The sequence below is a fragment of the Oncorhynchus kisutch genome, linkage group LG11, assembly GCF_002021735.2.
Source record: "Oncorhynchus kisutch isolate 150728-3 linkage group LG11, Okis_V2, whole genome shotgun sequence".
In the NCBI taxonomy this organism is placed as follows: domain Eukaryota; kingdom Metazoa; phylum Chordata; class Actinopteri; order Salmoniformes; family Salmonidae; genus Oncorhynchus; species Oncorhynchus kisutch.
This window is the reverse complement of record NC_034184.2, coordinates 54,321,110-54,609,467: the sequence shown is the minus strand read 5'-3', so window position 1 is coordinate 54,609,467 and position 288,358 is coordinate 54,321,110. Positions and strand designations below refer to the sequence as shown.

The 288,358-nt window shown below is 41.1% G+C and overlaps 1 protein-coding gene across 1 annotated transcript; it reads left to right on the top strand.

Moving 5' to 3' along the window:
• The first annotated feature begins 86,208 nt into the window (after positions 1 to 86,208).
• LOC109900200 (cadherin-12) lies at positions 86,209 to 283,827 on the top strand. Its single transcript, XM_020495904.2, has 12 exons — positions 86,209 to 86,588; positions 168,920 to 169,347; positions 213,487 to 213,781; positions 216,354 to 216,473; positions 223,682 to 223,849; positions 228,817 to 229,004; positions 247,987 to 248,240; positions 257,927 to 258,063; positions 262,058 to 262,179; positions 267,143 to 267,260; positions 268,669 to 268,920; positions 282,538 to 283,827. The coding sequence occupies exons 2-12, from the start codon at positions 169,102 to 169,104 to the stop codon at positions 283,074 to 283,076; spliced, it is 2,439 nt and encodes an 812-aa protein (XP_020351493.1). The 5' UTR covers positions 86,209 to 86,588; positions 168,920 to 169,101; the 3' UTR covers positions 283,077 to 283,827.
• The last annotated feature ends 4,531 nt before the right edge of the window (positions 283,828 to 288,358 follow it).

Sequence of the window (288,358 nt, the reverse complement as noted above, 5' to 3'; positions counted from 1 at the left end):
GGCTGACGTGCATAAAACAACGTCCCCCTGTCAGCCCCTAGGGAGAACATAGCAGGAGGATGGAGGTAGCCACCATGTCCCTTTGGGTCCTCCCTGAGGAGGGCCTGGAAGCCTCTCCTCCCATTCCAAAACCCAAGGGAGTCTTTGAGGTGCCTTGCTGAGGAGACGTTATCCATGTATCTCCCCAGAAAGGCCCTCACCTCTTCGTCCTTAATGTATGGGTTGTAAATGTTGACAGTTATAACCCTAAAGTTGTTCTTCGCCAGGCTTGTTATTTCATAGTGGCTCATCGGCCTCTCACCTCCCACTGCTCTTGCCCTTCTCAGGATATCATCGTGTTTCTCCTCTGTATATAGTGCCACGTCGTATGCTCCCTCCAATGAGTTGCCTTGGAAACAAAACACGTCCTTCACCGTCAGCTTTAGAATCCCCATCAATATTATCCTTCCAAAAGTTTCCCGTCCTAAAGGCTCCAACTCCTTTTGGCCAGCCCAATCCCAGGGACCGACCGTGTTGATGGATTTAGCACCATCTCCGCAAGGAGAATGGCGCACGTTCTCTTCTCTTCCAAAACAAGGAAAAAAGAAAAACCAAAGTGACTGAGCCTATCTGGTGACAACTAACACAGAGACAGGAACAATCACCCACAAAACCCAACACAAAACAGGCTACCTAAATATGGCTCCCAATCAGAGACAATGACTAACACCTGCCTCTGATTGAGAACCATATCAGGCCCCAACACAGAAACAGACAAACAAGACATCCAACATAGAATGCCCACTCAGATCACACCCTGACCAAAAAAAACATAGAAACATACAAAGCAAACTATGGTCAGGGTGTGACACCAATACGTATACTTATCATAATTTGGTTTTAATCCAGGGAGGTTAGCAAAAATATCTAGATCTAGATCTTATGAGGCTTTGGAGGGATTCTAATTGTGGTTTTAAAAGAAAACATGAATCATCAGTGTACATTGTTGTGTATTTAACCCTCTGTTTCCCGTCATGTCCTTCTCAGAGATTGTTTATTGTTATGTTCATGTTTTATGGATTGGTGTGCGACGGGTTCTTGTATTTATTGTATTATGGACTTTGGGTTTGGAGTTTATGTTTTAAGTTATTAAAATACTCCAATAATACCAAGTTTAATTCTCCTGCGCTTGACTTCCCTGCCACCTACATACACGGCGTGACAAATGACACCTTTGTTTTTAAAGCACGGATTTCTAATTCGTTAACCTCTTGAATTCAGGGGACACTATTTTCATTTTTGGAAAAATAACGTCCCCAAAGTAAATGGCTATTTTGTCAGGACAAGATGCCAGAATACGCATATAATTGACACCTTAGGATAGAAAACACTCTAAAGTTTCCGAAACTGTAAAAATATTGTCTGTGAATTTAACAGAACTGATATTGCAGGCGAAAGCCTGAGAAAAATCCAATCAGGAAGGGACTCTTATTTAGAAAGCTCTGCGTTCCTATACGTCCCTATTGAGCAATGAATGAGATATCAACCAGATTCCTTTTTCTATGGCTTCCCTAATGTGTCTAGTGTCACATTACATAGTTTCAGGCTTTTATTTTGAAAAATTGGCCTGAACATCAACATTGCGTCAGTGGTCAGCTGAAGTCTCTCAGAGTATTTTGAGCGTAAAGGACAAATGCGGCCATTGTTTCTCTCTATCCTACTAAGAAGCCACCAGTCCCGGTTGATATATTATCGAATAGATATTTGAAAAACATTGATTATAAACAACGTTTGCCATGTTTCTGTCGATATTATGGAGCTAATTTGGAATATTTTTCAGCGTTGTAGTGACCGCAATTTCCGGTCGATTTCTCAGCCTAACGTGTAGAACAAACGGAGCTATTTCGCCTACAAAAATAATATTTTTGGAAAAAAAGAACATTTGCTATCTAACTGGGAGTCTCGTGAGTGAAAACATCCGAAGCTCGTCAAAGGTAAACGTTTTAATTTGATTGCTTTTCTGATTTTTGTGACCAGGTTGCCTGCTGCTAGCTAGTCATAATGCTATGCTAGGCTATCGATAAACTTACACAAATGCTTGTCTTGCTTTGGCCGTAAAGCATATTTTCAAAATCTGAGATGACAGGGTGATTAACAAAAGGCTAAGCTGTGTTTCAATATATTTCAATTGTGATTTCATGTATAGGAATATTTTCTAGTAATATTTATGTCCGTTGCGTTACGCTAATTAGTGTCAGTTGATGATTACGCTCCCGGACCCAGGATTGGTAGTATCAAGAGGTTAATATTATTGTTGGATCTAATTTTATCAGCTAACATTTCAATGGCAATAATAAATAGATATGCCGATAGTGGACAACCTTGTTTTACTCCTCTTGACAGTTTAAAACTTCCTGAGATGTAGCCATTATTTACTATTTTACACCCAGGGTTACTATACACAACTTTAACCCATTTTGTAAGATATTCTCCAAAATTTTAATATTCTAGGCATTTATATATATCATTTCCAGTCATTCTTTATCAAAAGCCTTTTCAAAATCAGTTATAAAAACCAGGCCTGGTGTTTCCAAAAAAGGGACTGTAGTGATGTCTCTTGCAGTGAGTTGCAGTGCCTTAGACCACTGCGCCACTCTGGAGCCATGACCAATATGACCAATATATTGCCCTGCTAATATCATATCCTAGAAACGTTGTTTGCAGAATTCACAGCCTACTATGCTTGTGGAAAAACAGGGTTAATAAAAATAACACTTTGTCCCCCTTCCACATGTTAAAAGTTCCAATTGATAGACTTTTCAAAAATTCATTAGTTATATTTGCGTTAAACCACAATATTTGTTGTATTATTTGTTCTGTATTTCCTGGTGGATTAAACTAAAATTGCAACCAACTTTCTATGGCTTGTTAAAACTAAATAACCTGATATTTCAAATAACTATCAGAGTCGTGTGTATAGGTAGCAGGGAAGTCAGGCGCAGGAGAATCAAACTGAGAGTTATTTAATAACAATGAATGAAACATACTCCAAACACTACATGTAACAAATAACAAAAATGTGTACAAGGACACAAAAAGATATACAACACTGAAATACAAACAATCTCTGACAAATACATGAGGGGAAACAGAGGGTTAAATACACAACAGGTAATGAATGGGATTGAAACCAGGTGTGTAGGAAGACAAGACAAAACCAATGGAAAATTAAAAGTGGATCAATGACGGCTAGAAGACCGGTGACGTCGACCACCGAGCACCGCCTGAACAAGTAGAGGATTCGACTTCGGTAGAAGTCGTGACAATAACCTGATATTAAGCGAGAAAAGGGCCATTCTTGAACATAAGGTGAGACACTCTTACTAATTTGTAAATACATTTAGTTTGTTACTTAGAATTACTGATTTCTGCTTTTAGAGGGAGAAGCCAAAATCCCACCATCACCTCATAAAACATTTTTTGTAATAACATAGTATATGGGATTGTTTTAAAGAATGTAGCTTAATTAATTTTTTTTATATTTTTTTATATTATTCCAAGAAAAACAAAAATGAAACCCTTTATTTAACTAGGCAAATTCTTATTTACGACAGCCTAAGAACAGTGGGTTAACTGCCTTGTTCAGGGGCAGAATGACAGAATTTTTTAATATTTTTTTTTACTTTGTCAGTTCGGGGTTTCGATCTAGAAACCTTTCGGTTACTGACTCAACACTCTAACGACTAGGCTTCCTGTCACCCCCATGTACAAGAATGGCCTTTTTCTAGCTCCTTTTATACATTATTTCAAAACAAAATAATCTCTAAAATATTGTTATTTTTAAAACAAATAAATTATTATTATTATTATTATTATTATTAGTAGTAGTAGTATTAATATTAATTTGGAATTATATAGAGGCCTGTTGGATATTCTCACAGATATATTATTAACCCTGTTATTAGAAGGACAACATTTATTGGTCATATTGTTCATCGCTCCCAAGTGGCGCACAATGGGATTTCCTTGCAGTTCACCAGCTGTATCCACTGAAAGCGTGCAAGGTTCAAGGCACGAGGACAGGGGGCAAGGGATAGACCACAGAGCTGTGCACAGAAGACCAACCTAGCCCATGGGGAATGGAGGAGGGGGAGGATCCCCATCCCGCTACACTGGCAACACTTTAAGGGGCATTGCACTAGTAATGGTGCTGACTAGGGAAACATTCTCGCTGTTCTGTTCTTAGTGCCAGTGTGGCAGAAGAAACATAATTAGTTAGGTCACATAGATAATTAAGATGTCTGATATTAGAACGTATCCCTTCGGACTCTGGTGTTGGCAGTTGCACTTCTTCCCTCAGCTTGGGCTCATTCACCTGGGGCCCAGAGAGGGGAGAAGTCAGGCTTGTCTTTCACATGTCACTGGTGCTATGCAGAATATCAGAAAGAGAAGAGGACAGGAGGGAACATTGTCTTCATATGTGAATGTATCTTTACCTATTCTTAAACCATGAGAAGGGATGACGTGATTAATGGGGAACCAATTACTTGTCTCCACATTGTCTGTGTGCCAGTCTCTCCCTCCTTTGGCCTTGGGGGAGATAAGGTTTGAGACAAAATATGTGTGGGGTAGTGTCTGGAACCATTGTATGTCATCTCTGATGTTGTACTTAACCAGTGAGCTTGTCAAGGCGTGTGGTTAAGAAGGTGTTTTCCTTGAGATGGGATTATCTGGAGTTGACAATTGATTCATGCCATAGAATGAGTTGGTGTATTTGTGCTATGAAGTACCAGGAACGAGATCGACGCCTCGTCTTAGGGGCCAAACTGAACGATAAGAACAGAATTTATAGCAAACGCTATCTGGCTGTGGGATAATCCTTTCATTTAACACGTCTCACCTTGTGAACTGTTCCAAACATCTGTGGTTTGTTATGTAGACTAGCGGGTGGATCTTTGCTATGAAAGATTTTAGTAGCCTTTCTGTCGTGGCTCTCAACGAATCATCTGGCTGTGGTTCGTCGACCAGCCATCGCTATTGCAGAGCTCTCACTAATAAAGATTCAGTTTAAGTATGACTCTGACTTGTGTGATGAGTATGTCTCCCCTCATTTAATAATACAGAAATTAATCACCACACTAGTTTGCATTTTCAAACAAAATCAATGTAACTAATAATGCCAACTTTATGCTTTTGTTAATAAAATAATTATAAAAATACAGTTTCAAAATGCCAATGTTTATTTAGTTATGGATCCATAACGAATTACTATGGGAATAAATATTACTGAATTAGAGAAATATCCTCCATTCCCCTATATGTAATTATTGGCAGAGAGTCAAGTCATACTTTTCGATATACTGTAGGCCTACCGTAGGTGACATGAGTCTCACTAGTGTTGAGTCATGTGTTGTTAAAAGTGGTGTAGTACTTATTTACTTAAAAAGCATTTTGAAGTTAGAAGCAATTGTGACTCCATCTCATTCTTCGCCCTCTTCAACGCCTCATTCCTCGCCAATGTCTCCTGACTCTCTGCCATTAATGAGTGACCCTCTGACAATACCGCCTGGCTCTGGACCAATGCATAAGCTGCCGCCCGTATCTCTGACCTCAGATAATGTTTCTCTTTCTGCTGGTCTGACTCGATCTCGGTCTTCAAAGTTAGAATCTGATTTATGTGCACCTTCATCAGATGAGCAGAATGGTACCGCCCTGAGCCCCCATCGATTACAGTGGCCTATGATAGAAACGGTATATCAATTAAGAATTAAAAATTACTACAGCACATAAATGCTGCGTACACATTTTAAGAATCTAACAAAACCTACCTCTAGCTTGTCAACCATGTGTTTTTCCAGTGCAGCCCGTTGTCCAGCCCTTTGTCCACTTCACGGATGGTCGTCGGCATGGTTGTATGCTCTGCAAAAACACATTTACATTTTTCGTACGGAATAATTTATATTTATTTAATAATTTATTTTATTACACAGTATGCTTACACATTGATAGGCGGAATACATTTTGTTTTTTAAATAAAATGCACTGAAACCAAAATACCTTCAGTTTTGGTGATTCTCTCACCCTCCGGTGAGTGAATATGAAAATGTCCATTTTGTCTGTTCTCTTTGGTCGCAATGAGATAAACAGCTCGTTTTTGAATGGTAACTGTGTTAAGGACTGAGTTTGGGGCTAGGTGAGGAGTACTGGAAAGGTGTGACTTTCAGTTTACAATAGGCCATAAGTATACAGCAGATCGCCGATTGTCCTCACTTTGATTATGTTGAAACAACATACTGTAGCACCATGACCAGGATATCTATTCATTTAAGTGAGCAGATTAGGGCTTTCGGGAGGAACGGAAAATCTAGTACAGCCAATAAAGTTTTTTTAATCAATTAGTATATTTGAGTTTAACCACAATATTTGTTGTATTATTTGTTCTGTCTTTTCTGATGGATTAATCTGACATTGCAACCAACTTTCTATGGCTTGTTAAAAAAAGATACTTTGGAGTTTATTTCATTTTCAAATGAAGATAAAGGCCATTCTTACTAATTTGTAAATGAAGCCAGTTTGTTATTTAGAATAATTTATTTCTGTTTTTAGAGGGAGAGAAACCAAAAGGCCATCCCCTCATGGGTCTCCCAGTCACAGCCGACACATGGGTCTCCCAGTCACAGCCGACACAGGTATCAAACCAGCATCTGTAGCAACGCAGTTCGCACAGCGATGCAGTGTCTTGCACCACTCCGGAGGCTATTCCTTAAAGTTTTTAATGCGGATCAATTGCCTTGCACAAAGTATCAAAATACAGAGAGGTGTTGGCAAGAGTATATTGTCCTGCTAATATCCCACACATGGTTGCTGTAGCCTATCTTTTTTATTCCATCATTTTAATTCCATCTTCCAATGATTATATATCTATTAAATTTTGCCCAACAAAGGAGGCTCATTGACTGTAGCCTATTGCCGCTTTGATGACTTATGATTGCCCAAAAACAACAACAAGCTATACGTGTGACTCTCATGAAAAACAAAGAGCAGCAGAAAAAATTATACAATTTCTCTCTCTCTCTACTGCAGCAGTCGCATTCGGATCTATATGGGTCCTTCCGGATGAGTCAGTTAAAATTACACATACCCGATGCCCGTGACAATCAAAGCAGATCTGACCTACACCCGTTACATTATTTTGAATTCTTGATCCAGATCTGATCCCGGATCTGATCTCGTCGTCCGGTTCCCGGATCCGGTCTCGGGAATTTGTGTTGGTGGATCTGTGAAGACCTCTAAGCCCAAATTCACCATACAACAGATAGCTCCAACAACCAGAGTGACATAGGCCATTAACCGAAATTGTCAATGTCACGACTTCCGCCAAAGTCGGTCCCTCTCCTTGTTCGGGCGGCGGTCGCCATCACCGATCCACTTTTCATTTGTTTTACACAACTGGTTTCAATTCACCAATTACATTGTCATTATTTAACCCTCTGTTTTCCCGCGTGTTTGTTTTATGTATTTCGGTTAATTTGAGTGGGCTTGTATTTGGCAATTTCTATTACTCATCTCTGCTGTCCTGCGCCGGACTCCTCTGCACCAGTTACACCCAGACCTTTTACAGTCAAACAACTTTCCCCAAATGTAAATACCAATGTAGCCAAGATACACAAGCGATAGCCTCATATCATCCACCAAAATGGCACACTGCTCAACTCAGCTCAGCCATAGACGTTAGCATCCACAGTTACAACTAAAATACCAATATATGGAAACATTCCTAAGAATAATTCACAATGCAAACTCCATAACCTTTCACAATGGATGTTAGGAAATTCTGATTAATATGACTGAACAAATCATTTTAAATGGAACTGTAAGTAAACTTATATAACTTCTGTTATATTATATCTGATTAACAATATGAGTTCATAAGAAAAAATTGTGTGACAGGACAAGGAGTAATTAAAGTTAATGAACACCATTCCAACTAGGAAGAAACTAATGGGTTGGGGACTGTGTAAACACATAAGGTCGTTAGCCTATGGTTGACCCAACTGAAACTTAGCTCTGGGGTTTTTAGATAAGGCAGTGAGTGCATTCCTAGGGTTTCTGTTAATTAAAACTATCAGTTCAGTGGTGATCGATAATGTTGAGGGGTCAAAGGTTATCTGGGAGTGTGTTAGTAAGTTAGAATGAACTTTTCACCTTACTTTGTCCCTGTCGACAGGAGGGGGTTCGGTTAAGGCAGTGAAATTACGTCATGATCTGTATTTAAACTGATGCATGTGTTTGAGTGGTAGCGCGCTCCGAGAATAAATTCTATTACCTATTATTTAAAGACTGGTCTGCGTCTATTTTATGCAAACAACAAGAAATCTTACAAATTCTCATAAAATAGATTAAGGGCTTTCAATAGATGAAAGCACATTGGCATGATTAAATTACGCTAACAATGTACAGTTCTTCCAACGCACCGCTTGCGCAAACACACACACACATTACGTGAAATACTTTTACACACACGTGTAACCGCAAACTTGATTTAGTCCTATGTAGCAAAATCTGAAATCATTACATCAATTTATATCACTTTACTACAATTTAATAAGTCAAAGGGGTGGGACACTACTACATTAATAAAATATAATATCCTTCACACCCTCTTAAGCCTTAGCCCCACCGATTTCTTTATTAAGTGATTAACGTGTGAGGCCATGTGCTAAACAACATTTTACATTTACATAATTTAGCAGACGCCCTTATACGGGAGCAATTAAACAATGGAAAAAAATGGGTAATTAAAAAAAAAAGCCACTCAGGGGACAATGGAAAAAGTAATTCTTCGCTTATATGACAGCCTACAGGTTAACTCCGTGGTGCTGAATGGACAGCAGCACTATTCTTCTCATCTTCATCAACCATAGCCTAACATGGAAATAAAAACAATTAATTTAGGCCTAACATTTCTGTCATTCAGGGTGAACCTCTCGGTGACTGTGTTGTATAAATCTTTGTCTCAATTGACATGAGGGCCAAGGATGGCACAGTTGTACTTACCCATTGGCATATTTGTCACCTAGTCTACTTGAACCAGTGAACGTTTGATTACGTACCCAATGCTCTCACCGTAATGCTACCTGCCACCCAAAAAGACTAAAAGTGGTGAAAGTAATAGTAAGTTCACTTTAACTAGTCCTTGGCCTACATCATAATCTAACTTTGGTGCAGTTCATGTAGCATAGCTAGCTAGCTAACATTAGGCTATACATGGCAATACAAATAATATTACTACAAAGCTCTAACAATACACTTTAACTTACAAAGAAAATTACTTTGACTAAATTCTAAATGTATAATATGTGAAAATGTAGCTAAACTTTTTCTGTGACAACCTTGTTGATTGCCGCTTCCCCATCACTGTCATCAGAAGACTCTACAATGTCTGAGCAGCTCATGTTATGGACAGAAGCATTCTACATGGCAGACCAATCCGAACTCATCTCTCTGCATTTCCAGCCCACCCATTATCTCAGCCAATCATGGCGTACGGGAAGGTTCCTGACTTTATCTGTGGCTAAACCAACTAGGCTTGTAATTTAACAATTTTATTCATATTTACAGATGGCATACAAGTTTGTTATTAACCCACATGAAAATTCACATGTTCCAGAAGGCATTTCTGCCCCCCAAAAATTAAAAATAATAATAATTATGTTCAAATGCCTCTCTTGTGAACTGGTGACATTTCGACATACGTCTAGCTTCCTGGAACGGGTCACATATATAATAAATAAGGTTCTAACAAAAAGTCCATATGAACAATTGTAATGACTGAGAAATGACAAAATTCAAGCTTGATAAATCAAATACATTAGAAGGGATGTTGTCCGTAAATCTAAACCATAAACAGCTAGACTGCTTTAAGAAATGAAATATATATTAATAAAGCGACTAAAGTATAGACAATGGTGAAAATGAGGAGGTAAGCAACAAAGGAAAATATTTGATAAAGGTATCTGGGCCGTGGCCAAGATTCAGCACCGCTGAATGGAAAGCCACTCAGGGGACGCTTATATGACAGCCTACAGGTTAACTCCGTGGTGCTGAATGGACAGCAGCACTATTCTTCATCAACCATAGCCTAACACGGAAATAAAAACAATTAATTTAGGCCTAACATTTCTGTCATTCAGGGTGAACCTCTCGGTGACTGCGTTGTATAAATCTTCGTCTCAATTGACATGAGGGCCAAGGATGGCACAGTTGTACTTACCCAACACTCCCAATACATAATCCGCCAAGGCCCCAGTTCATTTTACCATTGCTCACATCCCCAAAATGCCTCCTTGGCATTGCTTTTAGCCACGTAACGCTAAATCACAGAGATCTGGGCTTTGTCTGTTACATCTGCAGTCTTATCTACTTCTATTGGGGCTGCATTAATCTCATCTTCAATGACCTTTCAAATCACATCACTGACGGCTTCAATCAAAATATTCTGTATTCTATTTTCAGCAAAAGTATACAATAACTCCACAAGCTTGTACTCTCATTATTACCACAAAATGCTAACTCTTGTTTCCAGTGTTGCTCTAATAAGGTTGTTTAAAATCAATCAGGAATCAAGAATCAGGTAAACCTGGTTCTGAAGCTCATTTAAAGCTAGATTAATCTGAGTGTTCCCAAAGGTTTTTATGGTGATCTGGTGTTTTATGTACGATACCTAATTTCCATGTTTGTTGAGCCAGGTCATCCGTGATATAAGTCAACATTCGACGTCAGGAGATGACGTGGAAACTGGCCACTAGGGCAACATTGAGTGCTATTACCTTCAAGTAGGTTTTGGTTATGCTAGGGCTTTGTGGATGTTGATTGCGGTTGGGATTAAGCATCTGCCTCTGGTTGCAAGTTTGAATCCAGCAATAGAAAGTTATTTTATTTTTAATCCTATCCCAAACCTTAAACCTTAACTTAATCAATTGGAGTTAATGCCTAACCTTAACCTTAAAAACTCAACTTTTGATAAACATGGATGAACGTCTAATTCTGAAGTGAGACTGTGAGAGCTAGTTGCATTGGTCAGGTTGTTGAGGTTGCAGTAGCTGCCTTCTACACCAAACGCTGTCCACTGATGAGAAGTGCAGGCTGGGGAAACAATACAAGCGGCTACTGGTAACGCAGCCACACAGACATGATTTTTGTTCATACCACTCCTGTTTAAACGATCAGATCATTTTCTGTCCTTCCCTCTAATGATGGTCAAGAAGCACAGGTGCTGGTCTCCCTCTCTGAATTATACGTTTTCCTTGGAAAGTGTGCATTTTGTCTGGTTGATTTTGCTAGATAGAAAGATAACGTTGCTCAGTTTAAGAGATGCACAAGGCAAATTACGTAGACACACCCAAATGTGCAGTGTTTACACACACAACATGATTGGGTAATACGCATGAGCAAATGCAACGAATTTCAGCTAGGCAAAGCAGCAAGGCCTATGCTGACCCTGTCCATTAAGTGTGACTGGAGTCAGCAATGGCTTAGCCGTTGGATTTGAATAGATGGGGAAATTGGGGAGGAAGGCATGTATTCCCTCGCACCTTTCCCTCAGTTCTGGTGCAGTTGTAGAAAAAACACCGGAATCATTGAGAAAAATAACAGCGAAAACAATAATGACATTTTTTTCATATAATTTTATATTTGGCTTTTCATAACAGCTTTTGATTTATTAGCACTGCTTACCTTTCCTACCCTGACTGCACATTACTGGTACACACACACATGATGTCATATCGGCAGGTCCCTGATTGCCCAGTAATGTTCTCATGTTCTCATCAGATCAGGCAATGGTCCAGTATGCCTCTAAATCCACAGACCTAGCCTGGATCCCAAATGGCACCCTATTCCCTATCAATATAACAACTTAATTTTAAGTGAAATATTAGCTTTTGTCTGAAGATAAAAATTAAATTATAATAATTCAAAATCTAATTTGACCGATGTACTGACAATGCTTTTCAGCATTCACAGCTTAACACCTACTGGAGGATTTGGTATTTTGAATTTTATTAGGATCCTAGGGTCCACACAAAACATAATACAGAATGACATAATACAGGACATCATTAGACAAGAACAGCTCAAGGACAGAGCTACAGTTGAAGTCTGATGTTACATCCACCTTAGCCAAATACATTTAAACTCAGTTTTTCACAATTCCTGACATTTAATCCTAGTAAAAATCCCCTGAAATAAATTAAAGCTGAAAAAAATGATTCTCTCTACTATTATTCTGACAGGATCTCTTAAAATAAAGTGGTGATCCTAACAGTTAGGATCACCACTTTATTTTAAGAGATCCTGTCAGAATAATAGTAGAGAGAATCATTTTTTTCAGCTTTAATTTATTTCATCACATTCCCAGTGGGTCAGAAGTTTACATACAGTCAATTCGTATTTGGTAGCATTGCCTTTAAATTGTTTAACTTGGGTCAAACATTTTGGGTAACCTTCCACAAGCTTCCCACAATAAGTTGGGTGAATTTTGGCCCATTCCTCCTGACAGAGCTGGTGTAACTGAGTCAGGTTTCTAGAACTCCCTGCTCGCACATGCTTTTTCAGTTCTGCCCACAAATTTTCTATAGGATTGAGGTCAGGGCTTTGTGTTGGCCACTCCAATACCTTGACTTTGTTGTCCTGAAGCCATTTTGCCACAACTTTGGAAGGATGCTTCGGGTCATTATCCATTTGGAAGACCCATTTGCGACCAAGCTTTAACTTCCTGTCTGATGTCTTAAGATGTTGCTTCATTATATCCACAGATTTTAACTCCCTCATGATGCCATCTATTTTGTGAAGTGCCACTAGTCCCTCCTGCAGCAAAGCACCACCACAACATGATGCTGCCACCGCCGTGCTTCACGGTTGGGATGGTGTTCTTCTGCTTGCGAGCGTCCTCCTTTTTACTCCAAACATAACGATGGTCATTATGGCCAAACAGTTACATTTTTGATTCATCAGACCAGAGGACATTTCCCCAAAAAGTACGATCTTTGTCCCCATGTGCAGTCTCAAACCGTATTCTGGCTTTTTTATGACAGTTTAGGAGCAGCGGCTTCTTCCTTGCTGAGCGGCCTTTCAGCTTATGTCGATATAGAACTCGTTTTACTGTGGATATAGATACTTTTGCACCTGTTTCCTCAAGCATCTTCACAAGGTCCTTTGCTGTTCTTCTGGGATTGATTTGCACTTTTTGCACCAAAGTACATTCATCTCTAGGAGGCAGAACACATCTCCTTCCTGAGCGGTATGATGGCTGCGTGGTCCCATGGTGTTTATACCTGCGTGCTATTGCTTGTACAGATGAACGTGGTAACTTCAGGTGTTTGGAAATTGCTCCCAAGGATGAACCAGACTTGTGGAGGTCTACAATTCTTTTTCTGAGGTCTTGGCTGATTTCTTTTGATTTTCCAATGATGTCAAGCAAAGAGGGACTGAGTTTGAAGGTAGGCCTTGAAATACATCCACAGGTACACCTCCAATTGACTCAGATGATGTCATCAACAGAAGCTTCTAAAGCCATGACAACATTTTCTGGCATTTTTTAAGCTGTTTAAAGGCACAGTCAACTTAGTGTATGTTAACCACTGGAATTGTGATACAGTGAAATATAAGTGAAATGATCTGTCTGTAAACAAATGTTGGAAAAATGAAAAATGTCCTAACCAACTTTCCCAAAGCTATAGGTTGTTAACAAGAAATTTGTGGAATGGTTGAAATATTAGTTTTAATGACTCCAACCTAAGTGTATGTACCAACTTTTTAAAGGCACACGTAGCCTACATATCAATGCATACACATAAACTTTGTAAGTCAAATAGGGGAGAGAAAAAAATGTGAAACCAGTTTTGGTGTTTATTTGAGCAATATGAGGTGGGAGGAAGTTCCATGCAATACGGACTCTATATTATACTGTACATTTTCTTGATCTTTTTCTGGATTTGGGGACTATGAAAAGAACCCTGGTGGCATGTTAAGTGTGTGTGTCAGGGCTGTGTGTAAGTTGACTATGCAAACAATTTGGGAATTTCAACACATTCATTTCTTATTAAAAGAAGAAGTAAAACAGTCAGTCTCTCCTCAACTCTTAGCCAAGAGAGACTGGCATGCATAGTATTTATTTCAGCCCTCTGATTACAATTAAGAGCAAAACATGCCACTCTGTTCTTGGCCAGCTGCAGCTTAACTAGGTCTCCTTGCAGCACTGGACCACACAACTGGACAATAATCAAGATTAGACAAAACTGGAGCCTGCAGAACTTGATTTTTGGAGTGTGGTGTCAAAAAAGAAAAGCATCTCTTTATTACAGCTAGACCTCTCCCTATCTTTGAAACCATTGAATCTATATGTTTTGACCATGACAATTTAAAATCTAAGGTAAACGACCAAGTAATTTAGTCTCCTCATCTTGTTCAACAGCCACACCATTCATTACCAGTTTCAGCTGAGGTCTGGCACTCAAGGAATGATTTGTACCAAATACAATGCTCTTAGTTTTAGAGATGTTCAGGACCAGTTTATTACTGGCCACCCATTCCAAAACAAACTGCAACTCTTTGGTATGAGTTTCAGTGACTTCATTAGCTGTGGTTACTGATGCATTTATGGTTAAATCATCAGCATACATGGACACACATGCTATGTTTAATGCCAGTAGCAGGTGATTGGTAAAAATATAAAAGAGTAGAGAGCTGCCCTGCGGTACAACACACTTTACATGTTTGACATTAGAGACGCTTCCATTAAAGAAATCCCTTTGAGTTCTATTAGATAGATAGCTCTGAATCCACATTATGGCAGATGTTGAAATGTCATAGCACTTAAGTTTTTTCAACAACAGGTTATGGTTATTATATTGAAGGCTACACTGAAATCTAACAGTACAGCTCCCACAATCTCCTTATTATCAATTTCTTTCAACCAATAATCAGTCATTTGTGTCAGTGTAGTACATGTTGAGGGCCCTTCTCTATAAGCATGCTGAGTGTGTTCTTAATTTGTTTACAGAGAAATAGCATTGTCTTTGGTCAAACACATTTTTTCCCAACAGTTTGCTCAGAGCTGGCAGCAAGCTTATAGGTCTGCTTTTAGAACCAGTAAAGGCCACTTTACCACTCTTGGGTACCGGAATTACTTTGGCTTCCCTCCAGGCCTGAGGACAAAGACTTTCCTCTTGGCTCAGATTAAAAATATGACAGATAGGAGTGGCTACAGAGTCAGCCACCATACTCAGTAGCTTAACTTCTAAGTTGTCAATGCCAGGAGGTTTGTCGTTATTAATCGTTAACAATAATTTTTCCACCTCTCCCACACTAACTTTATAAAATTCAAACTTGCACTGTTTTTCTTTCATTATTTGTATTTTCATGCATGAATATAGTTGTTCACTGTTTGTCGTGGGCATTTCCTGCCGAAGTTTGCCCACTTTACCAATCATTAAAATAATTGGCAACATCAAATGGTTTGATGAAAAATGGAGTTGAATTTGTCTTTTTGCCCATAATTAATTTAAATTAAAGTACTCAAGTTTTTTCCATCATTATTTTTACAATTGATCTGGGCTTCATAATAAAGTTTATTCTTCTTTTGTTTGAGTCTAGTCACATAATTTCTCAATTTGCAGAATGTATGCCAGTCAGATTTATTAGCCACTCCATTTGCCACATCTCTTTCAACCACACAGTTTTTCAATTCCTCATCAATCCTTGGAGATTTAACACTCCCAACAGTCAGTTTGTGAACAGGTGCATGTTTATCAATAATTGGAAAGAGCAATTTCATGAATTCATCAAGTGCATCGTCTGGATGCTCCTCATTAATCACATCAGACCAACAAATATTTTCATCACCCAAATAAGAATCACAGCTAAATATTTTGTATGATCTCTAATACACTATTTTAGGGCCAGCTGTTGGAACTTTGGCTTTTCTGTATATAGCCACTATATTTAGAACAAACTTTTACAGCATTATTAAAATGTGATCGATACATGTGGATGACCTGTAGCTTTAAAAAAAAAAGTTTTTTATTTCACCAGGTAGGTGAGTTGAGAACAAGTTCTCATTTACAACTGTGATCTGGCCAAGATAAAGCAAATCAGTGCAACAAAAACAACAACACAGAGTTGCACATGGGATAAACAAACGTAAAGTCAATAACACAACAGAAAAATCTATGTACAGTTTGTGCAAATGTAGTAAGATTAGAGATGTAAGGCAATAAATAGGCCATAGTGGCAAAATAATTACAATTTAGAGTTAACACTGCAGTGATCGATGTGCAAATTATGATTTGCAAGTAGAGAAACTGGGGTGCAAAAGAGCCAAAAAAATGACAATAAGGGGATGAGGTAGTTGGGTGGGCTATTTACAGATGGCTGTGTACAGGTACAGTGATCGGTAAGCTGATGCTTAAAGTTAGTGAGAGAGATATAAGTCTCCAGCTTCAGTGATATTTGCAATTTGTTCCAGTCATTGAATGCAGACAACTGGAAGGAAAGGCGGTCAAAGGAAGTTTTGGAATTGGGGATGACCGGTGTAATATACCTGCTGGAGTGTGTGCTACGGGTGGGTGTTGCTGTGGTGACCAGTGAGCTGAGATAAGGCGGGGCTTTACCTAGCAAAGATTTATAGATGACCTGAAGCCAGTGAGTTTGGTGAGGAATATGTAGCGAGGACCAGCCAACAAGAGCATACAGGTCGAAGTGGTGGGTAGTAGATGGGGCTTTGGTGACAAAACCGATAGCACTGTGATAGACCACATCCAATTTGCTGAGTAGGGTGTTGGAGGCTATTTTGTAAATGACATCACCGAAGTCAGGGATCGGTAGGATAGTCAGCTTTACGAGGGTATGTTTGGCAGCATGAGTGAAGGAGGCTTTTTTGCAAAATAGGAAGCTGATTCTAGATTTAATTTTGGATTGGAGATGCTTAATGTGAGTCTGGAAGGAGAGTTTACAGTCTAACCAGACACCTAGGTATTTGTAGTTGTCCACATAAGTCAGAACCGTCCAAAGTGCTAGTCAGGCGGGCGGGTGTTGGCAGCAATTGGTTGAAGAGCATGAATTTAGTTTTAGTAGCATTTAGGAGCAGTTGGAGGCCACGGAATGAGTGTTGTATGGCATTGGAAGTCATTTGGAGGTTTGTTAACACAGTGTCCAAAGTAGGGCCAGATGTATACAGAAGGGTGTGCTCTGCGTAGAGGTGGATCAGACAATCACCAGCAGCAAGAGCGACATCATTGATATATACAGACAAAAGATTTGTCCAGAGATTTGAACCCTGTGGCACCCTCATAGGGACTGCCAGAGTTACGGACAACAGGCCCTCCGATTTGACACATTGAACTCTATCTGCGAAGTAGTTGGTGAAGCAGGTGAGGCAGTCATTTGAAAAACCAAGGCTATTGAGTCTGCGGTGATTGACAGAGTCGAAAGCCTTGGCCAGGTCGATGAAGACGGCTGCACAGTACTGTCTTTTACGATATCGTTTAGGATCTTGATCATGGCTGAAGTGCACCCATGACCAGCTCGGAAACCAGATTGCATAGCGGAGAAGGTACGGTGGGATTCTAAATAGTGATCTGTTTGTTAACAGGATGGATATAGGTCTCTAACAGTTTAGGTCGAGAATGTCTTCCCCTTTAAAAAAGGGGATGGCCGCAGCAGCTTTCCAATCTTTAGGGATCTCAGACGATTTGAAAGAGAGGATGAACAAGCTAGTAATAGGGGTTGCAATTTTGGAGGATAATTTTAGAAAGAGAGGGTCCAGACTGTCTAGCCCAGCTGATTTGTAAGGGTCCAGATTTTGCAGCTCTTTCAGAACATCAGCTATCTGGATTTGGGTGAAGGAGAAGTGGGAGGGGCTTGGGCAAGTTGCTGCGGGGGGTGCAGAGCAGTTTGCCGGGGTAGGGGTAGCCATATTGAAAGCATGGCCAGCCGTAGAAAAATGGTTGTTGAAATTCTCAATATCATAGATTTATCGGATCTGCTGTACTTTAACAACAGATGGACTCACATTGGTTGGGTTGATTAGGATTCAAACCCTCTCTAAAATAGCCTAATACATACTCTTACAGTAGGTTTACCCCATTATCCACCATACCACCACCATACAGTGCCTTCGGAAAGTTTTCAGATCCCTTGACTTTTTCCACATTTTGTTACTTTACAGCTTTATTCTATAATGGATTAAATAAAAATAAATCCTAAGCAATCTACACACAATACCCCATAACAACAAAGCGAAAAACAGGTTGTTAACAAATTCAGACCCTGTGCTATGAGAGTCGAAATTGAGCTTTTTCCATTGATCATGCTTGAGATGTTTTTCAACTGGGAGTCCGCTTGTGGTACAATTAATTGTTTGGACATGATTTGAAAAGGCACACACCTGTCTATATAAGGTCCCACAGTTGACAGTGCATATCAGAGCAAAAACCAAGCTATGAGGTCTAAGGATTTGCCGCAGAGATCCGAGCAGTATTGTATCTCGGCACAGGTCTGTGGAAGGGTACCAGACAATATCTATCATTAAAGGTCCCCAAGAACACAGTGGCCTCCATCATTCTTAAATGGAAGTAGTTTGGAACTCTTCCAAGACTCTTCCTAGAGCCAGACGCCCGGCCAAACTGAGCAATCGGGGAGAAGGGCCTTGGTCAGGGAGGTGACCAAGAACCCGATGGTCACTCTGACAGAGCTCTGGAGGTCCTCTGTGGAGATAGACTGTCCTTCCCGAAGGACAACCATCTCTGCAGCACTCCACCAATCAGACCTTTATGGTAGAGAAACAAGATGATTTGGTCTGATGAAACCAAGATTGAACCCTTTGGCCTGAATGCCAACCATCACGTTTGGAGGAAACCTGATGCCATCCTTATGGTGAAGCATGGTGGTGGCAGCATCATCCTGTGGGAATGTTTTTCAGTGGCAGGGACCGGGAGACTAGTCAGGATCAAGGGAAAGATGAACAGAGCAAAGTACAGAGAGATCCTTGATGAAAAGATGCTCCGGATCTCAGACTCGGGCGAAGGTTCACCTTCCAACAGGACAATGACCCTAAGCACATAGCCAAGTCAACGCAATAGTGGCTTTGGGACAAGTCTCTGAATGTTGTTAACCAGCCAGAGCCTGGACTTGAACTTGATCAAACATTTCTGGATTGACCTGAAAATAGCTGTGCTGCAATGCTCCCCATCCAACTTGACAATGCTTGAGGGGATCTGCAGAGAAGACTGGGAGAAACTCCCCAAATACAGGTTTGGGGAGCCCGGTACGTGACCATAGCGTCAAGCCAAAGAAGACACGAGGCTGTAATCTCTGCTTCAATAAAGTATTGATTAAAGGGTCTGAATATTTATGCCAATGTGCTATTTCAGTTTTAATAAAAGTGCAAAAATGTTTTTGAAAAACTGTTTTTTGCTTTGTCATTATGGGGTATTGTGTGTAGATTGATGAGGGGGGAAAAAACAATTCCATCAGCTTTAGAATGAGACGTATCAAAATGTTGAAAAAGTCCATCGGTTTGAATACTTTCCGAATGTTTGTTGAATGTTTATATACAGTACCAGTCAACATTTTGGAAAAAGGTTTCTTTATTTTTGACTATTTTCTACATTGTGGAATAATAGTGAAGATATCAAAACTATGACATAACACACATGGAATCATGTAGTTACCAAAAAAAGTGAAACTAATCAAAATATATTTTAGAATCTTCAAAATAGCCACATTTACATTTATTCATTTAGCACTTATCCAGAGCGACTTACAGTTGGTGCATTTATCTTAAATATTCTTATGGCTGGGGGGCAGTATTGAGTAGCTTGGATGGAAAGGTGCCAATTGTAAATGGCCAGCTCCTCAGTCTCAGTTGCTAATATATGCATATTATTATTAGTATTGGATAGAGAACACTTTAAAGTTTCCAAAACTGTCAAAATATTGTCTGTGAGTATAACAGAACTGATAGTGCAGGCGAAACCCTGAGGAAAATCAAAACAGGAAGTGGCTTCTATTTTGAAAAGTCCATGTTCCATAGCCTCCCTTTGCTGGATTTAAAGGGATATTAACCAGATTCCTTTTCCTATTGCTTCCTCAAGGTGTCAACAGTCTTCAGACATAGATTCAGGCTTTTATTTTGAAAAATGAGCCAGAACGAGAACATCGCGTCAAGTGGTAACATGAGTTTTGCTCACGCAACAGAATTTGGGCAGCCATTGCTTTTCCCTCTCCTACTGTGAAAGACATTTGCGGTTGATATTATCGATTACATATTTTAAAAACAACCTGAGGATTGATTATAAAAAACGTTTGACATGTTTCTGTGGACATTATGGAAACTATTTGGAATTTTCGTCTGCGTTGCCGTGACCGCTCTTTCCTGTGGATTTCTGAACATAACGCGACAAACAAACTGAGGTATTTTGGATGTAAAAATAATCTTTATGGAACAAAATAACATTTGTTGTGTAACTGGGAGTCTCATGAGTGAAAACATCCGAAGAACATCAAAGGTAAATTATTAATTTGATTGCTTTTTCTGATTTTTGTGACCAAGCTTCCTGATGCTAAGTGGACTTAATGTTTTGTTGTGCGATCGATAAACTTACACAAACTCTTGGATTGCTTTCGCTGTAAAGTATAATTTCAAAATCTGTCACAACAGGTGGATTAACAAAAGGCTAAACTGTGTTTTCCTATATTGCACTTGTGATTTCATGAATATAAATATTTGTAGTAATATTTATTGAATGTAGCGCTATGCTATTCAGCGGTTGTTGATGACACTTATCCCAATAGGGGGATTGCAGCTATAACAAGTTAATGATAAAAACATCCTGATGATAGATTTTGTACTTAGTTTGAAATGTTTCTTCGACCTGTAATATAACTTTGAAGTTTTTGTCAGACGTAACGCTGACCAGAACGAGCATTTGGATATGTATACCGAACGCGCTAACAAAAGTAGCTAATTGGACATAAATAACGGACATTATAGAACAAATCAAGCATTTATTGTGGACCTGGGATTCCTGGGAATGCATTCTGATGAAGATCATCAAAGGTAAGGGAATATTTGGCATGTAATTTATGGTTTATGTTGACTACAACATGGTGGCTAATTTGACTTGATTGTTCTGAGAGCCGTCTCAGATTATTGCATGGGTTGCTTTTTCCGTAAAGTTTTTTAAAATTCTGACACAGCGGTTGCATTAAGGACAGGTATATCTATAATTCCATGTGTATAACTTGGATTATCATCTACATTTATGATTAGTATTTCTGTTGAATCGATGTGGTTATGCAAAATCACTGGATGTTTTTGGAACTAGTGAATGTAACGCACCAATGTAAACTCAGATTTTTTTACATAAATATGAACTTTATCAAACAAAACATACATGTATTGTGTAACATGAAGTCATCTGATGAAGATCATCAAAGGTTAGTGATTCATTTTATCTCTTATTTGTGCTTTTTGTGACTCCTCTCTTTGGCTGGGAAAATGGCTGTGTTTTTCTGTGGCTTGGTGGTGAACGAACATAATCGTTTGTGGTGCTTTCGCCGTAAAGCCTATTTGAAATCTGTGGTGGGATTAACAACAAGATTACCTTTAAAACGGTATAAGATACATGTATGTTTGAGGAATTTTAATTTTGAGATTTCTGTTGTTTTGAATTTGGCGCCCTGCACTTTCACTGGATTGAAAGTGCAGGGCGCCAAGTGCAGCCCAAAGAGGTTTTAAGATACACAATGTATGCAAAAGTATGGGCACCCCTTCAAATGAGTCGATTTGTCTATTTCAGCCACATCCGTTGCTGACAGGTGTATAAAATCTAGCACACAGCCATGCAATCTCCAAAGACAAACATTGTCAGTAGAATTGCCTTACTGAAGAGCTCAGTGACTTTCAACGTTGCACGGTCATAGGATGCCACCTTTCCATCAAGTCAGTTTGTCACAACTCTAAGTGCTATTACTGTGAAGTGGAACCATCTAGGAGCAACAATGGCTCAGCCACAAAGTGTCAGGCCACACAGGCTCACAGAAAGGGACCCGTAGCAAGTACAAATCATCTGTACTCAGTTGCAACACTCACTACCGAGTTCCAAACTGCCTCTGGAAGCAACGTCAGCACAATAATTGTTCGTTGGGAGCTTCATGAAATGGGTTTCCATAGCCGAGCAGCCGCACACAAACCTAAAATCACCATGAGCAATGCCAAGCGTTGGCTGGAGTGGTGTAAAGCTTGCCGACATTGGACTCTGGAGCAGTGGAAATGTATTCTCTGGAGTAGTGAATCATGCTTCACCATCTGGCAGTCCGATGGATGAAATGTGGCTTGGTGGATGCCAGGAGAACGCTACCTGCCCGAATGCCTTGTGCCAATTATTTACTGTTTCAGTATGACAATACCCCTGTGCTAGGAGGAGTGATGTGGGATTATTTAAGATACTCTCTCCAATGCCATGAAAGTTATTAATAAAACATGTACACTCCCCTCAGTGTTAGTGATGTACAGTTCGCAAACGCTTTGTACTTTTTGATCCACTCTTTTTACTGACTCGGTAGTTATGATGAACTTTTTCTCAGTGGCACTTCTTGTGACTAGCAATCCCGGATCCGGGAGCGTAATCATAGCCACAAACGAATTAGCATAACGCAGCGGACATAAATACCCCTAGAAAATGTTCCTATTCATGAAAATCACAAATGAAATATATTGAGACACAGTTTAGCCGTTTGTTAATCACACTGTCATCTCAGATTTTCAAAATATGCGTTACAGCCAACGCTAGACAAGCATTTGTGTAAGTTTAGCATGGCATAATGCTATGCTAGGCGCTGCTGGCATCAGGCAACATTTTCACGAAAATGTGTGTATGATGATTGTATGTGAGTATGTGTGTAGAGGGAGTATGAATGTGTGTTATTTGGTGACTAGGCATCAGGATAAATGATAAACAGAGTAACAGCTTTGTGTGTGTGTGTGTGTGTGTGTGTGTGTGTGTGTGTGTGTGTGTGTGTGTGTGTGTGTGTGTGTGTGTGTCAATGTGAGTGAGTGAGTGAGTGAGTGAGTGAGTGAGTGTGTTTAGTCCTGTGTGTGTGCATAGAGTCAGTGCAAAAAATAAAATTCTGTAAATAGAAGGGTCAATGCAGATAGTCCGTGTAGCTATTTACCAGTCTAATCACTTGGGCTAGAAGCTGTTGGTGTCAGACGTGTTGCTCTGGTACCGCTTGCCATGTGGAACCAGAGAGAACAGTCTATGGCTTGGGTGGCTGGAGACTAAAACATTTTCGGGCCTTCCTTTCATACCGCCTGATATAGAAGTCCAAGGAGCTTTTGAGGCGGTATGTAAATTGGAGTTGGCCTTCTAGGGTGTCTGGGATGATGCAGTTGATTTGTGCCATATCCAGTCTTTCAAATCACTTCATGAATACAGATGTGAGTGCTACAAGGCGGTAGCTAATGTGGCAGATGGCCTTAGAGTTCTTGGGAACAGGAATGATGGTGTCCGTTTGAGACATGTAGGGATTACAGACTTTAACAAGGAGAGATTGAAAATGACTGTGAATGTGCCAGCCAACTGTTCTACAAATGAGAATGTGAGAACGTGCCCTAGAATACCATCCAGACCCACGACCTTGCGAGTGTTGACCTGATTAAAAACCTTACATCAGCCTCAGATAGCGAGATCACCCAGTCCCTTGGGCGGGGGCCCTCATGCACAACCCTTGGGCGGGGGCCCTCATGTTGTTTTTTTCCTTCCTGAGTTTGTCTGGTAGAGAGGCATCTTTGGGCAGATCAAGACTGGTTCTTCCTTTGTAATCCGTTGTGTGTTTGAGCCTGTGTAATAGGATTTCACCTTGTTCTTATATTGTCCTTTTGCTTGTTTGATGCCTCTGCAGAGGACATGTACGTCTTGTACTTGTTCATGTCCTCTGCCTTAGCCTCTGCATTGGCTGTGATAGCCCTGTCCTTTACTTTAGTGCCAACCTCTATATTAATCCAAGGCTTTAGATTAGGGAAGCAGTGAACCTTCGCTGTGGGGAGAATATCGGCGATGCATTTCCTAATAAATCCGTCAACGGAATTGGTTAGCTTATTTTCAGTCAGCGCCAGCAATGCAGTCCTGTAGCATAGCCTTCAATTTGGAGGACCATTTCTCTATGGTCCACCTAATCTGTACTTCCTATTTGAGCTTGTGCTTGTAGACAGGAAGCAGGGGTTGATGAAGGGGGGGGGGGGGGGTGAGGGAGGGCATTGTACAGTGGCTTAAGAGAGTATTCCCCCCGTTGGCATTTTTCCTATTTTGTTGCCTTACAACCTGGAATTATAACACATTTTTGGGGGGGTTGTATCATTTGATTTACACAACATGCCTACCACTTTGAAGATGCAAAATAAAAAAAATTGTGAAACAAACAAGAATTAAGACAAAAATAATTTAAACTTGAGCATGCAAAACTATTCATCCTCCACAAAGTCAATACTTTGTAGAGACACCTTTGCAGCAATTACAGCTGCAAGTCTCTTGGGGGATGTTTCTAGAAGCTTGGCACATCTAACCACTGGGATTTTTGCCCATTCTTCAAGGCAAAACTGCTCCAGCTCCTTCAAGTTGGATGGGTTCCTGCTGGTGTACAGCAATCTTTAGGTAATATCACAGATTCTCCATTGGATTTACGTCTGGGTTTTGACTAGGCCATTCCAAGACTAAATGTTTCCCCTTAAATCACTCAAGTGTTGCTTTAGCAGTATGCTTAGAGTCATTGTCCTGCTGGAAGGTGAAACTCCGTCCAAATCTCTTGAAGACTGAAACAGGTTTCCCTCAAGAATATCCCTGTATTTAGCACCATCTATCATTCCTTCAATTCTGACCGGTTTCCCAGTCCCTGCTGATGGAAAAACATCCCCACAGCATGATGCTGCCACCAGCATGCTTCACTGTGAGGATGATGTTCTCGGGGTGATGAGAGGTGTTGGGTTTGCACCAGACAACATTTTCCTTGATGGCCAAAAAGCTACATTTTAGCCTCATCTGACCAGAGTACCTTCTTCCAATTGTTTGGGGAGTCTCCCACATGTCTTTTGGCCAACACCAAATGTTTTTGCTTATTTTTTTCTTTAAGCATTGGCTTTTTTTCTGGCCACTCTTCTGTAAAGCCCAGCTCTGTGGAGTGTACAGCTTAAAATGGTCCTATGGACAGGTACTCCAATCTCCGCTGTGGAGCTTTGCAGCTCCTTCGGGGTTATCTTTGGTCTCTTTGTTGCCTCTCTGATTAATGCCCTCCTTGCTTGGTCGGTGAGTATTGGCCCTCTCTTGGCAGGTTTGTAATGGTGCCATATTCTTAAACATTTTTAATAATGGATTTAATGGAGCTCCATGGGATGTTCAAAGTTTCTGCCATTTTTTTATAACCCAAACCTGATCTGTTCTTCTCCACAACTTTGTCCCTGAGAGCCCCTTGTTCTTCATGGTGCCGCTTGCTAGGTGGTGCCTCTTGCGTGGTGGTGTTGCAGACTCTGGGGCCTTTCAGAACAGGTGTATATATACTGAGATCATACACAGGTGAACTTTATTTAACTAATTATGTGACTTCTGAAGGTAATTGGTTGCACCAGATCTTATTTAGGGGCTTCATAGCAAAGGGGGTGAATACATATGCCCTTTCCACTTTTCAGTTTTTTTGTTTTTTTATGATCTTTTGAAACATGTAATGTTTTTACATTTCACTTCATCAATTTGGACAACTTTTTGTATGCCTATTACATGAAATCCAAATAAAAATACATTTAAATGACAGGTTGTAATACAACAAAATAGGAAAAACACATTTGCAGGGCACTGTACCTCTCTCAAAGAGTGCAGTGTATAAATTCAGAAATTCAGCTGTCTCAGCCACTGTTTGTCTCCATGGGAGTACCCAAAGTCTCGATCCTAGGCCTGATTTATTAGTGCCTAGATTGCAATTCCTATGGTTTCCACTAGATGTCAACAGTCTTTAGAGAAATTAATAAGTAGTCCTATACTTTCTATGTGTCACTCAGAAGGTTTCCAGTCTTTTGGAGCGCGTTACCAAGAGCGCGCTCCGTGTTGTTTTTCTTCTGTATTGGAAACTGTTTATCCCGTCTTACATTTTATCGATTATTTACATTTTAGGGTATCTGTGGTTGGATTTGAAACGTTGTTTGAACCAAGTTTACAGGTAACTTATTAGATACTTTGTAGTCATGCTGGGCGAGTTGGAACCGGTGTATTTCTGAATCAAACGAGCCAAATAAATGGACATTTTGGGGATATAAAGAAGGAATTTATCGAACAAAACAACCATTTATTGTGTCACTGAGACATTTGGGATTGCAAAAAGATGAAGATCTTCAAAGGTATGGCATTTATTATATCGTTATCTCTGACTTTTGTGTCGCACCTGCCTGGTTGAAAAATATTTTTTATGTTTTTGTACGCGGGGCGCTGTCCTCAGATAATCGCATGGTGTGCCTTTGCCGTAAAGCCTTTTTGGAATCTGACACAGTGGCTGGATTAACAAGAAGTTAAGCTTTATTTTCGTGAATATTTATATTTCTGTAGATTGAATTTGGCGCTCTGCAATTTCACCGGATGTTGTCAAATCTATCCCGCTAACGGGATTGGAGCATTAAGGGATCCCTAAGAGGTTTTAAAGCTGAAGGTAGTCACCTCATACAAGTACTTGGGAGTATGGCTAGACGATGCACTGTCCTTCTTTCAGCACATATCAAATCTGCAGGCTAAAGTTAAATTTAGACTTGGTTTACTCTATCGTAATTGCTCCTCTTTCCCCCTAGCTGCCAAACTAACCCTGATTCAGATGACCATCCTTCCCATGCTAGATTACGGAGATGTAATTTATAGATCGCCAGGTAAGGGTGCTCTCGTGCTGCTAGATCTTCTTTACCACTCGGCCATCAGATTTGACACCAATGCTCCTTATAGGACACATCACTGCACTCTATACTCCTCTGTAAACTGGTCATCTCTGTATTCCCGTCGCAAGACGCACTGGTTGATGCTTATTTATAAAACCCTCTTAGGACTCACTCCCCCCTATCTGAGATATCTACTGCAGCCCTCATCCTCCACATACATCACCCGTTCTGCCAGTCACATTCTGTTAATGTTCAACAAAGCACACACATCCCTGGGTCGCTCCTCTTTTCAGTTTGCTGCAGCTAGCGACTGGAACGAGCTGCAACCAACACTCAAACTGGACAGTTTTACCTCAATCTCTCAATTCAAAGACTCACTCAAGGACACTCTTACTGACAGTTGTGGCTGCGTTGTGTGATGTATTGTTGTCTCTACCTTCTTGCACTCTGTTGTCTGTGACCAATAATGTTTGTACCATGTTTTGTGCTGCTGTCATCAAGGCTACTTTGAGGAATTTAAAATATATTTTGATATGTTTAATACTTGTTTGGTTACTACATGAATACATGTGTTATTTCATAGTTTTGATGTCTTCATTAGTATTCTACAATGTAGAAAATATAAAAAATAAACGTCCAAACTTTTGACCCTTACAAATCTACCCATGAAACTTTTGGGATAATAGAGCAAAACGGAGACCACTGTGTTCTTGAGAGTCTCATCTTTCCATGGAGTGGTCAAATTAGTTTGAAGACCAAACCGTTCGGACGCAACATATATATATTTTTAAAGATCATTCACAGGATGTCTCATGGTCTGACAAACACCGCTGTAGTTCCACCATTCCACCTATTATTGCACACAGAGTTCATCCATGCAACTCATTATTTGACTTCTTAACCCATTACAGTTTAAAAAATGTCTAAGGGGTGGCAGGGTAGCCTAGTGGTTAGAGTGTTGGACTAGTAACCAGAGGGTTGCAAGTTCAACCCCCTGAGCTGACAAGGTACAAATCTGTCTTTCTGCCCCTGAACAGGCAGTTAAACAACTGTTCCTAGGCCATAATTGAAAATAAGAATTTGTTCTTAACTGACTTGCCTAGTTAAAATATATATATATATATACACTGCTCAAAAAAATAAAGGAAACACTAAAATAACACATCCTAGATCTGAATGAATGAAATATTCTTAAACACATTTTTCTTTACATAATTTAATGTGCTGACAACAAAATCACACAAAAATTATCAATGGAAATCAAATTTATCAACCCATGGAGTTCTGGATTTGGAGTCACACTCAAAATGAAAGTGGAAAACCACACTACAGGCTGATCCAACTTTGATGTAATGTTCTTAAAACAAGTCAAAATGAGGCTCAGTAGTGTGCCTCCACGTGCCTGTATGACCTCCCTACAACGCCTGGACATGCTCCTGATGAGGTGGCGGATGGTCTCCTGAGGGATCTCCTAAACAGACCTGGACTAAAGCATCCGCCAACTCCTGGACAGTCTGTGGTGCAACGTGGCGTTGGTGGATGGAGCGAGACATGATGTACTCAATTCGATTCAGGTCTGGGGAACGGGCGGACCAGTCCATAGCATCAATGCCTTCCTCTTGCAGGAACTGCTGACACACTCCAGCCACATGAGGTCTAGCATTGTCTTGCATTAGGAGGAACCCAGGGCCAGCCGCACCAGCATATGGTCTCACAAGGTGTCGGAGGATCTCATCTCGGTACCTAATGGCAGTCAGGCTACCTCTGGCGAGCACATGGAGGGCTGTGCAGTCCCCCAAATAAATGCCACCCCACACCGTGACTGACCCACCGCCAAACCAGTCATGCTGGAGGATGTTGCAGGCAGCAGAACGTTCTCCATGGCGTTTCAAGACTGTCATGTCTGTCACATATGCTCAGTGTGAACCTGCTTTCATCTGTGAAGAGCACAGGGCGCCAGTGTCTAATTTGACAAACTTGGTGTTCTCTGGCAAATAAAAAACGTCCTGCACGGTGTTAGGCTGTAAGCACAACCCCTACCTGTGGACGTCGGGCCCCCATACCACCCTCATGGATTCTGTTTCTGACCGTTTGAGCAGACACATTTGTGACCTGCTGTAGGTCATTTTGCAGGGCTCTGGCAGTGCTCCTCCTGCTCCTCCTTGCACAAAGGCGGAGGTAGTGGTCCTGCTGCTGGGTTGTTGCCCTCCTACGGCCTCCTCCACGTCTCCTGATGTACTTGCCTGTCTCCTGGTAGCGCCTCCATGCTCGGGACACTACGCTGACAGACAGGGCAAACCTTCTTGCCACAGCTCGCATTGATGTGCCATCCTGGATGAGCTGCACTACCTGAGCCACTTGTGTGGGTTGTAGACTCTGTCTCATGCTACCACTAGAGTGAAAGCACCGCCAGCATTCAAAAGTGACCAAAACATCAGCCAGGAAGCATAGGAACTGAGAAGTGGTCTGTGGTCCCCACCTGCAGAACCACTCCTTTATTGTGGGTGTCTTGCTAATTGCCTATAATTTCCACCTGTTGCCTATTCCATTTGCACAACAGCATGTGACATTTATTGTCAATCAGTGTTGCTTCCTAAGTGGACAGTTTGATTTCACAGAAGTATGATTAACTTGGAGTTACATTGTGTTGTTTAAGTGTTCCCTTAATTTTTTTGAGCAGTTTATACAGTGGGGCAAAGAAGTATTTAGTCAGCCACCTATTGTGCAAGTTCTCCCACTTAAAAAGATGAGAGAGGCCTGTAATTTTCATCATAGGTACACTTCAACTATGGCAGACAAAATGAGAAAAAAAATCCAGAAAATCACATTGTAGGATTTTTATGAATTTATTTGCAAATTATTAATTCATTATTTTTTGTGACGTTGCGTGATTTGGAAGCTGTTTGTTTTCTGGATCAAACGCAACAAATAAATTGACATTTTGGATATATATGGACGGAATTAATTGAACAAAAGGACCAATTGTGATGTTTATGGGACATATTGGAGTGCCAACAAAAGAAGCCCGTCAAAGGTAAGGCATGTTTTATATTTTATTCCTGCGTTTTGTGCAGCGCCTGCAGGGTTGAAATATGCTACCCTCTTTCTTTGCTGTTGTGCGATCATCAGATAATAGCTTCTTATGCTTTTGCCGAAAAGCCTTTTTAAAATCTGACATGTTGGCTGGATTCACAACGAGTGTAGCTTTAATTGAGTATCTTTCATGTGTGATTTAATGAAACTTTGATTTTTCTATCAATTTATTTGAATTTGCCATGCTGCATTTTCCCTGTTTTTTGGCCAAGTGGGACGCAAGCGTCCCCTATACCATAAGAAGATAAGGGTTAAGCCTGAACCTCTTCAGACTAGGGGGCAGTATTTTGATGTTTGCATGAAAAACATACCCAAATGAAACTGCCTATTTCTCAGGCCCAGAAGCTAGAATATGCATATAATGGAAAACACTCAAGTTTCCAAAACTGTCAAAATACTGTCTGTGAGTATAATAGAACTGATATTGCAGGCAAAAACCTGAGAAAAATCCAACAAGGAAGTGCTGTTTTTCTGAAACCTCTCTGTTCCATTGCATGCCTTCCCTCCATTTAAAGGGATATCAACCATATTCCTTTCCCTATGGCTTCCACATTGTGTGAAAGGTCTTTAGACATAGTTTCAGGCTTTTATTCTGAAAAATGAGCAAGAATGATCGCTGGGTGTCCTTAGATATTTGCATGCACGTGCAGCTTGGAGCAGACCTTTTCTCTCTCTCCTATTGAAAAAGCTACTGACCGGTTGAAATATTATCGATTATTTATTGTAAAAACAACCTGAAGTATGATTATAAAAAACGTTTGACACGTTTCTACGAACTTTACGGATACTATTTGGAATTTTCATCTGCCCGTCGTGACCTGCACGAGCATGTGGATTACTGAACAAAATGCGGCAACCAAATGTAGGTTTTTGGATATAAAGCTGTTTGAAATGTTTGTAATGTTTTGTAATGTTTTGTCTACTGAGAGAGCTGTCCTAACATAAATGCTTGGATAGCTTTCGCTTTAAAGATTTTTTTAAATCTGAAATGGCAGGTGTATTAACAACAAGCTAAGATGTGTTTTGCAATATTGCACTTGTGATTTCATGAAAATAAAATATTTTTAGTAATTTAATTTGAATGTGGAACTCTGCAATTCAGCAGATGTTGACGAAAATGATCCCGCTAAACGGATCGGTGCACCAAGAAGTTAAAATATGCATACAATGATTAAACTAACAAGATTCAAATACAATCATTACTAATAGAAAAAAAAGTGATTGTGTTTAATTGTGTTTTGGAAATAACGATAGACGTGGTTTTAGAAAGGTAGTGGTAATATCTAAATCAGTACTCTCGACAGAGTAATGCTCAATTTACGCCACTCTCCCCGACATGCTCTGGCGTTCAAAAGCAGCCATATCAAACAACTGTCAATTAATAAATCATATCAATGGATGAATTCAGTGAATGAAGGGCTGCAGCAAAGGTCTGACAAGCACAACTGCAAAACAAATTAATCCGAATTAGTCAAACGAACAATTAAGTCGTTCTAACAAAATAAGTCGTTCCAACGACCTAGTAACAACTTTTTTTACCGTCATTAAAAATTAAAAACTAAGTAGTTCGAACAGATTCTTAAGTCATTCGAAGGAGATAACTCCAAGAGTCTAAATTTATTAAAAGAATTGCCTTCGGCTTCAGGGCTTCCGTAATTCTGAAAGCAGGTTGCTGGTGTATAAAAGTACACATCACTTTGCAAGCCACTTGCAGACTTGCATGCCAGATGTGGCCTGTAAACCAGGAATCACAACTCCCTCAGCCCTTTTTTTGTTTGAGCACCTGCCCCCCAAAGGTCTGTGCACAGCCCTGGGTATGGGCCTGGCAGACCTTATACCCATTGCACTTAAAGGTTGCTCTGTCTTTGATGTTAATTTAGACTCTTGGATTAGTGTGTCTCCGCTGAGCCACAGTAATGGATTTTGAGCCAGTGATCAAAGCGCCTGCAAGAATTCTTTATTTCGCCTACTACAGAGTTATCCTCCGGTGTTTAAACAGTCCATGTTGAACAAACTGCTCAGTTGTATTATAAACTTGGCACTTTCTATTCCTACTCACTCTGTTTTATTCAGACTTCAGGGAATTCTGTTAATTCTGATTGACGCAGCATTAAAAAAATAGAGGGGGGGGACTAGGGATTGTTATATAATGTTTGCAATTTAGATCTTGTTTCTTTCTTAGTACTAAGCATGCGCTGCTTGAGGTATCCTACTCGCCAAAGTCAAGTCACTAAAAGCTGTGAGGCATGAGTAATCATTAATGTCGGGATGGCAGGTAGCCTAGTGTTTAGAGTGTTGGACTTGTAACCAAAAGGTTGCATGATCGAGTCCCTGAGCTGACAAGGTAAAAATCTGTTGTTCTGCCCCTGAACAAGGCAGTTAACCCAGTGTTCCTAGGCCATCATTGAAAATAAGAATTTGTTCTTAACTGACTTGCCTAGTTAAATAAAATTAAAACCCTTCACATCCTTAAGTGATGACCAAACACCATACGTCAAGGCAGATCTTATCCTATACGACAGGTCGTAACCCATAGATTCCCCTTCCTGCCGACTAATGTATTCATTCTCGCCAGTATGGCATATAAAAAATTATGAGGCAAGCAAAGTGTCACTCAAATCAGATAAATCCTTTTTTAATCAACTGAGTGGCCTCTTCTAATAAACGACAGTGCCGGGAAGTGGCTGAGACTAATGTGACCTTGGGTTGACGATGTATCCGTCATAATACACTTATTTATGCACCCTTCTGATGATTATGTATAAATAAATCACAGGTTAAACTTCGGGAAGCGCCCACATATACAACAAATCTAAAACGGTCACCTGGGTTGTGTACCAAATGACACCCTTTTCCCAATAAGGCTTTGACAAAAAGTAGTGCACTATGTAGGGACTATGGTGCCATTTGAGATGCAAAACTTGTGTGTGAAGGGTTTATGGGCTGAAGGAACAAATCCTTCCCTATAAACACACCCTCATTTAATTTCCATAGGATTGAGGGGATGCATCAATACAGTTTATATGACTCCCACAAGGCGAAAAGAGACACAGGGATGATATATCACTGAACTATGCTATCCTATTGTTCCCATAGTAAGCTCCTATTTATATTCAATTATTTCTTGTGTTTGTACTTGGGTATGCTCACTTTCCAGTGTATTTTGTACTGCACTGTGTGTATTATAGTTTACTGATTTTGTGAATTTTCATGTAAATGGACAAAACAGTTATTGTAAATCATATCATACTTCCTGGCTTTGGCTCTGAAAATAGGTTGATCAGAAACAAACAAACATTACGTTTTTCAAATGTCATGTGCTTGTGATGAATAGGGTGATAGTTGGATCCTAAATATCAGTAAAGGTATTGTAAAAAAAGAGCTCCATCTGTTACCTTTGTCCCTATACGTCCTTGGAGGTTGTGAGCGACAACACGATCCTAGGTTTACACCGTATGAGCAAACATGTGAAGGCCAGAGTAGGTGACATGATGTCACAACTCCCTCAGCACCAATGAACAAGAGGTGGAAGGGAAAGTAGTGTACTGAATAGGGTGCCATTTGTGATATATATTTAGTTATATTATATTGAATAGTGTGGTAATAAAAACTGACAGTAACCCATCCAGACCCATTCCAAAGGGTAAATAATTGCATTCCATTTCTGTTCTGATCTCACACAACCATTGCTAACAATACAGCCAGGCTATGTGGTTTGCACACAAAATAAGAAGGGGGTTTAAAATGTCAGGGTAAATCGTCACCATTGGCAAAGCTCAACGCTGTATGGCTAGAGGTTCAATGACAGTCACATGTCACTCATACTTCCTAGAAGGTCTTGACATTTCAATATCTTCCCTCTGCCTTACAGCCACTTCAAGTATGGCAACAGACACTGGACTGACTGTTTCATAGATCACTGTATGGAGGGGGCACTCTCAAAAGCGTAACAGTAATAGATCCCTTATTATACTGATGTTGAATTGTGTTAAAATAAGGAAATAATGGCTGCACTTTATTTTATTAGAGTGACTGACTAAATGATCTATACTTTCCATTTAGAGACAGAGAGAAAGAGTGAGGAAGATAGAGAGAGAGCAAGAGAAAACATAACAGTAACTAACAGCAAAGGAATTGGCTTAATTTGAGACATATGGCTTAAAATGTCAAAAGATCAAATGCACTTAACAGTGACATATGACACTCAACATTCTATGAGGATTGATGGGTCGCATTAGACATACATTTAAAGCTGTGAGACATACAGTACCAGTCAAAAGTTTGGAAACACCTACTCATTCCAGGGTTTTTCTTTATTTTGACTCTTTTCTACATTGTAAATAACAGTGACGACATCAAAACTATAACACATATGGAATCATGCAGTAACCCAAAAAAGTATTTAAAAATCAAAACATATTTTATATTTGAGATTCTTCCAAGTAGCCACCCTTTGCCTTGATGACAGTTATCTCAACCAGCTTCACCTGGAACGCCTTTCCAACTTTCTTGAATGAGTATGCTGATCACTTATTATTTCATAGTTTTGATGTCTTCACTATTATTCGGCAAAGTAAATATATATATATATATATATATATATAATAAAGAAAAGCCCTTGAATGAGTAGGTGTGTCCAACATTTTGACTGGTACTGTACCTAAAATAATATTTTATTTTATTTCCCTAATTATGAGTAATACAGAGTTTGCACATACTCTGTGAAAAATTATTATTTCTGGTAGCTGGTAGAGAGCAATGTGTTATGCTGTTCCAACTGCTTCCCTTGCTCTGCTTCCAGCAGTCAGCCCAAAATGGAACACTCACACTATTCATCATGTGATACTCAATTATGAATGTTTGAAAATTTGAACTTGCTGCAGGAATATCTGAAGGATGTTGGGGAGAAAAAAGGCTGGATGAGGAAAACTAGGTTGTCGCAAATGGAAACCTATTCCCTGTATAGTGCAGTACTTTAGACAAAGGCCCATAGTTTTTCACTCACAGTTTTTTATTGAAGTGCCGAGGAAAATAAAAAAATGTTTATTCCAAGATAAATGCAATACTTTCGTTTCCTGACAACACTCTTAAAAATGAAGGTCCAAGTTGGAACTTAATAAGTTATTCCTGAGCAATGCCATAGGGGAACCACTGTAGGGTCTCTGAAAAACCATAAATGATGGTTCTTTGAAGAACCAATACTTTGTAGAGCCACCTTTTGCAGCAATTACAGCTGCAAGTCTCTTGAGGCACAGTATATCTCTATAAGCTTGACACATCTAACCACTGGGATTTTTGCCCATTCTTCAAGGCAAAACCGCTCCAGCTCCTTCAAGATGGGTGGGTTCCATTGGCGTACAGAAATCTTTAAGTCTTATCCCAGATTCTCAATAGGATTGAGGTCTGGGCTTTGACTAGGCCATTCCAATACATTTAAATGTTTCCCCTTAAACCACTCGAGTGTTGCCTTCGCAGTATGCTTAGGGTCATTTTCCTGCTGGAAGGTGAACCTCCTTCCAGTCCCAAATCTCTGGAAGATGAAACAGGTTCCCTCAAGTCCCTGCCGATGAAAAATATCCCCACAGGGATGTTGTTCTCGGGGTGAGGAGAGGTGTTTGGTTCGTGCCAGACATAGGGTTTTCATTGATGGCCCAAAAGCTACATTTTTGTCTCATCTGACCAGAGTACCTTCTTTAATATGTTTGGGGAGTCTCCCACATGCCTTTTGGCGAACACCAAACATTTTTTCTTTTTTTTCTGGCCACTACTCCGTAAAGCCCAGCTCTGTGGAGTGTAAGGCTTAAAGTCGTCCTATGGACAGATACTCCAATCTCTGCTGTGGAGCTTTGCAGCTCCTTCAGTGTTATCTTTGGTCTCATTGTTTCCTCTCTGTTTAATGCCCTCCTTGCCTGGTCCGTGAGTTTTGGTGGGAGGCCCTCTCTTGGCAGGTTTGTTGTGGTGCATATTCTTTCCATTTTTTTATAATGAATATAATGGTGCTCCGTGGGATGTTCAAAGTTTTTGATATTGTTTTGTTCCCGACCTGTTTGGAGAGCTCCTTGGTCTTCATTGTGCTGCTTGCTTGGTAGTGCTGCTTGCTTGGTGGTGCTGCTTGCTTGGTGGTGTTGCAGACTCTGGAGCCTTTCAGAACAGGTGTATATATACAGAGATCATGTGACACTTAGATTGCACACAGGTGCACACAGGCATGGTTTGGTTGCACCAGATCTTAGTTAGGGGCTTCATAGCAAAGGGGGTGAATACATATGCAAGCACCGTTAAGTAATTTGTTTCATTTCACTTCATCAATTTGGACTATTTTGTGTTTGTCCATTACATGAAAACCAAATAAAATCAATTTAAATAACAGGTTGTAATGAAACAACATAGGAAAAACACCAATAGGGATGAATACTTTTGCAAGGCACTGTACCAAGTATATGTATGTAGGGTACCACACATGGCTGTGTTTGCTAGTGACAGAGACATGGTTGTTTCATTCATTCATTTTCAGTCCTATGGCCTTCACCAAGTGAAATCCTAAGAGAATATTTTGTCACTAAATTTACATTATTTAAGACAATACATTACATAGAGTATTTCAAAAGGCCTGCTTTGATGGCATAGTTTTACCCTAATACAGTGGCCTGAATCTTAAAGTTTACAGGCCATATTAGGCCTTCAAATCCTATTATGCTGGCATGCAAAATGAGGTGTAATTCTTATTGGAATCCAGCAAGGGTGGGAATATCCAGAATTAAGATTTTTTTTCACCTGCAACCTGTATTCAGAATGACTGACAGGGTTGGGAAGACTGAGATACTTTAAATGGTTCTTCCTCAGCTCTTAAGGTTCCATGGATAATTCTTGCCTGTTAAAACTTTGAGTTAAGGGGTGGGGTTCTTGACGTGGCATCTACGATTCTTCAGGTTCTTGGAATGTATGAAAGCCTACAGATGTGTCCCTTTCATAGCACACAGCATCAACACAGTGGATTTTTCACTATAACATTTCTAGTACAAATCAGCAGGGCTAGAGAATCTGGACCCTCTCTTCCTAAAATTATCCTCCAAAATTGTTGCAACCCCTATTACTAGGTTGTTCAACCTCTCTTTCATATTGTCTGAGATCCCCAAAGATTGGAAAGCTGCTGCGGTCATCCCCGTCTTCAAAGGGGGAGACAATTTAGACCCAAATTGCTACTGACCTATATCTATCCTACCCTGCCTTTCTAAGGTCTTCGAAAGCCAAGTCAACAAGCAGATCACCGACCATTTCCAATCCCAGTATACCTTCTCACCTATGCAGTCTTGTTTCCGAGCTGGTCATGGGTGCACCCCAGCCATGCTCAAGGTTCTAAACGACATCATAACCACTATTGATAAGAGACAATACTGTGCAGCTGTATTCATCAACCTGGCCAAGGCTTTCAACTCTTTCAATCACCACATTCTTATTGGAAGACTCAACAGTCTTGGTTTCTCAAATGACTGCCTCGCCTTGTTCACCAACTACTTCTCAGATAGAGTTCAGTGTGTCAAATCGGAGGGCCTGTTGTACGGACCTCTGGCAGTCTCTATCGGGGTGCCACAGGGTTCAAACCTCTGTATACATCAATGATGTCGCTCTTGCTGATGGTGATTCTCTGATCCAGAGACTACACCATTCTGTATACTTCTGGCTCTTCTTTGGACATTGTGTTAACTAACCTCCAGACGAGCTTCAATGCCATACAACTCTCCTTCCGTGGCCTCCAACTGACTTAGAATATGTGGACAACTACAAATACCTAGGTGTCTGGTTAGACTGTAAACTCTCCTTCCAGACTCACATTAAGCATCTCCAATAGAAAATGTAATCTAGAATCGGCTCCCTATTTCACAACAAAGCATTCTTCACTCCTGCCGCCAACTCATGCCCTTGTAAAACTGACCATTCTACCAATCCTTGACTTCGGCGATGTCATTTACAAAATAGCCTCTAACATTCTACTCAGCAAATTGGATGCAATCTATCACAGTGCAATCCGTTTTGTCACCAAGGCCCCATATACTACCCACCACTGCAACCTGTACGCTCTCGTTGGCTGGCCCTCGCTTCATATCCGTCGCCAAACCCACTGACTCCAGGTCATCTATAAGTCATTGCTAGGTAAAGCCCCGCCTTATCTCAGCTAACTGGTCACCATAGCAGCACCCATACACAGCATGCGCTCCAGCAGATCAATTTCACTGGTCACCCCCAAAGCCAATTCCTCCTTCAGCTGCCATTCCTTCCAGTTCTCTGCTGCCAATGACTGGAAGGAACTGCACAAATCACTGAAGCTGGAGACTCACATCTCCCTCACTAGCTTTAAGCACCAGATGTCAGAGCAGCTCACAGATCACTGCACCTGTACATAGCCAATCTCTAAATAGCCCATCCAACTACCTCATCACCATATTATTATTTATTTGATTTATTTTGCTCCTTTGCACACCAGTACGCTACTTGCACACTCATCTTCTGCACATCTATCACCCCAGCGGTTACTTTGCCACACTGTAATAATTTCGCCACTATGGCCTATTTATTGCCTCACCCCCCTTATCCTACCTCATTTGCACACACTATATATAGACTTTCTCTATTGCATTATTGACTGTATGTTTGTTTATTCCATGTGTAACTCTGTTTAGACGTTTTTGTGATCAATCTGCCCCACAATCCAAAGTCATAAGGACCAAAAAGGACCTAAGTCCAAAAAGCTTCTAAACAGCTTCTACTCCCAGCTTCTACTCCCAACTCCCCCCTTCTACACTGCTGCTACTCTCTGTTATTATCACTTTAAGAACTCTACCTACGTGTACATGTTACCTTAATTGTCCTCGCACATTGACTCTGTACCCGTACCCCATCTATTGTTATTTACTGCTGCTCTTTTATTATTTGTTATTCTTATCCTCTTACTTTCTTTAGGTATTGTCTAAAAACTGCATTGTTGGTTAAGTGCTTGTAAGTAAGCATTTCACTGTAAGGTCTACATCTGTTGACGTGATTTTCAAAATATTGATGCCCACTGGTGTAGAAAGTGCGGTTAGGAGAGGGACTAAGATAGAATGTTGAGTTTTGATTGAGATTCAACATTAATTGACCTGTGTTACAAAGGTATTTGTGAAAATTCTATAGCAATATAGAGTGGGAATATGGCTGTGTGTTTGGACAATATAATAGACACTGCAGTAAATAAAACCTAAAAAAAACTTGTCTTGTCCAGGACTGGTGTCTACACAAACCGCTGCACCATGGCCAATCAGAGCTACAGTTTGCCTATATGCAAATAAGCCATTTGTCACACGGGCCTGCCATCATTCATGTTGAACTGGACTGTGTTTAGCAACAGCGCGACTTTAGATCAATGCATTCGCCAAAAGCCACAAAACACCTGAATGGATTTCTGCAAATATCACAGGAGTCCTCTTACATTTAGAAACGTTATAGTCCTATTGATAAAAAAAAACATAAAAAGGTAGGCTCTCTACCTCAGTTATTCACTTCAATAACTACAAAATCAACAACAAATGCTAGACAGATTGAGATGAGATTAAATCTAATGAGGGAGCATGATATAAACCTTCCAGCTAGTTGGGCATCAAAATTGCACTGATAAACGATGGGGAAAGGTTGCCTGCTTGCCATTCTGCAGCTAAGTCCCAACCCACGTTTTGACAACTGAATGGGAACTTGCCTGCCTGCCTGCCCACCCATTTGATTGACAACTAAGGGCGCGTCCGTAAATTGCCTCCTGTTTGCCAGTGCATTCTTGGTTGTTTGTAAATTTAGAGTGTTGTCAGATTGTCTGTTCGTAAATTCAGAACGTTTCGCTCTCCGAGCATTCAGGGCACACACTACTCCATTGACACTGGGCACTCTGGCAGAGGAGTAGGGTTGATCTGAACATTCCTCACAACAGCAGTCAAGCTAACTGGCTCAAGTTGCCTAGCTTGCTAGTTAGCTACTTCCAGAAAAATGAGAGAACACCTTACTCTGACCATTTTGCTTACTCTAGCAGAGCTGGTTATGCTGTTTAAATGTTATCTAGAGCATTAGTGAATAACTGTGCTGCTTGGCAACAATTTAATTCCTTATTTTTCTGACATTTACTGACACCAGTCTTATTCAGAGTGTGTTGGGAATTGATAAATTCATCAGTTATTCTGCGCTCAGGCACACTCAGACGAGAATGCTCTGAAATCGGAGTAGATAGCCAGAGTGAATTTACAAATGCAAGAGATTGGATAACAGTCATTCACGTTCAGCATAGCAAGCTAGCTAGCAAAGCAATTCACATTTCTTGCTAGCTAACCAAATCACACCTGCATCTCTAGCTGTGCAACCAATGAAAAACTATGAGGGGAAAAAGTCACTCACTCACCCACACCTCCCCAATGATATGACATCCTCCTTGCAGCTAGCTAGCTAGAACTCTAGCTATCATTAGGCGGCAGGTTTTTAGCTTGCTACATAAATAGATACGAAAGCCATGTTATGACTGTGATTATTGCCCTTCCTAGTTGGATTGTACTCACATTCCCGGCCTAAGTTCCATTAGTCTGGATTTGTCCAAAATATTGAGTCATTGAAACAGTGCATCCCGGATGGAGGCAGCAAAAAATTTACCAGGCTAGCTTTGATTTTATAACCCAATAGCAAATGCATTGGTGGATTATATGGATCATGCATTCATCTATTCTACCAATAATTCCTTACTGTACGTCATAGAATTTTTTGTTATGAATTAAAGTTGGATTTGTAGCTTTTTTTTACTGATATTACGATTGTCTGCAAAGAAGTTAAAATGCTGTCAGTTCCACTGATACTTACCACAGGGGGCCTTCTAATTAACTTGCCATTACCAACTACTTTTTAAATGGAAATGTTTGTATTATACTGGTATTTTAGATATTCTTGAAAGGGATAAGGATTAGGTTCCATGTAGAGGAATTGAAGAGATTTAAAAATATATATATAATTAGCACCACTTTTAAAAATGTTTTGAGTAATTTAATTCAATTTGAAATACAACTACTATGCGAACAAGATTTTAATTATTACCCCATTTCAGAGTGCCTTAAAACTGCTGATCTTGGAATGCATGTTCAACGTTAAAATCAAATCAAATTGTATTTAACAAATGCGCAGAATACAACGTTACAGTGAAATGCTTACTTACAAGCCCTTAACCAACAACGCTTTAAGATGTTTTAAAAATAAGTGTTAAGTAAAGAATGAAAAATTAAAGTAATAAATAATTAAACAGCAGCAGTAAAATAACAATAGGAAGGCTATATACAGGGGGTACCGGTACAGAGTCAAAGAGCAGGGGAACCGGTTAGTTGAGGTAATTGAGGTCATTTGAAGGTAGGTAGAGGTAGAGTTAAAGTAACTATGCATCGACAATAAATAGAGAGTTGCAGCAGCATAAAAGAGGGTAGCCCTTTGATAAGCTGTTCGGGAGTCTTATGGCTTGGGGGTAGAAGTTGTTAAGAAACCTTTTGGACCTAGACTTGGCACTGTAGTGCAGCTTGCCATGCAGTAGCAGAGAGAACAGAGGTTGTGAGTTCAAATCCCAGGTTGAGTCATATTGAAAAGTCAGTACTAAGTGATCAATTGCCATTACGTATATTGTCACTGATTTAAAGATTTTTACCTTATTTTTCTGAACAGCGTACCACTTACATTAAAACCCCTATGACATTTACTTATTTCCCTTATTAGTTATTTAGTTTTTTTAAATTCACAAAATCACTTTTCACATCTGAAATAAATGTTTTCACATGTTAAACCACATGTTCTCGTATTCAATATAGAGTTCACATGTTAATACCTTTTAACATTTGAGGAGAATAACATGTTTTCAACCCACACCTCACATTTTACATACGACAATATGACACTCACATGTGGAATATCATTTTCACATGTGAAAAACGTTCAAATGTTGCCACGTACAGTATATTTTCATGGTATGACATAAACATTTTGCATCCCAATGTTACATTTCTCTCACATGATCATGTTTTCACATGTGTAGTTTCATGTACTTTAACTTCACATTATATCACATACTATGATCACTTGAGATAACATGTGAACTTCATGTGAAATACTTGTGGTTTTCTATAAGGGAGACCTCTTTTGTGTTCGATAAGACTATTTTCAGGTTGCCAGTTTAGATTAAGTGCTCCTTGTTTGTCACAAGGATCATTAATATGGCTGGGGAAGTTATGCAACAATTCAAATTATTTTTGGACAGGATACTAATACACACAAATAATGAACATATTGCATATTGAAAATGTGAAGAAATTATAGTCTTTATAATGCGCTTCACTGTTGCTGTGACCTTGATTAGAGATGGAGATTGTTCTTATTACCTCTCAATTTATCAGTTAGTTTCTTACTCAGGTATTGTCTTATACTTTATACTCTCTTCTGCTGATGAATCTCATTACCAGCGCTATTACTCATCTTGAAAGAGTCCTGCATTCTTCACAGCATATAGGGACTGAATCAACCCTGCTTTCAGGGTGAACCAACTATGTGGAAATGAGAGACAGCGAAAGTTGCAAATTACTGTCCTTACTTCCTCTGGCAGGTTCTATTCAAGGGGAAAATGTCAGGGCCCTGCTGGAGAGCTGATCTCACTCCAGGAGGTGATAATTAAATAATGGAAGCCCACTTCTCACAAAATTCCAGAGTATGGATTTAAGAGTTCTCAGCAGTTTTCACTGTGCAGGCCGACTACCCCACACAAATCAATATCTGACTCTACGGAGCTTAAACTTTCCACATCTTTTTGTTGTTGTTGTGCTTCTAATTTCCTGCCCTGATGTCCTGTATGTGGTTCCTTTATAGTGTGATGGAGGTTTTGCCGATATTAGATTTTCTGAGTCCGTACTGTCGTGGAATATTTCTAACCAAGTGAAAGAGACGTTATTAATTCAAACAATCAATCTTTATTATCGATTTAAGAATTGCAATAATGGAGCTGGTCAATGACCACCCGTCATTCGTAATTGTTGAGAGCCCAATGTGCAGCTCTTTATAGCAAAGTACATCCCCCTGAATGTTCATGACAACCAACAGATGTCTGGAATGGGTCAAAAGGTTCCGATTTGTATGTGAGAAGGAAGCAGCCCCCAGCTAGATAGACTGTTCCAATTGTATAGAATCCAGGGTTTGGCCCCTAAGGTTCCTCCCATCAGCCATCCACACCAGAGACATCTCTTCCCTGGTACCTCATAATAGAAAACCACCACCTCATTCTATGGAATGCAGGCTGTAGGTTCTATCACCAAGCCATCATAAATATTTTTTTTAACCTTTATTTAACTAGGCAAATAAGTTAAGAACAAATTCTTATTTTCAATGACAGCTGAGGAACAGTGGGTTAACTGCCTCTTTCAGGGGCGGAATGACAGATTTTGTACCTTGTCAGCTCGGGGGTTTGATCTTGCAACCTTTTGGTGACTAGTCCAATGCTCTAACCACTAGGCTACGCTGCCACCCCAATTCCCAGTGCCAAGCCCAGAGGCCCAAATCAGACCCACAGACACAGATGAGAGAGTACTGACCAACCTTATTCGATCCATAAACAGTATTATAACAATCTTGTAATTTTTCTAGCCATGGTACACTCCCATGATCAACATTTTTGGGATCTATACAGTAGATATAGTATTTTAGGGAGAAATTGAAATAATGGAAGTTTACCTCAGGATAATCAAAGAGCAACATGTCATGAGCATCCGTTAATGGATCGGAAGGAGCTAAAAATGACTTTCCATGTGATTGAGAAGCTGTCATTTACACATGCTTCCAGATGACATAATGTATGTCAAATATGTTGTTGAAAGTTGAAAACACTGCAGCAAGTTCGTGACGTTCTGGGGACATCCTAAGAAATCTCATGCAAAATATCATCACATGTGAAGTTTTCCAAAATGACATGTCAAATAAATGTTACATGTAAAAAACATGGAAAATTCAGCTTAGAAATCATGTGATTTTCCACATTTGAAATCATGTGGTTTTTCTGTAAGACATCAGGTAAAGAACATACAGAGTGTAAGGCTCATCCAGCAATTATCCGTGCTCTACTGAAACAAACCATTAATACGGCTGGCTATGACAAAGTAGCCTCCACACTTATGAAGTTTGTCATCAAGTGTTTAACTTTGTGACGATCTGAAGGATCAGGTTACAGGGGGGTCCGCTCTACAGTGTGCGCTCTCTCATAGAGGGGGAAGTTGACTGTTTTATAGACGGTCATAAAATATTCTGCCCCTATGCTCTGTAGTGTCCGAGATTGGAATGTAAACTGTAGAACACAGAGAGACCCTTGGACATCAAAGTTTGAATAATTAAACAATGTTTCTATTTTTTAGAATGTGGGAATGGTCCGTGGACACTTAAGGGAAAGTCATGTCAAGTGTGTTTCATTTGGTGATCTAATGAAGGACAGGAAACACACATAACTGCATCTCTTGAAGTGTACATTTTCCAGCTGTCAGGTTTACATCTAAATATTGTGAAATGTATGTGATTAAACATGAAACTATTTGTGAAAAGATGTCATGTGATGTTATCCTTCTAAATGAGAGTATAGATTTTCACATAAAGATTAACTAGCCAGTGGCCGCACCCTCGTGAGCCCTGACATCACATTAGGCATCATAGAACCGCCCCTTCTTCCACAGAGTATAAAACCCACTTCCTACAAAATATACATTAAGTCAGAGAACGCAGGGACAGAGTCCCCACGTTGGAATGGCCACAATTCTATAGGCTACTGAGACCATACAGCTGTAGTTTTGGCTACACTGCTCGAAATGGTTAAACTCTGAGAAATCTTAAACGTATAATTACTAGTCTGCAGCTAGAAATTGCGTAAGTCTAGTATGAGAAAACTGACAACCGCCTGACGTATCCATTATGAACAAAACCAGAGACTTTCTGTCAATTGACTCTCCAGCAGACGGACAGGGTTCCAACAAAGAAGACAACAACGACATATGGGCGTAAATATATACATTGCAATTATCCTCGATTGAGTGGCCATTCATGTGAAATGGATTAGCATTTCAATTAATATAATTATCAGTTGTGTGTAGTGAATTTTGTCTTTTTCGCTTTTTCTCAATCCCCACCCCTTTCCTTTGTCCACCAAGCCGTCATATCGGCTTTGTCCTCTAGGGACTTTTTCTTTGTATCATGTAGTAACACAAATATCTACTGTTTGTTTGTTATGTAATTCTGTGTGATTATTTAGTTAGTAAAAAAGTAATTAAACAAATTTGTATATCGCTGATTCATCATTTAGGCTAGGGTTCATGCAGATATCCAAGGGTTTGCAATGTTCAGTAATGAGAACTGATGAGGTAATAATAATAATTAATGAGCGACTGTTGTGATAGGATATGAAAATGTCTGAAGAGTTATATTCGTGAAATTGACACTCTATAAAAACATTTGCATAAAGTCCTCTCGACTTTAGAAGTGCATTCGATATCTCAAGCTGTGCATTAATAATAAAATAAATAATTTTATTTTTTTTGAAAAATGAATGACTACTCCTGCATTCAAGAGTATGTATTATTATTTTCATGTCACAAAAGAGGGAAAAGGAATATATTTTAAAAAGTGAGTCGCCAAAAGATGGAAGAATGCCATAAGATGGATTTAGTTACAGTACAGAAAGTAATCATCATTCATTTGTTCTTAGCTGCTACTCTTTATGTATATCGATCACAGGGAAGTTGTGGCCAATGTCTCTGAAAGTGATGCTTCACATTTGCAGGGCATCATTCGGATAGCTCACTATCTACAGTATCTACCTGCGTCACTCTTGACATTACCAGTATTGCAGACAATGCCAAAAGCTGAGCTATTTTCACCACCTCATGACACGCCTTCCTACACACTGAGTTACTGTATTGACACAGATTCTCTTGTCACTCTTACCCTCACCCACTATCACATTCCTGTCACCAAAAATACACAAACAGGCACACTCAAGCATGCACACATATCCTTAGACAGGCACTCAACAGCTACCTCCATCCCTCCCTTCCTCCCTCCACAAAACCAGCTCTGTGTATGTGTTGCTGTCCTGTACTCACTGCATAACAGTCTGCTCTGATCTGACTCCTCCTCACCTGACCTGCTCGCTACCCATACTCCCACTCTCTGAATGTGTCCCAAATACCTCCCTATTCCCTATGCAGTGCACTACTTTTGCCCCCTTATGGGGGATGTTAAAGGTACTGCACTATAAAGGTAATAGGGTGCCATTTGGGATGCAACCCACTCTTTTCTTTCCTGTCAGAGTTCTCTGACTCAGTCCTGAACAACCCTGAACTGACACACCCCGGTCTTTCTGACAGAGGGCAATTAGTGGGTGCTGGGTTGAGCGGAAAGAGGTCCAGCCTGCCAACACTTCCCTTGACCGCCTCTTTTAGGAAACCTATTGGTAATGATCCTCCAACTCTGACTCACCTGACAACCAACCAGGCCCAGGACTCATCTCACCTTGACTGGTCCTATGCAATGCATAACAATGATGAACAGTGTATGAAGACCATGCTGATTACTAATACAAAACGGACGGTATACTGTATGTACTGAAGAAACTATGGGCTAGATGTCAAAACTGAGTAGATAAGCGATAGGTCTCCCAGTGGGTATATATGGATATCCTGCATGTACGGTATACTGTTTGTTTTCCTTTATGAAGTGGTGTTCTCTTTCTGTTTTGTGAAAAAAATAACACATCGTTCTCATTATTTCTAGTAGTCTAAACTTAAGGTGGATAACAGGATAGATTGTTGTTTATATTAGTGAATATGTCTATGTGATTCACCCCTGCCAAAAAGCATAAGGCAAATCTAAAAAAGTAGATTTCCCTTGGTATTGAGGGAAAACAAATTGAAAATGTCCTTGAACATTGGTAGAGCACGCTGCGATGAACCTAATCCTGCAAAATATCCAATGCCCTCACACCTCCTTTTGTACAACGGTATGTTGTTATTATAATTGACGTGTACAAAAAATGTATAAATCAAATAGAATGTCACTGTTCGTTTACACATGAGGATCTGCAAGCAATCCCTGTTGCTCTTCATAAAAATCACACACACATATTGGACAGAATTTTTAGCAACAATATATTTAGAATGCCTTTATTTTCCTACAGATTTCCCTATAGAATTGGAATGGAATGCATTTGGGTCTTTCTATAAACAATAGGGCCCATGTGTGACATTGGGATTAACGTTTCAATATGGTTTGAAACAAAAACATTTATATTTGTTTATGCAGTTCCACATGTGTACTTAGATGAATATATGCAAATTGCCCAAAACACCAACTATACAACAAAGGCCTAGCACTACACATCCTTCAAGCAGGGTTCATACAAACATTGGAAAGTCAAATCCAAGGTCTTTCAGGTACTTTTTCAAGCACTTAATTGTGATTTTCAAGAACCTCAATGTTTTACAATTACATCATTGTACATAGGCCCCCCTCCCCGCAAAGCATGCAAAAAGTAGGCCTATACCACTTTTAGAATAGTGCATTTTTTAGGCCTTGCCAATGCATTGATATTGAAATTGTTATTGCATTCTAAAATATGTGATAATAATATGGACTTGCCTGTCTAAATAAATTAGATGTATGCATGGCAACTTTTCTGTCGTGTATGTGGCCGATGCAGGCACATACTACAGCCACGAATAGCGGTAGCGTTCAAATTCTTTAGTCTAAGACGTTTTCTAAGATGACATATGGAATTGTTTTAAGATAGTCGTACCACTCATTTCAGCTAAAATTATTATGTAGAAGTCTTGCCACCAACAAAATGTTGAATATTTGGGGCATAAAATCATCGAAGCTCTACAGATTTTGTTGTGAGGATACAGAATCAATAGACCAATTATTTTCGTATTGCCCTCAGGTAGCCTGTTGCTGGACTTAGCTTCAGGAATGGCAGAAAATGCATAGCATTGATCTAAAATTGACCCTATAATTAGTACTGTTAGGAGATCTGGAGAGACCGTGACAGTTAATTACTAACATACTAACACTCTTAGTAAAAGTATTTATCTTCAATACGCAATCTGTAGATTTGATTAGATAGATTGAAATTGTACGTTAAACATCATAGCATAGTTGAAAGATATGTGTTGCGTAGAAACACGAAGTGGGTGGCCAGCAGAGATAGATGGGATGGGCTGAGGGAAGCTGAGGGTTGGGATGTGGAATTGGAGACAAGTGGGAGTGGAGTTGCTGTGTGAGAGAGAGAATCATGGTCAAAAGAAAAAGGGGAAAAAAGTCAAAATAAAACATAATAGAAGTACATTTGAATGACACTAAGTGGCAGTGTTTTTACAACTAATGTCAGTGTGCCTGAGGCTGATGCTGTGCAGGTGGTTGTACACATGCATATACACACACTCTCTAATGGTTGAGGGACAGCTATTGGGGAACTGTGGGGGGATCTTGGAGGGTTCGGGTTTCACAAGATTGTGATCATGAAAAAGGAAACTATGACGTATATTTTATATCACCATCATGCACACGCACCCTCACACATAAGGATGGCTCGGTTGCGGAAAGACTGATAAATGTTTGATAGTGTCTTGATGCTGTATTGTCTGTCCTTCTACAGATGTTTCTGTGAGACCGATTTTTGGGATGTCTCATGGTCTGCAAAACACCGCTCCAGCTCTGCCACCTTTCACTGCAGATGCGGAAGTGCAACACTGGCGGATGTTGTGTATTGAAACTCATCCAATGCAAAAAAAAGCATAGCTCAAGCTTAAACTGACAGATTTTGATGGGGATTTTTTTATGTAACTTAGATTGACGCACAGGTGTGTCAATCGATACTAGGGGGTTAATCTCACCATCGCTGTATTTATGAAGGGAAAGCGACCAAATACCAGGTTCCTTTTGCAATGGAAGGATTTGTATGTGAAGCCAAGTTAGATGTTATCCTCATAACAACCACACATGGTTTTTACCCTCAACAGAGTAGTGCAACACGCTTCAGTTGAAGTGGTGGGTGGCCACACCTGTCACAATTGCAGGAGGCTACAATAGGCTACAATCACAATAATTACAATAACCTTTCAAACACCAAATTGAGGAAATCTCTGATTTTCAAGGTAGGCCTGTTCCAGTACTTGAATTTCTGAGATTCAAATTCAAGTAGGCTACATCAAGCCCCTTTTATTGTTTGAAATTGCAGGTGGAACATGGAAACCAAATAGTATTTGTCATGTTATTTCATTACCAGATCATATTGTGAATAAGCCCACTAGGCTATGTAATTTGTTGTCATTATGTCCAGAATAATGAATAGGAACAGCCCTGGGTGTTGCACAATAGTGTATCCTACACAATTGCGCACAGTAGACTCTGTGACCAATCCGAGGAACATAAACATACGAAAACATGAACTCACTACCTAGATGCTTTCTCTGTTAATTCTATCGAGACCCTAATGTAAATCAAGCAGACAACAGATGATCAACATCAATTCGCTCGATCCAATGTGGATCCAGGCACAACTGTTTTCACCTGCATAACGAATGAGAAACCAAAATATTCAGGACATCCCTTGACAACACCTTTTTTTCCAGCACTTGGGCAGTTTTTGCTATCAGAACAGATGTTCATCACTTGACTGTCATTCAGAAAATTCCTTCCTCGACCAGATGATGATGTGTGAAAATATCACTGCGTAATTAAACAGCTCAACACCAAATGATCCAGGATTATTGCAGGGTTCAAGTTCAATGTCTAATTTAACTGATGAATGCTTAATATATGATATAACGATAACGTTCAATGCCATAAATGCAAGGACGGAGAGGTAATGGTTTTTGCCACATGAATCTGTCAAGACACCAACCATGAGAAAGGGTTAAACATTTTTTAAATCAGCTCCTGAAATGTATTGAATATATATGTATTACTGGATATCCTATTTCCTGATTACTATCAATGACTTATCAACAGCTGTAACATGTTGTCCAGCGTAGGAAATCCTCCCTGGTACCCTAATTTATAGAAATATCTATTTGCACAATGTGTAGACACTGAATGTACAGTACTGTAGGCCTGCATGGGGGGGAAGATATTTAAATGAATGTTCACCAGTTATAGTCATAGTTGAGTATGCTGTGTACGAAAGTGAATTTTGATACATGTTTATGTTCAACATATTATGCAAACGTAAACACAACTTTAATTGTATTTTATGACTAAGGAAATGGCTCAGCGTCAAAGCAAGCCTTGTAATTGAATCAATAAAATGACAAGCTGTACTCTTGCAGGGGGACATTTATGATCCTAATTAATGAAATGCTGGAAGAGTGATGTGAATTCATGAAACGTAATTTGTATACCCAAACTTTAGTGTCACATTGTCATGATGAGAGAGTTCAGAGAAGTGTGTCTGCGCATGCTCATTGGAGTGTGCTTTTGGGTGTATGTGTGTTGTGTACAAGATTACAGATTCATATAGATGTTTTATTAACAAGCCGGTGGGTGATTCTCCAGCTTTATTGACATAGGACCAGGTTAATTGAACTGTTAGGCGTAATTTTGCAGAAGAATTGCTGAAATTCTCTTATTCACCAGCAAATTATTTTTCTGAACGATAACCCTTTTAAAACTGACCTTGTGTACTGGGCTATAGATCATTAGCTATATTACCAATGGCTGAGAGAACACATGACCCACATGCAGGGTTGTATGGATTACCTGAATAAATGTAATGCATTAATCAAATTGTATTTATCACACGCGCCGAATACAACAGGTGTAGACTTTACAGTGAAATGCTTACTTACAAGCCCTTAACCAACTATGCTTTAATAAAAAAATATATAATAAGTGTTAAGAAAAAAAATATATAAGTAAAAAAATTGAAAATGGAAAATAAAAGTAACAAATAATTAAACAGCAGCAGTAAAATAACAAGCGAGGCTGTATACAGGGGGGACCGGTACAGTGTTAATGTGCGGGGGCAGCGGTTAGTCAAGGTAGTTGAGGTAATATGTACATGTAGGTAGCGTTAATGTTAGGAGTGTGTATCGGAGGTGAAGTCAGGTGCAGGAGAGCAGAGTGTAGTGAACAGGCACACTTTTTATTCCGGTCAAAAATACAGCACAAAATAACAATAAATGTGCCCAAAACACAGAACATAGACTAAAAGTAATGCGAGTAAAAAAGTAATGCGAGTAAAAATAACAAATACACTTAACACAAACAATCCTACACAAAGACATGATCGGGAACAGAGGAATAAATACATATGAATTGATTGGGGAATGAAAACCAGGTGTGCAGGGAACAAGACAAAACAAATGGATACATGAAAAATGGAGCGGCGATGGCTAGAAAGCTGGTGACATCGACCGCCGAACACCGCACGAACAAGGAGAGTAGCCGACTTCGGCGGAAGTCGTGACAGTTGAAGTATAGATTACAAACAGAGAGTACCTGCAATGTAAAAAAGGGGTTTGGGTAGCGCTTTGATAAGCTGTTCAGGAGTCTTATGGCTCGAGGTAGAAGCTGTAAAGAAACCTTTTGGGCATAGCCTTGCCATCCATGACCTAGAGAGAACAGTCTATATCTTGGGTGGCTGGAGACTTTGACAATTTTTAGGGCTGCCTGGTATGGAGGTCCTGGATGGCAAGAAGCTTGGCCCCAGTGATGTATTTACAATGACAATTTATATTTACAATTTGGGGACTAGTTCAAAAGTATACAGAGCCTATATTTCACAAGTTCTGTATTCTATGTGTGAACGCATACACAGGGCTCCATTCTAACATTTCAGTTGGTGTCACAAGCTTATGTTGCGGAATCAGGATACCTAACAAATGAGTAGTCTAATGAGCTTGTCTAAACCCATGCAAAATGCTCTGTTACTACCCAAACCTTCCCACATGTGGCAATGGTGTGAAAACTCCACAGACAATCGATAACTTAAGGTTACTAGCGTAACCCTAGTTCTCTCATAATATGAGGGAGGAATACCACGTGGGACCTGACCCTTCTAGGAGGGGGCCACATGAGGCTTCAATCACTCAATGTCTGTTGTAGACAGAGAGGAAGCGTGACAACTAGAGGGGGACCCCACTCTTTGTTAGGCGCCATGGTCCAGCCCTCTGACTTTCTCTAGCATATGTTTTCTTCCCTACTCTGTAGCAAGAAGTGGAACACGGTGAGATACAGGTGCCACCACACTGGCCGTTGATGTATGCTACTACAGTCGTATTGTCGGACCTGATTAGGATGTGACAATTCCAAAGAAAATATGTTTTAGGTACTAGAAGAACTTTAATAATCTTGAGGCAATTTATCTGAGAATGATTGTGGCCCCCACAACCCGTTCCCTGCTCTCCCCTCGAGGACTGTGCCCCACCCAGTAAGAGATGCATCTATCGTCACCACTTTCCTCGCAGACACTACCCCTGGAGGAGTGCCTCTGGCGATGATCGAGGGATGTCTCCAGTGGTGGAGAGCCGTTATGCATTGTGAGGATACCGTTATCCTCTGATGGAGGCGAGACGGGGACACAGCTATGAAATCCTCAATAGTCCCAACAGAACTACTGAGACAGTGGAGGCCATCAACCCCAGCATACGCTAACAAGAGTAGAAACCGAGTTGGCTGTCTGCTGCTGGTATTGCTCGGATCGACCCTTTGCTCAATACAACAGTGTGTGAAAACGTTGGACCTCTGTCATTGCCAACAAAGGTTATACAACAAAGTATTGAGATAAACTTTTGTTATTGACCAAATACAAATACTTTTCCACCATAATTTGCAAATAAATTCATAAAAAATCCTACCAAGTGATTTTCAGGATTTTTTTCTTCTATTTTGTCTCTCATAGTTGAAGTGTACCTATGATGAAAATTGCAGGCCTCTCTCATCTTTTTAAGTGGGAGAACTTGCACAATTGGTGGCTGACTAAATACTTTTTTGCCCCACTGTAAATATATATAAAAAATTATAAAGCAACACAATAAAATAACAATAATGAGGCTATATACAGGGGGAACCAGTACATAGTCAATGTGTGGGGGTACAGGTTAGTCAAGGAAATGTGTACATGTAGGTAGGGGTGAAGTGTCTATGCATAGATAATAAGCAGCAGTGTAAAAAACAAATGGGAGGGGGGGTGTCAATGTAAATAATCTGGTGCAATTTCATTAATTTTTCAGCAGTCTTATGGCTTGGGGTTACAGTGGCTTGCGAAAGTTTTCACCCCTTTGGCATTTTTCCTATTTTGTTGCCTTACAACCTGTAAATAAAATGTATTTTTGGGGGATTTGTATTATTTGATTTACACAACATGACTACCACGTTGAAGATGGAAAATATTTTATTGTGAAACAAACAAGAAATAAGACAAAAACTAAATGAAAACATGAGCGTGCATAACTATTCACCCCCCAAGTCAATACTTTGTAGAGCCACCTTTTACAGCAAATACAGCTGCAAGTCTCTTGGCGTATGGCTCTATAAACTTGGCACATCTAGCCAATGGGATTCCCATTCTTCAAGGCCAAACTGCTCCAGCTCCTTCAAGCTGGATGTACTCTGCTAGTTTACAGCAATCTTTAAGTCATATCACAGATTCTGGGCTTTGACTATGCCATTCCAAGACATTTACATGTTTCCTATTAACTTCTTATGGACGGTAGCGTCCCACCTGGCCAACATCCGGTGAAATTGCAAAGCGCAAAATTCAAACGACAGTATTATAAATATTTAACTTTCATAAAATCACAAGTGTAAAACATCAAAATAAGCCTTAACTTCGTGTTTATCCAGCCCCTGTGTCAGATTTCAAAAAGGCTTTACGGCGAAAGCAAACCATGCGATTATCTGAGAACAGCGCCCCGCATACAAACACATGAAAAACGTATTTCAACCAGGCAGGTGCGACTCGAAAGTCAGAAATAGCGATTAAAATAATGCCTTACCTTTGATCTTCTTCTGTTGGCACTCCGGAAGGTCCCAGTTGCATCACAAATGGTCATTTTGTTCGTTAATGTCCATTATACCCATAAAAACCCAGTTTAGGTGGCACGCTTCGGTCAATAATCCACCCAGTTTCCCCCCATCAAAATATATACAAAATGAATCACAAACGTTACTAATAAACAAGTCAAACAACGTTTATAATCAAACCTTAGGTACCCTAATACGTAAATAAACGATAAAACGTAAGACGGAGAATCGTTATTGTCTTTACCGGAGAAAAATACCAAAGAACGGGCTCTCTTCCACGCGCTTGGAAACACTACAGCCAAAATGGGAGCCACCTAGAAAAACTACAATTTCTGGCTTATTTTTCCTAAAACCAGTCTGAAACTCTTTCTAAAGACTGTTGACATCTAGTGGAAGCCCTATGAACTGCAATCTGGGAGAACTTGGCCTCATAATAAAAGTGATAGCCATTTAATTGTGGTAGGCTGAATTTTAGACATCATTTTAACAGTTTTAGAAACTTTAGAGTGTTTATCTATCTAATTATATGCACATCCTAGCTTCTTGGGCTGAGTAACAGGCAGTTGACTTTGGGCATGCTTTTCATCCGGACATCAAAATACTTCAGTGTTGCTTTAGCAGTATGCTTAGGGTCATTGTCCTGCTGGAATTTCCCAGTATTTTGCTCCGTCCATCATTCCTTCAAATTCTGACCAGTTTCCCAGTCCCTTCCGATGAAAAAAATCGCCATAGCATGATGCTGCCACCACCATGCTTCACTGTGGGGATGGTGTTCTCAGGGTGATGGGAGGTGTTAGGTTTGCGCCAGACATAACGTTTTACATGAAGCTCTGTTTTAGTCTCATCTGACCAGACTACCTTCTTCCATATGTTTGGGAAGTCTCCCACATGCCTTTTGGCGAACACCAAACATGTTTGCTTATTTTTTCCTGGCCACTCTTCCACAAAGCCCAGCTCTGTTTAGTGAAAGGCTTAAAGTGGTCCTATGGACAGACACTCCAAGGAGCTTTGCAGCTCCTTCAGGGTTATGTTTGGTCTCTTTTTTGCCTCTCTGATTAATGCCCTCCTTGCCTGGTCTGAGAGTTTTGGTGGGCGGCCCACTCTTGGCAGGTTTGTTGTGATACCATATTCTTAATTTTTTTAATAATACATTTAATGGTGCTCCGTGGGATGTTCAAAGTTTAGGATATTCCAAAATATGTAGGTCCTGGATTGCTTGAAGCTTGGCCCCAGTGATGTACTGGGCCGTAAGCACTACCCTCTGTAGCGCCTTACGGTCAGATGCCGAGCAGTTCCCATACCAGGCAGTCAGGACGCTCTTGATGGTGCAGCTATAGAACTGGGTCTGGGGACCGATGACAAATCTTTTCAGTCTTCTGAGGGGAAAAGGGTGTGTTCGGACCATGATAGTTTGTTGGTGATGTGTACACCAATGAACTTGAAACTCTTGACCCGATCCACAACAGCCCCGTCGATGTTAATTCGGCCTTTTCAGCCTGACCTCCGCCCCCTTTTTCTACTTATTTTCTTTGCGCAAATTATGGGGATTTGGGCCCGTTCCCGAGAAATCAGTACATTCTTCGCGTCGGACTCGATAAAGGAAAAGTTACATGTATGTGTCTACATCAATTACCTCGTACCCTTGCGTATTGACTCGGTACTGGTACCCTGTGTATATAACCAAGTTATCGTTAGTCATTGTGTATTTATTTTTACTTGTATTATGTGTTACTTTTCTATTATTTCTCTATTTTCTTTCTCTGCTTTGTTGGGAAGGGCCTGTATAAGTAAGCATTTCAGTCTATACCTGCTGTTTACGAAGCATATGATGAATAACATTTGATTTGATTTTAATGAATCATTTCATGGTTAGTCTACACCTGCTGTATACGAAGCATGGGTTGAGTTTCCTCTTCGCCTGAAGGCTGGGAGGAAGAGAAACCTCATGGGGGGACTGCTCTGTGCACCCATCGTTTGAGGCTGAACTTCGACAACTCCTTGCAATGCTCACAGGACTCAGGGTTAGCGAGAGCTGGCTGAGCATGCTATGGTCCCAAGCAGGTGACAACGACTGGAAGTGAATAGTATTAAAGGTAAGTACAGATACCCCAAAAAATGACTTAATTAGTATATTAAAGTATTTTTACTAGGGTACTTTACACCACTGGTCCTCGCGCGTTACTTGCAAACACAAGCAGGAAAACAGTCATTCAAGTCGCGCTGAGGATAGCTTAGAGAGAGCTTTTGATCTCTGTTTTTGACAGATGTTATGTGATTGGAGCTTCCTGTAGTCCCCTCCCTGAAGGGGTTTAACCCATATGTGAGATATCGAAACTAGTATTTGAAAGACAACTGGAATAGTTTTGTCTTGTAGTTTAATCAAAATCACAATGCATACAGTTCATGAATCACAACAGTCGGCATGTGTTTTTCAAGTTGCACAATACTTTCATTGGAAATGGTGGTTCCCACGACGCGAGCAGAAAAACAACAATATATTACATCCAACCCACCCCTAATTGCTTCCTTTTAAAAAAAATGTACAACATGTATTCTCCCAATGTCAGTCTGCTGTAAACATATGTGTTAACAATACATAGAGGCTATCATAACCAACGTGACATCTGCCTTCCAGTAACATCAGCGTTTCATAAGGAGGCTTGCTGTGAGACAGGACAAATGCTGTTTTAATGCATTGTTGATTGACCACAGCATGGGAACCCAGGATCTACATCCCAAATGGCACCCTATTCCCTATATAGTGCACATAGGGCAATGGTCAAAAGTAATGCACTAAATAAGGAAAAGGGCACAATTTGGGATGCACTGAGAGAATAATAACCCTGTGACTTTAGCAGCCTATCAGTGGGACAGAGGGGCCTAAACCTGCCCAGTGGACAGGAGGAAAGCCATTTCCCTGGCACAATGCCCCACTTGCAGATTACATGTTTCTGTACAACGTAGCAACATCCAAGTTGGCATCCCACCAGTGAGAGGAAAGACCTCAATAGTTGATTGCTCTAAAACATGCACTGAGTAAAATGGCCTGCTTCAGAGTATGTAAATGCAAGTCAGAATGTCTTCAATGATAAAAAGCTCAGAATTGACCAGTCATGATAAAAACAGAGCTTTACCAGTCTTGATCAGTCAGCTCTGGAAGGACATGGATCTTTACATGCTAATAGCTTGTAACACCTTGTCCATTGACCTGTTATCACCACCCAGTTCAGCACAGCAGTCAGTCTACTCCAAATATTTATTTAGTAGGCCTATCACCAGCCTTTGGAATTCATATATTTTAAAAACATCTTATTAAGAATGATAGGGATCATATTAAAGATGCAACATCAAATCAAGCTTAAATTCAAACTGTATTTGAAGTGCATTTAACATAGCAACACAAACTCAATAATAATTCAAAAGATCAACAAAAATAGATTTTTTTATTTAACCAGGTAGGCAAGTTGAGAACAAGTTCTCATTTACAATTGCGACCTGGCCAAGATAAAGCAAAGCAGTTCGACACATACAACAACATAGAGTTACACATGGAGTAAAACAAACATACAGTCAATAATACAGTAGAAAAATGAGTCTATATACAATGTGAGCAAATGAGGTGAGAAGGGAGGTAAAGGCAAAAAAAGGCCATGGTGGCGAAGTAAATACAATATAGCAAGTAAAACACTGGAATGGTAAATTTGCAGTGGAAGAATATGCAAAGCAGAAATCAAAATAATGGGGTGCAAAGGAGCTAAATAAATACAGTAGGGGAAGAGGTAGTTCTTTGGGCTAAATTATAGATGGGCTATGTACAGGTGCAGTAATCTGTGAGCTGCTCTGACAGCTGGTGCTTAAAGCTAGTGAGGGAGATTTGTTTCCAGTTTCAGAGATTTTTGTAGTTCGTTCCAGTCATTGGCAGCAGAGACCTGGAAGGAGAGGCGGCCAAAGGACGAATTGGTTTTGGGTGTGACCAGAGAGATATACCTGCTGGAGCGCGTGCTACAGGTGGGTGCTGCTATGGTGACCAGCGAGCTGAGATAAGGGGGGACTTTACCTAGCAGGGTCTTGTAGATGACCTGGAGCCAGTGGGTTTGGCGACGAGTATGAAGCGAGGGCCAGCCAACGTGAGTGTACAGGTCGCAGTGGTGGGTAGTATATGGGGCTTTGGTGACAAAACGGATGGCACTGTAATAGACTGCATCCAATTTATTGAGTAGGGTATTAGAGGCTATTTTGTAAATGACATCGCCGAAGTCGAGGATCGGTAGGATGGTCAGTTTTACAGCATGAGTGAATGATGCTTTTTTGCAAAATAGGAAGCCAATTCTAGATTTAACTTTGGATTGGAGATGTTTGATGTGAGTCTGGAAGGAGAGTTTACAGTCTAACCAGACACCTAGATATTTGTAGTTGTCCACATATTCTAAGTCAAGACCGTCCAGAGTAGTGATGCTGGACGGGTGGGCAGGTGCAGGCATCGATCGGTTGAAGAGCATGCATTTAGTTTTACTTGTATTTAAGAGCAGTTGGAGGCCACGGAAGGAGAGTTGTATGGCATTGAAGCTCACCTGGAGGGTTGTTAACACAGTGTCCAAAGAAGTGCCAGAAGTATACAGAATGGTGTCGTCTGAGTAGAGGTGGATCAGAGACTCACCAGCAGCAAGAGCGACATCATTGATGTATACAGAGAAGAGAGTCGGGCCAATAATTAATCCCTGTGGCACCCCCATAAAGACCACCAGAGGCCCGAACAACAGGCCCTCCGATTTGACACACTGAACTCTATCAGAGAAGTAGTTGGTGAACCAGGCGAGGCAATAATTTGAGAATCCAAGGCTATCGAGTCTGCCGATGAGGATGTACTGATTGACAGAGTCGAAAGATTTGGCCAGGTCAATGAATACGGCTGCACAGTATTGTTTCTTATCGATGGCGGTTAAGATATCATTTAGGACCTTGAGCGTGGCTGAGGTGCACCCATGACCAGCTCTGAAACCAGATTGCAAAGCGGAGAAGGTGCGGTGGGATTCGAAATGGTCGGTAATCTGTTGACTTGGCTTTCGAAGACCTTAGAAAGGCAGGGTAGGATAGATATAGGTCTGTAGCAGTTTGGGTCTAGAGTGTCCCCCCCTTTGAAGAGGGGGATTACCGCAGCTGCTTTCCAATCTTTGGGAATCTCAGATGACACGAAAGAGGTTGAAAAGGCTAGTAATATGGGTTGCAACAATTTCGGCAGATAATAATAGAAATAAAGGGTTCATATTGTCGAGCCCAGCTGATTTATAGGGGTCCAGATTTTGCAGCTCTTTCAGAACATCAGCTGACTGGATTTGGGAGAAGGAGAAATGCAGAAGATGAAAGATATGAATAAAAAAATTGAAAACACAAAAGCCTCATTGATTAAAAGCCAAGCTGAAAAGGCTGTTGTCACATGAGATTTAAACATCTCAAGCAGTTTCACAGTACAATGCAAAGTTCCGTATAAAAAATTTGATGAATAATCAGGAATTTTTTACAGCTACAATTTAAGAAATGAACAGTAGCTTTGCTCTCAGATTTCCAATCCCTAGCCCCTAGATTTCTCAGTTTCACTTCCAAGTTGCCTGATGCCTAAAAAAAACATCCCTGCTTGACACTGGTACTACCACAGTTACTGCCTCTGTAGTCCTTGCAAACTTCAATTTACAGTGCCTTGCAAAAGTATTCATCCCCCTTGGCGTTTTTCCTATTTTGATGCATTACAACCTGTCATTTAAATAGATTTTTTTATTTATTTCATGAAATGAAAAAAATAATACGTTTCAGATCATTTTACAAAATAAAGAAAGGAAATATGGTACGTGCAGATGTATTCTTCCCCTATGCTATGAAGCCCCTAAATATGATCTGTTGCAACCAATTACCTTCAGAAGTCACATAATTTGTTAAATAATGTACACCTTTGTGCAATCTAGGATTCACATGATCTTAGTATATATACACCTGTTCTGAAAGGCCCCAGAATGTCTGCAACACCACTAAGCAAGGGGCACCACCAAGCAAATGGCACCATGAAGACCAAGGAGCTCTCTGAACAGGTCAGGGACAAAGTTGTGTAGAAGTACAGATCAGGGTTGGTTTATAAAAAAATATCAGAAACTTTGAACATCTCATGGAACACCATTAAATCCATTATTAAAAAATTGAAAGAATATGGCACCACAGCAAACCTGCCAAGAGAGAGCCGCCCACCAAAATTCACAGACCCGGCAAGGAGGACATTAATCAGAGAGGCAACAAAGACACCAAAAATAACCCTGAATGACCTGCAAAGCTCCACAGCGGAGATTGGAGTGTCTGTCCATAGGACCCCTTTAAGCCGTACACTCCACAGAGCTGGGCTTTACGGAAGAGTGGCCAGAATAAAAAACATTACTTTACCCTTTCACACATACCATCACACAGGTGTGATCGTTCTACAGTTGTCCCTGAAGCATACGATCACATTTGTGTGATTAGAACGCATTTGGAATGGCCAGTTTCGAATGACACAACAATTAGCATTTCAGCTGGCAATACTTTTTTCAGAAACTATTTACACAAACACAGTCCTTACAAAGTTCTGTCCAGAATGTGAGCAGTTTATTTTTGGATGCAATGTTCAGATATTCACAGAAGTATCTATACCATAACACAATAATCCAACTGGAAATATGTAGGCTACATTTGTCCTTGAGCTAACTGAGGAAAGATTGAAGCAACACAAGCAGTCATATTTTTATAACTCTTTGCTGACAAACTACAATATAAAATAGCTAACAGCAATTACAATTTATAATTAATCACATCACGGGTGAGCTCACCATTGATCTAAATAATTGAGTAAAACACTTTCTAGAAATTGAAAGTAATCCGATGATTAGTGTCAGCACGCTTCCTTGCCTTTTTTCCTCACAGAAACCAAAGATAATAAGAGAAGACAAGATGAGTTTTGTCTGTTTATAGTATGCATGTTGAAGGGGTGTGTCGTCTACCATCGTTCACATCACACCATTCACTTCCTGAAGTTCTCAAAAATGAGTGAACCCTTACTCATCTCATTTTGTTATAGCATCTTTGGTCCGACAGACGATTACGTGAAACCCAGAATGCATTGTATGTCAACAAACATGGCTCCACATGAGCTTAGCTCATCATAATCAGAACAACCTCAAAGTATTTTACACACATAATATGTGCCCATTACAATCTATGCATGAATTGGAATGCATGATTTATCATCCGGTACTTGAAAACATGTGAATGAAACAGTAAATATATCAATAATACCACACAAAACATTTTCTGATAGTGATTTATTGATACAAATGTCGCGTGCCGACAGTCAATTACGTAACCTCTCACTCCCACTCTGAGCCATTCAGTGTTGTTGTTTATGTATGTAGCTAGTAAGCTAAGCTGTAGCATTAGCAATGTCTTTCGAAAGGAGACAACTCACAAATGCAGAAATTCTGGAGATTTAAAAAAATTATGACAATGAGTATGAAAGTCAGGAATCAGATTCTGACAGTGAGGAGCTGCCCCCCAGCCATTGAGAACCCTGAATCTGAGGACCCCTTGTCCACTTCAAAGTCCCAGTTCTCTTTGAAGATGCTGGTGGTTATGGAGGCAGACCGACAGTGGTTGAAGTACATGAGTTCTGTGGTAGCTGGAAGGATGCCAGCCATTTCACCCCTCCTGGCGCTGCTGTTTGCTTTGATGAGTCCCAGTCTGGAGTGCAATGCTCCTTGCCATTTCCATCTGAGGCAGAGTGCTTCAAGTTGTTTCTGACAGAGGAGCTGGTGGGAGACCAATCACTATGCCTTGGAGCTACAGGAGAAGAGAGAGCCAGCAGTGGGGGGACAACCACAATTAGTGAAATGTATACCTTCCTGATGACAGTCCTTCTCATGGGGATCGTAAAGTAGAACTCCCTAAGAGAATACTGGAGCACAGATCATATGTTTGCAACTCCCTTCTTTGCCACCCTCTTTTCCAAAGACTGCTTCCTAGTTCTGCTGCGGTGACTGCATTGTCAACAATGCTACTGCTATCCTAAATGACCCATTACACAAAATAAGAAATGTTCTTACCAGACTAACAATATTTGGTTGAGTCTTTGTGCCAAACAAGGACCTTTGCATTGATGAGTATGAGGGGCTTGGGGTGTCCGGGTCCATGGTGATGGCCATGCTGGCTCCTCATCTCAGCAAGGGACACACTTTGTTTGTGGACAATTGTTACAGCAGTCCCACACTCTTCCAGCATCTGCTCTCCAACAGCACAGGGGCCTGTGGCACAGTCAAGTAAAACAGGAAGGGGATGCCGGCATTCGGATGCAGGAAGATGCAGAGAGGGGAGATGGAGTTCAAGGAGACCGGTCAACAGCAGGCAGTAAAGTACCATGACAAACGAGACGTCCATGTCCTCTCCATTGTCCATACAGCAACCATGTCAGCCACAGGGAAGGTGGACCACCTAACAGGAGAGAGAAAAATCAAACCAGACTTCGTGCTTGACTATAATCTCAAAATGGGGCCAGTGGATAAGGCGGACATGATAAACACTTTTGTGGAATGCACTCAGAAAATGACCAAGTGGTATAAGAAGATATTCTTCCATCTGATCAACGCAGCCCTCAACGGCCACATAGTTCACCACCAACTAACAGGTGAGATGGTTACTGAACAAGGGACTTTTTTGTAATTGGACATTCAGTTCACTTGCAGAAACTATTAACTTAGTAAGGCACTTACTTTGAACCAGGCTGTCTCTAGTGACGGTCTAGCACTGAGATGCTGTGCTATAAACCACTGCACCACTTGGGAGTCATAAGGCCAGGGTAGCTTCAAAATACACCACATGCTAATACTTCTGACGCAATTAGCATTGTTTTCCAGAGCTAATAGAAGAATGCAGTTAGCTACATGAGCACGATTGAAGGTTATGAAATGAGAAACGTTACCTCGCATGTCCGCAGTTATGAGGAATATAGACAAATATTTTATGCTCCGTACATACAGTGAGCTGCAGTAGAAACGTACAAGCAACATACAGAAACAATTATAATGTAATAAAGCACTTACTTCAATAGAAGCACAGTCTGGATTTGAACATGGGTGTCTGTAGTGATGCCTCTAGCACTGGGATGCTGTGCCTTAGACAGCTGCGCCACTTGGGAGTCATAAGGCAAGGGTAGCATCAAAATACATCACATGCTAATTCTTCTCTGATGCAACGTACCGTTGCGTAACAATCACATTCTGGAATGGAGAGAACGTTCTAACGTCACATGGATTACAAAAACTCATGCTGGGGCGACCGTTAGAGATATTTGGAACTCACGCATGAAAAGGTTAAAGAAAAAAATTATCAAACCTGTTTGTTGTTTGCCGAAAGGCATGTGGGAGACTACCAAAACATATGGAAGAAGGCACTCTGGTCAGATGAGAATAAAATGTAGCTTTTTGGCCATCAAGGAAAACTCTGTTTTGAGCAAATCCAACACTTCTCATCAACACCTCTATCTTTCTTTCTTTCTCTCAGAGGACCCGAGCCCTAGGACCATGCCTAAGGACTACCTGGCCTGATGACTCCTTGCTGTCCCCAGTCAACTTTGTCGTGCTGCTGCTCCAGGTTCAAATGTTCTGCCTGCGGCTATGGAACCCTGACCTGTTCACACAAAGTGCTACCTGTCCCAGACCTGCTGTTTTCAACTCTCTAGAGGCAGCAGGAGCGGTAGAGATACTCTGAATGATCGGCTATGAAATGCCAACTGACATTTACTCCTGAGGTGCTAACCTGTTGCACCCTCTACAACCACTGTGATTATTATTATTTGACCATGCAGTACATCTATGAACATCTTGACCATGTTCTAACAGAATCTCCACCCAGCACAGCCAGAAGAGGACTGTCCACCCCTCATAGCCTGGTTCCTCTCTAGGATTCTTCCTATGTACTTGCCTGTCTAGGGAGATTTTTCTAGTCACCGTGCTTCTACACCTGCATTGTTTGCTGTTTGTAGTTTTAGGCTGGGTTTCTGTACAGCACTTTGTGACACCAGCTAATGTAAGGGATTATCAATACATTTGATTGATTTAAATACATGTGATTGATCACCCCTAGAACACCATCCCCACAGTGAGGTATGGTGGTGGCAGCATCATGCTGTGGGGATGTTTTTCATCGGCAGGGACTGGGAAACTAGTCAGAATTAAAGGAATGATGGATGATGCTAAATACAGTGAGATTCTTGAGGAACCCTGTTTCAGTCTTCCAGTAATTTGAGACTGGGACGGAGGTTCGCCTTCCTTCAGGACAATGACCCTAAGCATACTGCTAAAACATTACTTGAGTGGTTTAAGGGGAATCATTTAAATGTCTTGGAATGGCCTAGTCAAAGCCCAGACCTCAATCCAATTGAGAATCTGTGGTATGACTTAAAGATAGCTGTACACCAGCTGAACCCATCCAACTTGAAGGAGCTGGAGCAGTTTTGTCTTGAATAATGGGCAAAATCCCAGTGGTTAGATGTGCCAAGCTTATAGAGACTTGCAGCAGTATTTGCTGCAAAAGGTGGCTCTACAAAGTATTTACTTTGGGGGGGTGAATAGTTATGCACGCTCAAGTTCTGTTTTTTGTCTTGTTTGTTTCACAATAAAAAAAGGTTTGCATATTCAAAATGGTAGGCATGCTGTGTAAATCAAATGATACAAACCCTCAAAAATCTCTTTTTATTCCAGGTTGTAAGGCAACAAAATAGGAAAAATGCCAAAGGGGGTTCAAAATTTTGCAAGCCACTGTATACCTGCAAAATGCGCAGCACTCCATAAACCTCTGAACTGGAATAAACTGTGCCTCTGATACACATTCCAACACCTTGCCCCAAACCTCAACAGGGGGCTTGAAGTGATATTGATTTGGCTGTTTCTGGAACTAATTTACACGAGCCATCACAGGAAAGTTGCATGTGCTATCATGTGCTGGAACAACCAGCACATCACAAGAGAACATCTGTGTCACTATGCCTGAATTTAGCGCTGCATCTGGTTAAATGTGTAGTAGGTCCTTCTGTCTGTCAGTGGCGAACCACTTTGCAAGTACACATGATGAGCGAAAACTTATACTCTGGTAGAAGTGAGGGCATAGTAAGCAAAAGGTAAATATTTAAATGAAACAAAACCAGAAGTGGAAGCGTGAAGGTAGAAAATGATGGATCAATTTGACAACTCTGCCCTACCACTTCCTTGTTAAACTGAGGGACAACAATTCTTTGTGGCAAAATTATAATGTGTCAAGGGCCACTGGAGAATCTTTGCAAAAACATAACCTTACACTCTATGATGCCAATCTCATGGACTGTCAGTTTTTGAATTCAAATGTCTAAATATTAATTTCACAGTGGATAAATGTTCCATAACATTTTTTTCTGTTTCAAATCAAGAGGTGGGGCGCCGTTGGTTAAAAGAATGGCTTCAGATTGTGGCTTTATTAATAGATTGACAGTTAATCATAAAAATTGGACAGGAGTACATGCGATTCTTATTTATTTTTCCCCCTTATGTTATTACAACCATGCTATTATAGACAAATTCTACTCATACAGCTAGAGAAAAACACATTGCAAATGTCTGGGGCAAATAACATCTGATGTCTTAAAGGGAAAGTTCAAGCTAGTATGCAGCCAGTGAAATACCATATTGGAGAAAGTCATATAATGTAGCAGCAGAGCACAATTCAGAGCGTGCCGTTAATAACTCTTCCTCCCTCCCAGCTTACTTCAGCTATGGACTGTTCTTTTCGCTCAATATACTTTCACCACTGCAGGCTGCATTCACCACTGCCTTCAACTCAACTCACACTGCACACTGTCTGATGTGTTTTCTCCCCGCTGAACCCACTCAGAATCGTCCACCAAATCTCCAGCCCCCACACCCGTTAGAGCGGGACAATTTAACTCAGCTCCACCACCCCTTACACTGGACCAATAGAATGAAGTCATTTTGCTGGAGGAGGAGGACTGTTGCGGCCAGAATATTGTGGACTTAAAGGCCTGATTTCACATGAGGAAGAGAGACGCTCAGATCACCTCCCACCTCCTGACCAATGGCCTTATTGTATTACATAACATAATGGTTATTTGTTCAGTCAAGCACATTACTCGCTAAATTAGATTGTATACTGGTATCAAAGAAATTGGCAATCATATAAAATGTTTGCTTTACTTTAAATTATTTACAATTATTATTCCATGCCTAAATAAGATCATTACCATTGTTTTAATCTCCTTCACTCTTAGAAGTTAAGGTGCCTGGAAGAACCTTTTGGGTTGCCACACCGGCAGAACCTTCCAGGTCTAAACGTTTCCTTGAGGAACCCCTCTGAAAAGGGTTCTCATTGTAAAAGTGGTTCCCTGTGTAAAAGTTCAAATCGGAACCTCTTTGTGATGGGAGGGGTTTTGAACCTTTTTAATAGTATTGGTGACAACCTATCAGAATATTGGAGGCATGGCTTATTGGCGAGGCTATTATTTTTGGCACCCATTCCTGTTCATTATTTTAAATTTGTACACTTAATTTTTCTTGAGTGTTTATGGATATTACATATTCTAATGTAATATTCACATTGTTGAGTAATAATTTTTCTAACTTTGCATGGGCTTTTGGGAATCTCACACACTGCTGTAAGCCTCAAGCTACAAAACTGTCGGTGTTCAACATGACAATACAATACAACAGAACAGATTAATAGGAATGAAATTTACTCTAACAGTAGGCCAACAAAGATCTATCTGAAAGCCATGCTTCTACTAAACCAGTCCAGAATTCCTCAGGGAACATTTTGCTACATTGAACATTAAAAGTTCCTCCAAGAACCCATCAACTAACCAAAGGTGCAAATATGAACCATTGACTAGCAGTGGTTCCTTGAGGCTCTCCAGGGGTTCCTTGAGGATCTTTAGAGTTCCTCGAGTCACCAATATTTCTACGAATGTTGAAAAGAGAGAAAATTGTATATAGTGCACTACAAAGGGATACATTAAGTCACTCAGGCTGGACTAGCTAAAATAAGTGTGTTTAATCTCTTTCAGTAGGTCTGCATTATGGTTCTGAGTGACTGAAGATGTCTGTCATTCCGAGTGCCTGCAGTGATTGTTGTTAATGCAACTTGTATTGCCCTGTAATAACTAGGTCTATTGTCAAGCCCAAATGCAAGGAACTTACTCTCTGCAAAGTAGATCAGTTGCAAAACATGGTTGTTTTAATTGTAGTATCACTTCGGCCGATCGATGCAATGCAGATTGTTTGGTGCTCATGCTTGGATCCGTATGTACTACTGTTGACATTCCACTGTTTTTCATTGTGAGGGACATCATTGTCTGGAGGGTAATCCGAGATACCTCAGCCATGGTTTAAATCATGTCTGTGTGGACAAGGATAAGGGCTGAAGCTTGGTGTGGACCAGCTCAACAGAGTGAAACACCAGAGAGCTAGGCTGCTCTCTGGCAACAGGAGCAATGCATAGTCAAATGGCACCTTATTCCCTATTAAGTGCACTACTTTTTACCGGGACCAATATGGATCTGGTCAAAAGTAGTGCAATAGTGAAAAGGATGCCATTTGGAAGACAGTCAGTCTATGTTACTAGGTTTCCAATCAAGGCTGTCAGGGGTAGTTACTTATTAATGGACAACCAACTAGATTGTGTTTGTCTTCTTCACTGCATGCTACAGTGCTTGTTAGGTCTGACTGTTTAATGCAACATAATATTTACACAAGGGTTGACTCCCAATGGAACATAAGGCTACCAGCTGTGTTTTGGCTTCTTTGGAGTAACGTCAGTTTCTATTATGGAAAAAATTGTCAGAGTTGCACACATTTAGACAGCTACCTAAAGACATAGTTTCCTCAGATATATGTGGTCGGTAACCATATTTCTTAAAACGTCTAAGTTGGATAGACCAGAGAAACACAATGAAAAACATTAATAAATGGCAAGAAAAGAGAGTAAAAAAAGAAATAATAAGAAACAAGGTTTTGAAGTGTTTGTCATATATATATAGGATATATAAGAAAGCTCATAAAATAAACATATACAGCGTATATATATATATATATATATATATTTATTTATTTTACACATATGTAACACGTTTTTTGGCTAGGCACAAAACTACCTTCATACTTTCAATATTTTAAAATTGTTATGGAATAAATTGTCAAAGTTGCACACAGTTAGAAACCTAATTTTCTCATACTGAGATGGTTTGGGATGAGTTGAACCGCAGAGTGGAAAAAAAAAGTACTCAGGATATTTGGGAACTCCTTCAAGACTGTTGGAAAATCATTTCTCAAGAAGCTGGTTGAGAGAATGCCGAGAGTGTACGAAGCTGTCATTAAGTCAAAGGGTGGCTATTTTGGTTACTACATGATTCCACATGTGTAATTTCATAGTTTTGAAATCTTCACTATTATTCTACAATGTAGAAAATAGTAAATGAGTAGGTGTGTCCAAACTTTTGACTGGTAACCATATACAAACCTCATAAATTATAGATTGATGGTATTGTCTTTTCTCATCGCAAAGTTTCCTGCAATCAAGACAATGATACAAGTAGACATGCAGTGCCTTCGTAAAGTATTGACTTTTTTCAACATTTTGTTACCTTACAGCCTTATTCTTAAATGGATAAAATATTTTTTTTATGAAGCAATCTACACACAATGACAAAGCGAAACGTTTTTTGGGTGCAAATTTATTACAAATAAAAAACCGATACCTATATTTACATATTAGACTCAAAGTTGTTTCTACAACTTGATTGGTGTCCACTTGTGGTCAATTCAATTGATTGGACATGAGTTGGAAAGGCACACACCAGAGTTGACAGTGCATGTCAGAACATAAACCAAACCATGAGTTTAAAGGAGTTGTCTGTAGTGCTCGAGACAGGATTGTGTCTAGGCACAGATTTGGGGAAGGGTACCAAAACATTTCTGCAGCATTGAAGTTCCCCAAGAACACAGTGGCCTTCATCATTCTTAAACAACAAAACTCTCCCTAGAGCTGGCCGCCCAGGCCAAACTGAGCAATCAAGGAAAAGGGTCTTGGTCAAGGAGGTGATGAAGAACCTGATGGTCACTCTGACAGAGCTCTAGAGTTCTCTGCACCACTCCACCAATCAAGCCTTTATGGTAGAGTGGCCAGACGGAAGCCAATCCTCAGTAAAAGGCACATGACAGCCCGCTTTTAGTTTGCCAAAAGGCACCTAAAGACTCTCAGACCACGAGAATAAATATTATCTAGTCTTATGAAACCAAGATTGAACTCTTTGGCCTGCATGCCAAGTGTCACGTCTGGAGGAAGCCTGGCACCATCCAAACAGTGAAGCATGGTGGTGGCAGCATAATGCTGTGGGGATGTTTTTCAGAGGGAGAGACTGGGAGACTGGTCATGAAAGATGAATGGAGCAAAGTAGAGAGAATCTTGAAAACTTGCTCAGGACCTCAGACTGGGGCGAAGGTTCATCTTCCAAAAGTACAACAACTCTAAGCACACAGCCAAGACAATGCAGGAGTGACTTCAGGACAAGTCTCTGATTGTGCTTCAGTTGCCCAGCCAGAGCCCGGACTTGAACCCGATCTAACATCTCTGGAGAGACCATAAAGTAGCTGTGTAGCAACGCTCCCCATCCAACCTGACAGAGCTTGAGAGGAGTGATAGAAACTCCCCAAATACAGGTGTGTCAAGCTTGTAGCGTCATACAGAGTAAGACTCGAGACTGTAATCGCTGCCAAGGGTGCTTCAACCAAGTATGGAGTAAAGGATCTGAATACTTATGTAAATGGTATATTTCATTATGATTTATTTTTTTAGATTGAAAACATTTCTTAAAACCTGTTTTTCTTTGTCATTATGGGTTAATGTGTGTAGATTGATGAGGGGAAAACATATTTAATCAATTTTAGAATAAGGTTGTAACGTAACAAAATGTGGAAAAAGTCAGGGGGTTTGAATACTTTCCGAAATCACTGTAATATGGTTAGGAATAATTCCTGACCCTCCCAACTGTCATTACCCCCTAAATCAGGAGAAGGGAACTAGATTCAGCCGTGGGATGATTTTTGTCGAAGCAGATGGTTGGGGGGCGGGAACATGATTATAATAATTAGTACACTGCAAATTGACCAAAACTAAGCCCCAAAACCGATTGTATTAAACAAATAACAATCATTTCATATCTTGATTACGTTTTGTATTTGGTATTTTATTTGGATCCCCAATATCTGTTGTGAAAGTCGCAGCTATTCTTCCAGGGGTTCACACAGAACATGAAACATGGAATAATACAGAACAATAATAGACAAGAACAGCTCAGGGACAGAACTAAACACATTTAAAAGCGCTTACATATCAATACGTACACACAAAATATCTAGGTCAAATAAGGGAGAGGTGTCGTGAGGTGTTGCTTCATCTGGTTTTGAAACCAGGTTTGTCATTCATTTGAGTAATATGAGATGGAAGGGAGTTCCATGCAATAATGGCTCTATATAATACTATACATATTTTTCTTTTGGGGGGGGGGGGCTGGTTAAAAAAAGTATGTTAAAGAACCAGCAATTCAGCAGTTTAGTTTAGGAAAATCTATTTGCAACATTTTTGTAAGCGGAATTGCAGAATATCCACATGAGCAGGATGGAGTCTGAGGACTACGTGAAGGAAATGATCTTGGAGAAACGTAAGATGGACCACAGAAACATTGTGTTGGAGTGTGCCCACAGGACTAGAAAACACACCACTGGCCCAGGCGACAGGCCCAGGCTGATAGTCATCAAATTTCTGATGTTCAAGGACAAGGTAGCGGTTCTGGAAAGAGCCAAGAACTTGAGGGGAACGTAGATCTTCCTCAACGAAGACTATCCTGAAGCTGTGCACCAGAAGAGAAAATAACATATCTCGGCCATGAAAACTGCCAGAGCGCGTGAGGACATTGCATGTGTCCGATATGACAGGCTCATTGTCCACCCTCTCTCCCAAAAGACTGAAAGGGACGAGAGAGCCAAACCTATGTGCTCACAGCTTTAATCCCAAAGCACACATACACACAAACTGATTAATGGACTGCTAAATGTATGTTTATTTTTTCTTGCTTTGTTTGTTTTCTTCAATATTATGTCTATCTTTGAGAAGCTACCCAGGAAATGGCTGAAAATAGCCCATATCAATTTGTAGCCTTAGATATGTTTATGAAATCAATAACTTGCTAACATCAGAGAACATTAATATATTAGCCATTTCTGAGACTCACTTAGATAATTCCTTTGATGATATAGCATTAGCAATACAAGGATATAACATTTATAAAAGAGACAGGAGTGCTTCTGGGTGAGGTGTTGCTATATACTGTATATATTTATTTCATATCCATTTCCCAGTAATGCATAGAGAAGATCTCATGTGAAGTGTTATTGAAGTACCTTGGCTGTGGGTTATAAAGCCTATTATTTTTGGGTGTTGCTATAGGCCACCAAGTGCTAACAATATCTAAATCATGTTTGTGAAATGCTTGATAGTGTATGTGATGTAAGCAAAGAGGTCTACTTTCTTAGGGACCTGAATATTGACTGGTTTTCATCAAGCTGTCCGCTTAAGAGGAGTTTCCCACTGTAAGCAGTGCATGTAATCTGGTTCAGGTTATTAATCAGCCTACCAGGGTATTTTCAAACACAACAGGAGCAAGATCACATGTATTGATCACATTTTAACTAATGTTGTAAAAAAATATATTTTTTACTAAAAACTTGGGGGCACCTTTTGCCGACCCCTGCCCTAAATGCAAACACAGCTATTCCATTTGAGACCAATCAGTGTCATTCACACAAGGTGCTCCTCGCTCCACACCAGACCCTGGTCCTCATGTGTTGTGTTGGGGATATGTTGGCAGTGTCTGCCAAAGAGCAAAGACAGAGCAGACAGTGCAGCTGCCCTCCACTAGGCCTGAGCTCCCCCGGGACAGGCTGGCCTTGTGGTCTGGAGAAAGAAAGAAAGGCAGACGGGCCATTCGATTAGCACACACACTAACGAGAACCACACCTGGGTCCTCATTGTCTGGCTGGGTCGCCTACAATCCCCCAGCCACTCAGGGAAGACTGAAGAAATAACCAAAACTTGACTCATTGCCACTGGAGGGAAAAATGAAACAAGTTAAGTTTGATGACAGCTAAGTCTTTTTCTCTCCTTGATTGAGTCTCTGTCATACATTATGTTACATCTCAGTTTATTCAAAATCTAAATTAATCTCTCATCTATGAAATAAATTATTGAGTACTCCTCTGCTGTTTGGCTGGAAAAAAAACCCAGATAAAGTGTGCACACATGCACACATGACTAAGTCGCTTTGGATAAAATAATCTGCTTAATGGCATGATATTATTAGCATAATTGTAATGAATACTCAGGGAGAAAAATGTGTAGATTCACACAGAGTGCAGCAGATGTTTATTAAGCCTAAGGCAGGAATCATGGTCACAGGCAGTCAATGGTCAAACACATGTAGCCAGTCCAAAACAAACAATACCTCACAACCATACAAACAGAAAGAACTGAACTAAATCGGGAGCTGATGAGACCAGGTGAGAAATGAACACAGGTGAAATCAATTAACAAAAATTAAAAGGCATGGCTACGTTCCAAAACACACAGAAAAAGAACAGAAGAAAAGAATAAAAAGAAGAAGGTTGACAAAGAAAAGAAAAACAGACTTTACAATAATAGCATTCTAATTATTATTAATTATCATTAAACTATTATTATTATAATTTGAATATTATAGAACACTAAGATTTTTATTTTAAAATGGCAACACTGATTTAAACTCTTTAAAAATATATTTTGAGTGTACCAACTAAACACATTTTTGCCAAACTCTGACCATGTGCCAGTGCTTTGACAAATAAGGACATTCATCAAAGGGCATTTCAGCTTTGAAAACCGTGGCTTTTAGTATAGCACAAAGGCTGTTTTCAAACTCAGTACTGGATACATGGATCCTACATACTGTGGTCATACAACTTTTTAATTTTGTCCTACAGGAGTCAAGGCCCCTCTTTAACCAACTAGAGGCCTCACAGGTGTATAGTAGGGGAATGCCCTTGCCGTCTTCTGTGGGTATTGGTTGCGGGGGGGTTGGGATGTGTCTTGTCCCAAATTGCAACCTATTCCCTATTTCATGTGCTACTTTTGATAGGGCTCTGGTCAAAAGTAGTGCACTACAGGAAAGGTTGCAATTTGGAATGTACAGAGTGACTTCATTGGACCTGATTTGGAGCATCCGTTCCTCCTCCTCTCTTGCTCAGTGAAGCATGTACCAAGAGGATTAAAGATGGCGTCCTCTAGAGGCGGCAACATGCCATCTGGATAGGGGTTGATCTGATAGGGAGGGGTGGTGGTGGAGGAGGGTGGGACGTCAGGGCTGCAGGCAGAGTGTTCAAAATGCTGCATAACTACAGTTTGAACACCACGGCGGCTGATGCCTCCTGATTTGCGTCTGGACAAACAGATCAGGCCAGCAGCGCAAATGGCTGCCTATTGCCTTTATAGTACACTACTTTTGAACAGGACATATAGGGCTATACAAATCAAATCAAAGTCTAATCAAGCTTTATTTGTCACATGCACCGTGAAATTCTTACTTATAAGGCCAGAAAATATTTACCAAATAAACTAAAGCAAAAAATTATAAAAAGTAACACAATAAAATAACAATAACAAGGCTATATACAGGGGGTACCGGTACCAAATCAATGAGCGGGGGTACAGGTTAGTCAAGATCATTTGTACATGTAGGTAGGGGTGAAGTGACTATGCATAGATAATAAACGGTGAGGAGCAGCAGTGAAAAAACAAAATGAACCCCCCCCCCTCCAATGTAGATAATCCGGTGGCCATTTGATTGATTGTTCAGCAGTGTTAAGAAGAAGAAGTTGTTAAGGAGCCTTTTGGTTCTATATTTGATGCTCTCGTACCACTTGTTGTGCGGTAGCAGAGAAAACAGTCTAGTACTTGGGTGACGGGGGTCTTTGATGTTTTTGGGGTCTTTCCTCTGACACTGCCTAGTATGTAGGTCCTGGATGGCAGGAAGCTTGGCCCCAGTGATGTACTGGGTCAAACGCACTACTCTGTAGTGCCTTACGATCAGATGCCGAGCAGTTAATGTACCTGGCAGTTATACAACCAGTCAGGATGCTCTCGATGGTGCAGCTGTAGAAATTTTTGAGGTTCAGGGGAACCCATGCCAAATTCCTTTCAGTCTCCTGGGGGGGAAAATGTGTTGTTGTGCCCCGTTCATGACTGTCTTTGGACTGTGTTTGGACCATGATAATTCATTGGTGATGTGAACACCAAGGAACATAAACTCTCGACCCGATCCACTACAGCCCCATCAATTTTAATGGGGGCCTTTTTGTAGTCTTTTCCCGTAGTCCACGATCAGCTCCTTTGTCTTGCTGACATTGAAGGAGAGGTTGTTGTCCTGGCACCACACTGCCAGATCTCATTGTTGTCGATGATCAAGCCTACCACTCTTGTGTCATCAGCAAACTTAATGATGGTCTTGGAGTTGTGCTTGGCCACACAGTCATGGGGGAACAGGGAGTACAGGAGGGGACTAAGCACACATCCCTGAGGGGCCCCAGTGTTGCGGGTCAGTGTATCAGTGTATGTGTTTATTCCCAGGGTCCTTAGCTTAGTGATGAGCTTTGAGAGCACTATGGTGTTGAACGCTGAGCTGTAGTCAATGAACAGCATTCTCACATAGGTGTTCCTTTTGTCCAGGTGGAAAAAGCAGTGTGGTGTGCGATTGAGATTGCGTCATCTGTTTGGCAGATGTGCGAATTGGACTGGGTCTAGGTCTAGGGTATCCGGGAGGATCCTGTTGATGTTAGCCATGACCAGCCTTTCAAAGCACTTCATGGCTACCGATGTGAGTGCTACGGGGCGGAAATCATTTAGGCAGGTTACCTTCGCTTCCTTGATCACAGGGACTCTGGTGGTCTGCTTGAAACATGTAGGTATTACAGAATCAGTCAGGAAGAGGTTGAAAATGTCAGTGAAGACGCTTGCAAGTTGGTCTGCGCATGTTTTGAGTACACAATATGGCAATCTGTCTGGCCCCACAGCTTTGTGAATCTTGACCTGTTTAAAGGTCTTACTCACATTGGCTATCGAGAGCGTTATCACACAGTTGTCCAGAACAGCTGGTGCTGTCATTGCTTGCTTCTTTGTCGCTTGCCTCGAAGCGAGCATAAAAGGCATTTAGCTCGTCTGGGAACCTCGTGTCACTGGGCAGCTCACGGCGGCGTTTTCCTTTGTAGTCCGTAATAGTTTTCAAGCCCTGCCACATCCGACGAGCGTCACAGCCGGTATTGTAGGATTTAATCTTAATCCTGTATTGACGCTTTGCTTGTTTTGATGGTTTGTCTGAGGGCATAGCGGGATTTCTTATAAGCATCCGGATTATTGTCCCGCTCCTTGAAAGTGGCAGCTCTAGTGTTTAGATTGAAGTGGATGTTGACTGTAATCCATGGCTTCTGGTTGGGATATGTACATGGGGACGACGTCGTCGATGCACTTATTGATGAAGCCGATGACTGAGGTGGTATACTCCTCATTGGCATTTGATGAATCCCGGAACATATTCCAGTCTGTGCTAGCAAAACAGTCCTGTAGCATAGCATCCGCATCATCTGACCACTTCTGTATTGAGTGAGTCACTGGTACGTCCTGCTTTAGTTTTTGCTTGTAAGCAGGAATCAGGAGGATAGAATTATGGTCAGATTTTCCAAATGGAGTGTAGGGTAGAGTAAAGCTGGTCTAGAGTTTGTTTTTCTCTCTGTTGCACATGTGACATGCTAGTAGAAATGAGGCAAATTGGATTTAAGTTTGCCTGCATTAAAGTCCCTGGCCACTAGGAAAATTATCCTAAGAATATCATGTTTATGTTCTTGTACTTAGTTTAGTTTGGTACAGCAGGGGTTAATATAAGCCTCGCTCTCTCCCTATCCGGCCAAGGGGAAAAAAATTGAATTTGAATTCTGATCTCTGTAGTACCATACATAGAGTGAACAGTGACCAAACTTTTTCTGAGCCTGTCGAACTTTCACATCCAAGTCATTATCATGGACCTATCCAAATAAATACCAATAAAAAAAGTTAACATTGAAAATGCAGCAAGTGTACTCTCATTTTAGTTTCAATGTTTGACTTGACTTAGTTAGCTGCATTTGGCAAGGGACTCCCACTGCCATCCGTTCTATTGGCTATCGTGCAATCATTGGGGGAAAAAATTGTAGAATTACGATGAATATAATACTGCCAATATCTTATGTTTCACCGAGTCGTGGCTGAACGACGACACAGATAATATAGAGCTGCCGGGATTTTCCATGCACCGGCAGGACAGAGAAGTTACGGCTAGTAAGATGAGTGGCTGGGGTGTGTGTCTATTTGTCAATAACAGCTGGTGCACAATCTCTAATATTAAGAATGGTCCCCATCCCAAAGAATATCCAGACAACTTGACACAACTGTGGGAAGCATTGGAGTCAACATGAGCCATTTGAGCTAACACACCCACTGAGCTAACAAACAGCTAGGGTAATAATAATGAAAGTATCCCAAATCAGTGACTAGTTCATGTTTGGTCAGATATTGTGCTGTTCATAATGTTGGGTGGTAGTGTTGTCATTCCGGAAGAGGATTTATCTTTTTGAGTGCATGTTATTTTTTACACATTCTACAAACAACGGTATTGAAAGGTGTAGTAGAGCACTGCAATTCTGACAGAAAACACAATTAGGTTAAAGACATGTCGAATGTCATATCATGTCTATATACAGTGTGGTAATGGTGTGCAAATAGTCCAATTGGATTTGTTTTATAATTATTTGAGGGAAAGATGTGTCTCTAATATGGGGATGCTTTGGCAGGAGGTTAGGAAGCTCATTTGACACCTCATTTTATGGGCAGTGTGCACATAGCCCGTCTTCCCTTGAGAGCCAAGTCTGACTTCGGCGGCCTTCCTCAATAGCAAGGCTATGCTCACTGTGTCTGTACATAGTCAAAGATGGTCAGCCACTGTGTACTCTCTGTTTAGGGCCAAATAGCAATCTAGTTTACGCTGATTTTATGTCAATTCTTTCCAATGTGTCAAACAATTATTTAGTGTTTTCTCATGATTTGGTAGGGTCGAATTGTGTTGCTGTCCTGGGGCTCTGTGTGGTCTGTTTGTGTTTGTGAACAAAGCCCCAGGTCCAGCTTGCTTAGGGATCTCTCTATCTATATATACAGCGTGTTGCGAAAGTACTCACCCCCAAAAGGCATTACTTTGTAGAGTAACCATTTGCAGCAATTACAGATGCAAGACTCTTGGGGTATGTCTCTACAAGCTTGGCAAATCTAACCACAGGGATTTTTTGCCCATTCTTCAAGGCAAAATTGCTCCAGTTCCTTAAAGTTGGATGGGTCCACTGGTGTACAGAAATCTTTAAGTCATACCACAGATTTTCAATCAGATTGAGGTCTGGGCGTTGACTAGGCCATTCCAAGACAGTTAAATGTTTCCCTTTAAACCACTCAAGGGTTGCTTTAGCAGTATGCTTAGGGTCATTGTCCTGCTGGAAGGGGAACCTCCGTCCCAGTCTCAAATCTCTGAAAGACTGAAACCGGTTTCCCTCAATAATTTCCCTGTATTTAGCTCCATCCATAATTCCTTCAATTATGACCAGTTTCCCAGTCCCTGCCGATGAAAAACATACCCACAGCATGATGCTGGGTTTCTCGGGGGGGTGAGAGGTTTTGGGTTTATGCCAAATATAGCGTTTTCCTTGATGGCCTAAAAGCTCAATTTTATTCTCATCTGACCAGAGTACCTTCTTGCATATGTTTGGGAAGTCTCCCACATGCCTTTTGGTGAACACCAATGTTTGCTTATTTTTTCCTTTAAGCATGGGCTTTTTCTGGCCACTCTTCCACTATAAGCCCAGCTCTGTCAGGTGTATGGCTTAAAGTGGTCCTATGGACGGATACTCCCATCTCCGCTTTGCAGCTCCTTCAGGGTTATCTTTGGTCTCTTTATGGGCTCTCTGATTTAACGCCCTCCTTGCCTGGTCCGTGAGTTTTGGTGGGCGGCCCTCTCTTGGCAGATTTGTTGTGATGACATATTATTTAAAACATTTTATAATGGATTTAATGGTGCTCTGTGGGCTGTTGAAAGTTTGATATTTTTTTATAACTCCACCCTGATTTGTACATTTCCACAACTTTGTCCCTGACATGTTTGGAGAGCTCCTTGGTCTTTATGGTGCCGCTTACTTGGTGGTGCTCCTTGTTTAAGTGGTGTTGCAGACTCTGGAGCCTTTCAGAACAGGTGTATATACACTGAGATCATGTAACAGAACATGTGACACTTAGATTGCACACAAGTGGACTTCATTTAACTAATATGTGACTTTTGAAGGAAATTGGTTGCACAAGATCGTATTTTGGGGCTTCATAGCAAAGGGAGTGAATACATATGCACGTACCACTTTTCATTTCACTTCCTGAATTTGGTCTATTTCGTGTATGTCAACAAATTAGACCAAAATAGGAAAAACTTCAAGGTGAATGAATACTTTGCAAAGAACTGTATATATATAGATACACAGTGCCTTGCGAAAGTATTCAGCCCCCTTGAACTTTGCGACCTTTTGCCACATTTCAGGCTTCAAACATAAAGATATAAAACTGTATTTTCCCACAACAAGTGGGACACAATCATGAAGTGGAACGACATTTATTGGATATTTTATTTTTAACAAATCAAAAACTGAAAAATTGGGCGTGCAAAATTATTCAGCCCCTTTACTTTCAGTGCAACAAACTCTCTCCAGAAGTTCAGTGAGGATCTCTGAATGATCCAATGTTGACCTAAATGACTAATGATGATAAATACAATCCACCTGTGTGTAATCAAGTCTCCGTATAAATGCACCTGCACTGTGATAGTCTCAGAGGTCCGTTAAAAGCGCAGAGAGCATCATGAAGAACAAGGAACACACCAGGCAGGTCCGAGATACTGTTGTGAAGAAGTTTAAAGCCGGATTTGGATACAAAAAGATTTCCCAAGCTTTAAACATCCCAAGGAGCACTGTGCAAGCGATAATATTGAAATGGAAGGAGTATCAGACCACTGCAAATCTACCAAAACCTGGCCGTCCCTCTAAACTTTCAGCTCATACAAGGAGAAGACTGATCAGAGATGCAGCCAAGAGGCCCATGATCACTCTGGATGAACTGCAGAGATCTACAGCTGAGGTGGGAGACGCTGTCCATAGGACAACAATCAGTCGTATATTGCACAAATCTGGCCTTTATGGAAGAGTGGCAAGAAGAAAGCCATTTCTTAAAGATATCCATAAAAAGTGTTGTTTAAAGATTGCCACAAGCCACCTGGGAGACACACCAAACATGTGGAAGAAGGTGCTCTGGTCAGATGAAACCAAAATTGAACTTTTTGGCAACAATGCAAAACGTTATGTTTGGCATAAAAGCAACACAGCTCATCACCCTGAACACATCATCCCCACTGTCAAACATGGTGGTGGCACCATCATGGTTTGGGCCTGCTTTTCTTCAGCAGGGACAGGGAAGATGGTTAAAATTGATGGGAAGATGGATGGAGCCAAATACAGGAGCATTCTGGAAGAAAACCTGATGGAGTCTGCAAAAGACCTGAGACTGGGACGGAGATTTGTCTTCCAACAAGACAATGATCCAAAACATAAAGCAAAATCTACAATGGAATGGTTAAAAAATAAACATATCCAGGTGTTAGAATGGCCAAGTCAAAGTCCAGACCTGAATCCAATCGAGAATCTGTGGAAAGAACTGAAAACTGCTGTTCACAAATGCTCTCCATCCACTGAGCTCGAGCTGTTTTGCAAGGAGGAATGGGAAAAAATGTCAGTCTCTCGATGTGCAAAACTGATAGAGACATACCCCAAGCGACTTACAGCTGTAATCGCAGCAAAAGGTGGCGCTACAAAGTATTAACTTAAGGCGGCTGAATAATTTTGCACGCCCAATTTTTTTGTTTTTGATAAAAAAGTTTGAAATATCCAATAAATGTCGTTCCACTTCATGATTGTGTCCCACTTGTTGTTGATTCTTCACAAAAAATACAGTTTTATATCTTTAAGTTTGAAGCCTGAAATGTGGCAAAAGGCCGCAAAGTTCAAGGGTGCCGAATACTTTCGCAAGGCACTGTGTATATATATATATATATATATATAGTGGGGAGAACAAGTATTTGATACACTGCTGATTTTGCAGGTTTGCAGGTTTTCCTTCTTACAAAGCATGTAGAGGTCTGTAATTTGTATCATAGGTACACTTCAACTGTGAGAGACGGAATCTAAAACAAAAATCCAGAAAATCCCATTGTATTATTTTTAAGTAATTCATTGGCATTTCATTGCATGACATAAGTATTTGATACATCAGAAAAGCAGAACTTAATATTTGATACAGAAACCTTTGTTTGCAATTACAGAGATCATACGTTTCCTGTAGTTCTTGACCAGGTTTGCACACACTGCAGCAGGGATTTTGGCCCACTCCTCCATACAGACCTTCTCCAGATCCTTCAGGTTTCGGGGATTTCGCTGGGCAATACGGACTTTCAGTTCCCTGCAAAAATTCAAGTCAAGCGTACAAAGGGTATGAATTGTGAGAGTAATGTGTAAACGTTATATTGATTACTTTATTCTGTGGTGCCTAAAAGTGTTAATCTGTGATCTACGAAATGCTCTTAATCTATGAGCCGGAGATCGATTGCTCTGGTCTCCACCCATATTCCTGGGGAAATCGCGGTCTTTTCTCATTGAACTAAAAGTTGAATTGAGAAAACAACACCGTATCACTCTCGAGATTATTTCTCCCTTGTTTTCAGGGGCATAAACACTTTCACTCTAGTGGTAGCGTGAGACGGAGTCTACAACCCACACAAGTGGCTCAGGTAGTGCAGCTCATCCAGGATGGCACATCAATGCGAGCTGTGGCAAGAAGGTTTGCTGTGTCTGTCAGCGTAGTGTCCAGAGCATGTAGGCACTACCAGGAGACAGGCCAGTACATCAGGAGACGTGGAGGAGGCCGTAGGAGGGCAACAACCCAGCAGCAGGACCGCTACCTCCGCCTTTGTGCAAGGAGGAGCAGGAGGAGCACTACCAGAGCCCTGCAAAATGACCTCCAGCAGGCCACAAATGTGCATGTGTCTGCTCAAACGGTCACAAACAGACTCCATGAGGGTGGTATGAGGGCCCGACGTCCACAGGTGGGGGTTGTGCTTACAGCCCAACAACGTGCAGGATGTTTGGCAATTGCCAGAGAACACCAAGATTGGCAAATTCGCCACTGGCGCCCTGTGCTCTTCACAGATGAAAGCAGGCTCACACTGAGCACATGTGACAGACGTGACAGAGTCTGGAGACGCCATGGAGAACGTTCTGCTGCCTGCAACATCCTCCAGCATGACCGGTTTGGCTGTGGGTCAGTCATAGTGTGGGGTGGTACTTCTTAGGGGGGCCGCACAGCCCTCCATGCGCTCGCCAGAGGAAGCCTGAATGCCATTAGGTACCGAGATGAGATCCTCAGTCCCCTTGTGAGACCATATGCTGGTGCGGTTGGCCCTGGGTTCCTCCTAATGCAAGACAATGCTAGACCTCATGTGGCTGGAGTGTGTCAGCAGTTCCTGCAAGAGGAAGGCATTGATGCTATGCACTGGCCCGCCCGTTCCCCAGACCTGAATCCAATTAAACACATCTGAGCACATCTGGGACATCATGTCTCTCTCCATTGCACCACAGACTGCCCAGGAGTTGGCAGAAGCTTTAGTCCAGGTCTGGGAGGAGATCCATCAGGAGACCATCCGCCACCTCATCAGGAGCATGCCCAGGCGTTGTAGGTAGGTCATACAGGCACGTGGAGGCCACACACACTACTGATCCTCATTTTGACTTGTTTTAAAGACATTACATCAAAGTTGGATCAGCCTGTAGTGTGGTTTTCCACTTTAATTTTGAGTGTGACTCCAAATCCAGACCTCCATGGGTTGATAAATTTGATTTCCATTGATCATTTTTGTGTGATTTTTTTGTTAGCACATTGAACTATGTAAAGAAAAAAGTATTTAATAAGAATATTCCATTCATTCAGATCTAGGATGTGTTAATTTAGTGTTCCCTTTATTTTTTTGAGCATTGTATATTTTTTAAATATGTCATGTTTTGCTGTCTCACATTGTACCATTGCCATTCTTTGGCTTCAGGCTGGTTTAGACTGGTTTAGAGGTTAAAGTAAAGACTGAAGTTTGGAGTCATGGGTAAGGTTAATTAACTGTAACAGCGTTCTTCGTTTGTAGAAAGAGAGTCGGACCGAAATGCAGCGTGGTGGTTAATCATGATCTTTAATGAAGAAAAACAGTCTGCATGAAGCAGCCAGAACTGCCAGTCTGCAAGGAGCTGTCAGCCTGCATAGAGCAGTCAGAGCTGTCAGTCTGCATAGAGCAGCTAGATCCGCCAGTCAGCCATGATCTTCTAGATCTGCCAGTCAACCAGATTATTCCAGATCAGCCTGTCAACCAGAATCTTCCAGATCTGCTAGTCAACCAGAATCTTCCAGATCTGCTAGTCAACCTGAATCTTCCAGATCCGCCAGCCAGCCAGGATCTACCGGAGCCTACTACCTACCTGAGCTTCCTCTCAGTACTGGGCTTCCTCTCAGTACTGGGCTTCCTCTCAGTACTGGGCTTCCCCTCAGTTCCGGGCTGCCCCTCTAGTCCCGAGCTGCCTCAGTCCCGAGCTGCCCCTCAGTCCCGAGCTGCCCCTCAGTCCCGAGCTGCCCCTCAGTCCCGAGCTGCCCCTCAGTCCCGAGCTGTCCCTCAGTCCCGAGATGCCCCTCAGTCACGAGCTGCTCCTCAGTTCTGTGGGGTTCTGGGTGAGGACTATTAGGCCATGGTCGGCGGCGAGGGTGGATTATCCCAGGACGCAAAGGGGAGGAACTAGGACATTAATGAAGTGGGGTCCACGTCCCGAGCCGGAGCCGCCACCATGGACAGACGCCCACCCGGACCCTCCCTATGGTTTTGAGGTGCGTCCGGGAGTCCGCACCTTGGGGGGGGGGGGGGGGGTTCTGTCACGCCTTGGTCTTAGTATCTTGTGTTTTCTTTAATTATTTGTTCAGGCCAGGGTGTGACATGGGGTTATCGTGTTGTGTTTCGTATTGGGGTTTTATAGGATTGGGATTGCTAATGATTAGGGGTGTGTCTAGTTAGGTTTGGGCTGCCTGAGGCGGTTCTTGATCAGAGTCAGGTGATTCTTGTTGTCTCTGATGGGGAACCGTATTTAGGTAGTCCGAGTTTCGCTTTGTATTTCGTGGGTGATTGTTCCTGTCTCTGTGTAGTTTCACCAGATAGGCTGTAATTAGGTTTCACGTTCCGTTTGTTGTTTTTTGTATTCATAAGTTATTTCATGTATCGTCACTTTTTTCATTAAAATCATGAGTAACCACTACGCTGCATTTCGGTCCGACTCTCTTTCAACAAACAAAGAACGCCGTTACATTAACTCTTTACTACATTGGGCTAAATCAGGGATACACAAATTGAATTTTGAGTTTGCATGCCAATATTACACTTTATACACATCACAGAAGACCAAAATATAACAACACTGTTTGACATAGAAACACTGGATTTGTGTTGTAAAAAAGTATTAAAAAATATTCCACCCATGAGACCAGACAGGGTGCTGCAGGAAAAGGCTGCTAAGATTTACATTCATGTGGTGGTGAATTACTGTGTCTGGAAGTGGTTCTGTCCTGTATGGAAAAACATAATGACTACAGATCTGGCCACTTCAACACTGGGATACTAATTTTAATTGGGAGTCTTACGATGCACATTATAAAGCCCACAACAAAATATGAACAATGTGGTAAGACAGACAAAGAAAGGTTCTCGGTCCTATTCAAAGGTTATAGTTTATTATTTTCCACTCCTCGAGTCATTCCATCTCCAACAGGCCCATTTCCAAGATGACAATGTTTTGTGTTTTATATTATTTTCTATGTGAATGCTTTTTGTGTTATATAACCAAACCAGATTCAATGTTTTTAGTTACCACAATGAATCTTGCCAGGAAACACATTCAGCATAATGTGCCATTTAGTCTACAGTACAATATGACAATCCAAAGGCACAAATAACTGAATCAAAGGTGAAGCTTTCCATGAATTCCACAACACCAAAGATGAGAAGGACAGGTTTTGCCTATCCTATTCGAAGATCATGGTTTGTTATTTTACTCTCCTCCAGTCCGTCCAAGATTATGTTCTGTGTTTTTTTATAGAGTCTCTGTGAATGCTTTTTGTAGTTATATAACCAAAGAAGACACAATGTTTTTGATTACCAAAATGAATCTTACCTGGAAAAGCATACACCGCAATGTGTCATTATGCCATTTAGTCTACAATACCCTTACAGAAAAACCACACGATTTCACATTAATTTTCATATGTGAAATCCTGTGAAAACATGGGTTTTTGGGACACTTCACATGTGAGATCATATGTTATCACATGTTGCTTTACAGGCTGTCAGGTGTTATTACATTAAGATCACATGAATTTGTTTTTTTTAAACACTTGTTCAGTTCAAATTCATGTGTTTTTTCTGTAAGGGTACAAACGGTCACTAACTATTCAATAAAAAGTGGAGCTTTTCTTGCATTCCACAATGCCAAAAATGGGAGGTGCAGAAACAGTTTTACAATCTCCAAATTCAGTTAGTCAGGCTGTTGAGTGGATGTTCTCAAGCAGTAAAATACTGCTCATCCTCAAGACAATCCTACTGTGATGTGGATTAGACATGCTATATGCTAATGCCTCAGTAACCTTTTCCCAAGAGTGATGTATGTCATCTCCATTTTCTCATCCCAATAAGATCTCATTTCAAAGGTTAAATCTCATGTTTCCTCTTCAATCTTCCAGAGGTGAAGGGGAGACAGTGTCTGATGTTCCGCATCATGGCCAAGTGGAGTGGAAAAGTCCCTGTCTGCATCCCAAACGGCATCCCATTCCGTATATAGTGCACTACTTTTAACCAGGGCCCATAAGTCTCTTTTCAAAAGTGCACTGTATAGGATATAGAGTTCCATATTGGACACAACTGAGGAGTACTCCTCCTCCAAGTCGAGGAAAACTAGCAACACATTTAATCATGCAAGACATGGAAATATGAGAATGTAGGTCACACGTTAATGACAACCGACAGGCTTCAGAGCGACCAGGAAGTTTGTTTTGATTTTTAGATCAAGTCTTTGCTTTACTGCAGGGGTATAGGAAAGGTAAAGGGCTTGTTGTATTATTTGTATTCAGTGTGAGGGATCATGAGGGCGTATTAGTGAAGCCAGCTGATGTCCCTGACTAATAAGAGTTAAGCCCTAATGGTAAACAAACCCCATCCCCTTCCTCACACATTATCGTCTTTGTTGCCAACACACACACATGCATGCACGGGCGATCATGCACACACACAAACACACACATGCATTCACACACACACAGGCAATACATACACTCACACACACAATTCTTCCCTTCCTCCCTCTCTCTCTTTCCCTCTCCCTGCCCTGTCTCCTTTCTCACCACACTACTACAGTACTCCCCAATTTCGGCAGCATTATCTGTGTACACATGAGCTTGGAAGAGACACCATCCCCAAGTGGCACTACTGTCTCTCTGATTAGAATATCCCCAAGTGACCACAGTACACATCACTGCCACTCTCTATGCAGAAGAGAGGGCTCTCCAGATCCCTATAATCTGCTTGATGAAGATCCCAGTGCTCCGGGGACCTGACAGGGGGCTGCCTCACACCAATCACGGCTGCCCCAGCTCCCAGCGTAAACGCAAGCCCTTCGCCACTGAGCCAGTCAGTGAGCCAGTCAGTGCTCACAAACCCTCGCTCATTCTCTCTCCCGCTCGCTCTCATACACTCACACAAGCTTGCTCTCTTTCACACTGCTCTGCCACACTTTCTCTCTCACTTGTCATTTTAAAACCACAGGGAGACTCCTACATTCTCTCTCCCTGTTTTGTACCTCTAGCGGCACACACTCCGGCATCAAGTCTGGCGTGGGCAATAGGCTTTGCACAGAAAATGATCATGAAAGAAAGATACCAAAGACAGAGGTAGAGGTAAATGATAAAAGAGGGAATCATAGAGAGGAGGCAAAAAAGGGAGAAGAGAGAAGAAGCTTGTCTTGTATTCTACACAGGGAAAATAAGCTTGGAGGATAGTTTGACTGCTTGGATTAAGCTGGCTTTGAAACAGTGTGAATCAATCAAGGTATGTGTGCTGTTTACTTACCTCTTAGTTGGAGTGTTTTTTAAATATTTTTTTTTATGTAGTCTAGGTTGATATTGGGTATATTCCCCCTCCAAGTCAATAATGAACAAACTGAGTTGTAGTGCCAGAAACGCATGGTCATTTCTGTCACCCCGCTGCTGCAGCTGCTGCAAATGGCTTTCAAAGCCTCCTTGATGCCAAAGATTTTTTGAAGCTATAAATGTTTGACTTGCGTTTTATTCCCCCTCCAGCCAAATCAATACATTATTAGATGTTATCCCCACATGTTATTTAGAAGTACATATGGTGGAAGCAGAACCAGCGGGTGTCCTTGAAACAGTTTTATCAGAAAGAGTTTGATGGAGACAGGAGGCTTGTGTTGTGCTCTGTTCTGTTCGGAGTGCAGGGTCAGTCATATTGAACAATGTCTTTCAGGCATGTCTGTATGGTCTTTGGGTCAAGGCAAACCTATTGATTCATTTATAGATGACACAGGAGGTGTCAGTGAATGCAGATTGGCAACACAGGCAACGAAACACCACTCACTGGGACTGTGTTATGCCCCCGTTTTATAAGTCATAGTGAGCCATTTTGGTTCATTTGCATTTAAAAGGAAATATTGCCTTTCAACTTGGTGTTGGAAAGTGTTCAAACATTGGTTATCAAACCATAGCCTGTCAAGTGGTTTGGGCAACTTCATGGTGCTGATTTCAACACTGACTTGAGGGATACCAAAAAGCAAATGCCAATTTTGGGAATGATTGCATGTGGTTCAGCTTCACAACGCTGTTTAACACTCTTGTAATGAGATGAAAACAACAAATTGCATCACTGTATTTTGTAAGATCATTTTTGTTAGAGATTCCCTTTACAGAAAATCTGAGTCCCAATAAGTTCCAATCGCTTCGATTGTACAAATAACTGCAATATTAACAGTAAACATAAAGGTGTGAGTTTTTAATTTGCACTTTTCAATCAAAACACAACAACACAGCCTGCTTTGGAATGCTCACATCACAGGTATGACGTGCTATAATGCATATTATAGCCCATGTTTACAGATGAACATTTATAAATGTACTTAATGGATTAAAGTATTTATTGTGGTATCCATGGAGATTAGTACCAACACACTGAGTGGATATGAAAAAGGAAACACACCAGGGTTGGGCTCAATTCGTATTGAAGGAAGTCAATTCAGGAAGCAATTTGAATATAAAGTTCAGAAATGGTCACATTTTTTAAATAAATACCTTCTACTTTTCAATTTATTGAGAAGTCATTTTAAATAAATGTCCTTTTTTCGATTATTGAATTTGGATTTTAGTTTAGTTAAAATACTTATTTTAATTCGATTCGAGCCTTGCAACAAACACTATCTGATATGCTGCATTTGGAATATGGGCTCACAGATGCACCCTGTCCCTGTTCATTCTACAGTAGCAGATGCTTACTCTGGTGATCTGTAGAAGGTGAGATGAGGACAACATATTAAAGAGCTACACTGCTACACCACCCATACCCGTAGGGTTTACCTGTGGGGAGATACAGTGCTTGCCTTCAGAAAGTATTCATACCCCTTAACCTATTCCACACTTTGTTCTGTTATAGCCTGAATAAAAATAATAATAATTTCTCAACAATCTACAAACAATACCCTTTAATGACAAAGTGAAAACATGTTTGTTTTTTTGTTGCTTTTATGAAATACAGAAATATCTCATTTACGTATGTACTCACACCCCTGAGTCAATACATGTTAGAATCACCTTTGGCAGCAATTACAGCTGTGAGTCTTCATGGGTAAGTCTCTAAGAGCTTTGCACACCTGGGCCGTACAATATTTGCACATTCTTTTTTTCTAAATTCTTCAAGCACTGTCAAATTGGTTGATGATCATTGCTAGACAACCATTTTCAAGTCTTGACAAATATTTTCAATCAAATTTAAGCCAAAAGTGTGACTCAGCCTCTCAGGAACATTCACTGTCTTTTTTGATGAGCAACTCCAGTGTAGTTGGACCTTGTTTTAAAGTTATTGTCCTGCTGAAAGGTAAATTCATCTCCCAGTGTCTGGGGGAAAGCAAACGGAACCAGGTTTTACTTGGTCAAATTTTTGCAGAATTACTTTAGTGCCTTGTTGCAAACAGGATGCATGTTTTGGAATTGTTTTATTCTTTACAGGCTTCCTTTTGTCACTCTGTCACTTAGGTTAGTATTGTGGAGTAACTAAAATGTTGTTGATCCATCTTCAATCCCTGAACAGTTTCCTTCCTATCCGGCAACTGATAGGAAGTGTGAAGTGTTCCAAAAACACATGTTTCCCATGTGAAATGTCACATGCAATGCATTTTTTTAAATGTAACTTTTATTTAACTAGGCAAGTTCAATTCTTATTTACAATGACGGCCTACCCCGGCCAAACCCGGACGACGCTGGGCCAATTGTGCACCGCCCTATGGGACTCCCAATCACAGCTGGATGTCATACAGCCTGGAATCAAACTAGGGACTGTAGTGACACCTCTTGCACTGAGATGCAGTGTCTTAGACCTTTGTGCCCCTCGGGAGCCATTCCAAGAACATGTTTCACATGTGAAATTTCATATTTCATATTAATGAGCTCACTTAACTGACAGCTCTTTGAAACGCCTATGTCGAGAAACATGGATGCAGTGTTGCAGTAAAATAATCTCAAGCTCAAACAACATTGAAATTACATCATTAGCTAGGTTTCCATTCAACTGGTGACAGATTTGAATGCAAATATTCTAAAATCTGCATAAATAAAATAGTTTTTTTTCCACAAGAGGTTTGTTGCCATCAAATTGACTTGTTGCAGATAAAAGTCTGTGCTTGAGGAAACACACATAAAAAAATAGCTTCCGCTGTTAAAATCAAAATATGTGAGTTAAATGGGTGTCCATTGCATTCTCATCATAATGATTCTGTCACACAAAAAAATGATGCGTTACAAAAAAGCGAAAGTGCCGACTCCGGTATTGGTTTGTGTGTTCTAGCCAACAGCTGGTAGATACAGTGTGGGTATAGCCTACATGATGAGATTATTATGGACAAAATAGTAAGATCATTTTTATTTGCCAAGCGACAGCCAAGCATCGATCATCATGTCACCAGAATAATAAGACCCTCTATATTTATTGGAAAAGCATCAAGCTCATCACCTTGCACTTTCACCATCCTGTGAAGTTCATCATAATGTATTTAATCTGTAGCCTAATAAACTGTATGCTTTCCAGAGACGTAGTGGGAGGACCACACAACATGTCATCGCGTTTACTTCAATATGATGGTTATCATATCAATATTTGCTCATAAAAGTTCACACTGCCATTTCTCACATAATTAGTTTTACAGACACAAAAATATCCCACGTTGTCTAGCATATTTGGTTATGTAGAAATTTGGAAAGAATACCGTCAAATTGTTTCTATCAGGCCTTTCGTGATTTTTTTTATGACCCTTTTGTTCCATGCTGGCTGAAGACGTAGCTAGCCAGTAACAAGCAAACACCAGATACAGATGAAAGAGTAGAAATTTGCCATAGACGAATAGTGTAAACTTTTAAATATATGTGACACAATTCAGGAAACAAGGTATATGTTGCAAGTCACAGGAGAGCCGTTTGAACGTACAAAATATTTTTTTTATCAAAATGCGTTTTTTTGGCAGAAATGCCTCCTCGAACATGTGAACTTTCATGTGCCTTAATAAAAAATTATTATGCCAACTGTAAATACGAATAAAGTTGTTAAATTAAGAACATAGTTGATCTAGCCAAAGAAAATGTCAGAAACCTTCCCGCTAACCATGATTGTCTGGGATAATGAGTGGGCTGGACATGCCGAGAGATGAGTTTCATCTTGTGTCTATAAAATGAGCTGCTCATTATGCGTAGATAATCCTTTCTACTGCAGTTTTTTCTAAAGATATAACTTTAGCCACGGAGAACTGCAAATATGTTGCTACTGCTCTCAATAACATTGCTGACTTGAATTTGTCAGGCGCTATCGACAAAGGTCAGTGGGAAAAAGTTGTGATGGACTACTTTCTGGAGGATGATCACGCCATGCTGACACTCTCTGACTCTGAAAATGAATCAGACGACGAGCAAATCCCTGATTTAGGTAAAAACATTTTCATTGAAGAAAACATTGTAGAGTCTTCTGATGACGGTGATGGGGAAGAAACGGAGATCAACAGTTTTGTTGTCACAGAAGAATTGTACCGAGTTTTGAAATCATTGGAACACAACTGGCCAAACAAGCTGTGCAAACTAAACGGAAACAACAAAGGACATCTTATTTGATGAAAGGGTTGCAGTCTGCCGTGAATCTTTCATTCATGTATACGGGTAAGAATCTAGCTATAGTTTCAGATATTATATGTTTCTAATTTTGTCAAAGCTGTTGTTTTCATTGCTAGTTAACTCTTGCTGTAAGTTAGCCAGCTAACGTTAATGTTGAACCTTACTTATTTGGTTAACTGTAGCTATGACAATCGGTTTGTATGTTTGTATGTTACTCTATGGATTGCGATTGTAGTTATTTTTTGTTTTTCAGCATCAGTAGAACACGCCTGACTCTCCTCCACCAGTCATACAAGGAGAATGGTCTAATGCCCCCTATCAAAAAGAGAGGTGGCCCAAGAAAACAAAGGCAGCAGCGCTGTCATCAACTACACGCACCATTTCTTCACCAACTACGGAGGTGGGGAAACACTTGTGGACCTGAATTTTGATAACTGCGGTAGTCATAACAAGAACAAGTTTGTGCTCTGGCCTCATCAAGCAGCGCTTCAGAAAGACCAGAGTGGACACTTTGTCTGAGATTGCTGGTGATGTGAATGACACAGCACTGTGACAGGGGTCAACATCCCACAGCTGGTTGGACTGGAGGAAGGTATGGCTGGCAACAACACCTGACTCCGTACTTCAGGCCGCAGCCACAGATCAAGCAGTACCAGCACTTCAGGTGAAGATAATTTTCATTGCATTGCATGAGGTTATTTAAAAAAAATTGTTTTCTAAACTTGGGAGGTGAATTTGTGTTGTTCAGGGTTGTCATGTCTTCAAAAAATGTTTTTTAAAATTCCCTGTTTAACAGCTTCGATGCTCTGGAGCTTGGTGTTGTCGCCAAGGAGCGTTCAGACTGTCGGGACCAGGTTTCAGCTGCTGCGCAACGCTGACATCCTTCCTCCCTTAGATGGTGTGCCTGTACAAGCACCACCTGGACTGGACCCAGCAAGGCAAACTTATCTTTTTGAGATCAGTGAGTTTTGTGACAAAGGAGGCAATGGACATCACATGCCCTGCTCCAAAGTCAAGGGCAGGACAGAAACAGGCTCTCCGATATAGATTCCCTTGTTCATGCGTGGTTCGGACGGACTAGTCATCAGCACTATCTGCAGTGCCTCTATTCAAATCCTCTCAATTAACTCACATGCCATACGTTGCTGCTACTATTTTTTTATCCCCCTGCTTAACCACTTTACCCCTGATTGTATGCATATAACTACCTCGTCTATCACTGATTATCACTGTTATTGATATTGTTCTTGTACATACTGTTTTGACACTATCTATTTCTGATATTGCTACTATGCAAGTAATCATTTGGCTGTACCGTTTACACTTTCTGTAGAGACCCATCCACTTTGCAAGACTTAGCAAAATATTGATATATAAAATGAATAATGAAATGTGTGGTCATAACATGATTTTGTGACATACCACAACAATATCATGTGAATGTATCAAGCGTCCACCACATAATATATAGTGCATCCACATAAATATATGACGCATACATCGGTTTATGTTCTGTACATGTGCACCTCACTTAGGTTTCAATTCAGGTTGCATGGCCTTAATTACAGTGCCTTGCAAAAGTATTCGGCCCCCTTGAACTTTGTGACCTTTTGCCACATTTCAGGACTCAAACATAAAGATATAAAACTGTATTTTTTTGTGAAGAATCAACAACAAGTGGGACACAATCATGAAGTGGAACAACATTGGATATGGATGGATATTTCAAACTTTTTTAACAAATCAAAAAATGGAAAATTGGGCGTGCAAAATTATTCAGCCCCTTTACTTTCAGTGCAGCAAACTCTCTCCAGAAGTTCAGTGAGGATCTCTGAATGATCCAATGTTGACCTAAATGACTAATGATGATAAATACAATCCACCTGTGTGTAATCAAGTCTCCGTATAAATGCACCTGCACTGTGATAGTCTCAGAGGTCCGTTAAAAGTGCAGAGAGCATCATGAAGAACAAGGAACACACCAGGCAGGTCCGAGATACTGTTGTGAAGAAGTTTAAAGCCGGATTTGGATACAAAAAGATTTCCCAAGCTTTAAACATCCCAAGGAGCACTGTGCAAGCGATAATATTGAAATGGAAGGAAATCAGACCACTGAAAACCTGATGGAGTCTGCAAAAGACCTGAGACTGGGACGGAGATTTGTCTTCCAACAAGACAATGATCCAAAACATAAAGCAAAATCTACAATGGAATGGTTCAAAAATAAACATATCCAGGTGTTAGAATGGCCAAGTCAAAGTCCAGACCTGAATCCAATCGAGAATCTGTGGAAAGAACTGAAAACTGCTGTTCACAAATGCTCTCCATCCAACCTCACTGAGCTCAAGCTGTTTTGCAAGGAGGAATGGGAAAATGTTCAGTCTCTCGATGTGCAAAACTGATAGAGACATACCCCAAGCGACGTACAGCTGTAATCGCAGCTAAAGGTGGCGCTACAAAGTATTAACTTAAGGGGGCTGAATAATTTTGCACGCCCACTTTTTCAGTTTTTGAATTGTTAAAAAAGTTTGAAATATCCAATAAATGTTGTTCCACTTCATGATTGTGTCCCACTTGTTGTTGATTCTTCACAAAAAAAGACAGTTTTATATCTTTATGTTTGAAGCCTGAAATGTGGCAAAAGGTCGCAAAGTTCAAGGGGGCCGAATACTTTCGCAAGGCACTGTATGTATGGAAAACTATGTGATAAGTGTGTGTGTAACAGTATGTAAAGTATGCTAATGTACTGGTGTGAAGGCATTTGGGCAGTGGTCAAAAGTACTTAGGTAGTACTTTAAAGTATTTTTACCTCCATATTTTTGGGGGGGTATCAGTACATTACTTTACGATTTCTTTTTTTGGCAACTTTTACTTCACTACATTCCGATAGAAAATGTCATTTTTACTCCATACATTTTCCTTGACACCCAAAAGTACTTGTTACATTTTGACAGGAAAATTGTCCAATTCACATAAGAGAACATCCCTACTGCATCTGATCTGGCATAATCACTAAACACAAATGCTTTGTTTGTCAATTATGTCTGAGTTTTGGAGTGTGCCCCAGGCTATCCGTCGAAAAAATGTTTGTGCCATTTTGTTAGGAATTTGAAACGATTTATACTTTTACTCAAGAATGACAATTTAGTACTTTTTCCACCACTGGATGTGGCGGGAGGATATAGCATTTCTTTCACATGGCCCATCAATTTAGACAAGTGTGTCTGGGTAAGCGTCATCTAATATTCATAAATATTTTTATCTTGACAGTATCTGTTTACATGGAATTTGTCCTTATTGTAGGCTACTACCACTTTTCGTCTTAATCTTCACTACACTAATCACTGTTTAGCACATGACCTCATTGTGATCCTTAAAGAGATGGGTGAGGCTGGCTTAAAAGAGGGCGTGAACAATGCTGAATGGGTGTAGACATAGGAGAGCTCTCCAGTAGGTACCAAAACATTCAAAGGCATTCAAAGGCCCTTTTCTCAAAAGTGAGTTTACAAGTGTATCAACTACCAAAACATAATTAATTTTCCATTGTTCCTCAAAAATGCTTGTATGATATACCATTTTGTAGCTATTGAGTCTATACTTTTATCAAATGTAAAAAAAAAACATTTTCATATTTAGCTACAGAAGACTGAGTTCCAGGTGGTGAGTCACATATTTGCTGTAGAGGTTGACCGATTAATTAGGGCCGATTTCAAGTTTTCATAACAATCGGAAAGCGGTATTTTTGGGCGCCGATTTGACAAATTTTTTATTTATTAAATATTTTATATACCTTTTATTTAACTAGGCAAGTCAGTTAAGAACACATTCTTATTTTCAATGACTGGCTAGGAACTGCCTCGACAGATTTTCACCTTGTCAGCTCGGGGGATCCAATCTTGCAACATTAGAGTTAACTAGTCCAATGCAATAACGACCTGCCTCTCGTTGCACTCCAAAAGGAGACTGACTGCTTGTTACACGAATGCAGTAAGCCAAGGTAAGTTGCTAGCTAGCATTAAACTTATCCCATGAAAAACAATCAATCATAATCATTAGTTAACTACACATGGTTGATGATATTACTAGATATTATCTAGCGTGTCCTGCGTTGCATATAATCTGACTGAGCATACAAGTATCTAACTATCTGACTGAGCGGTGGTAGGCAGAAGCAGGCGTGTAAACATTCATTCCAACAGCACTTTCGTGCATTTTGCCAGCAGCTCTTCGTTGTGCGTCAAGCATTGTTTATGACTTCAAGCCTATCAACTCCCGAGATTAGGCTGGTGTAACCGAAGTGAAATGGCTAGCTGGTTAGCGCGCGCTAATAGCTTTTCAAACGTCACTCGCTCTGAGCCTTCTAGTGGTTGTTCCCCTTGCTCTGCATGGGTAACGCTGCTTCGATGGTGGCTGTTGTCGTTGTGTTGCTGGTTCGAGCCCAGGGAGGAGCGAGGAGAGGGACGGAAGCTATACTATTACACTGGCAATACTAAAGTGCCTATAAGAATATCCAATAGTCAAAGGAACCTCTCGTGACTCCCCATCCCGCATGAGGGAGCGTAATCATCGACTGAAACTAATTATTATAACGCAATGGACATAAATATTCCTAGAAAATATTCATATTCATGAAAATCACAAGTGAAATATACTGAGACACAGCTTAGCCTTTTGTTAATTACCCTGTCATCTCAGATTTTCAAAATATGCTTTACAGCCAAAGCTAGACAAGCATTTGTGTAAGTTTATCGATAGCCTAGCATAGCATTTTGTCCAGCTAGCAGCAGGTAAATTGGTCACGGAAATCAGACAAGCAATCAAATTAAATCGTTTACCTTTGATGAGCTTCGGATGTTTTCACTCACGAGACTCCCTGTTAGATAGCCAATGTTCCTTTTTTCCAAAAATATTATTTTTGTAGGCGAAATAGCTCTGTTTGTTCTTCACATTTGGCTGAGAAATCGCCCGGAAATTGCAGTCACGAAAACACAGAATTTTTTTCCAAATTGGCTCCATAATATCAACAGAAACCTGGCAAACGTTGTTTATAACCAATCCTCAAGGTGTTTTTCAAATATCTATTCGATAATATATCCACCGGGACAATTGTTTTTTCAGTAGGACCGATTGGAATAATGGCTACCTCTGTATTTTACGCGAGAATCACTCTGGGAGCATCAGGTGACCACTTGCGCAATGTAGCCGCTTACGGGTATTCTTAACATAAATGCGTAAAACTACGTAACAATGCTGTAGACACCTTCGGGAAAAAGTAATCTGGTTGATAGCCCATTCACTGCTCAATAGGGATGCATTGGAACGCAGCGCTTAAAAAAAATGAGGCACTTCCAGATTGGATTTTTCTCAGGCTTTCGCCTGCAACATCAGTTCTGTTATACTCAGACAATATTTTTACAGTTTTGGAAACTTTAGAGTGTTTTCTATCCCAAGCTGTCAATTATATGCATATTCTAGCATCTTGTCCTGACAAAATCGGGAACGTTATTTTTCCAAAAATGAAAATACTGCCACTTAGTCACAAAAGGTTAATGAAATGCAAATGGTATAAAGGGAAATAGTCCTATAATTCCTATAATAACTACAACCTAAAACTTCTTACCTGGGAAAATTGAAGACTCATGTTAACAGGAACCACCAGCTTTCATATGTTCTCATGTTCTGAGCATTCAACTGAAACGTTAGCTTTCTTACATAGCACATATTGTACTTTTAATTTCTTCTCCAACACTTTGTTTTTGCATTATTTAAAACAAATTGAACATGTTTCATTATTTACTTGAGTCTAAATTGATTTTATTGTTCATTCAGTATTGTTGTAATTGTCATTATTACAAATAATTTTTTTTTTTTTTTTTAATCGTCCGATTAATCGGTATCGTCTTTTTTGGTCCTCCAATAATCGTATCAATATCAGCGTTGAAAAATCATAATCGGTCGACCTCTAATTTGCTGACACCCTACAGTCCAATTGTGTCACCAATCTATATAGCTATATAATCCACACCCCTCTACAAACACGCCTTCACCGATGTTGGATACAATGTGGTAGTTATTTAAATTAGGTAAGAGGATATCTGGCAAAAAGTTCCCATTAACTTACTGGAATTTGCACAAAAACCTCTTTAAAGTGCAGCAGATTTGAAACACATACTCTTACAACCTTAACAGAACAAAGAGTGCCGCTACTCAGCACAACCATGAAATGCTTAAACTACTACAACACGCCCACTGATGATTGGCACAAATACATGTATATTTGACCACAGCCCCAAACATGCTAATGTACCTCAGGTAGATTGCCCCTGGTGATGCGTTGGGCAGACCACACCACCCTCTGGAGAGCCCTGCAGTTGCGGGTGGTGCAGTTGTAGTACCAGGCGGGAATACAGCCCGACCCGATTCTTTCAATTGTGCATCTGTAAAAGTTTGTGATTGTTTTCAGGGACCAAACCAAATTTCTCATCCTCCTGAGGTTAAAGAGGCGCTGTTGCACCTTCTTCACCACACTGTGTGGGTGGATCATTTCAGATTGTCAGTGGCACCCCTCTCCCAGAGCCCTCATCTCCCTTCCTGTGGCTGTCTCGTCATTGTTGGTAATCAGACATACTACTGTTGTGTCGTCTACAAACTTGATATTTGAGTTGGAGGCATGGGTGGCAACACAGTCCTGGGTGAACAAGGAGTACAGGAGGGGGCTGAGCACTCACCCTTGTGGTTCCTCTGTGTCGAGGATCAGCAAAGTGGAGGTGTTGTTTCCTACCTTCACCACCGGGAGGTGGCCGTTAGGGAGTCCATGACCTAGTTGCACATGGCGGGGTTCAGATCCAGGGCCCCGAGCTTAATGACGAGCTTGTATGATACTATGGTGTTGAATGCTGAGCTATAGTCAATAAACAGCATTCTTACACAGGTATTTTTGTCCTGATGGGATAGGGCAGTGTGTAGTGCGATGGGGATTACATCATCTGTGGATCTATTGGGGCGGTAAGCAAATTGAAGTGGGTCTAGGGTGTAAGGTAAGGTAGAGGTGATATGATATGTTCCTTAACTAACCTCTCAAAGCACCTCATGATGACAGAAGTGAGTGCTACGGGGCATTAGTCATTTAGTGAATTCCCCTTTGCTTTCTTGAATGCAGGAACAATTGTGGTCATCTTGAAGCAAGTGGGGGCAGCAGACTGGGAAAGTGAGAGATTGAATATGTCCATAAACACACCAGCCGTCTGGGCCGGCGCCTTGCAAGGTTTAACATTCGTAAATGTCTTACTCACGTCAGCCACGGAGAAGGAGAACCCAGAGTCCTAGTTTGGGTAGGTTTAAATAGTCACAGTGGGTACAATATATCCTGTACACTTTCTGATGAACTCAGTCACTGTATCCGTGTATTTGTCTTTGTTGTTCTCAGAGGCTACGTGGAACATATCCCAGTCTGCGTGATCAAAACAATCTTGAAGCGTGGATTTCGATTGGTCAGACCAGCATTGAATAGACCTTAGTACGGGTACTTCCTGTTTGAGTTTTTGCCTATAGGAAGGGAGGAGCAAAATTGAGTCGTGATCAGATTTGCCGAAGGGAGGTCGGGGGAGGGCCTTGTAGGCATTTCGAAAAGTTGAGTAGCAGTGGACCAATGTTTTTCCTGAGTGAGTATTACAGTCAATGTGTTGGTAGAACTTCAGTAGCGTTTACAAAGTTTACGAAGTTCGGCATTTGATTGTGAGGTATTCCAGGTAGGGTGAACGTTAGGACTTGAGCTTCTGTATGTTATCACAATAACACCATGAGTAGTTAAACATCAAACATACACCCCCACCTTTCTTCTTCCCGGAGAGTTCTTTATTCCTGTCTGCACTGAAAACCCAACTGGCTGCATGGACAGGGACAGTATATCCCGAGAGAGCCATGTTTCCGTGAAACTGAGTATGTTAAAATCCTTGATGTATATTACTCACATTAGTGAGTAATATACTTTGGAAGTGCTGGATGGTGTGCATGTTATATTGCCCTGGGGGTACGAACAAAGGATCCAATTTTGGAAAGTTGTATTCCTCTGGAAAGAGATCCTCGCCCTGAGCTTGCCTACTTTATTATCCAGATACTGAATATTAGTGAGTAATATACTTTGGAAGTGCTGGATGGTGTGCACGTCTCTTGAGTCGGACCAGAAGTCCACTCCGAATACCTCTTCTCCGGTGACTGTGTTTTGGATCAGCCACTGGAATAAGTTATCTTGCCCTGGGGGTACGAACAAAGGATCCAATTTGGGAAAGTTGTAATCCTGCACGTAATGCTGGTGAGTTACCGACTCTCTGATATCCCAAAGTTATTTCCGGCTTTATGTAATAACGCCAAAGAAATTCTGGGCCAATAATGTAGGAAAAAACACACACATATTTTTTTTTTACAGTTGCTTAGGAGCTAGAATCATAGCTGCCATATCTGTCGGCTCCATCTTACAAACTGCAGTGATGATCATACCTTATATAAAGCACCACAGAATGTGTCATAATACCCATAAAACCTCGTGGTCAAAAAGGGAAATGGTTCCAATCATTTTTCCACAATAAATTTTCCCATAGGGAAGGGCTGTGTTCCATGTAGGCTTGCACTGGCGTGAGTCTTTCTAGGACAAGGTGACTTTTAGCAATATATTCACCTGTACTTACCCCTCCCCCAAATGAAAATCTAATTAGCTGCTAATGTAGCTATAATAAAGAACTACAAATGCCATGATGATCTGGACGAGACCTCCGAATCAAGGCAAAGGTAAGAATCTCTGGATTAACTATCTAATGTTAGCTTAATGTAGTAATGAATAAATTAGCTACATTTCTTAAATTGTGAAATCTATGAACTGTCTTGTGGATATTTTTAAAAGACACAATACCTGTTAGCAAAGGTGTCAGCTAGAGATGGGATTTGTAGTCTTGCATGTCTACTTTGTTGCAAATTAGCATTTTCGAATCTGAGAGTAAATGGTGCCAAAAATATTGATTTGAAGCTCCTTTTCCGAGAGAGATTTACATGGTATCAAAACATCACGCAAGGGTAAGCCAACACAAAACAGAGCCCTTTATTTTAAGCATTTTAAAAAATCCTATATTGGAAAAATTGGAAGCATTTCCCTGTATGAGCGCTAGGTTTTATGTGTATTATGACACCTCCACTGTGGTGCTCTATTCAAAATATCAGATAGAAAAATGTCCCATTATACCTACAAGGTACCAAACTGTACCCTGTGAGTTCATATGTATACCTGTGAAGTGTACCTTGGACTTTTTTGTACCCTAACCATTTGCTTCATTTTTGAGAGTTTGTAAAAACATATTCCAAGCAGAAAGAATGGACCTGGTGGCACTGCAGAAACATCAATGCACTCAACCCAGAGGTTGCAAGTTAAAATCCCCAAAGCATTCATGTATACTCTGTCAAGTGTCCCTGAGCACTGCTAATTTTACATTGATGTTAATCAAACAATTTCCTTGATTCTGGGCAGTTTTAAGCTTTTAGCAAAGTGCAGAAATGTATTATTGCCAATAAGTCTGCAGCCTTATCTATTTTATGCAGCAGGACTTTTTAGGTTTATTTTCACGAGATCATGTTGTTGCATGTCTAGTTTCAAATGATCTCATGTTGCTTCACATGTTGTCACGGGATCTCATGTGGTTTTTCCATAAGGCTATTAGATTTGTTAACTGTTAAACTGTACATTAAAACAAACTGCAACTGTATATGTCACAGCCGTCAAAAGAAGTAGACCAAAGTGCATCATTGTGAGCATACATTTCCCTTTTATTTTAGTAAATGTCACCAACAAAACAACAAATGAAAAACAACCGTGACACTTACAGGGCTATAGTGCCATTAACAAAAGTCACTACCCACACCGATAGGAGTGAAAAAAAAAGGGCTACCTAAGTATAATTCCCAATCAGAAACAACGATAGACAGCTGTCCCTGATTGAGAACCATACCCATCCAAAACATAGAAATAAAGAAACACAGAAAACAAAACATAGAATGCCCACCCACATCACACCCCGACCTAACCAAATAGAGAAATAAAACAGCTCTCTAAGGCCAGGGCGTGACAGCATAGCTATCCAATTATCTTTGAATAATCCACTGCACTTATTGTTGTATGAGAGGCATGAATCTCACACAACAAGAGAGCAGCAGATACACACATCCCCTCTGAAGCCTCCAATGCAGTTATGATTTCCAAATGGCACCTTATTCTCCACATCAGGACTGTCCAACTCCCTTCCTGGAGATCCACTGTCGTGTGGATTTTCAGTCCAACCCTATTTAACACACCCGATTCTACTAATTAGCTGCTCAACAAGACCTTAACTAGCTGGATCAGATATGCTAAATTAGGGTTGGACTGAAAACCTACAGGACAGTAGTTATCCAGGAAGATGAGTTGGCAGCCCTGCTCTACATAGTATAATACTTTTGACCAGAGCCCAATGGGAGTGCACTATTAAGGGAATAGGGTCCCATTTGGGTCTGAACCAGTGTCAACAGCTCCTCATGGTTCTACCCACTCTCGCTGCACTCCATATAATTTTAATTGAAAGATTGAGTGGTTCTACAAAAAAAGCACGTCCGCAAAGCTTGGACTGGGGGAAAGAAAAGGGTATGCATCACAAATGGCACCTTGTTCCCTTTATAGTGCAGTAATTTAGGACGCTGTCAAAAGTAGTGAACTATACAGGGAATAGTGTGCTATTTGGGATACAGAGAGAAAAGGAGGCTGTTTATGGATGTGTGTCCTTTATCCATTAACATAAGCAGAGCAGAGACCATCAGTCACCTGGATATGCCACCTATCACCACATTCTGCTGAATGTGTCTGTCAAGAGCCTTGGGCTTAAATGGGATCAATACTTGAGATCATTTGGAGTCTCTAGACTCTCCTCCTTGGGCTCTTCAATCTTCGCCCTCATGCAATGGACTCATCTTGACATTGTACTGTGCTAAATTATGTGTGTGGGTTTGTGAATGAGAAGGGGGGAGTGTGTGTGTGTGTGTGTCCCTCACTGCCATTTGTTAGACTATGGGAATTGTGGTCTCCTTTATACCTTGAACACTCTGTACTACAGTACTTCTTGGAGGGGGAGGATTATACCTGCGGTATGGTAATTTAAAAAATATTAACTCGTCACTGATTGAAATTTGTTGTTTGCATAAACCATTACAGCAAAAATACACTAACATTGTGACGAGAGCGCACTGTCATACCTTCGTCAACTTGGTTTTCAGGGTGCTGCACTGTGGATAAAAATAGACTTTATTTCATAATGGGATGCTATCTGAAATTTCAGCCACACTTCATAATAGGAGGATGTTATTGCAACCTCGGAAACAAAATAGCATGTTTGTTGGAATAAAAATTATTTGAAGTAGTTGTATCAACAATTGTGTCAATGTTTAGCTTTTTTTATATATAGATACAAGCCTAAAATGAGGTACCAAACCTTTCATTGTGTCGTTGGTGATTTTTGCAATTTTCTTACTTAGTTTTAGGAATATTGAGAATACTTATGAAAATAAATGAGATATAATGTACTTATTTTTGTGGATCTAGAACTCTACAATGCTCTCGCTGTGAGGAAAATAGACTTGAAGCGTAAACTATGCTGCTCCAAGCGAGCCTCTCAGAAATGCAGCTTTTGGTGCAGTATAGCATGTCTAAAAAATCACCAAGAGTTGTTAACCAGTGGCTCACATTCCAGAGACGTTACGGAGATGTGACAGCGTTTTTTCTGTGCTGCCATTTAAGATGCTAATCAACAAAACCAGTTGATTCTGTCATAACAAATCTTTCTGCCTGTGTAGCTTCAGATTTGCTTAATTGATTTTGCTTAAGTGAGCATGTTTGTTTTTTATTTCTATTGTGTATGATGTTCTGCTTTTACAATGTCTAGCATTAAAAAGACACATGCAAAGAGGCAATGTCTTGGCTATTCAGAGCTTAACAGAGACCCTAGCTTCTGAGTTCCAAATGGAACCTTATTCGATACATAGTGCACTTCTTTTGACCAGAACCTGCAGACCTTTAAGACAAGGCTCAGACAATCAACTGCATGAGACCTAAATATCTCAAATTAAGGTCCTGCCATGATGGATGACCCTCTGTCTCCAGGAGATATTGCGCTCCGTTTCCCCCTGAATGATGGGCACTACTCCTCTGCTGCACTTTGCAATTATTTATATAGATTTGTCTCCATTACTTTGTCAGGTTTCTGGAGGTGGTACATTTTCTGCCGTGTGCTGGAACCTCTTTAGAGAGGAGGAAAACCTCCCCTAATATATCCCAAATCATTTTGGAAACCACTCTTAATTCACATGACATTGGTTTAGTTTAAAAATCAACTGTAACGTTACAGCTTTCTGATGCCCTGGGGGTTTACTTACATAGGATGAAAGAAGAACAGGCATAAAGTTGCATGTGTGTCTGACTGTTGACCATGTAAACTGTAGGTTGTAAGAGTGTGGTGCAGTGGGTTAGCTAGCTGGATGGCAAGCTAGCAGGCCCAGCAGATATGGCCAAGCCTAGTCCTCGAAGGACCCGGCTGGCTGGGAGATGTGCCGACTCTGCAGGACAGAGATTATTGTGTGGCCGTATCAGAGTATGCCTTTCTCCCACACCGTCACCGCATGGTCCTGGCACAGGGGACAGAGGCGAAAGGAGAGAGAAAGGCTTTCCCTTTCAGACAGAATGTTATTGACATAGCACCTCTGTTCAAACTTATCTTTTATATTATGTTCTATGGCATTGTGTTCCATTTTATTATGTTAATTCTGTTCCATTCAAAACGGTTTCTGGGTGAAGTCTCGGCAGCAGTTTATAAGTATCAGCTACTGAATGTGTGCATTGAAATGTGGAGACAGAATCCGATCCATTGTCATTCAGTCAAGTTCATATTGGTCTTCCTCATACACTTTTGAATGCTGAATTATTTTTTGACTGGCAAATAATTATATTAAAGGATTAGCTAATAGTCTTCAAGTACTGTTTTTGAACACCACAGCAGTATGTCTTAAAAATAGCAGTCACAGCAGAAAATACCCTAAGGTTTCTGTGCCTTTGAATAAATGTTGTTCCATGCCTGTGAGAAATTCACCACACGATTCAGTCGACAGGATTGACTGAGGTGGTTATGAATTCACTCGAGGGCCATGCATAAGCAAAAGCCTTGATGGAGACTGTTGCATTACAGCAATGTGTTATGGATCAACTGCATTTCTGGTGTGTATTTGTTGTTATAGTCCACTTGCACAGGCAGGCTGGCAGGCATGCAGGTAGACAGACAGATCAATAGCCAATACCTTCTTTGGTCTGGCATCATCTGGAAGGGGCTTGGTTGTTGGGGGGTAATAAAACGAAGAAAGAAAAACAACGATGTGATGATGTGTGGGTCTGGTTGGAGTCCATAACCTTAAACATAGCCTTCTTGGGCCCCATTGGCAACACTGAAAATATTTTCTGTCACACAGGTGAATGACTATTAGCTTACTTACCCTAGAGGTAGAGGGAGATTGTAATGATTTCCAGAGAAGGAAGCTAGCTAGGGGCCCTTTCATTTTGAGAGGCTGAATTACTAGTGGCATATCGTTGCTGGAGGATAGGGCTGTAGATGAGAGACAAAAAAATAGATAGGAATACAGCATTCCTGGTGAATTCACAAAATCTTTCAGGTGACTCGAAGACATTAGCATACCTTTTTAAAGATGATGGCTTTGAGTGCGAGGTCAATATCATTCATAAAAATATTAATTTTCTTCTGGTGTTTGGATGTAACTGTACACGTCAATCAGCACTGAAACACTGTGTGTGGGGAATCCATAATTCATTCTGAGAGAGAATCATACATGGGCATCTGTAATTACTAAACTTCATAATGTATCGCTCTCTGCCATTCAATAGGCATCATTGTGAATTTGGTGCCTTGGTTATGAACATCAATAGAGAATCATCAAAACCTTTGAATACCCTCTGCAAAAATAATGTTTTGAAAAATGTATTACCTTTTATCATGGTTGTGCAGAGAGATTACGCAGTGAAAGGTGCTAAATATAAAGGTGCCAAAAGGTATACACTATTACTTCCATCAAATAAATATGAATTCATCTTTGTACGTTTATGGGGGACAAAAAAACACTCATCCAAGAAGATAGGCTATCTAATGGATAAAACATTAGTGCTTTAGCACAATTTTGTGTCAGCCATATGTGAGAAGTCTCACAATATTTCTCTGTCTTGTCAGTTTTTATCCTATCTCTTCTTTTACTCCACTGCAATTAACATTTTTTTCCTTAACAGATGTCACATATAATTTTGAGTTATATTCATCCATGTCAAAACTCATCTTCATTTCATTAGAGATAAAAGTTGTCCCTTAAATCAGCTTACCCTTGTTAATATTCAGGAAACTGATGTACGTGAGGGGGGGGGGGTGTTCTGATTTTTGCCCTAGCACTTCACAGCTGATTAAGAAAATGGACTAATCATCAAGCTTTGATTATTTGAATCAGCTGTGTAGTGGCTAGGGCAAAAACCAAAATGTGCACCCATTGCGGTCCCCAGACAGAGTTTGGGAAACACTGCCTTTGGAACGCTCATATAAATGGGTAGACCAAGGTGGAGCGTGATTTGGGTTCATCATAATTTATTTAAATGTGAACCAGCAACACAACAATAAAGAGAAACGGACATACAGTCTTGAAGGGCTCAAAAGCAACAATACAAAAACAAGATCCCACAAAACACAACGGGGTATTTGATGACTAAACATGATCCCCAATCGGAGACAACGATAGACAGCTGCCTCTGATTGGGAACCATACCAGACCAATATAGAAATACAAAAACTAGACTACACACAGAAATAATAAACTAGAACACCCCACTGTCACGCACGCCCTGACCTATTCTACCATAGAAAATAAAGGCTTTCTATGGTCAGGACGTGACAGCCTCAGTACCATCTCCCAGTAAGGCAGTGGACACCATATCCCTGTGGAACACCTAATGAAAAATTCAGATTTCACATTTGAATTTCAAAGTGGATCCTTTGCCAATAATTTTTTATATATATTTTTTTGTAAAAAATGTTGGTAATTATTTTTTGAATCATTTTGTGTTTACTCCTCTCATATCCATAGACAATTATAACCATTCACAACAGCTCACGGCAGCGTAAAACTGTGGAGCATAGACTTTGGATATAAATACTTTGTATTTGGATTGTATCAGCATTGGACTGTGTATTGATTCCGATTTGGCTAGCGTGCGACTTGGCTAGCATTTTTTTATTTGGGGTTGGATTCAGATCGTCATTCCTGATTACCTAATTCCATTCCCCCCCTGCCATGCTTATCATGACACAATGAAAATTACATTATACATTTAAAGTGTAAGACAGAGGCAGAAGCAGCTCTCCTGAGCCAGCAAAATATTAACAGGGGCACTTGTTTGATCTCACAAGCCAGGAGATGTTCGGGAACTACATAGCAGCTAAGAAGGAAATGTAAACACCGCTCATGTACTTTTTTTTTTACTTAACTAGGCAAGTCAGTTAAGAACAAATTCTTATTTACAATGACGGCCTACTCCGGCCAAATCCGGACATCGCTGGGCCAATCGTGCGCCGCCCTATGGAACTCCCAATCAAAGCCAGATGTTGAACAGCCTGGATTCAAACCAGGTACGATAGTGAGGCCTCTTACACTGAGATGTAGTGCCTTAAACCGCTGCCCCACTCGGGAGCCCAAGTGATTGTTGTAAATAAAAAGACTGCAGCATTTTTAATGTAGACCTTTGAGGGTGAAGTTCAATCGACCCAAAGCCATACTCTTTTTGTAGTTCCGGATTGTGCATCAGTTTCCTGAACGAGTGATATCCCAAAGCAAACAAAATATTTGTTCATAAATCAATCTCTTCCTCTGGGAATCTAAGATACATACCAACACGATCAGCACTATTCGTTTTGTTTCCTGAAATGTGGCTTATTCAATGTTCCACAAATCTGATGCTTTGTCCACAGTTCATAACAATTCAATTATATACTTTCTGTTTATCCACCCTGATATACTGAGATATTTTTGAAAAGAGGACACCAGTAGTGGTGTAGTGCAATTGTCTTTAGGTGAGGAGCTCCAAAATAAAGTTAATGACCTAATAATCTCCTCACTCAAAGTTTATGCTGACAGATGTAGCCAATTGAATAGCCTATCATTATAGAACATGCATTAAATGCATACTCCGTCTGTAAACCATCATCATCTTCACATTTTACTGGTGAATCGTCCAAACTTAATCTCTATGCCAATCATTTAGATTGATCTCAATCCATTTCATGGGAAAATATATTTAGATCTTCTTGAACTACTATTACCTGAGTGAATTAGAGCAGATGGTGTTAAAAAACTATTAGCCTTGTACAGTGTCTTGCGAAAGTATTCACCCTCTTGGCATTTTTCCTATTTTGTTGCCTTAAAACCTAGAATTAACATGGATTTTGGGGGGGGGGGTTGGTATCATTCGATTTACACAACATGCCTGCCATTTTAAACATACAAAATATGTTTTATTGTGGAACAAACAAGAAATAAGACAAAAAACAGAAAACTTGAGCATTAATCACTATTCACCCCCCTAATGTCAATACTTTGTAGAGCCACCTTTTGCAGCAATTACAGCTGCAAGTCTCTTGGGGTCTAGCCACTGGGATTGTTGTCCAATCTTTGAAGCAAAACTGCTCCAGCTCCTTCAAGTTGGATGGGTTCTGCTGGTGTACAGCAATCTTTATGTCATACCACAGTTTCTCAATTTGATTGAGGTCTGGGCTTTGACTAGGCAATTCCAAGACATTTAAATGTTTCCCCTTAAACCACTCGAGTGTTGCTTTAGCAGTATGCTAAGGGTCATTGCCCTGCTGGAAGGTGCACCACCGTCCCAGTCTCAAATCTCTGGAAGACTGAAACAGGTTTCCCTCAATAATTTCCCTGTATTTAGCGCCATCCATCATTCCTTCAATTCTGACCAGTTTCCCAGTCCCTGCTGATGAAAAACATCCCCACAGCATGATGCTGCCACCACCATGCTTCACTATGGGGATGGTGTCTCGGGGTGATGAGAGGTGTTGGGTTTGCGCCAGAGATAGGGTTTTACTTTAAGGCCAGAATGCTCAATTTTAATCTCTTCTGACCAGAATACCTTCTTGCATAAGTTTGGGGAGTCTCCCACATGCCTTTTGCGAACATCAAACGTGTTAGCTTATTTTTTTCTTTCAGGGTTATCTTTGGTCACTTTGTTGCCTCTCTGATTAATGCCCTCCTTGCCTGGTCTGTGAGTTTTGGTGGGCGGCCCTCTCTTGGCAGGTTTGTTGTGGTGCCATTTTCTTTCCATTTCTTTATAATGGATTTAATGGTGCTCCGTGGAATGTTCAAAGTTTCTGATATGTTTTTGTAACCCAACCCTGATCTGTACTTCTCCACAACTTTGTCCATGACCTGTTTGGAGAGATCCTTGGTCTTCATGGTGCCACTTGCTTGGTGGTGCCCCTTGCTTAGTGGTGTTGCAGTCTCTGGGGCCTTTCAAAACAGGTGTATGTATACTGAGATCATGTGACACACAGGTGGACTTTTTAAACTAATTTTGTGACTTCTGGTTGCACCAGATCTTATTTATGGGCTCCATAGCAAAGGTGGTGAAAACACATGCATTCACCACTTTGCCATTTACATTTTTTTTGTTTTAGTGGTAATTATATAGAATTAATTTAGAATTTATTAGAATACATTTTTCAGAAATAGTTTATCGAATAATGCTTATTTTATTCTGACAGTATCTTAATATACTGTCTGATTGTCAGCATTGAACATCCCAGGAAATTGTTAGTTGGTCGTACACCGACCTCTGGAGAAATATATCAATATAAGGTGTCATCAAACCGTGTGTGTTGTGTTGGAGATAGAGCAAAGCATTCCATTTCCCTGTGGTTGAAATTGAGGCCACAAGGACAAGGGCATTGTTTCAGCAATATTCTGTCACTCTTATCTCTTCAAATGACACATAAAATGCGAGATAGGAGGGAATTGTCATCTGATTTTTATTTTACTATTCAGAAGACAGCTGATTTAATGTAAAATTTCCCACAGTCCACCACTCCTGCCCCTAAATCATTGTGACTGGAAAGGACATTTTTTTAGCGTACACTGCTTTGACTAAACAGCTTACCATTTCAAGTGGGGTTGGCCCTCGTGCTTTATATAAACCATGAACTCCGGGAGTGATAAAGCATTGCACTTCTTCCATTAAATGGAATAAGAAATCATCTTGACAGACCCTACTTCTTGGCGTGGGTGAGTCTTCTTGCGAGCAAGACTTCCTCAAGGTCGACTTGGACATACTTTCCTCAACCAGCACAGACTGCCCATGATGAATTTGGATGGAGCTGAGTGTGTGCGTGTGTGTGTGTGTGTGTGTGTGTGTGTGTGTGTGTGTGTGTGTATAGAGCGTGGGAGGTATCACAGGGGCAGATTCACGGGGGTTAATGCATTATGTTTAGTTATAAGTGGAGGCAGCAGAGAGTTGTGCATCTCAGCCGTGTGAAAGATTAAAGAAGCAGCTAGAGCAGAATACCTCTTAATTCTTTATCACTCTCGGTTCAGAGAGAAATAAACACCGGTAATCCCATGTAGGGAATCAAACAAGAAACACAATTTATGTTCTCGGAAGATTACCCATGTAAGATTACCCATTACCCATGTTGTGTTATATGATCACCCATGTTAAGGTATATGTATTTTGTTAATCTATGTACAGTAGGGTTAAATGTCTCTCTTCAATAAAGTCAGTCGTGTACTCACATCAGTATCCCTGTTTTTTATATTGGCATTGCTGCATGGATGTATCCTGCAGTAGTCAGGCTGAAGTGGACATTGTGACTAGACCAGTCCCACATGTTGTTTCTTCTCTCTCTTTATAAGACCAGAACTTGAGGGTGGAGGCGACATAATTGACACTTCGCCATGCCTAAACTCCTTTGGTTACTGTTGCAACCTCGGACAACATTTTCCCAGGAAGTCCAATTCCCCTTACTACCCATTGCTAATCAGGAAACTCTCAGGTATGTTGTGGTGGACTGTCACTACAATATGCTTCAAAAGAACCTGGTAAAATTTTGTTTGTAGTGTGGCTAGCAACTGAATGGCTTTGAATTAACTGTCAACATGCAGTCAACGCCATTAACTTTTGGAGTTAATTAGTGCCCTCAAAATGTTTACTGATGTTGACATCAGATGGGAGTTGTATTACTTTTTTTTTAAATCCCCCACCTTTATTTAACCAGGTAGGCTAGTTGAGAACAAGTTCTCATTTACAACTGCGACCTGGCCAATGATAAAGTGAAGCAGTTCGACACATACAACAACACAGAGTTACACATAGAATAAACAAACATTCAGTCAATAATACAGTAGAATTATAAAGTCTATATACATGGTGTGCGAATGAGATAAGATGAGGCAATACATAGGCCATGGTGGCGAATAAATGACAATATACCGGAGTGATTGATGTGCAGAAGATGAATGTGCAAGTAGAGATACTGGGGTGCAAAGGAGCAAGATAAATAAATAAATACAGTATGGGGATGAGGTAGTTTAGTGGGCTATTTACAGATGGGCTATGTGATCTGTGAGCAGCTGGTGCTTAAAGCTAGTGAGGGAGATATGAGTCTCCAGCTTCAGTGATTTTTGCAGTTCGTTCCAGTCATTGGCAGCAGAGAAAGTAGGAATTGACTTTGGGAGGTGACTGGTGAGATATACCTGCTGGAGCATGTGCTACAGGTGGGTGCTGCTATGGTTACCAGTGAGCTGAGATAAAGTGGGGGTTTACCTAGCAGAGACTTGTAGATGACCTGGAGCCAGTGGATTTGGCGACGAGTATGAAGCAAGGGTCAGCCAACGAGAGCGTACAGGTCGCAATGCAGGGTAGTATATTGGGCTTTGGTGACAAAACGGATGGCACTGTGATAGACTGCATCCAATTTGTTGAGTAGAGTGTTGGAGGCTATTTTGTAAATGACATCGCCGAAGTCGAGGATTGGTAGGATGGTCAGTTTTACGAGGGTATGTTTGGCAGCTTTGTTGCGAAATAGGAAGCCGATTCTAGATTTAATTTTGGATTGGAGATGCTTAATATGAGTCTGGAAGGAGAGTTTACAGTCTAACCAGACACCTAGTTATTTGTAGTTGTCCACATATTCTAAGTCAGAACCGTCCAGAGTAGTGATGCTTGACGGGCGAGCAGGTGTGGGCATCGATCGTTTGAAGAGCATGCATTTAGTTTTACTTGCATTTAAGGGCAGTTGGAGGCAACGGAAGGAGAGTTGTATGGCATTGAAGCTTGTCCGGAGGTTAGTTAACACAGTGTCCAAAGAAGGGCCAGAAGTATACAGAATGGTGTGCTCTGCGTAGAGGTTGATCAGAGAATCACCAGCAGCAAGAGCAACATCACTGATTTCATTTTTCCAACAAGTCAGTTCATCCTCATTTCTGCCCTGCTAGAGCTTCTCGGTCAACTCTAAGTGCTGTTGTTGTCAAGAGTCAAAAATGTCTCAGCCACGAAGTGGTAGGCCACATAAGCTCACAGAACGGGACTGCCGAGTGCTGAAGCATGTAGCGCATAATAATAGTCTGTCCTCGTTTGCAACACTCACTGCCGAGTTCCAAACTGCCTCAGGAAGCAACATCAGCACAAGAACTGTTTGTTGGGAGCTTCATGACCAAGCAGTCACACACAAGCCAAAGTTCACAATGCGCAATGCCAAGAGTTGCTGGAGTGGTGTAAAGCTTGCCACCATTGGACTCTGGAGCAGTGGAAACGCATTCTCTGGAGTGATGAATCACGCTTCACCATCTGGCAGTCTGATGGACGAATCTGGGTTTGGCGGATGCCAGGAGAACGCTAACTACCCCAATGCATAGTGCCAACTGTTAGGTTCCACAAGATGCTGGAACATTGCTGCGCGGACTTGCTTCAATTCAGCCACAAGAGCATTAGTGAGGTTGGGCACTGATGTTGGGCAATTAGGCCTGGCTCGCAGTCAGCGTTCCAATTCATCCCAAAGGTGTTCAAAGGGGTTTAGGTCAGGGATCAGTGCAAGCCAGTTAAGTTCTTCCACTCCGATCGCGACAAGCCATTTCTGTATAGACCTCGCTTTGTCATGCTTAAACCGGAAAGGGCCTTCCCCAAACTGTTGCCACAAAGTTAGAAACACAGGAATAATGGTCTGGGGCTGTTTTTTATGGTTCGGGCTAGGCACCTTAGTTCCAGTGAAGTGAAATCTTAACTCTACAGCATAAAATGACATTCTAGACGATTCTGTGTTTCTAACTTGGTGGCAACAGAGAATCCTCTGCAGCAGAGGTAACTATGGGTATTCCATTCCTGTGGCGGTCCTCATGAGAGCCAGTTTCATTTCAGCCAGTTTCATTTCACGCTTGATGGATTTTGCGACTGCACTTTCAAAGTTCTTAATGTTTCGTATTGACTGACCTTCCTGTCTTAAAGTAATGAAGAACTGTTTTCTCTCTTTGCTTATTTGAGCTGTTCTTGCCATAATATGGACTTGGTCTTTTACCAAATCGCCACACACACACCTTGTAACAACACAACTGACAAATGCAAAAATCATTAAATAAATTCCACAAATTAACTTTTAAGAAAGCACACCTGTTAATTGAAATGCATTCGAGGTGACTACCTCATGAAGCTGGTTGAGAGAATGCCAAGAAGTGTGCAAAGCTGTCATCAAGGCAAAGGGTGGCAATTTGAAGAATCTCAAATATAAATTATATTTAGATTTTTTTTTAACACCTTTTTTGGTTATGACGCTACAAGCTTGGCACACCTGTATTTTAGAAGTTCCTCCCATTCTTCTCTGCAGATCCTCAAGCTCTTTCAGGGTGGATGGGGAGCGTCACTGCACAGCTATTTTCAGGTCCCTCCAGAGATGTTCGTTTGGGTTCAAGTCCGGGCCTCTCAAGGACATTGGGTTCTGGCTGGGCCTCTCAAGGACATTCAGAGAATTGTCCCAAAGCCACTCCTGCTTTGTCTTGGCTGTGTGCTTAAGGTCGTTGTCCTGTTGGAAGGTGAACCTTCGCGCCAGTATGAAGTCCTGAGCACTCTGTAGCAGGTTTTCATCATGGATTTCTCTGTGCTTTGCTAAGGTAATCTTTTCCTCGATCCTGATGAGTCTCCCAGTCCCTGCTACTGAAAACCTCCCCACAGCATGATGCTGGCATTCAGGCCAAAGAGATCAATCTTGGTTTCATCAGACCAGCTAGTCTTGTTTCTTATGGTCTTTAGGTGCCTTTTAGTAAACTCCAAGTGGTCTGTCTTGTGCCTTTTACTGAGGAGTGGTTTCCGTGTGGCCACTCTACCATAAAGGCCTGATTGGTGGAGTGCTGCAGAGATGGTTGTCCTTCTAGAAGTTTCTCCCATCTCTACAGAGGAACTCTGCAGCTCTGTCAGAGTGACCATCGGGTTCTTGGTCACCTCCCTGATTGCTCGGTTTTGCAGGGTGGCCAGCTCTAGAAAGAAGTTGGTGGTTCCAAACCTCTTCAATTTAAGAATGATGTAGGCCACTGTGTTCTGGACAATTCCTTCGAGCTCATGACTTGGTTTTTGCTCTGACATACACTGTCAACTGTGGGACCTTTTATAGACAGGTGTGTGCCTTTCCAAATCATGTCCAATCAATTTAATTTACCACAGATGGACTCCAATCAAGTTGTAGAAACAGCTCAAGGGTGATCAATGGAAACAGGATGCACCTGAGCTCAATTTTGAGTCTCAAAGCAAAGGATCTTATTTTAATACATTTGCAAAAAAATCTTAAAACCTTTTTTTTCTTTTTCATTATTGGTTAGTATGTGTAGATTGATGAGGAAAACATTTAATTTAATCCATTTTAGATTAAGGCAGTAACTTAACAAAATGTGGAAAAGGGGAAGGGGTCTGAATACTTTCCAAATGCACTGTATACATATGGCTTTCATGTGCTTCAAATGTGAGCTTTTCTGAGTAGTGGTGGAGAGGAGACTCCAAAACAATCGATTCCTCAGTTCCTTGCCCCTTGAATCCTGGAGTCGACTCTCCTTTCTGAGTGTCAAGTTTGGATTCTATAGATTCTATATAGGAATCGACTCCTCAACTCCTAATTCAGAACCATGCATTGGAAATCAGTATCCCACAATGCTCTAGCTCAGAATTTCTTGGCTTGCTTTGTCTCGCAAGTTCAATAAAGTAGGGGCTATCCATCGCCCAAGCATTTCCAACATTTAGATCATTAAGCATTTGACCTTTCCATTGTGTTAATGATGGAGGATTGGTTGATTTCCAGTTAAGCATAGATTTCAGGATGATTGACGAGAAAAATATCATTCAAACTATCAGGTATCTTACTGCATATACCGTCATATACCATGTTTTGAAGTATGCAGCCAGACGGATTAAAAGTACATTTACATTGTAATACTTTGACAGACAACTTTCTAACTCTGCCCATAACTTTTGGACTTCATAGCATTCTCAGAAGGCATGGATTATTGAGTCACTGTTAGTTTTACACTTAAGACGTGACTCTGCCGTTGTGCTGTAGAATTTGTGAATTTTGTCACTTGTATAATAGATTCTGTGCATTCGTTTATACTGGATTAATCATACATTTTTTGTTTAGTTATGTTCCAACATTCCATCCATCTTGTGCCAATATTTGTTCATGTAGTCAGTGCACATTCCATGCAAAACATTTTATTTTGTTGGTCTTTACTTATATCAAATCAAAGTTGACCTTGTTTGTTCTGTCTATCACCAAATAATCAGATAAAACATTTTAGCAGACTTGCCATATGAGTGCAGTGGGCTATTAGAACCAGAGATTGTAGTGATGTCTATTGCACTGATATGCAGTGCCTTAGACCACCGCGCCACTTGGGAGCCATGACCAATATCACCAATATATATTGTCCTGCTAACAGCCCATCCTAGAAACGTTGTTTGCAGCATTCACAGCCAGAAATCACAGCCTCCAAAATGCCTCCAGCTGACCATCACTACTGTCAATAAAAATACAGAATATCTAAGGGGCTTTTATATAATTATAAAGCAGGGTTAACAATACTAATAATAATATTTTTCCCCTTCCACTTGTTCAAGGTTCCAATTGATAAAGTTTTTTAAATTAACTAGTATATTTGAGTTTAACTACAATATGTGTTGTATTATTTGTTCTGTCTTTTCTGGTGGATTAAACTAAAATTGTAACCAATGTTCTATGGCTTGTTTAAAACCTGTTGTGACTAGGGGGCAGTATTTTCATTTTTGGAAAAATAATATACCCAAAGAAAACGGAATATTTTGTTGGGACAAGATGCTAGAATATGCATATTATTGATAGCTTGGGATAGAAAACACTCTAAAGTTTCCAAAACTGTAAAAATATTGTCTGTGAGTATAATAGAACTGATATTGCAGGCGAAAGCCTGAGAAAAATCAAATTCGGAAGTGACTCATCTTTTGAAAGCTCTGCGTTCCAATGCGTCCCTATTGAGCAGTGAATGGGCTATCAACCAGATTACTTTTTCTACGTATTCCCCAAGGTGTCTAGAGCATTGTGACGTAGTTTTAAACATTTATGTTGAATAATACCCGTAAGCGGCTATATTGTGTAAGTGGTCACCTGATGCTCTCAGAGTGACTCTCGCGTAAAATACAGAGGTAGGCATTATTCCAATCGGTCCTACTGAAAAACCAATTGTCCTGGTGGAAATATTTTCGAATATATATTTGAAAAACACCTTGAAGATTGATTATAAACAACGTTTGCCATGTTTCTGTCGATATTATGGAGCTAATTTGGAATATTTTTCGGCGTTTTCGTGACCGTAATTTCCGGCCGATTTCTTAGCCAAACGTGAAGAACAAATGGAGCTATTTCGCCTACAAAAATAATATTTTTGGAAAAAAGGAACATTGGCTATCTAACAGGGAGTCTCGTGAGTGAAAACATCCGAAGCTCATCAAAGGTAAATGATTTAAATTGATTGCTTTTCTGATTTCCGTGACCAAGTTACCTGCTGCTAGCTGGACAAAATGCTAAACTAGGTTATCGATAAACTTACACAAATGCTTGTCTAGCTTTGGATGTAATGCATATTTTGAAAATCTGAGATGACAGGGTGATTAACAAAAGGCTAAGCTGTGTCTCAATATATTTCACTTGTGATTTTCATGAATGTGAATATTTTCTAGGAATATTTATGTCCGTTGCGTTATGCTAATTAGTGTCAGTCGATGATTACGCTCCCGCATGCGGGATGGGGAGTCACTTGATAAAAAAATAACGATATTTTGGAGATGATTTCGTTTTCAAATAATCGAAAGTGATCGATTGGGTAGCACCTTAGAAATAAGCTGGCTTGATGATAACAATGTCCATTTTCTATTTTTTTTTTTAGATAAACAGTTTATTTTTGATTGGGAACTGTGTTAAGGGTAGAGTTTGGGGCGGGGTGAGGAGTGCTGGAAAGGTGGGACTTTCTCGCTTACAATAGGCCATACATACACAGAAGATTGCCAATTGTCCTCACATTGATTATGCTGTAACAACGTACTGTAGCACCATGACCAGGATCTCTATTAATTCAAGTGAGCAGATTAGGGCATTCAGGAGGAATGGAAAATCTACTGACATTACAAAAATAATAGTAGACTTGAGGATTTTGGTCATGGACAGTGCTATTCGCAAACACTGACATCAGATGCCTGTGTTATGTTGAAGGCGAAAGGCTGAGAAAATGAACAAATAACAATTAAATTAATGCTTAAATAAATCAACTGCTGGTCTTTAATGTATGCTGCACATTTTTACATTGTATTCCATTGCCAGCAAGACTTTTCAAGCGATCTACTCACTAATGGATGAAGATGATGAGCGCTCGGCAAAGGCCATCTGTAATCTGCTGGCATCACGACACAACATCGCTCTAATCACAGTCAGAAGACAGTTGAAGAAAATTGTGTGGATTTATGGAAAGGATCTGTCAGACATTTTATATACATGTGTATACAGTTGTAGTCGGAAGTTTACGTACACTTAGGTTGAATTCATTAAAACTCCTTTTTCAACCACGCCACAAATTTCTTGTTAACAAACTATAGTTTTGGCAAATTGGTTAGGACATCTGTTCTGTGCATGACACAAGTAATTTCTCCAACAATTGTTTACAGACAGATTATTTCACTTATAATGCACTCTATCACAATTCCAGTGGGTCAGAAGTGTACATACACTAAATTGACTGCCTTTAAAATTGGAAAATTACAGAAAATGATGTTGTGGCTTTAGAAGCTTCTGATAAATTATGTAAATTAGCCTGAGTCAATAGGAGGTGTACCTGTGGATGTATTTCAAGGCCTACCTTCAAACTCAATGACTCTTTGCTTGACATCATGGGAAAATCAAAAGAAATCAGCCAAGACCTCAAAAAAATGGTAGACCTCCACAAGTCTGGTTCATCCTTGGGAGTTATTTCAAAACGTCTCAAGTTACCACGTTCATCTGTGCAAACAATAGCGCGCAAGTATAAACACCATGTGACAACACAGCCGTCATACCACTCAGGAAGGAGACGCGTTCTGTCTCCTAGAGATGAACGTACTTTGGTGCAAAAAGTGCAAATCAATCCCAGAACAACAGCAAAGGACCATGTGAAGGTGCTGGAGGATACAGGTAAAAAAGTATCTATATCAACATTAAAACGAGTTCAATATCGCCATAACCTGAAAGGCCGCTCACCAACGAAGAGGCCACTGCTCCAAAAGGCTACAAAAAAATTATGTCCGACTACAGTTTGCAACTGCATATGGGGACATATTTTGAAATGTCCTCTGGTCTGATGAAACAAAAATATAACTTTTTGGCCATAATGCCCATCGTTATGTTTGCAGGAAAAAGTGGGAGGGTTGCAAGCCGAAGAACAACATCCCAACCATGAAGCATGGGGGTGGCAGCATCATGTTGTGGGGGTGCTTTGCTACAGGAGGGACTGGTGCACTTCACAAAATAGATGGCCTCATGAGGGAGAAAAACTATGTGGATATATTGAAGCAACATCTCAAGACATCAGTCAAGAAGTTGAAGCTTGGTCGCAAATGGGTCTTCCAAATGGACAATGACCTCAAGCATACTTCCAAAGTTGTGGCACAATGGCTTCAGGACAACAAAGTCAAGGTATTGGAGTGGCCGTCACAAAGCCCTGACCTCAATCGTATAGAACATTTGTGGGCAGAACTGAGAAAGCGTGTGCGAACAAGGAGGCCTACATACGTGACTCAGTTACACCAGCTGTGTCTGGAGGAATGGGCCAAAATTCACCCAACTTATTGTGGGAAGCTTGTGGAAGGCTACCCGAACATTTGACCCAAGTTAAACAATTTAAAGGCAATGCTACCAAATACTAATTGAGTGTATGTAAACTTCTGACCCACTGCAAATGTGATGAAAGAAATGAAAGCTGAAATAAATCAGTCTCAACTATTATTCTGACATTTTATAGTCTTAAAATAAAGTGGTGATCCTGACTGACCTAAGACAGGGAATTTGTCCTATGATTAAATGTCAGGATTGTGAAATTGTGAAAACATGCACCTTCTAAACTCAGTTAACTTCCAACTTCATCTGTGTATGTGTGTGTGTATATTTGTGTGTTCTCTTGTTTTGTACTGTTCTGTAGTTTCGACCCAATGATTTGTCTGACAAAGAACTTTGCATCCTGCTGGCTCAGGCATGGATCAAAGCTGGCGAGACATTCAATGACGCCATCTTCACAGACGAATCAACGTTGGCCTTTGATCAATTTGCTCAAAGTTGCTACAGAAAAAAAAGGAAGAAGATCAAGCAAGTCGAGTCCCAAGCATCCCCTCAAACACTATGTGTGGGGGCAATTTCTTTCCAGGGACAAGGGCCATATCCATTTTTGATGGTAAGTTTAGCTATTTACAAAAAGAAAAGGTACATAAAATATTGTAGCCTACATCCCACGGACTGCTATGTGTTCCACAATAATTCACTGCTGGCTCGAGTGATCAAGAGATATGCTGGACACTGTGTCAGAGAGGTGTTTCTAGGACCACCTTGTTTCTTTCAAGGTAGGATTATAGCAATATTTTGTTATGTTTAGGCCTATTTACATGTATATTTCTGGTATTGTTGGCCGTTAGTTGTCAAATGTTGGCTGTTAGTGTCACGCCCGTCATAATGAGTCGACCAAGATGCAGAGTGGTATGTTTCCATCCTTTATTTAGAAGAGAAACTGAAAGCACAAAAACAATAAAGCTAATAAATTAAACGTAAAGCTAATAAATTAAACGTAAAGCTAATAAACGAACCGTAAAGCTACATGCAGTACAGAAAGCAACTACACACAAACATAGTCGAGATCCCACAAATCACAATGGGGAAAAATGGCTACCTAAATATGATCCCTAATCAGAGATAAACAGCTGTCTCTGATTGGGAACCATACCAGGCCAACATAAATCACTAATTACCTAGGATGACCCACCCTAGTCACGATCACTCCCAAACCAACATAGAATAAACAGCTCTCTATGGTCAGTGAGCGACAGTTGGGCAGAATTTTTCTTCTCCAAATGCAGACAATGACCCAAAATGCACTGCCGCCCCGATTTGAATTGCAATTGAAGGCATAAACTGGGTCAAGACGCCAGCAGAGTAAGTAGACCTTTTTGTAGTAAAATAAATATAAATAAATAAGTAAAATACCTACAACACCTACGGTAGGCCTACGGTATATCTAAAAAAACGTGTATAGGTTTCCTGATTTAAACCCGATAGAACTTGTTTGGCATCAACTGAAATCATACATCCGTAACTCTGCCAAGTCTACAAACAAAATTGAACTGGTGAAGGCCATCAAGACGTTTTGGCTGGAGAAATTGACGATACAAAAATGTAACATACATTTGATCATCTCAGCAAGGTTTTACCATGGTCTTGGAGCTGGGGGGGAAGTGCAACTAAAATCTAGTTTAAATAAACATCTGCATTTTGAATAACTTTTTTCTCATTATTTTATTAATGAAAGCATAAAGATGTTGATGAAGAACTGTTTGGGACAAATTGAGGGATTTTCACACCTACAGCAGCTGGGCTGTGTGTCAATTCATAAACAATGTGCCATGGAATCTCTTCCCAACTATTTTGCAATCTATATTTTGTCGTTGCATGAGATCTTAAGTTAGAAATTTAACACTTTAGAGTGCTTAAGCATAAAATACATTGCAAATTGGGGGATTTTCACACCTACAGTAGCGGGGTGTGAAGAGTCTATTGTCCTGCTCATAGCAAACATTGTTTGCATGATGGGCTACACTTGCTACAGTTTTGTTATTTTCAAAATTCCTCCGGGGATCCATCACTACTGTAAATAAAACACAGCATCTTGTTTACATTCCTTATTGTAACCACAATGTCACAAATCATTTGTATCTACCTTTCCAAAAATGTTTTAGAGTTTGGGATTTACAAGTGTGTGCTGTGAGAACATCTAATAATAATAATAATAATAATCACTTTGTAAATAAGGATGCGTTATGAAAGGAAAATAACATGCTCAAGAGACTGTGGTAAGATTTTTCTTTTTAGAGACTATTATACTGTACATGTTATCCAGGTCCAGGACAGGCAATTTATTATCTTAGAATAAAAACCTTAGCGTAATAACAGTCTTAGTAAGTCATATGCTACAGTCCAGTTACAGCTTGTTCTGATCAAGTAGAAACCCAAAAATATGTGTATTTTGGGGGGGGGGGGGGGTGCAGGACAGAGGAATAGCAATTCTTACACTATCGTTCAGGAGGAACGGGAAATTGCATGTCAATTCATTAACCATGTGCCATCGAAATCTCTTCCCAACTATTTTGCAATCTATATAGCTCTCCGCCTTGGGATCCAAAAGCATAATCAGTGCTCTAACTCCCCTTTGCGGTGGTCTGGAGCAATGAAACAGTGATGCATGGTACCGTACTAAACCACATATTACCCCTAGATCCTGCAACATAATCTCAAAACTTTTAGTTGAGCAACCACTGCAGTTCCACAGTTTGAAGATTACCATGCATGGGTATTTAGGATTCTATGGCATTGTTCCAGATCTTGTAGTGATATATCCACGTCAAGTTCCATTGATATCAGTTTGGCCACGTACTGTAGCTGGAAAGGGCCCCTTCCTCGTCATCCGGTAATGTCAGTCTTCAATATTTTATCTCATTCTGTTTTCATGCTGGTCCAATTAATCTTCTAAAGTTTATAACTTTGTTTCCAAAAGGCTCATTCTGTTATCTTGTTCGTTCATATGCATGTCTTTACTTTCTATTCGAGCAAATCTACTTCTGTAATAACAGATTGTAGCAGTTTGCTTGATTAGTGTGCATTGAGAGCATTTTAGCTGTGTTTTCCTGCATAGCATTTTACTGTTCATTGCTCTTGTTTGCGTCTCTGAGTTACTCCTTGTCTTTTCCTCTGGGGTAAGACATGGGCTTGTTGGATTTATGTTGCTGTTGTACATAACTGATCACTCACACTCCCAGTTGCTTGGGGATATGTTGATTTATTGATTTTCGAGGCTTGATTTAAACTTTTTTTGTCTGGTTTCTACATATTACCACAGTTTTGTCACTCCCCATGCACCTTTAGGTGTGCGCATGCGGCTCCTACTGTAATTTCAAAATACTTATGAAGTTAGTGGTGCCTATAATTTCATCTAGCACAATTATGCAGAGGGCCAACACATAATATTTTCAGCTTAGTTTTTCCGATGTTTTTTCAAAAAATAAATGGTCTTTTAGGCGTTATGATTTTGCTATAGTTGGTGTTCATGGTGCCCTGCTGATAATTACTGTCAATAATAGAAAGAGACAATGCAAAACAGAGAAAGAAAGTAAAGAGTTAATGCTAATCAACACCTATATATTATTTGCTAACATTAATAACACTTGTGAGAATGTTTTGCATGGGTATCACAGGGTGACGCTTAAAGTACTGGAAAGAGAATGACAATGGAGTGAGAATACACAAGAACGTCACCAACAGCAGAATAACATTTTAAGTTTTTCACCCTCTGAGAAAATACATGGATGCGTGAAATACATCATTAATAATTGCACTGGAGAAATCATGGTTGAGCCTAGAAGCTGGAGGGTTGAAGGAAGGGAAGTGACAAGTTTCTTAGCTAGTATCTTCATATTAGTGAAGCAGTCTCTCGCAAACACTTCTCATCTCCTTGGAATCAATACTTTATAATTTTATACTGAGTCTTTAGATTAATTTCATCACATGGTATAGTAGTAGCTACTAACCTAACTACTAAGTCAAGCCTTGTCACATTCTGACCTTTATTTCCTTTGTTTTATTTATTTAGTATGGTCAGGGCGTGAGTTGGGGTGGGCAGTCTGTTTGTTTTCTATGATTTGGGTATTTCTATGTTTCGGCCTAGTATGGTTCTCAATCAGAGGCAGGTGTCATTAGTTGTCTCTGATTGAGAATCATACTTAGGTAGCCTGGGTTGCACTGTTTGTTTGTGGGTGATTGTCTATGTTGATGGCTTGTTTTAGCGCAGCTCGCATTCGCTTCACGGTTGTTATTTTGTTTACTGTTTTTTTTATAGTTTTTCAGTGTTATCTTTATTAAAATTCATGATGAACACATATCACGCCGCATTTTGGTCCTCCGATCCTTCTCGCCTTTCCTCTTCAGATGAAGAGGAGGACGACCGTGACAAGCCTGTCACTGTTTTATTTGATTATGTCTCACTGTCTGTGCTTTCCCTTTTTTTATGTATTCCTTTTTTCCTATTGAGAATCTTTTTGATACATTTCACAATGAAATAATGGGATTTTCAAAGTGGACTATTTATCACAGTAGTTTGCTCATATTCAATAAGAGTTTAGTTTTTTTAACCATTCCTTTAGAGTTATGATCAATAACCTGCTTTATATTGTGTAAAATTACCCAGGAATAGTTGCCAATTTATATACCATTTTTACTTTAACAATTCACACCGACCTGCACCTGTGAAAATACCTTTGAAAGGCCCCTATTAATATTTTTCCAACATGAGTCAGTCAGAGCTAAACCTGGAACTGAATAATGTAAAACAAAAATCTGCAGTCGAAGAAAAACATTGTAAATAAAGTTGTTCATAAGCCTTTTATAGCAATTGTCAGCATTAGACTCTGCTTTTAAATATTTCAATAGAGCTTGTGAAGAGTGAAGTTCAGAGGGAAAGGAGAGAAAATGTCAAATGTTCCTCTTTGGGCTTTAAGGCCAATATACTGTAGGTGCCAGACAAGCCACAAAACAGTCATTGCAAGTCAAAGTAATCTCTGGGGATGCAGCCTGTCCCATTTGTGTGCAACATACAACCCAGAATATAGTATGTGAATACAATGTATGTTATCCTTCCATTACATTTACAAAAAAACACACATTTTAACCGTGATTCCAGACTGAGACACAGATTGCGTCCCAAATGGCACTCTACAGAGTAAAGTCGCAAGAGTTCATTCAACTCCTATGGAGTCAAATGTAACACTATGTTGGGGTTTATATGGTCCCACCCCCATTTTGTGTTAAAACTATTCTGATCATGGTATTGATATTTTTGGAGTTAAAATTACACTAAATGGAGTAAATATTGAACTCTCAGAGAGTTGTGTAAATGTTGTGCCATTTTCCACTTTTCTGTGTTGTTTTGAATTAACAATCAACTACAGCAGTGTACATCTTCTTTGAATTATAACAGTGTAAAACCTTATTTGAATTATTCTTAATGTATCACATTGTGGTTCAATGTAATATACAATCTCTGTTGGAAGATATCCAGCACGTTTACTGTCATGCCTACTCCCGCTCCCCCTCCCTGGTGCTCGAAGGCGCATTCCTGCCACCATCATTACGCACATGTTTCAGCGATTATTGGTCTCACCTGGACTCAATCACCTCTGTCATTACCTCCCTTATTTATGTCTGGTTCCCCGCTCTGTTCCCTGCTTCAGCATTGATTGTCTTATGTCCTTGTGTACCCGTGTGCTAACCCTGTTCCTGTTTCATGTCCGTTCCTGATTAAATGTTTGACTGCCCGTACCTGCTTCTCATCTCCGGTGTGGGTCTTTACATTTACATTTCTCACAACATGCATTTAGAATGCCTGACAGACCAGGGATCCTAGACTTCCTGACGGACCGCCACCAGGTGGTGAGGGCAGGCAACAACACATCTCCCAAACTGACCCTCAACACGGGGGCTCCTCAGGGGTGCGTGCTTAGTCTCCTCCTGTACTCCCTGTTCATCCAATGACTGCATGGCCATGTACGACTCCAATACCATCATTAAGTTTGCCGATGACACGGCGGTGGTAGGCCTGATCACAGACTAAGATGAGAAAACCTATATGGAGGAGGTCAGAGACCTGACAGTGTGGTGCAAGAACAACAACCTCTACCTCAACTTCAGCAAGACAAAGGAGCTGATCGTGGACTACAAGAAACGTAGGGATGAGCACGCCTTGAAACACATCAACGGGGCTGTAGTGGAGTGTGTGAAGAGCTTCAAGTTCCTCGGTGTCGACATCACTAAGGATCTATCATGGTCCACACATACCAACGCAGTCATGAAGAGGGCACGACAACGCCTCTTCCCTCTCAGGACGCTGAAAACATTTAGCATGGGCCCTCAGATTCTCAAAGTTCTACAGCTGCACCATTGAGAGCATCTTGACTGGCTGCATCGTAAGTTGGTATGGCAACTGCTTGGCATCCGACTGCAAGGCACTACAGAGGGTGGTGAGTACAGCCCAATACATCACTATGGCCGAGCTAACTGCCCTCCATCCTCTTTACCCTGCTTTGTCAGAGAAAGGCCCTACAAATGTTCAGACTCCAGCCACCCAAGTCATAGACCAGTGTTTCTTAATTCTGTTCCTGGAGACACAAAGGGGTGCACATGTGTTTTTTCACATTTGTGTTTTTGCGGCTTGCGGTGATTTTCCGATTTCCCATTTTTAATACACAACTATGATACAATTTCAATTAAAATTGTTCAATGAATGCCTGAATCACTTCATTGAATATGTCTATATCTTTCCATTGATGTCAGATAGATGGCAGTATAGCGCACCTGTTGAAGAAACAGGCCGAAATATAATGTATCTGCTCAGCTACAGCAATCAACACATATCAGTTTGCTACTAGCTAATTTTGCAGTATGGTAGACATGGATCGATTTATTGTAAAAAGTAAACAGAAATCTCTTGGCAAGGAAAATGAGGGGGAAGAACTAGAGAACAACGTGACAGCTATGAACGAACAACCACCAGAGAACCAGGAAAATCAGGAAGATGGCCATGGGAAAAGACATCTAGCTAACGTAGCTAATGTGGATAATGTGGCTCCGGTGGCTAAGAGAATATGGTTGGTTCAAGAAGAACACAGTAAGTTCCATTAGAAATGGACAAACCAATATTTTTTTGTACTGCAGAATGGGACTTATTTCCTAGAAGGCGGTCGTTGGTTTTAATTGAGCCAATTTAGAGCGACATTTCCAGTCACGCCATGCCACTTTGACAAAACATATCCGCCACAAAGCAAGGAAGCTATTTCAAAGCAAATTAAAGGGACTGCAACTCTCAGTCGACCATAACAAGACCCATAGAAAACATTGGCGAGGACATTGGTAAGCACCTGATTACTGACATATCCGTTGCACCGTTTCAGTATTGCAATTGATGAAAGCACCGATGTAAGTGACATTGCCCGATTATGTGTTTCCGCTTCCCTCAAAACAAGTCGTTCAGAGAGGAACTTTTATGTTTACTGCCCCTGGATTGCCTCACAAGGATAGCAACAACAGACTGTAAATGTAGAATAAATTCAGTCAAGGAGCAGAAAGGATATTTTCACTCATCCAACTACTGAGGCAACCCTTAATATGGGTTTTATACATGTGATGTAGCCTATTTGATGTGTGTATATATATATTTGTGATGTGCTATACATCAAATGAATTGCATGTGCCGTATAGCTCTGAATATTCTTTCAATTGATAAAAAAATATATGTGCAGCCCTCTGAATGATTGTCTCAACCCAAAGTGGTCCCCTTGCAAAAAATATTGAGTAACACTGCCCTAGTACTACACAGCCAATTCAAATGAACTCATCATGAATCTTTAATGATTTGAAATTAGGTGTGTATCGCAAATGTTACGGTTTTCTTCCGTCGAAAGAGAGTCGGACCAAAATGCAGCGTGGTTAAATCGATACATCTTTAATAGACGAATAAACACGAACAATACAAAAACGTAACGTGAAAACCGAAACAGCCTAAACTGGTGCAATAAACACAGAGACAGGAACAATCACCCACGAAACACTCAAAGAATATGGCTGGCTTAAATATGGTTCCCAATCAGAGACAACGAGAATCACCTGCCTCTGATTGAGACCGCCTCAGGCAACCATAGACTATGCTAGAAAACCCCACTAAGCCACAATCCCAAAACCTACAAAAAAAACCTATACATAAACACAACACAAAATAAACCCATGTCACACCCTGGCCTGACCAAATAAAGAAAGAAAACACAAAATACTAAGACCAGGGCGTGACAGAACCCCCCCCCCCCAAGGTGCGGACTCCCGGCCGCACACCTAAACCCATAGGGGAGGGTCCGGGTGGGCGTCTGTCCACGGTGGCGGCTCCAGCTCGGGACGTGGACCCCACTCCAACCAAGTCTTAGTCCCCCTGTAATGCGTCCTTTGATTGGCGACCCTCGCCGCCGACCTTGGCCTAATAACCCTCACCAAGGACCCCACTGGACTGAGGGGCAGCTCGGGACTGAGGTAGCTCGGGACTGAGGGGAAGCTCGGGACTGAGGGGTAGCTCAGCCCTGAGGGGAAGCTTAGCCCTGAGGGGAAGCTTAGCCCTGAGGGGAAGCTTAGCCCTGAGAGGAAGCCCAGTACTGAGAGGAAGCCCAGTACTGAGAGGAAGCCCAGTACTGAGAGGAAGCTCAGGCAGGTAGTTGGCTCTGGCAGATCCTGGCTAGCTGGTGGTTCTGGAAGATCCTGGCTGACTGGCGGCTCTAGCTGCTCTGGCTGCTCCATGCAGACTGACATCTCCGGCTGCTCCATACAGACTGGAATATCCGGCTGCTCCATGCAGACTGGCATCTCCGGCTGCTCCATGCAGACTGGCAGGTCTGGCTGCTCCATTCAGACCGGCAGCTCTGGCTGCTCCATGCAGACTGGCAGCTCTGGCTGCTCCATGCAGACTGGCAGCTCTGGCTGCTCCATGCAGACTGGCAGCTCTGGCTGCTCCATGCAGACTGGCAGCTCTGGCTGCGCTGAACAGGCAGGAGACTCCGGCAGCACTGGAGAGGAGGAAGGCTCTGACAGCACTAAACAGGCGAGGCACACTGAAGGACTGGTGCGTGGTGCTGGCACTGGTGGTACTGGGCCGAGAACACGCACAGGAAGCCTGGTGCGGGGAGCTGCCACAGGAGTACTGGTGTGTGAAGGTGGCACAGGATGGACCGGACCGTGAAGGCGTACTGGAGAGCCTGAGAGCAGGGCTGGCACAGGACGTGCAAGGCTAGGGAGGTGCACAGGAGGCCTAGTGCGTGAGGCTGGCACAATCTTCACCAGCCAACTAAAACGCACCTCAGGACGAGTATGGAGCGCTGACCCAGGTGCCATCAAATCCCCGACAAACTGCGTCAGACGAATATCGAACCTAAAGCACCAAACTAGCAACTCCCTCATAACTCTCTCCTCCACTTTCCCCATTAACTCCTTCACAGTCTCTGCTTCACTCACCTCCAACACCGGCTCTGGTTCTGGTCTCCTCCTTGGCTCATCACGATAAACAGGGGGAGTTGGCTCAGGTCTGAACCCTGACTCTGCCACACTCTCCCTGAGCCCCCCCCCCCAATACATTTTTGGGGCTGACTCTCGGGCTTCCATCCGCGTCGCCGTGCTGCCTCCTCGTACCAGTGCCTCTCTGCTTTCGCAGCCTCCAGTTCTTCCTTGGGATGGCGATATTCTCCAGGCTGTGTCCAGGGTCCTTTTCCGTCCAATATCTCCTCCCAAGTCCAGAAGTCCTGTGATCGCTGCTCCTCACGATAAACAGGAGGAGTTGGCTCAGGTCTGAACCCTGACTCTGCCACACTCTCCCTGAGCCCCCCCCCCCCCCCAATAACTTTTTGGGGCTGACTCTCGGGCTTCCTTGCCAACCGTGTTCCCTCGAATCGCCTCTTCAACTCCATTCTCCTATAACCCTCTTCGCACTGCTCCAGCGAATCCCCGGCGGGCTCCGGCACTCTCTCTGGATCGACCGTCCACCTGTCTATTTCCTCCCAAGTTGTATATTCCAAACTTTGTTTCTCCTGCTGCCGCTGCCTGTCACCACGCCTCTTGGTCCTGTTGTGGTGGGTGATTCTGTTACGGTTGTCTTCCGTCGAAAGAGAGTCGGACCAAAATGCAGCGTGGTTAATACAATACATCTTTAATGAAGATGAAACACAAGATAATACAAAAACAAGAAACGGGACGTGAAAACCTATACAGCCTATCTGGTGACATAAACACAGAGACAGGAACAATCACCCACGAAACACTCAAAGAATATGGCTGCCTTAAATATGGTTCCCAATCAGAGACAACGAGAATCACCTGCCTCTGATTGAGAACCGCCTCAGGCAATCATAGACTATGCTAGAAAACCCCACTAAGCCACAATCCCAAAACCTACGAAAAAAACCCATACATAAACACAACACAAAATAAACCCATGTCACACCCTGGCCTGACCAAATAAAGAAAGAAAACACAAAATACTAAGACCAGGGCGTGACAGCAAAGGTACCAAATTTGGTGCTCCATTTTGCGTCCCCAGGACCAGGATTAAGAAACACTGTCTCTCTGCCACCGCACGGCAAGTCTGGAACCAACAGGACCCTGAACAGGTTCTACCCCCAAGCCATGAGACTGTTAATTGTTATTTAAGTAATTAACCAAATAGGTATCCGGACTATCTGCATTGACCCTTTTTACAGTCTGTCTCATCACTTAAGCTGCTGCTACTGTTTATTATTTGTCACTTTATTTATTATAAATGTACATATCTCCCTCAATTACCTAGTACAACTGCACATCGACCCGGTACTTGGTACCCCAGGTATATAGCAAAGTTATTGTTACTCACTGTGTATTTATTCAGACTTTTATTATTACGTATTTTACTTTTCTTTCTCTCTGCGTTGTTGGGAAGGGCCCATAGATAAGCATTTCACTGTTAGTGTACACCAGTAGAGGCTGCTCAGAGGAGGAAGGGGAGAACCATCCTCAGTGAATTTCATAAAATAAAAATTGTAAAACATTAAAAAGTTATCCTAGATAAAACTATACAAAATATATTCAGATCACCAAATAATTTATTTAAAATATTTTGCAGTGAAGGTTTATAAGATCCTCTTCAGCACACTTGTGTAGCCGTAGGACAGCTAGCTTCCATCCTCCTCTTACCCCCTTCCATAGACTTACACTGTAATTATGACAACTTCCCGAGGACTTCCTACAACCTATCAGAGCTCTTGCAGCATGAACTAACATGTTGTCCACCCAATCAAGGGATCAGAGAATGACTCTAGTACTGGAAGCATACGCTACAGCTAGCTAGCACTGCAGTGCATATAATTTGGTGAATAGCTGACTCAAAGAGGGAGAAAGAAAATAGTTGAACAGTTTTGAACAAATTCATGTATTCCAAAGTGAAGGAGAAGCAAGAGAGAGAGAGAAAGAGAGAAATTAAGTATGTTACTTTCCGTTTCACTTACTTAGCTAGCAAATGCAGCTAGCTAGTTTAGCCTATTCAAATACCCTGTTATCTAGCTGGCTATGACTATCCAACTCAACACTGAAACTCTTCCAAGTCAATGCAAGCTTTTGGTTTTACTCATTTATTGCCACCCGGGCCCACCGGTGTAACTGCTTACTGACTGTACACTACAATGTCACTGCATGATTGTAGCAGGTTTACTAACATGATAGTTCTATTAGCTATGTTGACTATGACATTACTTTAGTTATGGTGACAATGATGTAGGCTGTGTGTAGCAGTTATGATATGTTTTTTTTGCATGCTCACATACAGCTGATGTGTTGTGCATTGAAGTCCGTAAGCGAAGGGAAAAGATGAGAGGAGTGCGCATAGATGCAAGAGGGAATACAAAGTGGCTGCTATGATAGTGAACTGAGTGGCAGGGTAGCCTAGTGGTTAGAGTAGTAACCGGAAGGTTGCAAGTTCAAATCCCTGAGCTGACAAGGTACAAATCTATCGTTCTGCCCCTGAACAGGCAGTTAAACCACTGTTCCTAGGCCGTCATTGAAAATAAGAATTTGTGCTTAAAAACTGTGATCAGGTGTCTATTCATGCTATTGAAAAAATGTTTCTTAAACTGAAGCAAACAAAACAAGGATAAATAATACCTGAATTTGTCCAATAGAAACTCTTGTTTGCAACTGTTGGACTGACAGCGGTACATTTTTGGCTTGTTTTGCATGTTATTTTGGAATTAATACGTGTCACAGCTTGCAAACAATGTAATAATTACAAATAATTTAGTTAACAAAGTCGCATACAAATATGGTTGCTTTGTTTTCTTGAGTAAGGCAGCTCCAAAATACAGGTGTTTTAGCCTAGCTCAGAGGTAATACCGAGCTCAGAGGTTGGTAATGTTCTTTATTTGCTCAGTGTTCTGTCACTCTTGGGGATACTACATCCCCTTATAATCTATGGGGGAGCAAAAAAATTCAAGCCATTGGTGTGGTGCCATAGAGTTACATTATAAGTGCCCATTCAAGAAGGATCAAGGCCACAGATAAAATGATGTCAAATCACGTTATGTATACCATAACTTTAGTTTTGATTGGACTGATCATGTCGACATCATACTTTCAAAATCTTAGCTAGCAAGTTAGTAGTGATTATCATGAATCAAGTCGACAATGTACTTGCAAATCCCTTTAAATTCTTGTCATATGAAGAGAACTTGTGAAGATACATTTTTGATAAAACATTGGTGCTCATATAAACATTACACAAGAAGTTAGAAATCCCAAATTCCGTGGCTAACTGCAAGCAATTGCAAAACAATAACTAGCCGGCTATTCAGTGGGTGTGTGGTCCCACTCTGAGTTTAAGTATCTCTTTTCCAAGCTTAAAAGGTTAAACATTCAACATTGGCCATGCTGTCAATCCACCATGAATTTTTCCACGTTCAAAACAACTTGAAACTCAGAAATGGGAAATCTCAGACTTCAGTGAATTCAAGACAACTGGGAACTCTGAGAAAAACAAAAAATACGTTTTGAATGGTCATCCAACTCGGAATTCCAAGTTGGGGCCTCTTTCTAGAGCTCCGACCTGAAGATCACTGACGTCATGATTCAACCTTGTTTTTTTCAGAGTCCACAGTTGTCCACAGTTGTCTTGAAAGCATCCAGAGAATGCCAGAGAATGCCAGACTTTGATGTCAAAGTTTTTGATGACAAAATCTGCTGTAAAGGATTGCCGCACAACCTTCCTGTTCAAGTGAACACTTGAGTCCAAAAATGTATTGTATGCTTCTGCATAAATGATGTAATATGCCAGTGATATATGTATACTGTAGCTAAGAAAGTAATATGAAGTGTATGTTGTGTAGTAAGCTGTTAATAGCCCATGTGCCTCACCCTAATAATTTGCTCCCTTTTCCCACTCATAACTTAGCCTACTGTTCTGACTTGGTGGTGCACATTTAGCCTATAGCCTGTTTAAGAGAAATGTCATCATCGACTATTGTAAGAGCTTTTATTGTCTGCTTACGTGCCTCCTTTATTTAACTCAGCATACTGACCTAGTGTACAAGGAGAATACTGTAAGAACGGTCCATGTTCTGAATTATGTCGCTGTACATTTCAATGACTGTCTTCATTGAAATTACCGATTGCCTCTTATCTGCTTGTCTTCCCCTTATGCCATAGTTTGTACAGTACATTTCAATTGTCAGTAGAAACCACATTTGTTTAAGTAAGTAAGCCATGTCAGCAATTTTTTTTTAAAGCCAGTAAATGAGGCTGAATGAACTGTTTCGCTACTAGGCTGCGCTGGCTCTGCTGATAGCCAGGTCTAGCAGTGGTGAGGTGTTGGGAATGCTGTTGGCACTCTGCTGTTGGGATAGCTTCATGTAGACACCGTTTGTCATCGTTATAGCGCAAGTAATGTATTGTTTAGTGGTGTGTTGTGTAGTAGCTTTGCAAGCATGTCTCAAAAATGTTTTAGGGGGGAGTTTGCCCCACCAAGAATTACACGATAAAATCACCACTGACCCTAGATCAACTAGATGCAGGCAAGAGTGTGCAAGACAGTATTGCATGTGTCACTGTATGTCGCCTAAAAATGGTAGCTCGACCTGTGTGCACCTACGTTGCAAACTTTAATTCATAGGCTAGTTTGTAGCAACCTCCTGATGGGTATAGGGAATATTGGAATATCATGAAGTAACCTAACCTATCGCTGTTACATTGAACTGGGTGAATGGGATATCCAATATGCTGTGATAGAAAGAAGGCCATGCTCATGAAAAATATAAAAGTGTCCTCCCTCATCTTAATTGGCACTGACCGCCACTGGTGTACACCTGGTGTTTACGAAGCATGTGACAAAAAATAATAATTCGATTGATTTAATTTGAGGGTAGTGATGTGTAGTTCGCGAATTATAAGTTATTTTTTAACAACTCTTTTTACTGACTCGAGAGTCATGATTTGTTTCCTGAGTTACTCGTTCATTTTAGTAATTCGTTTGACCTGCTAGTGCAGGCCACAAATGAGTCTTACAGCAGGATTAATACACGCTCCTCCAGCTCAGCGGCTCCAGATACCTGCTCTTACCACCAACTGTCTGTCATATGCGTGCAGGAAAATAAATCATGAGCATTGAGAAGAATGTTTAGAAATTATAATTAATCGCATGGTAAAATTATTTATTTATTGTTAGGAATCACACAGCTTTGTAGAACCAAATAATACACAGCCTCTGCTCAAAAACCTCAAACTCAATGACTAATAATTTGGGGGGCTGCAGTTTGCGAAAGACTGCACTCTCTCATGGCAGTTAAGCAATGCATTTCATCCAGAGTCATTCACAATCTAGTCCAGTAGCAGCCACAGCTAGACCTTGTTACAAATGTATCAATAAATAATCATATTTGTATGCCTAGCAATCAACAAATGTACATTGTTAAAAGCACAATTGTACAAGTTTCAGTCATAAATGGTGAACGACATGTGAACGAGATGCTCTAAAATCATGACTACTTGCTATAAATTCAACCACTTACAAATTGGATGAATTTAGACAAATGTATATGTCTTATCTTTGTGTAACATAAGATTTTTTTTAAACCAATTCGGAAAGTATTCAGACCCCTTGAATTTTTCCACATTTTGTGCTATAAATTCAACCACTTACAAATTGGATGAATTTAGACAAATGTATATGTCTTATCTTTGTGTAACATAAGATTTTTTTAGTGAGATATTTGTTCCAGTTTACATGGTTTAGGTAATCTTCCTGTACTGTATTTTCTTCGCTCAAATAGTGATAGGAAGTTCGGCTCGTTTTACCGACTTTTTACTGACTCCTTTAGTCAAAAGAACAAATCTTTCGAATCATTTCGTTCATTGGAGTCAGTAATGTCCAGAGCATACAGGATCCCTTCTGACGAAACTCGAAAGAGTCATGATTTCGGAAAGTATTCGGAAAGTATTCAGACCCCTTGAATTTTTCCACATTTTGTGCTATAAATTCAACCACTTACAAATTGGATGAATTTAGACAAATGTATATGTCTTATCTTTGTGTAACATAAGATTTTTTTTAAACCAATTCGGAAAGTATTCAGACCCCTTGAATTTTTCCACATTTTGTGCTATAAATTCAACCACTTACAAATTGGATGAATTTAGACAAATGTATATGTCTTATCTTTGTGTAACATAAGATTTTTTTTAAACCAATTCGGAAAGTATTCAGACCCCTTGAATTTTTCCACATTTTGTTACGTTATGCAGCCTATTATAAAATGTATTACATTAAAAAAAAAATCCTCAATCTACATCTACCCCATAATGACAAAGAAAAAACACGTCTTTTGAATTTTTTGCAAATGTTTGAACAATAGATACCTTATTTACATAACTATTCAGACCCTTTGCTATGAGTCTTGAAATTGAGCTCAAGTGCGTCCTGTTAACATTGATCATCCGTGAGATTGTCACATCTGCTCATGCGTGGCATATGCCCTCTAGTGCTCATCCGGTGTCTCCTTGACCTGCCACCACTCCCCCAGGGCTCTCTCCCTCTCTCTGTGTGTGTGTGATTGTGTGGGCGGAGACAGGTGTGCTGTAGTCAGAGCAGATCCCCACCAGCTGCAACCTGTTCCATAATCAAGACCTCCACAAATACTCAGTCCAGCCACTTCCACACTGCCAGATCGTAATCTCTGCCCAGTCAGTCCATGTTTCTGGCCGTTTGTTCCTATTGTGCCTGTTTTCCTGTCCGCAACAGTTCTGCCCGCTCTGACTCTAGTCCCTGTCTCCAGTCCGACTTCTCGTCAGTCTTGCTACTCTGTCCTGGATTCCCCACTCTACGCTCCCTAGGATTCCCCTATGAACCTGCTTATCCTGTCCTCACACCACTTGCTCCAGCCTCAGCCTCCACACCTGGTTTCCAGCTACCCGCACAAACTTCCCCTGGCCTGCACTCAATCTTCCCTCGTGTTTCAATAAATACCTTGGTTACCTCCACCCAGTCTCCTCGTCTGAGTCTGCTCTTGGGTTCACCTGTTCCGCTCCATGTGACAGAGATTTTTCTACAACTTGGTTGGAGTCCACCTGTGGTAAATTCAATTGATTGGACATGATTTGGAAAGGCACACACCTGTCTTTGTAAGGTCCAACAGTTGATAGTGCATGTCAGAGCAAAAAACAAGCCATGATGTCAAAGGAATTGTCCTTAGAGCTCCGAGACAGGATTTTATCGAATCACAGATCTGGTAATGGAACCAAAAAATGACTGCAGCATTGAAGGTCCCCAAGAACACCATGGCCTCCATCATTCTTAATTGGAAGAAGTTTGGTACCACCAAGACTCTTCCTAGAGCTGGCCGCCTGGCCAAACTGAGCAATCGGTGGAGAATGGCCTTGGTCAGGGAAGTTACCAAGAACCCGATGGTCACTCTGACTGAGCTCCAGAGTTCCTCTGTGGAGATGGGAGAATCTTCCAGAAAGACAAACATCTCTGCAGCACTCCACCAATCAGGCCTTTATGGTATAGTGACCAGAAGAAAGCCACTCATTGAAAGGCACATGACAGCCCACTTTGAGTTTACCAAAATGCACCTAATGGACTCTCATACCATGAGAAACAAGATTCTCTGGTCTAATGAATCCGGGATTGAACACTTTGGCCTGAACGTCGAGCGTCAAGTCTGGAGGAAACATGGCACCATCCAAACGTTGAAGCATACTGGTGGCAACATCATGCTGTGGGGATGTTTTCAGTGGCAGGGACAGGGAGACAAGTCAGGATCGAGGGAAAGATGAATGGAGCAAAGTACAGAGAGATCCTTAATGAAAACCTGCTCCAGAGCGCTCAGGACCTCAGACTGGGGCAAAGGTTCACCTTCCAACAGGACAACAACCCTAAGAACACAGCCGAGACAACGCAGGAGTGGCTTCGGGACAAGCCTCTGAATGTCCTTGAGTGGCCCAGCCAGAGCATGGACTTGAAACCAATTGAACATTTCTGGAGAGACCTGAAAATAGTTGTGCAGCAACTCTCCCCACTCAACCTGACAGAGCTTGAGAGGAACTGCAGAAAATAATGGAGAAACTCCCCATCTACAGGTGTGCCAAGCTTGTAGTGTTGTAATCCAAGATGATTTTAAGCTGTACTCGCTCCCAGAGGTACTTCAACAAAGTACTGAGTAAGCGGTTTGAAATCGTATGTAAATGTCATATTTAACTTTTTTTGGTAAATTAATTTGCAAACATTTGTAAAAACCTGTTTTTGCTTCGTCATTATGCGGTATTGTGTGTAGATTGATGAGGTAAAAAATGTAACGTAACAATATGTGGAAAAACTCAAGGGCTCTGAATACTTTCCAAATTCCTGTGAAAGTATTCACCCCTCTTGGCATTTTTTAAATTTTGTTGACTCGGCGCTTCATATTAAAGGGGGGAATGCACTCACCACTTTTCCTTTTTTTTATTCGTCCCTGTATTCTAGTGTCAAGTCTGGAGGAAACCTGGCAACATCCAAACGTTGAAGCATTTCTCGAACACTGATTTCAACTGACCTTGATTAACAGTGTAATCTCTTTGTAATGCACAAGTGCTCTGGTCAAAAGTAGTGCACAACATAGGGAACATGGCTTAGTTTTACAGTGATGCATTGTGAGTTGTGTCAATTCTCTCTATATGAGACAATGAGTTCCTACTTCTAGTTTTTAGCTTGTCAGTACCAATGAAGGGAAGCAGGCGTTCCCTTGAGGTGTTAGGCACACATCAACTTCACTAACCATGACACCTGGGAAGAGCAATTTACATACAATTGATCACCTATTAAACAGTAAGCTGTACTGAACTAACTGATTGACTCAGTGTGTCAACACCATCACAGCAGAGACAGACTGACTGTTGATTGTTCATCCAGGCTATTGCATTTGTATTACTCAGCCTCCCTGTGCCCTCCTGACTGGTGCAGTAGTCTAAGGCACTGCATCTCAGTGCTAGAGGCATCACCACAGATCCTGGTTCGATTCCAGGCTGTATCATAACCGGCTGTATGTGAGAGTCTCACAGGGCGGCGCACAATTTGCCCAGCGCAGTCCGGTTTAGAGTTTGGCCAGGGTAGGCCATCATTGTAAATATGATTTTTGTCTTAATTAATTTTCCTAGATACATCAAGGTTAAATATATATATATATATATATATATATATATAATATATATATATATTAAAAAATAAAAATAAATACAAAATAACTGTTTGATTAAGGCAGTTATGACACTTGAGTGCCTGAAATAGGCCACATTTAATACCTAGCTGACAATTTAAGGATACCACACTAGAAGGGATAATATGAAGAATGAAGGGCTGTGCTTGATTATTATGCTAAGAGGCCTTCAGTGAGTGGCAAAGTGGACTTGAATTTTCCCCAAAATTATTTATTCAATGAGGTTTCTATGTGGATCGAGATTTCTAAGGCACTTGCTTGCAGTTCCTATCGCTTCCACTGGATGTCAACAGTCTTTAGAAATTGGTTGATGTTTATCCTTTGAGAAATGAAGAAGTAGGGCTGGTCAGAACGAGGGTCAAGTCTAGTGTCCTGCTGTGGTTGGGGCGCGTGACCTGAAAGCTCGCTCCACAATGTTTTTATCCGCTATTGAACGCAGTTTATCCTGTCTTAAATTTTATCCATTATTTACGTTAAAAAAATACCTAATACCTGTATTAGGAAAGTTGTTTGAAATGTTTGGACAAAGAATACAGGTAACTTATTAGATATTTTGTAGTCATGTTGCGCGAGTTGGAACTGGTGTTGTTCTGAATTAAACGCGCCAAATAAATTGATATTTTGGAGATATAACAACAGAATTAATCGATGTTAATCGATTAATATGATGTTTATGGGACATATTGGAGTACCAACAGAAGAACATCTTCTAAGGTAAGGCATGAATTATATCGTTATTTCTGAGTTTTGTGTCGTGCCTGGCGGGATGAAATATGATTGTCTGTGTTTGTTTGATGGGGTGCTGTCCTCAGATAATCACATGGTTTGCTTTCGCCGTAAGGCCTTTTTGAAATCTGACACCGTGGCTGGTTTAACAAGAAGTTAAGCTTTATTTTGACATATTGCATGTGTATTTTCAAGAATGTTAAATATTTACAATTCTTTATTTTGAATTTGGCGCACTGCACTTTCACTGGATGTTGGTCAGGTGGAATGGTAGTGTCCCATCTAGCCTAGAGAGACTAAATATTGGTCCCCGGCCTGACTTTTTACAATGTATGTTAGTTGAATGCTAATAAACTTTGTGGACAGCAGCACTACATCATACATTACCACACGAGCATCGTGGAAGCTGCCTATTAGCGATTTAGCATTCACCTTGTGCTATTAATCTAACCGTACAGTAATAATATCTGTATTGACTCTCAGAAAAGCCAGCATCCTTATTGTGAACATAAGTGGACTGGTCACACTGTCAAGAGGAGGATTCTTACCCTTTCAAGTCAAGACTACTTTCATTAAATGCTCTGAAACTACTGCTTGTGTCACTCCAGTTAAGTGTTCAGAGCACAAATATTTATGTAGCTCTACAAATGCGGTAGTGGGCCCAGACCACTCCAGTGTAAGGGTGAGGCCTAGTGGAGTATTTGTTAGATTATCTTGTGACTTGAGACTGAGGCCTCGGCATAGTAAAAAGGGAAAGACAGCTATGGGATACATCCCCCATATTCCCTATGTAGTGCACAATTTTTGAACCGTAGTGCACTTCATATGGAATAGGGTGCTAGTAGGGATGCAAAAATGGTATGGAGTGTTAGCGCCAGGAACCAGTTAGCCTCTCTAAGGAGACTGGTTATCAGAGAAATAAATAAAAAAGCCAGGGCCCTCATGGAATCCTCAATTTCAGCAGAACATCAAGGTTTTCTAGAGAGCCAGTCGATCTGATTGGAAGACTTTAATGCAGGGGAATATAAAGATGGACTTCCTGTTTAATTGAAAACAAATCACCCTCTGCATCCCTAATGCTCCCTGTCACCTCTGTGTGCCAGGGATTGTTTTCAGTATTTAGGGCCAGATGACAACAACACAGCAGCACCTCCACATTCACCCCCACCGCATCGTACTGAAGCTCTAAAGATTTCCCATACATTTTCATATAGTTTCTCACCCCCTTTTTAATAGCTTCCTCATGCATTTGGAGGTCAATAAGGATGCTGTTTGTTTACATGTTGTTGTCAATTGTAGACCCATGATAACAAAAAGCATTTTAACATACAGCACAGTAAATTTTAACACATAGTCCATTGCCCAGAGTATGTTCAGATTTCATGCTGTTTGAACACGTACAGTATATATGGTGAGAAAGCTGCCATAAAGCAGAAATTCCAAACACATTCTAATCCGCTTGCATTCCTTTCATCTGCTTTCATTTAATTCAATTAGATAATTATTGTAATAATTTACAATGTGTATGATGTTTTTTTTATGCCCCAAGGTGATGAGATTAGTTCAAGATGATGATGAGATTGGGCCACTGAATCCATCCTTAAATATGAGTCTGAGTCAAAGAACTGTTAAAGGCTATGAGGAAGTGTTGACTCCCTCTCCTCAGTCTGTCAATCTCCTTCCTTTAACATCCTGTGATGCTAGAACCATGGTCCCCCTCTGAATGAACATGACTCATGACTGTACACACACACACACACACGCACGCACGCACACACGCAGTCAAATTGTTATTCATTAATAAACAAGTCCACACACACACACACACAAGCAGTGATCATACTGTATAGCGGTGGGCTTGGCCTCTTCATTTGTTTTTCACTCAGTCAATCATCTCAAAATTAAGCCCTGTGTGATTAATAATCCATAATGTGTTGGAAAAATATTATTTTTTCATGTTGAATTGCGGTTGAGTAGAAAATTAAGGGGTGAAAAAAGAGAAAAGTGTGTGTGGGAAAGAGAAAGGAGTCGAAGTGAGCGAGAGGTGCTAGCAGAAACAGCAAACCGTCTCTTAGTTATCTCTGTTTGGTCACCTATGCATTTCTAATGACCTGATAAAACCTGCTGATTCAGCATTCACCCCTTCCTAGCCGCCCACTGAGACCAAGGTCAAATGCATTATTGTAGGTTCACTGAGTTGGCAAAATCTACCGTTTATAATGGAATTAGGTGCAGAGGTGCTACCTCTGGTGAATCACAGGTCTATACAAGGAGAAATCCCCTTCCACAGATAGCATTGTACCATATACAAAAAATAAAATATTAAAATAGTTTGAAAATAAAACAATTATTTGGCGTAGCTGAAATATATTAGTTTGTTACCTCTAATCAATTTAATGGCATCACTATCACAAAAGAGAGTGCATTTACATTAGTCAAACTCAAGTCAGCAAACAGGTCAATAAATATATAATTGCCTAAATTTACCTGTGTCTACTAGATTACGGATAACATTCCTAACAGATGAATGAGGTAAACAAGGTAGAATTCAGTACTTAAGAAGATCCTTTGGTCTCATTATAATTGTAGATGTTTAATAATTGGAAAAGAGAATGCAGAGCGAAAGAAAAACAAACCAATTAACATGTAACATGTATCTTCCTCCTACTGTTTTACTCAGTTAGCACAGACTTTTTCACACACAAACAACCTGCACTGAAATTACAATTTGTCCGACCAAACAAAAGCAAGTATAATTGTAAGGTAAAATAATTATTGTTATCACAGTTCCTTAGTTTGGTGTATACAAAATGTTATACTTGCATTTCTTACCAGTGATACAACTGAGAGTCAAAACACAGTGTTCTGAATAGAGTTTATATGGTATGCAAGTTACCATGGTAATTTACAGAAAGAAATAATGCATTTCAATTGAATTGGTCAAATAAATACTTTAATACAACATGTAAAACACCCTTTCCTACCTTTACAACTTCTATAGCTACCGCAACTCAACATGCCAATATAAGTCTTGAGAGTCATTTGATTAACTACCGTGTTCTCTCAAGACATAATCTAAAATCGATGTAAATTTCAAATAAGCATTAACAAAATGTAGGTCGCAAACACCAACAAACATTAACATCACCTCTTCTGTCATCTGGACTAGGGACACGTACTGGTGTGATAACAAACGTAAATTATTTTCAATTACAAATCAATCATATGATGATTTTGTACAGCTATCCTCTACTATTCCCTCTTCTTGTTAGTTTAGCTTTGGCCACAAATCACAAGTGGCATGCAATGGTGAACAGGCAAATGATAGTTCAAGAGTGTTTCCGTATCATAGAGCGACATAGCATGCCAGCTTGCTGTGCTCCTCTGTCAATGTTCATTTTTGGAGACCATGAGGTCAAAAACAGGGAAGTCTTGACTGTTGCACATTCAACGCAGTACCTTGTGTAAGGATGAAGGATTTCATGTTCATTGTTGTCATCATGCATGTACCTACTTCTATGTTAAAAACGCTTCAGCAATTTTTCACTAAACCATAGTGAGGTAGAGATACACATCTCAACGTAACACAGTTTCTCCATGTTCGACTGTATTAACCTAACACGTTGTTGTTCTATTTTGCTTATGCTGCATTTTTGTTTTCCTTTGCAATCACAAACCTCATTACACTGTGTAAATACTGGAATGCAACGCATGCTCACCCTTTTTTAAATGTGTTATCCACAGGGCTAGGTTTAGTTGCTCACAATGAATCCTGGCCTCGTTTAAGTATGTGTGTGTGTAGAAAGGTTCGTATACACGAGAGCAATCATACATAAGAGTACAAATGGTAATGGAAGAAGTGCTGGGCATTCAATATGCTGTATAATTGATTATGGATCTGAACATGATTTATAATTGAATTTGAAATTAGAATAGATTTCACATCGATATGTGAGCTGGGTGACTCACAAAAGGTATTTGAATGGATACCTATGGATAATTATGTGCTCTATTCACCTCCAATATTCTATGAACACACATGTTCTATTGTTCTGTTAAGACAGAAGGTAGAATTCTTCTTGCAGTGGATTATTCACCTTCTCAACCTCTTGTAGGCTTTAGTCCATAATGTATTTGAAGTAGAACGGTGAATCCATTTGTGGCTTTAAATAATTAAGAAGACCTTTTCTCAAAGTGAAAATCCCTTTATTATTTATTCAGAATGCTTATTGGACCATATCAGAAATGCCCTCCCCTATAATTACTACTAGATTTGATTAACAGGTCAGTGACATTTTTCCTAGAAAATCAAACATTTACAGCACACTACTGCAAAACAAAAAAACAAACATCACATCGACCCTTCTCAACGGTGTATGGATGAATGCAACCTACCATCCACACATTGTGAACACAGCATTGTCATCTCACAATGCACCAATACTGGATGTTAGTTACTAACATGCTGCTCAAGAGCAAGAGTCTCACAGAGTGTCGCATGACCCTGAAAGTCACAAAGTCAATGATATTCCAACACAACCTCTCCATGAACACCTGTCCACAGGCCAGCTTGCGTGTCTCATTAACTGCACCAGAGTAAAGTGTGAATGAGACAGACAGACAATGCCTATATCCTCTACAGTAAGTGCACTAATTTTGACCAGGGCCCATAGGACTCTGGTCAAAAGTAGTACACTAAGTATGGAATGGGGTGCCATTTGGGTGGAAGCAAACTCTGAGTGCAGTGTTTGGGCTTGCCTTGCGATATTTTCAGTTAATTTGATAATACAGACATTCATGTTTTTATTCCATAGTACTGAATGCAAGGTGTTGTTCACTACCAGTTTACCTGAACTTGTAAAATGGTGTTCTAATTTGGTTTATGCAAGTTTTTTTCATACTCACAAGTGCATCTGATGTTTCCTTGTTCAATAAAAGAGTAGCAACTGAAGCAATGCATTCTGGGACCAATGGCTAGTCACAGCATCTGATCTAGAGCACTAGACTCTTATGGCTATCTAGAACCGAAAAGGGTTCTTTGGCTGTCCCCAGGTGAAATCTTTGAATAACCCTTTTGAGTTCCATGTAAAACTCTTTCCACAGAGTGTTCTACATGGAACACAAAATGGTTCTCCTATGAGGACAGCCAAAGCAACCTTTTGGAACCATTTTTTTCTAAGAGTGTAGAGCCCAAACCACAACCTTGATATAATATTGTATATATTAGCTGAATCAAAGAAGAGACTACATACAGTTCGTACCCCCCAAATTACATGTGGTCATGATGATTGTAATTACATATAATACTAGACACAGACATTCATATATTACTATTGAAAATCAGAGGTGTGCTCTACAGTAATGTTCAAATGGCAATTAACTCAACAAGAGGCTACAAAATTAAGAATTATCTGAGAAATCGTTACTACTCTAGAGCTAATGACGATACTTCATTTGTCAAATTGTCGAATCTATAATCCTCTGGTTGAAAAAAGCCAACTAAAATAATTTTCTTATTTTTAATTAACAAGTCATCCCTCACCTTAAGATGTAGGATCTTAATTAGAGCCAGTTTGCCAAAGCAGGAAAATAATCCTGTAGCAACAGGAAATTTGATTTATTCTGTGGATTATAATACATTTTTTAGGGGTTGATACATTTTTCATGAGGGAAAATCCAGTCTGAAATTTAAAAGTGGAAATCACAAACTTCAGAAGCCTTTTTAATCCTCAAATACTGTAAAAGTTCAAAATGTCCTGCATTGCAGGAAAGTTCTCATTTGACAGGGTGATCAAATAGAAATTCTACATCTGTTTGAGTCAGACAGACAGACAGGGGGGACGGAATCAGCAGAGCAGATGATGCATGATTTAATTACTTGATCAGGGTAAGCAATGGAGCAAGTAGCGTTTTTACATTCAGTTGCTACTTATCAAAAGTGCAATTAGGCTACGGTCCCCAGAAAACAAGATAGATAAGACCCAGTGGCAGTGTAGATACCACATAAACCTCAGAGCACCTCATTTTAATTGCCCTTTTCTCTCTACATTTCTCTGACTCAGGGAAAAAAAAGTACAGAACAATTGAATTAGTGATGTGGATGCAGGTATTTTGCAGCCCTCCGGGTCTCAAATGAATGGGAGGTGACAGGGCGACCATAATGAGTGCCCCTGGTTTTATGAACATGTAATAATTCATTGCTCCGATACAGACTGAAATAGAGTGGCAAAGCTGAAGCGACAACGTGCAGGGGGGAGATTATTGGTATCAGACCACCAGCACGTGTTAAAGCTTCACCTAATGGACAGGCAGGTTCAACTGGTGCATTATGGATGCATTTACGGAGGAACAGGAAGGGGAGATAGGGGAGAGCAACTCAGCTCTGTGTCACTCAGGACTCCACCTATGCAAGGCAAGATTGATGGCAGGAGCAGAAGGGAAGGCAGGAAAGATTAAGAATTTCACTGCCTCCAAACCATATCAGTTCATCCAGGTAGGCTGGAGCCATAACTGTATGGGAACACAGTGGTTTTTCTACTCCGCAGAGCAAAGCTAAGCGAACTGACAACTCAAAGAGGAAAGGAAATGAAAGGGAAGGGCTAAAGACTATTTTTTTTATGTATGTCCAGGTGGCAACTGCAGTATATCCACGACAGCTTACTTACACAAACTTTATATCACAACAAAAATAGATCTTGGATTTCGATAAGGCTACTTTTTTTTGCTAACCATAAAGTCCTAGCACCACCCAAAGCACAGTGCTACGCCAGCCATGAAACCTCAATTGATTTTCTCTGGAATTAGTTGTAACTGCTTTTAGTTTCCTCTTTGTAATCTTAAAACGCCATCCAACACAACCCCACCACTGACCAGTATCCCATTGGATCATATACAGTAATTGATACTCTGCCTTAAATACACCAAGTGTTTTTGAAACTGGGTCCATTTAGCTCACTTACTCCAGGCTAAGTGTTTCTAAGACTAGGGGACCTGCAGGGTGGTGCATGGGACCTGACTAGAAACCCTGGCATTTCTGAGCATCATCTTACATCATGTTAGCCAACTCAATCGGCCTTATCCTTCTCATTCTAAATGTAATTCTTCAAAAACACAGAGAATGGCGAGGGAGGAAAGCACATCTCAATTCCAGTGCAGCATATCCTGTGCCATAGCATCATCCTGGTGGAAAAAAATGAGAGTTTTGCATTTGCATTTAGATTACTGTGGTAATAGAATACAGTGGCAATGATTCTCGTTGTGAAGAATAATCTAATGTGCTTGTATTCCGAATAAAAATGTACAACTTAAACACTCAAGGAAAATTGGTATGAATTGCTGTGAAAACTGAATCATCATCATCAATCTATTAAACTCAGTTGATAATACATGCAGTTTCTGAGAAACCTGGCATTATAGCAAATAATTCCACAAACAAACCACATTAATAAGAGTTTGTGATAATGGATTTGTGGTATGATACAGATAACGAAGGAGGACAATTATGTCAACATGAGGGGAAAGGTACATGTGTATTACATATACAGTGCATTCGGAAAGAATGCCCCTTGACTTTTTCACACATTGTGTTACGTTACAGCCTTTTTCTAAAATTGAGAACAATTCCTCAACAATCTACACACAATACCCCATGACGACAAAATGAAAATAGGTCTATAGAAATGTTTCAAATAAAAACATAGATCTTATTAACTTAAGTAGTAAGACCCTTTGCGATGAGACTCGAAATAGAGCTCAGTTGCATCCTGTTCCCATTGATCATCATTGAGATGTTTCTATAACTTGGAGTCCAACAGTGGTATATTCAATCGATAGGACATGATTTGGAAAGACACACACCTATCTATATAAGGTCCCACATTGACAGTGAATGTCAGAGCAAAAACCAAGCCTCCATCATTCTTAAATGGAAGTTTGCAACTAGACTCTTCCTAGAACTGGCTGCCTGGCCAAATTGAGCAATTGGTGGAGAAGGGCCTTGGTCAGGGAGGTGACCAAGAACCCAGTGGTCACTCTGACAGAGCTCCAGAGTTCCTCTGTGGAGATGGGAGAACCTTCCAGAAGGACACCCATCTCTGCAGCACTCCGCCAATTAGGCCTTTATTGTAGAGTGGCCACACAGACTGAAGCTACTCCTCAGTAAAAGGCACATGACAGCCCACTTGGAGTTGGCCAAAAGGCACCTAAAGACTCTCAGACCATTAGAAACAAGATTCTCTGGTCTGATGAAACAAAGATTGAACTCTTTGGCCGGAATCCCAAGCGTCACGTATGGAGGACACCTGGCACCATCCCTACGGTGAAGCATGGTGGTGGCATCATCATGCTGTGGGAGAGAGACTAGTCAGGATCTAGGGAAAGATGAAAAGAGCAAAGTACAAAAAGATCCTTGATGAAAACCTGCTCACGACCTCAGACTGGGGTGAAGGTTCACCTTCCAACAGGACAACAACCCTAATTACACAGCCAAGACAACGCAGGATTTGCTTTGGGACAAGTCTCTGAATGTCTTTGAGTGGCCTAGCCAGAGCCCAGACTTGAACCAGATCGAACATCTCTGGAGAGACCTGAAAATAGCTGGGCAACAACACTCCCCATCTAACCTGACAGAGCTTAAGAGAAGAATGTGAGAAACTCCCCAAAGACACGTGTGCCAAGTTTGTATCACACTACCCAAGAATGCTCAATGCGGTAATCACTGCCAAATGTGCTTACTCAAATAATTTTTACATTTTTTAGGCAAATCAGTTAAGATGAAATTCTTATTTACAATGCCGGCCTACCGGGGAACATTGGGTTAACTGCCTTCTTCAGGGGCAGAACGACAGATCTTTACCTTTTCAGCTCAGGGATTCGATCCAACAACCTTTTGGTTACTGGCCCAATGCTCTAACCGCTAGGCTACCTGCCGCTCCAAAAGACTAGAGGACCTGAGTAAAGGGTCTGGATTCTTACAGTTGAAGTTGGAAGTTTACATAAATCTTAGAGAAATACAATTCCTGACACTTCATCCTCGCAACAATTACCTGTCTTAGGTCAGTTAGGATCACCACTTGATTTTAAGAATCTAAACTGTCAGAATAATAGTAGAGAGAATGATTTATTTCAGCTTTTATTTCTTTAATCACATCCCCAGTGGGTCAAAAGTTTACATACACTCAATTAGTATTTGGTAGAATTGCCTTTAAATTATTTAACTTGGGTCAAACACTTTGGGTAGCCTTCCACATGCTTCCCACAATAAGTCGGGTGAATTTTGGCCCATTCCTCCTGACAGAGCTGAGTCAGGAATGTTGGCCTCCTTGCTCGCACATTCTTTTTCAGTTCTGCCCACAAATGTTCTATAGGATTGAGGTCAGGGCTTTGTGATGGCCACTCCAACAATTTGACTTTGTTGTCCTTAAGCCATTTTGACACAACTTTGGAAGTATGCTTGGGGTCATTGTCCATTTGGAAGAACCATTTGCGACAATGCTTTAACTTCCTGACTGATGTCTTGAGATGTTGCTTCAATATATCCATATAATGTTCCCTGCTCATGATGCCATCTATTTGTGAAGTGCACCAGTCCCTCCTGCAGCAAGATTTAAAAAAAATATAAATTAGAAAACAATTCGAAGAAACTGATTTTGCTTTGTCATTATGGGGTATTTGTGTAAATTGAAGAGGGAAAAAAACTATTTAATAAATGTTTGAATAAGGCTGTAACCTAACAAAACTTTGGAATAGTCAAGGGGTCTGAATACTTTCTGAAGGCACTGTATGTGAAGAATCAAGCCAAAATTAACCTATGGTATATGGCCAATACAATACATTGCAGTCATTGTACCTACATGTATTCACTCGGAGAAGAAAACCTACCTCAAGCCTAAGTAATGATTTTCATATTATTTTTCGAAATTCTTCCCAGCCTTCCCTCTTCTCTAATCAGTGATAGCTAGTTCCTCAGCATGTGAGGTACTTCATTAACAACTGTACCATCCTCTACAAAGGCACACAATTTAAAAGAAAACAAATACATTTGGGATCTGTCCACCCCTTTCACTGTTACATTTTTTCATGCAGATAACAAACGAAAGGCATAATGATGGGCATAAAGAATTGGGGAGGAGAGCACTCTTCAGTGTTTACCTTTTTTCATGCTGTAAATCAAGTCAGAATAAACTCCCTGCCTGCTGGCATGGCTTTGAGTAACCACTAGGCACTAAGCGATTGAGTGAAAACTCTGTATGTGTCCCAAATGGCACCTTATTAATTTTATAAATAGGGTGCCATAGGGCTCTGGTTAAAAGTAGAGAGCGATATAGAGCATAGGGTGTAATTTGGGATGTAGCTTCCGTCTGTGTTTGGGGGGTGAGGTGGAGTGAATCTGGGCGATGGCGAATAATTTCTCAGCAGGAAGTGGAGGCTGACCTGTTGCGCAACAGAAAATCTGTAAATGGCAATGAATTAACTGTCAGATGCCATCAGCGTTCAGTCAACTGTAGAGATGACGACATTGCCCCTACTTAAGCTTCAGAGGATAACAACACAGAAACGACCAAGACGTTAGCTCACTATTCATATTTTAGAATCTCTTAACTGCTAAGAAATTAAGGCCTGGGTGACTATTCACCGGGAGTCATGTTAGGTAGAATTCAATCTACTTCATATACTGTACATAGACAGAGTCAGGCATCGTTGTGGGGAGACATTTTATTTATCTGATTACGGCATAAAGCAAGTGCAACAGAGCAGTTTCTATTGAATGATTTGAGGTTGCGATTGTGACACCACTTCCAACTCAGAAGGTTCATGCTAACAATGGAAAAACAGGTCTACATATTTAAATATTTATCATTAGACCCGTGTGAGTGCGTTTTACCCATTTAGCTGGTGAATAAGTCGAAAGGTAGTGGATCCTTGCTTATGTACATCGGAATATTTTTTTTCTTCATCCTGGTTCTACCTTTGCTTTTGGTGTTTCTCTATTCAAATCAACAATCATAGCAGGGGTCCTTTGTGGCCGCCATAATGGCAGGAATTGTGTATGGACCAGTGACTCCGCTCCTATTGTTGTCTCTTTGTCTTTCCCTCCCTGTTATATAATTAATTGCCATCTGCTACAGCGGGGTGTAAATCTGAACACAGACTGAATTGCTCATCCAAGCTTTATATGTTAACATTTGGCAATGTCTAATTAAGTGAAAAACTGGGATGTATTGGCTGGAAAATGGTTGCCGCCTGACAATGACAGTCATAATAGTTTGGGATTTGTCTGTCACACAGTGAAAATTAACTTATTAGATCAGGGTAATTAGTGCAAGACAACAGCTGTAATGGACAGAGCTGCTCAGACATGATTGAAGAGGGCCCATCTGATCTCAAGGCAATATATATTTAGGTAAAAAAGTAAGCTTGTTAAGAATTGGGAAAGCAGTCTTACTGTAGACTATGTAACAAAGACAACACCAAGCATCAACAGGAAGATACTCATTGAAAAGCATTATAACTTCTTCATCAATATATATGAGAAGTATCCAGCCTACTTACCTGTCCTGTTCAGAAATAGCTCTAGCAATGGACTTATTATTTCCATATTAGATGAATCACAACATTCTAGTTAATTATCACGACTCAATTTAAGAACCAGATGCAGATGCAGAAGGCGGATAGTACGAGTCTCAGAGTATATTATAGTACAAGGGGCAGGCAAAAGGTAAGTCAAGGCAGGCAAAGAGTTGTAATCCAAATCAGATTCAGAAAGGTACAGGACGGCAGGTAGGATCAGGGTCAGGCAGAAAGATCAGAACTGGGAAGACTAAGAAAAACTCAAACTAGAGAAAAAGAAACACGGGAACATGCTGGGAGGTCTTGATGGGACAAGACAAACAGGCAACAGGTGGTGCTGTCGTCCCTCCTGGGCTCATACATGGTTGACCGGGGTGCTAGCGGCGGAACTCAGCGCTGAGGGCTAGGTCCAGGATGTTCCTAGCGGGGAACCAGCACCTTTCCTCCGGGCCATAACCCTCCCAGTCAACCAGGTACTGGAATCTCTCAGGAGGCGTCTCACAGTGTATGCCAGATGGCCGCTGATGAGGAGGGGGAGAGGGGTAGGCCTGGAAACAGGGCACAAAGGGCTGTGGGACAAGGGTTTAATTCAAGATACATGGATACCACAATACCATGGGTACATGAGGAGACTCCAGGAGCAGAAACTGCATAGACTCACTGTAGTTGCCTGACACTCACAGGGTACAGGGTAGCATAGAGGGGGTTACGAGAAGTGAGAGATTGAAAACTCCCCGTACAGCTCACCAGTGTACCGATGAGCCTGGTCTTTTAATGGGCAGGCAGATAATAAATATCCCGTTGCTCCACAATACAGACAGCTCTTGGTGTTTAGTCTGCTCAAGCGCTCAGCAAGAGTAAATCTAGCCCTGCCCAGTTGCATGGGCTCTGGAGGAGATGAGTCGACAGCCCTCAGTGATTTCCGAGAGAACTCGGGTGACATCGGAAATGTAGACTTCAGGGATTTCCGGGATTCCTCGGAGGCGAGGTGCAAATCAAGGACGACAGGGAACAGACTACCTCCCAGTAGTTGCCCATCGATCGGGATGGTCAAGGCTATGAGGGAGACGAGGTCCATGGGCAGCTCTCCCGGGCTTTAATCACCTCCGATAATCTGTGAAGGTTCCAGACACTCTCAGCCGCCAACGTGCAAAACTCCACTGTGTAGTCTGCCATACTACGGGAGTCTTGATGTAGTTGGAGCAGCCTCTCTCCCGGACAACCAACACTTACTTACCTCCACCACAAACTCCTCCAGACTGAGGCAAACGGTGGGCTGTTGCTCTCACACCACTGTAGCCCAGGGGAGTGCCCTCCCGGACATCATCGTTATCAAATAAGCTATCTTTGAGCGGTCCGAGGGGAACAAAGGAGGCTGCAGCTCGAAGATGAGGGAGCACTGGGAGAGAGAACCCAAATCAGGTTCCAGAATCTCCAGTCTAGCTCTCCGGAGTTTGTAAGCGAAGTTCTCGGGACACCGGGGTAGGCTGGAAAGAAGCGCCGCTGGTGGCGGGGTTGCTGAGAGTCTGGGGGATTACTGTTGTGGCTTGCTGCCTATTTGGGAATCTGTGGAATTGTTCCAGCAATATATCGAACACATAGTGATGGCGTTCAGCCAGGGTATGGAGTCCCTCCAAAAGGCATTGCAGTAACTTCTCGTGCCTTCCAATGGTTGCTCCTTGGATGTAGACAGTATTGCAAAGCTGGGCCGAGTCTGCTGGGTCAGTCATGGCCAGTTCATACTATCACGGCTCAGGCTAATACCAAGATGAAGACACAGGAGGCGGATTGCACAAGTCTCACATTTTGCCTGCCCCTTGTACTATAATAAACTCTAAGTCGGGGCAGGCAAAAGATAAGTCAAGGCAGGAAAAAAGTCTTAATCCAAATCAGAGTCAGGCAGCTACAGGCAGCAGGCAATGAGTCGTAATCCAAATCAGAGGCAGGCAGGCTAGGACTAGGAAAAACAAACACTAGCGCACAGGGAACACGCTGGTAGGAATTGACAAGACAAACTGGCAACAGACAAACAGAAAACGCAGGTATGAATACACAGGAGATAATGAGGACAAATGGGAGACAACTGGTGGAGACAAGCACAAGACAGGTGAAACAGATCAGGGTGTGACATGAATAAGATGCTTGTGTACTGTTATGAGCATGTGCCCTTCCTCTTCAACAGGTTCAAGGTACCCTTACAAATTATACTTACCTCCACATAATACACCATAACAGCTTTGTTTAAAGCTCCTAAAGAAAATGTCCTCATTATTTCCTTACCTAAGATATATATTCAAAATCATTCATTTTCATTCAGTGTTCATAACAACCTATGTGGATAAGTGTAGTTTTATTCATAAATATGTGCTCACAGAGTTAAGAAATATCAGTTGTGTTCTGGAGTGTGCCCTAAATTAACAAACCATTACAGTTAAAACAATTATCATTAACTATGTGGAAGTTCTTCTAAGAAAGCTGAGGCCATTACACAGCTTAATTAAGCATTTAAAATCACAGGGAGCAAATGTTGCCATTGGAAAGAATTAGATATGCCGCAGATGTATTCAAATGGTAAAGTTAATTTCATTCACATTGATAAACTGTTTCGATCAGGGACATTTATGTTAGGGTTTCCATCTGAATTCTCCCTGAAACGCATTCATGCATGTAGCCTGAATTCCAAAACCTGTTTTGTGCAAACGTTCCACTTCTTGTACTTGTCATTGCCATGACAAGGAGTGGAAAGATAGCACAAACAGACTAGATTTCTCAAGGCTAACATGCATGCACACATATAAACCTACTGTTGTGTGTCATATTAATATGAGTTGTAGTAACAGTGTGGAAGAACTTGACTGATGCAGGTATGTGAAAAAGTAAGTACACCCAGTGGAAAGTGGTATTTTTGGTATATATTTGGAAAAATTGATACTTCAGGTAAATTTAAACCACAAGTAACAGAATTTAACAAATCATATACAAAAAGGTAACTTAAAAATGTTATGCAATCAAAATAAACAAAAATGCACTTTACTCATTCTGAAAAAGTTAGTACACCCCTACCTTTACCATCACATTAAATGGCTAAAATTAGAATCAGGTGCAAAATATTTGAAAATCATTAGTGAGTAACTTGGAGGGTCCAACCTTCCATGAAGATTAAAATAGATTTTGGGGTGGTTTGTATCATTTTATTTAAACCACATGACTACCACTTTGAAGATGCAAAAATATGTTTTATTGTGAAACAAACAGAGAAATTGAGCGTGCATAACTATTTACACCATCCAATGTCAATACTTTGTAGAGCAACCTTTTGCAGCAATTACACCTGCAAGTCTCTTGGGGTAAGCTTGGCACATCAGGCCACTGGGATTTTTTCCCATTCTCGAAGGCAAAACTGTTCCAGCTCCTTCAAGTTGGATGGGTTCCATCACTGGCTGTCATATCATCCAGTTAACGGGATTTCAGCCCTAAGAAGTCATACCACAGATTCTCAATTGGATTGAGGTCTGGGCTTTGACTAGGCCATTTCAAGACATTTAAATGTTTCCCCTGAAACCACTCGAGTGTTGCTTTAATAGTATTCTTAGTGTCATCGTACTGCTGGAAGGTGAACCTCCTTCCCAGTCTCAAATCTCTGGAAGACTGAAACAGGTTTCCCTCAAGAATTTCCCTGTATTTAGCACCAACCATCATTCCTTCAATTCTGACCAGTTTCCCAGTCCCTGCCAATGAAAAACATCATGGTGTTCTCGGGGTGATGAGAGGTTTGCGCCAGACATAGCGTTTTCCTTGATGGCCAAAAAACGAAATTTTAGGCTCATCTGACCAGAGTACCTTCTTCCAGATGTTTGGGTAGTCTCCCACTTGCCTTTTGGCGAACACCAAACGTTTCTTTAAGCAATTGTTTTTCTGGTCACTCTTCCGTAAAGCCCAGCTCTGTGGAGTGTATGGCTTAAAGTGGTGGTATGGACAGATACTTCAATCTCCTCTGATATTTTCCTATAACCCAACCCTGATCTGTACTTCTCCCCAACTTTGTCCCTGACCTGTTTGGAGAGCTCCTTGGACTTCATAGTGCCGATTGCTTGGTGGTGCCCCTTGCTTAGTGGTGTTGTGGACTCTGGGGCCTTTCAGAACAGGTGTGTATGCATACAGTTGATGTCGGAAGTTTACATACACTTAGGTTAGAATCATTAAAAGTCGTTTTTAAACCACTCCACAAATTTCTTGTTAACAAACTATAGTTTTGGCAAGTCGGTTAGGGCATCTACTTCGTGCATGACACAAGTACTTTTCCGAAAATTGCTTACAGACAGATTATTCAACTTATGATTCAATGTATCACAATTCCAGTGTGCCAAAGGTTAACATACACTAAGTTGACTGCCTTTAAACAGCTTGGAAAATTCCAAAAAATTATGTCATGGCTTTAGAAACTTCTGATAGACTAATTGACATCATTTGAGTCAATTGGAGGTGTACCTGTGGATGTACTTCAAGGCCTACCTTTAAGTCCTACCTTCAAATGCAGTACCTCGTTGCTTGACATCATGGGAAAATCTAAAGAAATCAGCCAAGACCTCAGAAAAAACATTGTAGACATCCACAAGTCTGGTTCATCCTTGGGAGCAATTTCCAAACACCTGAATGTACCACCTTCATCTGTACAAACAATAGTATGCAAGTATAAACACAATAGGACCATGCAGCCGTCATACCGCTCAGGAAAGATACGCATTCTGTCTCCTAGAGATGAACGTACTTTGGTGCGAAATGTGCAAATCAATCCCAGAACAACAGCAAAGGACCTTGTGAAGATGCTGGAGGAAACAGGTACAAAAGTATCTATATCCACAGTAAATCGAGTCCTATATTGACATAACCTGAAAGGCCGCCCAGCAAGGAAGAATCCACTTCTCCAAAACCTCCATAAAAAAGCCAGACTACGGTTTGCAACTGCACATGGGGACAAAGATCGTACTTTTTGGAGAAATGTCCTCTGGTCTGATGAAACAAAAATATAACTGTTTGGTCATAATGACCATCGTTATGTTTGGACGAAAAAGGGGGAGGCTTACAAGCCGAAAAACACCATCCCAACCATGAAGCACGGGGGTGGCAGCATCATGTTGTCGGGGTGCTTTGCTGCAGGTGGGTCTGGTGCACTTCACAAAATAGATGGCTATATGAGGAAGGAAAATTATGTGTATATATTGAAGCAACATCTCAAGACATCAGTCAGGAAGTTAAAGCTTGGTCGCAAATGGGTCTTCCAAATGGACAATGACCTCAAGCGTACTTCCAAAGTTTTGGCAAAATAGCTTAAGGACAACAAAGTCAAGGTATTGGAGTAGCCATCAGAAAGCCCTGACCCTGATAGAAAATGTGTTGGCAGAACTGAAAAAGAATGTGCGAGCAAGGAGGCCTACAAACCTGACTCAGTTACACCAGCTCTGTCAGGAGGAATGGCCCAAAATCCATGTGGAAGGCTACTCTGAAACGTTTGACCCAAGTTAAACAATTTAAAGGCAATGCTACCAAATACTAATTGAGTGTATGTAAACTTCTGACCCACTGGGAATGTGATGAAAGACATGAAAGCTGAAATAACTCATTCTCCCAGGGAATGTTTACTAGGATTAAATGTCAGGAATAGTGAAAAACTGAGTTTAAATGTATTTGTCTAAGGTGTATGTAAACTTACGACTTCAACTGTATACTGAGATTGTGACAGATCATGTGACACTTAGATTGCACACAGGTCGACTTTATTTAACTAATTATGTGACTTCTGAAGGTAATTGGTTGCACAAGATCTTATTTAGGGGCTTCATAGTGAAGAGGGTGAATATATATTATTATTTTTTAGTTATTAGTTATTTTTTTCATTTCACATACTATTTTGTGTATGCCCATTTCATGAAATCCATATAAAATACAGGTTGTAATGAAACAAAATAGGAAAAACGCTAAAGGGGGTGAATACTTTTGCAAGTCTCTGTACAAATGAAGAAAATTCAAGACCGTTGGCAATCTACTTAGGACAGGTCATCCGACCAAATTCAGCCCAAAAGCTGACCGATAGATGCTCATAGAAGTCTCTAAGTACCCCAGGTTGACATCAAGGGATCTACAGGGCAATCTTGCCACAATCTATGTCGAAGTGCATGCATGAGTCAGCTATCAGAAAGAGACTTCACAAACTTGGCCTACATTGGAGGTCAGGAAGGAAGAAGCCTCTGCTCTCAAAAAATAATATCAAGACATGACTGATGTTTGCCAGACAACACCTGGGTAATGACGTAAACTATTGGAACAATGTGTTCTGGACAGATGAGTCAAAGGTGGAGTAATTTGGCTGCAATGTCAGACGCCATGTTTGGCAAAAACGAAACACTGCCTTTGAGCAGTAGAACCTCATACCAAACGTAGAGCATGGAGGCTGTGGCATTAGGGTTTGGGGCTGCTTTGCTGCCTCAGGGTCTGGCCAACATGCCATCACTGAGTCAACATGAATTCCACATAGTACCAGAGATTTCTTTAGTTGATTGTGAGGCCATCTGTCAAAAAGTTGAAGCTGAACCAAACATGGATCTTGCAACAGGACAATTATCCAAAACACAAAAGCAAAGTTACAACAAAATAGCTCAAAAAGAAGAAATAGAGGGTTGTGGAATGGCAGAGTCAAAGCCCAGATCTCAATCCTTTCAAAATGCTCAATCCAGTCGACGTAAGAGACTAATAGGCAGTTACAAGAAATGGCTACATTAAGTTATTTCAGCCAAAGGGGCCAACACCAGCTATTGAAGCTAGGGGTGTACTTATTTTTTCTTCACTATAGAATTGCATTTCCGTAGATCATTTGAGTGTCATTTGTTCAATTAGGTTACCTTTATCTGTCCAAAGATTTTTTTTAAGACAACTTTCCAGGAGGTGTACTTGCTTTTTTACATGACTGTATGCCTCTTTGCAGCTTGCACTATTCCAAAGATTTGAAAATATGCTCACAAAGGAGAAAATGCAATGTTCCCAACAGGAAATCAGGGAACTGATTCAGGCGATGTAACACTCTTTCATGTTATGAATGTTTTTTTGGTTATCCCTGGTTTTTCGACACAGCATTTTATTATTCTCTTGTTCCGTCTACCACAGGTGCATAAATATCTACTCTCAATGGTAGCTGTCTTATTAGAACACATTTCTTCTACCTTATCTCCCTCTACTCGCTGTGCATCCCCAACAGCTCAATTTAATGATGCATAACATCATATACCTCAACAAAAAAACAGAGACAACGAAAATTCAAGGGTGTAACCTTATAACTTCCCCTTTGTTAGCTAACTCAAAAAGCACTGAAACTAAGCAAGGAATTGTCTGTCAGTGCCTCTAGTGTGATAACTCAAACTATAAAGAGGTGGATAGTCATGTTTCTTTTCCTGTCAATCTGTCCTGTGCTTCACAGTAACTCCTGTTCTGGCAGCTTTTTCCATCCAAGGCCTTTTGTGTCCTGATAGATCTAGTTTGTGAAGTATCTAACAGGGGCTCTGACCCAAACATGGACCACGTGTCACTTTTGAAGGATACAGGAAGCCCCATGATGTGATCAAATACACTGCTTCATTTTCTATACACTGTATGTCATGGTAGCTTTTGGCATTTGAGAGGCTGGGAGAAGATAAATAATTCAGACCCTGTGAGCGTTTTGGTCTGTCATATTATTTTAATCGTAGAGGAGCTTTCATTTGGAGCAACAGCATATCTGTTGCATCATAGAAAGACCTCACAAAAGGGGAACCATGACTCAGTGTGTTGCTTCTTTTCGCCTCCGGCCATTTCTTTCTGTACAGTAAAGCTTTCCATACTGTCAGGGGGAAGAGTTCAGTTTCTCACAGAGAGGCAACCTTCGTTCAGTAGGACATGCATCTCATTAATTTTTGCTGATAATAATATTTTAGGTCATATGCCAGCACTGGGAGTTTTCATACTCAAATCCATGAGGGGTGAATTTGCATTAAAGCCTGAGCTAATTCTTCAAATGTAACCACGATTTTTTCTTGTAGTGTTTGAGAGGCTGAAAAACACATCACTTGTCAATAGATCGAGAGAGTCCACAGGAAAGCACAGAGATTTAGCAAGCCCAAGCAATAACTGACATGATTGGTATTTAATCCGGTCAAACCCTACAGCCCTAGCAGTTTAAGACCCATCCATAGACTCAGGCCCAAGCCTCCAGCATGCATTTCACCCGCTTCTCCCTACCCTCTCTTTCCCCCTTTCCAAAGGTCTGGGAGTTCTTCAGCTCTGAACGCTTTCAGTAGTGAACTGTTACTCTTTCACGTAGAAAAGTGGCCACCAGTGGAGTGTTTCAGGCAGCGTTACCATATGCACGGGGGTTGGGGTGAAAATAGTCGCAGCTCCATGTGGTCCTGCATCTGCCTGTCTGCTACCTAGGACACCAATTGCATGCTCAGTTTCTCACTAACTGACGGCTTTCAGCTGCCTGAAGTGGCTTCAAGCTGAGTCATAGAAATGTATCTGTCTGCTGTTGGTTTCTGACTGAAATACAATGACATCACCCGTTACAAACGCGCTCACAGATTAATATCTGCATCTGTCACTAGACAGATATCAGAATAAAAGGTAGGTGAACAAGCTAACATGGCAGAAAACGTATACCCCAGGTCAAGGCTATTCTGTGATTCTCCATGTCTTCTGATGGCTGTTTTGTTACCCAGAATCAACACAACAGTTTGATAACTATTTGCTCTGGTAGCGTACTGTGTGAATCAATACCCAACAGACTCAGAAGAGGCATTTTTTCCATTTACATTCCCATTCTGTAGACGGTGCATTTCTCTGAACATCAAAGAGCAATTATTACTTCAGTAGTTAAGCAATAAGAATAACTGGCCTCATGCACTATTAACAGCTTGTCTTTTAAGCTAGCGTCTCTCACTCTCTCACTGACTCTAAGTGCTTATTTAATATACTCTACGGTATTTTGAACTGCTTTTGTGAAAAAATTATAGAAAAGGCTTTGATTTATCTTAATCAAATTAGAGGGACTGTAGAGCAACACACTGTCTTTGAACATTCGGACTTAGGGAGTGAATGTGCCTCTGAAATGCCAAAGCGAAACAAATAACTCACTCAGCCTTCCTTATCTACCGGACCCCTGCAATGTGCAGACATGAGAGTCTGTAAAGAGTTGTTTTGTATTCATGAAGAGAAAGTTACCATGGGGTGGTACCCTACCATGATAGTCAAGCTGCTGCAGTGGGTGCTGCCCAGCTCTGGCTGTTTTGAGCAAATGTGATGGCTATGTTACAAATAGTACACTTTCCCCTATATAGTGCACTATTTTGGACCAGAACCCTTTGAATTATGGTGAAAAAAGTGCACTATATAGGGAATAGGGAACCATTTAGAGGTTTACACTGCTGGGACCCTGCCTTGCTACAGTCGATATCAGCAACTTTAGAGTCACCATCACTTATTCATAAGCTTTACTCCCTGATTATTTATTTAGCCTGGCACAGCGTTTGTTAGTCCCTTTATAACCTGTCTTTGACTACCTTTCCTTTACAGTCTTCTTTCCCTTTCCTCCGACACTGTTCTCCTCCTACTCTAGTCCCTTAGACTCCCAGGCATATTAAGGCCTGCTTTGGTCTGGCCGACATAAACACGTCTGCAAGTTTGGAGTTTACTATGAATCATCTCTGTGACTGCACTGGCTGCACGCTCTACTGATGTTAAAGGTGTTTTATCCTTCTGTGGGTCGTCTCTCTCAGTGCCTGTACATACATATTCAGTATGGATCGTGCCTGCCAGCCACAGTTTCACTCCAGTTCTTTTCCCTATGCCTTGAGCATTATGCTGAGTTTGCCGAACCCTGAAACATCTGTTGTCATTACCAGATGAGTTTTCAGTGCAGACAAAGCCCCTAAATCAGCTGTAAAGCGGCATTGTGTTTCTTCAGCAAGATGATTATGTGGCGCTCAGACTGACACAAAATCTGTATAAACTTTCATACAGAGAGAGAGGGGAAGAGACTCAAGTAAGTGAACAGTAGAAGCCTAAGTATTGTTCTCCATTATTTTACTCTAATTAGGGGAGGGGTGGTATGATTAGGGTAAAATAATAACGAAATTAATGAAATATATATATATATAGATATTGGAAATGATGCAGACAATTACATTGACAGAACCCACAATATAACTGCAATATTAAAGCTGAGCCCCCCCCCCCAAAATGAAAAGAAGCTTAACATGATATGATGGCTTATTAATTCTTCAGCTAGCCAAACATGCAGATGTTTGAATCAAATCATCAATAAAATAATTTACTTTGGATTGACAATTGTTGGATTTTTAAATGTTGGTTTATCTTTCTCTACCCAATTATATTTCCTCTGGGATTTATCCTGAGAGAACAACTTAATTAATATTCTTAATTACATAGCACATACTATTACACTACCACATTTGTTATACAAATATGACAGTGTGGATTGAGCTATGGTAGGTAGACCACCATATGGTGGTCTCATAAGCCTTTGACACCTGTCCCCGCCAAACTCTATAATATAAATTTAGTGAAATATCAAGAAATCTGAATCATATATATATTTTTTACTGTTTAATCTGGTCCAGATTATTTCTTAACCTTATTAAAAAAACTTTGACTTATCTGCACCTCAGGATGATACTCCTGTCACCCAGCAACACACATGGTGGTGACACAATTAAAATATCACCCTTCACATACAGTGCATTCGGAAAGTATTCAGAACCGTTGACTTTTTCTACATTTTGTTACATTTCAGCCTTATTCTAAAATGGATCAAATATATTTTTTCCTCATCAATCTACACTCCATAATGACAAAGCGAAAACAGGTTTTAAGAAAATGTGGCAAAAGTATTAAAAAACATACAAATGCCCTATATACAGGGGGAGAACAAGAATTTGATACACTGCCGATTTTACAGGGTTTCCTACTTACAAAGCATGTAGAGGTCTGTCATTTTTATCATAGGTACACTTCAACTGTGAGAGACGGAATCTAAAACAGCAATCCAGAAAATCACATTGTATGATTTTTAAGTAATTAATTTGCATTTTATTGCATGACATAAGTATTTGATCACCTACCAACCAGTAAGAATTCCAGCTCTCACAGACCTGTAAGTTTTTCTTTAAGAAGCCTCCTGTTCTCCACTCATTACCTGTATTAACTGCACCTGTTTGAACTCGTTACCTGTATAAAAGACACCTGTCCACACACTCAATCAAACAGACTCCAACCTCTCCACAATGGCTAAGACCAGAGAGATGTGTAAGGACATCAGGGATAAAATTGTAGACCTGCACAAGGCTGGGATGGGCTACAGGACAATAGGCAAGCAACAACTGTAGGCGCAATTATTAGGAAATGGTAGAAGTTCAAGATCTCACCCCGTGGGGCATCAATGATCATGAGGAAGGTGAGGGATCAGCCCAGAACTACACGGCAGGACCTGTTCAATGACCTGAAGAGAGCTGGGACCACAGTCTCAAAGAAAACCATTTGTAACACACTACGCCTTCATGGATTAAAATCCTGCAGCGCACCCAAGGCTCGTCTGAAGTTTGCCAATGACCACCTGGATGATCCAGGGGAGGAATGGGAGAAGGTCATGTTGTCTGATGAGACAAAAATATAGCTTTTTGGTTTAAACTCCACTCGCTGTGTTTGGAGGAAGAAGAAGGATGAGTACAACCCCAAGAACACCATCTCAACCGTATTGGACAGGATACCTGCACCGTATTGAGGGGAGGATGGATGGGGCCATGTATCGCGAGATCTTGGCCAACAACCTCCTTCCCTGAGTAAGAGCATTGAAGATGGGTTGTGGCTGGGTCTTCCAGCATGACAACGACCCGAAACACACAGCCAGGGCAACTAAGGAGTGGCTCCGTAAGAAGCATCTCAAGGTCCTGGAGTGGCCTAGCCAGTCTCCAGACCTGAACCCAATATAAAATCTTTGGAGGGAGCTGAAAGTCCGTATTGCCCAGCGACATCCCCGAAACCTGAAGGATTTGGAGAAGGTCTGTATGGAGGAGTGGGCCAAAATCCCTGCTGCAGTCTGTTGAAACCTGGTCAAAAACTACAGGAAACGTATGATCTCTGCTATTGCAAACAAAGGTTTCTGTACCAAATATTAAGTTCTGCTTTTCTGATGTATCAAATACTAATGTCATGCAATAAAATGCAAATGAATTACTTAAAAATCATACAATGTGATTTTCTGGATTTTTGTTTTAGATTCCGTCGCTCACAGTTGAAGTGTACCTATGTTAAAAATTACAGACCTCTACATGCTTTGTAAGTAGGAAAACCTGCAAAATCGGCAGTGTATCAAATTTTTGTTCTCCCCACTGTACATAAGTCAAATCAAATGTATTTATATAGCCCTTCGTACATCAGCTGATATCTCAAAGTGCTGTACAGAAACCCAGCCTAAAACCCCAAACAGCAGCAATGCAGGTGTTGAAGCACGTTGGCTAGGAAAAACTCCCTAGAAAGACCCAAACCTAGGAAGAAACCTAGAGAGGAACCAGGCTATGAGGGGTGGCCAGTCCTCTTGTGGCGATTATAACAGAACATGGCTAAGATGTTAAAATGTTCATAAATGACCAGCATGGTCAAATAATAGTCTGGGACAGGTAGCACGTCCGGTGAACAGGTCAGGATACCATAGACGCAGGCAGAACAGTTGAAACTGGAGTAGCAGCACAGCCAGGTGGACTGGGGACAGCAAGGAGTCATCATGCCAGGTAGTCCTGAGGCATGTTCCTAGGGCTCAGGTCCTCCGAGAGAGAGAAAGAGAGAATTAGAGAGAGCATACTTAAATTCACACAGGACACCGGATAAGACAGGAGAAGTACTCCAGATATAACAAACTAACCCTAGCCACCCGACACATAAACTACTGCAGCATAAATACTGGAGGCTGAGACAGGAGGGGTCAGGAGACACATAAGTTTTCAGACCCTTTGCTATGAGCCTCGAAATTGAGCTCAGGTGCATCCTGTTTCCATTGATCATCCTTGAGATGTTTCTACAATTTGATTGGAGTCCACCTGTGGTAAATTCAATTGAGTGGGCATGATTTGGAAAGACACACACCTGTCTATATAAATATGAGGTCCCACAGTTGACAGCACATATCAGATCAAAAACCAAGCCATGAGGTCGAAGGAATTGTCCGTGGAGCTCCGAGACAGGATTGTGTCAAGGCACAGATCTGGGGAAGGGTACCAAAACATTTCTGCAGCATTGAATACAGTGGCCTCCATCATTTTTAAATTGAATAAGTTTGGAACCATCAAGATTCTTCCTAAAGCTGGCCTGCCCGGTCAAACTGAGCAATCGGAAGAGAAAGGCCTTGGTCAGGGAGGTGACGAAGAACCCAATGGTCACTCTGATAGAGCTCCAGAGTTCCTCTGTGGAGAAGGGATATCCTTCCAGAAGGACAAGCATCTCTGTAGCACTCCACCAATTAGGCCTTTATGGTAGAATGGCAAGACGGAAGCCACTCCTCAGTAAAAGGCACATGACAGCCCGCTTGTAGTTTTCCAAAAGTTACCTAAAGGCTGAGAAACAAGATTCTCTGGTCTGATGAAACCAAGATTGAACCCTTTGGCCTGAATGTCAAGCATCACGTCTGGAGGAAACCTGGCACCAGACCTACGGTGAAGCATGTTGTTGGCAGCATCATGCTGTGGGGAAGTTTTTCAGAGGCATGGACTGGGAGGCTAGTCAGGATCAAGGGAAAGATTAGCTGAGCCAAGTACAGAGAGATCCTTGATGAAAACATACTCCAGAGCAGGACCTCCGATTGGGGCGAAGGTTCACCTTCCAACATGGGCAATGACGCTAAGCACACAGCCAAGACAACACAGGCGTGGCTTCGGGTCCTTGAGTGGCCCAGCCAGAGCCTAGACTTGAACCCGATCAAACATCTCTGGAGAGACCTGAAAATAGCTGTGTAATGACGCTCCCCATCCAACCTGACAGAGCTTAAGAGGATCTGCAGAGAAAAATGGAAGAATCTCCCCAAATGCATGTGCCAAGTTTTTAGCATCATACCCAAGAAGACTTGAGTCTGTCATCGCTGCCAAAGGTGCTTTAACAAGGTTGTAAATACTTATGTAAATGTTATATTTTAATAAATGTGCAAAACATTCTAAAAACCTGTTTTTGCTTTGTTATTGTGGGTTATTGTGTGTATATTGACGAGATATTTTTTAAATCCATTTTAGTGGTCTGAATACTTTGCGAATGCACTGTATCATAAAAATAAAATCTATGCTGTTTATCTGATTGTTATGTTCACGACGGCCTTCACAACTAGTAACTTTCCGAGGGAGTGTCTTATGGTTCCTAATCTGTGCCAGCAGCTCGGTGAGCCATATGTTCCTTGATTATGGGAGGCGATGTGTAAGAATGCTGTCAGCCGGCTGTGTGGTGTTATCTGAGGCAGACACAGTAGGTCAAGGCTCAGCACAGAGGGCCGACACATGGTAATGAACTTATCTTATTAAATATGCATCAAATCAAATACCTTCCTGGAACTAACTGTGGAGCATAGACACAATTTTCAGGAAATATGGGAACAGTCATTTCCTATTAGGTTTTCGTGAAATGAGGAGTGACCTGTCTGATCAACGGACTGACCTCATGTCGAGATTGTTACTCCTGATTCTGCAAGGGGAACTTTTCAGATTACTTTAGTGACAGTAACAACTTAAATGAATCTGTGTGTATGGGGGTGTAACCTTGGTAGAATATCCTCCCTCTGACACCAGTGTTCCAAATCTATTAAATTAATCAAAGACAATGGTGTCAATGAGGGCTGTGGTTATGAAATTAGAGCCTCGGTGCCTACGTTATTATGTCATTCATAACTACATTAGGAAGGGACAAAAGAGTGAGTGTGTGCCAGGTGTTGAATCATCCTAAACTAAGTTGTCTCCACTGTTGATGGACAATTCGTAGTATATTCCCTAGAGTTTTTACTCCTCTTACTTCTGGCGTATTAATTCTTAAGGAGACATTTTATTCAAATGTTTTTAAACAGGGAATTGCATTTAGACTAAGGCCTCTTTCAAGCAAGCCCTGCACACAATCGTATAAATTCACAATATTTACAATTCCAACTCAATATTTACAATTTCAACTCAATAAAACAAACACTATTTACAATCAATTTAAGAAAAGTAAATTACAAAACACGATCATGAAAATCTAACACATTCCTCAGTAAAAAAAAAAGTAATCAACCAGTCTGAACTGCCCTATCCATACCAAAACCTCCATCCTCCAACCATTCCACAAGTAAGGTGCAAAAACACTAAATGCAGATCTACCTAAATCAGTGGAGACCGAGGGGATCTCCAGAGTTAAACATCCCTGTGATCGGGTCTGGTGACTCATATGTCTGTAATTTAATTAACAATGAAGTAAGGTAATGGCGGACGTTTGCACAAGAGGGCTTTATAAACTGAAAGAGAACGGTGCATTTAACTTCAAGCTTTAAGAGAGGGCCAGCCTACGGTCTGATACAGAATTCATCGATGTGTACTGAACCTATCACCCGTAATAATGCATAGTGTGCTATGATAAACTGCGCCCAATGGCTTCAATACAGTGGCGGCTGCATTAATACAGATGATATCACCATAGTCTAAAGCCGAACGAATGTCAACTGAATTATATGTTTTCTGCTAGTTAATTAAAAGCATGCCCTATTCCTATAAAGAAAGTCCATTTTGATTCTCAACTTCTTAACTACCATCTCACTAGGCTTTTGGAAGAATTGCTTTTCGTCAATCCAGATACCCAGATATGTATAAGTAGGGACACGATCAACTGTCCAATGTACATAAGCATAAATCATCAGATACATTTTCAGCTTTTTTGGAAAATAACATTTACTTATTTTTACCTGTATTAAGTACCAATTTCAGTTCAACAAAATCTTTCTGTAAATCAAAAAAGCCAGATTGTAGTTCTGAAAGAGCCTTCACAACAGTATCGTCCGCATACAAGTGGAGGTTACAAATTCTTACAGACAAACTAATATTGTTTACAAAGATAAAGTTGTCCCACCCTTGTGGGACACCTTTAGTAATATCAATGAAACCTTACTTAACACGATCAGAAGATACACATTGTATCCTGTCTGTCAGGTAGTTTTCAAACCAAAAGCATTGGCATTGGCATTCAACATATTCTCTAAATTAGTTCATATATGGCAAAAGTTTGGTTAAAATGATTTGCCGATCTCTAATATATTTGGAAAGGAGCCTAAAAGGACAATAGTATTTTACTGGGTTTTGTTGAATCCAATATTTTAATTGCTTAACTGGATCAATGATTGGGCCTAAATTAGCCCAAATGGTCTTCTATTCTTAACTGCCTGAGGCATTCAGGTGCTGTTGGAGGGGACTCAATTGGATAATGTAGAGCACTTATGCTGAAGTGTGTCAAGTTCAACGGGAATGTACTGTTTGTCTGTGAAGGGTTCTGCGCTAAAACAGGAATATATACAGTACTCTAGATTTTGACATTGGCAGTTGTGAGTGGTTGAAGTGGTGTCATTGATACATTCTATCTGAATTCAGAAGAAAACATGGGTTGGCTATTCAAGGTTATTTCAATAGACTATTGTACAAAAATGTCGATAACACAATGACATTATACTATGCTACTACTAGCCCATGAATGGATCAACACTGTAAAGCATCTCTTAGTGTGGATGATATAAAAGCAGGGTTAGACTGTATTTCATGCATTAGTTGACGTGAATACTGTGATAATTGGAGAAAAAGGAGACAAACAGAAAAAAACGAACACACTGGCTTTCTCTGTTGACACTGGTTTGATATGTTTTTTTGTTGTTGTGGTTGACACTGGTCTGAAATGCCACGGTTTACTAAGCTGTAGGATATGCGTAACTGGCTGCAGGGAAGTCAGGCACAGGAGAGCAGAATTGGGTAGCAAACGGAGCCCTTTCTTATGGCGAACAGACACACGGCACTACGAACAATAAACTAAATACGGGTTGACATAACCCGGCGCAAACCAGTCTGACACGTAACTACACGTAACAACAAACAATTCCACGCACAGACATGGGGGGAAACAGAGGGTTAAATACACGTTGAATAATGAGGGAATGTAAACCAGGTGTGCGGGACAACAAGACAAAACAAATGGAAAATGAAAAGTGGATCGGCGATGGCTAGAAGACCGGTGATGTCGACCGCCGAACGCAAGGAGAGGAACCGACTTTGGCGGAAGTCGTGACATAAGCCCGAATTCAATTGTACAAATCCTGTTCAGATCACAGAACAGCAAATAGCTAATCTGACGGACCTGTTTGGGACGAAGAGATCATTTTCGCTCCTAACCCTGTCCCTAACCTGCTATGTTAATTATCCTAACCTGCTGCGTAAGTTCTCCTAACCTGCTACGAAAAGGTTTAGCTGTATAGAAGTTGTTTGGTGTTTTTTAGGAAGAAGGTTACAACTGCACCCTATTTCCAAGATGGTGCCCACAGGGCGCTGGTCAAATCACTGCACTATGTAGGGAATAGGGTGTCATTTGGATGCACAATACAAGATTGTATTCCATTGTGTAATTGGAACGATTGGGAATGCAGTGGGACAGGTAATGGCATCTATTCATCAAGATGTTTTCATGTGGCACTCTGCTAAACCAAAAAGAGGCCTCCTCAACTAAATTGTGATCTCCCTTTTATAAAAAAAGAGGTGAAATCTACTTCTCGTTGTCACACTCTGACCATAGTTTGCGTTGTTTGTTTCTATATTTTGTTTGGTCAGGGTGTGATATGAGTGGGCATTCTATGTTGTATGTCTAGTTTTTCTGTTTCGATGTGTTTGGCCTGATATGGTTCTCAATCAGAGGCAGGTGTTAGTCATTGTCTCTGATTGGGAACCATATTTAGGTAGCCTGTTTTGTATTGTGGAGTGTGGGTGATTGTTCCTGTGTTTGTGTTTACGTTACAGGACTATTTCGTCTTCGTTCATTTTGTGGGTTTATTGTTTTTGTTCGTTGTTAAAGTATTCTATTAAAATGGATAATCATCACGCTGCATTTTGGTCCTCCTCGCTTTCGCACGACGAAGAACGTTACACTCGTTTTATAAATTATGTCAATCTTTATTCCTTAGGGTTGGTCTCAATTGAAGTTTAGAGCTTTGATGGATAGAGCATGAATATCTTTGATAAAAAATGCATAGTTTCTCTATTCCATCAGAGGTACTAGCCACCTGCTACATAGCCTACAGTGTAGTGCGTGCAAACCAGAAAACATGATACAGTTGTACCTTGGCATGTTTCTTAACAGGCAATTATCAAGAGCTTTTGAGGCTATATCAGGAGGCAGCATGTATACAGTGATGCTTGCTGAAAAGCAAACTCCTGCTAGGCACTTTGTTATATAAAAAATATCCTGGATAAAGTAGAAATTCAGACACATTCAGGCATGCAAGATCAAATTGAATCTCCTACAACCAGATAAGCACTTCACCACACTTGGAATTCTAAACCATCACCAATAGCTCAAACGACATTTAAATGAAAATACACTGGAAACAGTAAAATACAGACATACAGTATCTAGATCATATCAGGACAAACTCAATATTAAATATTCAATTGCACAGGAGCTGGATTATTTGTTCTTAATCTCCGGAGGTTTTCATTCTAAGGGGTGAAAGCTGTCAAATTACAGTCTGCATCAAGGGGAACAATCTTCTGTGGCAGCTGGTTGTCAAAGCTGAAGAAAACTCTGTTCTCTGGAGATATACCGTAGCTGTGTGGCATGCGTTCCAAAAGGCACCCTGTTCCCTAAATTATGCATTACTTTTCATCAGACCCCTATGGGCCCTGTTCAAAAGTAGTGGACTATATATGCAGCATGAGAGTGGGTGAAGGGAAGAAAGAGATCTGGGCTTGAAGGGATCATTTGGGACCATAGTGTTTTGTATGGGCAGTCCAGACACTGATTTGATAACTATCTCTATCCATCTCTATCCATCATGCATGTCATTGGAGATGCAATACAAGGTTGCCTTTGTATATTAATTTTGATGTATTCTGGGGAATATGAATGTGAATTGTTATGACATGATTATAAGATCATCCAGAATTTCATTTATTTCCGTACTCTGTGATACACAAGGTGACATTTTGACAGTGCCAAAAATACAGAAATTACTATTTCAAAATGACTTTCTCTCTTTTATACTCAAGCATTGTTTTCTTTGTTTTGTGTAAATGGAGTCCAGTGTTGTGTAAATGGGATCCACTGCCATTTATCCAACAGGTGACTCATTGAAATATAGGATACAGAAAGGATGTTAACGTTTCTTTCTGATTTCTCTCTTCCAGGTGATGAGCTCCATTAATTGTTGAGCGTGACAGGCAAACTAACCAGGCCAGAGGCTCCTCATCTTGGCTGCATCCAGTCCAGTCTCCCCAACACGGATTCAACTCTCTGGTTCTTACAGTTGTTGATCTGGCTTTCCGTCTGTGGGACTTTACCTTGGAGACCTCAACCTCACAGACCGCCAATGCTTACAAGGAACTGCCTGCTGCTGTTCCTTTGGTTTGTCTTCGACAAAGGTTCCCTGTCTTTAGTGCGCCCGCCAGGTCCACCACTGAGCAGGAGCAGACTGGGAAAGGAGAATCCAAGGAGCCTGGCGGGCTCGATGAGGAATGGGGCATCTGGGTTTCAGAGAGTCAAGAGGGGATGGGTGTGGAACCAGTTCTTTGTGCTGGAGGAGTACATGGGGTCAGACCCACAGTATGTGGGCAAGGTAAGGATGTTATACATTGTGTTATTTATATCATGCAAGTGTTTCATAAATCATGTAGCTAGCAGCTCAGGAGGAATTTAACCAATGTTAAATGGAGGGAGAAGTAAAAATAGGATGAGAGGGAGGAAGAAGAGAAAGCAAAGAGAGGGAGGACTGGGAAACTGGTCAGAATTGAAGGAATGATGGATGCCGCTAAATACAGGGAAATTCTTGAGGGAAACCTGTTTCAGTCTTCCAGAGATTTGAGACTGGGATGGAGGTTCACCTTCCAGCAGGACAATGAAAATAAGCATATTGCTAAAGCAACTCTCGATTGGTTTAAGGGGAAACATTTAAATGCCTTGGAATGGCCAAGTCAAAGCCCAGACCTCAATCCCAGACCTCAATCCAATTGAGAATCTGTGGTATGACTTCTTAGGGCTGTATATACTTTTTTGCTCCACTGTATCAATACATTTTCAGAAAATTCTAAAAACCTGTGTTCGCTTTGTCATTATGGGGTATTGTGTGTATATTGCTGAGGATTTGTATTTATGTAATCCCTTTTAGAATAAGGCTGTAACGTAACAAAATGTTGAAAAAGTCAAGGCGCCTGAATACCTCCCAAAGGCAATGTATGTACTGTCATGACGTGACTTGCATTAATGTGATGACTGTTATTTATTTTCTCAACTAACTATGTTTTAATTGTTACCCATTTAAATTAATCATGTAACAAATAACTCATTAGGAATTTATGGGCACCTCGGGAAAAGTTGTTTAATGAGTTACCATCTCCCAAATTAAACTCTAAAGATATATAGATTTATTTGACATCAATAACAGTCACTTATTAATCATTCCCTCAAATCAGTCTCATTCTGAATGTTGCAGACCTCTTGAATCAACACATATTAACAGAGAATACACACTTACATGAGATAAAAGTTTCTAGTGGACTGACATGATATGACGGCTTGTTACAAAATGGAAAGGGAGTGGGGATAGATAAAGAGAGGGAGAAACAATGATAGAGAACACTTGGATACATTTCTAAACTACGCTCACAGGAATCAGAATAATTAGCACCCCAACCACCGCCCATTCAGACAAGAAATGCAATGTATATAAACTCAGAAAAAAAAGAAACGTCCCTTTTTCAGGACCCTGTCTTTCAAAGATAATTCGTAAAAATCCAAATAACTTCACAGATCTTTATTGTGAAGGGTTTAAGCTTTCTAATGCAGGGGTTCCACTAGCGGAACACCTCAACAACATTCCGCTGAAAAGGCAGCGCACGAGATTCATTTTTTTTGTTGAAATATGTAACTTTCACACATTAACAAGTCCAATAGAGCAAATGAAAGATAAACATCTTGTTAATCTACCCATCATGATTTAAAAAATGCTTCACAGCGAAAGCACAACATATGATTATGTTAGGTCAGAGTCAAGTCACAAAAACACACAGCCATTTCCCAGCTAAAAAGCAGAAATATAGATCAAATTAATCACTAACCTTTGATGATCTTCATCAGATGACACTCATGACACTCATAGGACATCATGTTACATAATACATGTATGTTTTGTTCGATAATGTGCATATTTATATCTAAAAATCTCAGTTTACATTGGCGCCTTACGTGCAGTAATGTTTTGATTCCAAAACATCCGGTGATTTTGCTGAAATACTCATAATAAACATTAATAAAAGATGCAAGTGTTATTCACAGAATTAAAGATCGACTTATCCTCTGCAACCTCTTTCAAAAAAACTTTATGGAACAAGCATAATCTGAGAACAGCGCTCAGAACCCAAAACAGCCAGAGGAATATCTGCCATTTTGGCATCAACAGAAGCTAGAAAAAACACTAAATATTCACTTACCTTTGATGATCTTCATCAGAAGGCACTCCCATGAATCCCAGTTCGACAATAAATGACTGCTTTGCTCCATAAAGTTCCATAAAGCCCATCATTTAGCCCATCATTTAGCCACTTGTTGTTAGCGTGTTCAGCCCAGTAATCCATCTCCATGAGGCGCGAGCACTTCCTCCATACAAAAACACAAGAAAGTTCCGTTACAGTCCGTAGAAACAAGTCAAATGATGTATGCAATCAATCTTTAGGATGTTTTTAACATAAATCATCAATAAGGTTTCAACCGGAGAATTTCATTGTCTGAGGAAAAGCATTGGAACGAGAGCAATGTCTGTCGGGAGTGCATGTCATGGGACCGAGTCTCTCTGCCAGACCACTTACTCAAAGAGCTATTATGAGCCCCTCCTTTATAGTAGAATCCTCAAACCAGTTTCTGAAGACGGTGACATCTACTGGAAGCCCTAGGAAGTGCATCCTCATTCATAACTCACTGGGATTTCAATAGGCACTGTTTTGAAAATCGATTTCTCACTTCCCATTTGGATTTCTTCTCAGGTGTTTGCCTGCCATATGAGTTCTGTTATCTTTTTATGGCTGGGGGGCAGTATTGAGTAGCTTGGATGAATAAGGTTCCCAATGTAAACGGCCTACTCCTCAGTCTCAGTTGCTATTACAAGTATAATATTAGTGTAGGATAGAAAACACTCTAAAGTTTCTCAAACTGTTTGAATGATGTCTGTGAGTATAACAGAACTCATATGACAAGCAAAATCCTGAGGAGAAATCAAAACAGGAAGTGAGATATCTGGGCTTTGTATGTATTCACCAGAGTCCCCAATGATATCCCCTTGAGATATGAATGATGTTGCACTGCCTAGGGGTTTCACTAGTTGTCAACCATCAATAGAAATTATAATGAGGCTTCTATGTTGTTGTGGGAGTGAATGAGAGCAGAATATATCAGCTGTCCTTCAAGCAGCCATTTTGTCATTGAGCTTTTTCCTCATGGTACCCACTTGCATTCTATGGCTAACGAAGACTAGAAGGAATACTCTGGTTGGAACTTTATTGAAGCTATATGTGAAAAACATCCTAATGATTGATTCTGTACTTGTTGAAGTTTTTGTCTGATATAATGATGAACAGAATTAGCGTTTGGATATGTACACCAAACGCTCTAACAAAAGAAGATATTTGGACATAAATAACAGACATTTTCGAACAAAACAAACATTTATTGTGGACCTGATATTCCTGGAGTGATTTCTGATGTAAGATCATCAAAGGTAAGGGAATATTTATCATGTAATTTCTTGTTTATGTTGACGCTATCTTTGCGGCTGTGGTGTTTTTAAATTGAGCTCCGTGTCAGATTATTGCTTGGCTCTCCATTTCCTCTAGTCCATGATCAGCTCCTTTGTCTTGTTGACGTCGAGGGAGAGGTTGTTGATCCGGCACCAAACTGCAAGATGACTGACCTCCTCCCTATAAGCTCTCATCATCATCAAGGCCAACCACCATTGTATTGTCATGTTGGAGTCATGCGTGACCTTGCAGTCATTCAAAATGTTGGTGTCACTTAGAAATGTCCTTGTTTTTGAAAGAAAGAAAAAATTGTCCATCAAAATAACATCAAATAGATCAGAAATAGAGTGATGTATTGTTAATGTTCATGTCCTCTTGCTCAGTTGTGCACCAGGGCCTCCCAATCTTCTTTCTTTTCTGGTTAAAGACAGTTTGCGCTGTTCTGTGAAGGGAGTAGTAAAACAGCGTTGTACGAGATCTTCAGTTTCTTGGCAATTTCTCACATGGAATAGACTTCATTTCTCAGAGCAAGAATAGACTGACGAGTTTCAGAAGAAAGTCAATTCTTGCTCCAGATACTCAAGTAGTCTAAAGAAGGTCAGTTTTATTGCTTCTTTAATGAGAACAACTGTTTTCAGCTGTGCAAACATAATTGCAAAAGGGTTTCTAATGATCAATTAGCCTTTTAAAATTATAAACTTGGATTAGCCAACACAACGTGCCATTGGAACATAGAAGTGATGGTTGCTCATAATGGGCCTCTGTACGCCTATGTAGATATTCCATAAAGTATCTGCCGTTTCCAGCTACAATTATCATTTACAACATTAACAATGTCTACACTGTATTTATGATCAATTTGATGTTATTTTAGTGGACAAAAAATGTGTTTTTCTTTCGGAAATAAGGATATTTCCAAGTGACCTCAAACTTTTGAACGGTAGTGTAAGTGTTGATGGTCAGCATGTAAAGGGTCAGCGTGGTGGATGTGTGGTTGCCTACCCTCACCACCTGTGTCAGCCTGAAACATTAATGTATTGAAAATCCCAATTTCTTTGCATCGTCAACTTACACACAGCTCTGACACACACACTTACCCAACCAGACATGCCACCAGGGGTCTTTTCTCAATCCCCAAATCCAGAACAAATTCAAGAATCAAACAGCTAACGGGGATCCTAATAAAATACCAAATACCGTCAGCATGTACAGGAGCCAGTTGCGCTGGGAGGGAGGTGTTCAGTCCCAGGGTCTTGAGCTAGTGATGAGCTTGGAGGGTGCTATGGTGTTGCAACATCCAACGAGCATCAGAGCCAGCATAGTAGGATTCGATCTTAATCCTGTATTGATGTTTTGACTGTTTGATGGCTCATCGGAGGTAGTAGTGGGATTTCTAATAAGTGTCCAGATTAGTGTCCCACTCCCTGAAAGTGGCAGCTTTAGCCTTTAGCTCAATGGAGATATTACCTGTAATTCATGGCTTTGGTAAACTCCTTAATGTTATCAGAGGGATCCCGTAACATATTCTAGTCTGTGCTAGTCAAACAGTCCTGTCATGTAGCATTCCCTTAATTGGACCACTTCTGTATTGAAAGCGTCACTGGCTCAAGTTCGAGTTTTTGCTTGTAAGCAGGAGGATAGATTTATGGTCAAATTTGTCAAATGGAGGGCAAGGGAGAGCTTTATGTGTTTCTGTGTGTTGAGTAAAGGTGAGTTTTTTGCCACCATTTGCACAGGTGACGTGCTGGTAAAAATGAAGTAGGACAGATTTCAGTTTCCCTGCATTAAAATCACTGGCTACCAGGAGCACCGCCTCTGGATGTGCATTTTATTGTTAGCTTATGGCCCTATACAGCACATTGAGTGTGGTCTTAGTGCCAGCATCGGTTTGTGGTGTTAAATAGACAGCTACAAAAAAATATAGATAAACTCTCTTAGTCTTCTGTTAATCATGAGGTTTTTCAACTCAGGCGAGCAAAACTTTGAGACTACCTTAAAACTTGGGCAGGTGGGACGGTAGTGTCCCATCCTGTGAAATTGCAAAGTGCCAAATTCAAAATACAGAAATAGTCCAATTAAACATAAACATCATAAAAATACAAGTGTAATACATTGGCTTAAAGATGTAGTTCTTGTTAATCCAGCCGCAGATTTAAAAAAGGCTTTACAGCGTAAGCATACCATGCAATTATCTGAGGACAGCACCACGCTTACAAAAGCACACAAACATTTTACAACCAAGTAAAGGAATTACAAAAGTCAGAAATAGCGCTAAAATTAATCACTTACCTTTGATGATCTTCATATGGTTGCAGTCACAAGAGTCCCCGTTACAAGAGTCCCCGTTGTTTTGTTCGATAAAGTCCCTCTTTATGTCCCAAAAACTCTGTTTTGTTCAGTGATCCACTGGCTCAAAGACATAACCATTTAGAAACTGTATAGGCATTCAATAGAAAAGTACCCACATCAAAAATATCCCACTTCCTAGATGTATTTTCCTCAGGTTTTCACCTGCCATATCAGTTCTGTTATACTTACATACATTATTCTAACAGTTTAGGAAACTTTAGAGTGTTTTCTATCCAATACTACCATGCATATGCATATCCTAGCTTCTGGGCCTGAGTAACAGGCAGTTTACATTGGGCACCTCATTCATCCAAAATTCTAAACACTGCCCCCTACCCGAGAGAGGTTAACATTAGAGATTGTGCACCAGCATGATGGTTATTTGTTTTTTTTATGTACTATTTCTTACATTGTTAGGCCAGAAAATCTCAAGTGTTATTGACATACAGCCGGGAAGAACTATTGGATATAAAAGCGATGTCAACTTACCATCATTACGACCAGGAATACGTCTTTCCTGAAGTGGATCATTTATTCAGACATGTGATCTTATCCCAAAGGCTGACCCAAAACAACGCGGCCGCCGAAGGAGAGGCTGAAATAGCAGCCTACTAGTCAGACTCAGAGGGCGAGCACACCATCCACCCCTTCCTAGCATATTACTCACCAATGTCCAATCTCTAGATAAGAAGGTGGACGAAATTAGATCAGTTGCCTTCCAGAGAGACATCAGAGATTGCAACATTCTCTGTTTCACGGAAACATGGATCACTCGGGATACCTTGTCAGAGTCGGTACAGTAAAATAAGAATTTGTTCTTAACTGACTTGCTTCTAACTAAATAAAGGTAAAGAAAAATATATATAATTGTCATTGTCTTCCAAGAGAATTCACTTGTCACAGCCATGTATATCCCCCCAAAGCAGATACCTCGTCGGCCCTGAAATAACTTCACTGGACTCTATGTAAACTGGAAACCATACATCCTGAGGCTGGGGGATTTTAACAAAGCTAACCTAAGATCAATACTCCCTAAATTATATCAGCATATAGAATGTGCAACACAAGCTGGCAGAATTGGATCATTGCTACTCAAACTTCCGTGATGCATACAATGCCCTCCAGCGCCCGGCCTTCAAAAATTCTGACCATGAATCCATTTTGTTGCTCCCAGCCTATAGACAGAAACTAAAACAGGAAACGCCCATGCTCAGGTCAATACAACGCTGGTTGGACCAATTGGATTCCACGCTTTAAGATTTCTTCGATCACATGGACTGGGATATGTTCCGGATAGCCTCAGACAACAACATTGATGTGTACACTGACTCGGTGAGCGAGTTTATTAGCAAGTCCATCAGAGATGTCGTACCCGCTGTGACTATTAAAACCTTCCTTAACCAGAAACCTTGGATTGATGGCAGCATTCATGCAAAACTGAAAGCGCAAACCACTGCTCACGGCAAGGCGGCCAGAAACCGACCGAATACAAACAGTGCAACTATTCCCTCCGCAAGGCAATCACACAAGCAAAGCATCGGTATAGAGACAAAGTAAGAGTTGCAATTCAACGGCTCAAACACGAGACGTATGTGGCAGGGTCTACAGTCAATCATGGATTAAAAAAAGAAGACCAGCCCCGTTGCTGACATCGATGTCTTACTCCCAGACAAATTAAACAACTTCTTTGCTCGCTTTGAGGACAATACAGTGCCACTGACACGGCCCGCTACCAAAGCCAGTGGGCTATCCTTCTCCGTGGCCAACGTGAGTAAAACATTTAAATGTGTTAACCCTCGCAAAGCTGCCTGCCCAGATGGCATCCCCAGCAGCATTCTCAGACCAGGTGGCTGGTGTGTTTACAGATATATTCAACCAATCCCTATCCCAGTATGTTGTCCTCACATGCTTCAAGATGGCCACAACTGTTCCATGTTCCCAAGAAAGCTAAGATAACTGAACTAAATGACTATCGCCCCATTGTACTCATTTCTGTCATCATGAAGTGCTTTGAGTGACTAGTCAAGGATCACATCACTTCCACCCTACCTGATAACCTAAATCCACTCCAATTTGCTTACCGCCCCAACCCCAAAAGGTCCACTGATGATGCAATCGCCATCACGCTGCACACTGCCCTGTCCCACCTTCACAAGAGGAATACCTATGTAAGAATGCTCTTCATTGAATTGAGCTCAGCATTTAGCACCATAGTACCCTCCAAACTCGTCATTAAGCTCGTGACCCTGGGTCTCAACCCTGCCCTGTGTAACTGGGTCCTGGACTTTCTGACGGTCCGTCCCCAGGTGGTGAACATAGGAAACAACATCTCCACCCCGCTAATCCTCCACACTGGGGTCCCACAAGGGTGCTTTCTCAGCCCTCTCCTGTACTCCCTGTTCACCCATGACTGCGTGGCCATGCTCAAGTTTGCAGATGACACTGCAGTGGTAGGCCTGATTACCAACAACAACGAGACGGTCTACAGGGAGGAGGTGAGGGCCCTTGGAGTGTGGTGTCAGGAAAATAACCTCTCACTCAACGTCAACAAAACAAAGGAGATGATCGTGGACTACAGGAAACAGCAGAAGAAGCACCCCCCATCCACATCGGCAATTGCACTGCCCTCAACCGCAAGGATCTCCAGAGGGCAAACTACCTGCCCTCCAGGACACCTACAGCACCCGATGTCACAAGAAGGCCAAAAAGATCATCAAGGACAACAACCACCTGAGCCACTGCCTGTTCGCCCCGCTATCATCCAGAAGGCGAGGTCAGTACAGGTGCATCATAGCCGGGACCGAGAGACTGAAAAACAGCTTCTATCTCAAGACCATGTTAAACAGCCATCACTAACATAAAGAGACTGCTGCCAACATACAGACTCAAATCTCTGGCCACTTAAATAAATGGACTTAATGAAGGTATCAGTAGTCACTTTAAATAACGCCACTTTTATAATGTCTACATATCCTACATTACTCATCTCATATGTCTATACTGTATTCTATACCATCTACTGCATCTTGCCTATGCCGCATGCCTTCGCTCATCCATATATTTACATGTACATATTCTATTGATCCCTTTACATTTGTGTATTTCTGTGTATAAGGTAGTTGTGATTGTTAGATTGCTTGTTATATATTACTTCATAGTCTCAACTAGAAGCACAAGCATTTCGCTACACTCGCATTAACATCTGCTAACCATGTGTATGTGACCAATAAATATGAATTTATTTGACCAGCTGTTGTTAACAAAGACACAAACACCTCCCCCTTAACGCAAAGCTGCTGTTTCATTCTTAACAATGCATAGAAAAAACCTGCTAGATTCATATTATCCAGGTCCTTGTTCAGTCACAACTCCGAGAAACATAGGATATTACAGTTCTTCAGTTTGTTCTCTACTGATTGTACGTTCGTTAATAGAACTGAGTGTAGAGGTGATTTATTTACTTGTCAATGTAGTCTCATCAGGGAGTCTCGTTTGCCTCTCTTGTGCTGTCTCTTCCTCTTTCGAGTCCCGGGGATTAGGGCCTGGTCTGGGATGAGCAGTAGTGTTCTGATGTCCATAATCTGCTTTTGGTCATAGAAAATGATGGCAGAAATATTATGTGCATCTTTTTTTTTAGATCAGCTTGAAAAAAAAGTAATATTGGAATTGGTCAAGAGCCCATAAGACAGCAGCTATCCATCTCTTCAGCTCTGTCAAAGTTCTCCATCCCTTGAAATCAGCCTGCTATTGCCAATTGACACTCGTTTAGTTAATGTCACTCGTACGGACTATGTCTCACCAGTTTGATATCATAATGGGTTGTGTTATTGAAACATATCCATGCATGAGTGTCTTAGGATATGTCAGATGTACATTTCCATAGCAGCCACAAGCAGCATTCGTGTGGTGAGTAGATCAATGTCCCAGCAGGAATTAATTTAAATGGGGGCATTTCTAAAGCTGACAGAACATCATTGCTACGAGGGATCATGCTTACAGCAAAAAAAAGACAGAGGACATGCACCTTATAGCCTTATAATACTGATTTGAAATAAGTCTGAACTGCACTGCAAGCCACTAACACATCACCTCACCACCACTTTTTGCATCACATCCGCCAGGCTGTCTTTTCCCCTAAGACAAAATGTTTTAGTTTTTTATCCTTGCTTTGGGTTAAGACATCCTTAACTAAACTCAAAGGGATTATACGGCTGAAGCTGTAATTTGGCACCCCTAGTTTAGGCAGGATAATAGTTATACTAGCTTATCTGTCCAGGTGCCACTTCAATCAGCCCTGGTGTGCAGCATTCTTTGTGGAAGTCTCCCAGACCAAAAATATCCAGGGTGCTGTCTGTCTGCTGCACTCCTAAATCACTTAATCCCAGGCCGCTGCACAGCTTCAGAAAATAATTGACTGATTATCTGCCATATGAAAGGCATTTGGAGATCAAGTCCCTGGACTTCGCTTAAGACAATCTTAAAGAGAGAAAAGCTGTTGCGACCAAAATACAGTGTCACAGGATGAGACCTAATGGATCATAGGGTACCTGGACAATGGACAATGGATGGGCTGGGTGTCAGACAGCATTTAATGCAGGGATTTAGATCAAGCACAGTCTTGGTATACATATTGTGGCCGTAGGGTTTTATTGTTTTACAGTTTTGTTTTCAATGCAGTAATTGACTAGAGTGGGCTGTAATGTTGTGTAGAATGAATGTCTATAATACATCAAGACTTGAATTACATGCATTACATAAAGTACAGTACATAGAGTTTACCAACAACCAACATGATATAGCTTACATCTTATGTCTGTTTGTTATTGTTTGTACGAATGCAGAGGACATAAATGTGGGGCATATTTTCAGTGATAGGCCTAAATCAGGGATGAGCTTCTGGCGGCCCTCCTTTTGAAGGCCCTCAGATCAATGTACTGTTGCGAGTTTGAATAGTACACTGCACAAGGTGCAATTTTGACATTTGGTTGTGCATAAGCCATTTTTCTTGTTATGTCACTGAAAGTCAATTCGCCCATGTAAGCAAAACATTTTTTTGTCTAGTGGCCAGTTTCCTAAACGGGCCCCCATTGATTTTGTTCTTTAGTCTCACTCAGATATCATATTCAAAATGGCTAACTTTGGCAAAATGTGTAGAATTAGCTTTAAAACTGCAACATTTTCTCTACGCCCCATGACAAAATGTGCAGAATTGCAGGAAATAGATGTTGGTACGCAGACTCACGAACAACTGTGGCCCCTCATGATGAGTTGTGGCCCCACCCCTATCAAAGTTGTCCATCCCTGGCCTAGATGATTTCCAGGCCATAGAGACTATGGCAACTACAGAAAACATACACTATTATTAGGCTGGGAATCATAAGGGCTATCATTAGATTTTCCTCATTAGTAGAAGAGATTAAAGTAGCAGAGTTATTAGACAGTGAATAATTCAGTAGAGTGAGATCTGTTGACCAGGACTGCGTCCCAAACGGCACCCTATTCCTTATATAGTGTGCTACTTTTGACTAGGGCCAACGGTCCTTTGGTCAAATGTAGTGCACTAAATATTGAATAGGGTGCCATTTTGGACACAACCCAGGTCTCCTGTCTGCCTCTCACCCCCTTGTCTGTTAGTATAAGTAGCTAGACGAAGGGCATAAACAAGCTGTGGAGAAAAAAGCAGATCCTTGGGCAATGATTAGGAGTTTGTTGTGCTAAATCATCTCTTTAAAGGGACTTGTGGTTAGTCTCCTGCTGAGATAGAGATGATTGCATTTTGTGAGTATGCTCCATGGGTTAGGTTGAGGAAGGACTCTTGTACATGTTCACTCCAAATTAAGTATGATGAATAGGTTTTGTGTTATCTTGCCCTGCTGAGAATCTCATATGACTTCAAACCATTTTTTGTCATGAATTCACAACTTGGGGAGGCCTCATGAGCAAAATTCAGAGGTGCAGTGATTCATTCCAAAGATCAAAATAAATTCACAGAAAGGGTTCTGCTTTCAAACTTACACTAGACGTTAATATTTAGTGGGAATATTCTGCGTGTAAACAGAGCATCTGTCAGAGCTGTAATATAATGGCTGGGGTTTTGTCACTGGTTATTTGGACGAATCAGGATTTGGCGAAGGTGGTGCTTAAATTTAAAAACTGTGATGCAGTAATTAGTTAGTGGAAGGAGGCAGGGAAGATGGAGGAAGAAGGTTAGCGATTTTCATCATAAATCTTGTTCTGGAGGCAGCTCTCCAGAGTAGTCGCTAGCTGGCAGTCATAAAGTCATAAAATCTGATTTGAAACCTAACCCTAAACTTAACCCTAACCTTAACCACACAGCTAACTGTAATGCCTAATGCTAACCCTATATTAAGACCAAATAGCTCTTTAAGTTATGAATTTTTACAATATTGCCAATTTTGACATTGCAGCTGGTCTATCTAAGGGGAAATTGCTCAGTTCTGCCAGAGAACAAGACTCATGACAATAAACGTCAACCTGCATGGAGTTAAGGGAATGCTGAAAAGATTTTCAAGACTTCTTCAAGAACTGCCTAATCGTCTATTTTGCATTAATGAATGCAAACAAAGCAATGTTTGCTTTCTTTTGTGACACACAAAAGGAGTGAAAAGCTACTTTTACAATTTTCAGGAATGAACACCATACAAGAACAATGACTTGCATGCATTCAACTTTACTAAGGCAAAAGTAAATATAATTTGTGGGCATTGCATAGTTTTACTTAGAGTACTAGTAAAACCCCAAATCCTAATTTCTGCCATGTTCCATTTCTCTCAAGATATTCAAAACAGTAAAACAAGAATGGTTATGTATGCAGGTACACAATGCCCATGATGCCCTTCACACAGCACTTTATAGAGACAATCTGTTTTGCATGCACTACATTAAATGTGTCCAAATCATAAACCTTCCTTTAATGATTGCAGTATATTTTAAAGTGGCTTGCGTAAGTATTCACCCCCCTTGGCATTTTTCCTATTCAGGGGTTTGTATCATTTGATATACACAACATGCCTACCACATTGAAGGAGGAAAATATTGTTTATTGTGAAACAAACAATAAATAAAACGATAAAACAGAAAGCTTAAGCATGCATAACTATTCACCGCCCCCAAGTCAATACATTATAGAGAGGCCTTTGGCAGCATTTACAGCTACAAGTCTCTTGGGGTATGTCTCTATAAGCTTGGCATATCTAGCCACTGGGATTTTTGCCTATTCTTCAAGACAAAACTGCTCCAGCTCCTTCAAGTTGGATGGGTTTCCCGCTGCTGCACAGCAATCTTTTTGTCATACCACAGATTCTCAATTGGATTGAGGTCTTGGCTTTGACTCGACCATTTCAAGACATTTAAATGTTTCCCCTCAAACCACTCAAGTGTTGCTTTAGCAGTATGCTGGAAGTGAACCTCCATCCCAGTCTCAAATCTCTGGAAGACTGAAACAGGTTTCAGTTTCCCTGTATATAGTGCCATCCATCGTTACTTCAATTCTGACCTGTTTCCCAGTCCCTGCAAATGAAAAACATCCCAACAGCATGATGCTGCAACCACCATTCTTCACTGTGGGGATGGTGTTCTCGGGGTGATGAGGTGTTGGGTTTGCACCAGACATAGCGTTTTCCTTGATGGCCAAAAAGCAACATATTAATCTCATCTGACCAGAGTACCTTCTTCCATATGTTTTGGCAGTCTCCAACATGCCTTTTTGGCGAACACCAAGCATGTTTGCTCTTTTTTTTCTTGAAGCAATGGCTTTTTTTATGGCCACTCTTCAGTAAAGCCCAGCTCTGTGGAGTGTCTGGCTTAAAGTGGTCCTATGGACAGATACTCCAATCTCCGCTGTGGAGCTTTGCAGCTCCTTCAGGGTTATCTTTGGTCTCTTTGTTGCCTCTCTGATTAATGCCCACCTTGCCTGGTCTGTGACCTTGGCGGGCCACCCTCTCTTGGCAGGTTTGTTGTGTTGCCATATTCTTTCCATTTTGTAATAATGTATTTAATGGTGCTCCGTGGGATGTTCAAAATTTCAGATATTTTTTTATAACTCAACCCTGATCTGTACTTCTCCACAACTTTGTCCATGATCTGTTTGGAGAGCTTCTTGGTCTTCATGGTGCTGCTTGCTTGGAGGTGTCCCTTGCTTAGTGGTGTTGCAGACGCTGGGGTCTTTCAGAACAGGTATATATACTGAGATCAAGTGACAGATCATGTGACAGTTAGATTGCACACAAGTGGACTTTATTCAACTAATTATGAGACTTCTGAAGGTAATTGGTTGTTCCAGATCTTATTTAGGTGCTTCATAGCAAAGGGTAGTGAATACATATGCACGCACCACTTTTCCCAATTTTTTATTATTATGTTATTTTTTCACTTCACCAATTTGGACAATTTTGTGTTTGTCCAAATACAAATCAGTTTAAATTACAGGTTGCAATGCAACAAAATAGGAAAACCTTTTGCAAGGCACTAATATCACCATAATCAAGAACAGATAGATAGGTAGACTAAATAATCTGCTTCCTACACGTTTGAGATTTTTCTGGAGGGAAAAGCCAACATTAAATCTTAGCTTCTTAATTAACCAGCTCATCTATATGTTTTTTTAAACTAAACCATATCATTCCAAAGTATTTAAATGCAGTAAAATGTTTGATTGGGGATCCATCTGATGAGTGAACATGTAGTTCATCTGAAACGTTTTACGAGAGTTTGAAGACATCTATTTAGTTTTGCCGGTATTAAGTGCATTTTTTAAATCAGCAATGGGATTCCTGCATAGCTATAACACCCGACTGTAGTTTTGTTATAGCCAGATCAACAGCAATAGCATACATAATAGTACAGTACAGATTGACCAATGGTGTTTGTAGAAATAATGAAGAAAACTGTTCCCAAAATTGTCCCCTGTGGTACACCTTTATGTACTTCAAGACATTCAGATTTAACCACATCAATCACGGTGGAGTTCTGTCACTAAGATAATCATAAAACCTCGATAGGTCCTATCGTGGACAACTTATTTTCAATATAATAGCATGATCAACAGTATCAAAAGCTTTTGACAGGTCCACAAACAAAGCGGCACATTTAGTTTTAGTGTATGTTGCTGTAATACTGCTATGCCCAGGCCTAAACCCCGATCGAGGACAACTTATTTTCAATACAATAGCATTAACAACAGTATCAACATTTTTTGACAGGTCCACAAACAAAGCGGCACATTTAGTTTTAGTGTCTAAAGCATTCAATGTTATTAACATCTAAAGTGGTTGCTGTAATACAGCTATACCCAGGCCTAAACCCTGATTGTACATTTACAAAGGATTGAAGATTCCTAGCTAGACAAGGAAGCCTTGAAATGCATCAATAATTATTAAGACCACTACTATCCCCGCCCTTATGGAGTGGTTGCACAAGAGCGGAATCCATACTTTTGGAATATTTCCTGCTAGCAATTATAAATAAAAAATGTGAGTTATGTGCAAGCTCTAAAAAAAACACCACTGCCTATAAAGCTCTATATAGCGTATCAACCAAGGGAAATAGAGGTGCTCGTGATGAATTTAAATTATTTTGACAGACATAAATAAAATCATTCAAAATACTACATCAGAGAGCATACATTTAGCCACATAGGATCAATAGCTTCCAATCAATTGCTGTGGATTATGTTTTATTATTTAGTCGTAAAGGCCACAACTTGAGCAAATATAGAACAGCTTGTTGTATCCACCACAGGTGGACTCCAGTAAAGTTGTAGAAACATCTCAAGGACGATCAATGGAAACAGGATGCACCTGAGATAATTGCGAGTCTCATAGCGAAGGGTCTGAGTATTTTTGTTTTTAATGTTTAATACACTTGCAAAAAACTCTAAAAACCTGTTTTCACTTCGTCATATGGGGTATTGTATGTATATTGATACATTTTTTTTTAATATAGTCCATTTTAGAAAAGGGCTGTAACGTAACAAAATGTGGAAAAAGTTCTGAAAACTTTCCGAATGCACTGTAAATCACATTTAGATTATGGTAATTCATCTTAACAGAACATGCAGCAAAGTGCATGCTTCTTACCGAACTCTGATGCGCACTTTGAAGATGTTAGAATAAATGTCCACATTTATACTTTTCCTCAGCCAACAAGACGAGTAACGAACAACAAAATCATTAGCCTGTGTCAATCTACGATCCCCAATAGTAGAAAAGTGTACATATTCTATTGGACAGCTTGTCAAGAAATAAATAGCCTATTTCAAACATACTATGGGACAGTTGTGGTATGATAGATCGCATATTCATACAACAAGTAGGCCTAGGCTTCATAAATAAAGTTCAAAAGCAATGAGTCTGATGAAACAGATCAGAAGGTTTAGCGTCAAATGTTGATAAACTATTATTTCTTCACATTATAAACTCAGCAATGTGGCCATAGGTTATGAGCAAATGTTTGTTTCACAATACAATTAGCGTAAAACACTGTAGTCAAAGTGACAGAGATTAAAATATATTTTCGAAATTTTAAAAGTCTAAAGATGCAATAACTATGGGTTGCTAATATGACTAGGATTGTGCCTTTGGCAACCGGACAATGAAAGAAAATGTAAAACCAATAGAACATGATATAAATAGGCTACTGGTTTCAATGAAATATGGAAGTCTATATAAAATAATTGCCTCCACGGATATGGTCGGACTTTACCTAGAATTCTTTGAAGCAAGGTTAAACATGCCTCATAATAGGAGGTAAAACATCCAGGTTTCAAACAATGAATATATGTTTTAAAAATACAGTGGGGAGAACAAGTAAAAAACTTACAGGTCTGTGAGAGCCGGAATTCTTACTGGTTGGTAGGTGATCAAATGCTTATGTCATGCAATAAAATGCAAATTAATTACTTAAAAATCATACAATGTGATTTTCTGGATTTTTGTTTTAGATTCCGTCTCTCACAGTTGAAGTTTACCTATGATAAAAAATACAGACCTCTATATGCTTTGTAAGTAGGAAAACCTGAAAAATCGGCAGTGTATCAAATACTTATTCTCCCCACTGTACATACCACCTCGAGCTCAATGCAAAGTGGTGTGTGATGCGCTGATGAAGCCTGCCTTCCTTCCTGTGCATTTGAATAGCTTCAATTTGGCTACCATGAGAAATAGGCCTAAAAATAGTATCTCTTTTTAATCGTGGACATCAAAACTATTTTTAACACACAATTTTATTTTGAATTGTTGCACAATGATTGGGTTTATAAAAGAGCTGTCTTACAGGTTTTCCGCTCAAAAGGCCCTATAGCTTTTTGCTGTGTTCTTGTGATCAGTAAGATACACAAGGAATATATGCATGTCAATTTAATTCCACTCAATTCTGCAAATTAACCAATAGACTGATAAGCTTGACCTGTCAAATGTATTTCCATTGACTGCTATTTTCATCAATGAATAGGCCAAAAATATTTTTTTCGCAAAATATTTTTTTTTTGTTTTCCAGGACAATTGGCTGGTGCTAATATTATTTATCGTCTTCAAATGGGTTTATTTTTGCCAAATGCCGGCTATTAGGCTACCGGCATACATAAACCCTGTGCCAGACAGAAAACCGGGAGGATTTCAATTCATCGGATATTTGAGAAATGTATCTTATCCATTGAGTGTAAAACCTGTGTTCTCGAGTAGCTCAGTTAGTAGAGCAGGTCACTTTTAACACCAGGGTTGTGGGTTTGATTCCCCACAATAGGCTAATAGCTACACCACAGTTAACCTTCACAAATGATTCTAAACTTCATGTAGGTAATATCAAAAGTAAGTCAAGCCATTGTTTATGGGGAAAATACTCGCAGGATATTGTATCACGGCAAACACAACATCACATTTGGAACTTCATTTGGGAAAGAAAATGACTGAAAAATAATGCAACAAAACACTTGTGAACTGGTTTAAACCTTCACAAAAGTTTTGAACAGGCTATATATACAATAACAGGCAGTTATGTACAATAATGATCGAATAAATTATTATTATAAAAAATGGATCCTACCGGAATAGCGAGTTACACTGTAGCCTGCATTTTGTGTGGTATTAAAAAATATTCTGCTATTGTCTTCTAGAATTTAATTGATGCATGAAATCTCTTTATAAGAGGCCCATTACTTTCCACACCCAACAAAATGTTTGCCATTTGGAGAAATCCTAAAACCTGTCTGCTCAACTGTATGCTATGCAAATACCGATTTATAGGTGCATGCAATGCGTTACCAACTTAAAGCATCTTCCATCGGCTACACAGCAATGTACCTATTTATTACACGGAAATAAAAGCCCAGAAAGCCTTTGGGGATAATGAAGGCAAGACTTGCCCGCTCAACACTTAGATAATGTCCTACAATTCCAATGCTGAGCGATTGCTATCTGCAAGAAAAACTGCTACCAGTTGATGAGCCATAAATCAAGAACCGCTCCTTCCTCTCAATCACTAATAGACCCTCCTTGCTGAGCTCAGCAGCAGCATCCTGTCTCTCATCATGGCAGACCTCACTTTAATAGCTAACTAACACAAAAGTTGTGGTTTTGGAGAGTTTCTGTGAGGAACATAAAACGTGTGTCACAGTATTTCCTTGACAACAGTTGACTAGGAAGTGTACACAACAGCTTGACCTTGGGAGAAGTACATAAATAACAACTGAAAACACTACAGCACACTACAGAACCAAAGCAGATATACAATGTATTTGGGTTATGATGTTGAGCGATTTATGCTATTTTCAATATTTGAAAAAGGCAACAATGTTTCTTTAACATCATAATGGAATATAGGCTATAATTTATTACATTTTAAATGGAAGCAAAGAAAACATTTCTCTCTCTCCCTTTCTCTCTTTCTCGATCTCGGTGTGCCCGTGTGTATGTGTCTGATGTGTGTGTGTGTGTTGCCACTTCTGTCACAGGAAATCACACACAGCCTTTGTTCAAGATCACATCCATCCCCTATACACCCAACCCACTTTGATGTGGGTTTCATTGGACCCACATAAAGCTGGAATGGTTTACAGGCTTATGGTGTATTTACAAAGGCTGTGGCTCAGTGGGTCACCACTGTGCTGGTTGTCCTGAAAGAACCACACTGCAGATCCATGTCCTTTTCGTAGGAATGTCACGAGAGGGGGCCAGTTGCTAAGGCTTTCTAAAGAACCATACACTGCCATATACTAAACTAAATCATGAAAAACTCCCCATGGTAAGGGAAAGGTTTAGAAATGACCTCATTGGGGAGACCGAGGATGGTTGTAACACTTTTCACCTTTTTGTCAGTTTCTCAGAGATTGTTTATGGTAGTGTATTCAAAACTTGATACAAACGACCTACATCTGTCCTTTATAAATGTGTGTTGTTCTTATATATGTAAATCAAACTGCAAATGCATGGCGTTGTCTTAAATACAAGGAGTGAAGTGTTACAATGTACCCCATGTACCCCATGGTCTGGGTTAGTTGTAACAATGCTTGGGGTGAATTGTAACAGAATTTTAAAAATGCATAATTATTGAATGCCTTCATTGAGATCATGAGAGCAACATTGCCATGTTTAACATTTTGTTTGGCAGAAATAACAAATAGTAAAATGTTTACTATTTTACCCTCCACTAAATGATATTTCTCAACCAAACAACAACTTGGCTAAACAAGACACCTACATTTTTGTGTTGTGTGTCTGTGAGTGTGCATGCGTGTGTGTGTCTGAATGTTGGACATTCTTAATTAATCAGTCACAGTTGTGACAGTGGTATGGCTGCCCTGTGGTGCAGGCTTGTGGACCCATAATTTGCATTCCCAGCACCACCCAGAACTTCTTGGACTTGGAATTGTTAAGTGCTCTATACACACAATGCAGAAGTGTTCCTCGTTGGAGAAATCTGAATCATCTGGTTCAATGTGCTTTGTTTTGTATTTTTTCTTAGGCAGAACACTTTTTGTTGATGTTTAGTGTGGTTTATCTTGACTTGCTTCTTTCCAGCAGTTTAAGGCAGGGCCATTTTTATGTTTGCCTTCTGAGAGCTTGACTGTTTATGCTCTTCTTCCAATGACTGCTTGTTGGGTGTATCCGTCAAAATCACAGTCTTTCTCCTCTTCCTACTCTTTGTTGTAATTTCTTGGGCCCTGATTTTAGGAAGGGGCGTGCATCAACTGGGTTGAAATCTGAACAGTAATCAGGTGTTTCCTTGTGGGGAGGTGCCTTGTGAAGTGGCTGGAGAGGTGGCCTGGAAGGCAGTCGGAGAGGCGGCCTGGGAGGCAGTCGGAGAGGCGGCCAGGGAGACAGCTGGGGAGGTGGGCTGGATAGCAGTGGGCACAGTGGTCATAACTCAGCTGCCCTCAAGAGATACTCTTGCAACTTTGGCTCCTGCTCAGACATGAAGTCCCTGTTTCCACTACGGTAGCCTACAGCTCTCTTGACCCCTTCTCCAGTAGCTTCTTTATCTCTTTGCAGAATCTGGACAGGGTCACATAGTATATGCCATGCAACTTTGCAATCAATCTGATTAACTTCCCCTGCTCTGCTACATCATTTAACGCTAAGTTCAAAGTGTGGAGAGGTACTCACCTGTCTGTCTTTATTTTCCATGATCTATTCATGCTGAAAAGAAAAGAAAACATGTACCAAAAACATTCAGCTTTACTCTGGGTGAGTTGTAACATTTTCTCATAGGTTGTTCCAACAAACCCTAACCCTTGCAGCCATTAGCTAGCTTCTATTTCAGCTACTGTCAATGTAAAAAATGTAGCATTGCTAATTTGCATCAAATATCTCTACACAGACTGGTTATAAACCTGATATAAGTTTGGTGAATGGAACTACACATCAGTTGATGCCATCACAAAAATATATTTGCAACTTGCTTTTTCACACGAGGGTTTAGGAGTAAACTGAGCTTGTGCACAGTGAATCACATGATTCTACCTCACTCCCGATTGGAGTAATTGCAAGTGTTACAACCATCCCCAGTATCCCCTACTTTTAAAGTGGCCACAATGTACAGTGTAGAGAATTGATTACAGTGGAATAACACCTCTAATCTGGGGACAAACATTGTACGAATATGCAATACATTTTTGAAAAAGGGACCATACTGTCACGTACCACATTTTATTCTTTACCACTTATATTGTAAAGGTCTCTCGTTTGAATATGAGTGAATAAAATATTTTTGGTGAAAGGGCAGTCGTTTTCGCTTTTCCCTGACCAGTTCCTTTTAACTTTTTGGCCATTTCAGTAAGAACCTATCATTAAGTCGTAAAAAATATTTTCAGTAAGTCTTATCTGTTGATTGATCACCGCATCCACCAACAACAAAGTAAGATTTTCAATTTTCAATGCCGGACTGTTTGAGATTCAGGCACTTCGTTGTGATCCCACTGTGTTAGGAATAGCAAACAATGGTCATAGGTAGCCTAGAACAGTAGCACGGGAGTCACCTACTTTGCATAAGTGTGTAAAGACATTGCGTAGGTGAACAGCCTATCTCCCTAACCACTATTATGCTGGCCACTATAGTAAAATAGCTCAATTGGATCAGGTAATGGTTGGCAGCCAATGTTTAATTAACTCCTAATCTAGAACCACAGACTTCATAGCTTGCATGTCCTGCACCATGCAGTATCATGGAGAATTATGTTCCGTGACCTACAAAATAATCAAGGTTGCCATGCATAGAGACACAGCAAAGTAGTTGGCAATTATCATGTTGATCTAACCATGAAGCATGCCTAAAGCACAAACTTGATGTCTGGCATAATACAGACACTCTGCATGTCAGATTGTGAATAGTGTGTGTGTGTGTGTGTGTGTGTGTGTGTGTGTGTGTGTGCGCGCACGCGAACACACTTGCGTTCGTGCATGCTTGTGTGCCTGTATGTAGCAATTAGATAATTCAATTTCATGACTTGGACTTGGAAACATATTTGAAAGTAGGGTTGAAGTGTCACAATGAATGTGGATTAGACTCCTAACTGTGATGGTGTCCTCATAAACAAAAAACAAAAAACACTTTTATCTCATTCCAGTGTTTGGCTCAAAACTCAATGCCAACAAAATTCATGGATGTAGACGTGAAGTAATTTGAACAGATTACGGTACCTAGAATTACGCATCAGGTTCTGCCAGTAATTCCGCTGCTCATGAAAATGTGTTAAGGAGCTGATGGCATTTACAGTTGTAATGTATGTTGATGATGAATATAGCAAGAGTCGGTGAAAGGAGAGGAGCTAAAATGAAAGATAATGATGTCATTCATCTAGCCCTGCCAATATAATACCTTTTCATATATTTTTGTCCACTTTAATAATGGGATTTCTGCTTGAATCGGCTTTGGAACATATTTCTAAATGGTTAGTGTTACGATCAGTATCACTTACCGGGCCTGCTCAACATATTGTACTGGTACCTGAACTAAGATTAATAACACCACAATGACTGTGTAGTGGGGTAACATTTATCATATGTAATAGACATACCTCACATGCGACCCATAATAAGACTATGCAATTAATATGAACAAAGCCTATTAAACTGAATATCTGACTCCATAAAGATGATTTTGCAATATACAAGAGACTATTGTTGAGTTACAGTAATAGGGCCTCAAGAAAGGTCTGGGAATGGAATTCTAAAGGCAAATATATTGAATTACATTGTAAAATGCACGATACAAGGCATAAACTTAAATTACAACGGATTAACAAGCATTAACTAAGGTTAACTTACAATACAAAGGATTCACTTTTCAGACCAACTCAGGCCATGGGTCTGGGAAGTATACAATACATGTTTCATACAACCTTATTCCAGGTGCAAAATACATGAGCAGAGGCAGAAAAGGCTTTTCATTCCATTTATAAAATGTGAAGGTGTAACTCGTTCAAACCTAAACTAACTACAATTGACCAAAAAAACAATACCAAGTTACAGTAAGCCGATCACCCAGGCCCAATCTCCACAGTATCACACAGCATCTAAAGGCGTGTGTGGGGATGTCCAGTGAAGATAAGGCAGAATGCCTAAAGAAAGAAAAAAATCCCTTTGCAAAGAGTGGTTTAGAGTTCTTCCTGTACAGATACAAGTTACCACAGATATCATAAAGATAGATAGCATCACTAAAACACATTTCAATAGTCAGTCCTCTGGATACACAGAGACAGAGAGACCGAGACAGATCCTCTGATAGCTCTCTTGACAATCCCCACATCCACCGAGGACACACAAAAGCCAGAGATTCTGCTCCTCATTGACTCGAACCGCTAATACATTGAAGAGGATAAACTTTTTCCCAAACACTAAGTGGCTAAACTCTGGTGCCCAAACACTAGGCATGCCCTGGAGCAGTTGTCAGAGGATAGACTAGGGTCCCCCAGCCACATCATAATTCACATGGGCACAAATGACCTGAGGACCCAGCAGGAAAGGGTGGCCACAGCACTCAAGGGAGTGATTGAAAAAGCTTCTTCCACTTTCCCCAACACACAAGTGGTTATCTCCACCCTGCTGCCACAAAAATACTTTCACCCTGCCACCATACAGCGGGTGAATGCAAGCATTTTGCGAGACTGTGCTTCAAAACCTGTCTACCTGGCCCACCCCTCCACCCTGGATGACCAGGTCCACCTCTACAAAGCAGCAATCCCAACATTTTCTCGGACCCTGAAGGACATCACCCTCAATCCTTGCCCCAGCACCTCACACAGGAGCAACAGAACATCGGACACCCCGCCCAGACCAGTGAGACACCCTCCTAGACCTGCAAGACCCCCCTCCTGAAGGACCTGCACAGAGAGAACTCACGCCAAGAGGACAAACACCCAGACCACAGCATCACCAACCACACCCCAACCAGCTAAGACCATCCCAAGCAAACCCTGGCCACACTATATACAACTCCTAATATCAGACCTATGCCCCTTCTGCCCACCCCATGCGGCAAGGACCTCAACATGACAGCAGGACAAATGCCCAGGCCGTTAGCAGAGCAACAAGCCCAACCCCCACAATTACACCCACCTAAGCCTCATTCTGTGACCTAAGAGGTATGCATCAGATGCTCAAAATCCTCTGCTCACACCTACTGTGACGGTCTGGGCCTAAACTACAAAAAAAACAATACTAGACATTATGGAACACAAGCTTCTATCTCATCCTGGAATATACAAGGTCTGAGGTTATCTGCCTTTGGCATAAAGAGCAGGAACCCAGACTTCAAATAAATTGGAAATACAGACATTGTCATCCAACAAGAAACATGGTATAAAGGAGATGGACCCACTGGTTGCCCTCTAGGTTACAGAGAGCTGGTAGACCCATCCACCAAACTACCAAGTGTGAAACAGGGGGTATAGAGCAGACATAACCCACTAATAAATTAGTCAAAACAGGAACATTTTACAAGTGGCCAGAAATGAATGAGGAAATTGTCTTAAACTTCTTAAGGCTAGGTGGCACTATTTTCACATCCGGATGAAAAGTGGCCCAAAGTAAACTGCCTGCTACTCGGGCCCAGAAGCTAGGATATGCATATTATTAATAGATTTGGATAGAAAACACTCTGCAGTTTCTAAACTGTTAAAATTATGTCTGCGAGTATAACAGAACTTATTTGGCAGGCGAAACCCCAAGGACAAACCATCCAGGATTATTCATTTTTTGAGGTCACTCTCTTTTCAATGGGTTTCTATATGGATCTAGATTTCTAAGGCACTCGCTTCCACTAGATGTCAACAGTCTTTAGAAATTGGTTGATCATTTTTCTCAGAGAAATGAAGTAGGGCTGTTCAGAATGAGGGTCGAGTCTAGTGTACTGTTGTGGTTGAGGCGCGCGACCTGAAAGCTCGCTCCACATTGGTTTCGTCCGGTATTGAACACAGTTTATCCCGTCTTAACTTTTATCGATTATTTACGTTTAAAAATACCTAAAGTTGGATTAGGAAAGTTGTTTGAAATGTTTGGATCAAGCTGACAGGTAACTACAGTGGGGCAGAAAAGTATTTAGTCAGCCACCAATTGTGCAAGTTCTCCCACTTAAAAAGATGAGAGAGGCCTGTAATTTTCATCATAGGTACACTTCAACTATGACAGACAAATGAGAGAGAAAACAATCCAGAAAATCACATTGTAGGATTTTTTATTCAATTATTTGCAAATTATGGTGGAAAATAAGTATTTGGTCAATAACAAAAGTTTATCTCAATACTTTGTTATATACCCTTTGTTGGCAATGACAGAGGTCAAACGTTTTCTGTAAGTCTTCACAAGGTTTTCACACACTGTTGCTGGTATTTTGGCCCATTCCTCCATGCAGATCTCCTCTAGAGCAGTGATGTTTTGGGGCTGTTGCTGGGCAACACGGACTTTCAACTGCATCCAAAGATTTTCTATTGGTTTGAGATCTGGAGACTGGCTAGGCCACTCCAGGACCTTAAAATGCTTCTTACGAAGCCACTCCTTTGTTGCCCGGGTGGTGTGTTTGGGATCATTGTCATGCTGAAAGACCCAGCCACGTTTCATCTTCAATATCCTTGCTAATGGAAGGAGGTTTTCACTCAAAATCTCACGATACATGGCCCCATTCATTCTTTCCTTTACACAGATTTTTTAAATATTTTTTTTTATTTCACCTTTATTTAACCAGGTAGGCTAGTTGAGAACAAGTTCTCATTTGCAACTGCGACCTGGCCAAGATAAAGCATAGCAGTGTGAACAGACAACACAGAGTTACACATGAAGTAAACAATTAACAAGTCAATAACAGAGTAGAAAAAAAGGGGAGTCTATATACATTGTGTGCAAAAGGTATGAGGAGGTAGGCGAATAATTACAATTTTGCAGATTAACACTGGAGTGATAAATGATCAGATGGTCATGTACAGGTAGAGCTATTGGTGTGCAAAAGAGCAGAAAAGTAAATAAATAAAAACAGTATGGGGATGAGGTAGGTAAAAATGGGTGGGCTATTTACCGATAGACTATGTACAGCTGCAGCGATCGGTTAGCTGCTCAGATAGCAGATGTTTGAAGTTGGTGAGGGAGATAAAAGTCTCCAACTTCAGCGATTTTTGCAATTCGTTCCAGTCACAGGCAGCAGAGAACTGGAACGAAAGGCGGCCAAATGAGGTGTTGGCTTTAGGGATGATCAGTGAGATACACCTGCTGGAGCGCGTGCTACGGATGGGTGTTGCCATCGTGACCAGTGAACTGAGATAAGGCGGAGCTTTACCTAGCATGGACTTGTAGATGACCTGGAGCCAGTGGGTCTGGCGACGAATATGTAGTGAGGGCCAGCCGACTAGAGCATACAAGTCGCAGTGGTGGGTGGTATAAGGTGCTTTAGTGACAAAACGGATGGCACTGTGATAAACTGCATCCAGTTTGCTGAGTAGAGTGTTGGAAGCAATTTTGTAGATGACATCGCCGAAGTCGAGGATCGGTAGGATAGTCAGTTTTACTAGGGTAAGTTTGGCGGCGTGAGTGAAGGAGGCTTTGTTGCGGAATAGAAAGCCGACTCTTGATTTGATTTTCGATTGGAGATGTTTGATATGAGTCTGGAAGGAGAGTTTACAGTCTAGCCAGACACCTAGGTACTTATAGATGTCCACATATTCAAGGTCGGAACCATCCAGGGTGGTGATGCTGGTCAGGCGTGCAGGCAGCGTGCAGGCAGCGAACGGTTGAAAAGCATGCATTTGGTTTTACTAGCGTTTAAGAGCATTTGGAGGCCACGGAAGGAGTGCTGTATGGCATTGAAGCTCGTATGGAGGTTAGATAGCACAGTGTCCAAGGACGGGCCGGAAGTATATAGAATGGTGTCGTCTGCGTAGAGGTGGATCAGGGAATCGCCCGCAGCAAGAGCAACATCATTGATATATACAGAGAAAAGAGTCGGCCCGAGGATTGAACCCTGTCGCACCCCCATAGAGACTTCCAGAGGACCGGACAGCATGCCCTTCGATTTGACACACTGAACTCTGTCTGCAAAGTAATTGGTGTACCAGGCAAGGCAGTCATCCGAAAAACCGAGGCTACTGAGTCTGCCGATAGGAATATGGTAATTGACAGAGTCGAAAGCCTTGGCAAGGTCGATGAAGACAGCTGCACAGTACTGTCTTTTATCGATGGCGGTTATGATATCGTTTAGTACCTTGAGCGTGGCTGAGGTGCACCCGTGACCGGCTCGGAAACCAGATTGCACAGCGGAGAAGGTACGGTGGGATTCGAAATGGTCAGTGACCTGTTTGTTGACTTGGCTTTCGAAGACCTTAGATAGGCAGGGCAGGATGGATATAGGTCTGTAACAGTTTGGGTCCAGGGTGTCTCCCCCTTTGAAGAGGGTGATGACTGCGGCAGCTTTCCAGTCCTTGGGGATCTCAGACGATATGAAAGAGAGGTTGAACAGGCTGGTAATCGGGGTTGCGACAATGGCTGCGGATAGTTTCAGAAATAGAGGGTCCAGATTGTCAAGCCCAGCTGATTTGTACGGGTCCAGGTTTTGCAGCTCTTTCAGAACATCTGCTATCTGGATTTGGGTAAAGGAGAACCTGGAGAGGGTTGGGCGAGTAGCTGCGGGGGGGGGCGGAGCTGTTGGCCGAGGTTGGAGTAGCCAGGCGGAAGGCATGGCCAGCTGTTGAGAAATGCTTGTTGAAGTTTTCGATAATCATGGATTTATCGGTGGTGACCGTGTTACCTAGCCTCAGTGCAGTGGGCAGCTGGGAGGAGGTGCTCTTGTTCTCCATGGACTTCACAGTGTCCCAGAATTTTTTGGAGTTGGAGCTACAGGATGCAAACTTCTGCCTGAAGAAGCTGGCCTTAGCTTTCCTGACTGACTGCGTGTATTGGTTCCTGACTTCCCTGAACAGTTGCATATCGCGGGGACTGTTCGATGCTATTGCAGTCCGCCACAGGATATTTTTGTGCTGGTTGAGGGCAGTCAGGTCTGGAGTGAACCAAGGGCTATATCTGTTCTTAGTTCTGCATTTTTTGAACGGAGCATGCTTATCTAAAATGGTGAGGAAGTTACTTTTAAAGAATGACCAGGCATCCTCAACTGACGGGATGAGGTCAATGTCCTTCCAGGATACCCGGGCCAGGTCGATTAGAAAGGTTAGAAAGTGTTTTAGGGAGCGTTTGACAGTGATGAGGGGTGGTCGTTTGACTGCGGCTCCGTAGCGGATACAGGCAATGAGGCAGTGATCGCTGAGATCCTGGTTGAAGACAGCGGAGGTGTATTTGGAGGGCCAGTTGGTCAGGATGATGTCTATGAGGGTGCCCTTGTTTACAGATTTAGGGTTGTACCTGGTGGGTTCCTTGATGATTTGTGTGAGATTGAGGGCATCTAGCTTAGATTGTAGGACTGCCGGGGTGTTAAGCATATCCCAGTTTAGGTCACCTAACAGAACAAACTCTGAAGCTAGATGGGGGGCGATCAATTCACAAATGGTGTCCAGGGCACAGCTGGGAGCTGAGGGGGGTCGGTAGCAGGCGGCAACAGTGAGAGACTTATTTCTGGAGAGAGTAATTTTCAAAATTAGTAGTTTGAACTGTTTGGGTATGGACCTGGAAAGTATGACATTACTTTGCAGGCTAACTCCCCCCCCTTTGGCAGTTCTATCTTGACGGAAAATGTTATAGTTGGGTATGGAAATCTCTGAATTTTTGTTGGCCTTCCTGAGCCAGAATTCAGACACGGCAAGGACATCAGGGTTAGCAGAGTGTGCTAAAGCAGTGAGTAAAACAAACTTAGGGAGGAGGCTTCTGATGTTGACATGCATGAAACCAAGGCTTTTTCGATCACAGAAGTCAACAAATGAGGGTGCCTGGGGACATGCAGGGCCTGGGTTTACCTCCACATCACCCGCGGAACAGAGGAGGAGTAGAATGAGGGTGCGGCTAAAGGCTATCAAAACTGGTCGCCTAGAGCGTTGGGGACATAGAATAAAAGGAGCAGATTTCTGGGCATGGTAGAATATATTCAGGGCATAATGCGCAGACAGGGGTATGGTGGGGTGAGGGTACAGCGGAGGCAAGCCCAGGCACTGGGTGATGATGAGAGAGGTTGTATCACTGGACATGCTGGTTGTAATGGGTGAGGTCACCGCATGTGTGGGAGGTGGGACAAAGGAGGTATCAGGGGTATGAAGAGTGGAACTAGGGGCTCCATTGTAAACTAAAACAATTATAACGAACCTGAACAACAGTATACAAGGCATATTGACATTTGAGAGACACATACAGCGAGGCATACAGTAATCACAGGTGTTGAATTGGGAGAGCTAGCTAAAACAGTAGGTGAGACAACAACAGCTAATCAGCTAGCACAACAACAGCAGGCAACTCAGCATTCTTTGTCTTTTATATTGTCTTTTTAAGTTATATTTTGGTTTCATCTGACCATATGACATTCTCCCAATCTTCTTCTGGATCATCCAAATGCTCTCTAGCAAACTTCAGACGGGCCTGGACATGTACTGTCTTAAGCAGGGGGACACGCCTGGCACTGCAGGATTTGAGTCCCTGGCGGCGTAGTGTGTTACTGATGGTAGGCTTTGTTACTTTGGTCCCAGCTCTCTGCAGGTCATTCACTAGGTCCCCCCTTGTGGTTCTGGGATTTTTGCTTGTGATCATTTTGACAACACGGGATGAGATCTTGCGTAAAGCCCCAGATCGAGGGAGATTATCAATGGTCTTGTATGTCTTCCATTGCCTAATAATTTCTCCCACGGTTTATTTCTTCAAACCATGCTGCTTACCTATTGCAGATTCAGTCTTCCCAGCCTGGTGCAGGTCTACTATTTTGTTTCTGGTGTCCTTTGACAGCTCTTTGGTCTTGGCCATAGTGGAGTTTGGAGTGTGACTGTTTGAGGTTGTGGACAGGTGTCTTTTATACTGATAACAAGTTCAAACAGGTGCCATTAATACAGGTAACGAGTGGAGGACATAGGAGCCACTTAAAGAAGAAGTTACAGGTCTGTGAGAGCCAGAAATCTTGCTTGTTTGTAGGTGACCAAATACTTATTTTCCACCATAATTTGCAAATAAATTCATAAAAAAATCCTAAAATGTGATTTTCTGGATTTTTCTTTCTCATTTTGTCTGTCATAGTTGAAGTGTACCTATGATGAAAATTACAGGCCTCTCTCATCTTTTTAAGTGGGAGAAATTGCACAATTGGTGGCTGACTAAATACTTTTTTGCCCCACTGTATATTAGACACATTTTTAGTCATGTTGCACGAGTTGGAACCGGTGTTTTTCTGGATCAAACGCGCCAAATAAATTGACATTTTGGAGATATAACGACAGAATTTATCAAACAAAAGGACCATTTGTGATGTTTAATGGACATATTGGAGTGCCAACAGAAGAAGATCTTCAAAGGTAAGCCATGAATTATATCGTTATTTCTGACTTTTGTGTCGTGCCTGGTGGGTTGAAATGTGATTTCATGTGTTTGTTTGATGGGGTGCTGTCTTCAGATAATAGCATGGTTGTCTTCGCCGTAAAGACTTTTTGGAATCTGACACTGTGGCTGGATTAACGAGACGTTTCTTGAAACCGATGTTAAACACTTGTATGATTAATGAATTATGAGTATTTCTGTTTTTGAAATTGGTGCGCTGCTATTTCACTGGGTGTTTTCAAATCATTCCCGTTTCTGGGATTGGCGCACGAAGGGATCACTAAGAAGTTAAGAGAAAAATGTCCTCATGTGTGCTACCAATATACCCCCAGTAGAATCCCCATATTTTAACAGTGACAGCTTCTCCATCCTAGAGGGGGGAGATCAACAATTTCCAGGCCCAGGGTCATGTGGTGACCTAAATGCCAGAACTGGACACAAACCTGAAACCCTCAGCACACAGGGGGACAAACACCTATCTGGAGGTGACAGCATTCCCTCCCCCATATCCCCCCCTAGACACAACTACAACATAACCAACAGAAATCTAATAAAATCACATAACATTTTATTGGTCACATGCAGATGTTTTTCTGAGTGTATTGAAATGTGGATCACAACTCCTGCAGCTCTGTCGGACGCTGGGTATGCACATAGTCAATGGTAGGCTTTGAGGGACTCCTATGGTAGCTACACCTATAGCTCATCTCTTGGCAGTAGTACTGTAGACTACTTTGTCACTGACCTGAACCCAGAGTCTCTTAGAGCGTTCAGTCAGTCCACTGACAGCCCTATCAGATCACAGCAAAATTACACTCTACATGAACAGAGCTTTGCTCAATCATTAGGCACATCAAGCCAAAGGAACTGAATAAGATAAGATATAGATGGAAAGTAGTATGGAAATTCACCAAGAAAAACAATTAGGCAACAAATTCAATCCCTTCTAGACAATTCACTGGACAAAATCTTTCACTGTATTAGTGAAGGTGTAAACTTGGCAGTAGAAACCCAAAATAGTATATTTGACCTCTCAGCTTCCCTATTCAAATAAAACAATTGCAAGCAGACCTCTGAAGAAAGTTATCAATGACAAATGGTTTGATGAAGAATGCAAAAACCTAAGACATTGAGTAAACTATCCAACCAAAAACATAGAGACCCAGAAAACCTGAGCCTACGCCTTCACTATGGTGAATCACTAAAACAATACAGAAATACACAGCTCAATGTAATTAAAGAATCTATAGAATCTAACCAATTTTGGAAACTCTGTTATTTGTTTAGAGTTTATCTATCCAAAAATTAGATGGATAAATCACTTCTCTAATCATTTTGGCTCTATAACAAAAAACAGCAAAAACATACACATACATGATCAAATACAAATCTAAGAATCAACTATTAAAGACCACCAGGAATCACTGGATTATCCAATTACATTGAATGAACTACAGGACAAGGAGTGAGTGTTTTAATTTTAAAAAAGAAACAATGAACACGAAACAAATGCACCGACATGAAAAGAGTCAATAACACCTGAAGAAAAAAACAAAGGCAAGTGAAAGATATAGGGAAGATAATCAAGGAGGTGATGGAGTCCAGGTGAGTTTCATGAGGTGCAGGTGCAGGTGCACGAGACCATGGTGACAGGTGTGCGGAAGAATCAGCAGCCTGATGACCTAGAGGCAGGAGAGAGAGAATACGTGACAGTAGCCTAAATAAAAATAAAAATAATATACACAAATTCCAATTAGCTATACGTAACATCATCCTTAGCTCTGGAATCTTCCCCAATATTTGGAACCAAGGACTGATCACCCCAATCAACAAAAGTGGCGAAAAACTTGACCCCAATAACTACCGGGGGATATGTGTCAACAGCAACCTTGGGCAAATCCTCTGCATTATCATTAACAGTAGACGTTGTAACGGTTCTCTTGTGGTGAAGGAGAGTCGGACCAAAATGCGGCGTGTAGATTGTGATCCATGTTTAATAAACAAACGTAAAAACACGAATCAATACAAACACTACAAAAACAATGAACGTAATGAAAACCGAAACAGTCCTATCTGGTGCAAACACAGAGACAGGAACAATCACCCAACAACCACACAGTGAAACCCAGGCTACCTAAATATGGTTCCCAATCAGAGACAATGACTAACACCTGCCTCTGATTGAGAACCATATCAGGCCAGACATAGAAATAGACAAACTAGACATGAAACATAGAATGCCCACTCAGCTCACACCCTGACCAACCAAAACATAGAAATATACAAAGTAAACTATGGTCAGGGTGTGACAGACATGTACATTTCCTCAGTGAAAACAATGTACTGAGCAACTATCAAATTGGCTTTAAACCAAATTACTGTACGACAGACCACATTCACCCTGCACGCCTTAACAAACAAATCAAAACAAAGGCAAAGTATTCTCATGCTTTGTTGATTTCAAAAAAGCTTTAGACTCAATTTGGCATGAGGGCCTGCTATACACATTTATGTAAGTGGTGTTGGGGGAAAATATGCAACATTATAAAATCCATGTATACAAACAACAAGAGTGTGGTTAAAATTGGCAAAATACACACATTTATTTCCACAGGGCTGGGGGGTGAGACAGTGATGCAGCTTAAGCCCCACCATCTTCAATGTTATATATCAAAGAATTGGCAAGGCCATTAGAAGGGTCTGCAGCACCCCGCCTCCCCCTACTAGAATCTGAAGTCAAATTGCCCTTTATGGTTGTGAGGTCTGGGGTCCGCAAAACCAACCAATAATTCACAAAATGGGACAAACACCAAATTGAGAATCCACATGCAGAATTCTGCAAAAATATACAACGTAAAACACCAAATAATGCATGCAGAGCAGAATTAGGCTGATACCCACTAATTATCAAAATCCAGAATAGAGCTGTTAAATTCTGCATCCACCTAAAAGGAAGCAAATTCCTAAACCTTCCATAACAAAGCCATCACCTACAGAGAAATTAACCTGGAGAAGATCCCCCTGATCCTGCAGCTCTGTTCACAAACAGACCGCACAGAGCCCCAGGACAGCAACACAATTAGACCAAACCAAATCATGGGAAAACAAAAAGATAATTTTAAAAATGTAAGCAAACTGGAATGCTATTAGGCCTTAAACAGACAGTAAACAGTGGCAGAATACCTGACCACCATGACTGACCCAAAATTAAGGAAATCTTTGACGATGTACAGACTCAGTGAGCATAGCCTTGCTATTAAGAATGGACACGGACACGGAGACACGGAGCCACGCAGACCTGGCTCTCAAGAGAAGACGGGCTATGTGCACACTGCCCACAAAAGGAGGTGGAAACTGAGCTGCACTTCCTCCTGCCAAATGTATGACCTTAACAGACACATATTTCCCTGAGATTTCCCTACATATTTTCCTCAGATTACACAGACCCACAAAGAATTCGAAAACAAATCCAATTTTGATAAACTCCCATATCTATTGGGTGAAATACCACAGTAAGATTTGTGACCTGAAAAAAAAAGCGCAACAAGTGAAGAACAATCACCATTAAAAATACAACTTATATTTATGTTTATTTATTAAACTATTTGCACGTCAGTATAACAATGTATATATACAGAATATGACATTTGAAATGTCTTTATTCTTTTGGAATATTTTTCAATTGTAATGTTTACTGTACAATTTTTATTGTTTATTCCACTTTTGTTTATTTTCTCTTTCACTTGATTTGGCATTGTAAACATATTTCCCCCATGCCAACAATGCCCCTTAAATTTAAATTGAATTTGAGAGTGAGAGAGAGAGAGACATTTTGGCCCCTCAAAGGGGGAAAAGGCATACTGGCTCCTGTCCTTCGTGTTTTGTTGGACCATTTGCCATGCTGCCAGAGGTGACAGAGAGCACAAATTAAGGCAGAGCCTACATCTACGTCCTAAATTGTCATGCCTTAGCCATTGGCTTCCTACACCAGCAATATAGTGGCTTGCGAAAGTATTCACCCCTTTGGCATTTTTCCTATTTTGGTGCCTTACAACCTGGAATTAAAATAGATTTTTGGGGGTTTGGATCATTTCATTTACACAACATGCCTACCACTTTGAAGATGCAAAATATTTTTTATTGTGCAACAAACAAGAAATAAGATCAAAAAATGAAAACTTGAGAGTTAATGACTGTTCACCCACCAAGAGTCAATACTTTGTAGCGCCACTTTTTTCAGCAATTACTGCTGCAAGTCTCTTGGGGTATGTCTCTGAGCTTGGCACATCTAGCCACTGAGACTTTTGGCCATTCTTCAAGGCAAAACTGCCTTACTCCGCTGGTGTACAACAAGATTTAAATCATACCACAGATTCTCAATTAGATTGAGGTCTGGGCTTTGACTAGGCCATTCCTAGACATTTAAATGTCCCTTTAAACAACTTGAGTATTGCTTTAGCAGTGTGTCCTGCTGGACGGTGAACATCTGTCCCAGTCTCAAATCTCTGGAAGACTGAAACAGGTTTCCCTCAATGATTTCCCTGTATTTAGCACCATTCATCATTCCTTCAATTCTGACCAGTTTCCCAGTCCTCCCTGCCAACGAACAACATCACTGTGGAGATGGTGTTCTTGGGGTGATGAGAGATGTTGGATTTGCGCCAGACATAGCGTTTTCCTTGATGGCCAAAAAGCTATATTTGTCACATCGTATCAGAGTACCTTCTTCCATATTTTTGGGGAGTCTCCACATGCCTTTTGGCGAACACAAAACGTGTTTGCTTATTTTTTCTTTTCTGGACACTCTTCTGGGTTTGTTGTGGTGCCATATTCTTTCAATTTTGTAATAATGGATTTATCGGTGCTCCATTGAATGTTCAAAGTTTCTGATATTTTTTATAACCCAACCCTGATCTGTACTTCTCCAAAACTTTGTCCATGACCTGTTTAGAGAACTCCTTGGTATTCATAGTGTCGCTTGCTTGGTGGTGCCCCTTTCTTAGTGGTGTTGCAGACTCTGGGGCCTTTCAGAACAGGTGTATATATACTGAGATCATGTGACAGATCATGTGACACTTACATTGCACACAGGTGGACTTGATTTAACCAATTATGTGGCTTCTGAAGGTAATTGGTTGCACCAGATCTTATTTAGGGGCTTTATAGCAAAGGGGATGATTACATATGCACGCACCACTTTACCATTTGTAAACGTTTTTTTCAAAATTTGGACTATTTTGTGTATGTCCATTACATGAAATACAAATAAAAATCCATTTAAATTGCAGGTTGTAATGCAACAAATTTGGAAAAATGCCAAGGGGGATGAATACTGTTCATGAATTGAACTATCATTTTAATATCGTGAAAATAGTCATCTGATAATCTAAACATAGTGTAAAACTGAGGGGTGGAAAACTGAGGGGTTTGAGAAAACACATAAAACCTGTGACCCGTAGATAGAAAATGTGAAATGCAGCATCATATGATGCAAAATGCATCATACAGGGATGATTTCTGTATTTTGAAAGTTATATATCTTGAAAACCTGATTGGTGACAAGCAAAACGTTTTAGGGCTATGTCAACTATGGACTAATGAAACAAATACCAAAACATATATTTTGGGTGGACATTTCCTTTTAAATGAAGTTGTCAACCCTGTTACTTTATTTGGCACTTACTATATTCTTTTTTTTGGTCGGGGGGGATAAAGAAGTTCAAGATGTGCTTTTTATGACAGAATGTTAATATTATGTGAAATCAGACAAAGTTACACTTCTCAAAAGGCACTGAATAGGTGGAGCGACCCAGCTACACTCTGAGTCCTTCAGTGTACTAGCTTGCTACCTTCTGAATTCCTCCATTGCAGTATTTAAGCCTTGTTCATATTGCTCTCAGTTGAAGCTATGTCACATGAGATGTTGCCTCCGTATAATCCCGGTTTCGGCAATCCAATTATTGCATTTTCTACAGAGGTTGGTTAAATTTACCACTTTAATCACTGGAATCAATCAATATGCGGCTCTACTGCATGACCAGTAAATGAGGGAGCAGAGCAGCAGCCTCTGTTGAAAATCCTGCAGGAGAGACCTCGGCAGGCTGCTCACAACCATGAATAGAACAAGCCCCACAGCAGAGGTGAATATCTGCTTCCCAAATGGCACCTTGCTCCCTCGTGTTCTACTTTTGATCAGAGCCGAAAGGGGTCTATAGGGTGAGATTTGTGATTAACTGTAGTATTACAGCATTGTCAGTAAACCAATATGCATGTACTGTAACACACTATTCACACAGGACATTATTAAAATGGCCCTTCAGAATCTCTTCTTAACTGTATAAGCCAGGCCCACATTGTAATACTGTATTTTCATGTCTAAAACAGACTAGAAGGGTCAATTATATGTTTACTGTGCATTTTGTCATGTTATACTGCTGGCATATTTGAATACATACTTCTACTTTGCCCTCAGTGACTGCACTTGTCCATGGTGAGCAATCAAACATTGTCACAATAACAAGAATATGTACTATTCTCTTAAAAGAAACATTTGACGATATGATTATAATTATTATTCTGACTACATGTTTGTTATTATAGCTGCATGGTGTCAACAAGAGCGGAGCATCTCGCTAATTGTACCTATTGTGAGGAAGAAAGTGTGTAGCATCAAGGGGCTAATACCTGTCTGATACCCTGCAATGCACCAACTCAATATGGATTAATTCTGATCAAATTAAAAAACAGTATTATTCTCATAGCTACTCATGTTGTATATTCCAAACATGTATCTCAGGTATCTAGAATATGTTTTATGTATGACATTAAATCTTGGAATAGTTCCATAGGCTGTTTACCAAATGGCACTCCATTGCCTTTACAGTGCACTACTTTGGACCAGGGCCTCTAGTCAAAAGTAGTGCACTATATAGGGAATATGGTGCCATTGGAGACGTAGTCTCACTGTTTGTCTAAACTACCCCTAAGAAAACCATAAAACCCCTTCAGATAGGGCTGCTTTATCGCTCATGTATATTATCACCTCTCTCTCTGTTAATGTTATAATTTTGTTAACACGATTTCTGTTTGCCTTTTTGGGAGGAAGGCACAGTGATGCCGAAATGTTGGTAAATACCCATTAAATTGCTGGGAGTTTATATATGGAGTGTATGAGTTTCATTATTTTAATAGTTTATTTGTGTAAATCCCAAAAAGGCAAACAGAAGTGTACGAATGGGATTTACTAATGTGATAATTTGATTGCAGCGTGCATAGGTCTGCATTTTATTGATTAGTGTGTTAAAACTTGGGAAAAAATGCACTGAGGCAGAACCGGTAGAGCATTGGTGTCAAACTCATTTTTCCCCAGGGCCCGCATTCACTCTTCCATAAGGTCCGGAGGGCTGCACAGATTCTTTTAAATATTTCTTCATTGTCAAAATGAGCAATACAGTGCATTCTGATTCACAAGATGGTGCCGACAGAGATGGCAGCTCTGTCAGAAGTAGTGCACTATATAGGGAATATGTTTTTTTTAAATGTATTATTTCATAAATTTTTAGCCCAGAAAATCTTAAGTGTTATTACATACAACCAGGAAGAACTATAGCATATCAGAGCATTGTAAACATACCAGCACTACGACCAGGAATTAGACTTTCCCAAAGCGGGTCCTTTGGCTGAACCACTCAGACCATTTGAGCTGATTCCAGAGGCTGACCCAAAACAACAACACCAGAGGATAGGTAGAGAGAGCGGTCTTCTGGTCAGACTTCAGAGGCGTGCACAACACCCACCGCTTATGAGTATATTTCTCACTAATGTCCAGTTGCTAGATAACAAGGTAGACAAAATTAGGGTAACGGTTGCTTTCCAGAGAGACATCAGGGATTGTAACATACTCTGTTTCACGGAAACATGGCTCTCTCGGGATATGCAGTCGGAGTTGGTACAGCCACCTGGATTCTTTGTGCGTCACGCCGACTGGAATAAACAAGGTTACCTAAATTTGATCAGCATATTGACTGTAGCACTCACGCTGGTAAAACACTGGATCACTGCTACTCTAACTTCTGCGATGCATACAAGGCCTTCCCCCGTCCTCCTTTCGGCAAATCTGACCATGACTCCACTTTGTTCCTCCCTTCCTATAGGCAGAAACTCAAACAGGATGTACCCATGCTAAGGACTATTCACCACTGGTCTGACCAATCGAAATCCACCCGTCAAGATTGTTTTAATCACACGGACTGGGACATGTTCCAGGTAGCCTCAGAGAATAATATTGACGTATACACTGATTCGGTGAGTGAGTTTATAAGGAAGTGTAGAGCAGATGGTGTACCTACTGTGACTAATAAACCCTACCCTAACCAGAAACCGTGGATCGATGGCAGCATTCGCGCAAAACTGAAAGCAAGAACCACTGCGTTTAACCATGGAAAGGTGACTGGGAATATGGTCAAATACAAACAGTGTGGTTATTCCCCTCCACAAGGCAATCAAACAAGCGAAATGTCAGTTTAGAGACAATGTGGAGAAGTAATTCATCGACTCAGACACGAGACATATGTTGCAGGGTTTACAGACAGTCACGGACTAGAAAAGGAAAAACAGTCAAGTCACGCACACCGATGTCTTGCTTCAGGACAAACTAAACACCTTCTTTGCCTGCTTTGAGGATAATACAGTGTCACCGACTCGGCCCGCTACCAAAGCCTGTGGGCTCTTCTTCTCCGTGGCCGATGTGAGTAAGACATTTAAACGTGTTAACGCTCGCAAGGCTGCCGGCCCAGATGGCTTCTCAAGCCGTGTCCTCAGAGCATGCGCAGACCAGCTGGCTGGTGTGTTTACGGACATTTTCAATCTATCCCTATCCCCGTCTTCAAGATGGCCACCATTGTTCCTGCAACGAAGACGTCAAAGGTAACTGAACTAAATGACTATCGCCCCATAGCACCCACTTCTGTCTTCAAATCAAATCAAATGTATTTATATAGCCCTTCGTACATCAGCTGATATCTCAAAGTGTTGTACAGAAACCCAGGCTAAAACCCCAAACAGCAAGCAATGCAGGTGTAGAAGCACGGTGGCTAGGAAAAACTCCCTAGAAAGGCCAAAACCTAGGAAGAAACTTAGAGAGGAACCAGGCTATGTGGGTGGCCAGTCCTCTTCTGGCTGTGCCGGGTGGAGATTATAACAGAACATGGCCAAGATGTTCAAATGTTCATAAATGACCAGCATGGTCAAATAATTATAATCACAGGCAGAACAGTTGAAACTGGAGCAGCGGCACGGCCAGGTGGACTGGGGACAGCAAGGAGTCATCATGCCATGTAGTCCTGAGGCATGGTCCTAGGCCTCAGGTCCTCCGCGAGAGAGAAAGAAAGAGAGAAAGAGAGAATTAGAGAGCACACTTAAATTCACACAGGACACCGGATAGGACAGGAGAAGTACTCCAGATAAAAACAAACTGACCCTAGCCCCCCGACACAAACTACTGCAGCATAAATACTGGAAGCTGAGTCATCATGAAGTGCTTTGAGAGGCTAGTCAAGGATCATATCACTTCAACCTGTTCATTGACTAGAGCTTAGCATTCAACACCATAGTACATTCCAAGCTCATCATTAAGCTTGAGGCCCTGGGTCTCAACACCGCCCTGTTCAATTGGGTCATGGACACAACATCGCCACTTCGCTGATCCTCAACACTTGGTTGCCACAAGGGTGCGTCCTCAGCCCCCTCCTGTACTCACTGTTCACCCATGACTGCGTGACCAGGCATGCCTCCAACTCAATAATCAAGTTTGCAGACGTCACAACAGTAGTAGGCTTGATTACCAACAACGACGAGACAGCCTACAGAGAGGAGTTGAGGGCACTCGGAGTGTGGTGTCAGGAAAACAACCTCTCACTCAACGTCAACGGCTGTATCACCGGCTGGTACGGCAAATGCACCGCTCACAATCGCAAGACTCTTCATAGGGTGGTGGGCAAACTACTTGCCCTCCAGGACACCAACACCACCCGATGTCACAAAAAGGCTAAAATGATCATCAAGGACAACAACCACCCGAGCCACTGCCTGTTCACCCCACTACCATCCAGAAGGAGAGGTCAGTACGAGTGCATCAAAGCTCAGACCAAGAGACCTGAAAACAGCTTCTATCTCAAGGCCATCCTACTGTTAAACAGCCATCACTAACACAGAAAGGATGTTGCCTACATGCAGACTTTAAATCATTGGCCACTTTAATAAATGGATCACTAGTCACTTTAATAATGGCAATCTAACAATGTTTATATATCTTGCGTAACGCATCTCATATGTATATATTGTATTTTATACCATCTATTGCAACTGCCTATGCCGCTCTGTCATTGCGCATCCATATATTTACATGTATACATTCTTGATTAATTCCTTTACTTAGATTTGTGTGTATTGGGAAGTTGTTGTGGAATTGTTAGATTACATGTTAGATATTGCTGCACTGTCAGAACTAGAAGCACAAGCATTTTGCTACACTTGCAAAAACATCTGCTAACCATGTGTATGTGACCAAAACAATTTGATTTGGAAAGTATTTACATATTTTGTTATGTTACAACGCTATTCTAAAATTGATTACATACTTTTTTCCACTCAACAATCTACACCCTTTAATGACACAGTGAAAACCGTTTTTTTAAGAAATGTTTGCAAATGTATTAAAAATAAAAACAGAAATACCTTATTTACAAGTATTTACAAGTATTCAGACCCTTTGCTATGAGACTCGAAATTGAGCTCTGGTGCGTCCTGTTTCAATTGATCATCCTTGAGAGGTTTCTACAACTTGATTGGAGTACACCTGTGGTAAATTCAATTTATTGGACATGACTTGGAAAGGCATACTCCTGTCTATATAAGGTTCCACAGTTGACAGTGCATGTCAGAGCAAACACTGGCCATGAGGTCGAAGGAATTTTCCGTAGAACTACAAGACAGGATTGTGTCTTGAGAAGGGTACCAAAAAATGTCTGCAGCATTGAAGTTCCCCAAGAACACAGTGGCCTCCATCGTTCTTAAATTGAAGTAGTTTGGAACCAACAAAACCTTTCCTAGAGCTAGCTGCCCGGCCAAACTAAGAAATCGAGGCAGAAAGGCCTTGGTCAGGGAGGTGACCAAGAACCTGATGGTTACTCTGAAAGATCTATGCGGTTCCTTCCAGAAGCACAACTATCTCTGCAGCACTCCACCAATCAGGCCTTTATGGTAGAGTGGCAAGACAGAAGCCACTCCTCAGTAAAAAAGCACATAACAGCCCACTTGGAGTTTGGCAAAAGGCACCTAAAGAAACAAGATTCTCTGGTCTCTGATGAAACCAAGATTGAACTCTTTGGCCTGAATGCCAAGCTTCATATTTGAAGGAAACCTAGTACCATCACACCAGTAAAGCATGGTGGTGGTGGCAGCATCATGCTGTTGGAAGATTTTTCAGTGGCAGGGACTGGGAGACTAGTCAGGATTGAGGAAAGATGAACAGAGCAAATGAAAACCTGCTTCAGAACGCTCAGGACCTCAGACTGGGGTGAAGGTTCTCCTGCCAACAGGACAAGGACCCTAAGTAGACAGCCAAGACAACGCAGGAGTGGCTTTGGGACGAGTCTTTGAATGTCCATGAGTGGCCCAGCCAGAGCCCCGACTTACTTGAACCCGATTGGAAATCTCTGGAGAGACCTGAAAATAGCTCCCCATCCAACCTTATTATTTCAGTAAAAAAATGTTATACATTTGCACAATATATACATTTTTAATCCATTTTAGAATAAGGCTGTAACGTAACAAAATGTGGAAAAAGTCAAGGGGTCTGATTTACTTTACAAATGCACTGTATATAGGGGTGGCTGGTAGCCTAGTGGTTAGTGCGTTGGGCCAGTAACTAAAAGGTTGCTAGATTGAATCCCCGAGCTGACAAGGTAAAAAAAATCTGTCATTCAACCCCTGAACAAGGCAGTTAACCCACTGTCCCTAGACAGTCATTTTAAATAATAATTTGTTCTTAACTGACTTGCCTCGTTAAATAATGGTAAAATAAATATAGGAATTTCTAATGCTCCCTGACCGTCTGGCATTAATTTAGGTGATTATTAGCGAGATGGACAAGGTTAAGTAATGGTATAAATGTAGGTCCATTATCATTTCTACAGTTTCAAATTTGGTTTCAATCCTTTTAGTGTATTGAGCTCGTTTGTTTTTTACTCAAACGACCCATGTGCCGGGTGGTATGGGTTGGATAGTTCTTCCTTACAAAATACATTTCACTTATTTTCTAACTGTACTGTACAACAAATCAACAAAAACTATCTTTCTGCAGTGCTTAAAAGCTTTAATCCTCTAGTCTGTTGGGCTCTGGAGTATGTGGCATGTTAAATAAAGTGTACTTGTCTGCCTCCTCATTAATGACTGTCTTTGTATAATTGATTATCATTGCTTGCCTAATGGAATTTTTTATTTGTATCATTTAACATTTGGCTTCTAATTCATGTGGGGAATGGGCCTATTATTTTTTGGGTGTTTGTATTTATTTTTCAACTTTAACTGTGCTGTTATGAATCAATTTGCAGGGTCTGAAAAAAGAATGTCACTCCTGGGGTTTCTGTATTGGATTGCTATACTTACTTATTCTAAATTAATCACAATCCAGTCAGTCTCCACTTTGGGACATCAATTGATTTACTTATGAGCATTAAAAACTTCACTGTACAGCAGACTAGTACAAAAACAGGTACAATGAGAGGGAGGGGCAGGTAGATAGCTTACGTTGTATAACATATTTAGCTATTGAAGGGCACAACTCTTAGATTATATGAGGAACAGATATGTGTATTGGACAAGCCTCGGCTTGCATGGAGTTGGACTCCACGCAAGTACCTGTGTGGTACCTGTGTGGTAAAAACAAATCCCTCTTGTGGGACTTATTGTTGGCTCCTGAGAACTACAGTACATCTTGCTTGAGGGAAACATGTGGTCCATGTCGGGTCACATTGGCCATCATTTCTGCGTTAACATTGTTGGTTTGATGTCCTGTACAGGGAAAAAACACTTCCATGCCAACAGGTGTATTGCACGTGGCCAAAGAAAAGCCTTCTAACATGGTGCTACTCTGTGTCCCAAATGGAACCATATTCCGTTCATGTAGGGAATAGGGTGCCATTTGGGATGGAACCATAGCAATCGTACAAAGAGAAGCTGCACTGTGAAGTGGTGAAAGAACTGGGTCAAGCCAGTTCATATGCCCCCAGGCCTACCTGTCAGACTAAATCAGATTTTGCAGATATGGATATTTTTGTTTTTACTTAAAGGGATACTTCAGTTTTTTTGTTGTTGCAATGAGGTCCTTTATCTACTTCACCAGGGTCAGATATGCCTCTGTGTCCAGTATGAACAAAGTTAGAGGTATTGTAGTTTCGCGAACCAATGCTAATGTAACCGATGTGAAATTGCTACCTAGTTAGCGGTGTTGCGCGCTAATAGCGTTTCAATTGGTGACGTCACTCGCTCGGAGTCCTTGAAGTAGTTGTTCCCCTTGCTCTGCAAGGGCCTTGGCTTTTGTGGCGCAATGGGTAACGATCCTTCGAGGGTGGCTGTTGTCGATGTGTGCAGAGGGTCCCTGGTCCGAGCCCAGGTAGGGGCGAGGTGAGGGACGGAAGCTATACTGTTACACTAACTAGCATTAGCGCAATGACTGGAAGTCTATGAGTATCTGCCAGCAAGCTATCCCTTTAAGGAAAACATGCACATGCTAAAGCAGAGCATTGAGAGCATTATTACACTTGTAATGTGAGCATAAAACCATCTTAGAGCAGACACATTTAGAAGAAAAGGTACCTGTGTGCTGGATATACCTATTGTTGGGAGTGCAGTCATGTAGATTATATGCACATCCCAAATCCCTAGAGCTGGGGCAAAAAAATATGCTGCTTTGTATATACTGTTTGTGGTTTTAGGAGCACATATCCTACTATGTAGGGTTTTTTCATTGTATTCTGTAGGTGCAGTCAGTCCCATCGACTCGCTTCATGAACTGCCTTTACTTGAAACTGTTCTCCCCCAGTGGTCTCTTTGAATCATTAGCAGTATCATTGTTTGGACTGAACCTGTCCTTTTCCTCTTGTCTTGCAGCTGCATACTGATCTGGATAAGGGTGAGAGCGAGGTGAAGTACACTCTCATGGGAGAAGGGGCCGGCTCCATTTTCACCATTGACGCAACGACCGGGGACATCCATGCCTTAAGAAGCCTTGACAGGGAGGTGAAGCCTTATTACACCCTCCGCGCGCAGGCTGTCGATATCGACACCAACAGGCCCCTGGAGCCCGAATCAGAGTTTGTAATCAAGGTCCAGGACATCAACGACAATGAGCCAAAGTTTCTAGAAGGGCCATACACAGCCAGTGTCCCTGAGATGTCACCTGTAGGTAAGAAGAAATATCACCAAAGACGTTGTTGGTCCCCTGCTTCTACATCTGCATTGCTTGCTGTTGGGGGTTTTAGGCTGGGTTTCTGTATAGCACTTTCTGACATCAGCTGATGTAAAAAAGGGCTTTATAAATACATTTGATTGATTGATAGTGCACTACTTTTGACCAGAGAAAAGTAGAGCACTATGTAAGGAATAGGGTACAATTTGGAATGCAGACATAATTTTTAAAAATGCTTCAATTACCTGCAAATATGACATAACAAAATAGATGCATTTCTCAGAATTTAAAACTATCACAGAGTTTTAAATCGAGACAGAGTACACAAATATATTATAAGACAGGGAGTGTTATAGCCACAGATCGAACAAGAGGGAAGAAAACAGATCAACAGATTTAGACTTTTCAGCAAGCGAGCCAGTTATGCCCAAAGTGCATGAGTACATTGCGGATCGAGGCTCGTCTTTATGCTCTCTACCTCACGGAAGGGAGCTCAAGGTAATTCACTCAGATTGGCTCCTCTTCTTCTGAATAGCAATGGAGCCCTGGTGAAGAGAACAGCATATTAGATATCTCCAAATGCTGAATGGAGCAAGGTACAGTCAATGTACAATGTAATGTTTCAAATCACCATGGTCCCTTTCAAGCTGATCTAAAACATGGCCCAGTCTTCTACTCCATGTAGGTAAACAGAGCTGGAAGGCAGTGTGTGTGTGTGTGTGTGTGTGTGTGTGTGTGTGTGTGTGTGTGTGTGTGTGTGTCTGTGCCTGTGCCTGTGCCTGTGCCTGCGGGTGGATGTGTGTTCCGAATCAGGGGCAGGAATGTAGGACCTGCCGGTGAAAAGACTGTTTCCTTTATATGAGGGATTGAGCAGGAGGGCTGTATGCTTTGGGAATGATGATTATTTTCAGATGATTCTGCAGAGTGTGTGTGTGATAAATGGTTCAATACGGCATTGATGGAGTGTGTACCTGAGAAAAATATGAATCACTTCTAATTACATTAATAAAATGTATGGAACTGATAATGCTTCCTTGGGCAAATGGGCGTGGATTCAAAAGACCATTTTTGATGAGTACTGTATTTTTATTTCAAAGAACTTCAAGGAACTGGAATGAGCCAAGTTAAAAGTGGTGTTATAAGGGCACAAGGCGAGACCCAAATGCAGACACAGGAGGCAGATGGTTGAGCTCTGATATTTATTATGACAGAAGGGATAGGAAAAAGGCAGGTCGGGTACAGGTGAGAGTTCATAAATCAGGTCAGAGTCCAAACAGTACCAGGCGATAGGCAGGCTTGTGTCAGGACAGGCAGGGGTTCAGACAGGTGGGCTCAGAGTCAGGACAGGCAAGGGTCAAAACCAGGAGGGCAAGAAAAGAGAGACTGGGAAAGCAGGAGCTGAGAAAAAAAACGCTGGTTGACTTGACAAACAAGACGAACTGGCACAGAGAGACAGGAAACACAGGGGTAAATACTCAGGGGAAAACAAGCGACACCTGGAGGGGGTGGAGACAAGCACAAGGACAGGTGAAACAGATCAGGACATGACAGGTGTATAGTTTGTTTAGCTATTATTAACCCATTTTAAACAATGCACTTGTATTTAAAAGCTTTATGGAACTGGAGCTGTTTATAAAAGGATTGTATCACTAAAAAGCACAAGCAAAAGCATTAATACAGTACGTGCTGATAAACCAGTACAAAGTAACTACCTATAGTAGTTAAAGTGTAAATTACCAGCATCTCAGCTCCATTATACCCGGATGCGTGGTGCAGGGCTTTGTTAAGAAGGATTAACACTCTAATCTCTCTCACCTAATGTTTTCATACAATTGTTATCATCTGCTCATAGCGCAAATCCTGTTTAATGGAGCCTTGCTAAAACCAACTAAGGGATTAACATGTGTCAATGGCCATTTGTGGATGTAGCTTCCCTTGGATGTCCACCTAGCATACTGTACAGTACCAGCCTGTACACATGGACTAAAAAAGACATATCTCATTTAGCCACAGTAGTGATTTCATTGAGCTTGTAGATAGAATCATTTCCAATTGGATTGAATTGTAGATATACATGCTTCTGTAGAGTCAGTGGATTAATGCAATGCTGTTTTAGATTCAAGCTACAGTTATTAACTCTGTTCCTGGTACTGCAGGAAGTTTGAATGGCTGCCATCTTGTTTCCTATTCCTGCTGTGGATGGCTCTTTGTTTCCTTAATGCTTGCGATGTCTAATGAATGAGTATCTTTTGGCTAAACATCCACTTGCATAGTTCTGCAAATGTAGATTTCACATAGTTAAAAATTCAACGTTCCAATATTGCACATTTATCTTCTATCGTATCCTCTTCACACTTTAGCCTCTGTGGCTCTGTCCCAAATGGCTCCCTATTCCCTACATAGGGCATTACTTTTGACCTGAGGCCTGGTCAAAATTAGTGCACATTTTAGGGAAAAGAATGCCATTTGTGATGCATTCATGGTGGCACAAGCCGCTAAGCTGTATGGGAAAAAAACCTTACAAAACGACTCCATCTGAATGATGCAAATGTATGTGTTTGCTTCACAGGGACTTATGTGATGCAGGTGACAGCCACAGATGCAGATGACCCTACCTATGGAAACAGTGCCAGAGTGGTCTACAGCATCCTCCATGGCCAGCCATACTTCTCTGTGGATCCCAAGACTGGTAAATAAGATGGGCAACATCTTGGTACTTTTTGTCAATGTTGAATGCTGTTATGTTTATAGATTGTTTGAAATAACAAAAAGGGGGGATACCTGTCTGTCTAAACAATGACAATAGCTTACTTATGTAATGACGTGGCCCTTTCTGGGTGTAGATCGTGGCTTCCCCCTCTCTCCTACACCCAGGTTCTGTTATCTCAGGTTGTGAATTCCTGGCGGAGACTCTCTCCCCCTGGCCATGCAGAAAGAGAGAATACGGAGAGAGAACAAGTGATTTCACTTGGCCAAACTCCTAAATCCCCAAAATGGGAGAATTAAACTATATGTCTAGTTGTGAGAATGTGGGAAGGGTCCATGGATACTTAAGGTATGGTATGATGAGTGGGTCTCATTTGGTGACCTCATGGAGGACAGGAAACACGTATAACTATATCTCTGAATGTGTACATTTCTCAATTGTGGGGTTTGCATCTAATTATTGTATAAAATGAATGAGTAATGTGAAACTATTTGTAAAATTATGTAATGGGACGTTAACCTTCAGAATGAGACGATTGTATTCCCTGTAAAGTTTAACTAAGTCATTGGCCCCCGTGAGTCCAGACATGATCAGGCGTCATGGAACCGCCCTTTTCTAGTGTTACGAATAAAACACCCTCCTGAGGAAATCCTCTTAAGACTAAGCAAACCCCCAGTGTGAGCTGTGGTTGCAATGGTTGAGTACCAAGACTAGAAAACCATACCACGTAGAGTCAGTTGGCTACACGGGTGGAAATGGTTCAACTCTGAGACTATTGATCCCTACAGAATAAGAGCAAATCTTAGATACTAATTACTAGTCTGCAGTCTGAAATTATGTAAACCTGGGATGCGAATACTGACAACCGCCGAAACATCTACTCTAAGAACATTGGACGCCTGACGGATCCATTACAACAGACACTGTCAGGAGCCGCCGATAGAGCTACCACCATGAGTAACCAAAGTCTCTCTGATGAACTGACTCTCCAGCAGATGGACCGACGATTCCAACAGAGAAGACAACAACGACATATGGGCATAAATATATTAATTGCAATTACTCCCGAATGAGCGAGGGTTCATGTGCAAAGGATTAGCATTTCAATTAATATAACTTTACACTGTGTGTAGTGATCCATTTTGTCTTTCCCGCTCCTTTATCGGTCCACACCCCCTTTTCTTTGTATACCAAGCCGTCATATCGGTTCAGCCCACTAAGGGAGCTTCCTTATCATTGTTAATAACCAATACCTACTGTTTGTTTGTTATGCATTTCTGTGATCATTTAGTTAGTTAGTAAATAAATTATTAAGCCAATTGGTGTATGGATGACTCATAGTTTAGCCTGGGTTCGTGCAAATAACCAACCATTTACAACGTTTGGAATGAGACTGACGTAAGGTAAAGAATAATGAATTAATAGAAGACGAATTGATCAGATATTAAAATATCTGAGGAGTTGTATTCTGAAAAATATAACTTTGTAATCTGTAGATTTTCCGTGGTTCCCCGACTTCCTAGTTAATTACAGTTGCATGATTAGTTTAATCATGTAATAATAATTACAGAGAATTTATTAGATAAAATAACAGTCTTCACCTTTAATGATACTAAAGACACTTCATAAAAGATGAATGCCAAGTTCTGTAGCTGTGAATGTGTAATAGACGGGCAGATATTCTAACTTTTTAACATTAGTATGGACAAGGTGTTGTCTTCAACTTAATTACACATTATCGATCCGAATAAACAAATGAGCGAAATATCTTGATTTGATTACAGGGTAATGGATTAGAATCAGTGACACGCTATAACTTCCATTTCTTTACTGTGGACTGATAAGGTTCTCTATCATTGCTATACTTCTTTACAAAAGCAGGAAAAACAATCAATAATAGCGCCTACAAATTACTTTTCACATACCTCAATACTAGGAAATTGGGATTAGGCCGGTTAGTGTATGGCAGCAGTTAAATTCTGTAGCTAGTATAGTCATATAATTAAATGTGTGCAGTGCTCACAGCTTTGTCCTCTGTAAAAGTGTAAATTTAAACTAGAAAAGGGCATTTCCTGAAGAAAATGTGTGTGCTTGCTTGTCTTGAAGGAATTATGGTGTGCAATAGTAGTGGTAGTGACTGCAAACATAATGGTAGTGGGTCTAGATCTATGCCAGTGTCAAGGGATCAGCACCTCGTTGACCCTGCCCATCATGCGTGTCCAGGAGCCAACTGGGGCCAGCGAGCATCAGTCTTATAATAAACATCTAATTGTGTAGAACCCTACAACACTCTAACCCATATGTATTTACTGTAGTCTACTGTTTGATACAGTATCTACTTCTATTAATGTGTCAAAGTCAAATTGTCTGTGTTATAATTTAGATGTGTATTATGTATTTTAATCTGAAAGCAATTGAAATAAAAATGTATGTATGTCACTGGAGATTCTTGGTTGAACTATCTGTTATTGTCTAAAAGGTTTTTGAATCTCCCGCTTTTAACGGCCCTTCTCCAAAATAGCAGATTTAATCAGCACACTGATGTGGTCCACATTCATATTGGTTTCATAAACTGAAACGACCGGGAGCCGGGTCAAGTCTTTTAAAGAATGGCACTTGTGCTTCTTCCAATACTTTGCTCTGGAGTGCTCTCTTTCTCAAAAGCGCTCTCTTTGTTGTTTCAGAAGAACTTGTTTACTGTTCAACATCTGATTAGCGGGGGGGGGGGGGGTTTATCCCACTCCGGGTGGAACAAGGAACTACTGTATGTAATAAAAATACTTGTAAAAAATTCGCAAGAAAAATATAGCGCTATTACTGGTCTTAGACTTTGCTTTAAAATAGCTGCATCCCAGTCAGAGAGTTTTGGTGAGGGGCATTATAAACAGTGAGAGTTTCATAGCAGCAAGGTTTGGAGTGATGGGATGCAGCCGGGTTCATTAAAAGTTGTTTTTTTTGTGAAAATGTTTACTTTACTTTAGCAGTCAAAGGTTTAAACACAGCTGAGCTGCAGCTGTTTTCTGTCCTCCGTCCTTTCGATTCCTCTCAGCCCTCAGTTGGAACAGGATGGAAACCGATTATTATTAGTCATTTGTTGTCTTCTGAGTGAACATAGACATATTTCTGCTCTCGGTTTCACATGGCCATATTCTTATCCCCTGATATTGGAAATCCTTAGGGCCTGCAGCGATACTCAATCAGATAATGGTTATGTGGTGTGAAAGTCTGTTTTTGTGTGTGTGTCTATCGCCGTGGTTGCCGAGGAAGTTAGCTGGAGTGTGAAGAGAGACAGTGTCCCTGAAATCTCATGAGCCACTTCAGAATGTTAATGCAGACATTATGGTGTGGAACTGGCGGGCTGAAGGGTTCATGGTTTACTACCAGCTTTCTCAACTCCTGATCAACAGCAAATACAGACACTCTCCTTTTTTCTCCTCATATGCCACTTGGCTTTTTATATCTGAGCTCTGAGCAAATGATGCAATGGGTTATAAAAAAAATGTCCAGGTCAAGCCGTTGACCCTGTTAGATTGAAGGGGATCCTTTGTATGACACCCATGTCATGAAGACTGCTCTTCCCTCCAGAGTCCATTGCTCCAAAGGACCATCGGACGTCTCATTGGCCTTCATACCATGATGCATTTAGCTGATCCAGAGCGGTAGACCCTTAAATGCTTTCAGCAAGTACATCAAGTATGTTGGATTTCAGTAGTTGGTGCTTTCAGCAAGCACACCTAAAAATCATTCCAGTAACTGTATTCTGCACGTGGAAAGAAAAAGATACTATACCATGGATAAAATGCAATAGATGGTATTTTTTACACTGATACAACATAGAGCAGATTATATTTTAATGCTCAAATAGAGATTACCATTGAAAAAGTTAGAACCTTTAGCACAATGTCCACAATGGTAACACAGTTCAAAATGGGCTGTGGATGGATCACGTTAATCATTTCCAATGTGATATCACAGGGAGAAAGGGAATAAGGAGAATCACAGATCATGCCTTTCAGCCCTGGAGAGTATACAAAACACGCGCTGCGACTGTATTTCCAACCTGATGGCGAAAAAAACTGTTAAAACAGATGTTTGCCATGCTGAACCTGCCTCTACAGCCAAACATACATCAATGCAGCCAAACAAACAAGAAGGAGAGAGGGAAAAGAAAAGCGGGGGAAGGAATCACATGCCTAAATCACCATATACTTCACAGCATCCTCCCTCCGTGCTAGAGCGTGAATCCCTTAGACATGATAAGATTGTCAAAAAACATCATCCTTTGATTGTTGCACACGCAGAACACAGGATCTTAGGTTCAAATGTGACATCTGTCCTTTTCATGTGACTAATGGGGGAATACGAGAAAAGTAAACGTACATCTTGCCCCCTTTACATATCTTCTATCACTCCGACATCTTCCAACCTGACCTGGCCATTACTCTGCTGTATATTTGCTCTGATCTCAGGGTCCCTCAAAGCCTCACTAAGTTCAGTATTGAATGTCAAGTGTCTCCAGTATTTCTATCTCATCAGAGTGCGAATTACACCATGACATTTGGGGGGGGGTTCTAATGAGTGCATGAACTTACGTCATTTAAAAGATAAAAATGAATTACCTTTTAATGTGTCATGAACACGACCAATCATATATTTTAATCTGATAGCCAAACAAATCACTTCACAAAGTAGGCTACCTGTGCATGTTCGTCCACTCCAAAATTATTCCATCAAATAAACTGCATGTACCCTCGCTCCATTTGATGAATGGAAATAGACATCTGTTTACAAAACACCAAAAAATTTGCATAATGACATTCAGCGACTGCCATTGATAAGGCCCACATTCATTGATGTTGTTGATTGTGGACGAATTGACCTTTTTTGTAGACTGAAAAGTTGGCACACATGAAATGGGTCTGAATCTGTCCTGGAAAAAACAGGATGGTCACTCTAACACACACGGTGAACTTACTAGACCAGGCTACAATGTGTATTACCATGAACTTCAAATAGGCCTACCAATAGCCAGTGATGTAATGGTAAAAAGAAATAGGTGGGTAAACACCGATTGCAGGTTAAAGTGAAAAAAGTCATACTTCCTATACTTTTAATGCATTTTTCAAAAAAAGGTGGGTTAACAGTGTTTACTTGCATTCACCCTCGACTAGGCCTACACCACTGCCGGTAGCCTACCCTCTCAACCGAGACAATTTTTCACACATGAACACACGCAGAACTGGTAGCCTACATTCAATATAATACAGAACATGAGTTGAATCAAAACATGTTTCACACCCTAGTTCATGAGTTGTCCATATTCACAAGATAATGCTTGGTGTCTTCATAAAACACTACCTTTCTTTCCTTACATTAATGACGTTTACGACAGTGTTATTTGTAATTATTAAGCATTTAACAATTTAATTTGGATATTTAACTTAAACCCGCTATGAACCATGGATCTTTGAGATCTTGGAAAATGCACTGTAAGTGTAACTATGCCTATGTAAAACATTTTGCTGTGAAAACAGTTCTCATGGGCACACAAATCCAAAATAATGTAGGCCTATGCCATTGCAAAATTGAATGCTTCTAACTGAAAGTTAACCTCTTTTAACAGAAAGAGTCACCTTATAGTCAGTCTATCACAGTGCCATCTCTTATGTCACCAAAGCCCCATACACCACCCACCACTCCGACCTGTATGCTCTCATTGTCTAGCCCTTGCTACATATTCGTCGCCTGACCCACTGACTCCAGGTCATCCACAAGTCTTTGCTAGGTAAAGCCCCGCCTTATCTCAGCTTACTGGTTACCATAGCAGCACCCACCCACAGCACGCGCTCCAGCAGATATATTTCACTGGTCACCCCCAAAGCCAATTCCTCCTTCGGCTGCCTTTCCTTCCAGTTCTCTGCTGCCAATGACTGGAACGAATAGCAAAAATCACTGAAGTTGGAGACTTATATCTCCCTCAATAACTTTAAACATCAGCTATCCGAGCAGCTAACCGATCGATGCAGCTGTACACAGCCCATCTCTAAATTGCCCATCCAATCTATCTACCTCATCCCCATATTGTTTTTATTTACTTTTTTGCTCTTTTGCACACCAGTATCTCTACTTGCACATCATCATCTGCAAATCTATTACTACAGTGTTAATTTGCTAAATTGTAATTACTTCGCCACTATGGCCTATTTATTTCCTTACCTCCTCACACCATTTGCACACACTATCTTGGCCAGGTCGCAGCTGTAAATGAGAACTTGTTCTCAACTGGCCTACCTGGTTAAATAAAGGTGAAATAAAAAAAAAAAAAAAAATTTTTTAAAAACTGTTATTAACATATAGCCTACTTGTTGTATGGATTGGATGTGCATTGGTGTCTAGCTGTAGGTTATCCAGGAAAGAAAACAAATATTGATAGAAAATAATAAAGCAGATTAAACTACTTCTGGCCACGGATGGCATGGAGAACACCTGAAAAACAAAGCAATTAGCGCTCGAAACAGCTGACTGACAAAAGCAAACAATAATTAATCAACAGATAAATCGAATGCATTGGAATAAAGGCATAAGCTATTTTTATCAAGGATGCATGGCAAACAAATTACGGAAATTAGGAAGTACGAAGGAAAATCTATGCATAAAGGAGCTCAGCTGAGGCCAAAATTCAGCACCTCTGTGTGGATAGCACCGCCACATAGAAATAAATAGTTGAACCATGACAGAGAGGTGGGGGTGTTTGCTATATTTTAATATTTATCACTATAAAACAGATTTCCCACTATATTTTAAGAAAACAGAATGGTTAAAATAGCAATATTTAGAATCACCCCCTCTCCCCAAAAGATTGACTTCATTTAGGGAGCTAACCTCTCATTCAAGGGAGCGGAGCACCACCTGGCTCCCCCTTAATTCACACCTTGACTTCAGGTACATTAATGCACCTTTAAGTGAAGCCTCTTTTTAAGGGGGGTGCTACTACCCAGGTCATTTGTACATTTGAACCCTCTAGCAGAAAAAGGAGTCATCGTGCAGCAGCGCCTTAACACTCAACTTGTCCCATCTCTATTATCATGTCTCCACCTATCCCTTATCCCCTACAGCTTATGTGACATTAAAGTAAAATGCCTAGATTTCAGCCGTTTTGACATGTTCTAATGATACCATGTTGTCGTTAGGTATAATAAGGACGGCCTTGCCGAACATGGACCGCGAGGTGAAGGAGCAGTACCAGGTGCTTATCCAGGCCAAGGATATGGGAGGTCAGCTGGGAGGTCTGGCCGGGACCACCACCATCAACATCACCCTCAGCGACGTCAACGACAACCCACCAAGGTTCTCCAAAAGTAAGAGAGAGTGAGGAAGAGATTCAAATAGGGGCCTGTTTGCACACACCAATCGAGGGAGGGAGGGAGTTGTTATTCTGTTGGTGTTGGTGTGTATGAAGTTTGCTTTACATTTTTACATTTCGGTTTCATATTCATAATATCGGATTTAATATTGCCATTTCATATCATGATTGAATAATTGATTATAATGCTGATGCCCAAAGGACATGTGTCTATGTTCTTTATATTTTTTCACTATATATTATTTATTTTATAGCTTAGTACCTTGCCACATACAATTAAACATACTTAGAAATGTACCTTTCATTAACTAGTTCTTCATTATTTAAAGGGAAATGATCTATTTTCAGTTGCAGTGTTATTTAACTCAAGACAGAGTCAGCATGGGAGCTGATGCCTGTAATAACATTTCTGGAATTAAGTATATACTTTAAGATTCCAAACAAGTCATTTAAATTAAATAGTTAATCAGTGCACAAGTAAGAAACTGGAGGCAGGCCAAACATGCGGATTGTGTTATTGTGGAAGATTTTGTATTTTATTCATTTATTGATCCATGAACATCTAAAGTCTGCATTTTTGAACAACATGGATCAATTCAATAAGTTTAAAAATGCATATTTATGAATAAAGCCTATAAGCATACATACGTACATACATGCAGTTGAAGTCAGAAGTTTACATACACCTTAGCCAAATACATTTAAACTCAGTTTTTCACAATTCCTGACATTTAATCCTAGTAACAAATCCCTATCTTAGGTCAGTTAGGATCAACACTTTATTTTAACGTGAAATGTCAGAATAATAGTGCAGGGAATGATTTATTTCAGCTTTTATTTATTTCTTCTGACCACATTCCCAGTGGGTCAGAAGTTTACATACACTCAATTAGTATTTGGTAGCATTGCCTTTAAATCGTTTAACATGGGTCAAAGGTTTCAGGTAGCCTTCCACACGCTTCCCACAATAAGTTGAGTGAATGTTGGCCCATTCCTCCTGACAGAGCTGGTGTAACTGAGTCAGGTATGTAAGGCCTCCTTGCTCGCACACGCTTTTTCAGTTCTGCCCACACATTTTCTATGGAATTGAGGTCAGGACTTTGTGATGGCTTCTCAAATACCTTGACTTTGTTGTCCTTAAGCAATTTTTCCAGAACTTTGGAAGAATGCTTGGAGTCATTGTCCATTTGGAAGACCCATTTGCGACCAAGCTTTAACTTCCTGACTGATGTCTTGAGATGTTGCTTTGATATATCCACATAACGTTCCTGCCTCATGATGCCATTTATTTTGTGTGTGCACCAGTCCCTCCTGCAGCAAAGCACCACCACAACATGATGCTGCCACTCCCGTGCTTCATGGTTGGGATGGTTCTTTAGCTTGCAAGCCTCCCCCTTTTTCCTCTAAACATAATGATGGTCATTATGGCAAAACAGTTCTATTTTTGTTTCATTAGACAAGAGGACATTTCTCCAAAAAGTACGATCTTTATCCCCATGTGGCCATAATGACCATCGTTATGTTCGGAGGAAAGTGGCCATCACAAAGCCCTGACCTCAATCCTATAGAAAATTTGTGGGCGAGCAAGGAGGCCTACAAACCTGACTCTGTTACACTAGCTCTGTCAGGAGTAATGTGCCAAATTTCACCAAACTTATTGTGGGAAGCTTGTGGAAGGCTACCTGAAATGTTTGACCCATGTTAAACAATTTAAAGGCAATGCTACCATATACTAATTGAGTGTATGTAAACTTCTGACCCACTGGGATGTGATGAAAGAAATGAAAGCTAAAATAAATCATTCTCTCTACAATTATTCTGACATTTCAATTCTTAAAATGAAGGGGTGATCCTAACTGACCCAAGACAGGGAATTGTTACTACGATTAAATGTAAAAAATTGTGAAAAACTGAGTTTAAATGTATTTGGCTAAGGTGTATGTAAACTTCCGACTTCAACTGCATCTGTCTATATAAGGCCATGAGGTCGAAGGAATTATCCGTAGAGCTCCGGGACAGGATTGTGTTGATACACATATCTGGGGAACGATACCAAAAGAATTCTGCAGCATTGAAGGTCCCCATCATTCTTAAATGGAAGAAGTTTGGAACCACTAAGACTCTTCTTAGTGCTGGCCACAGAGCTAAACTGAGCAATCGGGGGAGAAGGGCCTTCATCAGGGAGGTGACCAAGAATCCGATGGTCACTCTGACAGAGCTCCCGAGTTCCTCTGTGGAGATGGGAGAACCTTTCAGATTACAACCATCTCTACAGCACTCCACTGATCAGGCATACATGGTAAAGTGGCCAGTCTGCTTGGATTTTAAAAGGCATATGACAGCCCGCTCGGGGGAATTTCATCTAAGGGACTGGAGGAAACCTGGCACAATCACTTTGGTGAAGCATGGTGGGTGCTGCATCATGCTGTGGGGATGTTTTTCAGCAGCAGGGACTGGAAGACTAGTCAGGATCGAGGGAAAGATGAACAGGGCAAAGTACAGAGAGATCCTTGATGACCTGCTCCAGAGCGCTCAGACTGGGGTGAAGGCTCACCTTCCAAAAGGACAACAACCCTAAGAACACGACCAAGACAATGCAGGAGTGGCTTCGGGACAAGTCTCTGAATGTTCTTGAGCATCCCAGCCAGAGCCCAGACTTGAACCTGATCGAACATCTCTGGAGAGACCTGAAATTAGCTACAGCGCTCCCCATCCAACCTGACAGAGCATGAGAGGATCTGCAGATAAGAATGGTAGAAATCCCCCAAATACAGGTGTGCCAAGCTTTTAGCGTCTTAACCAAGAATACTCAAGGCTGTAATCCCTTCCAAAAGTTATTCAAGAAAGTACTAAGTAAAGGGTCTGAATACTTTCTAAATAAACTGATTTTGCTTTGTCATTATGGGGTATTGTGTGTAAATTGATAATCAAAAACAATACAATGCCAAAAAAAAAAATCGGAAAGTGGTGTGTGCATATGCATTCACCCCCTTTGCTATGAAGCTCCTAAATAAGATCTGGTGCAACCAATTACCTTCAGAAGTCACATAATTAGTTACATAAAGTCCACCTGTGTGCAATCTAAGTGTCACATGATCTGTTAATGGTCTCAGTATATATACCCCTGTTCTGAAAGGCCCCAGAGTCTGTAACACCACTAAGCAAGGGGCACCATCATGCAAGCGGCACCATAAAGACCAAGGAGCTCTCCAAACAGGTCAGGGACAAAGTTGTGAAGTACAGATTAGGGTTGGGTTATAAATAAATATCAGCAACTTTGAACATTCCACGGAGCACAAATCCATTTTTTTAAATGTAAGAATATGGAACCACAACAAACCTGCCAAGAGAGGGCCGCCCATTAAAAACTCACAGACCAGGAAAGGAGGGCATTAAATCAGAGAGGCAACAAAGAGACCAAAGATAACCCTGAAAGAGCTACAAAACTCCATAGCAGAGACTGAGTTTCTGTCCATAGGTCCACTTTATAAAGCCATTTACTCCACAGAGCTGGGCTTTACGGAAGAGTGGCCAGAAAAATGAGTAAACATGTTTAGTGTTTGCCAAAAGGCATAAGGAAGAATGTACTCTGGTCAGGTGAGACTAAAATTGAGCTTTTTGGCCATCAAGGAAAACGCTATGTCTGGAGCAAACCCAACACCCCGAGAACAGCATCCCCCACAGTGAAGCATGGTGGTGGCAGCATCATTCTGCAGGGATGCTTTTCATCGACAGGGACTGGGAAACTTGTCAGAATTGAAGGAATGATGGATGACACTAAATACATGGAAATTCTTGAGGGAAACCTGTTTCAGTCTTCAAGAGATTAAAGACTGGGACGGAGGTTCAATTTCCAGCAGGACAATGACCCTAAGCATTCTGCTGAAGCAAAACTCGAGTGGTTTAACAGTTTTGGAAACTGTAGAGTGTTTCCTATCCAAATCTACCAATTTGCATATCCTAGCTTCTGGGCCTGAGTAACAGGCAGTTTACTTTGGGCACGTCATTCATTCAAATTTCCGAATACTGCCCCGTCAATAAAATGTTTTAAGGGGAAACACTGAAATGTCTTGGAATGGCCTAGTCAAAGCCCAGACCTCAATCCAATTGAGAATCTGTGGTATGACTTAAAGATTGCCGTACACCAGTGGAACCCATCCAACTTCAAGTAGCTGGAGCAGTTTTTCCTTGAAGAATCCCAATGACTAGATGTGCCAATCTTATAGAGACATATCCCAAGAGACTTGCAGCTGTAATTGCTGCAAAAGTTGGCTCTACAAAGTATTGAGTTTGGGGGGGTGAATAGTTATGCATGCTCAAATTCTGTTTTTTTGTCTCACAAGAAAAAATGTTTTGCATCTTCAACGTGGTAGGTATGTTGTGTAAATCAAATGATACAAACCCCCCAATAATAAGGCAACAAAATAGGAAAAATGTCAAGGGGGTGAATACTTTCGCAAGCCACTGTATATTTTTAAGTCAAGGGATCTGAATATTTTCAGAATGCACCTTATCTACCTCTTTCACTCTAGTATCCCTGCACATTCTGAATATGATGTTGGAACTTACGCTGTATATAGCTTCTTACTTTCTCGTGTTCTTATTTCTACTTGTGTGTTTTTATATTTGATATGGCTGCTGTCGTTCTACTCTCTCTCTCTCTTTATCTTTCTCTCTCTACATCTCTCTCTCTCTCTCTCTCTACAGTACCCTTCTCTCTATCTACGGTACCCCTCTTTCTAAATTTCTCTTAATCTTTCTCTATCTTTCTGTCTCTCTCTCTTTCTCTCACTCTCTCTTGCTGCATTGCACAAATAATGACAATGCCAATTAGCATATGCAGTTGCCCTGTTGCTCACTTCCAAACCATTTCGGGACACACTGAAAAAAAGCCCAATACAATGCCAGAAGTTGAAAATGAACAAGACTAGATTAATCTATGTATTTGTTTTTTTCTGTAAGGTTTCTTTCACCTGAGAGTCCCTGAGTCCTCTGCAGTGGGTTTTGCTGTGGGAAGGATCAAAGCTCATGACTTGGACATCGGAAAGAACGCAGAAGTAGAGTACAACGTCGTACCGGGGGACGGCGACAACATGTTTGACATCCTCACCAGTGAACACAATCAGGAAGGAATCATTATTCTAAAAAGGGTAAGCGTCTTCATCAGTCACGTGGTATCTGGATGCACTTTATATTGGAGTACGGGCTCTCACAGTAGTAATGGCTGGAACGGAATAATTGGAACAATGTCATACACACAATTGTTGTTACGTTCGTCGTAGTGAGGAGACCAAAAGCGTGATGTGAATACATTATACTTTTACTAAAGATAGACACTAAAAAAACTATACTAAATAACAAAACGAGCGTGAAGCTATCATACAAAAGTGCAGACACAGGCAACTAGACATAGACAATAACCCACGAAATACCCAAAGAAGATGGCTGCCTAAATATGGTTCCCAATCAGAGACAACGATAAACACCTGCCTCTAATTGAGAACCAATCTAGGCAACCATAGACATACAGTGCCTTGCGAAAGTATTCGGCCCCCTTGAACTTTGCGACCTTTTGCCACATTTCAGGCCTCAAAGATAAAGATATAAAACTGTATTTTTTTGTGAAGAATCAACAACAAGTGGGACACAATCATGAAGTGGATCGACATTTATTGGATATTTCTAACTTTTTTAACAAATGAAAAACTGGGCGTGCAAAATTATTCAGCCCCTTTACTTTCAGTGCAGCAAACTCTCTCCAGAAGTTCAGTGAGGATCTCTGAATGATCGAATGTTAACCTAAATGACTAATGATGATAAATACAATCCACCTGTGGGTAATCAAGTCTCCGTATAAATGCACCTGCACTGTGATAGTCTCAGAGGTCCGTTAAAAGCGCAGAGAGCATCATGAAGAACAAGGAACACACCAGGCAGGTCCGAGATACTGTTGTGCATCCCAAGGAGCACTGTGCAAGCGATAATATTGAAATGGAAGGAGTATCAGACCACTGCAAATCTACCAAGACCTGGCCGTCCCTCTAAACTTTCAGCTCATACAAGGAGAAAACTGATCAGAGATGCAGCCAAGAGGCCCATGATCACTCTGGATGAACTGCAGAGATCTACAGCTGAGGTGGGAGACTCTGTTCATAGGACAACAATCAGTCGTATATTGCACAAATCTGGCCTTTATGGAAGAGTGGCAAGAAGGAAGCCATTTCTTAAAGATAACCATAAAAAGTGTCCTTTAAAGTTTGCCACAAGCCACCTGGGAGACACACCAAACATGTGGAAGAAGGTGCTCTGGTCAGATGAAACCAAAATTTAACTTTTTGGCAACAATGCAAAACGTTATGTTTGGCGTAAAAGCAACACAGCTCATCACCTTGAACACACCATCCCCACTGTCAAACATGGTGGTGGCAGCATCATGGTTTGGGCCTGCTTTTCTTTAGCAGGGACAGGGAAGATGGTTAAAATTGATGGGAAGATGGATGGAGCCAAATAGAGGACCATTCTGGAAGAAAACCTGATGGAGTCTGCAAAAGACCTGAGACTGGAATGGAGATTTGTCTTCCAACAAGACAATGATCCAAAACATAAAGCAAAATCTACAATAGAATGGTTCAAAAAGAAACATATCCAGGCGTTAGAATGGCCAAGTCAAAGTCCAGACCTGAATCCAATCGAGAATCTGTGGAAAGAACTGAAAACTGCTGTTCACAAATGCTCTCCATCCAACCTCACTGAGCGAGCTGTTTTGCAAGGAGGAATGGAAAAAAAATTCAGTCTCTCGATGTGCAAAACTGATAGAGACATACCCCAAGCGACTTACAGCTGTAATCGCAGCAAAAGGTGGCGCTACAAAGTATTAACTTAAGGGGGCTGAATAATTTAGCACGCCCAATTTTTCATTTTTTGAGTTGTTAAAAAAGTTTGAAATATCCAATAAATGTCGTTCCACTTCATGATTGTGTCCCACTTGTTGTTGATTCTTCACAAAAAAATACAGTTTTATATCTTTATGTTTGAAGCCTGAAATGTGGCAAAAGGTCGCAAAGTTCAAGGGGGCCGAATACTTTCGCAAGGCAATGTATATAAACACCTAGATGGTAAACAACCCCATAAACCTACAAAAACCCCTAGACAGTCGAAAACACATACATCACCCATGTCACACCCTGACCTAACCAAAACAATAAAGAAAACAAAGAATACTCAGGTCAGGGCGTGACAGTACCCCCCCCCCCCCCCAGAAAGGTGCGGACCCTGGCCGTGAAACCTAATCTAAAGGGGAGGGTCCGGGTTGTCCTTTTTCACGGCGGCGGCTCGGGTGCAGGACGTGGAACCCGATCTACCTCGGTCTTGGCCCACTTAGGTGGCGCCTCTGGAGCGGGGACCCTCGCAGTGGGCCCCGGACTGAAGATCATCGTAGAGGGTGTCACCGGACTGAGGAGCGGCTATGGCCACTCCTGACAGGAGTTAGATTCCAGCATCGCCGGCGTGACAGGCGGCATCGGCAGCTCCTGGCTGGCTGACGGCTCTGGTGGCTCCTGGCTGGCTGACGGCTCTGGCGGCTCCAGACAGGAGGGAGACTCTGGCGGATCCGGACTGCGACCCGTCGTGGTAGACTCCGGCTTCCGTGCTAGCCGTGTACCCTTATATCTTCGCCGTTCCTCCATTCTCCTGTATCCCTCCTCGCACTGTTCCAAAGAATCCCATGCAGGCTCTGGCACTCTCCCTGGATCGACCGACCAACTCTCAATCTCCTCCCAGGTTGTTACCCATTTGTCCTTCTCCCGGGTCCATTTCTCCATTTAGCGCTGTTCCTCCCAATCACGCTGCTTGGTCCTTTTATGGTGGGTTATTCTGTCACGTTCGTCGTAGTGAGAAGACCAAGGCGCAGCGTGATGTGAATACATTATACTTTTAATGAAGATAGACACCTAACAAACTATACTAAATAACAAAACGAACGTGAAGCTATCATACAAAAGTGCAGACACAGGCAACTAGACAAAGACAATAACCCGCTGCCTAAATATGGTTCCCAATCAGAGACAACGATAAACACCTGCCTCTAATTGAGAAACAATCTAGGCAACCATAGACATATATAAACACCTCGATGGTAAACAATCCCACAAACCTACAAAAAAATCCTAGACAGTTCAAAAAACACATACATCACCCATGTCACATCCTGACCTAACCAAAACAATCAAGGAAACAAAGAATACTCAGGTCAGGGCGTGACAATTGTCCATATTGAAATCGTGCCATTCATTCCATTTCAGCTATTATTATGAGCTGTCCTCCCCTCACCAGCCTCCACTGCTTCATTCGCATAAGCTTTTTAGTATCAGTCCTCTATGGCATGGGTCTCCAACCCTGTTCGTGGAGAGCTATTCTATAGGTTTTCGCTACAACCCCAGTTGGAACTAACCTGGTTAAGCATATCAATCTGCTGATTATTAGAATCAAATGGGCTAGATAAGGGTCAAAGTGAAAACCTACAGGACGATAGATCTCCAGGAAGAGGGTTGGAGAGCCCTGCTCTAGGGGATTGGCTATACAGTCTACCCACATAACGCCTTTATTAGGACATTGTTAAGGACAATATCATGGATTAAGGGTCCCATATGTTTTCATGAGGTCAGCAATACTGCTGACTAGTCATTTCAAGCTTTGTAGAAATGGTACCAGGTGTTTGGCTAAGATGTTCATATAGTACTATTATTGTAAAGTTGTTTTGTCGTTGCTGTGAATTAAATCTAAAACGTATATGCCCATTAGTCTGTATTGGTAAATGGAACCTATATGACTAGCTCTTTTTTTTAACAGACTAATGTGTAGCCTGTTCTGTCTGAAATGGCACCCTAATCCTTATATATTACACACATTTTAACCAGAGCCCTATGGGCCCTGATTAAAAATAGTGTATTCTATAGGGGATATGGTGCCATTAGGGAAACAGACTCACAGATTAATTTCTATAGTATTTGCTGGTAGTTTATTGCTTTGGTGTTGTTCATTACTGTACGGACAGTTGCTCTGAGATTAAATTTTAAGTCCCACTGCTATAAATATTCTCAACCTGCCATGGAAAGATTCATTTAAACTGTCATATGGTCACTTTGCAAAATGAATAAATATGCTCAAGGCATGTTGACCTGCCAGAATAGGCAAATACCTTTTGGATACTGAACCTGATTTTACTTTTGTACACATTGACTAGGCTTACATTAGCCCCCGTCAAAACAAACAAGAACTTGCTTGGAGCCATCAATTTCTGCACATGTTCCCACTTCCAACTCACACTGACTCACATGCATTCCCTACGCACAGTACTCTTGAGTTCCCCTCTGGCAAGTTTTAGGTGGTGGTGTTTGAGGCAGTTAAAACCCCAGTAGTGATTTTAAATGCTATTTGTTGGCAGCGCGGTGAGTGGTATAACACGGGAAACAGAGTAAAACTGCCAGAGAAAAGATAACTTTGCATAATACAACGACGACATGTTTGAGGATATCTTCAAAATGCAAAGGAGAAAAAGATGAATGTCAGAAGTAGACATTGGCTGAGTTCCAAATGTCACTCTATTCCATACACATCGCACTACTTTTAAGCAGGGCCCTATGGGGAGTAGGGTGTCACATAGGGATGCATCCATTACTTTTCAAGATAGTCTCGGCTGTTGGATATTAATGGCTCAGATAGATTATTTAGGCTTTTCCTGGAAAGATGGTTTCCCTCCCTTGATTAAAAAAGATGTATGATGCATGAATGAGCGAAAGAGAGAATAATTACATAAATCTTCTACCTTTGTGTCAGAGTTAAATATAACAAGATTCGTCAACGCCACCCAACCAGGTGCTTTCAAGAACTAAAATGTGCAGTTGCTCCATTTTCAGGCAAAGCTCTTATGTGAGCACTGTGCATTTTCACAGAAGCTCTCCTGTTGTAGTATTTCAGAGGCATTTCCCTTGTAGCACAATAGTGGTTGTTTATGTATAAATGTGAAAATGCACCTTTTGAGGCCAATAGTTTGAAGGACAATATATCCAAAAAGTTCTGTTCAAAACTTATTAGTGGCGAAAATACAGATTTTTGAATCAAGTTCAAAAGCATAAAAGTAGCTAAACCGGTGCAGACATGACAAAATGGTATCATTAATTGGTTCTTCTGTTCTGTTTCTGTGCCTTTCAGGGGATATATGAAAAAGTGACTGAATATGATACTTTGGGGAATCACACACTCTTCAATTGTTTCTCTGGTTGGAAAAAAATGTCCATCTTCCCACATACACAAATGTATATGAATATACTCCTTTTATCCTTAGAACTATGCAGGAAAATATGTTTGTAGAGAATACATATTTGGATTCTGTGCCATGTGTGCTTGGCTGCGCTTATGATTGTGTGCTTGTATGTATGTACGTTTGTGTGTGTTTATACATATGATCTGCTTACGAGTGGATCATAGCTATAGATCATCAAATCTGACCTTCTCCAGTTGTGAACAATGGATTAGAAAAGAAGACAGGCCCAGATTATGATTATGATGTAAATGAGGACATTTATTTGTTTACATCGTAAATACTGCAGATGGATGGGCCAGGGATGCCTTTCAATCCTTACGCTCCTTTATTGTTTTTTACCTCCTGTGTTTGATATGGTGCCATCACAACAATGGAACAGTGTGATGTATTCCCCTCGCTGGGAGGTGACTGCACAAAGCCTTTGTCCATGGGGAAGATCGTTGAGCCACTCACACTGGATCCCCCCACAGCGTAGTTTTCTAAACAACATGTTCTTCGACCCATGTCTAGGACGCAGTGGGGTATGAGTAGACGGGTGTGAAAAGGGGAAAGATAGGAGGTTGGAGATGGAGTCATTATGAGTTCTTGACCGTGTTCTCAGAATGCTGAGCCGCCTACAGACAGCCTTAGAATGGATCGCTGCCAGTCTCTAGAGTGGTGTGTGCAAACAGGCCCCTATTTGAATCTCTTGCTCTCTCTCTGTCTTTCTCTCTATCTACTCCCTCTCTCTTTCTCTCTATCCCTCTATCTTGATCTCCGTGCTCTCTCCTCGCCCCTGCGTTGAGCATCAGTGGTGAGAGGAGGAGAGGGCAGGGGGAAGCAGCAGCAGCTCTGCACAGTTTGGCAGACCCCTACTCAGGTTTGTTGAACGATAAGAGGATCAGGCATGGTAATGGCTTCAGGGGATAATCATCTGGTGCCTAGTCTGCCCATACAGAAACATGCAGAGCAAGGCTTGGAGGGTGGGGACGTACACATTGGGGGTTAGTCATCCCCTTTGCAGAAGAAAAGATTACCAGAGACAATAGACAGAGGTCACTGTAGAGGAATCCTCAGTCCTACCAAGGGAGGCATGCACATTCACATGCTGAGAGACACACACACGCGCCTGAATATGCATGAGCACAATCACACACATGCAGTGACACACGCACGCGCACACACACATACAAACAAAGTTACACACTTGCCCAAACTGAGAATTAACAACAGAGGGAGATAACTAATTGCCCATACAGTAGATCCAGGGCTTGTGCTTGTAAGAGGCTTTTAGTCAGAAAAAATTTGTCTGCTTATTCACTCACTTCCTCTAAAAGATTCCTTTAAAAAATGACTGGGCTGCTGATATGTACTAAGCCTAATGTAATGATATTGTTTAGTAGTTTGGCATAACCCTTGTTGGCTCCTGTCCAGGGGATCCATTTAAATACTGTACAGGATTCATTTTGTCTCTCCTTTAGAAAGACTTTATCCCGCATGCCAACCAGAAGTACAGCATGATGAGACGAATACCAAGCTAGTAAAGTTCAATGAAAAGAAATGTGATATACCGTACAGTGGCTTTCGACAGTATTCACTCCCTTGGCATTTTTCCTATTTTGTTGCCTTACAACCTATAATTAAAATAGATGTTTGGGTGGTTTGTATTATTTGATTTGCACAACGTGCCTACTACTTTGAATATTCAAAATATTTTTTATTGTGAAACAAATAAGAAATAAGACAGAAAAACTTAACTTGAGTGTGCATAACTATTCACCCCCCCCCCCAAAGTCAATACTTTGTAGAGCCACCTTTTGCATGAATTACAGCTGCAAGTCTCTTGGGGTATGTCACTATAAGCTGGGCACATCTAGCCACTGGGATTTTTTCCCATTCTACAAGGAAAAACTTCTCCAGCTTCTTCAAGTTGGATGGGTTCCGCTGTTGTACAACAATCTTTAGGTCATACCACAGATTGTCAATTGGATTGAGGTCTGGGCTTTGACTAGGCCATTCCAATACATTTAAATGTTTCCCCTTAAACCACTCGAGTGTTACTTTAACGGTATGCTTAGGGTCAATGTCCTGCTGAAATGTGAACCTCCGTACCAGTCTCAAATCTCTGGAAGACTGAAACAGGTTTCCCTCAAGAATTTCCCTGTATTTAAGCGCCGTCCATCGTTCCTTCAATTCTGACAAATTTCCCATTCCCTGCCGATGAAAAACATCTCAACAGCATGATGCTGCCACCACCATGCTTCACTGTGGAGATGCTGGTCTCGGGGTAATGAGAGGTGTTGGGTTTGCGCCAGACGTAGCGGTTTCCTTGATGGCCAAAAAGCTCAATTTTAGTCTCATCTGTCCAGAGTACCTTCTTCCATATGTTTGGGGAGTCTGCCACATACCTTTTGGCGAACACCAAATGTGTTTGCTCATTTTTTCTTGAAGCAATGGCTTTTTTCTGGCCACTCTCTCGTAAGCCAAGCTCTATGGAGTGTATGGCTTAAAGTGGTCCCATGGACAGAGCTTTGCAGCTCCTTCAGAGATCAGAGATATTTGGTCTCTTTGTTGCCTCTCTGATTAATGTCCTCCTTGCCCGGTCTGTAAGTTTTGGTGGGCGGCCCTCCTTGCCCGGTCTGTAAGTTTTGGTGGGCGGCCCTCTCTTGGCAGGTTTGTTGTGGTGGCATTTTCTTTCCATTTTTTTAATCATGGATTTATTTGTGCTCCTTTGGATGTTTAAAGTTTCTGATATTTTTTTATAACCCAACCCTAATCTGTACTTCTCCACAACTTTGTCCATTACCTGTTTGGAGAGCTCCTTGGTCTTCATGGTGCCGCTTGCTTGGTGGTGCCCCTTGCTTAGTGGTGTTGCAGACTCTGGGTGCTTTCAAAACAGGTGTATATATGCTGAGATCATGTGACAGATCATGTGAGACTTAGATTGCACACAGGTGGACTTTATTTAACAAATTATGTAACTTCTGAAGGTAATTGGTTGCACCAGATCTTATTTCAGGGTTTGATAGGAAAGGGGGTGAGGTGAATATATATGCACGCACCACTTAAAAAAAACATGTTATTCTTTTCATTTCACTTCTCCAATTTGAACTATTTTGTGTATGTCCATTACGTGAAATCCAAATAAATTTCCATTTAAATTACAGGTTGTAATGCAACAAAATAGGAAAAAAGGCAAGGGGGATGAATACTTTTAATACTTTTAAAAGGCACTGTATGTGATTTATATTTGGAGCAGATAAATACGGTACAGGGTCCATGGTCACAAATAAATGTGAGGTGCTAGTTTATCTCCTTTAATATTATCACATATTCCAAATGTACACTATAACAATAACATTACGTCACCAAAGAGAGATGCATTTAGCTACAATGCAATAAAAAAAGGAACACAATTTCCAATCGCAAAACACAAAGCAAAAATAACAGTCATACAGCAGTATTGAAGGACAAACTGTAATTATTCCTCCCCAACTTGGCCTCTCTAACAATTTTACTTTTCAAAGTCAGAACCATTGTCAGTGTTCAGCTAGTCTAGTGGACCTTTTCATCCCGGTCTGTAGTCATCAATTTAACACTTAATTTTGCCAAAGCCAGACACTGTCAGCAGTCTCATTTCTCTATCACAAATGCCATTAGTGGGCTGTATGAACATTAAATCATCGGAGAGCCTCTAAACCATTACCGCTCCTTTGGTCCTGGTGAGTTATTACTGGACTCTGAAAAAGGTAATGGTCAGATGATGTTTGAGGAGAGCTAAGTGCAAAGACAGCTGCAACGTCTTCAGTGGAGTAGTGAAATGTTTGAGCCTGGATTTCTGCTTGTCAAACAAAAGCTGAAGTAAGTGGAAGAATTAGATACAAGTGGACACAGTGCCACCCATTGGGCACTTAAGAATCAATGGTTTCCAGTGAGCGTTTCAATATTTATTCAATGAAGATTAAAGTCCTTTGAAAGTACAAAGCGAACTAAACCCCAAAGTTATGAAAATCTAATTTGCATTTATTCTGTTCATTTGAATGCAGTCTTCCTGTCTGGATACAGTGTAACACTATCAGATAGAGCACATACCGTGCTGAAATGGAGAGAACAGTCTTACAACAAACATCTGTGGTTTGAGCTGGATATTATACCAGGAGGTTAGTGGAGTTATTTTGGGCCCTGGTGTGCAAGGCACCCATGGAGGAAGGCAAAGAAGATGCCACAGATCAGCAGGATTAACAGGTGGCCCAACGTAGAACAACACCTTCATCACGCTTTGAAAGTGTGTGTGTGTGTGTGTGTGTGTGTGTGTGTGTGTGTGTGTGTGTGTGTGTGTGTGTGTGTGTGGTGTTTTAGTTTTTTGTATCAAAGAGAGGGAAAAGAAAGTCAAATAGAGAGAGGGGTATATAGAAATAATACTATGAAAAAAGAGAGAGGAAGAGAAAGAGATTGAAAAAGGTAAATAAAGAGGGCTAAGAGCCACTCAGTATGGAGTTGTGGTTTCTCTCTGGTGGCCTGGAGGCGTGTGGATGTGGGGGTGTAATAGATTAGAGCTGTGTGCCAGGGCTCATCTCGGGGCTAAACCCTGTCCTATTAGAGTGCCAGGTATGTAGTGTGAGAAGTCACTCCACTACTATAGCCTCAGCTCGCTGCAGTGTGGACAGATAGGCAGAATTTCTGTTAGGCTACTAGCTGGCTTGCAGGTCTCCCAGACCAGCACCATATGGTTGCATCCCAAATGGCACACTATTCCTGATACAACGCACTACTTTTGACCAGAGACCTATGGGTCGTGGTCAATAGTAGTGTACTATAAAGGGAGTCAGTCTCAGACCGACACTAAATCACTGTCAGAGAGCGGTGTGGGGGGCAGAGCAGTGAGAGAACCAAGGACACTGAACAGTGTGACTGATGGAGGACAATAAAGTGAGCATCCTCTTCTCTATCTCCGCAGTGAGGCCACCAAATTCAATGCGGCACTCTCCCGGGACGTAGATGATGCTGATGGTCCCCTCATTGTGTTCCATGCTCAATTGACCGGTGATGTCATGGGGGGAGATGGAGGCCTAATGCTAGTTGGACATCCCCATGATGGGTAGAACTTAGTCGAGCTGTCAGTCAATCAATGGCTGAGATGACCCTGTGAAAATCACCCCCATACTGTAGCTCCAAACAGAGCTATTGGACCGGCCCTCAACCACTGAGCCATTTACTATACACAATGGCTTCACTGATCTGCAGTCAGAAAATACCCTACTTCCTTTGCATTCCTCTGTTGTTGTTTATGAAAATCACTGCAATGCACGTGAATGGAATTAAACATTGTGTTGTGATGTGTTGACTGCCCTGCATGTGAAGACAAGGGAAGTTAATGATTCATGAGTGACATTGCACATACATAATACTAAATGGGATTTATGACTCTGCCTCTAATGAAATATTTATCAGGAAGGATTGATCTATTTTATACCTGCTTTCATCTTCCTGCTTGTTTTGTTGTTTGTTTGTCTGGTTGTTATACTTGCATTTAGCTAGCATAAACAGGTGTGTTGATAATGATCTGTGTTGTGATAAAGTGTCATAATGCAACAATTATTCTGTGAAAACGGGTTTATACTGTATTTACCTCAAGGTGTTAGCATACTGTAAGATGGTTAGAGGGGTGGGGGGAGGAGAAGGGAGGGAGGGAAGGAGGAAAATGGAGGGAGGAAGAAAGGGAGACAGAGGGAAAAAAACGGGGGTTGTTGAAAGATCAGTTATTTTAATATTGAACTCAAAACAAACAAATGGAGAACCTATTAAAAATGTATCATCCTGCTTCTGCTTCCAAAATAAAGCATCAGGGAGTAGCTAGGCTGAGAAATGGCTCCATAAAACACGTTCACCCGCTCAGGGAGGTAGATCAGAATGAGAAGCCAAAAGCAGCCCCCAAGTCAAAGCCATAAATACAGATTAAAAAAGTTAATTTGACAGTTTACAATATATTGTATGTACTGGTGTTTTCTTAAGTGCTGGTATAACAAATGTCACTTGTACTGTGTTATAAATTCCTATTTTTATCATAGACTAAAAACATATTTTCAAAGCTTGTTTACCTAAATGATTACGACAATGGTGCCTTGATTAATTCAAAATTAACAAAGTCCCCTTGGATCATAAATAGTGTTCAATAGAAAAACCTTGGGTTTCCTTCATTCGGTATCACCGCCAGTGCAACGAAGGTGCACATTTACATATCAAAGAGCTAGGCCAGCGAGTCTAGAATTCAAAGCGTGCTCTGTTGTGATGTTGAAGAGCAGTAACACTGACATGAGAGGAAGTCTGTCTGTCTGTCTGGCCTCTTTACACATTCCCCTGTTGAGAAGAGAGATCGTTCTCTGTGGTTTGTGTCTCAAATGGCACCCTCCTATACAAGGGTCCATGGAGCTCTGATCCAAACAGTGCATGCACCATATAGGGAATAGTGTGCCATTTGGGATGCAAGCCTAGAATACCGTACAATAACTTGCATACCAATTCCTATCATAATGAAACACTTCAGGAATGTGGAAAGCTGAAAATGGACCATGGACATGGATCTAGAGAGGGAGGTGAGAGCAGTGTGTGAATTGTGGGGGAGACCCATTCCCCCAAAATGAGACATGAGCTTCCTTAAAAATGCAGGAGCTCTAGTTTAACCAATTTTTATGAAATGCATTGTTGTAGTGATACAGCGTTAAATAAGAAAATAAAAGATTATTCAAAATAAAATGAACTCCCCACAACTCTATGTCATGGATTAAACCAGTGACACTTGGTTCAGGTTCTTTTAATCACATTGTATTAATTTCTCCACTCCGACTGCCTGCCTCTCTCTATCTATCTTTAGCTTTTGCTAGCAAACTTTCTGTATCGACTGGGTTCAGCCTGCTAGCGAAATTGCAACATTGTTTTAACTGGGTCCCCACAGTTTCCTGCGCCGATCAGCTCAGGACAGACACAGCTGTATTTGCTTGTGGCTCGTATTTCAGCCCCTTTTCAGGTGTCCCAACGTTTAACATTACAAAAAATATACATTTGTGAGCAAGATGCATTATTGCAGGCTATAGTGTAGGGCTAATGACAATCGCCAAAAGTCATTACACGTTTTGGTGTTTCGTAACAGATGTCTTTTTTTAAATTATATGAACAAAAATATTACATTTTATTTGAAATGGCAAGCCAGACAAAATTAAAAGGGCCTATTTATATAATGAATATGAATTCATAGTGCAGAAATGATTAAATATTAAATCATTAGACCTCTCACGAAAGGCATCAGTTATACAAAAGTTAAATGGTTCTCTAGTAAATTAGTAAGAATGTCTCACCCCATGTTCGCGATGGTCTTTTTCCCTTTATTCAGATTACAACTGCTCACTTTCGGTTATTTGACAATGAAAGAATCTCAAAAATATTGTTACTTTTTAAACCAGCCTGAGAAAGTTGGTTACAATTTCAGTTTAATCCACCTGAAAAGACACAACTCATAATACAACAAATATTATGGTAAAACTCATATATACTAATTTATAAAAAAAAGTACTTATTTTGTTATATAAAAAAGGGTAAAAATCTTTGTAAATTATATCATAAATTGGACTGGTGGAGTTATGTCACACATGCAGCTAACACAGACATTGGGAAATGCTCTACCCAAAATTACAACTAACTAATTGCAGCACTACTACAAAACTGGAAGAGGCAAGTGGAAGGGGGAAAAAGTAAGGAACTTGTCTGTCGGCCCTGCTTTAGAATACATTTTTTAATATATACCAGTTTCATTTAAGGACCAAAGAATTGACAGCTGTGCCACATAAATTGCTAATTAGTTGGGAAGTGATTTTCAATGTACCGATTCCATGGCACATGGTGTATGAATTGACACTCAAATGACACCGTATTCAAAACTTCACATTTGTTCATATAAATAATTATACAAAATTCTTTCAACCAATAGAATGTTATATATATTGGGCATACAATATTTCCAGGAGGCAGAGTCATTAGATCATTTATTTTGGGAAGATATATAAAGTTGAAGTCAGAAATGTACATACACCTTAGACAAATACATTTAATCTCAGTTTTTCACAATTCCTGATATTTAATCCCAAAAAACCCTGTTTTAGGTCAGTTAGGATCACCACTTTATTTTAAGAATGTTAAATGTCAGAATAATAGTAGAGAGTGATTTATTTCAGCTTTTATTTCTTTCATCACATCCCAGTGGGTCAGAAGTTTACATACACTCAATTAGTATATGGTAGCATTGCCTTTAAATTGTTTAACTTGGGTCAAACGTTTCAGGTTGCTTTCCACAAGCTTCCCACAATAAGTTGGGTGAATTTTGGCCCATTCCTCCTGACGGAGCTGGTGTAACTGAGTCAGGTTTGTAGGGCTCCTTGCTTGCACACGCTTTATCTGTTCTGCCCACAAATTTTCCATAGGATTGAGGTCAGGGCTTTGTGATGGCCACTCCAATACCTTGACTTTGTTGTCCTCAAGCCATTTTGCCAAAGCTTTGGAAGTAGGCTTGGGGTCATTGTCCATTTGGTAGACCCATTTGCTACCAAGCTTTAACTTCCTGATGTCTTAATATTTTACTTCATTATATCCACTTAATTTTCCTTCCTGAGATGCCATATATTCTGTGAAGTTCACCAGTCCCTACTTTAGATTTATTCGGGGGGGGGCTATTTGTTGTTCCATGGAGTGAATCTGTTATTCAACGTGTTTTTACAGGCTAATAACAGTAAGTCCAAATAAAATGTTTCATCATATACTTTTTTCATATTTTCAGTACTAGTCAAAAATTTGGATTTTAGATTCTTCAAAGTAGCCACCCTTCGCCTTGATAATGGCTTTGCACACTCTTGGCATTCTCTCAACCAGCTTCACCTGGAATGCTTTCCCAACAGGAGTTGGAGTTCCCACATATGCTGAGCACTTGTTGGCTGCTTTTACTTCACGCTGTGGTCCAACTCATCCCAAACCATCTCAACTGGGTTGAGGCTGGGTGATTGTGGAGGTCAGGTCATCTAATGCAGCACTCAATCACTCTCCTTCGTGGTCAAATAGCCCTTACACAGCCTGGAGGTATGTTGGGCCATTGTCCTGTTGGAAAACAAATTATAGCCCCACTAAGTGCAAACCAGATGGGATGGTGTATTGCTGTAGAATACTGTGGTAGCCATCCTGCTTAGGAGTGCTTTGGATTCTAAATAAATCACAGACGGAGTCACTAGTAAAGCACCCCCACACCATCAAACCTCCTCCATGCTTCACGGTGGAACCACACATATCATCTGTTCACCTACTCTGCCTACTCCTAAAATTTTGACTCATCAGATCAAAGGACAGATTTCCACCGGTCTAATGTCCATTGCTCGTATTTATAAGCCCAAGCAAGTCTCTTATTCTTATTGGTGTCCTGTTGTAGTCCCATAGGGCGATGAACAATTGGTCGTCGAGATTAGGGGAGGGTTTGGCCGAGGTAGGCTGTCATTTTAAAATAAGAATTTGTTTTTAACTGACTTGCCTAGTTAAATTAAGTTTAAAAAAAGTAAATAGTGGTTTCTTTGCAGCAATTCGACCATGAAGGCCTGATTCACACAGTCTCTTCTCAACAGTTGAATTTGAGATGTGTCTGTTACTTGAAATACGTGAAGCATTTATTTGGGCTACAATATGAGATGCAGTTAACTCTAACGAACTTATCCTCCGCAGCAGAGGTAACTCTTGGTCTTCCTTTCCCATAGCAGTCCTCATGAGAGCCAGTTTCATCATGGTGGTTGATGTTTTTTTCGAGTTCACTTGACTGACCTTCATGTCTTAAAGTAATGATGGACCGTTGTTTCTCTTTGCTTATTTTAGCTATTCTTGCCATAATATGGACTTGGTATTTTTTATCAAATATGGCTGTCTTCTGTCTTCTGTATAACACCCTACCTTGTCACAACACAACTGATTTGTTCATACGTATTTAAGAAGGAAAGAAATTCCACAAATTAACTTTTAACAAGGCACACTTTTAACAAGGTACAGGTGACTAACTCATGAAGCTGGTTGAGAAAATGCCAAGAGTGTGCAAAGCTGTCATCAAGGGAATGTGTGGCTACTTTGAAGAATCTCAAATATAACACATTTTAATTTGTTGAACACTTTTTTTGTTACTACTATGTTATTTTATAGTTTTCATGTTTTCACAAGAAAACAGTAAAAATAAATAAAACCCTTGAATGAGTAGGTGTGTCCAAACTTTTGCCTGGTACTACGTATATATATATATTTTTTATGATTAAAAATCAAATAGCAAAATTATGCTTGGTATGACCTTCTTAATTAAAACAATTCCACATAGCAGTAGAAAACTGTGGCTGGCCGAGAGTGCGTTTACCTCCTCTAACCTCATTCTCATTTTGACTCTACTGTTACAATATCTTAATTGAATTTCACTGCTTGGCACACTATACTTTACAATGACGTCTACAAGCCAAAGCTCCTGACCTTGAAAAATAACACTGTGGACAGGACTTGATAAAAATGTTACAGGACAAAGGAAAAGTTCAAGCAATAAAACTCTTTTACAGGCTTGGGGATAGCTACCATAATTCAATTTTAGCAAGAGTCGATAATGTCCTCCTTCTAAAGATTTGGAAAGATTTGAGTATAACTACAGAACCCAATTTACCTTGAATTTGTGTTCGCACGTACATTTGTGCATGCATATAAGTGTACATGCATGCGTGTGGGTCCATGCATGCTCGCGTTCATTGGTGTTTGTGTATTTGTGCTGCGTATGTGGAGATGGAGTGCCATATCGCTCCAGGTCTCCAGTGAGAGTGTGTCTAATGAGGCCTACTGTCGACCTTCTGCTTCCCACCTCTCCTCTCAACCTCCCTCCACCTGTGCCTGTATTTCAGCTGAGTTATGCATTGCAGTGTAGTGCAGGCTGTGTAGTGTGCGTGTGTGTTGTGTGTGTATGAGGTATAAGGTAAGGGAACAGCATTTATTTGAATGCAATTGATCCCCAACCTGAAGAACACACAAATACCTATGCGTGATAAAAGCATGTAAATAGACATATACTGTACTTTGTTTCTAAGGTGACCTTTTAAAAGCTAGCAACTCATTTACCTTAACATATTTGCAATGATCAGGTGTCTGATTGTGAGGCCATTTGAATGTATTATGTGCCGTTCACTTTTACAAGTGTTGTGTAAACTGTAGGTATAGGCACCCTGCTCCTCTGTATTCATTTATTGCTGAGAGCGATTGAAAGTAATAGAGTGCATTTCCTGTTTAGAGAGAGTTGCTGTTGCTGAGCTGAGCCCAGTCAGTTGCATCTGGCTCACTGTAATCAAACCAGTCACAGTGGATGATGGTCAATGATTGCTCTCAAATTGGCTCCCGTTCACACATACAGCAGCATTTTATTTTTATCAGACACCTGTAATAGTTCTGAGGCCACTGTAGGCTATCATGAAGATATTCCTGTCTGTCCCAAATGGCTCCCTATTCCCTATGTAGTGCACTACATTTGACCAGAGCCCTATGGGCACTATGTGGAAAGAAGGGGGGCATTTGGGACAAAACCGTGGCAATTATAGTACCATGAAGATGGATGGTAGTCATTTACCGGGGTTGTGTCTGCATTATCTTGCTACATTCACCGTGTTTGATTGCTCATAGAAAATGTATCATGTTAAATTCACAGCTTCTTCCCCTTGCTTGCGGCCTCTTCAAACACAAACATTTTCTCTCAGCTATTACCAGATGTTTTTACTTGTTGGCACAATAAGGGGATTTTGTTGCCAGTGTTGGTGCAATAGTGGCTGTGTGTTAGTAATTTTGAAGTACACAGAAACAAATGTCTCTCATGTGACACAAGACTAGTGGAGTCTGACCACCAGGCTCTGTCTGTGAGTGAGTGCTGTTGTGGCAACACAAGAGTGGATAGTGTGTGTGTGTGTGTGTACATGTGTGCGTGGGTGGGTGTGTGCATGCTTGCATGTGTGCGTGTGTATATTTGTGTGTGTGTGTGTGTGTGTTGGTACATATCTCTGTGTGCTTATATGTATGCGTGTGTTTGTGTATATATGTACGTGATTTACTGGCCGTCACACCTGCGATTCCAGGAGATAGGTAGTGGTGCGTACATGGTTGTCACCGCTAGTGGATGTTTACATCGCAGCTGCAGACACAGCGTGGTTACTGATGGTTACGGATGTAACCCTGCGCTCCAGCTAATTGACCCAATCAGAGATGTCACAGACATAGGAGGGAGAACACTTTAAATCAACACTTTAAGAGAGCTTTCATGCATCAGTGAATGCTCTTGAACCCACCAACTACAGCAGCTCGACTTTATTGCATGGAGTGAAATCCATTGAGGATGTGCAAAACATTGAGTGGGTGTAACTAAACATGCATTATTGCAATTTCACCTTTGGTAGCCCTTTCTACTCACACCCCTTGTCATTACATATACGGGCTGGAAATGTCAGATTCAGTCATTGATAATCACCTAAATTGGAAAGCAGTGGCTGTACAGTAACATGCTATACATACATGATGTCAGAGCTCAGGTTCTTCGCTTCACAGCGCTGTATGGGTTTTGACTGATAGCCGCCATTAAAAACTTCAGCACCGCGTACAACAAGCAGATGCGCCCATCCCTCATGAAAATTGGGCTACTTTTGCACATTTGTTGTTGTCTGAGTGAGGGAAATGCTGTAAATTGAGAGGAGTCATTGTGTTCTGAAAGATGAGACGTAGAGGATTATAATAAATACCACTTTGATGTCATACAAGCAAACCACACACCCATGAGTACAAATGTGAATTGAACATTTCCCTGTTTGAAAAGTTATGTCATATACAGTATCAACATTTATGATCACTATATTTTGATCCACCGTTACAAGGATGACATGCATTATACCCTGGGTTGTCCTGAACAGAATGAGCCTATGTTTGTCGTATTGTGAAGACAGTTAGCTGGGGAACGCGCTCTTGAATGCACTCATGACTCCATTCTATGCACACCTAAATGTATCTGAATGATGTTTGAAAGCCTAACACTGTAAGATCATATTTTATAACATAGCTAGCCATGTTGGCAGTAGAGTAAACTTTCAAATGATGCCCACCTGACCCAGATTGTGATTTATAAAGGAATGTTTTTGGATTTTATAAACAAAACCAGTCATTGTGTGATGGTGGGGATGCAAGGCTGTGTTCTAAACAAAAACTACTAAAGTGTGCTTGCTTCAGTTCCTCAGTGGTAAAGCTAGGAGAGCTAAAAGAAAGCACCTTATAGTTGAAGGCTCTTTTCTTGAGTCATAAAAGTGCATTGAAATTACTTAGGAACTGTGCACAGTTCGGAGAGGTGTGTGGCCACTTGGAGACACCAGTTAGGACCCCTCACTCCAACACTTGTAATCATTTTTTCTTACCTACTCCAAAATGTCTATTAATATTATTATTATGTTACAGAATGCATCCAGAGTATATTCTTACTTAGTTATTCGCAGATGCTGTGAATAGTAAGTCTACAGCAAATGTAAAATGCACATAAAATAATCAGTGCAATGTTTGGATTAAGTCTTGTGTCAGGTGAAATGTTGTGTCCTCACCTTTGGTCTGATCATTACTCCATGATCTCCAAAGTTTTCTCTTTGAATTGCTACAATGGTCATGCATATGCTTTGTAGGGTTATTCTGTTAGAAACATCTACACTTGGCCCTATCCATGCGTGTAAGGTGTTGAAATCAACACACCTAATCATTTATTTTCTTTCTATCAGCCACTGGACTACGAAACGAAGAAGGCCTACACCTTCAAGGTAGATGCATCCAACGCCCACCTGGACCCACGGTTCCACAGCTTAGGGGCCTTTAAAGACACGGCCACAGTGAAGATTAACGTCCTGGATGTAGATGAGCCTCCAGTGTTCACTAAGCCCTCCTATGAGATGGATGTGTACGAGGACTCACCTGTAGGTGACATCATCGGAGCAGTCACCGCACAGGATCTGGATGCTAGCAACAGCCCTGTCAGGTAAAGTAAAAACTGTTGTTATGGTTTAGGGAATATCATGAGGAGCTAGAAGACCTTGGGAGGCACTGTAAGATCTTTGTTCCAGGTCTACACTAACCTGATTCAACAACAATAAAGCCCAAACTCTCTTTATCTCTAGCAGTCTACCTCTAACTAGCAGCAGTCCTGTCAAGTAAAGTTACAACTTTTATTATGGTTTAAGAAATAGGATGAGTAACTATAGGACCTTGGGTGGTGCTGTTCATTACTCCTCAGCCTGGGGTACTCCCATTTTGCAACTTACAGACTTTTGTTCGAGCTGAACAATACTAACCGAATTTAACTACTCAACTAACAATAAAGACATAAATCAATGTTAGAAGTTAACACAGCTGGCAATAAATGGAGGTTTTACTTCATGGGTTGGTTATGTAGGCTTTTTCTAACCCATTGCTTTCTACTACAGATAATACAATGAGGCTTCGTTGGTGACACTTTGATATCTCAATAATTCTATAAGTCTATAAAAAGTGTGTGAGTTTGAGCATCTGTTTGTTAGGCTTATGTTAATTTTTTTCAACTGCACTCGTGATCTTCTTGAAATAAACTCATTTTTGACAGTATAATACCACAGAAGAGTTTTGACGGGAGGAACTCTATAACTGCGATCCACACTATGCAACCCCCACTGGTCACAAAAACAATGGTTGAATTGAAGAAGTTTAAGATACTAATCAATCATTGTTTTTGTGATCAGTGGACAGCCAGTATAAAATGCGCTCTTGCAACAGCTGCATAGTGTGGATTGCAGCTATGGATCGCAGCTGTCGCAGCTATGCAATTGGGTTAAAATACATATATACACTACCATTCAAAAGTTTGGGGTCACGTAGAAATGTCTATTCTTTTTTAAAGAATAGCTATTTTTTGTCCATTAAAATAACATCAAATTGATCAGAAATACAGTATAGACATTGTTAATGTTGTAAATGACTACTGTAGCTGAAAACGTCAGATTTGGAATGGAATATCTGCATAGGTGTACAGAGGCCTATCTTCAGAGGCCAACCATCACTCCTGTGTTCCAATGGCACGTTGAAGAGGCGACTCCGGGATGCTGGTCTTCTTGGCAGAGTTTCTCTATTCTGTGTCTGTGTTCTTTTGCCCATATTAATCTTTTATTTATATTGGCCAGTCTGAGATATGGCTTTTTCTTTGCAACTCTGCCATGAAGGACAGCATCCCTTAGTTGCCTCGTCACTGTTGACGTTGAGACATCGGGGACCCCTCGATGTCCAGAGGGGGGGAGGGACCCCCGGCACCTCACTGTCCTGCAGGGGACCAGCTACCACCGGCCTGAGGAGAGACACATGAAACGAGGGGTTAATACGATAATAGGAAGGGAGTTGTAATCGATAACACACCTCATTTATTCTCCTCAGGACTTTAAAGGGCCCTACACACTGCGGACCCAGCTTTAGGCAGGGCAAGCGGGGGGGGTAGGTTTCGGGTCGAGAGCCAGACCCTGTCCCCCGGTACAAACACGGGGGCCTCACTGCGGTGACGGTCAGCACTCCCCTTCTGCCGTCCACTCGCTTGTAGTAGAGATTCCTGGACGGCCCTCCAGGTCTCCTTGGAGCGCTGTACCCATTCCTCCACCGCAGGAGCCTCGGTCTGGCTCGGATGCCATGGTGCCAGGACCGGCTGGTACCCCAACACACACTGAAAAGGGGACACGTTAGTAGAGGAGTGGTATAGTGAGTTCTGGGCCATTTCAGCCCAGGGAATGTATCGTGCCCACTCCCCTGGCCGATCCTGGCAATACGACTGCAGAAACCTACCCACCTCCTGGTTCACTCCGGCACCCCGTAGTGCGGAAAGACATGGGTGAATAACGCTTCCTCAGTCTGTAGGGCTGTAGGGATACCGGGCAACGGGAGGAGGCGGCAGGACTTAGAGAACCGATCCACAATCACTAGAACCATGGTGTTCCCCTGAGACGGCGGAAGATCGGTCAGGAAATCTACGGATAGATGTGACCATGGCCGCTGTGGAACGGGGAGGGGTTGTAATTTCCCTCTAGGAAGGTGCCTAGGAGCCTTACTCTGGGCACACACCGAACAGGAGGAGACATAACCCTTAACGTCCTTAGCCAAAGTAGGCCACCAATACCTCCCCTGAAGGCTCCCCCCTGTCCTCGTCACCCCAGGGTGACCCGAGGAGGGTAGGACGTGAGCCCACCGAATCAGTTTGTCCCAAACACCAAGCGGCACGTACCTTCGACCCGCCGGACACTGAGGCGGCGCAGGTTCCGCCCGTAACGCCCGCTCGATGTCCGAGTCCACCTCCCATACCACTGGTGCTACCAGCTTTGAGGCGGGAAGGATGGGAGTAGGTTCGGTGGACCCATCCTCCGTGTCGTAAAGGCGGGACAGTGCGTCAGCTTTGACGTTCTGGGAGCCCGGTCTTCAAGACAAAGTAAACCGGAACCAGGTGAAGAATATGGCCCACCAAGCCTGACGTGGGTTAAGTCTCCTAGCTGACCGAATATACTCCAGATTCTGGTGGTCAGCACAGATGAGAAAGGGGTGCTTAGCGCCCTCAATCCAGTGTCTCCACACCTTCAGAGCTCTAACCACCGCTAGCAACTCCCGGTCCCCCACATCATAGTTACGCTCCGCTGGGCTGAGCTTCCTTGAGAAGAAAGCGCAGGGGCGGAGTTTTGGTGGTGTACCCGAGCGCTGTGATAGCACGGCACCCACCCCAGCCTCGGACACGTCCACCTCCACTATGAATGCTAGAGAGGGGTCCGGATGTGCCAACACGGGTGCATCAGTGAACAGCGCCTTCAACTTGTTGAATGCTCCGTCCGCCTCTGCTGACCACTGCAACCGCACCGGGCCCCCCTTCAGCAGTGAGGTAATGGGAGCCGCTATCTGGCCAAAACCCCGGATAAACCTCCGGTAGAAGTTGGCAAAACCCAAAAACCGCTGCACCTCCTTTACCGTGGTCGGAGTCGGCCAATTACGCACGGCCCTAATGCGGTCGCCCTCCATCACCACCCCCGAGGTGGAAATGCGATAACCCAGAAAAGAGACGACTCGTTTAGAGAACACGCATTTCTCAGCCTTGACGTATAGGTCATGCTCCAGCAGTCTACCAAGCACCTTGCGTACCAGAGACACATGCGCGGGGTAAGTGGCCGAGTAGATCAGAATGTCATCGATATAAACAACAACAACTCCCTGCCCACACAGGTCCCTGAGAATCTCGTCTACAAAGGATTGAAAAATGGCTGGAGCATTCTTGAACCCATACGGCATGACGAGGTACTCATAGTGGCCTGATGTGGTACTAAATGCGGTTTTCCACTCGTCTCCCTTCCGAATACGCACCAGACTATACGCGCTCCTGAGATCCAGTTTTGTGAAGAACTGCGCTCCGTGGAATGATTCCACCGCCGTAGCGATGAGAGGTAGAGGGTAACTATACCCCACTGTGATGGCGTTTAGACCTCTATAATCAATACACGGACGCAAGCCTCCCTCCTTTTTCCTCACAAAAAAGAAACTTGAGGAGACGGGTGAGATGGAGGGCCGCATGTACCCCTGTCCCAGCGACTCCGTGACATATGTTTCCATCGCCAACGTCTCCTCCTGGGACAACGGGTACACGTGACTCTTGGGAAGCGCAGCGTTTACCTGGAGATCTATCGTACAATCCCTTCCCGGTCGATAAGGTGGTAATTTAGTCGCTTTCACTTTACTGAAAGCGATTGCCAAATCGGCATACTCGGGGGGAATGCACACGGTGGAACCCTGGTCTGGACTCTCCACCGACGTGGCACCGATGGAAACTCCCAAACACCTTCCAGAACACTCCTCTGACCACCCCTGGAGAACCCCCTGTCTCCACAAAATGTTAGGATTGTGCCGGGCCAGCCAGGGAATCCCCAGCACCACTGGAAACGCAGGCGAATAAATAATAAAAAGACTGATACGCTCCCTATGATTCCCCTGCGTCACCATGTCCAGTGGGACCGTGGTCTCCCTGACCATCCCTGACCCTAATGGCCGGCTATCTAGGGAGTGCACAGGAAAGGGAGAATCTATCGGCACAAGCGGAACCCCTAACTTAAGGGCGAGTCCGCGATCCATAAAGTTCCCAGCTGCGCCTGAATCGACTAGCGCCCTATGCTGGGAAGAGGGAAAAAAGTGAAGGAAAAAAGTTAAGACAAACATGTGGCCAACAAGGGGTTCTGGGTGAGTTTGATGCTGACTCACCTGGGGTGATCGAGAAGCGTTCCGCCTGCCATCTCTACACCCAGACGGTTCCCCCCAGCACCGATCAGACGTGTGTCCTCTCCGACCACAGTTGGTGCAGGGAAGGCCTCCTCCTCTGGTACCCCTCGGCACAGCCCCTCCCAACTACATCGGAATGGGAGCAGAGGGGCTGGGTGGTGGAACGCACAGGACCCTCTCCGAACGCCCGCGGGCAGCCAGCAGATTGTCCAGACGAATAGACATGTCAATCAGCTCATCCAGTGACAGAGCGGTGTCCCGACACGCTAACTCCCTGCGGACGTCCTCCTGGAGACTACACCTGTAGTGGTCAATAAGGGCCCTGTCGTTCCACCCAGATCCTGCTGCCAAGGTCCGGAACTCCAGCGCGTAATACTGGGCGCGCCTCCTCTCCTGCCTGAGATGAAATAGTCGTTCTCCCACCAAACTCTGGATAGTGCTCCCGCGCTGAGTCTGGGCCATTCCAGACTGCATTCGCCCACTCCAGAGCACGACCCGTGAGACAGGAGATGAGGACACTCACCCTCTCCGCTCCCGAGGGAGTGGGTCTGACGGTGGCCAGGTATAGCTCCAGCTGAAGCACAAACCCCTGGCCAACCCGCGGACGCGCCATCATAAGCACTTGGTAGCGTCAGACGGAGGATGCTGGAGTCGGGAGATGGGGAGTCTGGAGCCGGGGGTGCCGAAGGTGGAGAGAGGAGACCACTCCTCTCCCATCGGTCCATTCTCTCCATTACTTGATCCACCTCGGATCCGATCCGATGGAGGACGGTGGTGTGGTGGAGAACCCGTTCCTCCATCGATGGGAGAGGGTTGGCTGCTGCTCCTGCTGACTCCATTCAATTTTTAGGTGCGGGATTCTGTAATACTCCGGGTGTCGTGGGTGTGGAGTCAAACGCAGGAGACAGAGAGTACAATGCTGTGCTCTTTAATTGCACCAACAGGGTGCTCACAATAATAACGGCCCCAAAACACAGGGAATGAAAAATGACTACTGAAAAATGCACGACCAGGAACTAACACGTTCCTCTACTACAGAGACGAAGGTTACAATGAATAATCCCGCACAACAACCAGGCGGGCCGGCTGTCTAATAAAGACAAGCTAATCATCACAAACAGGTGCTACCAATAAACATACAAGGAGGGGGAGGAAAGACAATCAGTGGCAGCTAATAGGCCGGTGACGACGAACGCCGAGCGCCACCCGACCGGGAAGGGAAACCACCCTCGGACACTGATGCTCCAGATACTCAACTAGTCTAAAGAAGGCCAGTTTTAATGCTTCTTTAATCAGTTCAACAGTTTTCAGCTGTGCTAAGATAATTGCAAGCAGGCATTCTGATGATCAAGTTGCCTTTTAAGATTTTAAAATTGGATTAGCTAACACAACATGCCATTGGAACACAGGAGTGATGGTTGCTGATAATGGGCCTCTGTACGCCTGTGTAGATATTCCATTAAAAATCAGCCGTTTCCAGCTACAATACTCATTTACAACATTAACAATGTCTACACTGTATTTCTGATCAATTTGATGTTATTTTAATGGACAAAAAAAATGGCTTTTCTTTAAAAACAATTACATTTCGAAGTGACCCCAAGCTTTGGAACAGTAGTGTACATTTGTGAATAGCCATCCACAACAATCCCAATCCGTAAGGCGCAACAAGCTAAATGAGAGAGCAGCAGTGTGATTCAATGAGCTATGTAAATAATAAGTGATATCCGTTTTGCCCGTATAGGCTACACCACTGCTATCGCCCTAACCTCAAAGTGTTTATTGAAATTGGATCTTTGGATGTCATCAGCAGTCAAACCATTGAAAGACATGGCTTGGACTGTAGCTTACAAAATACTATTCCTGTTATTTTCCTCTGATCCATCAAATGCATTTGGTGTGTCTCTGACTTGTGGTCATATTCCTTCAGGCGGAATAAAAAAGTTGTGCCTTTTTTCAATGCTGCTTTGAACTTCATTGAAAAGGATTAGGATTACAGTGATTTATCAGGTACATATAACAGGTTACATGTAATGTGGTACTCCCCAACCCTGAGTCCAAACACTCTCTAGCTCTCTCTCTATCTCACTCTGTTTCTTGCACAACAACCAGGCGGGTTGTTGTGCAAATAAAAATCTGAGCACAGAGTACAGTAGAAGACAATTGAGTGTCTCGTGCACAGATGGAAACAGAGTGCATTGTTAAAAAATGTATGAGGGGTATTTTGCTTTGGAGTCTTATTTCTGTTCAGACAGATTGCTTTTAGTTCTACAGTGATGATTTTCAAGGATGTACTCTTCGGTGGTTGCACAAGACACAAATGGAAAAAAAATAGCCTGTTGCATCCAAGAAAGTATTTGTTTTAATATGAATATTTAATCTCGTAAAATACAATAGAATAGGCGAGGTAAAGATTTGTAGAACAAAAAGCCTTTGCTCTCAGTTGTTTTGATTTTTCACTTTGTCTTGAGTGTGTTTAATTATTCAGAAACTCCAAAGTTGACATTGTTCATTTTCATGCCGTCAGAAAAGAACTCCAAAACAATAGTACCAATGACTTATCATGCATAGCGAATCACAATTTTAGAGTTTCGCCTCCACAAACTCCCACTATTCTGTGGTGCATCACCAAGTTATATTTAACTGAAGGGAAGAGCAAGCATGAAAACTGCATTTTATCATATCATATTACTCCAACCATCAACTGAAAGTTCAGATGACTCTGAGGGATTTGTGCAACCTGTTCTGACATGACCAGAGATCACGGACATCTGAAAGCATTGTGAAAGGAAGTGGTGCAGCATCCAGTGCCCCACCTTGGCTGTAAACTCTCTGTAATGGTTTTCTTCATCTGAAGGAGAGGTGGACCAAAGCGCAGCGTGGTGGTTATTCATATTCTTTAATTTATAAAGAAACTACACATGAGATAACTAACAAAAACAACAAATGTGAGAAAACCTAAAACAGTCCCATCTGGTGCAAACACAAAGACAGGAACAATCACCCACAAACACACAGTGACACCCAGGCTACCTAAGTATGATTCTCAATCAGAGACAACTAATGACACCTGCCTCTGATTGAGAACCATACTAGGCCGAAACATAGAAAACCCCAAATCATAGAAAATCAAACATAGACTGCCCACCCAGCTCACGCCCTGACCATACTAACTAAATACAAAACACAGGAAATAAAGGTCAGAACGTGACACTCTCAGCCTCCTCCATCATACTCCTTCACAAGAAAGGCCTTCATGGCTTTCTCAATAGTGGCTTGATAGAGGCGAACATTCGCTCTAACCACTAGGCTACCCTGCCGCCCCAACTGCTCTTGTTTGAGGCTCAGGACGTACATACATGCCAATGGGTTGAACAGAGAAAGTTTTGCAGTTCACAGTGAACACTGCATAGATGTGCTGAATTCAGTGCTATATCACTCTCAATCACCAGTGCTGTCCGTGGTCCTGAACAGTGTCTAGAGCTGTTCATGTTGCTCAATAGCGAGTTGAGCTGTCCAGGTGCTGAAAAGTAGACTGACACACTGGAGTCTGTCAGTGGCTTTTCATTGCAGTGAAATTGTCAGCTTTGCTTATTTTTGTTCACTCAGTCATTCCATTGACAGACTACAAACTTATGTTAAATACTCACAATTAAGTATTTATGAAAGCTGTTGGCGTGTTTTTTGTTGATAAGGTTTTCTTTATTAAAATGGGACTGGAGCATAATGGCTCCCGAGTGGTGCAGCAGTCTAAGGCTCTCAATCTCAGTGCTAGAGGTGTCACTACAGACCCTGGTTTGATCCCGGGCTGTATCACAACTGGCCGTCCCATAAGGCGGCGCACAATTGGCCCAGTGTCGTATGTGTTAGGAGAGGGTTTGGCCGAGGTAGGCTGTAATGGTAAAATAAGATTTTGTTCTTAACTGACTTGCGTAGTTCAAATCAAATCAAACTTTATTTGTCACATGCGCCGAATACAACACGTCTCTAGACCTTACCGTGAAATGCTTACTTACAAGCCCTTAACCAACAGTGCAGAGTTAAGAAAATATTTAACAAATAGACTAAAGTAAAAAACGAATAAAGAATAATAATAAATAGTTAAATAAAGGTTAAATCAAAATAAAAACAAATGATTTTGTTTTTCCATAGCATATTTTTCTTGTAAAATGCAATATTAAATTCATATCAAATTCAAGACTGGTGGTGTCTTTTGGAAACATGATATATATTCCCTTTGAAGTAAGTAATGCCATATTTGCACACTAACAATTACAAAGGATATCTCAAAAGTAGCATTTCAGAAGGGAGATTGTTTAAAAAAAATAGACAGGTTGAGATTCAACTATAAAAATATGGTCATGCCCTAAGGATGAATTTACAAGCATTCTTCCCTTTGAACCAGTGATCAGAGTTCTAGTGTAATATTCATCAAAGAAAGTAGGCCTAACACTGAACGGTTCTGGCTAGATCAAGTCTACTTCAAGGCTTTCAACTAAACAGGGTTAAAGAGAGTGCTAGGATAATTGGGTGTTTGACTATAAAACATTTTATCTGGTTAGAACAGGTTCTGCACGTATCAGACATGATGAGAAACAGATATGAAAATTCAGGCCAAACTGCCTTTTTACAAGCTGTTGGAGAACTGTGCTACCAATATATGACATTACTAAGCACAGTATAGCACCATACAAAGAGTACCAAGTTTACAGAAATAATATTTGAGAAAGACATTGTTTAGGTCCAAGTCGACCACGTTGCAATAACCGGAAGACAAATCATTGGCTGAACATATCAATTTTGCCATGCAGCAACATCAATAACAAATGCCTCTTTAGGAATTAACAAATGCCTCTTCAATAACTAACAAACGCCTCTTTAGTAATCAACAAATGCCTCTTTGGTTTGAAAACGATACGTTGATGAGCTTGCATCTTTGTGGTAACGTTGTGTAGCCTACATCTTAATGATGATGCTGCTTTCAGTGGTCCTTAACCCTTATTGAAAGTACATGTCTAGAGCAATGTTTCTTTAAAAGACTGTGCATGTTGTGGACTCTATTTGTGTCACTCTAAAAAAAATATTTAGTCAGCATAACCAAGACACATGCGCCACCGTTTCTCAATTGTTGATGTATGCTGCTTACCACAGCCCATTTTGTGGAAATGCCCTCAGTGTATGAGTAATAAACATTACCTCTCTGCCTCTCAAATGGAACCCTATTCCTTATATAGTGCATTACATTTGACCAGGGCCCATAGGGAGACATAGGGAATATGGTGCAGTTTGGGATGTAACCCCTGACTGAATATATTACACCTAATTCTATACATTTGCCCATGGGGGAAATGAATTCCTTGGTACCCTCGTGTGGGAAATTGCCTAATTTACCAAATGTTTTATTAGGTATTCCATTGACTGGAAGAGTGACCTGGACAGCTACTTTGACATTGATCCAGTGGAGGGAACAATTTCCACAAACGAACTACTGGACAGAGAACATATCGCCCAGCACAATATCACCATTGTGGCCACCAAACTTAGTAAGTATGTGACAACAGATAGATCACGTGCAGGTATCACTGCCGCCTTTGTCTTTTGAAATCTGTGTGACAGATTTAAGGTGGTTTTAATCAAGTCAATAGTCCATCTCATTTTGTTTGAGTCGTTTATTGGCAACCGTAAAGCATGATGGCTCCCCCGGAGCTTGTTTGATCAGGACATTGTTTCCTCTGGCCGTACCCACCTTAACTGTCTCTGAAACTCTCTCTCTGTCCGTCTCTTCATTCTTTACCCTCTCTACCTTTTAATGCTCTACCTTAAAAATGTTTTTAACTGCCTTCCAATTCAAGGTTTCTTATTCATGATATTTCAAAGAGATTCTCTGGTACTTTTGTATATTTTATTGCCAGTAGATGTGAAAGTAGAGTTCACGAGCCAAAAATTATCGCCAACAAATTGCGTACTACGTCACATACTTTATGGGCAGATATGTGCATTCCGTCATTGCTCTCTCGCTCTGCTGTGTATGCATCTTGCTAGATGTCACTCAAATGGCAAGGGGCTGAAGATCATGGGATGAAACTCGAATTGCTTGGGTAATTGCTAGGGGGCTGGCCCATGTGGGGGAAAATGGAGGGAAAACGGTGCCATACAGCTTCCAGAAAACATTATCTTTTAAACTAGGGATGTCAAATCAAAAATCAAATCAAAATCAATGTCGTGGCTTATTGAGGTAAAACATTAATTCTGAAAATAGATTTGGCATAAATGAACTACACACTGACACATCCAGCCCAAAGCGGGAGGTTTAAAAAAAGACTTACTAGTCAGCAAAGTTACAGAGCATGTCTTTAAGATCAAAATGTTCTTGCTTGAATGATCTTATGTTGACAATGATGAAGAAAGTCTATGTTTTCAGTCACGTCACAAAAAAAGAGGTATATATATATTAATGATGGAGAGCCCTGCAGTGTTGATTTAAGAGTTCATTTACACTCACTGTGAATTTAAGACCTGCCATCAGACTAATTATATATTTTTATGAAGAAAAGTGGAGTAAATTTCCAAATAAATAAGCAAATCCATCGTCATCAAGTCATAAAATCTGCTAAGAGCCATCAAAGTCATTATCTGGGAGGCAGGCTGGTGCTCAATCAAAATTATCCACGCTGTATATTCATTAGAACGGACTGTAAAATAAGGGCCATTAAAAGTTGAGCTGCTTTTATCGCCTTGGAAACTGGCATTAGTCACTTCGCGGTGGGTGGCGATGAAATTCTAATTTATGTTTCTGGAGTCATTGGAGTAATGGAGGGATGGAGGGATGGAGTGGTGGGGGGGGGGTGGAGTGATGGAGAGGTGGATGGATGGATGGAGAGATATGGGTGGGAGAATGTGGGGGTGATGGAGGCTCAGCCATCATACTCAACATGTGAATCAGCGATTGGGGCTCATGGGATATCCTTTTTGCACACATACTGTACCTCTCACATCCCTCCATCCTCCTTTCCCCGTTCACCTGTCAGACTCAAAATACAACAACATACCTGGTGAAGACGGCGTTTTGCTCTCAGTCTTTCAATGCTTCACATGCCGAATAAGCCATGGAAGCTGTATCAACATATCTGGAGTAGCCTTTCCACTGGCATCTCCACTGCAGCCCTTGTTTGTTTTTGTTGCCTTGACGAACTTGCCGTAAACCCTACACCACTTTTGTGAAAAAGTATTTGGATCGGACCCCAGCGTCTCCACAATCTCTCTCCATGAATTGGCATGCTGGTCTTCATATAATGCATGGCTAGAATTGTAGAGGTGCAGGTACTTCTGCACCTCCTCGTCAATCAATGCTTGAAGTTGTCGTTCATAATATTAAATGCACACTGAGTTCCAGGCTGAATCATGAAGAAGAAACTTGCCTACCCCTACAGTTGACCAATCATGGACAAAGGGGCGTAGACTTCGGCTCCTGAACATCGGCTGTCCTTGATTTTTTTTTAAATGGCCTGCCTGAACAAAGTCCAAAACGAACAAAAGCATCACTCTTCTGAACTGTTTCAGCTGGGAAGATTCAGGCACCTTTATTCCCCTCACTAACACACCTACATCCACCTAGCTTTCCCCTCTGAGGGCCTAAATTCCTAGAGAGGCCGTTTACTTGTGAGCGGAATACACTTGTGTCCAGTGTTTATAGGAAATGTAACGGTGTTGGATGCTATAGAATGCCTGGACACTTGGTGTCCATTATAGATAAACCTGGGCTCTCTCTGAGACTACAGTTTTGTATCTCCAAACATTTGACTTTAGATCAGTTGTGAGACCTTAGAGCCTGACAGAGCGTTTTACAGTGGCTCCTGTAATGGCCGGTATGGGCCCTGTGTGATTCTTCGTATATGTGTGTCTGTCTGTGTGCTATGCTTTGTTATGTTCCCACTATGTGGATTAAAATCTGATTGGAGACCAAACCTGCATAAGGGGCTCACAGTGATAACAAATTATTACAGTACCAATCAAAAGTTTGGACACACCTACTCATTCAAGGGTTTTTCTTTATTTTACTATTTTCTACATTGTAGAATAATAGTGAAAACATCAAAACTATGAAATAACACATATGGAATCATGTAGTAACCCAAAAAGTGTTAAACAAATCCTAATATATTTTTTATTTGAGATCCTTCAAAGTAGCCACCCTTTGCCTTGATGACAGCTTTGCACGCTCTTCGCATCCCAGGACACCAATCCCATAGAGGTTAAAGGAAAATATTTGTATATATTTGACATATTTTATCTGACATGATATAATGGAATGTGCTAGAAACTAATGTACACATAAATAACTGCATTTCTATAGCTTCCACAATATTTTTTACACTGAGAACCAAAATGGAGGCGCAATGGATTCAATACAGTGCCCCCTATATACCATCTAGTGTATATAAATCATTGGATAGGTTGAGGTTTCCCCCCTTGCAGTTTCATGAATGATATAAATACCATTTAGTGACCTCTATTTGATTATGAACACAGTCTATAATACAATAGGTCTACAACTCTTCATTCCTGGAAGGACACAATGCACCTTTCATAGAAAATAGTTCCTCATTGTTCTGCGTCAGAGGGCCAAGAGAAAACCGGAGGACCTTCAGATACAATATCTCAAAGAGGGAGAAGAGAGAGAGAGAGAGACAGATGCGCAATGTCCAACATTTCTGCCAGAGGAGTATCAGTGTTAGGGGTGGCGATCAGTGCGGAAAGCAGCAAATCCCGTACTCAGTGTCATTTTTTTTCTGTGAGGAAGATTGCTTTTTCCATCAAGGTCGCACACAGGTCTCTGGCTGAGCCCTAGCTGCATCTTCAATTCCCCTGTGGAGGGGAGGAGGGCCATCCACTGCTCCCTTCCCTATAAGCCTGCACTGCAAAGCATAGCCTACCCCCCCCCCCCCCAACTTCAAATCCATAAAGTTTACCTTCACTTCTGCCTCTGAATACAAAGAAGACATTTCCCCCTTGTGCCATAGCTGTATAGAAATATTGTTTCAAAAGCAGAGATTCCGGTAACTGCTCCTCTAGGGAGTTTCGGCAATGTCATTAATATGTGACTTGCATTTCAACAGCAGTTTAAGCTGGAGCCCATAGCAGAAGTCTGAGGGAGAATGGTTTGCGCAATCTGTATACAACTAATGGGTAGAACCAAGTATAGCTATAAACGTTCTATCATACTGTGTTTATTGTTCATGGAATATAGTCTTCTGTTTTTAGAATACTGAAAGAACAGATTTATTGTAAGGTATTGACTTTGTATTTATTCTCCAATACATGGATACTTTTGAGGCATCTGAATCCTAAGACTGCAGTGCATTATACAACCACATGATGTCAGGGTTGTATAATCAATAGGGAATTGTATAATCTAACACTCTGTTTTCCCTCTTCTTACACTAACTAACCCATAGGCAAGCACAATGAAACTCATTAACTAGAAGCATTTGTAATTGTTATGCTCATTGTTGTTTGTTGTGTGATTTTACTCCTCAGATAGCCCAGTGCTGACCAGTAGAGTGGCTGTCACCATTCATGTACTGGATGTCAATGAATTTTCCCCTGAACTAGCCATCCCTTACGAGAGCTTTGTGTGTGAAAATGCCAAAGTAGGCCAGGTAAGTGAGTGTGTGTGTGTATATGAGTCCCAAAGGCTATGTCCCAAATGGCACCATATGTACTGCACTACTTTTGACCAGGGCCTACAGCGGTACAAAGAACCATTAACAATTAATATTCAGCTGTGTGCAATATGCTTTAAATGTTTTATTTAAAACCAGATAAATCATATAAAACAAAAGCTCATTGCCATGCATATCACTGGTATCATTGTATCAGAGTTTTGCATAATGCTAAAACCATCTGCTTTATTTCAGCTAATGGAGGGGTTGGGCATGCTTTGTTCATCAGCAAGCAAGTGTACATTCAGATGATTTATTTGGATGCAGGGGAGTCTCTGCATGTGCACATTGTAAACCACCCGTGCCTACAAATTAGCATATTAGCAAACATCTACATGCAGTTAGTGTGCCGACAGAGAGCTCCTTTGGGGATTTACCAAATAGCTAGAAAGACCTTTCCGTCACACACCAAAGATGCATTATCCTTACTTCCCACTGGGTACAAACTGGTTGAATCAATGTTGTTTCAAAGTAATTTGTCAACAAATTGTGATGTGGACTCTACTTAGATATTACATATGGATTTCAAAAAAGACAACATGAACTGTGTTTTGAGGGTAAACTTTCAACCACAGTATCATGTCAACATGGTAACTAAATTTCAATCTAGAAAAGCCTTGTATGAAATATATTTAATTTGTACTTTTAGAACAACATCAGATCTTTAACATTATATCCACTTTCAGAAAAATAACAGTAGGCTGGGCAGCACCTTCTACTGGAGAATTGATATATCTACAGCTACCCTTTGGTCTCCCATCCAGGGATTTAACCAAGCCCGGCTTAGCTATGATATCACTGACTATGACCGATGTGCTATAGTGAGAAGGATTGTTGAGAGATCACTTAAAAATGAAGTAGATTCACTCTTGCTATTGAAGTCATTCCAAAGGGTAGGTTTAACAGAGCAAATTCCATGTGACCATACTTTATCACTCATGTATCATCAATGATAGTATTTAGACCAATGTAGCACTAAGAATGTCATCAACAGCTATTGCTTCAATTCAACCTAAACCTAAAAATAGATAATCCAATAGGCCTAGGGTTTCAAGCTCTGGTTGATTTCAAATGTAATGATATTTAGTGATGTTGAATTGTGTTTGTTTGTCAACGCAACCAAATATCAACATTTGCAGGAGATGTATCTTCTGCTTGGATAGTTCCATCTGTGCCACTGGCTATAATTCCAGTTTTTCTACCAATGAATAATTGAAATGTTGGATTCAAGTCTCCATTTCAACCAAAAATCGAAGTTAAAGAATAGGACTAAATCATATAATGTTTAATACATTTAAAGTTTGATTTGATTTAGTCTTTAACTTATATTTTTGGTTGATGGAGACATGAATCCAACATATCAATTATTCATTTGTAGACAGACTGGAATTAAAGCAGGCTAAGTCAGTGGCACAGATGGAACTATCAACAACGAAGACACATTTCCTTGAAATTTTGATATTTTGCTGATTTGACAACCAAACACAATTCTAAATCATTTTTGAATTACACTAAATAGCCTATTAACTTGTCGACAAGTTAACAAATGATATGTTGGATTCATATCTCCAACTCAACCAAAAATACAAGTTTAAAGAATGGGATTAAGCCAGTGGCTCAGCTGAAACTATCCAAGCAGTAGATACATCTCCTTTAAATGTTTCTACTTCGTTGAGTTGTTAACCAAACACAATTCAATAATATAGCTGCAAGCAGCATTGCCGGGGTTCAAGCTGTGGACCCACTTTGACATCATCAGGACAAATTATAAACATTGCCCTAGGATAAACTACTTACGCATTCCTTACCATGATTACCAATCATGCAATACTAATTTATTGTATTTTGGACAATTTTTTATGACGTTGGCTACTTTAAAACAGAACCGCTGGACAGATAGTCACCAAATGTAGTATATAGCATCTATAGATGCACATCTTAAAACAATATGACAACTATGAGCCAAATAAGCTTGCATTAATGTGTTTTCCTGTCAAGCAGTGCCATGTGACCATACTTTACAGGTTAGCTAGATATATATCCCTGAGCATATTATTCTGAGTCTAACATGTGCCTGTTATAGCACCACAGTATGGTTGATCTGAATGTGCTTAGATATGTAGAGTCTTGTTTGGTACATGTGTATAAAGTTTTGTTACAATACAAATATCCGTGTCAGAGTTATATGTATTTATGAACAAGACCACGCCCACGTCAATGTTTATTGGTCAGTAGTGGCCATGTTGCTTGAGATGCTATCCTGGAACCCCTAATACACAATGTCAACAAGTAGAATCGGGTTTCACGCAGCTTCGCTGCTTGAACCCCTAATTGCTTTTATAACACAGTAAACAGCTTATAGTTAAGTCTATTTTACAAACTAATGTAACATTCAACCTTGAAATGAGTAACACATCCATGGCCACATTTTGAGGTTACTGTAATTATACATTTCGTCTTATGTAGCTAATCATATAAAGTCTGCATATTCAAGATAGCATGCATAGGTCGTCGCAGGTCTGTGTAGATCTTCACATTTGCAGTAATAATCTGTGCAGAATCTCAAACTGCATTGATCACTTGCACCACGTACTTTCAATGTATTCTGAACTGTAATCAGGGTAATTTGGTTCCACTATTAGATGAAGAAGCACAGTGATAACACATTCATCTGTTGTATAAATAAACAACATATCTGAAATTCTATTCCCATTTGAACTTTGCTGTGCTTTTAAATGATTGAAAGTACAGTGATAGACATTTGGGTGACAACCAGAAATCGGACATTTTTTCCATTGGATTTTGGTTGTGCTTTTAGATGGCTGAAAGCATTGTGATTATACATTGGAAATTAAACACACTTTTTGAGTGGGTGACTATAGGTTAGAATTTCATTGATCAACGTCTCAACCAAGTATTACCCAATTATCCACATTGAAATGATGTGGTGTGCAGAGTGGGTTATGCCTTGCTCAATGAACCTTTATTTTAATGATATATTAGTTACACATTTTTCAGATCTGGTGATTACCACTTCTAATCTTGACCTCAACCCTACAACATTAGATCTAACTATTTTCTGGAACTCTAGTATTAACCATCGCCAAGATGTACACTTAACTTAACGTTCTTCTCCCTCAGAGAATAATATCCGTTTGACTCCATGCTTTCCATACTAGTACTTTTAACAGGGAGATTCCGCCAGCTGCTACTCACAGCTGGTAGGTGATAAAGAATTGCAGGTCTTCTCTTGTAAGAGCCATCATACCCTTCGATGAATAGCCCCCCTCAAATTGCCTGCCAAAGAACAGACAAAGCACTTACAGTGCAGTACAGGTATTTTGAAGCAAATCACACTGTGCAGCAGCAATGTATGTAGTTCTGTCTTTGAGCTGTTCTTGTCTATTGATGTTCTGTATTATGTCATTCTGTATTATGTTTCATGTTTTGTGTGGACCCCAGGAAGAGTAGCTGCTGCTTTTGCAACAGCTAATGGGGATCCTAATAAAATACCAAATACCAAAATACCAACCTCCCCTGAACAGTAAACCAGGGATGTATTCAGGTGAGAAAAACAAGAGATACATATTTCCAGCAGCAAGGAAGGCTATGCAGAAGGCATACAATATGACTTCTTTAAACAGAGATGTTTGCCTTAGGACATACAACAATTTCAGGTGTAGGCAATGCAGGATAAAGGTTCTGTTCCTTCACAGCTAATGGACTGTGACAAACACACTGTTTGTGTATTCTCTGTGAAATGGATTAAAAAGAGAAAATAAAAAATCTCTCTATTATCAAAAACACAATTACATGTATCTGAATGCATTCTAAAATTAAGAGGGTAAAGTTTAGTGAAGCAAGGGGCTATCATCCCAAACTGAAGCCACACAGAGGAGAGCAGAGTAGATTAGGGAAGAGGAGTGTTTCGAGGAGAGGCAAGTAGAAGCGAAGAGAGGATGAGAGACGAGGCTAAACAACCTCCCATTGAGATCATAGCCCTGTGCATTGATCGACTGTGACAGGAATCCATTACCCCCTGTTGCCCTTAGACAAGTAAAACACAACATAATTAGAATATGTGCATCTAGAAACAATGTTTAATTCATTTTCTCTTACGGATATGTCCCTGTTCAGGTCACACGAATGTATAGATCGCTTTGTGTCCAGGTTTTGGCCATTACACGGTGATGATAAAACAAGGCTTTATTGTTGCAAAGATTTAGATAAATAAAAACTGCATTCTTAATTTGATTTCAATTGTTTCTGTTGAATGAGGCATAGTGAGTCTATGATTCATTGTGTGTTCATGGGAGTGGTCAGGGGAATACAGTATGTTCACTCTGAGAAAAGGCTGCAGGGGGCATGTTTTTAATATTGTTGCCAGTCAAAGAAATATGTATAAAAAAACTCCTTAATATAACTTTATGAGTCACATAACTTAAAGTACAACCTAATGTCCCAACAGTGTGAGTGTATTGTATATAAAATAACTAGAAAAATATAAAACTACCTCTGTATATTAAAATTCCAAATGCATTTTGCAGCCGAGAACAAATCATTACTATTTCTCCCTCAGGAACATTTAAGGTAAAGTAAAACCTGTTTCTTATACACAGAAACTAGGACAATCGCAAAACAGATTATTTGATGTGTTGGTAACTATCTACCTAAATATTTGTTGGAATGTTTCAATGAATCATCATCATCATTGGTAAAAAATATTCTTAAAGCGCACCTGTGATCCAACCTTTAATTCGTGGCTTTGTTTTCAGTCATATTTGGCCTAGCCAACCGGGAAAAAAATACTCACATTATCCACATGTAGATTGTAACGGAGTGAGGGAAAAAAAGGGGGGGGCAGTGTGCCAGTTTAATGTAAAAAATGTTTCTCTCTCAGGTAATTCAAACCTTCAGTGCAAAGGACCAGGATCTGCCTCAAAATGGTCATAAGTTCTCCTTCAAACCGTCAGAGAAGGACATCAACAACAAGAACTTCACTATCCGAGACTTTGGAAGTGAGTTGTCTTGACCAGGTTTCTGACACTATGCCAGTGAGGAAGAAAAAGTAGTCCTGATAGTGAAGAAGTATTGATGACAGCGTCTAACATATATCTAGGTGATACAGTGCATCCATCATAACACCTGCAACAAGGTCACAGGCTTTAACCTTTAGACTTTAGACTTTTTGTGAGGACCTGATATACAGGGTTATCTTACATATCCAAGCAAAATAATATATATTTCTAGACATTTTGTGCAGGAGCCATGGCCATTACCATCATTGGGAGTCAGCTGTGTAATATAATTGATATGTGATTATTATAAATGTAGAAAAATGTGCACTGTTGTGTCAATTCTATAGAATTGATGTTGTCATATAGTATATTCTCAGAAAGGTATGGTGTCTCTTTCCAATGGGGATATTGTGAAACACAGCCTTGGAAGTCTAACATGCAAAGGAGGGTAAAAAACGAGTGTGACTGTGACCTATTGCAGTATGAAGCTGTGGAAACGAATGCATTTCTCAACCTTGAAGACAGACCTGGCTTGAACCTCTGATCCAGTTTTACTTTTTGGACACAGCGTCTCACAGCTTTTTGCCCTGCCATCACATTGCCAACAGACACAATCTCCAGATACAGGGGTGAGACCTGATATGTAGGGACAAGGCATTTAAATCACCACTGGCGAAGTCTAGCAAAGCAGGAGAAAGGAGAAGAAATACAGATGGCATCCCAAATGGCACCCTTTTCCCTTTATGGTGCACTACTTTTGACCAGAGCCCATAGTCTGTGCATAAAATTGAAAGTATTTTTTGACACCTTGAACCCCTGTCAGGAAAAAGTCCCAGGCCTTGTCAGACGAACAAACCAATCCTGACAGGGGTCAGACAGTCTAGACCCAGTGGACAGGTTTGGGGCTGGTCCAAGCTGACACATCGCTTCGTTCCTGAGAAACACTGTCCAGGTCTATTCCTCTGACCAACTTCACACCTGCTGCAGCACCAGGCCCAACACCACCTTACTTTCTGAGTACATTCTTACCTTACTCTTCTTTGCAGGCAATGTTAGCTGAATGAACAAAACCAAACAGTTTCCCAGAGCACTCAGTTGTAGGGGATAAGGCTGCCATGTTGTCCCGTAGGCAATGTTTTCTGAGGCAACATGCTGGCTGATGTAATGTCAGGTCGGCCTTGTTTATGACATGGGACAGTAAAACAACCAACTTACAACATTTCTGATGTAATTTCCAACAGGCACACATGCACAAGAAAACACAGGTTCATTGTCTCATTGTAATATGTTAGTGTATCCCAAATAAGACTATTAACAGTGGCTGCTTCTTTGTTCCATATCCTTAATAAGACTATATTACTATTCATCCATAGTTAAACAACGGGTGTTTTGTTTATTTCTGTCCCAGATAACACAGCCGGGATAGTGACTCTGCAGAGCGGTTTTCGACGGCGTTCCCAGAAGATCTACTTCCTGCCCGTTGTAATCCAGGACAGCGGCTACCCCGTCCAAAGCAGCACAGGCATCCTGATCATCCGTGTGTGTGGCTGCGAGTCAGACGGATCACTCCTCACCTGCAGCGCAGAGGCCATCTTCCTCCCGGTGGGGCTGAGTACAGGGGCTCTGATAGCCATCCTCCTGTGCATTGTCATTCTACTAGGTGAGTAATTTATGCCTTATTCACTCCTCCTAGTCAGAATTGACTGTGTTATGCTGTTTATCCTTGTAAGGCCCACCCAGAGCATGAACCAACGTTCACAAAAACACTAACATACCCACAAAGCAGTGTCATAACAACCAGACTAACCACCACAATAGTCAGTGTATTGTCATTCTACTGGGTGAGTATTGAGTAATTTACTCTTGTGGTAGGTTCTACTAAATTATGACTGTGTAATTCTCCTGGTGGAGCAAAGTACACGGACTCTGATAAACCTTTTTCTGTGCATCGTTATCCCTAAAACAAACAACCACATGCTTTAACATGAAATTTCACATGTGAAAACATATGTTTTTGGAGCACTTAAAAATTGGTAATATGTCACGTGTAGTTTCATGTTATTACATGTTGTTTTACATGTTGTCCTGTTATCACATTAACTTCACACAAGTTCACATGTGAAATTCATATGTTTTGCCTTAAGGGATTCTACTAGATGAGTAATTTACAGTAATGACTGTGTAACAGATCGGTGTATGTCACTGTACACAGGAGAAAAACCCACATTAACATCACTTATGAAGGCTAGCCCTGACCCTAGCTGTAATGCAACCCTTACCCCTACACGCTGACGAATCATAACCACTTGCCTTACTAAAACTATAGTATTGGTTGGTTTGGCCGGTGGCAAAAATAATTTAGCTCTCATGGAAACTGATGCCACTGCCCGATAGATTAGCTCACACTAGCTATTTAGTTCACAGATGGGGCCGACAGATGTGACAGCTCAACTTTTAGCTCCTAATCAACTTTGCAGTATTTCCTTTTTTTCTGTGTTATTTCTTACATGATTAGCCTAGATTTTCTTTTGTGTTATTACATACAGACGGAATTTTGGGTGGGATATCAGAGCAAGGGTAACTCGCCAGCATTACGACCAGGAATACGAATTGGAATCTTTGTTCGCACCCCCCCAGGGCAAGTGAATTAATCCAGCGGCTACTCCAAAGCATTGCCAGCGGAGAAGAGGGATTCAGAGTAGACGTTTTGTCAAGAGGCGTGCACACCATCCATCACTTCCAAATATATTACTCAATAACGTTCAGTCTCTGGATAATAAAGTAGACAAGCTCAGGGCAAGGATCTCCGTCCAGAGAGACATCAAAGATTGTAACATACACTGTTTCACAGAGACATGGCTCTCTCGGGATATACTGTCCCCATCCATACAGCCAGCTGGGTTCTCAGTATACTGCGCAGACAGGAATAAAGAACTCTCAGAGAAGAAGAAGTCAGGGGGTATGTTTCATGATTACCTATTCATGGTGTAATTGTGATAACATGCAGAAACTCAAGTTATTTTGTTCACCCGACCTAGAATACTTCACAATCAAATGCCGACCGTATTACCTCCAAAGAGAATTCTTAAAGTCACAGCCGGTTATTTTCCCCCTCAAGCTGATACCACAACTGCCCTCAAAGAACTACACTAGAACTAAATCTGATAATGGCGCCGGAAGAAATGGCAGCAGTTTTACAGGCGCCCAACCAATTGTGCTATTATGTGTTTTTTTTAACGTTATTTGTACCTTATTTTGTACATAATGTTTCTGCAACCGTATCTTACGGCAGAAAAGAGCTTTTGGATATCAAGACAGCGATCACTCACCTCGGATTAGACAAAGATTTTCTTAACAACAAGCAAGACTCACATGACATTCTCCAAATACCCGGCAGGTCTGACATCCCAGTTATTCGCAAGAGGAAGCGACGCAGGTACAAAGGATGAAGAGCCGGATGCCTCATCAGGACCCGAAGAATGCGAGCAGTAGAGCTGCCGTTGCCGTCAACATTACTTGCCAATTTGCAATCATTGGACAATAAATTAGACGAGGTACGATCACGAATATCCTACCAACGGGACATCAAAAACTTACCGGAATCGTGGCTGAATGACGACATGGATATTTAGCTAGCAGGATATACGCTGCACCGGCAGGATAGAACAGCACACTCCGGTAAGACGGGGGGGGGGGGGGGGTCTATACATATTTTTAAACAACAGCTGGTGCACGAAATCTAAGGGAGTCTCTAGATTTGACTCGCCTGAAGTAGAGTATATTGTGATAAATTGCAGGCCACACTACTTGCCTAGAGAGTTCTCAGCTATACTTTTCTTGGCTGTTTATTTACCACCAGAAACAGATGCTGGCACTAAGACCGCACTCAGTCAGCTGTATAAGGAAATAAGCAAACAGGAAACCCCTCACCCAGAGGCAGCGCTCCTAGTGGCCAGAGACTTTAATGCAGGGAAACTAAAATAAATTCTACAAAATCTCTATCAACATGTTAAATGTGCAAACAGAGGGAAATAAATTCTAGATCACCTGTACTACACACACAGAGATGCGTACAAAGCTCTCTCTCGCCCTCCATTTGACCACAACTCTATCCTCCTGATTCCTCCTTACAAGCAAAAATGCAAGCAGGAAGCACCAGTGAGTTCTATGCAAAAGTGGTCAGATGAAGCAGATGCTAAACTACAGGACTGTTTTACTATCACAGACTGGAACATGTTCCGGGATTCTTCCGATGACATTGAGGTATACACCACATCAGTCACTGGCTTTAACAATAAGTGCATCGAGGACGTCATCCCCACAGTGACTGTACTTACATACCTTAACCAGAAGTCATGGATTACAGGCAACAATAGCACTGATCTAAAGGGTAGAGCTGCATCTTTTAAGGTGCAGAACTATAACCAGGAAGCTTTCAAGAAATCCCGCAATACCGTGCTACGGACCATCAAACAGGCAAAGAGTCAATACAGGGCTTAGATTGAATCATTCTACACCGGCTCCGACAGTCATTGGATGTGACAGGGCTTGCAAACTATTACCGAATACAATGGGCAGCACAGTCGCGAGCTGCCCAGTGACACGAGCCTACCAGAAGAGCTAAGTCACTTGTATGCTCGCTTCGAGGCAAGCAACACTGAGGCATGCATGAGAGCATCAGCTGTTCCGGACGACTGTGTGATCACGCTCTCCGTAGCCGAAGCGAGTAAGACCTTTAAACAGGTCAACATATGGGGCCAGACAGATTAACAGGACGTGTGCTCCAGGCAAGTGCTGACCAACTGGCAGGTGTCTTCACTGACATTTTAAACATGTCCCTAAAATGAGTCTGTAATACCAACATGTTTCAAGCACACCACCATGGTCCCTGTGCCCAAGAACACAAAGGCAACCTGTTAAATGACTACAGACCCGTAGCACTCATGTCTGTAGCCATGAAGTGCTTTGAAAGGCTGGTAATGGCTCACATCAACACTATTATCCCAGAAACCCTAGACCCACCACCCAAACAGATCCACAGATGATGCAATCTCTATTGCACTCCACACTGCCCTATCCCACCTGGACAAAAGGAACACCTATGTGAGAATGCTATTCATTGACTACAGCTCAGCGTTCAACACCATAGTACCCTCAAAGCGCATCACTAAGCTAAGGAACATGGGACTAAACACCTCCCTCTGCAACTGGATCCTGGACTTGCTGACGTGCTGCACCCAGGTGGTGAGGGTAGGTAGCAAAACACATCTGCCACGCTGATCCTCAACACTGGAGCTCACCAGTGGTGTGTGCTCAGTCCCCTCCTGTACTCCTTGTTCACCCACAACTGCATGGCATGACTCAAACACCATCATTAAGTTTGCAGACGACACAACAGTGGTAGGCCTGATCACCTACAACGACGAGACAGCCTATAGGGAGGAGGTCACAGTCCTGGCCAGTTGGTGCCAGAATAACAACCTATCCCTCAACATAACCAAGACTAAGGAGATGATTGTGGACTACAGGAAAAGGAGCACCGAGCACGCCCCCATTCTTATTGACGGGACTGTAGAGGAACAGGTTGAGAGCTTCAAGTTCCTTGGTGTCCACATCAACAACAAACTAGAATGGTCCAAACACACCAAGACAGTCGTGAAGAGGGCACGACAAAGCCTGTTCCCCCTCAGGTTCTTCTGCTGCAACATTGAGAGCATCCAGACTGTCAAATAGCCTTCACCAGACAGCTTCCACCCGGTTACGCAACCTTGCACCTTAGATGCTGCTGCCCTATATACATAGACTTGGAATCACTGGCCACTTTAGTACTGGAACACTAGTACCTTTAATAATATTTAAATCATGTTTACATAATTCTTTACTCATCTCATATGTATATACTGTATTCTAATCTACTGCATTTTAGTCAATGCCACTACGACATTGCTCAATCTAATATTTATATATTCTTTTACTTTTAGATGTATGTGTACAGTTGTGAATTGTTAGACACTACTGCACTGTTGGAGCTAGGAAATCAAGCATTTCGCTACACCCGCAATAACATCTGCTAAATGTGTATACAGTTAGTGACCAAAAAATTTGATTTGATTTGATCTGCTCTCCAAACCATTGTGATCCATTTAACAATGTATTCTGAGAATATCCACACAGACCTCGCAGACTTGTCAACGTGACAATTGGGAGCAGAATGAAGTGCCACTTCCTGTGTCTTGTTCAAGGGGCTAGGATTTAATTACAGAACAAGTATTAATGGAGTGCTGAGATAGGAGCCTTGATGGATAGGAATGAGGGAGCTGAGCCCCCCCCCCCCCCCCGAATTGAATTGACCTCGTAAAACATCATCCAATCCCATTGTCTCAGTACTCCTTGGTCACGGACTGATTTAAGCTTTTTCTTGACCCTAAAGGTCAGGGCTGTAAAACTTGTCTTCAGAGTATTGTCTTAATTAAACTCATCCCACTTAAAGAGAAGCTCATCTGCATTCATAGCAGCTTGTTTCCAGGGTGTGTGTGTGATGAACGGCAGTAAAAATGGGTAATTATTTTCCAGTGTCGGTCAAGTATGGCTGTGCCCGTGACCAAAACAGAGTGGTCAAAATGTTTTAAAATTACACTCACCCCCTCCATCACTGATGATTGTGGCTGAGGAGCTGTTCATCAGCGGAATGCGAAGAGTCATGAGCCGCTCATGCATGCCATTAGGCAGTTCAGTCAAGCGGGTGGTCAGTGAAAAGAAGCCTGCACAAGCATAGTGTATGGGAGCATTGAGCTATCCTTGCCCACACATACTTGACGACTGGGATTCCTAATCCAGTGCAACCTTCATCTGCCTTTCCAGCTGTTTGGGAGATGGGACTCCTGTATCCGCCTGGTCAGCCAAATCAAATTTTATTTGTCACATACACATGGTTAGCGGATGTTAATGTGAGTGTAGCGAAATGCTTGCGCTTCTAGTTCCGACCATGCAGTAATATCTAACAAGTAATCTAACCTAACAATTTCACAACAACTACCTTATACACACAAGTGTAAAGGAATGAATAAAAATATGTACATAAAAATGTATGAATGAGTGTTAGCCGAACAGCATAGGCAAGATGCAATAGATGGTATACAGTACAGTATATACATATGAGATGGGTAACTTAGGGTATGTAAACATGATATAAAGTGGCATTGTTTAATGTGGCTAGTGATACATATATTACATCAAGATGCAGTAGATGCTATAGAGTACAGTATATACATATAAGATGAGTAAAGTAGGGTATGTAAACATTATATAAAGTGGCATTGTTTAAAGTGGCTAGTGATACATTTATTACATACATTTTTACATTTTTAAACTGGCTAGAGTTGAGTCAGTATGTTGGCAGCAGCCACTCAATGTTAGTGATGGCTGTTTAACTGTCTGATGGCCTTGACATAGAAGTTGTTTTTCAGTCTCTCGGTACTCGCTTTGATGCTGTGGGTACAATATCACCAATGCACTTGCTAATAAACTCGCTCACCGAATCAGTGCTTTCATCAGTGTTGTTGTTCGACGCTATGCGGAACATATCCCAGTCCACGTGATCGAAGGGCGGGGTTCAGATCCGGGGCTCCGAGCTTAATGATGAGCTTTGAGTGTACTACGGTTTTGAAGCGTGGAATCCGATTGGTTGGACCAGCATTGAACAGACCTGAGCATGGGTGCTTCCTGTTTTAGTCTCTGTCTAAAGGCTGGGAGCAACAAAATGGAGTCGTGGTCAGCTTTTCCGAAAGGAAGGCAAGAGGAGGGCCTTAATATGAATCACGAAAGTTAGAATAACAATGATCCAGGGTTTTGTTTTGTTTTCAGATTAGCCTTGTTAAAATCCCCAGCTACAATAAACGCAGCCTCAGGATATGTGGTTTCCGGTTTACATAGAGTCGAATGAAGTTCTTTCAGGGACGTTGATTTGTCTGCTTGGGGAGGAATATACATGGCTGTGATTATGATTGAAGATAATTCTCTTGGTAGATTATGCGGTCGGCATTTGATTGTGAAAAATTCTAATTCTAAGTCAGGTGAACAAAAGGACTTAACCTGTTGAGTGTAGTGGGCAGTATTATGTTTGGATGAGAAACATAATGAACCAAAATGAAACTGCCTATTTCTCAGGCCCAGAATCTTGAATATGCATACAATTTGCTGTTTTTCCTGAAAGCTCTCTGTTCCATAGCCTGCCTTCGCTCCATTTAAAGGGATATCAACCAGATTCCATTTCCTATGGCTTCCCCAGGGTGTGAACAGTCTTTAGACATAGTTTCAGGCTTTTATTTTGAAAAATGAGCGAGAAAGATCACATCGCATCATTGTATGGCTGGGTGCCAGCAGCGTTTTGCATGCGCAACAGCTAGGAGCAGACATTTTCTCTCTCCTATTGAAGAAGCTACAGTCCCGGTTGAAATATTATCTATTATATATTGTAAAAACAACCTGAGGATTGATTATAAAAAACTTTTGACATGTTTCTATGAACTTTACGGATACTATTTGGAATTTGTCTGCCCGGTCTTGACCGCTCGAGCCTATGGATTTCTGAACATAACGCGCTAACCAAAAGAGGTATTTTGGATATAAAAAAATCATCTTTATGGAACAAAAGGAACATTTGTTATACTGGGAGTCTCGTGAGTGCAACATCCGAAGATCATCAAAGGTAAGCGATTCATTTATTGCTTTTCTGACTTTCGTGACCAATCTACTTGGCTGCTAGCTGTTTGTAATGTTTTGTCTACTGAGAGAGATGTCCTTACATAAACGCTTGGTATGCTTTCGCCGAAAAGCTTTTTTTGAAATCTGACATGTCAGGTGGATTAACAACAAGCTAAGCTGTGTTTTGCTATATTGCAGTTGTGATTTCATTTTTTGTAATTTAATTTGAATTTGGCGCTCTGCAATTCAGCAGATGTTGATGAAAATGATCCCGGTAATGGGATAAGTGCAACAAGAAGTTAAGTTCCTATATGTTGTTATGATCACACCGTTAATCACAGGCATACACCCCCTCCCTTCTTCTTACCAGAGAAATGCTTGTTTCTGTCGGCGCGATGTGTGAATAAACCAGGTGGCTGTACCAACTCTGATAGCGTTTCTCGAGTGATCCATGTTTCTGTGGAAACAAAGAACGATACAGTCTCTGATGTCTCTCTGGAAGGCAACTCTTGCTCGGATTTCATCTACCTTGTTGTCAATCGACTGGACATTGGCGAGTAGTATGCTTGGGAGTGGTGCGCGATGTGCTTGTCTATGGAGCCTGACCAGAAGACCACTCCATCTGCCCCTTCTGCAGCGCCGTTGTTTTGGGTCGCCGGCTGGGATCCGATCCATTGTCCTGGGTGGTGGGCCAAATTAAGGGTCCGCTTCGGGAAAGTCGTATTCCTGGTTGTAATGTTGGTGAATTGAAGTTGCTCTTATATCCAATAGTTCCTCCCGACTGTATGTAATTAAACCTAAGATTTCCTGGGGTAACAATGTAAGAAATAACACATAAAAAAAAAAAAAATACTGCATAGTTTCCTAGGAACGTGAAATGAGGCGGCCATCTCTGTCGGCGCCGGAAGATCTTGTGGTTTGTAAATGGAGTTGTCTATCTCCTAGGCTAGTTACTCGCCAGTTTTTGAGAGCCCAGCAGTCCAAATATGTTCCCGTAGTTTTGCTTTCCTTATGCATTGCTTGCTTGCTTTGCTCTGCTTTGCGTTGCTAGTAAATTCATTATTCAATCTACAGACTAAGGTGTAGGAAGAGACACAGGACCACTTGGGATCCGGATGCCAAGACGACCACTCAAATGTCATATCCTCGCATATAGTTGATTACAATTAAAATATGAGTAACCTGCTTCATAAGATCAACTCAATGGCCTTGTAATTAGTTTCTGCTCTGAGAATAGCAAGTTGGGAGTTCGAACACAGGCGAAATCATAAAAAAAGACTGCAAAAATGGGACCCAATTCGTCTTTACTTGGCACTCTGCATTAAGGAGATAGATTGGGGTAAGGCCCTGCGATAGACTAGTGTCCTGTCCTGGTCGTTTACTTGTACATCAAGCTGCCTCACGTTACAGAAACAGGAAATAGGCTCCCCCTCCTATGAGCCGTTCCGGCTCGCACAAGACAAGGCTCATCAAATAAAAAATGTATTCATCACATGCTGTAGACTAACAGTGAAATGCTTACATTGGGGGCATTCCCAACAATGCAGAGAGAAAGAAAATAGAAAAGTATTAACGTAATAATAAACACACAATGAATAAACAATAATTTAATGACTCGATGTGCAGGGGAACAAGGTCATTGAAGTAGATATGTTCATATAACTCGGAATAAAGTCATTATGCAACATGATGGATAATAAATGTTGCAGCAACGTATGTGATGAGTCAAATAAGTTGAGGATCCAGTTGCAGAGGGAGGTGTTCAGTGCCAGGGTCTTTAGCTTAGTGGTGAGCTTGGAGGGCACTAGGGTGTTGAACACTGAGCTGTTATCAATGAATAGCATTCTCACATACATGTTTATACGTTACAGCCTTAATCTAAAATGTATTAAATAAATCTACACACAATACCCCATAATGATAAAGTGAAAACAGATTTTTAGAAATTACCCTTTTCTGTGAGATCCGAAATTGAGCTTTGGTATGTCATGTTTCCATTAGTCATCCTTGAGATGCTCCTACAACATGATTGGCATCCACCTGTGTAAATCCAATTGATTGGACATGATTTGAAAAGGCACACACCTATCTATATAAGGTCCCACAGAGACAAGATTGTGTCAAGGCACAGATCTGGGGAAGGGTGCCAAAAACCTTCTGCAGCATTGAAGTTCTCCAAGAAGACAGTGACCTCAATCATTCTTAAATGGAAGAAGTTTGGAACCACCAAGACTCTTCCTTGAGCTGGCCGCCCAGCCAAACTGAGCAATCGGGAGAAAAAGGAATTGGTCAGGGAGGTGACCAAGAACCCAATGGTAACCCTGACAGACCTCTACAGTTTCTCTGTGGAGATAGGAGAACCTGTCAGAAGGCTAACCATCTCTGCAGCATTCTACCAATTAGGCATTTGTGCTATAGTGACCAGACAGAAGCCACTCTTCAGAAAAGGCACATGACAGCCCTCTTGGAATTTGCCAAAAGGCACTTAAAGACTCTCAGACCATGAGAAACAAGATTCTCTGGTCTGATGAAACCAAGATTGTCTTGCCCATTCATGCTCTGAATGGCACACCATGTCTCAATTAAAAATCCTTCTTTAATCTGTCTCCTCCTCTTCATCTACACTGATTGAAGTGGATTTAACAAGTGACATCAATAAGGGATCATAGCTTTCACCTGGATTCACCTGGTCAGTATGTCATGGAAAGAGCAGGTGATGTTTACATTTTATACACAGTGTATATTATCCATGTCTTTGTCAGGGTGCATCAGCCTCTCTTGCGCCAACTCTTTCTATTCGGAGTTTCAGGATTAGGGCCTGGTCTCGGGTGACCAGTATGTCTTGAACTGCCAATTCGTTGAAGTAGAAATCTTCGTCCAAATCGAGGTAATTGATCACTGTTCTGATGTCCATAATCTCTTTTCGGCCATAGAAAACATTGGCGGAAACATTATGTACCAAAAAAAGTTCCGATCAGCGCAAAAAAACAGCAGATTTGTTCAGGAGCCCGTAAAACGGCAGATATCCATTCCAGTGCCATTATTTCTAGTATACTTAATCTGCTTAACCCTTAGCCAATTTCTGCGTCCCAGCGGAAATCTAATCAACATAATACAAATCTCCATCAAAATTCATCAATTTAAACTAGAGATATCTATTTTTTTTGCATGGGCTCAATCCACCGCATCTGCCGATATTGCCCTTCCGTATCTCCGGTGAAAGGTTGCAGAGCTAGCGTGGTGTTTGTCAGACCATGAGACATCCCGAATATCGGTCTTCTCACAGTAACTTCTGTAGCCTCTGAATGGTTTGGCCTACAAAACTATGACCACAAACTATGGTGCAACTCTCACAAACAGGTTGCTGTTCCCCGTTTTGCTCTAGGACGCCCACAAGCCCCACAAGACTCGTCTGAAAGTCCGCAGTACAAGTTTATAAAAAATGAATGGAACTATACATGGAAATAGTTTAGTGCCTAAAATGAAGGGATAAATACAGTACAAGTAAAAAAAATTTTTTCCTGTTATTTCTTATATCTCTCAGATATAGGACAGACACTTCAGAACAAACTACCTTTTGATTTTTTTGTCACTATTATCTGTTGTTGCATGTTGTAAATCTGTCATTCAGCGGGATGATATTGGCTAATAGCAGTAATGGCAAATTCAATGTTTCATCCAATCATTATTTATTTGACACCTTAGAGGCCTTAAAATACTAAATCAGGTAGTGAAATAATCATTGGTATGACCATCTTAAAACAATTCCATATGTTAGCTAAGAAATATGCAATCAGACTCAAACTGCTAAACATCTGTACCAAACAACATGACAAAATATTAGATGTCTCACTGTTCAACTGAAAGTGTATCTATCAGTTTCATATCAACCACTATTTGTTATGATGCATGCATACATAATTAAAAATGTCTATATAATCTTGCGATTCAGAAAACATAATTTGCCATTAACTGCTATTGCTACTAGCTACATCAGTTAGTATTATGTCCTTGCATCCAATATGTAATTGGCTCTCACATATTGCATATGGAATGTGAATGCATGTACACAGGAGGATTCTGTATTAAAACCTCTTACGGATCATACCTTTTTTTACATTTTCACCTAAAATGACATACCCGAATCGACCTGCCTGTAGCAAGGATATACATATTCTTGATAACATTTGAAAGGAACCACTTTGAAGTTCTTGAAAATGTGAAATTAATGTAGGAGAATATAACACATTAGATCTGGTAAAAGATAATACAAACAAAAAAGCATGTGTTTTAAATATTTCTTTTTTATCATATTTGAAATAAATATAATATAATATTACAGTTGAGACGCAATTTAGATTTTGACCACTAGATGGGAGCGGTGTACGTGCAAAGTTTCAGACTGATCCAATGAAGCATTGCAATACTGCACACATTTTTTTATCAAGTGTCCCCAAATGTGCCAAATTGGTCAACTGATACATTTTCAAGTACAGAGAACATAAAATATATATATATATATATATATATATATATATATATATATTACTGAATGTAAGTGCATTATTTACCTTCAGAGTTGAATGTATCAAATCAAGCGCTGTGATAAAAGTTTTTTGTTGTTGTGCACTCTTAAACATTAGCATGGCATTTATTCACTGTAACAGCTACTGTAAATTGGCCAGTGCTGTTAGATTAACAATAATTTAAGATTTCTACATATAAGACATGTCTATGTCCTGGAAAATTGGATGTTACTTACAACTTCATTCTATTCACATTAGCAACAACTGTCCCGGTATAGGGATGCCGATCCCGTAGAGGATAAATGTGTTACTTGGACCACACCATGGCCTAAAGTCTCCTTTTTCTCCTGCCAAGTCAATTTATCTTAAATTACGGGTCAACAAAGATAAAATTAGTTGAGCAAACTGCGAGGAGATATTTTTCATGTTGAATAAGTCCCTGTTAGTAAGAAGATGGCCCTCTTCACACACTGTCCTCTCTGTGAAGGTAGAGTTAGTGTTGAAAGGGTTGACCACATGCTGAGAACTGTTATCAGAGCTCAGAGTCAACATGCCCTTAGGCTCTGGCTGGCACAACTGTTATTCGAACAAGTCATGCTGTCTCTGAGAAATTGTGTGTAGCACAACTTAAAGAAATACACTTTTTTTGAGGGGAGAGACAGTTATTTTCTATGGTGGATTTGTCAAGCTAACCCAGGTGTTCCTTCCTGTGTGGAAATAATGGGAAAATCAAACTGTCTGTTGAACTGGCTGTATGAGCCCTGCCTCGCATCAGCACAGCTCCCCATCACAAATAGATCACACACAGCTACCACCCTAGAAAGATATGTCCAAATAATAATGACCGTGCTTGAAATACAGACCTTGACCACAGGGGGATGCTGACGCACTATTTGAGTTATATTGAAGAAGGAGAAGGACAGGTCTATTCCAGCACCCATGCTTTTTATTAATTTTTTTCCCTTATCCTTTCTTCATTTCAATTGAATATATTCTATATGTGTGTGTGTGTTGAACCATGCATTGCATTCCCATGTGAATACTCCAATTGAAGACCCATATGGGAAATGTTTATTGTGAATTACCACAGGGAGGAGGAACAAATTGTGGAATAATATTTTGTTCCCCTTGCTTTAAAAAATTAGTGTGAGAGATGTAAATTTGAAATGGGCAGCCCCAGGCAGAGATTCCATTGGGTTTGATGCTTAAAATGGTATCTGGAAAGATCAGTGTATTTTGCCTGACTATGATGCATTGTCAGTAGGCTATGTAATGTTTGTTGTCAGGTCAGTACTCAGTACATAACATACAGTATGTTGCTAAGGAACAACATGTGTGGGAGATTTGGTCACTTCATCATTGGCAAGTCAATTGATTGCTGTGCCAGGAAACAATACCATGACCTGTCTCATAACATGCATGCCAGGGAAATGTATACCATCTCTTGTCACATGCGCCGAATACAACAGCCGCACCTTAGAGTGAAATGCTTATTTACAAGCCAACAACGCTTTAATAAAATTAAAATAAGTGTTTAAGTAAAAGATAGATGAGTAAAAATTTGAAAATAGAAAATAAAAGTATCAAATAATTAAACAGCAGCAGTAAAATAACAAGCCAGGCTGTATACAGGGTGTACCTGTACAGAGTTAATGTGCGGGGGCAGCGGTTAGTTGAGGTAACTGAGGTAATATGTACATGTAGGTAGAGTTAAAGTGACTATGCATAGAAAATAAACAGAGAAGCAGCAGGGTAAAAGAGGGGTCTGGGAAGCCCTTTGATTAGCTGTTCAGGAGTCTTATGGCTTGGGGGACCTCAACATGGCGCTCCGGTACCACTGCCGTGCGGTAATTGATCAAATGCATTCTATTACATTTCCCCATGCAAGTAGCACTGCATATTATATCTTAGCCTATATTTTCACAAAATATGCTGTATTAGCAATATTATAACCAACACCATATACCACCATATAGGCTACCAATACCATTCCGATTGATTCATAGTTCATAAGCCACTGTTTAATTCTCTCTATGATCTCTCTCCAGTGATTGTGGTCCTCTACGTGGGTCTGAGACGACAGAACAAGAAGGAGACCCTGATGACGTCCAAGGAGGACATCCGTGACAATGTGATCCACTATGACGACGAGGGCGGGGGCGAAGAGGACACCCACGCTTTCGACATGGGAACCCTCTGCAACCCCAAAGTCATCAAGGAGAAACTCCTGAAAGAGAACCGGGACCTTTTCCGACGTGATGTCAAACCCGAGACAAAAACCGGCAAAAACCAACTGCCTGTTTCCCAAGACAGTGCAGATATCTGCAACTTCATCAATCAGCGACTGAAAGAAAACGATGTGGACAACTCAGCCCCACCTTATGACTCTTTAGCTACCTATGCCTATGAAGGGGAGGGCTCTGTAGCGGAGTCGCTCAGCTCCATCGAGTCTCTGGTTGTAGATACCAATGAGGACTATGATTACCTCAATGAATGGGGTCCTCGATTTAAGACTCTGGCAGGAATATTTGGAGAGCAGTCGGACACTCAGTCAGACACAACGACAACAACAGAAAACAGACTTTGATTATGTTATTCATCGAATCCAAAAGTGGACATAAAATGCCATTTTTCCCCCCTTAATTTCAGGGTTTTCTATTTTAGCAAATGAATTTGTTTGTCAATCTTTTTCTTGTGGGTTTTTCCTATCCTCATTCACAAAGATGTATAAAAGGAGGATAGATAGCTAGATGAAAAAGACAGCCTTTCAACAACTTTTATAGTGAATGTTGTTTTATGTCTAATTTATTCTACTTTGTTTTCTCACTGCTAGGGGGAAGAAATACAGAAACACAGAAAATGCAAGCATTTTCTTCTTGATATCCTTATAAGTGCCTCAATAATTGTTTTCTTATTTTTTTAAATTCTCTCTCTGAATCTGGTTACGCAAGCATAGGCTGACTGGCAGACAAAGGCATGTGGGTTTGAGACTACTCTCAGTTGGACAAGTTATGGGAAAATTATGTTGCCCAGGTTTGGCCAAAGATATTTTGAATGTTATTTATTATGATTTATTTATTGTGATGGAGTTTTTTGGTGGAGGGGTTTCTTCGTTAACGTATTTATCTATTTATCTCTTAATCATACACATATTTGGGGGGGGGGACACTTGAGGATTTTGTAATTATTCCATGGCTCAAACGAAAAAGTTTCAGTTAGGTGAGTCAGATGTATTGACTTGTACTTGTAAAAATGTATTTAGGGCTAACCAAGATAATGCAGTTCAGTCAATGTAATAAACACTGTTTTCTTAAATAAACACCACTGGTAAAAACAAATGTTTCATTGATTTATGTTTTGTTCTATTTTGTTTTGGTTTTGGGAAAAAAAACATTCTCAATCTGGTTTGGCTTTGTGTGAAAATGTAATATTATTCTTATCCAGAAACAGAATACCATGTTTGATTCAATAAGGTACCGATAGCCTCAGTCTACTGCAATACTGTCCAGGGCCTGCGAGCTGATCTAATGTCTAGGAATTTTGGTGACAATATTGACAATGGGGATCATTCCATTGATAATGGAACCGAAATGGGAACAGACAGCATTATAAGCTTGGAGCCTTCCATATTAATAACAGACTGATCCCCAGAGGCCAGAGTATGGCGTAGTAACTGTGTGTGTTTGTTTAATGAAACAGTCACCCCCTTCGCTCTGTATCAATTTTGAATAGTTGGCTTCTGCCATTATGAATGTATTGTTTGATCTCTGTGGCTGTTGTAATGGACCAGTATGCCCCTGTGCTCTAGTGTGGCCTTTCTGAAAATCACAACACTGCCATTTCAGCAATGAGTCACCCTGTTACTGACATTGACCAGATGCAGACAGACCAAATACAGACATCAGCAGTAGGGGAGGCTCACCAACCTGCATAAACATGAGCGAGAGAGAGGGCTAGATAGCAGACAGATACTGAATTGATAAAGAGAAAACAAAGCAAATACTGGTGATGGGAGGATACGCTATATATACAAAAGTATGTGGAGACCCATTCAAATTGATGGATTTGGCTATTTCAGCTACACCCGTTGCTGACAGGTGTATAAATACGAGCACACAGCCATGCAGTCTCCATAGACAAACATTGCCAGTAGAATGGCCTTACTGAAGAGCTCAGTGACTTTCAACGTGGCACCGTCATAGGATGCCACCTTTCCAACAAATCATTGTCAAATTTATGCTCTGCTAGAGGTGCTCCAGTCAACTGTAAGTGCTGTTACTGTGAAGTGGAAACGTATAGGAGCAACAACGGCTCAGCCGAGAAATGGTAGGCCACACAAGCTCACAGAACGAGACCGCCGTGTGCTGAAGCGTGTAAAAATCGTCTATCCTCAGTTACAGGACTCACTACCGAGTTCCAAACTGCCTCTGGAAGCAACATCAGCACAATAAGTGTTCGTCGAGAGCTTCATGAAATGGGTTTCAATTCCAGAGCAGCCGCACACTAGCCTAAGATCATCATGTGCAATGCCAAGCGACGGCTGGAGTGGTGTAAAGCTTGCTGCCATTGGACTCTGGAGCAGTAGAAATGCATTCTCTGGAGTGATATAATGCTTCACCATCTGGCAGTGGTATTACCCTCCTACCATTTGTAAGACAGTGAAAGAACTAGCATTCCTGTTCAGTGCATAATTAACAATGGTTAAACATTTTTGGTCAAGGATTTTCTCAATTTTGGAGTCATACAATAAGAGAGACCAATAGTGATGTGTTGTCAATATGTATCAATCCTCCAAATGTTTAAAACACAATACAAATTTGCATATAGGACAATAACGTGGGCAAAGACTACTCACTCGTAACCGTCTTCCATTTTCTAGAATCTATGCATTATTTCCCTCTTATGAGTCATACTGTATAACCATTCACACTGCTGTTCGAAGCTATTTACCAATATCAAACAGGTGTTTTTAATCAACTTGGGTTATTTTACAGTAGAGTTTTAAATCCTCATCTAGGGGAATGATTCAAGAGTATTTATGAATATGGAAATGAAGCTGTCACAGCTACTGTTCCTAAGTGCTCTCTTGAACGACGCTTCTAACTTTAGTAATCTGCAGAACTCAGTTTGGAAGAGAAAACCTCTCCTCAATAAATTACCACATTGAAACCATTGGGCTTGGTTAATACACAGTGAGGAGCACCGTGGGAAACTGTGCAAGGAGGAAAACACGTAGTTAGTTATCACACAGATCAAATCTAATGATATTTGTCACATGCCCCGAAAACAACAGTGAAATGCTTACTTACGAGCGCTTAACTGTTAAAGATAGGGCTGATTACTGCCCCCTTTGGAGGAATTGCGTGCCCATAGTAAACAGAAAAAAAATCTGTCAAAAATTGCTAATATGCATATAAAAATTATTATTGAATAGAAAACACTCTAAAGCTTCTAAAACCGTTTAAATTATGTCTGTATGTAAAGCAGAACTCTCAGGGCACTAATTCTCCCAAACTCTCTCTTGTCATCATAAAAGTTGGCCCAACTTTGACATCATCGCCCCCACCCTTCCCAAGCACCTACAGTCCTGGGAACAGTTTCTATGTCTTCAGCGCGATGTCTGCTTTCAATGGGGCTTCTCATTGTGAGAATTGCACGCTCACGAGAGTTTTGGCGGGCCGAAACCTTTCGGTCACGTGAAAAAACAGGTTACTCTCATGCGCGCTCTGCTCCGGTGATGTCTTTCTTCCAAGATTGATTAAACGATGCGTGTGTTTCTGTTCGTCCTCAGAATTGCTGTGAAGCTATATAACATGCTAACGCTGTGTTCTGAACATAGTTTGACAAGTTTAGTCGACATATAATATGTAATTTCGACATTTTGGTGCGCATCCACTTGACTTGGCTACATTTCAACCGAAATATGTCTTGTTTGATAACCGAAAGACACAGACTTCAAAACTAAAGCTGTTTTTGGTAAGTATAAACCCTTCCAGGTCTTCTGATGGAAGAACAGCAAAGGTAAGGGAATATTTATGTGTTAAATTTGGGTTTCTGTGGACGCCAAGATAGAGGAGCCAAAATGCTAATTTCTGAGCGCCGACTCATATTATAGCCTAGTGAACGAAATCTGTAACGTTAAAAATAAATGTAACACAGCGATTGCATTTAGAAGAAGTGTATCTTTCTATATATATGTAGAACATGCATATTTAGTCTAAGTTTATGTTGTGTATTCCATGTTAGCTGACGGCATCTGCCGGAGCTATCGTCATTTCTCCGGACATTTGAGTAGCATTTTTTGAACAATGCGTCATTGTAAACAGAGATTTATGGATATATATAGAATATTATTGAAAAAAACATAAATGTACTGTGTAACATGTTATATTACTGTCATCTGATGAAGATTTCAAAAGGTTAGTGAAATTATTTTTCTTTTAATCCTGCGTTTGGTGATTGCATATTTTGTTCAATTTGGCTATGGAAATTAGCTGTGTCTTCGGTGTGTCTTCGGTGGTGGTTTGACATAAATATGTGCTATGTTTTCGCCGTAAAACATTTTAGAAATCTGACTTGCTGGCTAGATAAACAAGTTGTTTATCTTTCATTTGAGCTATTGGACTTGTTAATGTGTGGAGGTTAAATATTTTTAAGAATATTTTTTGCGTTCCATGCGCCACATTCCAGCTGACGGTGGGAGGGCAAGTTCCCAATTGGGACTCAAGATCCTCAACAGGGCAGTTTTAAGAAAAATACCCCCCCCAAAAAGAAACAAAAGTAACAAAATAATTAAAGAGCAGCAGTAAAACAACAATTGTGAAGCTATATACAGGGGGCACCGGTACAGAGTGAGTCAATGTCCGGGGGCACCGGTTAGTAATTGTGGTAATATGTACATGTAAGTAGAGTTATTAAAGTGACTATGCATAGATAAACAGAAAGCAGCAGCAGTGTAAAAGAGGGGTTGGAGGGGGCAATGCAAATAGTCTGGGTAGTCATTTGATTAGGCGTTCGGCAGTCTTATGGCTTGGGGGTAGAAGTTTTTTAGATGCATCTTGAACCTAGACTTGGCGCTCCTGTACCGCATTCCGTGTGGTAGCAGGGAGAACAGTCTGTGACTTGGGTGGCTGGAGTCTTTGACCATTTTTAGGTCCTTCCTCTGACACCGCCTGGTATAGAGGTCCTCGATGGCAGGAATCTTGGCCCCAGTTATGTACTGGGCTGTTCGCACTATCCTTTGTAGTGCCTTACGGTCGGAGGCCGAGCTGTTGCCATACAAGGCAGTGATGCAACCAGTCAGGATGGTTTCGATGGTGCAGCTGTAGAACTTTTTGAGGATCTGAGGACCCATGCCAAAACTTTTCAGTCTCCTGAGGGGGATTAGGTTTTGTAGTGCCCTCTTCCACACAGTCTTGGTGTGCTTGGACTATGTTAGTTTGTTGGTGATGTGGACACCAAGGAACTTGAAGCTCTCAACCTGCTCCACTACAGCCCCGTTGATGAGAATGTGGGCGTGCTCTGTCCTCCTTTACCTGTAGTCCACAATCATCTCCTTTGTCTTGATCACAGTGAGGCATAGTTTGTTGTCCTGGCACATGGCCAAGTCTCTGACTTCCTCCCTATAGGCTGTCTCGTCAACTCACACTTTACATGTTTACCAAAAACTTGGCAACGATAAAGGGCATTGAAAAGTTATTACATTTCACAATGAAGGACAATGTTGCTTATGTATAATCTGTATTTACTTGTAGCGGTTTCCTTATTGCATAGTGGGTAATTGCTTTCGTAGAGCGGATGTCCTGCATGTCCCAGGTGGGAACAGATGGGATCAAACAGGAGGGAGTTTATAGTCCACATAATTTCCTG

Bases quoted from the DNA above. Each gene is read 5' to 3' on its own strand.
- LOC109900200 (XM_020495904.2), top strand. From the start codon at position 169,102: ATGCTTACAAGGAACTGCCTGCTGCTGTTCCTTTGGTTTGTCTTCGAC. The intron at 169,348-213,486 runs GTAAGGATGTTA...CTTGTCTTGCAG, and splicing joins ACCCACAGTATGTGGGCAAG to CTGCATACTGATCTGGATAA. The intron at 223,850-228,816 runs GTAAGAGAGAGT...TTTTTCTGTAAG, and splicing joins CCCACCAAGGTTCTCCAAAA to GTTTCTTTCACCTGAGAGTC.